The sequence below is a fragment of the Macrotis lagotis genome, chromosome X (assembly GCF_037893015.1).
Source record: "Macrotis lagotis isolate mMagLag1 chromosome X, bilby.v1.9.chrom.fasta, whole genome shotgun sequence".
NCBI classification, from domain to species: Eukaryota; Metazoa; Chordata; class Mammalia; order Peramelemorphia; family Peramelidae; genus Macrotis; species Macrotis lagotis.
The window spans coordinates 157,663,257-157,934,680 of NC_133666.1; the positions used below are offsets into that span (position 1 = coordinate 157,663,257).

A 271,424-nucleotide genomic window follows, 5' to 3' on the forward strand; every position below is an offset into this window, starting at 1 on the left:
GAAAAAGGGAAATAGTTCCTTGTCTCCCAAACAAATAGTCTAATAGTCACATCTGATGCATGAACTATGAAACCTCTACAATGAAATGTCTGCCAGGCACAATAAATTGGTTACTCTTTCTCAACATGCTCCAGTGAAACCAATCACTCTGACTTTTACCTTTCACTGTCTCCCAGGAGCCATGCAGAGAAGTTGTTCTTCCCTCCTGTAAAACATGTTATTCTACTGTACTCCAGAAAGAAACAAATTCAGTGTTCACCTCTGCACAAAAGAAAAACTCTAGCTCAAAATTTGTACATTATTCTTGACTATCCAAGTGTCCTGTCTCCATTTCAGAGGCACATGAAGATGGCTATAAGAAATGACTTCAATATGGTCTAAATGTTCTTCCAGTAAACACAGCAACATTTATCATTACTTCATAAATTTTTGCTTGCATGGGAAGTCCTAAATAGTCTATTGCTTCCTCTGAGTCACTTTTCCTACAATTTGGATAACTGCCATCCAGTGAAAAATGGACAATGTTTAATGGTTGTGTGGTCAAATAGCTAGGCTTTTACATTTATTGTGATTGTTTAGTCATTTCAGTCCTGTCTGAATCTTTGTGAATCAATTTGGGATTTTCTTGGCAAAATATAAGAGTGGTATGTCATTTCCTTCTCCGGCTCATTTTACAGATGAGGAAACTGAGATAAATAGGATTAAGTGACTTGCCCAGGGTCACAAAGCTAATAAGGGTAAGATTTGAACTCAGAAACATGAGTCTTTTTTTACTTCAGATATGTCACTTGATCCATTGCACCACCTATGGGCTTTTCATAGTCATTTATAACTAAGAAAGATAATATAATAATCTACTTATGAGAGTAAGATGTGGTTCTGCATTCCTACCCTGTCCTCACAACTCAACTCAACTGATTTTGAATGCCTAGAATTTAATTATATGGTATTAGTTGTAAAAAACATATATAATAAATGCATATTATATATATATACACATACATATATATAAGCAATCATATCTTGGTACTTGGCTTTAGAACTCCTCAAACTAGACACCCCCCACATTTTTTTACTCCTCACATTTTGATGAGAAAAAAATGTTGATATATTCAATGTTACTCAGGATTTTTCCCACTTGCTAGAATTTGTATGAATCATGATTGCCCCACAAGAGAAAATGCTTCATTATTTGTTTACAGGCCACTCAGTGTCCTCCCTTGCAATGAAATAGAGATCTATGCATCAGTCTCCCAGTAGCTCAAGAATAGTGCAGAATTCCCATACATTCGTTGTTACTGTCTTATACCTTTGTGCTTTTTTAAATGCTAATCATAGGTTGCTAAAAGGTTAAAAGTATTACCATTAAGTCTACAAGGCAGTTAATAAGAACCACAATCAAAAAGAAAAAAGAGATCATAACAAAATATAGAAGTGGTGTAACTGTAACTGATATCACTCATTTTCAAGATGCCAAGGATGCCAATTTGAATGATAGTGAGAAATAAGGAAGCGATTAAAATTCCAAGTGTTGCTAAAGGTGTAAAGTCTATTAGTAAGCAACATTCACACACATTGGAAGAAGTTGAATTTTCTCATGGAAAAAATAATGTGTGTATGTGTGTATGTGTGTGTGTATGTGTATGTGTTTGTACACCCTGTTCTCTTTGTGAGTTGAGAATATCTCTCTGATTAGATCAAGAAGCAAATGAATTGGCCACATCTCTAGGACTAAGCTCTACCCTAGATGAATCTCAATAACTTAAATTCAAATGCTGGGAACATTTAAAGCTGGGGCTGTCTGTAGGAGAAATATCTGTGAAGGTTTTACCATGATTTTTCTCTCTTCCCCCTACCCCTACATTAACCATAGACCTTTGAAGGAGAACTATTGAACCACAGAAAAGACTATATTCATTCAGGAACAGAGACACACTCCAGACATATTCTAAATGTGAATACAGACAATCACCCAAGGAGAAGGTAGTTTCAGGGATATAACCCTCCAAGATGAAGAGTTTAACTTTGAAGAGAAGCAGACCACTATAAGGACTTTGCATACAGTAACAGGAACTGTTTCGTTACCTTAAATACATGTGTTTCCTACAAGAGAGCCTTGTACTCTGAATCTGTTCTTCTCATAGACACTTTTGTGGGGAGTGAGCCCAAATTTGGGGAAGAGAGGGCTTCAGGGAATATAATATAACTGCTATTATTATACCACTTGAATAAATGCCTTTAATAAAAGCTAATTCAGTTCATTGTCTGATTATTACTAAAAGTACATTGGAGAGGGTTTGTGAGTTGTTGCAACTGGGTTTTGCTCATACCCAGATGAAGGTGCCAAGGATTTACTTCTAGGTGGAGACATTCTATGTTTATCATATGTGTTATCATTCTATGTTTATCATATTCATTTTTGTCTGTATACTAACCTTCTTCCATTGGTTTTATAGGTAGAACATGTTGCATCTAGAGCACCAGACCTAGAGTCAGAAGGACCTGAGTTCAAATCCAGCTACAGACACTTAATATTTGCCTAGCTGTGTGACCAGAAAGTCACTTAACCCCTTTGCTTTGCAAAAAAAAAAAAAATCCAGACTAAGACATTCTTGTTCTTTCTTTCCAGGAGTAGGTATACAAGGATTCAGTTCAAGTTTTCTCATAGAATGGGTTCCATGAACTAAGTTGAGAGGCAGAGAGTCACCTTCTCCTTACTGCTTTCCGTCTTATGACTACAATAAATGGGTTTAGGATTTTGGTTTATTTGAACTGTCCTTTTTAGTTCTAGTCATCAGAAGGGAATTTCCTAGTCCCTAGCAAGAGCTCCAGTCATGATGAACTTGGATCTAGGATTCAAAGCTAAATATTGCTACCAACCCAGCAGCGAAACACTAAAAATCTAAAGTACAATGGTAGGGAGGGGAAGGGGGAACAGGAACAGCTTTGGGCTTGAACTTGAGTTAAACTATGAACCTAAACTCCCTCCTACTCACCCTGAACTAGAAAAGGGAGATTATGTTCCTCAAATTGCTAGGGATGGAATGTTTGAATGTCTTCTATTTTTATGGTTTTGAAGTAAATAATTCTTTTTAAAACTAATATGAATAAATAGTTAAATGGAATCAGGGTTCTGAAGTTCCCTTAATATTCATAAAAACAAAAGTGAGGCAGACATTATATACCTCTTGGACAACTTTAGGGTACCAGACAACCTTATATAACACCATATCTTTTAAGCAATGGGAACCAGAATAATCACTGTCACAGTGTTAGAAGGGTGGCCACAGTGAATAGCAGTTGAATCTTGAGATAACAGCCACCCTCTGGGGTGGGGGGTGGGGGGCCATGAAATATGTGAATGAATTCCTAAGCAAACTGCAAATGTCAAGTGATGTAATTAATTAGATAATTTTAATTTTACTACAGTAACTTTTGAGTCTACAAAGGTTTGGTGAAGATGAAAGGAAAAATAATGCTCCCTTCTCTGGCTCCCACACTTGGAATATGGATGTTACTTTATAATCAATCTAGTTCAGACACTCTTATTCTATTATGCAAGATGTTCATACATGTTATAGTTAGCATATTAACCACCTTCCTTTACTAACTTTCCTTGAACATATGCAACTGAATGAGCAGAGGGTGAGAAGAGGAAACACATAAACAAAGCAAAATGAAGTATGATCTAACATCCCAGACTTCTACCAGATAACAATGGCTATTGGTTCACTCTTGCCTCAGGGCACAGAAACCCAGCTTTATTCACTTTGGAACTTTTATTAATATCAATAAATCAGTATTATCTTTCATATCTCCATAGGGCCTCTAGTTGGTGTCAAAATTCACTGATTCATTTTTGCTTGTATAACATGACTAGAAAGCAGTCACTCTTCCCCTCTTTTAAAACTTCCCTGCTAACAAATAATGGAACCTCCAGATCAAAAGCAATTGTGAACAATCATATCTTATCATTCATGTCAGGGTTAAAATATAAATTATTAGGAATTATGAACAAACTTAAGGAACAAAAACTTCAAATTATATATCTACCTTCTTGGACAGAAAAGGAGGAAAGAAATGGGAAAAGTACTTCATCTGCCTGAATTGCTGCCACCTAGAATACAACTCTTATTACAATTCATAGCTGTACTGTCTGACCTCAGTGGATAAAAGCAGAAGTGACCAAAGTGGAGCCTAATCATTCTCAACATCAGCCATGACCTACTGCCTCCCTAACTCAGTTTTTCTGACACCATCTCCCCATTCAAATCAAAAACAGTCAAATCTCTATCAGATAAATTGTATTGAGAGACTCTCAGAATGGAAAAAAAGAATGTATTGAGAAGCTTCTCTAAGCAACTAGAGAAACTTGTGTCCCCAAACTTTGCTACAGCAACAACAACCTTTTGATAAAATAATATCAGGATTGGATCTGTGATTACATGAAATTCCCAGGTGATGCATGCCTATAATAGGTCGAGACTGAGACAAGAGGTTCTCTTAACCTTGGGAATCCTAGACAACAGTGGTTTAAGCCAATGTATTTTCTACACCAAATCTAGCATCAATATAGTAAGAATGAAGAGAAAGGGGACACCAAGTTGCCTAAAGAGGGATAGGTTGCCATATGCTAGAAACAGAGCAGGTCAAAACTCCCTGCAGATCAGTAGTATGGTAAGGCATAATATCTACCCCTTACAATTCTAGCTCAGTAGAAACAAAGAAATTTCAGATAAAGAATCTCCCTCTATCAATCCAAGTTGGCATCTTGCCAAGGGTCACACAGCCAATATATGTCCAATCATCATCACAATAATAATTAGCATTTATACAGTACCCAATATGTTAATTGTGCTAGCACTTTACAAATATTATCTCATTTTATCTTTACAACAATCCTGGGAAATAAGTGCTATTATTACTGCCATTTTGCAGCTGAGTAAATGGAAGCATAAAACAAAAACAAAAAAAAAACAGGTTATATGATTTACCCAAGGTCATACAACTAATAAATACCTGAGGCTAGATTTGAATTTCAGTGTTAACTTCATTCAGGTCCATCACTCCATCCAGTACATCACCTGTAGTTATTCAGTTATTCAGTAGTGTCTGACTCTGCAGAACCCCGTGGACCTATATTATCCATGGAGTTTTCTTGGATAAGATATTGGAATTGCTATTTCCTTCTTCAATAGATTAAGACAAATAGAGATTAAGCGGCTTGCCCAGGGTCACACAGATAGAGCCTAAAGTTGGATTTGAACTTAAGATTTTCCTGACTCTAAGACCTTTGTTTATTCACTGAACTATCTAACTGCCTCAAATATAGTATAAAATTATGTGTTAAAAGCAGGGCACAAGTCTAAGCCTTCATGGTAATAAGGTCAACTCTCTCCTTAGCCATATTACTTCACTATACATATACACATACAGGTTTATGTATGTATGTATGTATATATATATATATATATGTGTGTGTATGGGGCATATATATATATATATGTATGGGGTATATATATATATGTATGGGATATATATATATATATATATATATATATATATATATATGAGGGGCAGCTGAGTGTTGCAGTGATAGAGTACTTGTCCTGCTCTATCAAGATTACCTGAGTTCAAATCTAACCTCAAATACTTGACACTTACTAGCTATATGACCTTGGGCAAGTCACTTAATCTTGATTACCTTGATTCCAGGACCATCTCCAGTTGTCCTGATTCATATCTGGTCACCAGACCCATATGGCTCTGGAGGAGAAAATTAATTGTTGACAATGCACAAGACCCCCTCACTGAAATCTAATTCACATGCTTGTCATGACATCACCTCCCTAATGGCATGGTCTTCTTCAATAATGAAGGGCAAACAACAATAACATTCATGTATTGTTTGTAAGCTTAAATATAAAAAATAAATTGATCAATTACATTAGAAAAACAATATAATTTGAAACAAAATGCAAATAAAACTCAAAGGCGCTAATGCACTTTTGAGCACCTATATCTTCTTTAAACAGAGAAAATAACTGCTTTCTGTTCCAGTACTTTGGTTTAAGCTTGAAGAGGAAAGGAGATTGGAAGTGGGGAAAGGAACAAGTATTTATTTATTAAGTACTATGATATATCAGATAATGTCAGGAATACTTTTAACAAATATGAGCCTCCACATTTCACATTAAGAGAAAATTTATCTCCTAATTAACTTTATGAGTTAACATATTTGTTGGGGTTTATCTCCCTACCCCCTACTTACATTTTAAAACATATTCATGATACAATAGAACAGAACCCTAGTTGGAGGGAAAAGGCCTCATATGTAGGCTCATGAATGTATAAAATTAGGAAAGTCATAAAGAATTACAGTTTCCTCATTCAAACATTGATTAGATGATCTCTAAAGTCCTTTACAACTCTGATATCCTATGTTCCTGTGAAGACCCATTTTCAAATGGAGATGGAATTGTAACTAGCATTTTTATGCATAGGACAAATTTCACAAACATGCCCAAGGTGAATTTTACAAAATAGACCAAGAAACTTCAAGTCCATTTTTGAGGGTCAGACTAGTAAAGTCCAGGGGAGAAACTCACCCAGAGTAAAGCATAGGCAAAAGCATCTGATAGTTTTTTATTTTTAATTAATTATTCCTGTAAACTAGAACTAGGGTTGTAAGTGTTGTTAGCACCTTAAAAATGTCAGTACCATAAGATAAATCCTTTGTCATCCTGCCCTAGTTTCAGCACTACAGGGATACTCAATAGTTTTCTCAGACTAAAATTGGTTCTTTTCAATGTATAGAAAGACTGTTTACTTTAGACTCAGAACTGGCATGTGAAGAAATGCAGATGCACCAGTTTTATTTGTCTAATTGCCTTTTTTTTCCCTTTAAATAATGAGTTGTTGACTATCTTGGCTTCCTGAAAATGTGAAGCAGTGGTTCCTGAAACAATCCAAAGGTCAAAACCTATATAAGAAAAAGAAATGACATTATATTTTAACAACCACTTTCCTGATTTCTTGGTCAGGAAAAAAGATGAGTGTAATGGAGGGGAGAAGTAAATGTTGCCTGCTATGATATCAGCTAGCTTTTATTTCCAATGTTAATTCTATAATTACTTTCTTGCTCATTGCTCTCTGCTAAAAGATGCAGTCATGAGGTGTGTTTTCTTCCTTTTTTATCCTTTCCTTGTTCATTCTGGGCTCTTGTGACAACAGCTGGGAAGGAGAGGATTTACCTTTTGTGTTTATATGCAGAGATCTGTTTCCGCATGTCAATTCCCAGCTTTTTCCCAGTGTGAATGTGCAGGCAAGCTAAGTGACTTCGATTCTTACATTTTTAACATTCAATGTTTCAGACAACCTTTCCAGCCTATGGGGCATCACAAATAGTCTGCCACTTGTTTTGTCAACCATTTTCAACCATTCATTTAAAATTTAATCATAGCCCACTCTAGTACAAGTCACACTAGCAAAAGACAGTGAAAACTGTCAGGTTTTGTGCCTCTTGTCTCTGGTGAATCACTAAAGAGCTTGAGAGCTTGGAAGAGAAGAAAGATGAAAAGGACTCTGTTAATTTACAAAAGGGGTTTGAAATAAAAGACTAAGTCCCCATGTTGGTCCTTGAACTAGCCAAGCACTAGTGCTTAAAACTTGTTTTGATTCCATTAAGAGCTTTCTCCAATGAAAAATATATCATGAAAAGAAAAATATGTGAAGCATCAATTTTTAAGAGCAAACAAAGCAATGGGATTTTTGTGGCTGTTTTTTTGGCAGAATGAATAAAGAAAAAGTCATGCTTTAATAAAAATAAAGAAGTTTCTTTCAAAAAGGCTTTAGCTCTTAAATAAACTTACTGGAAGATATCCTAGTCAGCTAGGCTTCCCTTATTAGCCCTTTTCTATGCTATTCAGTGGCCTAGATCATTTAAACTGATAACCAGTAGTTGAGCTACATTAACAAAATAAAGTTCCTGGTAAAAGGAGGGTATCTATAGGAAGGTAGGAAACTTGGAGAGAGATTTTGTTGCAAAGCTAAAAATCTCCAACTGCACATGTAATAATGGCTTGCAAATATGACTACAATAGTGCCCCCAAGTGACAGCAAAAGGAATTTCTTCTGCTTAGCTCTGTCACAACTTTGAAACTACTCAGGTATATTTTTGGTGCGTCAATGTTACAACAATGTGTAAAAGGATTACATTTCCTGCTTGACATATCCATTCCCAATGGCTTGCATTTACAAATTAAGGTTTGGATGATTTCCAAAAAACACAGAATAATGTTAGAGGAGGAAGGAAGTAAAGGGAGTAGGAGGGAGTGAGAGAGATTAAGAGCAATAGGTATTTCTCTTTATGTTTTACATTTGTTTAATAGGCTATAATCAATACCACGTCTGGTGCTATATCAGTTACAGTTTGTTCAAGGCCAGTGCCAGTCCTGGGAAAACCAACCTTTCTAGGAGGGTGCTTTAGGTAGGTTAAGGGAACTTTGCCTATTTGAAAGCCATATCTGCATTTCATACTTAATCTCTAAGACAAATAACTCAATTTCTCTTTGTATCAGTTTTCCTCCAGTAAAATGGGGATATAAATACTTGCCTCCTACTTACCACCCAGAAGTTAAGGAGACTGTGTTGGATGTTATTTTTAAGAGAGGCAGCAAACACTGATCTTGAAGCTGCCAGTCTAGGATTCAGTTTCCCCTGCTGTCAGTATGACTGAAATCCTAGTTAAATTCCAATTTGTCAGTACTTTAAGCAATTCTCTAAGATGAAAACTTGGGAAAAGATGTCATCCTGCTTTAAGAGAAGGAATTCTTTTACCTTTAAATTCTATATCAATGAAATTATAAGTATAGTCCCTGTCCTTTATGATTATTCATGTAAATTTTACCCTATTGCTATAGAGTTACTAACGTCTAAGACTGGTTCTTAACCATAAACATTTTATTTTTAAATTTGAATAACTACATAATATAATTGGTTTCCCTTTTAATTTTATGCATTTTGTTTTATGAACTTAAAAACATTCTTCTGATAAAGGGTTCCCCCAGGCAGTTCATGAAACAAAGTAACAACCCTTGGGCTAAGGGTAAAAGGAGGGTATCTATAGGAACTACCAACAATTTCTCTAAGACTACATCTACACTGCTAGTTCTATCCCATGCCTTGGACTTTAGATCCAAGTAAAATATGGCACAAAAGAAATCATTAACTGAGGGCAATAATTTTCTTCTCTTAGTTCCAAAGAACAGAAACCATGACTTCAATAGCAAGTTTCTATGTGATTATAAAAGAACTTCAGCTAATATCTTTCTCTATGTCTTCTTTTTTTTTAGGTGTTTTTTTTTTGCAAGGCAAATGGGGTTAAGTGGCTTGCCCAAGGCCACACAGCTAGGTAATTATTAAGTATCTGAGACTGGATTTGAACCCAGGTACTCCTGACTCCAGGGCGGGTGCTTTATCCACTATGCCACCTAGCTGCCCCTCTCTATATCTTCTTATTCAGTTAAACAAAATGGCACAGACTTTTCCCCAAGTCTCTCATAGGTTTTCAGGTTCCATCCTTAAAATGCTCTTTTTTACCATTAAAAATATATGTGCCAGTTTATTTATTTATGAGGCAGCCTTCTAGTCAAGTGAAAGCAGCATTAACTTAATGTCTTTTTACATTAAACTCAAAATATGAATATTAAAAGCCCTGACAAGAAGAAGATTTGACAAGATGTGAGAATAGCAAATCTGAATCTTCTCTTCTGGAACATTCCTAAAGAAGGTGAGGGGGCAAGAAAGGCAGTTACTAAAAACAAATGGGAGGGTGAGGGAGAAATATCATTTCCCAGAGAATTTTGAAATGTGTTGGTGCAAACTTCAAAGGAGAGAAAGCATTAGAAATTTCTATTAGAGGCAGCAAACCCCAAATAAATAAAACATTTTGGCCTTCACATTCATTGTTAGACACCTTCTTACATGGACACTAGATCTATTACAATTAAATGTATAAAAGCAGAAATGCATACACACACACACACACACACACACACACACAACCACCACCACCACCACCACCACTAGCATCACTACTACCACACCAACAACATAAAAACAACTGTGCTCTTTGAAAATGGTGTTAACAAAACACAGTTGTTTCATTTTTTTCCTACTTTTGGAAGGAAAGGAACACTGCCTTATTTACCTAGTGTTCTTTGTAGCAATCACTTAGAAATACTATGAGTGCCACCTTCTGACCATCTGGCTTCATTGCACTGGCCTTGTTACTTAGCAGGTCTGCTTTTTACTCAAACCACAAGAATTTAATTCCATTCCATTTAATTCAGCAAGTACTTATGAAGTAAAGTGCATATCCAGATGTGGGTGACCAAAAAATGAGGGTGGAGTACTCATATTAGTGAGAACAAGGTAACATGTAAAGCCTGGGAAACCTTACAGCACTTTATGAATACTAGATATCATTATTATTATTATTATTATTATTATTATTATTATTATTATTATTATTATTATTATTGTAGTTGCTGTTGAAGGTGGACAACTTGAGAATTGCATTAATATCCATAATTTTTTTTAAAAAAATACAAAATTCCCCATAGATAGATAAGACATGGAGGATTCACAAAAAAAGTATAGTTGAGTTTTGATCTATACCAATAGAAAGAGGGATTACACAAGCCAGTGGTTTGGTAAGGATAGAAATAATTATAAGATGTTTATATAAGGTATTAAAAAGATTTCATGCAATTTCAATTTTAAAAACAGCAGGTTTTCATATGATCATTAAGAGAATTACAGATTTTGTCCTTCTCTACAGCTTCTTACTCAGTTAAAAAAATGACAGACTGAGTTTCTCACAAGTCTCTCATAGCTTTTTGGTCTTATTATTAAACATATTCTTTTACCATTAAAATATATATGTATATATACATATGCATTTATATGAAGATTTATTTATTTATGCAACAAACTACTAGTTTTATAAAAGCAGGTTAAGCTAACCTTAAAACTATACTAAGACTTTGGGCCACCTATATATCACGTTAAAATTTGCAAAACTCATTATCTACATTAACATATTTATTTGAGATTTACAACAACTCTAAGCATTACTATCTTGGAAAAGAAGAAATTACAATAACTTTCTTGGCAGACATTTAGAGCTAATAAATATCAGAGTCAAGTTTTGAACCCCAATCTTCTTGATCTTAAAATCAAATCCATTTTTGCAAGCTATCTAAAACAATCATAGAATTTGAGATTTGGTATGGATGAATGTGTTGTCTGCACTTAAGAAGTCAATAACACAAGTCTTAGATCTTTTACCTGAGTCTTACTTTCTTTTCCCATAAAAATAATGGAGTTAGGTGACACAGTGGATAGAGCACCAGTTCTGAAGTCAGGAGCAACTGAGTCAAATCTGACCTCAAACACTTAATGATTACCTACCTGTGTGAACTTGGGCAAGTCACTTAACCCCTTTGCCTTGAAAAAAAAAAAGAATTGCATAAAGATAATGGAGTTAGTCAATTTGATCTACAAAATCCCTCTCAGTTCTGAAAGCATTCTATTGGGTTCTCCATGTAGACAGATCAAAAGGCTTAAGAGATTGTGTCATCTACTCGCTTCCCAGAGTAAGAGTAATTAACAATCCAAACTGTGATTGCATTTATATCCATATTTATAAGATCCTTACCTCCTGTCCCAATATACATTTCACAAAGAAAGATCCATATTTCCTTGGAATTTAAAGGGGAAAGGAAAATAGGTAAGAAATTCCTTCCTACCTAAAACCTTCTTACCTGGGAAAAGATAGCAAAATCCCTAGCTACTGTGTAAGATCTCCCTAGTCAAGGTGCTACAATATACAGAGGAAAAATATCTCACTTTTGGTTCCATTGCTCAGTAATCAGACTATTATAAATTATTGTTATATATGCTGTTTGCTATCATTTTTGTTGCTGAAATCAGATACAAAGTAGGAAGAGATACTCCCAGATCTTACTAAGAAAGGCAGATATAGCCATTCAGACATCCTAAGATAAAGCAAGAAATTATTAACTAAAAACAAAAGCTGTATCCTTGTTTTGTCTTCCTCAAAGCATCAATAGATACAGAACAAGAACAAGGAATGATAAGGTGGAAGGAAGTTCTTTTAAAGTGTCAGAAAAAATATTCCAGGATAGAAAATTGCTAGTTGTTATGAGAAAGTACACACATATGTGCATTTTTAGTTCTGATTTGAAAAACATTTTACTTCCTGAAGAGTAAAGCTATAAAGCTTTTATTTTCCAAAACCATTGTGAACATCCATAGGGTTGACGTCAACAAGCTCCAAAGGGAATTTCTGCTAGTACTCTGTGAGCATAGTAATACAAGAACCATCATGGCTTGGAATCCCCAAAGGGAGGAAAAGGAAAGATGCTAAAGGAATCCTTTGGGTTTTGTCAGAAAGAGGGAGAAACTTAGATTCCCCCAAAGGCAAGAAAGTATTTGTTTAAAAGAAAAAATGATCATTATAAGGATGGATGTCATGCCCAAGGACGTCAACTAATTAAGGAAGATACAAGTTGCTGACTATATATAATATAAATACAATACTTGCATAGATTATACATTTTTAAATAGAATTTGTGATCATAAGGTTCCAAAACTATAGGATAGACTTGACTATACAAAATAAAAATCTTAAAATATATTCTTCCTATATTGCTTTATTTTTCCTGGAAATGAGGACTTATAAAACTGATTTCCAATATTAGTTCATATCCCAAATTATGACCACTAAGTTTCCTCAGATAAAGATGGGCTTACCCAATCCTCTGCCATTTTAGTTGGGGAGAAATAAGGGCAACATGAATTTGAGAGTGAAAAAGTATTTAGAAGGACAGCTAGGAGGCGCAGTGGATAGAGTACAGACCCTGGTGTCAGGAGGACCTGAGTTCAAATCCAACCTCAGACACTTAATAATTACGCAGCTGTGTGACCATGGGCAAGTCACTTAACCCCACTGCCTTGCAAAAACCAAAAAAAAAAGGTATTTAGAAGTACTAGTTATGTACAAAGGAAGCTAAAAGAAGAAGCTTCCCTGTGGTTACTTGAAAGTAGCAGATGCAAGATCAGTTGGTTACTTTAGTAATATTCTTCATGCTGCTAGATGACAAGAAATAGGATTCCAAAGAGAATAGATATCAATGGAGATTAGTGCATTTGCAGTGGGGGGAGGGGGAGAAGTCATGATATTTCTGTGAGTGACAAAGAATCATATAAAAAGGACAAAACAAAGAAAGAACCAGGTGTGGTTTGAGGAATATTAGATAGCAACAATCCAGGAGGGAGTCCTTAGAATTCTCTTCATGTTTATTTATTTAGCTGTTGATAAATATAAACTCCTATATTTAGCTTCCAAAAATTAGTTGCACAGGTATGGAGTGGGGGAAGAGAAAAAGTGACATAACACTTATTGAGAAAAAGATCTTAGGTTTTAAATTAATTACAAGCAACCCAAGAGTGAGTAGAATTAAAAGCTGCTGCTGCTAAGAAAAAAACTTTAATACATAATTGGATCCATTTACAGTAATGTGTCATTTACATCAAGGGAGAAAACAGTCTGACTATTCTTTTCACTGATCAGAATACACCTTGATTTTTTTACATTATATATTTAAATAGGACATTAAACATTCAAATATATCCCTAAGAGAAATTGATGACTGATGTGAAAGTGGATACGAGAAAAGAGGAAAAATTGCAATGGAAAATATGCTTTAGGGTCAAGAAATGAAAGAACCAAAAAATTATGAGTTACTTAGATAACTTATACTTATGCATCACAAATTTTGTCTTCAGAGAGATATTTAGAATAAGAGATTATAACTCAGGCTTTCAACTAAGCATGAGATGTTTTGCACACTGCTGACATGTAGTGTAGGACTCCAGATTTGTGATGAGATACTGAGGCAATGTGGCTATGCTATATAGTTGTATAAAAAGGAAGAGCTGGTACCAGAGTCTTTTTTGAGAAGACATGTGTATGATTTGAGAGATTCTTTAGGAAAAACAACTGTAGAGAAACAAAGACTTTGAAAACAGGAAACCTGGGAGAAGCCAACTCTTCAAATTGCAACTGATTAACAATTTTCCGCCATAGAAGTTTCAGAAATTTTCCTTTGAGTGCAATTGTACTCTCTCCCTTGGTTTCATTTTGCTCCCAGCTAAAGAATTCATTTACTCTTTTTTATTATTTGATATAATTTATATAAGTTTTCCAATTTCTGTTCTAGAAATGCATTTATTTACTATTTGCTAATTGTGAAGATATTTGTATAACTAGCTTTTGGTAGGAAGGGGTTAAGTAAGAAGGTATGAACTTGAGGCTACCCCCTGTTAAGAGTTACTCTAAAAGTCACTTTTGTTCTGAATCTATTGTACACATATACTAACAGTATTTGAAGGAGCAGAGATATAATTCTAGTCTGATACCCCCCCCTGCAGAGAGGTGAGAGAAGACTAAGTTTATGGCCACAATCTTTATCACATTCCCCTCAAAGTGGAAATTGCACTCTCTCTACAAGAAGATTGACTAGATTTTTCAAATCACATTTAGACAGTCCATATGAACATATCCAGCTTACATGGCAACAAAAATTTATATTATAAAAATGAAGTTGACTATATTTTTAAAAAAATATGAAAAGAATGACTATAGACATGGCAATCATTTTAGAAGTTACTGTAAGACCACTGATTAAAGCAAAAGTAAAAGCAAACTGCAAATTAAATGGGAAGGCTAAATTTGAGAAAATGTTTGTAATTACAACAGCTCTGAATAGACTTGTTTAAACAAATTGTCAGCTCAAGAAAATGGGAAATGGATAAAAATAAAGATATTGACTCCAGTTAAAAAAAAGTTCAAATTACTTCACTCATTAAATATTTTGTTACCTTTCCAACAAGAAAGCCATTACAGCTAAAGGTGGTATAAACTTATTTGTAAAACGTGACAGCAGAGAATGGTAAAAGACCTCAAGTAGAAAATATTGCCACACAAATCAGTGCAATGAAAAGGGAAAATAGGCCTGCAGAGAATTTATCATGAAATGAATCTAACTCAAAACAGCAAGTATTTTGATAGTATCTTTAGGTGAAATTAAGAGTAGGGGAAGAACAAGAAATGGAACAAATATGTCAACATTTCTATAGTAAACTTTTTTTCATCAGTAATAATAGTAAAACCATCACATTTAAATCCTACCATGCTGTAAAAGCAGTTATCTTAGAGTTGATCTTAGGGTTTGAATTGATTATTGGTTAGAGGTTGTGACAATAATACTAAAGAAGATGAATTTGAGAAGAAGCAGCTGGGCCTGACCAAATACATATGGAAGAAATCCATGCTAGAAATGACACCATTTTAGAGTCCTTAGAGAATAGTTCTCAAGATATTGCAAAGACAAACATATGGAAAGGGTATTGGATAGTTCTTTTCACCCTAAAAAAAGATGAATGAGAAGACCTCATCAACTTTGTGTTGACCTGTGTGCCTACTTTTTCATCTCTAGAAAATCTTCGTGAGAATTGTCTTTTTAAGTGTCAAGGTTAACCTCAATCACAATATGAGAAAGATATAGAAGAAGGCTTTCACTGATAATTTTTCCTAGAAGATATCACTTTTTAATTATATTACTCACTGAAAAACCCAGAGAATTGCAACCTCACTGTTTGTGGCTTATAAATTTTAATTCAATTAAATTTAATAAATGTATTAGGTGCCTATTGTATAATAGACACATTGTTTTTAAAAAGTTACTGTTTTCATAAAGCAAAATAGAGTCCCAAAGGCATTTCTCAGACAAAATATTTCTTCTACTTGTATCAAAATCATTTAAGATATAACAGTCATGACTTTAAGGAGATAAACCACTGAGTAACAAATTCTAATCTAATTGTTAAAAGATGAGAAAGACATAGGTAGATATAGATATAAAAGCAAATGCAAATATAGACTATGAGCTCCTTGAGAATAAGAACTATTTTGGTAGATGCTTAATAAATGTCTATTGACTGGCTGACATATAATGATAGACAAATCTATATGTCACTCATTGTGGCTATGAACAGACAAAGCACTACAAAGAACAAGAGTAAGGATATCATCAAGGAAAAAATAAGATGAACAGGTGATTTGTGGAAGGTGAAGAATAACAAATGGATAGCTGGGTGTCTCACTGGTTCCCTATTGACATCAGGAAAAAGCAAGAAGAATTTCCAGAAAATTGGATGAACACCCTACCCCCATCCATTGACAAATTAATGGGAAGACATGGACAACAGTCACAGAGAATAGGCAGGCATAAATGGTCTTGGTTCTGCACTGTTGATGTCAACATACAAATCAATAACATCACAGTACCACTTAAGTATTTTAGTATATATAATCATTTAAGGTGTTTGCCATTTTCCCATAAAACCCAAACAAAAGAAGGGTTCCAAACTCATTGTAGGGATCTCTAAATGTGTTTTTAGAGTTTATATGAAGCAAATTTCTTCTAACCTTGGAATACTGTAATATCCTCTGAGAAATTCACAGCAATAACAAAGAGATTGACTTAATCTTCCAAACCATAAGGACAAAAGAGGAAGAAGTGGATGAAAAAATGTATATTGCTCAGACTACAAACATACAGTGAGATGAAAAGCCCACTAGATCAGACTATCAATATGAGTGCTTTAGACAATCACTAGAGTAGGAAATGGGTCCAATCAGGTTCACTTTTGAAAAGTCACACAGAAATTTTTCTTCCTTAAGTCTGAATATATTTGGACATGTCACTAAATATGATACGCACACGTAAACACACACACACACACCACCACCACCACCACCACCACCACCACCACCACCACCACCATTCAATAAACACTAGTAGCTCCTCCACCTACAGGATCAAATATAAAATCTTTTTTTTTTTACTTTTAAAGCTTTTCATGACCTAACTCTTCCCTAATTTTTTAGTCTTCGTACATTTTAATTTTTTCCAATTATTTCAATCCAGGGACACAAGCCTCTTTACTCTTTCTGATATATTACAATCCATTTTCCAACTCTGATCATTTTTACTGACTGACTTCCATTCCCTGAATATAATCCCTCCTTATCTCTGCCTCCTCAGTTCCCTGGCTTCCTCAGGTCTTATCTAAATTTCTATCTTTTCTAAGAAGGTTTCTTCATCTTCCTTAATCTTTATGTCTTCCTTCTGAGATTATTTCCTATCTGTTTATCTATCTATACCTATATTTATATGTATAATCTGGTTGTACATAATTATTTGCATATTGTCTTCTCAAATGGACTTTGAGCTCCTGAAGAGCAAGGAATGTTTTTGTCTCTTTTTTGTTCACAGAACTTAACACATAGTAGGAGTTTAATAAATGCATTTTGGTTGACTGATACCAAACTGTTCATTCCTGTAAAAACTGACATCTTTAACACCAATATTTTTCATTGATATTTAAGGCTTTAAATCCTGAAATTTCATAAAATGGGAAGAATTAAAGTTACTGTAACCCAAAAGATAATAGAAAGATGCATGGCAAGAATTTAGTATTTATAATGTTACTATATATGATTTGTAAAGACATTATCAAGCCTTGGATGAGTAGAAAAGAAGTGGATTTATTTAAATGTTATTAAATTAAAAACAATTTAAATATGAATATGACTACCTGATTCAGGCAAAGGATGGATTTTCTAATATTAGAGTGTTTTATATGAAATGGCTCAAATGAAGAACCATTAATTACACTTTTGCCAAGTTTAATAGCATCTTAATCATCCAGGGGTCATTTATTTAGCTATACCCAACCTTTCTAGAACACTTATAAGAAGCAAGAAAGAAGCAAAAAAAAAAGTTTCTGAGTGGTCAAAATAGATGCCTCAAAAATCAATTCTTTAAAGTCCTTCTTAAAGGAATATCCCAGAGTACCTCACTAATAGACTATCTATTCTTGCACATATTCCCAACACAACTCTTAAAATTATAGTTTGACAAAAAATCTACTTTCTAGGTCCACAAAATATTAGAAACAAACTACAATGAAGCTGTCATGCTACTGCAATTCCTCTCTCTTGGCTTCGGTTTCCTCATCTGTAAAAGGAACAGATTGGATTAAATAATGCCTGAGAGCTTTATCTGACACAGACAGTCACCAATTCCTAGAATGAACTTTCTCCTCATCTCCACCTCTTAAATTCCCTGGGTTCTTTCAAGGCATAGCTATGCACCACCTCATGCACTTTCCTGATCACCCAAGATGTGAGTACTCTATTTAGCTTCAAATTGTCAGGTAAATACTTTTATGTTTATGTCTTGTATCCTCCCATTAGGAAAACTCTTGAGAGCAGAGCATTTTTTTTATTACTTGAATCAACTAGTGTGCATATAGTAAGCACTTAATGCTTATTGTTCTTGTTGTATTGGGTTGAGCAACTGGATTTATACCTTGATGCTATGTGACAATCTGACAGGAAAGCAAGAGACTTTATAGAATAGATCTAAGAACTAAAAACAACAGTTTAGCTTCATTTAATATTGTCATAATTTATTATTTGTAAGATCTTATAAAGAAGATAATGGACAATTATAAAATATGATCACCTCATAAAGCTAAGAGAAACAGAAGAGTATAGGGTCAGTTTAAAGAAAACTTGGCAAGATATCCAGTTAAGCAAAGTCATCCAAAGGGTATTCAGGAATGAAAATGGAAGAAAAACTACAAACAATTAAGCTGCAGGAGGAGGGGAATTGCAAAAAATATTTTAACACATTTTTCTACATCAATGACAGTGAAACTTTAAACCCTAATCTTTCTTTGTTTGTCCTTCATTCTCATAGATCATGTCATCAAGAAGATGATGCCATGACAAGCATGTGAATTGGATTTGAGTGAGGTAACTGTGCTAAGTCACCAGCCTTCACTTTCTCCTCCAGAGGCATCTGGGTCCAATGGGCACATATGAATCAGGATGATTGAATGTGAGGCAACAGGATTAAGTGATTTGTTCACATTCACACAGCTAATGAGTATCAATTGTCTAAAACTGGATTCAAACTCCTGTCCTGATTCCAAGACCAGTGGCTCTATCCACTGTGCTACTTAGCTGCCCTATACAGTAGTAGACCATTAGGAAAGGTATCTAAATAAGAAGATGTGTTGAAAAAATATTGAACTTTAATACTGAATAAAGGTGACCAAGAAAACATCATTAGTCACTAACCAAAACTAAACCACTAACTTACCCTTTCATTTTAAACAAAATCTTTTGTAAAATAATCCAAACATAAATTGAAAGCATCCCCAATAGTAATATCAATAAGGAACAAGTTGGTCTCCACAGGAGAGACTTCCACCATGGACCATATCTTTTATATTTCACAGTGATATTAAAGATGTAGAAAACAAAAGACCCCATTATGTGTATCCTCTAGTGGTTATAAAAAAGCATATGATTCTGCAGAAGGAAAAAAGTGCTTTATTAAAGACTCTTCTACAAGAAGTCTTTTTTCTGAGATTATTCAGTCATTTTGGTTGTATCCATCTCATCATGGCCCCATTTGGTCTTTTCTTGGGTAAAGATACTGCAGGGGTTTGCCATTTCCTTCTCCAGTTCATTTTACAGATGAGAAAACTGAGGCAAATAGGGCTCAGTTACTTACCCAGGGCAACACAGCTAGTAAGTGCCTGAGGCTACCTTTGAACCTAGGAAAATGAATCTTCCTAACTTCAGGTCCAGTAATTCATCTACTGTTCCCACCTAGTTTCTCTCAACAATCTTCCCTTTTTTACAACAAAAATCATTCAAGATTCCTTGGAAATCATAGCAAAATAATTGACTTTTTAAATTACTCTGTAGTAATAAATCAGACAAGGCATAAGCCAGGAAGTTGTCTGTTCACCAGAGGAATTTGTCACTGTGATGGAGGAGATACAATGCAGCATTTAGATCAGAGGGATTCCCTGTGGATAGAGAAGTCTTCCAAATATTTATTCCAGTTTATAGATGATGTTTTGATTGTATCACGACCCAGAAGAGAGCTAAAGCATTCAAAGAATTTGGTCTGTTCATCCACAGCTGGGTGGCACAATGGATAGAATACCGAACCTGCAGTCAAGAGGACCTGAGTTCAAATCTAGCTAGATACTAACTGTATGACACTGGTAAAGTCACTTAACTCTGTTTATTTCAGTTTCTTCATCCATAAAATCAGTTGGAGAAGGAAATGGCAACCCATCATTATAGTCTTTTCCAATAAAACCCATATGGAGACACAAAGAGTCAGACATGCCTGAAACATCTGAACAGCAATAACATCCAGATAGTTAACACCAAATAGTTGACAAATGTCCATTGCACAGATTTCAGTTTGCATTTGGACACACAACTTATAGAGTTTGTCCAGAATAATGTATAACTGAGATAAATGGTACAAATGGACAATGAGTCAGACCAAGTTGAATTGGAGGAAGTGAGTGACCTAGACAAATTTCAAAGATCAAAGACTGACCCTAGACTTCCTGTGAAAATAAAGATTCATCTTTTCAATACTAACATTCTACCAAATCAGATATTTGAAAAGTTCTTAGCTCAGTGTATAGAACTGTTTAATAAAATGTTGTTCCCTTCTCTTTCCTTACCATGGTTGTATATAGTAGTGTGACACAGAATGCCAATGCCTCAAAAGAAATAAAAATGTTTGTCACTTGGAGTAGTATGGCATTGTGTATAGAGATGATAATAAAGCACATGCCTCATCTGTTAAGGATACAATATACAAACATTGAGAAACTCCAAAAAAAAGAACCAAGTATTAAAAACACCACCACATGGTTTAGCCTTACCAGATCTAAAATTATATTATAAAGCATCACTCATCAAAACTGTCTGGTATTAGCTATGAAATAGAGTGGTGGATCAGTGGAATGGACTAGATGCAATAGCAGGAAATGATTACAGTAATTGGCTATTTGATAAACCCAAAAAGTCCAGCTACTGAGATAAAAACTCTCTCTTTGATAAAAACTGTTGGGAAGGGGCAGCTAGGTGGTGCAGTGGATAGAGCACCGGACCCAGAGTCAGGAGTACCTAAGTTCAAATCTGACCTCAGACACTTAATAATTAACTAGCTGTAGGGCTTTGGGCAAGCCACTTAGCCCCATTTGCCTTGCAAAAACTTAAAGAGATTGTTGGGAAAATTGGAAGATAGTACTGAAGAAACTTGGATTAGACCAACACTTCACACCCTATACCAAGATAAGATCAAAATGGGTACAGGATTTAGAGATAAAAAACAATATTATAAGCAAACTAGATGATCAAGGAGTAGTATATCTGTCAGATCTATGGAAAGTAGTTTATGACCAAAGAAGAGATGGAGAACATCATTAAAAACAAACTAGATAATTTTGATTACATTAAATTAAGAAGCTTTTGCACAGACAAAACCACTGCAACCAAGATCAAAAGAAATGTAGTAAACTGGAAAACAATTTTTACAACTAATATTTCTGTCAAAAGACTCATTTATAAAATATACAGACAACTGAGTCAAATTTTCAAGAAAACAAGCCATTCCCCAATTGACAAATGATCAGAGGATATGCAAAGGCAATTTACAGATGAGGAATCTAAGCAATCCATACTCATTTGAAAAAACTGTTCTAAATCACTACTTATTAGAGAAATGCAATTAAGGTATCTCTGAGGTACCACCTCACACATAATATGACCAGAAAGGACAATGATCAATGTTGGAAGGGATGTGGGAAATCTGGGACACTAATACATTGTTGGTGGAGCTGTGAACTCATTCAACCTTTCTGGAGAGCAATTTGGAATTATGCACAAAGGATAACAAAAATATGCATAGCCTTTGATCCAGCAATACCACTACTGAGTCTATACCCTGATGTGATTATGAAAAAGGGAAAAATATCACATGATCAAAAATATTCACTGGGGTGGAGCCAAGATGGTGACAAGAGCAGATTGTGTCTTAGGTGCTCTCTCATAAATCTTCGAAACTAAGGACTTTAACTAAATTTTCGAGAGACAGAACCCACAGAGGGACCCAGTGAGGCAGTTCTCCTACTCAAGGTAACCTGGAAAAGAGCAGAAAGGCTGTGCTCCCTGGGGTTGGGGGGCGGCCCACCAGAGGGGTGGCCTGCCAGAGCAAAAGAAATTCAGCCTCCTGGAAGCAGCCCCATGGTGCTAGGAGGTGCGGCTCACAGCAGCAGGGGAGTCTCCTTAGCTACGCCCTGGGGAACACCAAGTACAAATTGGGGAAACAGCAGGGACCTCTGCCAGAGCAAGCACCTGAAGTCCAGCCCTCAGGGCACACAGCCAGTGGCCACTACATTCCAGATCCAGGAAACACAAGCAGGTGGAGCCCGTAAACAGGAACCCTGTTTGGGCATGAGCCCATTGAGCTGAGGGAGGGGAATGAAGAGAGACTGCTGAGCTCTGTCCTCTGCCCCTGGAACAGGACTCTGGGGCTCTGAACACATTCAGATCCTGATCGCAGTCTAGGCTCCCCCCATAGAACAGCAGGGGCCCCCTCCACCTCAGCCCTGTAGCAGAGAGGGACGTATATGGTCATTCACAGACCAGGAGGGAGGACAGAGCCTCACACACTGAGACCCTTGTAGGAGTGTCCCAAAAGCTCAGGAAACACACCAAAAACAGGCTTAGGCTGGGAAAATGAGCAAGCAGAGAAAAAAAGAGGAACACCATTCAGAAATATTTTGCAAATTAGCCCAAGAATGATCAAAATACTCAGTCTGAAGATGAGGAAGTACAAGCTCCTGCATCTAAAGACTCCAAGAAAAACTGAAATTGGGCTCAGGCTATGACAGAGCTCAAAAAAGACTTTGAAAATCAAATGAGGGAGTTGGAAGAAAAACTGGGAAAAGAAAGGAGAGAGATGCAGGAAAAACATGAAAATGAAGTCAGCAGCCTAGTCAAGGAAATCCAAAAAATGCTGAAGAAAAGAGCATGCTAAAAACCAGCTTAGGTCAAATGGATAGAACAGTTCAAAAAAGTTATTGAGGAGAAGAATGCTTTAAAAAGCAAAATTGGCCAGATGGAAAAAGAGATAAGAAAACTCTCTGAGGAGAACAAATCCTTCAGACAAAGAATAGAATTCAGGGAGATTGATGAATTTACCAGAAATCAGGAATCAATACTTCAAAAGCAAAAAAAAATGAAAAATTAGAAGATAATGTGAAACATCTCATTGAAAAAAACAACTGATATGGAAAACAGATTTAGGAAAGATAATTTAAAAATTATTGGAATACCTGAAATTCATGATCTGGAAAAGAGCCTTGATAGCATTTTCAAAGAATTACTACAGGAAAATTGCCCTGATATCCTAGAAGCAGAGGGCAAAATAGAAATGGAGAGAATCCACCCATCCCCCCCCCCAGAAAGAGATGCCAAAAAACCAACCCCTAGGAATATTATAGCCAAGTTCCAGAACTCCCAAGTCAAAGAGAAAATATTACAAATATCTAGGACACAATTCAAATATCATGGAGCTGCAATCAGGATCTCACAGGACTTAGCAGCAACTACATTAAAAGCTCATAGGGCTTGGAATATAATATACCAGAAGGCAAAAGAGCTTGGAATGCAACCAAGAATCAACTACCCAGCAAGGCTGAATGTCCTCTTCCAGGGAAAAAGATGGACTTTCAATGAACCAGGGGAATTTCAAATGTTCCTGATGGAATGGCCAGAGCTGAACAGAAGGTTTGATCTTCAAATACAGACCTCAGGTGAAGCATATAGATTGGAGGAGAAGGGGGAAATATGAGGGACTTAATGATGATGAACTGCATGTATTCCTGCATAGAAAAATGACACTGATAATACTCATATGAACCTTCTCAGTTATTAGAGCAGGTAGAAGGAGCTTTTATAGTTGAAGCACAGGAGAAAAATGAATTTGAAGATAAAATATGGTGTAAAAATGGAGTCAATAGAAAAAAAGGGAAATGGAATGGGGAAAAGAAAAAGGAGAGGGGGAATAGGCCGAGATATTTCATATAATAAGATTTTTCTTTATTACAATGAACTATTGCAGTGATGTGGAAGGGGGAGAAGACATGGGGGGATGAGGGAATCTTTGCTCTCATCAGAGGTGACTAGGAGAGGAAACAGCATATATACTCAATGGGGTATAGGCATCTGGAGTAAGAAGGGGGGGACAGGGGGAAGGGGGAGATATGAGTGATGGAGGAGAGGATGGACCATGGGGGGAGAGTGGTTAAATATAACACATTTTCTTTTTTACTTCTTACAAGGGCTGGGATTGGATGACCTGTCCAGGACCATAGGGCCAGGTGAATGCTGGGTCTAAGTGGTGGTAGGGGAGCTCAGGGCCTCTTGGCCCCAGGACCAGGGATCTGTCTGCTGAGCCACTCAGCTACCCTACAGCAGGGTCAGAGTGAAAGGAGAGAGAAAACATAGTACATGGTAGTGGAGAAATATGAAAGGAGGGAGTTGTGATCAGCAATGGCAACAGTGGAAAAATATGGAAGTAATTTTTGTGATGGACTTATCATAAAGATTGTGATCCACCCATGACAGAGTTGTTGGCGTTGGAACAAAGACTGAAGCACATTTATTATTATTATTATTATTATTGGGGGTACAGGGGAAATGGGGCTGGGTAGCCTGCCTGGGCCACATAGCAGGGTGAATGTTGGGTGTATGAGGCCAGATGTGGGCTCGGGTGCTCCTGGCTCCAGGACTGTTGCTCCATCCATTGCGCCACCTGGACATACTTATAATTATTACTATTATTTTTTTAATTTTAATTTTTTTCTCTCCCCTTTATTGCTCAAGCGAGTCTATATTTTTGGGGGGAGGGGTGTTTTTTTTTACTCTTAAACAAGAATATTCTATTACTGTATAAAAAACATTATTTGTAAAAAAAAAATGTGCATACCCTTTGATCCAGCATACCACTCCTCGGTCTATACCCTGAAGAGATGATGAAAAAGGGTAAAAACATCACTTGTACAAAAATATTCATAGCAACCCTGTTGGTGGTGGCAAAGAACTGGAAATCAAGTAAATGTCCTTCAATTGGGGAATGGCTTAGCAAACTGTGGTATATGTATGTCATGGAACACTACTATTCTATTAGAAACCAGAAGGGATGGGAATTCAGGGAAGCCTGGAGGGATTTGCATGAACTTATGCTGAGTGAGATGAACAGAACCAGGAAAAAACTATACACCCAAATAGCAACATGGGGATGATGATCAACCTTAATGGACTCGCTCATTCCATCAGTGCAACAATCAGGGACAATTTGGGGCTGTTTGCAATGGAGAATACCATCGGTATCCAGAGAAAGAACTGGGGAGTTTGAACAAAGACCAAGGACTATTACCTTAAATTTAGAAAGAAAAAACCCTGATATTTTATTGTCTGATCTTGCTATCTCTTATACTTTATGTTTCTTCCTTAAGGATATCATTTCTCTCTCATCACACTCAGTTTGGATCAATATTTACCATGGAAACAATGTAAAGACTGACAAACTGCCTTCTGTGGGGGTGGGGGGTGGGGGAAGGGAAGTAAGATTAGGGGAATAATTGTAAAACTCAAAATAAATAAAATCTTTAATAAAAAAAATATTCATAGCAGCCCTGTTTGTGATGGCAGAGAATTCTAAATTAAATGAATGTCCTTCAATTGGGAATGGCTTAAACTGTGGTATATGCATGTCATGGAACACTATTGTTCTATTAGAAACCAGGAGGAATGAGAATTCAGGGAAGCCCAAAGGGATTTGCATGAACTAATGTTGAGTGACATGAGCAGAACCAGAAAAATACTGTACAACAACATAGGGGTGATAGTCAACCTTGATGGACTTGCTCATTCTATCAGTGCAACAATCAGGGACAATTTTGGGCTATCTGCAATGGAGAATACCATCTGTATCCAGAGAAAGAACTGTGGAGTTTGAACAAAAACCAAAGATTATTACCTTCAATTTCAAGGAAAAATTCATTATCTTGCTATGTAATTGGCTATTTCTTATACTTTAGTTTTCTTCCTTAAGGATATGATTTCTCTCTCTCATCACATTCAACTTGGATCAATGTATACCATGCTAGTAAAGACTAGCAGACTACCTTCTATGGGGGCGGAGGGAGGAAAGCAAGAATAGGGAGAAAATTGTAAAACTCAAAATAAATAAAATCTTTCTTAAAGACAAATAAATAAGTAAACAAAAACACCATCACAGAATTGTATAATAATAAGAGAAGATGGACTGGTCACAAATCAAGAATAGGGGATGACAGATGGGCAGGATAAGCAGTGTACTCCATGGGTACCTTTGCAACATAGGGAGAAAGTGAGGAAGATCTGCAATCCATGCTGAAGGAGCTCTTGTCTCAAACTTTTGGATGGATCTGGCTAAAAGGTGTACAAAATGTGCACAACCTTCTGTTTGGTATCTGTGTCATTAGAGGAAATTTTAAATCAGTGACCAGTTTCAGTATAGATTAAGGAAAATCTTAAATCACCAAGAAAGGTTTAATTTATTTTTAGCATACTTTGTAAACAAAATTGTAAGTAGTAAGGAATGTAATGCATTTTAGAAAGATTTCCATCCAAAATAATTAAAATTAAATACATTTTGAGTGCTTAGAGGGATAAGTTTCTGGAAAACATACTTGGGTTAAGTACCTCATTCCTCCAACATGCCAGGTAAATGAAGTGCTATGTAAATATACATTTATGGAGTCAAATTAAACATGAACTCTTGCCTGTCAATCTGGAGGTTGTTTCCCACTTATGCTGATAGCCTGGGGGTAAGAATACTTCCTGAAATTGGAAGGCACATTCTCCCAAAGGTGTCCCCTAAAAACATAATAATAAGATGCATTTCTCTCACCTCCTTACATTTTTATAACTCCAAAAGCAAATGTATTTCCCTTACACTTTCCTCATTGGTAGCAAAGAGGAATAACTTTCTCCATAACAAAAATACATTCCACAAATTCCAATGACCTAAAATGGGAATAAAATGGGATGTTAGTTGTAAAGGCAACTTTAGCATCCACAAGAGAAAATCCTGAACTTTAATTCTCTCTGGATATTCATTTCAGATATTTAATGAATAACTGCTCAGACATCCACATACATATATGAAAATATCTTGGATGTCTGGTTGAAAAATACAAGGATCAAATGACCACAAAATAATACTGATGGAGTGTGAGGATTTTTTTTGAGTTGGCCTCAAACACAATTCAGCCAAAATCCTTTTCAGGGCCAATACTGGGGTAACTGCAGGACTAGTCTAGTTTCATTTAGCTCAGTTCAGTCTTTCCTCCTCTCCCTGCACAGCAGTGGTTCATATGACATTGAGTTGAAGCATTGTTCCTCCAGAGAAAGCTTTCAAAGTGCTCCTTTTTGAATGGGCATAAAGTGCCTATTGAAATGAAGAATGCCTATTTCGTGGTGGGTCTGACCTTGCCTTCATTTTCTCTTGCCCTCTGCCTACATTCCCCAGAGGTATGGACAGTAGAGAGGGCTAAGGAAATGTCATCCAGCAGTTTTAGTTAAAATGAAATTTGAGAAATTTACAAGATTCATGTGGGACTCATTGTTGGCATCCCGGTAGACTGGCCTAGGGAGGGTTCTCTCCTGGGAATATGAGATAGAGAGTGCAAAAAAAAAAAAAATCCAAAAATGTCAAGGAGGGTGGGAGAAATTTGAGGTGCTGTGGAGAGGTCATACTACAACAGATCCCATTTAATTCAGAATGACTTTAAAGTTCTATTTAAAATAGGACCCTAGATCTTTGCCTTCTTTCCCTTTGGCCTTAATCTCCCATGAGGAGGTAAGTAATAATGTGCTATTCTTAAGAAAGTTTTAATATTATAATTTTTTCTTCATAGGACTTATACTGGAAAGAATCTTAAAGAGCATTTTATAAGATGAGAAAACTGAGGCCCTAAGACTTCTCCAATGTCCAACTACCAATAAATAGTAATGAAATAATCAGTTAATCAATAAGCATTTTTAAGCACCTAATATAGGCTAGGTAATGTGCTAGATACTGCAGCAAAGTACTTAAATAAATCAGGTCTTGACAAAAGAGGTTTCATTTTATAGAAAGAAGTAGAATGTACATATTTATGTAAAAAACAAAGTTAATTGAGCCCAGATTCAAATGCAGATTCACTGATTCCACATTTAGGGTTCTTTCCAATATCCTATTATTTCTTTATTCATTAATAGTTTTTAATTGAAAAATGTTTTTACATTTCACTTACATTTGGGCCACAGGTAAATTTCTCTTCTTGCCTGAGTCTTTTGCATGTTAATTATTTCTGTAAAAGTAGTTATACCTTTTTTTCTTGTCAATTCAAGAGAATTTGCAAAGCAGTCTTAATGGTCTGAAATATGTAAATATTGTTCATCTGTAACACTATTCTTCCCGAATTAATTTGTCTGGACACAAAGAGTTGATAGAAACTTTTAAATGTAGTAACCTTTCAATTGATAGACAACCTAGCATAGTTGATAGAAGGGACAGAAATGAGCATTTATTAAAGAATCATTTTATGTGCCAGACACTATGATAAGTAAGATTTACAAATATTTCATTTGATCCTCACAACCACCCTGGGAGGTAAGTTCTATATTGTCCCCATTTTGCAATTGAGGAAACTGAAGCAGACAGGTTAAGTAGCTTGACCAGGGTCACCAGCTAGTAAATGTCTGAGGCTGGATTTGAACTTGGGTCTTCCTGACTCTCTAAGCCTCATTCTCTCTTCATTATGCCACCACACTGCTCTAGAAAGAGGAATCTGAGTTTTAAGATGTGATGTGTGACTATAGGTAAATCATAATCTCTTAGGGCCCCAAAACAACTAAGACAATAAATGTTTATCTGCATAAGTAGTGAATTAGAATCTCCTTCTGGAAGCAGTTAAGTATGAATCCTAGAAGTTAGTGTTGGACTTGGAGTCTTGACTTTGAATCTTGTCTTTGATATTTACTAGCTGTGTAACCCTAGGCAAGTCATTTAATCTCTCTTAGGCTTAGTTTCCTCATCTGTAAAATGGGAATAATAATTACATATACCTCTCAGGATATGTGTAAGGATCCAAATGAGATAATATATACAAAATGCTTTGCAACACACACACACACACACACACACACACACACACATCCCACTTTTCTATTATTTTCAGTAATGAAAATAATTGAATTATGAATAAGCAACCACTACATGCCTCAATTAAAATGTTACTTACTCTTCACCATGTTAATCCTGATTTCTCTAAGATTATGCCAGGAGAATTCAAGTCAAATTCAAAGTCAAATTTCCTGTCCTGCTGGAAAAAACTTGAGCATGAACTTAGTCACAAACTATTTGTCTGTTATAGGAGAACCAACTTAAAGACAAGGTGAGTTCAGAAAGGCTCAACACCAGAAAACTTGTCTCCAGGTGATAGTTGTTTTGTCCACAGAAACTTCTAAAACCAAGTAATAAAGGGTAGAAACTATTTCGTCCATCTTAATTTGGGTAGTCACTTGGTATGTCCTTGAAGTATGGCAAAGAACAGTGAATAATATGGCACACTTATCATTTATATTTGGTATAAACTTTTTTCAACTAAATTCAGTGAGGGCAAGTCTGGTAGTTTGGAATTTTTTTAGAAGGAATGCAATGCAGTGGGAAACATGCTGAACTTAAAATCAAAAGACCTTGGTTCACATCCCAGTTCTCTATCACTTACTACCATTAAAATTTCATTGAAAATGGTTGAAACTAGTGATACACAGATAAATGCTTAGCAACTCACTCTCAAAAGAAAATGCACAGAGCATACTTTTAAACTTAAAATTAATATTTCCTCGATAAGTTTCTTAAGACCAGACAATCCACAAAACTATCAATCAAATCCTGAACTATAGCATTTGTCTGTTTCTCAAGTGGTAATCAAACTCATTGTGGATCAGCTCAGTTTAAACATAGAAATGTTGAATCGGGAATACTGGATAAAAAGCAAACAGTTAACTTGTACCTTTCCACCCTGACTTTCTGTCTACAAAAGCTATGCTCTGATTTTCTAATAACTCTGGAAAAACTTGTTTTGAACTTTTCTCACATACTCTGTATCTAGCCAAAAATCTTCCCCATACCATGTACTCTAAGTTTAGTAAATAACCCCATGCCTTATGTCAAAGTGGTCTTGCCCCAGAGATGGACCAGAACTATCTGGTCCACTGGGGCACACAAAGAATGTTGAGATAACAATGTTGGCTCAAATAACAAATAAATTAATCTTGACTATTTCTAATATGATTTCCTAAAGCACACTTGCATAGAAAGTATCCTTCCCTAAGTCCTCCCCAAGTCCTCACAACTCACTCTCCATCCTCCCTTCACTTTAAAAGTTTTTCATTATCTCTACTCCCTTGCTAGCTCTTTCTTGGAACTCAGTCCACTTGGAAAAGTATAATAAACTTATCTGCCCCCCCCCATAACTCTGGATCTGTGAATTCATCACTCTGCTCAATCCAAAATTAAATTTTAACATGCACACACACACACACACACACACACACACACACACACACACGTGTGTGTGTTACATACAAGTACACATCACTTAACACTGTTTGCCTCAGTTTCTGCATCTCTAAAATGAGTTGGGGAAGGAAATAGCAAACCACTCCAGTATCTTTGCCAAGAAAATCCCAAATGAATCATACACAACTGAATTGACTGAATGATAACAAAAAGTATATATATAAATATTTATGTATGTATGTATGTATGTGTATGCATAAATACTTATAGATATGTATGTGCACATGCATGTAATCATATTTGGGTATGTAGTTTCTATAGCTCTTCAATATATAAATATAATTCAGATCCTAAGTGGCAAATTATCAAATGAATGAGAATGTATCTGCATACTGACCACATTCCACTTCATTTTTTTTTGCAATTAGCCAAGTCATTTCTAGATAGCACCCAGAACATCATACAAATCAATAAATTCTTATTAAGTAACAAATTACATTAATGAGGCTAAAGAGAATATATATGTATATATGCATAATTTAACTGAATATGTTTTAGTGCTGCCTTTCATATTCACCAAGTCCTTTGAATGATCTAATAGATAATTATATATCTTTTTATTTTGATCATATCCCCTTTTAGGGGATATATTAAGTACTTGTAATAAAGAATTAGGTCAGAATTTGCATTTTCAAGGAACCACCAGGTTCTTCAGCATTCTGAGCCCCAAAGCTAAACAAAATAACAACCTCCAGATCATCACTGGCGGGCAACAGGCAGGTTTCTTTAAGCTATGTTGACCTCTTTCAGGTAACATGTGAGATTTTGTTGGCAATGGGTACTATAAAAAGTGAAAATATACTCTGAAGATAAACCACATTTATCAAATTTGAGTTTCTATGAATCCAATAAGTTGTAGCAGATCTATCCATTTGTTAGAAAGACTGGTCACAGCTTTTCATCCAAACAAGGTAAATGACCTAGAAAGTCAAATCCCAGTCTGACTCAACAATATAATTCTATTAAAATGACCAGGCTACAATTAGAGATTTCTCCTAACCATTCCTCAGTTATACAATTTTAAAGTTAGAAGGAATCTCCTTGAACACCTAATCCAGCCTCCTATTTTTCAGATAAACTGAAGAGACTTGTTCAAAGTCATTTGTTGGCATTTAAAGAATTCCCTTTTCTCCTAAAGATAAGAAATGATAGACAATTAACAAATTAGTAATAGTCAAAAGAGGCAGAGTCAGCAGTTAATCAAATGCAAAAAAAAAAAGCTCCATTAAGATTATCCTTTATTTTTTCAGGATAATCAACTGCCTTACTTATATAAAACTGACCCTTTTTTAAATTAACATGTCTTATATGGTAGGAGCTTCAAGTATCCCACAGATAAAGACTTAATATTATACTACCAAAAGCCAGACCCCTAATTACTCTGGTTCCACATGAGTGAGACCTTAGTGAAGTGGATGGATGGTTCTTAATACCTTCCTAACAAGCCTTTGCTTTGAAAATACTGAAGTGTCATGGATAAATTCTATTGCAGAATCTTCAGAAAGGCACCCTGCTAAGACAAATCCTCAACTGTGAATAGAAAAACCAAATTGTAATTCTAAAATGCAGTGTGTTGACAAAGACCTCAACTTGATATTTCTTCCACTGAAAAGTAGATGAAAAGTACAATAATCTTTTCTTCCAGGCATTAAAAAAATATTTTTGTCCTTAAAAAATAAAATTAGATAATTCTAGAAGAGAAATAAGTAAACAAGTTCAAGGCAAGACACTGGATATTTTAAAATTAAACTACTCCCAAATGAAATCCAACCGTTGTTATTCTTCCCATTCAGCTCTATGCTCAATTCATCATCTGCTTGCTATGACAATACAAGTTATATGGATTAATGAACAAGCTCCCTAAATTATCCATCTAATTACATGAATATCATAATATGGATAACAGATATTTTTCATCTGCTTATTTTTCCCCAGTTAGGACAAACTCTCAAGAAATTATAAGTTTTATTTAGGAGAATGCAACATTACTAGGGCTTGATTAATCAATAAAATCATCCAAAAATGGAACTATTCAAAAGTTCTTACTGTCTCACCTCTTCCATTTGTAGTCTCCGATTATATATATATATATATATATATATATATATATATATATATATACATGTATATCCTCATTATCATTTATATATATATATACACACACTTGTAAAAATGCTTTTTTTACAATTTTGTGATTCCCTGTTGAATAGCTCTAGAGATGAATAACAACTTATCAAAGTTAAAAAATTTTGTTATACTATCATAACTGGACCCTAAAAGTAGTAACTGAATTATTTTTCCCCTAGTTTATTTACTATCAAACTCCTTCACAATGCTTTTCTCTATTTAAACCTCCTATACCAACCTATCAACTAAGCCCTCAACATCATACTTTGCTTCATGCTTTGCTGAGACAATTGAGATTTGGCATGAACTTTCTATTTTCCCTTACCATACATCTCAAAAATTCTTGACCTCAGTCCCTATGATTGCCTTTACTCCAATCTCTGATGGAGAGATGGCCTTCTGCACCAAGGTCAATACCTTCTTATATCTTTGATCTCATCTCAGCCTCAACTCTTCTAGCAAATTGCTCCTATGATCATTCTCCCATCTTCAACCTCTCTCCAGAAATTATTCATTCCAAGATGTCTATAAATAGACACATGTAGAAACAAAAAAAGATATATGCAAACTTAAAAGCTAAAGACCATTAAATTGATAAATAAAACCAGGAACTACTTTTAAACTAATTAAACAAACAGAACAAACTATTCAGTAATCTAATGTTTGAAAGGGGAACCTAAAGTGCTAACATTAAAAAAAATTTTTAATTAAAATTTCAAAAAAATTAAGGAAAAATAAAGGAAATTATTAGAAGCTATGTTGATTATATGCTTTAAAATAGTCATTTAAATTAAATGGATGAGTATTTACAAAACATAAAATATCCACATGGAAAGAACAAATTTTAAAACACAATACAAAATACAAAAAAATATACAGAAAAGGAAATTGAACAAGCTATAAATGTATTTCTAAATTTAACAATACACACATAACAAGTTAGACTAGCAATGATGTTTCAATTAATGATGCCAAAGTAATTAAATTTTTGGATATACAATAAACCTTAAAATTTTCCACATCTTTTTAAAAAAAAACTCTTTTAAATTTTGTAACAAGCCCTGTTCATAAAATTGCTTTTATTACATTCCTTGGTACTAAGTTCACAAGATTTTGAAACATTATTAGACACATTATTCTTTTTCATAAAACGAAACATTACATTAGTTATTAAGTGTACCTTTTCTTAACATTCCATTTTTAAAAATCTAGACTTGATTATAGCCCAGGATTTTCAAAGGAGTTTTAATCAATTGTGTTCTCAACCTAAATTTAAACTTAATCCAATCTCATTCAACTAATATCAAGAAAGAATAAATACAACAGAGACCATGCATATGATCATAAGGTAGGGAATCATAACCTTACATCACAAAGGATGCATAATATAGTTATCATATATAGTTTAACCATCCAGGTTTAAAACTAATTGACTAGTAGTCACCCATTAGTCCCATTATTCTTTGAGAGAGAAAAGATCTTCAGAGCAAGAGGTAGTCAGTCAACTTATAACCCGAAGAATTAGACTTTTCATCTCCAGTCACAAGCTTGTATATAGTCTCCAAATGGTCTAGTGCAGAATATCATGTCCTTTGACCTGAACAAATTTCCCATATGCAAACAAGTGACTAAATTCTGATTGAACAAGAAGAGAACAAAATTTTGGACTGGAACAAGTCCAAAAGTAAAATCTAAGGGGATCTAAGTTTTATAATGAGATAAATCTTGGTAATATGGACAGGACCTTAAATTTTGAACTGGGTCTTGGATAAAGGACAATATTCTCATGCTTTCCCAAACATGAAGAGAGTGAAACAAGTCTGTATCCTTGCTCCCAAGATTTTTCACGTGGTGTTTTAAGCAATGTTGTCAAATACCTGCAATGAGGACAAAAACAACCTCAAGGTCAGTTATTAATTATTTAATTTGAAAAGGCTACAAGCTAAGACTGAAGTGGTGAGAGAATTGGTACATGATTTTTTGTTTTCAGATAATAGTGCACTCAGTGTTGCCTCTGAAACTGAGATACAACAAAGTATGGATATTTGTGCTAATTTTGGTTTATCAATTAATGCCAAGAAGAGAGGTTCTCCACCAACCAGCACCACACCATTCACACATGGTACTGTCAATTACAATATATGGAGAAATTTTGAATACTGTGGATAAGTTAACCTACATTGGCAGTATACTTTGCAGGGATGCACACATATATAAGGTTGATGTACATGTGGTCAGAGCCACCTCGGTATTTGGGAGACTCCAAAAGAAAGTGTGGGAGAGAAGAGGTATTAGACTGCCTAACAAATTGAAGGTCTACAAGAAAATTGTGTTGACTTTATTGTTATATGCCTGTGAACCTGGACAGTATATCAGCATCATGCCAAGAAACTGAATTGCTTCCACTTGAACTGTCTTAAGAATATTCAGAAGATCACCTAGCAAAATAAGGTACCACACTGAGGTCCTTTCTGAAGCTACTCTATCAAATTCAAATTCTGTTACCAAGAGGGCAACTCTAATGGGCAGGCTACCTTGTTCAATTGTCAAACATATATTTGCCTAAAAGATTATTTTATAGAGAACTCATGCAAGGCAGGTCCTCACATGATGGTAAGAAGTGATACAAGGACACTCTCTGAAGAACTCTGAAATCAGTTGTGCAACATGGGAGACTCTGGTAAAGAATCACCCTTCATTGTATACTCACATCAAAGAAGGCTCTGTGCTCTAGGAGTAAAGCAGAATTACAATAGCTCAAAAGAAACATGTTGTAAGAAATGACGCATAATGAAGTGAACAAAACCAGAAGAACATTCTACATGATAACAGCTATATTGTTTGATGAAAAACTGTGAATGACTAACTTTTCTCAGCAATACAATGATCCAAGGCAATCCCAAAGGACAAATAATGAAGCATACTGTCTGCCTCCAAAAAAACACTGATATTGTTTGAATGTAGACTGAAGCATGGTATTTTTTTTACCTCAGATTCCATAATTTCACTTCAGCAAGGGTACTCTTTCCAGAACAAACACAGCAACAGCCCAACCCACCCTCCTCAATTGTGAATAGGGAGAGTAATTACCCTTTCCCCAGGGCATAGTACACATTGTTCAAAGATAAAAGTATCCAGTAGCCCCACCCACATCCTCCAGGCCCAGGAAAAGGGCCTCAAATCAAGGCCATAGACACTCCAGAGAAAGTAACCAGCACCCCCTCCTGGCCGGGCCACACAGAGTTATTAAACTCAATGAGTAAAGCTTCTAGGGATCTCAACACCAAACTTCTGTGAACCAGCCCCACCACCAACACAAGATCTTCAGAAAATGAAGAACAGCCAGTGGAAGGGGGTGGGGCAGTCCACAGAAAAATTCCTAGAAAGTAAAAACCCTAACTCAGAGAAATCTAGAACCTCTGAGGAAAATATAATTTGGTCTCCAGTACAGAAAGACTTCCTTGAAGAAATCAAGAAGGAGTTTAAAAATCAAATGGAAAATTTGGGAGAGAAAATTAACACCCAGCAACAAGAAAACAAATCCTTGGAAAATACAATTGGACACATGCAAAAAGAAAATTCTTTCAAAACCTCATTTGGTCAAATGGAAAACACTTTCAAAAATAAAATTGACCAATTGGAAAAGGAGTTGAAAAAAGGTAAATGAAGAAAATTCTTCTCTAAAAAAAAAATGGAGTCTGTGGAAACTAATGACTTCATGAGACAACAAGAATCTATTAAACAAAACCAAAAAATTGAAAAAATAGAAGAAAATGAAAAATACCTCATTGGAAAAACTACTGACCTAGAGAATAGAAGTAAAAGAGGTAAGTTAAGAACTATTGGTCTCCCTGAAATATTGAAGAGGAAAAAAGCCTGCACTTAATATTACAGGATTTAGTGATGCAAAATTGCCCTGACATCATGGAACCAGAGGGCAACATAGTTACTAAAAACATACATCAATCCCCTCCAGAAAAGGGATTCCAAAATGAAAATGCCAAGGAATATTGTAGCCAAATTCTGGAGCTTTCAGATAAAAGAGAAAATCCTTCAAGCAGCATAAAAGAAACAATTTAGATACCAAGGAGTCATAGTAAGGATTGCACAGGACCTGGTTGCATCAACATTAAGGGATCGCAGGGCCTGGAATGCAATGTTCCAAAAAGCAAGGGAGCTTGGAATGTAACCAGGAATTCACTATCCAGCAAAACTGATCCTTCCTTTCCAGAGCAAAGGATGGACATTTAATGAAATAGGAGACTTCCAATTTTTCCTGATGAAAAGACCAGAGCTTAATAGAAAATTTGGACTTCAAACAAGAGACTCAATAGACACATGAAAAGGTTTAAAAAAAAGATATAGAAAAAAACTGCTATCCAAGAAGATGAAACGGGCTATATCCCTACCTGGGAGAAAGACTTTAATAACCCTCAAGAATCATAACTCTATTAGAGAGAATATACTTAGCCAGAAGTGACGGACACTCATGACTTTTCTGTGACTCAGAATGAATTAAAAACAATACTTCTTTAAAAGGAGGGACAGTAAAGAGATGGGAGGATGGAAGAGATTGAATGGGGTAAATCTCATTACATTAAGAGGTACAATGGACCTATTGCAATAGAGGGGAAGAAGGGGGAGGTGACAACTGCCTGAATCTTACTCTCATCAGATATGGCTTAAAGTTAGCATACATACACTCTTAAGTTAAGAAACTTATCTTACCTTTCAAATATTAAAAGGGAGAAAGGGAAACTAACAGAAGGAAGGGAAGGAAGAAGGGGCAAAGGGAAAAGGAAAAGAAAGGGGAGGGGGGTTGGATATAGGAGAGCAAACACACTGAAAGTGGTAGTATTCAGAAGTAAAATACTGGGGAATATGGATAAAGCGAAAAAAGGGGGAAAATACAAACAGAGGGAATATAATATGAGGGCAATAAAGAGTTACTAATTATAATTTTGAATGTGAATGGGATGACCTTTCCCTTTAAAACATCAGCAGAGCTTTCCAGTGGCTGGCAGCCATCGGGCTGGGTAAGCCCAAGCCGGGATGGGGGCCCACAAGTACATCCAGGAGCTGTGGAGGAAGAAGCAGTGAGACGTGATGCACTTCCTGCTGCGCGTGCGCTGCTGGCAGTACCGCCAGCTCTGGGCCCTGCACCGTGCCCCCCGGCCCACCCAGCCTGACAAGGCGCGCAGGCTGGGCTACAAGGCCAAGCAAGGTTACGGTCATCTACCGCATCCGCGTCCGGTGCAGGGGTGCCAGTGCCCAAGGGGGCGACCTACGGCAAGCCCGTGCACCATGGCGTCAACCAGCTCAAGTTCGCCCACAGCCTGCAGTCGGTGGCAGAGGAGCAAGCTGGCCGCCACTGTGGGGCCCTAAGAGTCTTGAACTCCTACTGGGTGGGTGAAGATTCAGCCTACAAATTCTTTGAGGTTATTCTTATTGATCCATTCCATAAAGCTATCAGACAAAAACCCGACACTCAATGGATCACCAAGCCAGTGCACAAACACAGGGATATGCGCGGGCTGACTTCAGCTGGTCGCAAGAGCCCCGGTCTTGGAAAGGGTCACAAATTCCACCATACCATTGGAGGATCTCGTCATGCTACTTGGAGAAGACGCAATACTCTCCAACTGCATCGATACCGTTAATTGGTGTACACTGATTTGTAAACTTAATATTTAATAAATGCAATTTATTACCAAAAAAAATTAAAAAATAAGCAGAGTGGATTAAAAACCAGAATCTTACAATATACTGCCTACAAGAAACTCATTTGAAGCAGAGAGATACATATAGAGTAAAGGTAAAAGGATGGAGCAAAATATATCTTGCTTCAGCTGAAGTGAAAAAGGCAGGGGTAGCAATCCTTATCTCAGCCAAAGTAGCTACAAAAGTAGATATCATTAAAAGAGATAAGGAAGGAAACTATATCCTCCTAAAAGGTGCCATAGACAATAAAGTAATTTCAATAGTAAATATGTATGCACCCGATGGTGTAGCCTCCAAATGCTTAGAGGAGAAGTTGAAGGAGTTACAGGAAGACATAGACAACAAAACTCTACTGGTGGGAGACCTCAACCTCCCCCTCTCAGATTTAGATAAATCTAACCATAAAACAAATAAGAAGGAAGTTAAGGAGGTAAATAGATTGTTAGAAAACCTAGAGATGATAGACCTATGAAGAAAATTGAATGGGGATAGAAAGGAATATACTTTTTTTTCCCTGTAGTACATGGCACTTATAAAATAATTATACTAGGGCTTAAAAAACTAATCATCAACTGCAGAAAGGCAGAAGTCATGAATACATCTTACTCAGATCAGAATACAATAAAAATCACATGCAATGTTGGGCCAGGGAGATATAGACCCAAAACTAATTGGAAACTCAATAACTTCATTTTAAAGAATGAGTGGGGGGCAGCTAGGTGGCATAGTGGATAAAGCACCAGCCCTGAAGTCAGGAATACATGTGTTCAAATCCTGTCTCAGACACTTAATAATTACCTATCTGTGTGGCCTTGGGCAAGCCACTTAACCCCGTTTGCCTTGCAAAAACCTAGAAGAAAAAAAAAGAATGAGTGGATCAAACAACAAATTATAGAAAGAATTATTTCATCCTAGATATTACCAATAATGAAACAACACAGCAAAACATATGGAACACAGCCAAGGCAGCTGTCAGGGGATATATTATATCTTTAAATGCTCACATGAATAAATTAGAGAAAGAGGAAATCAATGAACTAAATATGCAACTAAAAAGTTAGAGAAAGAACAAATAAAAAACTCACAAATACCAAATTAGAAATTCTAAAAATTAAAGGAGAAATTAATAAAATCAAAGGCAAGAAAACTATTGAACTAATAAATAAAACCAAGAGTTGGTTTTATGAAAAAAACAAAATTGATAAACCTCTGGTTAATTTGATTAATAAAAAAAGAAAGAAGAAAATCAAATTGCTAGTATCATAAATGAAAAGGGTAAACTTACCACCAATAAGGAGGAAATTAAAGTAATAATTCAAAATTATTTTGCCCAAGTCTATGCCAATAAATTTGATTAAGTGAAATGGATGAATATTTACAAAAAATATATGAGTTGCCCAGGTGAAATGAAGAGGAAATTAAAAACCTAAACAAGAAATTCAACAAGCCATTATTGAACTCCCTAAGAAAAAATCTCCAGGGCCAGATGGATTCACAAGTGAATTCTATCAAACATTTAAGAAACAATTGGTTCCAATTCTATATAAAGTCTTTGGAAAAAATAGGTGAAGACGGAACTCTATCTAACTCTTTCTATGACACCAATATGGTTCTGATACTTAAACCAGGAAGAGTTAAAACAGAAAGAAAATTATAGACCTATCTCCCTGGTGAATATAGATGCAACTCTTAAATAAAATCTTAGCAAAACGATTATAACAAGTTATCACTAGGAAAATACATTATGAACAAGTAGGATTTATCCCAGGAATGTAGGGTTGGTTAATCTGCAATGGAGAATACCATCTGTATCCAGAAAAAGAATTGTGGACTTTGAACAAAGACAAAAGACTATTACATTTAATTTTTTAAAAAAAACATTATTATGTAATTTTGCTATCTCTTATACTTTATTTTTCTTCCTTAAGGATATGATTTCTTTCTCATCACATTCAGCTTAGATCATTATATACCATGGAAACAATGTAAAGACTAACAGACTACTTTCTGGGGCGGGGGGGCGTAAAGGAAGCAAGATTAGGGGGAAAATTGCAAAATTAAAAATAAATAAATCTTTTTAAAAAGGTATAACAGTAAGAAATAGGAAAAGTAGGACAATTAGCTGCAAAGCTTACAAGCAATGTCTCATTACCAAAGTAATCATTCATCTGTTGTTTAAGCAGCTTCTTCACAAATTAAACTGTCTCTTCCAGAGATTTCATAGGTTGTTTATCTGAATTATTCAAGCATCACATCTTTACTTTGCAGCTGAACAATTGTTTACAACTATACTTATTTCTACCTTTTACCTCAAAAACTATTTCTCAAAGGAGATTAAATATGGTTAAAATATATAATAGTATTTTTTCAAATCAGAAAGTTATTCATAATCTTAAAATAGTATTTGCTAATTAAAGTGGATATTTCTATCCTGGGTACCACTGGTTTTCTTTAGATTATTTTATTTGCATCAATGGCAAAAAGTTTTCATTTTCACTGAGATGAAGACAGAATAAACAGTTAAGTAACTGCTAAGAAAAAATACACATGAACACACACATATATATGTATGTGTATATATATGTGTGTGTGTGTGTGTGTGAGTATATGTATTATAGAGATAAATATGTAGATATGTAGATATATGTATGTGTCACAGAATCTGATAGTGCCCATGATCTCATAAAAAGTATGTCAAGAAAATAAAATGACTTATCTCCCTCAGCCCTAGGATCTCTACTCTAGGTCTACAAAGGGGAGGAACTGACTGAAAGCATGTTCATACCCTAAACCATTAACACTGCTTTTAAATGTCAAGATCTTCCACTTCCACTTAAAAAGATATTCCTTCTAAAAATATCAAAACAGAATAGTAACTTCTTCCAGATCTGAAAAATGAGATAAAACAATGTAGTACCAATAATCTCAGAGATCATTAACCTTAACAAGTATCTTTCTGAGTATCAGCAAGCTCTACTATCCTATGTAAAATCTCACAAAAGCACAATGTTATCCTGTAATTGTTGATTTTTTACTACCTCTGTTTTGTATTATAAAACTGAAAATACATGAATGAATGAAACCTTTATTAAAGATTTATTATGTGCAAAGCCCTAGGAAGAGTGCTAGAAATAAATAGGAAAAAAGCAGTGCCTGCTATCAAGGAGCTCACATTTTAATGGGATAGGCAATCCTGATCCATATTGGAGGATCCCAACTGCAAGTGAGATGCAAGGCCCCATGGTCCCTAGAGTACAGCACCAGTAGATGGTAATAATACCTATTACCTAATGTCATTTCCACAAATAAAGTCATATTAATTTTTGATGTTGAATTTTCTGAGTTTTCAGTAGCTTTGTGTCTATGCTTCAGTTAAGATCTTGCATAATATATACAAAAGATTAATGTTTTCAATGTCTTTCATATTACAATACAGTTATAAAGCTACCACAATGTCTTATATTATTAATGTTAACATAGCAATAACTACTCTCCACTTTAAACTGTGCACAGAGAAATTGATTCTCTAAGGTAGGATATTTTGGGGGACTATAATTTGATTTGTTCAGTTCAAATCCAGGTAAAAGTGTTTATACTGCTGAGCTGATAGTCTATCGCTCAAGGGAAAATACCAACAACTGCTCACAAAGAGTGATTCCTGACATATCCAGATGTTACAGTTCATTAAGGAACCATTGAGTGAATGGCCTTAGTAAGGCCACCAGGAGTCTCTCAATTCAGTTCCATATTGTGCTCTTCCTTTCTGAGTAGGAAAATTTCCCATCTGTGAGGTTAGACATCTAGTTCTTATATCTCTTGAGTAATATGGAATTATAAATTATAGATTTGCTACTGCAAACTATTTTCTAATATTTCCCTGGGACCAAACAGAACTGAGAAATTTTTGCTTCACCTTGACCTGTGAAAAGTCAATTGCATTTTACAGATGCAGACTAGTTAAGAATTTATTCTGTCATAAGGATGTTCCATTTTCCCTTTTTTTAGTAAATTTATGTGACTAGTGAATACCTTATGACAAGTTTCATTTTCATTATGCATACATGACCTGTCAAGAGTGGGAATACTAGGTTGAATTTTTCCTTATAAGATCCAGTTCTTACTTATCATATATATGCCAAAATTTAATTGATCAAGGATATTAAGGTAAAGTCCATTAAAGAGAAGTAAGAGGTGAATTTCAGGTGAATTTTGGAACCTATGAAGATTGACACTGACATTTGTACTCAGTCCAAGGTACCTTCACCTTATACTCCCAGCAGATTCTTGCTTTACATACCATGAATGAAAAGGGGCATGATAAAATTGAAATAAATGAGAATTGTTAATTACTTTAAATTTCTTCTGTGGAGTTTATGAGTAGTAGTTGGTCTTCTTATCTCTAGTCCAGGTTACTTCTCCCAGATACTGTTAAGGAATCAAGACACAAAATTACAACCCAAGATTGTATTCTGAAGGACTTATCCAAGAGAGTGTATCCTGAGTCCTTGTCAATCACTACCAAAAGTCTTACCACCTGTTTCTCAAACTTCAGTCAACATACTATAGAAGCATATGTTTTTAACTCTCCTTTTTAGTTTTTCTAGAAATATTTAAAAAAACGATTTCTGGGGCAGATAGGTGGCGCAGTGAATAGAGCACTGGCCTTGGAGTCAGGAGTACCTAATTCAAAACTGGCCTCAGACACTTAATAATTACCTAGCTGTGTGGCCTTGGGCAAGCCACTTAACCCCATTGCCTTGCAAAAACCTAAAAAAAAAAAAAAAATTTCTCTAGTCTACAATTTTTCACAGAACAATGACTGTGTCAATCCTTTGCAATAGAGTATCCAAACATAAGAGTTGTTTAGATAGTATAATTGCCTCCCCACCACCTGAAGTGGATGGTGTCAGAAACAACCCAAGGACATTGTCTGTTCTTTTGAAATTATAAGATATTGATTACAAGAAAAACTATCAAGGAAAGTAGACTGGGAAGGAATTTAGTGATCACTTCTGAAATATTAAACCCAAATTGTATCATAAAAATATTATGATCTTTTCCTTATTTAAGATTCCTACAATTATTTAACTGAAATCATCTTAGCCAAAGAGTCATGTTGAATGATGGGACCAGGTCAGTTTGGACAGCTCTTGCTCCAACTTAAAATGGCTTGGATATACATATATATATACATATAATTATTTCTAGCAGATGAGCCTAAACCATAAAATACTTTATAAATACCAATATATTCTACTTATGATTGGTTACATATAATTTTCACTCATTGTTTAGATCTCATCATAGTTTCAGCATCATGTGGCCTTTGGGACAAAGCATCTATATCCATATCTGTCTTCCTTGGTCAATAGTGAATACTAAATTCATAATTGACAAATGCTGCCATCTTTCTCTGGCAAGAAGCATCTAAGCTGGGACTAGTCAAAATATAAGTTAATGGATCATAATCAATCTAGACTTAGAATTTAATTCTATACATATAGTTTTTAGTTGTTTAATAGTAGACCACTTCAAAACCTAAAGCTCAAGTTTAAAAATAAGATGAAAAGGCTTACTATCATTAAGTTCTTTTATGGAATATGCAATTGACTTTTGTTAATAATAATTCAGTCAAAGACTGCTACCAGGGTCTCTTGGTCAGCCTATAGAAAGAAAAGCTTTTATCATACTACTTGGGTCAGTCTAAGATAAACATGAGGCAATTAGCCAAATCTTTAAAAAGCTCTTTAAAATATTTTGAAAATTTTAAGACAATTAAGCTTTTCTCTCCCTTAGCTCTCTGGTGTCTTTTTAATCATGTAAGAATGAAAGATATCATTCAGCATTTTAACAATTGAAACACAGTTCTTAAAAAACTTGTGATTAAAAAATACACCAGATCCTTAAAAAATACTTTAATTTCAGATAGTTTATGAAGTTGATTCTGAAGAGTAGCAACACTGAAAGATTATTGGTGGTCATAGTCACAATGACCACTCTGACATCAGCTCTTTCTTTAGGAAACTTCAAGCTTACTTTGATGAATCCCAAATATGAGTAGTCTTTATTTATTTGTTTGTTTGTTTAATATTTATTTATTTATTTAATTTGCCAAGTCACCGCACTTTATTAGACTATTATACTGATACTTTGGTTAGCTGACTTTGATATTCACCTTCACCTTAATCCAATCTCAAAGTTCTTTAATCATCTGGAGCAATATGATTATGTCTGCTCTTTCAGAGGCTACTATTCTTATTAGTCCTAGTCAGTGACTGTACACCTATATCAAGAAATAGGATAATAATGTCTCCTTTAGGATTAATGGAATTGCTAAACTTAGCAAATGCCATCTTAACAGTTGGCCAGATCTACAGAACCACTTAAAATTTCAAATTTGTAAATTGAATTCAAAAGAATGTATATCTTTATAAACATTTCCTTTCCTCAGATATTCATAAAACTAGCTATCTGACACTTTCCATCTTATCCTTCTGCCATAGTTGCTCTAGTATGCACTCATCCCAGATCTCTACTGAGTTTTCCTGAGGGATAGAAATTAATCCCCTGAAAAGTTGCATATCTTAGGCTTGTTAATGTTTTGGCAGTTATAAGATAACTAGTCTAGGTGATGGTTCTCTGTATGACTCCAGGGAACTATCATTTGACTTTTATTTCTGACATAGGGAATATAATTCAGTACCACATGCAAATAAGTCAACTATTTATGGCAGAAAGAATCTTGCCTCAGTTCCCTGCTTCTAAGGCTACCCCTAAATCAACTTGGTAAGATACTTTCTCAATTCATTTAAGCTACACATTTTTAGAAAAATTCCATCTCCTAAGAGTTTTGTCAAGCGATTCCTAGTGCTACTCCCTGCTGGGTTTTTATAAAGAATTTTTGAATTACCAAATAAATGTGGTAATTCACCACACCCATTTCCTTAGTGAACTTTTTTGGTCTTATTCTGCATAAACTATTTTACAGTTCGGGGTTCTTTTATAGTTTCCTTCAATATTTTTATAATATATATAGTTTTTTGCCAAGATCTGGTCAGAATATCAGGAATTCCCAATAAATCTTAATGCCTTTTACAGGATAATATATTTCACATGCATCATTCATATTTTCAAAAGATTGATTTATAGTGGTAGTATTTAAGCATACAATAAAACAACTGTAAGCATTAAATATGTGTTAGACATCTAAACATTAGTTATATGTACTAACAGTGAAGCAATTTATTGTGTAGTGCATACTTGGAGCATGGTCAATAAAGTATGCAATTAATAATGACATAAGACCAAAGTCATGCCAATAACTGAAATATAATGAAACCATATCACTTAAATAAAAATTCTAATCACAGAATTATAGATTAAGCCAATAAATATTTTGGCATTATTGGTAGCATTGAGTAATAGACTTCTATATGAAGGTAGCAGATTGAGTGACAGAGGAAAACGTGTGGGAGGCTAAAATCAAAAATAGAATGGGGGATACTTTTTAAAATTAGGCCACAAAACATTAATTAAAAAGGAATAAAAGTGGTTTTAAAAGATAAAGAAACTGTATATCAAACATGTAAAATCCAAAAAGCAATCCCCCCCAAAAAAATCAGAAAAAAGTAAACTAATGTTAGCTCAATACTCAAAAGTATTTAAAGAAAAGTGAGCATAGTTTTATCATGTATGGATTTGTGTGTTTGTGAATATACCAAAGAATAAGAAAATACATGAGACAGCATAGTAAACATAGTAAACATGAATTTGAAATCAGAAGAAATGGATTAAAATTCTCTCAGTCACTATTGTGACCTTGAGATCTTTCTGCACCTTAATTGCTGTATTTATAAAATCAGGTGGTCCCTTCCAGCTTTAAGTATATGATTCTATAACTTGCATTCCAGTTCACATAAAATTAATGGAAAATCACTCCCTCCCTCCCATTCCTATACTAGATATAGTATATGCAGACTATGTTACTGACCTCAGCTTCATTCAAACAGTCAGATAGAATCACCTGTTCACTATAACACTATGAGGAATAAGTTAAATAGGAACAGATTCATATGATAAGAATAATTATAAGCTATCTATTTTTAACTATGACATTTAAAAGGGAGGTGGAGTCTTGGGAATACTATATAACACTCATTCCATTTATGTCTTGTTGATATCTATCATAATGGCCTCCACTTTATGAAGTGTAATATGATCTCTAGACCACTTCCCCCAACTTATATTTATACTCATTTGTTAAGCCCTAGAATGAGTATCTGAAAATTTTCAAGGTTCTAGGGTAAGGCTATGAGGCTTTACTTCTAATATATAGCTCACTAGACCCCAACCACCGTGTTTTCTATTAACAATCATCTAGGGTCAGCTAAGTGGCACCATGGTTAGAGTACTGACCCTGGAGTCAGGTGGACCTGAGTTCAAATCCAGCCTCAGACATTTAATACTAACTTACCTGTGTGACCTTGGACAAGTCACTTAACCCCATTGCCTTGTCAAAAACAAAAATCCTCTAATAGACTTAATTTCAGTTTAGCAAAAGTACTTAGAGTAAGAACAGTTATAAAATATTCTCATTAAATTATTGTATGAACTTGAAGTTCATATGCAAACCCATGTTAAGATTGGATTCAAAGAGTGCAATAGTAATAAGACATATGTGGTAGCAGCTAGGTGGCACAGTGGATAGAGCACCGGCCCTGGAGTCAGGAGGACCTGAGTTCAAATCTGGCCTCAGACACTTAATAATTACCTAGCTGTGTGGCCTTGGGCAAGCCACTTAACCCCACTGCCTTGCAAAAACTAAAAAAAAAAAAAAAAAAAAAAAAAAGGACATATGTGAAGAATACATGTGAGATAACAAACAATTCCTAGTACTGGAAGTACTTTTTCCTATCTTGAACTCATAACTCACAATTCTCTCCATCTTGAGGGATCGCACTCTCCCCTCATTTGCCTCTCTCAGGTGACTATCATTTAGTATACAAGTCTACTCACAGTGCATGTCTCTCTCTTCATGAATTTTCATGTCATCCTTGCACAGGAGCCATGCTAATCTTTTTTATATCATTCCAATATGTGTTCCAATATATGTGCTGCCGAAGTGAGTACTTATTTTTTAATTAAGGCAATGGGGTTAAATAACTTGCTCAAGATCACACAACTAGGTAATTGTTAAGTGTCTGAGGCCGAATTTGAACTCAGGTCCTCCTGACTCCAGGGCCGGTGCTCTATCCACTGCACTACCTAACCACCTATATGTCTCTTTCAAGGCTGAAGGTGACTCATAGTATAGTTTTGATGGTTATGTGGCTAATGGCCCACTCCCATCTCCACCCCCTGACCTTCATGTATTCTTGTATAAATTACAAAGGTCTGCTTCCCTAATTCCCTGATCAATTAGTCCCCAACTGACTAATACCTAACCCTGGTTTACAGATGGATTGCCATTATTTTTATATGTAGGGCCAGAAGCATATCTGGTTCTTTCAACTAATCATGAGCTGTTTCCTGTGTACTATTAGCTGGCTTACTTGACATTAGATCTGGGAGCCTAAAGGACAGAGTTGGACTTGGAGTCAGGAAGACTGTAGTTTGAATCTTTCTAAAGCAAGCATGCTTGCCTAAGAAATGTATGTGACCTTGTGCAGTTCACTTAATTTCTCAATCTCAGTTTCCTCATCTGTTGTTGGGAACTGTTGTATATGGGAACATTGTAAATTATCTTCACCTGCTTCACCTGGTATCTTTGAACATCAGAGCCTTGTTCTACTAAGTGCCATGGGAGTGGGAGTGGATTAGAGACTGGAAAAGTATTTAGGCACCGGTGTGTCTCCTTTGTAATCCCAAGGATTACACTCCCATACACAACGGTTCCCAACATATCCCCCTTCTTGTTTTTGAAGCAAAATTATTACATAACAAATGCCACATAAGTTGTAAACAAAAGTTCAAAAAATAGTATACACAAATGTCAATTTAACAAAACCAATATTCCCAAATTCCTTGAAATACATTTTATCCCCAAGTGACAAACAGCCAAGGATTACAAAGTTTTTTTTTTCTTTTGCCAACAAAAAGCTTTCAAAGCAATCAAATTCAAAACCCAAACTAAAAGGAGTAACTTTTAACTCAGGTAACATTTAACTATTTCAGATCTGAACTACACACACACACACACACACACACACACACAAAAACACAGTAATTTAGACACTAACACAAAAACAGAAACAACTCTTGTGCACATTTACTAAACTGGGATTGATACTCTGGCCAGTACCAGATCTCAGAATATAGAAACATTTTCCCACCTATCCAGGACAGTAGAGAGATGTAAAATGCCCTAGATGTTCAAATACACACCTACACACATAACCAATCAAGACAGGTCAGCAGAAATATAAACCATAGGCACAGACTTCATTTGAAAGACAAAATCCAAATTTCCCAGTCCCCTTTTTTCTTAACTAATTAAACCACGAAGCTTCCCAATGAATAGCCGCAAAATCGAAATTTCTCAGTCCCAGGAAAAATATCTTCTTCCCCTTTTCTCTTAACTAATTAAACCACGAAGCTTCCTAATCAATAACCTACTGAAAAACATAGTCATTGCCCAATCCCTCCCTCCTCCCCAAACCAGAAAGAAAGCATGGGGGTCCCTTGATTTCTAAAATGAGTTTTTAGAGGGGTCTTGTCCTTGTAGCAAAGCCTACATTCCATTTGAGACATAAGCTTGAGTTTTGAAGCTCCAAAAAAAGGCAACTTTCCCTTCTTCATCCCCCCCTCTCCCTCTGCAGAGGGTGGGAAGGGCAGAGAATGAGAGCATTTGAAATCACCTAAGCGGTTAACACCAGTAGCACCTGGAGTTGCCGCACCTTGTCAACAGTAGCAACCTGTCCAATAGCATGTGCCACCTTCGCTCTCCACACAGCAAGCACAGCTAGTGTTCCATTCACAGCCCTCTGCTGCCCAAGCAGTGGCCGAGTTTCGCCCACCTGTAGGCTGAAAAGTGAAACTCATTGTACCTTCTATCCTCCCAGTCAAGGCAGGCCGGCAGCCTGGGCCAAAAGGAGCGGCAAGCAGGTCCTCCACATCCAGGTCATCGTGCTGGACTCCTGCTGAGCAAGAAGCTTCATCCACTGAGGCACTGCCTCCGAGATTCCACTTCCACTCATTCCTCAATGTTGACTCCTTACTTTTGCTGGCTATATGGCTGACACTAGACTGAGGGCTGCTGCTTGAGGAAGCTCGGTCCCCCTGCGGCGCTGCCTCAGAGACTCTTCTTCCCAACTCAACTAAAGCCCCAATCAGAGAATCTGTGCTAATTCTAGCCTCTAATTGATATATCTCTTCCCCATAATATTGTAGGGAGTCCTTCAACTATAAAAGGAGTGACAGTCCCTGTTTTATCTTCTTTTCTCCATTTCAAGGGTTGACAAGACATTTCTGTTTTCTGTCTACCTCCAATGCCTACTAGGTTAGTATCAGCAACCTGCTTAGGTCAAACATGTGGCTAGTTTTATGTGGGGAACACAGTTTGATCTACTCCAGTGTCAATCAAGCTTAGGAAAGCAATTCCTCTACTTACATAATGCAAAGAGGTTTTTCTGAAGAAAACATAGTTGTAAACATAATTTCATTGTGGTTTCTCTGTTTTGGCCCCTTTTTCAACTCTCTTTTCTATTTATACCAGATCTTGAAGAAACACATAACTGAGCTATGCATTGGTTCTCATTTATGTAGCTATCATCATCGTTAGCATTCATTATTGCAACAGAGACAATTTCCCCCACTGCCTTCTTTAAATCTCTGACTGTTTTTATATCTAGTAACTTATGTCTTCACCTGAGGTTTCCTGGATTAAAAGAATCTAGCTCCTCAATAACAGGATATGACTGAAACTCAGATCCTAGATCCATCACACTGTCTCCCTGATCTTTTGCTTTTGATGGCCTTTTGTACTGCTGAAATCTCTTCCCTAGGTGCTGTAGGGCTGATCCTAGACTTTTCTTGATAATACTTTATTTCTTCTGCCTCAAGCCGTGGAGGCAAATACACTGTCACTTTACCTTCACTTCCTCGTTCCAATTTCCTTAACATCAACCCCAAGGTAAACTTGTTACCTTCTCCAGAGTCCTCCGCTCTGGGATGTCACCTGGTTCTCTTGCTTGCATCTGCTATGTCCTTCTTCCAGACTTTACTCTGATAACATGCTTTTGTGTAATATGTTTAGTCCCTGTTCATTGCCAATATGTAGAGTCCTACTTCTGGACTCTTACAATCTTCCCCAGACAAGGGTTGGAGGTGTGGGAGACAAGGATTACAAAGGAGACAAGTACTCCATTCAAGCTCTCCAAGTGCTCATTTATTCACCAAAATACCAGTGCCTAAATATCTTTCCAGTCTCTAATCCACTCCCACACCCTTGACACTTAGTAGAACAAGGTTCTGATTTCAAAGACACCAGGCAAAGATGATTTACAGTGTTCCCATACACAACGGTTCCCAATAATCTGTAAAATGGATGTAATAATATTTTAGGGTTGTTGTAAAGATTAAATAAGAGCTAAATATAAAATGCTTTGTAAACCTTAACTCATTATATAAATACTAGTCATATTATTATTATCATCATTATCATCATCATCATCCACTATCCAAAGCCTAAAACTCTCTCAAACTGATTAAAGATATATTCACATTTTTCAGCAGGGCTAAAATTTGTTAAAACCCAGTTTACATCTTGTGATTACAACCTGAAACCCCTAATGGAGTGATTCTTTAACAATCAAAAATTCATTCATACCTGATAAAAGTAAGATGCTTATAAAGTATCTTGTTACACATTATAACTTCATCAGCACTTTACACTGGTTAAATTAACTGAACAGAAAATAGGAGAAATATTCCTCCTTCATTGCACAAGGATGGAAGGAGTTGAAGAGAGAGAGAGCTCTCAATACTTAGGAAAGTCTGTGAATCTCAGCATCCTTAGCAATAAGTTAGGAGGTTGAGTTAAATGATTTCTAAGATCTTTCTCAGCTTTAGCATATTCTGGTTCTATATTGCCTTCTTCAATTTTTAGGAGATTAGTAGCACCATCTGGTTTACTATATGCTTTCATTCTCTTGTATTTTTCATACTCCAATGATCATTTTACAATTTTTTTCCATCTAGCACCAATTAATTTAGCAACTATTTCAAGGAGAAATGAGTCTAATACATCTAAGTTTTTCTTTGGGGGCCCTAATATTTGTAGGAAGGGAGGGGTTTAAACACAGAGAGAGGGGTCTTAAATAAATATATGAGTGTGGTATGCCATACTGTTTATGTTACCATTATGTTATAATTATGGATTGTTTTGTAACTAACAAAATAAGATAATCAGAATATTTTCACATCTTCACATTATAAATCTGAGTGGTTTGCAGAAATATAATCACTTGACATGATTTCATAAATAACATTTGCATAATAAGAGCTCAAATAATTTATTTTTAATTTCTCATGAAAGCTGATTAATGATTCCAAGATTCAGTATAACTTGATGGTTTTCTTGAGATTAGAGAGATGAAGAAAAGAAGCTGGATACTTCTCTATAGTTTATAAAGGATGCAATCAAACTGAAACACCAACAAGGGCTGAATAAAGTACCATCTGCAGCTGTAAGCAGCTCTTTTCAATTAGCTTCTTCTGAACCACTTCTCATTCAGAGAAGTCTTCTGAAGCAAATTAAATGGCTTTTCACCTCAATTTTAATGTAGCTTCTATCTAAAGCCAGCCACTTCCCCGAATCTAAAATGGACCAGTCTTTAGTGATGTTACTATAAAGTGTAAAGTGTGGAACTTTTATAAACACTATTTAGTTTAATCTCAGAAGATCATAGATTCAGAACTAACAAGAAACTTAGAAGTCAATAATCCAATCTCTTTATTTTACAGTGGAGAAAAATGGGGTCATGGTGGTGGAATAATAGAGTTGGTATTTGAAATCAAGTTCTCTGACTCCATATCTAATGCTCATTTATTGCCTCTTGGGTTAATTTAGATCATTGCTGGTCCCTGATGAAACACATTAGTTCCTTATCCCCATGCCATACATATTTTTCTAGTCAGCTGAATGGCATAGTGGATAGAAAGAGCCAGGAGTAAGAAAGACCTAAACTCAAATGAAACCTCAGACACTTAACAGTCATGTGATTCTGGGAAAATCATTTGCCACAGTTTCTTCATCTATAAAACAGGGATAATAAGCAACACACACACACACACACACACACACACACACACACACACACCCTTAGCTTTCCTTTCTTCCTCCAGTCTTGATAATCAAACCAGCATTTCATTGTGAAACTATATGACTATATGAGAATCTACTTTCCTATGACTTCCCTCAGAATTCATTCAGAATCTCTATGGTGCTGAGGCTTTCTTTCTTGATCTTTTACCCTTTTACCATTTTCATCTACCTCAACCTTATCTGTCTGGTATCTATACTAGGAATTTTTAATCTGAGGTCCATCAAAACAAAATAAAATTACCCTAGGTCCCCTGTTTCCTCTTTAACTCTATGACTCTTAGCAGCTAGGGCAGTGAAGTGGTGTAGTGAAGATAGAATGTTCGACCTTAAGTCAGGAAGATTTCTTCTTCCTGAATTCCAACCTGGGCTCAGACACTTAATAGCTGGGTGTCTCTGGGCAAGTCATTTAACCTGTTTATAATTCCTCATCTGTAAAATGAGCTGGAGAAGGAATGGAAAACCATTTCACTATCTTTGCCAAAAAAAAATCCTGAATGGGATCAAAAAGAGTCTGAAACACTAAAAGAGTAAAAGCAGTCATAACTATTTTAATGTTGTTTTATTTTTTCAGTTACATGTTTCAACATTCATCATTTTATAAACTTTTGAGTTTTATATTTTTCTACCTCTTTCCCCATGACAGTGAATAATCTAATGGAGGTTATCCATGTACAATCATGTTTAATATTTCCACATTAGCCAAACAGCATGATTCTTGAAGACATTTGAGCTCTGATTAGAATTTTAGTTTTTTATCCTCCATTAGAATGTAAGCACTATATTTTAGTCTCTTGCAGTTGCCACAGATGAAGCATGCTTTTCTAGATTTCTCCTGAATCTTATATTTGCATTTCAAAGATTCTATTGAATGCTAGTATTTTTATTAAGAATTTTTGAAGTTCTCTATTATTACAAATCTATTTTACCTGTAGTCAAAAATCATTTTATTTTGCTAGATAGGGTATTCTTGGTTGTAAATCTATAGTTTCACCTTTTAGAATATGATGTTCCAAGCTTTCCTGACCTGACTAGTTTTGAGGGATTCTGAATTGATAGTTGAACAATATTCTTGGCTGCTCACAATCTGTTTTTTATTTGCCCTTTCTCACTAGAATTCAGAGGGGTTTGACTACAGTGTTTTAGAAGTTTTCACTTTAGGATTTCTTTCAGAAAGTGTCTAGCATATGCTACCTTTTTTCACTTTGTCCTCTGGTTCTAATAGATCTAATCAGTTTTAATTTCTGATTTGGGATGGGAAGGAGAAATGGTTTTCTGATAGTTTGATGATTATTAAACTATCCTTGCTTGATTTGTTGTCCAGGTAATTAAATTTTCTTTCTTTTTTTTCAGTCTTTGAAGTATTTGATATCACTCCCACATAGTCATCTTAAACTCTCGTCCCAAACCCAGTACTCTTCCAAACTTCCCTCTTTCAAGAGCATCAATTTTCTTCCAGTTTTAACAGATCATTCTCAATTCCTCATGCTCACCACTCTAGTGAAGGGTGAAAGGTTAAATTGAGATGTTCTCTATCAGCCATTTTGATCCAAGTAGAAGGAACTTCCTAAGTACACTGAACTGAAGCATGTTGATCAAAGCATGTTCTGGGACAAGGAGTGCTGGGGAACATTCCTAGTAAAAATGTTTTGGGGTCCACACCTGGGGACTTGACCCAGCCCTGGTGTTTACCCAAGACAACTGAAGAAAGTGATTGTCCTCAGAATCTGAGGGGATTTTTGCCAAAATTCCCAGATCACTGATTTCATTCCCTTGGACCTTAATTGTGTGAGCACTATAAAGGCCTTATTTGGGAAAGTGGGTTTTGGAAGTCACCCCCTTCAGAGAGGATGCTCTGCTAAAGGGATTTTCTCATTTGAGATCCTGGAGGCTACATTGTGACTCGACTTCCTCAGCCAGTCAGATTTCCAGGCATGGGAGTCTCCTCAGTTGAGTAACTTTTCTCTTCTTTATCTCTTATCCATCATTTCCTTTATGCTGATATTTTTCTTTCATATGTGCATATTTGTAATTGTATATTTTGGGGGTTATAAGCATATTAATCTTGGTTATAAGTATATTAATATTCAATTTTCATTTAAAGACTTAAGAGAGAGTGTCATTGTGGAACAGATTCAAGTTGCCCAAATTAAGTCTGTACAGCATGTAATTGTTTCTATTACACCTACATATCTGATCAGCTGCCAAATCTTGTCATTTCTATGTTCACTGTATTATTCAAATCTATCCCTTTCTCTCTTCTCCCATGAAAATCTCTGTCCATCCTCATCTTTTCTCAAGGACATTATCTCAAGAGCCTTCTACTTAGTCACCCTGCCTCAAGATTCTTCACATTCAAGACTATATTCAATTACAAGATTCAAGGAGCCTAGGTAATGTGTGAATGACTCTTAATGTTAAATGAATGATAATATCTGTTACAACTTCTCATTTAGAAAAAACTAAAAATGGGTTTTTCTCTAGTATCTCCAATAAATTTCCTTTTTTAAAGCCAGTTTAACAACTGGCCTAGTTATTAAATACTCACTATGGTTTACCATGTCTATTTCCCTGTCAAGTCCCACTTTCTAATCTCTTCCTTCAGGCTGGGTTAAACCTCCTTAACCTTCTGCCTAGGACAACCCTTTAGTAGATCCATCTTCACTACTCAGTCAGAGAGAGGAATGCAGAATGAAAATCCAGAAAGACCTATGGAAGGGTGAATAGTAAAGGTATAAGTACTTTTATACATTTTATAAATTCTATAAATACAATTTTGTTATTCCACTCTAGAAGTACCATAAAGCATAATATTTATGTCAGAGATTTTCTTTTACTTATTTTTAGGGGTGGGGAGGGGGGAAGAGCTAGAACGGAGAAAAGACAAATGCCTGATAATTTAAAAAAATAATTTTAATAAATCAGTGAATAGTGCAAGAACGAGTTTCTTTGTTCATTAATCTGTTGATCCAGAAAAGGTTAACAACATTCTAATCAATGCCATTGTGCTAGATATTTATAAATATCTAAAATGCATGTAATTAAAGTTTTCAAATTATAGACAGGAAAATAATTTTAAATCATCTGAAATAAAATAAGGTACATATTATTCCTGTTGTCCCAACTGACAAGAGCTAGTCAAATAGATCTACTGAGATACCATCATGCCTCATATTATAATATGGATTTTTTCATTCCTTTCCTAGTGAAAAGAAAGTGGAATGCCATTCTGTGTTTAAGATGCTGCCTGCCAGAGATGCTGCTGAATTTCAATGGGATTTTGAAATCTGTCAACCAAAGACTGACATATAATAGAAAATGGCTATTTCCCTTGAGAGAGAAAAATGGCCTTGATGAGTTACAGTATTTTTTCAAATAAATGAAATAAGTTGAAATAAAAATTTAAGGCTGCTGGATCAATTGTACTTTGTGATTTAATGCAGTAGAAACTTGGTAGCAAAATGCAAGCTAGAAATAATGAAAATATTACTTGCTCATAAAATAGCTCATAGTAATAGTACTTTCTTAGTTTGAAATTATAATGAAGTGGTAAACCTTACTAAAATTTTTAGATATTTGTGATCATTAATACTGCACTTCAATTGAGCAATTCTCTTAGAATTAAAGATAGGATAAGGCATTAAGATCATTTCTGTGGTGTATATACAAATTTTTGGCTAATAATAATGATTTTGTCAGTTTAGGAGATTCCCAATGTAGGAATTCCCCGCACTAATGCTAATCACCAACTCTTCTATAACTTATAAAAGAGTTAATCCAGGCATTGAGTGACAATGGTCATACAGCTATTATGTGCCAAAGGCAGAACTTTAATGAGAGTCTTTCTGACTCCAAAGGAAGCATTCTTTAAACACATTTTCTCTGATACAGGTATTATTCTTGAAATTCTTAGTGATTATTTCATTTTCTTTTGATAATTCATTATTATTATCATTATTTTTTAAAATCATTCTTGTGTTGTTTGATGGAGTTCAAATAGTAATAGTTCTGAGATAAATCACTTTACCAATTTTTTAAATATTTAATGTTTTTCAGACTATTGCAACTGTGATCAAAAGGACTGCTTTTTTATAAATTAGCAAAATAATATAAGCTCATTTTCTGCAGGTTCCCTGAGAACATACTTGGTATAATTATGCTTGCAGACAGGACAGTGGGATAATATGTACCTCATACTATTTCAAAATTATCATTTCTTCTGTTATGTCTCTCTATCTTGAATTTTTTCATACTAGTCAGCTTCAAGATCACAATTAATTGATAAGGTAATATTCAATATGTTATTTTTTTAGTTTTTCCTGGATCACTGTTGTGTATGGGAGACTGTAACCAAAGGTTCATTCTGTGATAATACTCTGGTTCCTACAAAGTACTGGTTGAGTTCTTAAGGATATTTAGAGATCTGAAGATGAAGAAGACCATGACATTAGGGGAGGTGATGCCATGACAAGCACATGAATTGGATTTGAGTGAGAGGGTTCTATGCTAAGTCACCAGCATCACTTTCTCCTCTGTAACCATCTGGGTCCAGTGGGCAGATATGTATCAGCACAACTGGTGATGACTCTGGATGTGAGGCAATCAAGGTTAAGTGACTTGCCCAAGATCACACAGTTTATAAGTATCAAGTGAATGAGGCTGGATTCAAACTCCCATCCTCCTGACTCCAAGATCAGTGTTCTATCCCCTGGGTCACATCAGTTATGGAGCATGTGTACACTCATAGAAAACACATGTGCTCCATCAGCCAGCCCCACATCATCCATATGTGGAAACACTGATCATGGAAAATGGAGAAGTTTTAAATACCGTGGACAAGTTCACTTACCTGGGCAGTGTCTTTCCAGGTACATATTGATACATATTGACAATGAGGTTGACACTTGCAAGGCCAGAGCGAGCTCAGAGTTTGGTGTAAGTGAGAAGAGGTATTAGACTGACTATAAAAGTGAAGGTCTACAGAGCTGTTGTGTTGACCGCATTGCTATATGCCTGTGAAACTGGACAGTCTACCAGCACCATGTCAGGAAACTGAATCGCTTCCATTTAAATTGTGTTAGGAAGATCCTGAAGATCACCTGGCAGAAAAAGATACCAGACACTGAGGTCTTCCCTTGAACTAAACTGCCTAGTATTCCAATATTCCAACAGAGAATGCAACCAAAATGGGCTAGACACATTGTTAGAATGCCAGACATACACTTGCCAAAAAAAAACTATTTTATGGAGAACTCACACATGGCAAATGCTCACAAGGGGGGGGGGTGTCAAAAGAAGTGATACTAGGACACTCTAAAGGTCTCTCTTAAGAACTTTAGAAATGATTGTACAGCATGGGAAACACTAGACAGCCCAGCATGGCATTACCTCATTATTGAGTGTGCTGTGCTCTATGAGGAAGGCAGAATTGAAGCTCAAAGGAAACAGACATATGTAGGTTTAAAATACCCACCCCAAGTGTTCACATGGTCTATTTGTGGTAGAGCATTCTGACCTCATATTGGGCTGATCAGCCACAGTCGGACACACTGTAATTTGTCTCAAACATAGTGATGTTATTTTGGTCTTCTTCAATAACAAAGGACAAGAACCAACCATTTAGAGACTTATTTTGTCTTTTGAGAATTAGTGGTCTGATAATCCATGAAATAACATGGTTCTGATGTATAATTCTAGCAATTAAGTAATTACTTTCTAGAAATTCAAGTGATAAATGTTTATTGTCTAATTTCTACCATTCCCTTGCAAAATCTTCTTTGAATTTGTCCTTGTCAATATTTTGCTGGCCAAGATCATGTCACCCTTGGAGGGTCTTTTTGATTCAATTCTTGGATGTTTTATAGGCATTCTTCCAAAGATAAGTTTTAAGTATAATAAATCCAATAGTTTATCAGTTTTTACTTCCATTTGTCAAAATGATTTGCTTGCTCTAGAATATATTTTTGTAGGTTTTCTGCCTTTTTGTCATATGATCAAAGAAGGATTATCGATCTTCTGCATCCATTTTGGCAAGGAAATGTTGAATTTCCTTTAGCTATCATTCAGTAATAGCCCCATGTTTAGTTAAGATTTACTGGGATTTTGTTAGGATGTGTTCTAAATTTTAGAGCTTCCAAAGTATAAAAGTATCAGTTTTAATAAGACTGATATTTCATAAGTGTTTATTGTTTTAGTTATTGGATAGATGTTCCCCTTCAGACTGAAAAATGACTTTTCAAAATTCCATTCTAAGTATTCCCATCTCCTTTTCAAAATTACTCAAGACATCAGCACTGTTTTTGCCATTTGTTTCATTGTAGGTAGCAGATATAAGAATTTTGTTCAGTAGAAGTATTCAATGTCTTCAGATTCTTCAGGTTTTTTCCTTTTCAGATTAAGTGTTTTCATTGGGTGATACGTAAATACCATTTCATGAGATTAGGAAAGATATTATGATTGCCCTAAATTAAATTACAATACACTGTGTAATTTGTAGTTAAAATCGTCATTGGCAATAAATGGTATGAAGGCCTTGGCAGTGAGATGTTTCCAATGGTGTGATGATGGTATACTGGTGCACAATAAAAACAATCATATCTTCAGCCAACTGATTTGTGTTTCAGGGTTCTTTCCTGATTTTCACTGCTAAACTTAGTACTCCCAAGATACACTGAGTCTTTGGTTTTATATCACTTTGACTGGCATTCATTTTCTTTGCTCTTGCTCTCCCTTTGCCCTCTATAAATTTGGTGATAGATTGATCTTTGAAGTGATATTATTATTATTATTAATCAATTAGCAGATATTTCTTAAGTTCCTACTATGCTCTGGACAGGTAGCTAAGTGGCAAAGTGGTTAAAGCATTGGGCTAGAGTCAGGAGGTTCTTGGTTCAAATCTGACTTCAAACACTTGACACTTACTAATTGTGTGATCTTGAGTAAGTCATTTAACCCTGATTCCCTTGCATCCCAGCCATCTCCACTTGTCCTGATCCATATCTGCCCACTGGACCCAGATGGAGCTGGAGGAGAAAGTGAAGCTGGTGACTTAATAAAGTCTCACTCATTCAAATCCAATTCACATGCATGACATGGAATCACTTCCTTGATGTCATTATCCTCTTCCAGAATGGAGGACAAACATTATGCTCTGGACACTGCTAAATTCTAGGGATACAAAAAAAAAGATGTAAAAGTCAATCCTTACCTTTGAGGAGCTCAGAATTTAATGGGGAGACAAAATGCAAATACATACCAAGTAAGCCATATATAGGGATAATTAGGAAATAATTAAAAGGGAGAAAGCATGGAATTAAGAGGGTTTAGGGAGGGTTTCTAGTAGAAATGATTTTAGTTGGGAAGGAAGCCAGGGAGGTCATTATTGGTTTGTCCCTGTTACTGCATTCATATAAGTGAATCCCAGGGGAAACTCCAATTCTACCAATGAAGATCAGCAAAGGTTCTACAATTTAGGTCCTTAGAATCATATCTGATAGGTATCCTATGAGTATATGTTAGCTCTGTAATGTAATAATGCCCTAATCAATGTAGAGAAAGGAATTAAACTTACATTTTCTTACCTCTGAAGTAAGTTATATGCTAGAGTAATGTAATGATGATGTTGATAATAAAGCATTAGTATTTATATAGTGTTTTAAGGTTTGCAAAGTACTTAACAACTATTATCTGAGAGATAGGTGCTGTTATGAGGACATTAAGGCAGAGATTAGGCGACTTCATTAGACTGTAAGCTCCTTGAGGGCAAAAGACTGTCTTTTTATTAATTAAATCTCCAGCACTTAGCACAACCCCAAACACTCTGACATTCTAGCCATTGTGCCACCACCTGCCTCCCTATATCATGATGCCAATATTATAAGAATTTGGTCATATTTTACCATAACTTCACAGCTATTTTTTGAATTTTTATAAAAAAAGTTCCTTTTAACAATGTACTTGCCCTAATTCCTGCCTTGTTCAGAAGCATTTTTCATCATGAAAGGAAAACACAGAACATTAGATTTGCATAGGAGAACTGCTCTCTCTGCATGCTCTCTCTTATATAATTCACCAAAACAGTTTTTTCTAAGTTTCACTTTTTTAGGACAACTCAACATTAATGTCAAGTAATTCTGGTACAATATCAGACGTCAAGATCTCAAAATCTTTCAGTTCTATTTTAAAACTGACTATTTTGACAGTTCTAATTGTGGAATACAGAAATGCCAGCCAGGAAGCTGCCTCTCAAAAGACTACCTTACAGAACACACCTTATTAAATGTTAAACATGAACATTAGGAATATCATGCATTTTACATAGGATAGTCTGGTTTCAACATGATTTCCTCACTAGAGTCACTGGTCAGTCACTCCTTGCTACTGAATTGTTTAAATTATTCACCAGGCATTTTCTTGTCAAAATCAGTAAGTTAACTGAAGCAAACTGTCTGCAGGAAAGCCCTGTCACAACATATGAATTTATTTTTCTGAATTAAAGCCCAGTGATAATCAAGTATAGTAGTTTAAGAAAAGAAAATTAATTTCCCTCATTAAAAAAAGCTTATGATGAAGCTTTTATTCACTTCTGATGAGGCTCTGCTACATAGTAAAGTCAATAACAAGAACGAAAGACAAAAAAATTGAATTTTGTTCCCTATATGGACAGAATGTCATGGTTTCTAAAAAGATAAATTACAGAATTAATTGAAAAATCACAAGGATTGAAGAAAGTACTTTAATCTGGATAAATAAAATTGTCATAGCATCTTGTATTCTAAAAAGTGGCTAAACAGACATCATTAAAAAAAACAGATACCACTTAAACCTCCTTCACTTGTCACTGTACTTAAAAGGAAGACTATAATAAGATCTTTCATAGAAGGTTTCTATTACAACAAAGTGTGAATTAACAACTATATTGTAGTTTTTTTTTCAATATGCTCTCTTCCTGCTTCTTCTAGGGGGTAAAAATCCCATTTTACTCACAGTATGGATGCCATGAACTTAACCAGTGAGAAGGGAAGGACCTTCCTTCTCCTGATCCCTCTCTTTTACAATAGCTTCAAGAAATGGACCTAGGGGTATTTGTTTCTGTTCTGTGATACCTGTCTTCCTCTGTTTCATGTAACAGAGGTGATACTCATGAGAACCAGAAGTTCAAATGATGGCAGCCTCGAAACCAGGTTTGCAGGTTGGATAGGAAAGTCAACCAATTTGACATGAGAGCTCTGAGAAATCAGGGTGTGTGGGGCTTGAGCCCAGGTACACTTTGGACTTGGAACTTGTGATCTATGAGAAGACAGACAAGCTTTGAACTTAATCTTCTCCACAGAAACTAATATGATATAGTGAAGAAAAGTGTTTTGTCTTCCACATTGTTGGGGAAGCAAGTTTCTAAATTTATGATTATACTTTTTCTTTTTTCCTTCCTAATTTTTTCAATTATATGTATATATATATTTATATTCAATTTATTCCCCCTACTTTTCCCTACTCCTCCTTAAGAGAGCAAGGAATTTGATGTAGGCTATACATGCATAATCATGTATCACATGTTCCTATTATTGGTCATTTTGTGAAAGAAGAATCAGAACAAAAGGGGGAAAAAGAAAAATCAAATTTTTTTAAAGTGAAAATAGTATGCTTTGATTTGCATTTGGATGCCATAATACTCTTATTGTAGATGGCATTTTCCATCACAATTCTTTTAAAATTGTCTTTGATCACTGTATTGCTAAGAAGAGTTAAATCTATTATAAGTCATCATCACACAATGTTGCTGTTGCTGTATATAGTGGTCTCCTGTTCATTTCACTCTGCATCAATTCACTTCACTCTGCATCAATTCCAGGTTTTTCTGAAATATGCTTACTCATATGATTATATCTTTTGAATCAAAATCTAATATCATTGTTAGAAACAAATGTAACTGGGGACCAACCTCTACCTTTGCAGGAATACCATCTATGGAATCTAGAAGAACCATGTGCAGAGAACCTAGAAAACTATCTTTCCCCCAAATCCTCTCAATGGCACTGTTGTTGGGGGGTTGGTGTCATCAATTTAATATTAAGAGGCCTTGGGGGTGGCTAGGTGGTACAGTGGATAGAGCACCAGCCCTGGAGTTAGGAGTACCTGAGTTCAAATCTGGCCTCAGACACTTAATAAATTATCTAGCTGTGAGGCTTTGGGCAAGTTATTAACCCCATTTGCCTTGCAAAAACCTTAGAAAAAAGGCCTTGAATGGTGAAAGAATTCAAATACAGTCCTAGAATTTTAAAACTGCTCAAGATTTATTATATAAGACTATGGAGTGTGCAGATTAAAATCTTTTCTCTTCCTGGAGAAGCTGCAGAGAGAGAGAGAGAGAGAGAGAGAGAGAGAGAGAGAGAGAGAGAGAGAGCCATCCTTGCAAGGTGAAGGTAGGGTGAAGAAGAGAAAAAAGGAAAAGAACATTTCTCTTTCAGAGGACTTAAATACACTTCTGTAGTGGGTTAGACAAGGGTGGTGGTTAGAAATGATTTAACACCTGACTTCAGGTATTCTCCAATAGGCAAGCTTCATACTGGTCTTTCCTGTCCCAAAGTGTGTAAACTTTAAGTCAACATGTCATTTCCTGTCACACCAGCATAAGCTTGACCCATCAGTGGCCAAGATCAGGTAGACTGAAAACCAGAAGCTGGAGGAAGGGGAAGAGTCAGGGCCACTCACATCTTGATGAATTCTCATTTAACAATGGAACAATAGAAGATAGCATTTTTTCTAACTAGACAAATATTTCTTCTTTCTTCTTCTCAGACAGAATTTAACAGTGTAAAAAATTGCAAAATTTGCTTCCAATTACAGCATCATACAGTATTGTCCAAAACTCTCTACATCATATTCCCAAAGTTCCCTGAATCAGTATCACCCACCTGGATTATAAAGCCCACAAATGAACTGAATTTAATAATTAAGAGGAGTCCAAAGCAATCGACTTCTGAGGTAGACTGTTGTTCCAAAGACACCCAGGCCAAGAAGCAGCCAGCATCTGATGCAGACCACTGACCCAAGAAACCAAATATGGACTGAGGTTTACAGTTATACCATCTATGAATGAAGATATTTCTTTCTCTTTGATAGTATTTGCCTAGTTTCAATGATTCATAGAAATAGCAGTTTTTTTCTAAATATTTTTAAGCTTTAGTAGTTAATGTAGTTAATGATAAGTTTTTACTATTTAAGGATAAATTACTGGGACTATAATTTGTTTTGAGTTCTGATTACCAGGATGGTTGTTTGACTTGACATAAAACCAATAGTAAAGAATGGCATGTATGGCAGTCTCAGGACTGCTAAGGTAGATGTTTATGCCTCAGAAAATGGAGGACAATCTGGGACATGGTCTAAGTAGGATCCCTTTGAATCTATTTCCCTGTTATGCTATTTCCTTTCTGGAAAAGGAAAATTTCCTACCTGCGAGTCTTGAGCCTTGCCTTTAATATCCTATAACCACATAAGCCTCAAACCTGGAATCAGTCTGAGTTAAGGGAGTATTTTTCCCATCATATGACAACTATGCCCTTCTTTTTCCTTTTTTTTAAGCAAATTTCTATAATGCAATAATTTTGTGAATCTATATCAAATCTTTTAGGTACTTGACAAATCAAAATTTCAAAAATCATCTGTTTTTAAGGGTCTCTGTCCTTACTGACCAAAAGGAGATAATTTCAATCAAGAATTATGATTTTTATACTGTTTAATATACAGAAAGGCTCGGGTCTAGGAAAACAGTGAAAAACAAAGTAGCAAAGAGTAATTTATTTTAATCATGACAGGTCCCATATTTTTCCCTAAATTGTGCTTGCTTGTGTTAAGTGAAGAATATAACTTGTATTTATACTTAGCTCCAAAACTAGACAATCAATCCAGTCATTCCCACAGGACTCCTACTTGGATGGTCACAAGTGATGTAATCATTGTATGGTGGGTTTGTCTTGAGAAGATCACTCGGGCCTAGAATCTGATTGTTATATGGTCTACCTTTCCACTTATGCTTATATATAAAATATCAGGCTCCACAACAGCAAAGTGAAGCTCCAAAGAATAGAATAATCCCATGATTTGCAAATTGATTCCTTGAAAAGAAAGTAATTAATAAACCATTACCTGCCTTAATGGTACTCTGTCTCTGGCCTGTTTTATCATGACCAGGTTAGAAACAGCTCAGTTAAAAACTAGATTAATAGTAGATACATACAAACATACATACACAAACATATATGTATATATGTACACATATATAATATGAAATTAATTCATTTTCTATAATGAATTTAAGGATAATATATTTTTTCTGTTTATCTATTTTAACTATGTGTACTTTTTTTGTTGTTTTATCTGAGACTATGATTGTTATCCCTACTTTTTTTTAAAATTCTCCTGAACTTTAATAGATTTAGCACTGACAGATCTGTTCTTCAGAAGGCAACTAACTACATCTCCCATGATTTTTTTTTAGGTTTTTGAAAGGCAAATGGGGTTAAGTGGCTTGCCCAAGGCCACACAGTTAGGCAATTATTAAGTGTCTGAGACCAGATTTGAACCCAGGTACTCCTGACTCCAGGGACAGTGCTTTATCCACTGTGCCACCTAGCCGCCTCATCTCCCATGATTCTAAGAGTAACTCTGATAACTGTGCTTAGCATGGTACCTCCACTGCTATCAACTTGAGATCCATTGTGTTCTTTCCCAATATTAATCACCAATTAATATCACTTCAATATAATATTGGCTCTCTATTGTTTACTTAATCAGTTCATTTCTCCTCTTTTTCAATTAATCATTTAAAACCAATTAGCTTTTACAATAGGGTATTTCTTGGTAAGTTTCATATATATATATATATATATATATATATATATATATATATATATATATATATAAAATCCCCCCCCCCCAAAATCAAACTCTCCCTTCCACTACCTTGGTCCTTTATATGAGTGAATTCAAACTTAAAGTTATTACTATAATGCATCTGCCTCCATGAAGTTCACTTTTGAATTAGGCAATAGCTAATAGATGGAATCATTCCCTTGCTTGAAGGTCACAGCATTTTAATATCAATCTTCATTTGGTCTAGGTTAAGCAGTCCATTCTTCAAAATTATGTAAATAAATTAGGCTTAAATACCAACAAAATCTGGTATGGACTTCAGTTCCTACATTGAAGATAGTGGCATACTTTCCAGATCTTTCAATAATCAGAATATCATTGGCATTTCTGATCTCCTTCACCTAAGGCAGGAAAGAATAGATAGGAAAAAAGATGGGAAAATAGCCACACCATCTTCACAGTCATGTACCAGGCCTGGTAGAGAGAATAGATTGTTGATTGACATTCCCTCTCTCTGCCTGTCTATCTCTCTCTCACTTTTTCCTCCCTTTTCTCATCTGGAAACCCTAGAGTGTAATATTCCTCAATTACCACCAGGAGAAAGAGAGATAATTTGGCTACTTAATGCTTTTTGTACAGTTCTTGGTCAACAGTCAAAGAAAATTATTTTCTTCACTAATGAGTCAGTCAATCAACAAACATTTATTAAGTACCTACAATGTATTAAGCATCATAGTACACATTAAGAATACAAAAAGAAGCAAAATATTGCCTTCAAGGAGTTTATACTCTAATGGAGGATAAAGCAAGTAAATAAATGTGTATACACAAGCGAAATACAGAATAGAAAAAATTTAAAAGAGCATTGGACTAAAATTAAGAGGTGTTAGGAAACCCTTCTTTTAGAAGAATTTAAAATAAAATTGAAAGAAACCAATAGTTGGTGATGAGAAGAGAGGATTCCAAGCATATGGGATGGCTAGAGAAAATGTCTAGAGCTGGCATAGTATGCAGACAGAAAACAACCAAAGAATACCTATTTATTCTATGAAGTGAAGAGCCAGACTTCTCCATTCCAAGTCATTACAAAGTAGGCTAATCAAATATTCATCTTAGTCCCCTGCAGTCTCCCAGGAATAGGTCCCATTATAAAGTTTTCTATCACTTCTGTTTAATTTCTTTCAGTTGCTCAAATTCTCTTGATCTTCATGTTTGTATTAGGAAATCTATGCTAGGTTCTACTCTTTTCACCAGGAAGGCTTGGAAACATTTTGTTCTATTAAAGATCCAATTTTTCCTTTTTATTACTATATAGAGTTTTGCAGGCAAATGTATTCTTAGCTGAAAGTTTTTATTTTCCCTATCCCCTTGCCTTTAGAATATTTACCAAAATTTTCTCTTTTATACTTGGAGCATTGTCTTGTATGATCTTGACATTTCTTTGGTCCTAGAATCTTAATGTTTGTATCTTTTTTTATTTGATTTGAAGGATGTAGATTTTGACATCTCTGGGTCATAGGTTTCAGTTTGAGATCTCTCTCAGTAAATAATTTGTATATTCTTTGTATTCCAGTTCTAAAAGATGTGGGAAATTTTCTTTTATAATTTCTTGAAAATCTATTCAAGTTTCTGTGTAGTCATAGTTTTCAGGGAATATGATGTTTCTTAAACTGTTTCTCTCTAACTTCTTTTCCAAATCAGTTGTTATTTATAGTAGATATTTCACATATTTTTGCAATTTTATTTTGCAATCTTTTCTTTTGTTCTAATATTTCTTGTCATATAAAGTCACTGAACTCTCATTATGCCATTTTATTTTTTCAGAAAGTCCACTACTTGGTTAAAGTTTCTACAGTTTGTTCTGTCATTTATTCCAAATTTACTCTTTCCAAATTTTCATTCAGAGCTCCTATTTCAATTATAATTACATGGATTAAATCTCATTAATTAAATCTCATTAATTCATTTTTTTAAAGTTTTTGCAAGGCAGATGGGGTTAAGTGGCTTGCCCAAGGCCACACAGCTAGGTAATTATTAAGTGTCTGAGACCGGATTTGGATTTGAACCCAGGTACTCCTGACTCCAGGGCCAGTGCTTTATCCAATGCGAAACCTAGCCACCCCTTTAATTCATTTCTTAAAGTCATTCTTATAATTGTCGCCAAGGTATTTTTCCTCTGTGCCTCTATTTGTACTCAATGTTAAATAACTCTCTTTGTGTGGACTTACCTCTTGGGCTCCTCATAGTATTTTTAAATTATGTTTGTTGTTCTCTTGTGCTCACTCTTTTTTTTCCTGACACCTTCTCCTAACACTTGCATACTTCAGTTAAATTTAAGATTTATGCTATCTTCTCCCACTAGCTTCTGGAATAGACTGGTAGAAAAACTTAACTATTTCTCTTTGTCTTTATCATTTTCTATCTGAAGTTCTCTTCATATATTTACTGAAGTGTAGGTCACACAGAGGCTCCCCTAACCCCCTGCATGTTATCATCTTAACTGGAAATGTAAGGTTAATTCACAATATGAGATATTCACATTTTTCTTGAGCTGATGATGAAGGGCAAAGTTCAGATGTTTTTACCATACTACTCTTTCAAGTTGAGTAGTAGTTGAGAATTTGGAATATAAGGGGCAACACAACATGGATCATAGGATTTAAAGTTCTTCTAAGGAAGATCATCTAATACAACTCCTCATTTTATAAAAAAGGAACCGGAAGATCAAAAGAGAGAAGTGGTTTTCTCAAAGTTATATAGGTTCTAAATGGCAGTGCTACAATTAAAATCTGAATTTTCTGATTCTAAATTAATTACTTTCTTAATTACATACAGAAATTTCTCATTGAGGATTAAAATAATTGTCTGCATTTTACTTTCATCAGCATTCCCTAATAGTATCCCCCTTTTTTAATGGAAGTTTAAAGTTTTGCTGATAAGCAGAATACTTTATCCTAGAAAATCAGTATTAAAAATTACAACTGTTTAATTTTAAACTATTTAACTATCACTATTGTCCTTTATAAAAGACATGTATAATACATTTTAATTAAAAATCATGACTAGTAATTCTCCTTACTGAATGATTTCATTATACCTAAGGAAACAGCAAGCCATAGAACAATGTTACCTAAAGTTAACCAAATGAAAAAAAGTACTTCCGCACATTAACCCCTCCAACCATACAATGGGGTTATTCTCTTTTCAAATGCAGTTTCACCTGAAGGTAAACTTATTTCTATTAATCTTTACTTTCCCACTTTTCAAGAAATAAGTTTCCCTTTTTTCATGGATGATTTGAAATTGCTTGCCGGTATCAGTTATGTTGTTATTAATTAGTTAAAGGTATAAATTGCGTACAATGCAATTGCTTATTCATACATAACTTAAAAAAGCAGAGACTAAGTAGTTATTAGAAGAGTTCTTCTAGCAAATTAAATACTCTAACTTCATAAATTAACAAATATTGGTTTTCTTTTTTCTTTTAATTGCAAACAAGAATTATAATATTGAAAGAAGTCTGGATTTAAATAAGAACAATTAAAAGTTACGTACATCTTAAAAATACAATAGAATTTGTTGAATTTTATAGAAACTAGAAATAAAATTATTTACAAAAATCAAAATATTCCAGAAGCAGCTACATGGGGCAGTAGATAGACCACCAGCCTTGTAGTCAGGAGGACCTAAGTTCAAATCCAACCTCAGATACTTAATTATTACCTGGCTGTAAGACTTTAGGCAAGTCACTTAACCCCATTACCTTGCAAAAGCAAAAAAAAAAAAAAAAAGGTAAATTGTTCCATTATAATCTCAAGCAGAAATTTATTTATACTCTGTAAATATCTCCAAAGGAATTATGCACCAGAAATACAGTAAATAAAACAAAACCCATGAGATAACAAGAAAGAACAACTTGAAGGGTAAAAGTATAATAATTAGAGGGCCGGAGCCAAGATGGCAACAAGAAGTGATCCAGTCTTAGGCACTCTGTGATAAAACTTGAAACTAAGGACTCTAACTAAACGTTCCAGAGACAGAACCCACAAAGGGACTCATTGAGGCAGTTCTCCCACTCAAGGCAACCTGGAAAAGAGCAGAAAGGCTCTGCTCCCCGGGGTCAGAGGGGCAGCCCCCCAGAGGGGTGGCCCACCAGAGCAACAGAACTTCAGCCTCCCGGAGGCAGCCCCAGGATTCTTGGGAGCCTCGGCTCACAGCAGCAGGGGAGTCTCCTGAGCTGCACCTCAGGGAGCACTGGGCACAAAGTGGGGGAACAGCGGGGACCTCTGCAAGAGTGAGCACGTGGAGCCCAGCCCTCAGGACACACAGCAAGCAGCATGGTCTTTCCACAGCCCAGAGCCAGAAACAGAAGCAGGCAGAGCCTGTAAGCAGGAGCCCCCAGGGCAGGAGCCCATTGAGCTGAGGGAGGGGAGTGAAGAGAGAGAGAGACTGCCGAGCTCTGTCCTCTGCCCCTGGAACAGGACTCTGGGGCTCTGAACACATTCAGATCCTGATCGCAGTCTAGGCTCCCCCCATAGAACCGCAGGGCCCCCCCCCACCTCAGCCCCGTGGCAGAGGGGGGCGCTTCTGGTCATTCACAGACCAGGAGGGAGGACAGAGCCTCACACACTGAGACCCTTGTGGGAGTGTCCCAAAAGCTCAGGAAGCACCCCAAAACCAGGCCCAGGCTGGGAAAATGAGCAAGCAAAGATACAAGAGGAAGACCATTGAGAAATATTTTGCAAATGAGCCCAAGAAGGATCAAAATACTCAGTCTGAAGATGAGGAAGCACAAGCTCCTGCATCTAAAGACTCCAAGAAAAACTGAAATTGGGCTCAGGCTATGACAGAGCTCAAAAAAGATTTTGAAAATCAAATGAGGGAGTTGGAAGAAAAACTGGGAAAAGAAAGGAGAGAAATGCAGGAAAAACATGAAAATGAAGTCAGCAGCTTAGTCAAGGAAATCCAACAAAAATGCTGAAGAAAATAGCATGCTAAAAACCACCTTAGGTCAAATGGATAAAACAGTTCAAAAAGTTATTGAGGAGAAGAATGCCTTAAAAAGCAAAATTGGCCAGACGGAAAAAGAGATAAGAAAACTCTCTGAGGAGAACAAATCCTTCAGACAAAGAACAGAATTCAGGGAGATTGATGAATTTAACAGAAATCAGGAATCAATACTTCAAAAGCAAAAAAAATGAAAAATTAGAAAAAAATGTGAAATAACTCATTAAAAAAACAACTGATATGGAAAACAGACTTAGGAAAGATAATTTAAAAATCATTGGAATACCTGAAAGTCATGATCAGGAAAAGAGCCTTGACATCATTTTCAAAGAATTACTACAGGAAAATTGCCCTGATATTCTAGAAGCAGAGGGCAAAATAGAAATGGAGAGAATCCATCGATCCCCCCAGAAAGAGATCCCAAAAAACCAACCCCTAGGAATATTATAGCCAAGTTCCAGAACTCCCAAGTCAAAGAGAAAATATTACAAGCAGCCAGAAGGACACACTTCAAATATTGTGGAGCTGCAGTCAGGATCACACAGGACTTAGCAGCAACTACAATGGAAGCTCATAGGGCTTGGAATACAATATACCAGAAGGCAAAAGAGCTTAGAATGCAGCCAAGAATGAACTACCCAGCAAGGCTGAATGTCCTCTTCCAGGGAAAAAGATGGACTTTCAATGAACCAGGGGAATTTCAAAGGTTCCTTTTGGAATGGCCAGAGCTGAACAGAAGGTTTGATCTTCAGATACCAGAATCAGGCGAAGCATGGAGATTGGAGGAAAGGGGGAAAATATAAGGGACTTAATGATGATGAACTGCATGTATTCCTGCATAGAAAAATGACACTGATAAAACTCATATGAACCTTCTCAGTTAATAGAGCAGGTAGAGGGAGCTTTTATAGTTGAAGCACAGGAGAAAGCTGAATTCGAAGATAAAATATGGTGTAAAAATGGAGTCAATAGAAAAAAAGGGAAATGTAATGGGAGAAAGAAAAAGGAGAGGGGGGAATAGGTCAAGATATTTCATATAATAAGATTTTTTTATTACAATGAGCTATTGCAATGGTATGGAAGGGGGAGGCAAGGGGGAATGAGGGAACCTTTGCTCTCATCAGAGGTGACTAGGAGAGGAAACAGCATATATACTCAATGGGGTATAGGCATGTGGAGTAAGAAGGAGGAGGGGAGCAGAGGGAAGGGGTGGGGATGTGAATAAAGGAGGATAGGATGGACCATGGGGGGAGAGTGGTCAGATATAACACATTTCTTTTTTACTTCTTGCAAGGGGCTGGGATTGGAAGGCCTGTCCAGGACCATAGGGCCAGGTGGATTCTGGGCCTAAGGGGTGGTATGGGGGCTCAGGGCTTCTTGGCCCCAGGACCAGGGATCTGTCTGCTGCGCCACTCAGCGACCCTACAACAGAGTCAGAGTGAAAGGAGAGAGAAAATATAGTACATGGTAGTGGAGAAATAAGAAAGGAGGGAGTTGCGATCAGCAATGGCAAGGTTGGAAAAATATGGAAGCAACTTTTGCGATGGACTTACCATAAAGAATGCGATCCACCCATGACAGAGTTGTTGGTGTTGGAACCAAGACTGAAGCACATTTTTTACTATTATTATTTGGGGGAGGGTGCAGGGCAAATGGGGCTGGGTGACCTGCCTGGGGCCACATAGCAGGGTGATCTTTGGGTGTCTGGGGCCAGATTTAGACCCAGGTGCTCCTGGCTCAGGGGCCAATGCTCTGTCTGCCACCCAGCCACCCTTACTATGATTACTATTTTATTTTATTTTGGGTCTTTTTTCCCCTTCTTTTTGGTTTTTGCAGGACAGTGGGGATCGGATGGCTTGCATATCACATGGCTGGGTCTATGGGGCTGGATGTGGGCTCGGGTGATCATGGCTCCAGGGTTGGTGCTTCATCCATTGTGCCACCTGGCCATACCTACAATTATTACTATTATTTTTTTAATTTTAATTTTTTTTCTCTCCCCTTTACTTTATCGCCCAAGCAAGTCTATATTCATGGGGGAAGGGGTATTTTGTTTACTCTTAAACAAGAATATGTTATTAATGTAAAAAAAATTGTACAAAATGAGAATAAAAAAATAAAATTTAAAAAAGTATAATAATTAATACTAAGAAAATTAAAATACTTAAGTACTAGCTCAACAACCACTCCTCCACCACTTGGTTGGTCATTCAGGACAACAGCACAAAGTCTCATTCATGCAGGTCACAGTCCCAGTCACAGTCCTGCTGCTGTTGCTGCAGGAACCCTAACTAACTTTCCCTCTGTACCCTCTCCATCCCTTTGTAGTCTCTAACTTGTCATGTGAAAAAAAATTTTTAAAAATGAAACGAATGAATTAAAACTTTATTGGAACTGAGAGAAATAGTACTGGTAGTTCATATGTTAGCAGTCTGGTAAATGGTGACTCAGAGCAGGTTCAGTGATTATCAGTGAAAATCTCAGAATGACTCCATAAAATCTCAGACTGTCTCAAAAGAGAAATAAAACTTATAAAATTAGAAATCAGTAGCTAATTTAGGTGAGAAACCAAAGTTTTTGATGTAAAAAACAGAGTACTCAAATCAGCATTACAGAATACAATTAGTAAATTAGAAAAATTTGAACCCATGGTAGGAGAATTTCCCTAAAGAAGTGAAAGATGAAAAGATTTGTAATTCTTACAAAACTGACTCTGAAAATAAGACGTGTAGAAAAAGTCTAACAATCATATGTCTTGCAGAACAAAACAACAAATTTGAAAAAACTGAATACTATAACAGTACAAGAAACCCATCCAAAACTGAAATCCATAAATTGCCAGAATAAAATTCCTTACTTCAAACACCAGGTTGCATGATGATAACTAACAATTTCAGTGACAACTATTTTTGAAAGTGACCAAGAAAAAAACCTTTAAATATGAAGATAAGGCAACTTGAAAATCACAAAATTATTCTGTAGTTACAAGAAATCAGAGAAAAGAATGAAGTAATATATCCCACAAAGCAATAGAACTAAAGTTGCAACCCAAAGGAAATACCTGCAGTTACTTTTGAAAAAAGGAAATTCAACAACAAAAATATGCAATTTACTCAAATGCCTAAAAGAGAACTGAGCATCTTGTTTTGCTAGGCTGATCAGTGATGCAAGGTGTTATGTACATAGGGAACATTTTAGCTGGAAACAAATTTTGTAATCTTTTACAATGTTACATTCTGTTAAAATGTTAAATATATGTGTCTGTGATATAAATTGATTCCTATTGTTCCATGATTAAATGTAAATTCCTAACCTCTCATTTCCTCTGCCCTCCTCCCCAGCTTCCAGCCTTTTGCCTGATTTCAGAAAGGTAGAGGGGGAGGGATTTCCCCTTTGCCCATATTCTCCTGACCTTTCTATATCCAGAGAGTGAGCAAGATTATAAAGTCTGGCCTGGACTCTCCTCATGCCATTGCTCCAGTATTCTCCTGTGTATCTCTCTCTCTCTCTCTCTCTCTCTGTCTCACTAAGGTAGAAGGGTTCATATTAAGGTCTGGGACTCCACAAACTGTTATGTTTACAAAATTATTATGACCTTTGTAGACCCATTGGTTTTCCCCAAAGAAATATGGGAAGTACCCTATGAAATAACTCCAACTAATTGGCAAGGGTCCTCACCATGTCCTCACATCCCTCACAAGGACACCTGATTTACAAGAAAAAGTTCTTCTACCTGTCCGATCTATGGAAAGGGGAGCAGTTTATGACTAAGGAAGAGTTGGAGAACATCACCCAAAACAAACTAGATGATTTCGATTACGTTAAATTAAAAGGCTTTTGCACAGATAAAACCACTGTAACCAAGATCAAAAGAAATGTAGTAAACTGGGAAACAATCTTTATAACTAATGATTCAGACAAAGGACTCATTTCTAAAAATATACAGAGAACTGAGTCATATTTTTAAAAAAGCCATTCCCCAGTTGACAAATAGTCAAAGGATATGCAAAGACAATTTACAGATGAGGAGATCAAAGCAATCCATAGTCATATGAAAAATTGCTCTAAATCATTAATTATTAGAGAAATGCAAATTAAAGCTTCTCTTAGGTACCACCTTACACCTCTCAGACTGGCCAATATGACCAGAAAGTATAATGATCATTGTTGGAAGGGTTGTGAGAAATCTGGGACACTAATACATTGTTGTTGGAGCTGTGAACTCATCCAACCTTTCTGGAGAGAAATTTAAAACCACGCCCAAAGGGCAACAAAAAATGTGTATACCCTTTGATCCAGCAATACCACTACTGGGTCTGTACTCTGAAGAGATGATGAAAAAGGGTAAAAACATCACTTGTACAAAAAATATTCATAGCAGCCCTGTTTGTGGTGGCAAAGAATTGGAAATCAAGTAAATGTCCTTCAATTGGAGAATGGCTTAACAAACTGTGGTATATGTATGTCATGGAACACTACTGTTCTATGAGAAACCAGGAGGGATGGGAATTCAGGGAAGCTTGGAAGGATTTGCATGAACTGATGCTGAGCAAGATGAGCAGAACCAGAAAAACACTGTACACCCTAACAGCAACATAGGGGTGATGATCAACCTTGATGGAATTGCTCATTTCATCAGTGCAACAATCAGGGACAATTTGGGGCTGTCTGCAACAGAAAATACAATCTGTATCCAGATAAAGAACAGTGGAGTTTGAACAAAGTTCAAGGACTATTCCCTTTAATTTAGAAAAAAACAGATATTTTATTGTCTGATCTTGTTACCTCTTGTACTTTTTGTTTCTTCTTTAAGGATATGATTTCTCTCTCATCACACTCAATTTGGATCAATGTACAACATGGAAACAAAGTAAAGACTGACAAATTGCTTTCTGGGGTGGGAGGAGGAAAGTATGATGGGGGAAAATTATAAAACTCAAAATAAACAAAATCTTTAATAAAAAAATGTTCTCAGAGCTACTGACTACTAAGGTTCTAATTAGATTAAAAGTTAATTTAAAAGCTTCTATGATTTCACAACATCATGGATATCATCAAAAATTCTTTGGTGGTTTGGCACTATTGATTAAGTCAGACAGAAAAGTTTATTAATTATACAGTTAACCGCTTTTTATAGACTGTTTCAGTCATCTATAACAGCCTCCAAGACTTACGACTCCAGGGGCCAAGATAATTCACAGGCTACATAAGGTCTTCAAGACCTTAGTTTTGATACATTCTATTTGAGACATTGACCATTGTGCCCCCAGAAGCCTTTCTTCCCTCTAATGCTACTATACATGAATCTCATTGACTCTGAATCTATTCAGTTGTACTAAGGTGCAGTTGAGTCACAAAAGAATCTATACAAGATAACTAGTGACCTTGAGCCTAAAACCATACCAAAGAATTCTGTTCTGGGTTAACTGGGGCTGCTACAGACTAACCCTGTGAACAAAAAAGGAACCAGCTGGCCATGTTTAAACACCAAAGGTGGTTAAGTTCCAGTGATATACTATTTTGATGAAGTATCCCCATTTGTTAGTACTATCTTCTAAGTTTGTAAGATTTTTCTTAAAATGAAAATAATTGATCAAATTCCAGTTCTTTATCACCTATTTCTATCAATACGTATATAATTCATTTTAATTCCTGCATTTGTTGACAAGTGCTTTTAAAAATAGTTAATTAATATCCATATTGTGAAAGAAAAACAAAAAACAAAGGCTTACATATCCAAATGAGATTTATTGAAGTACAGACAACTGGGGGCACTCTAAATCTGTATCTCGAGTTATTGGGAGTAAGGAGGGCAGGAGAAATTATAATTCATCAAAGATGGCTTTCCAGTTTTGCCCTTTTGAATGGAAAAGGTCCTATCTCTGACATTTGCTAAGTATTTTTCCCCATGATTCTTAGGCTTACTAGAAATAGTGTATAATCAAGATGTTATCCTTTTACTCGGTTCCCAGATCTTGATTTGGAATCTTTTAATACTGAAACTGATTGAGGTGGGAGGAATGGGAGGGAGAAATTTAATTTATCCCCTGTCTGACTTTAAGACAGCTCTTTATGTTCTTGGTTGGACTCTTAAAAAATTCTACTTTGAAAAGGAGAGCATGAGCTCATAAAAACAACCTAGATACCTAAGGGTTTTTTCATGGATGAATTTCTAATTTAACTTTTCTGAGTTTTTCTCTAGAATAGATGTGAAAATATTTGTAGCTATTCTGTATCAGATCCAAAAACTTTGCAATGAAGCAATTTTGATAGATATTAGAAGATCCAATTAGCTCTATGCATCAAAAATTTCAGTGAGGTTTATAGGTTTTAATTTCAAATGATCCATTTCCCTTGACTTTCAGAGTCTAAAAGGTAGTTGATCAAAATAGCAATATTGAAAACCTAGTGAAGAAGGAGGGGGTGATGCCCATGACGATATTTCTGTCTTGTCAACTAAAGAATACTTTTACTTGGGGATATCCATGAGGAATGGACAGGAACCTCACAATTTTGGTACTTGTTATACAAAGAAGGAAAGAAAAAGGGATCTGTAGAGATAAAAGGAGTGGGAAAGAGGAAATGATAGGAAATAAATGACTTCTAAAAACAATAATCAGTTCAAGGTCTGTTGCATAGCCTTTCCAAAGTATGCATCAATAAAGACATGGTTGTCCTTCAGCAGATTCTATATAAGCCAGTAATGAATATAACCATCCATCCTAAATTTATATTTGCTTCTAACTTTTCCTAGATGGATTTGCCTGAGGACGCTAGGTGGCACAGTGGATAGAGCACTGGCCCTGGAGTCAGTGGGATCTGAGTTCAAATTTGACCTCAGACACTTAATAATTGCCTGGCTGTGTGACTTTGGGTAAGTCACTTAACCCCATTGTCTTGTAAAAACAAAAACAAAAACAGATGGATTTTCCCTTCCCAAATATACTTCTCCATACTCAAGGAAACAAGGAAAAATAGTTATCCTTTTATTTCCTCTTTTCTTTGAAAAGGTCTTATTTCATCCAATTTTCCAGTTCCAGTCACTTTAGAATCCAGGACAGTCAGAAGACCTGCAACCAAGGGGCATTGCTCTTTTTACCCCAGGACTAACCCCACTACTATCTATTTTTCCTCATAACATTCCCTTGCAGAAAGAAAGGAAGGAAGGAAGGAAGGAAGGAAGGAAGGAAGGAAGGAAGGAAGGAAGGAAGGAAGGAAGGAAGAATTTATGAAATGCTTTCTCTGTGCCAGGCACTGTGCTAATAACTTGTGAATATTATCTATCTCATTTGATCCTCATAACATTCTAAGGAATAGGTTTTAAGAGCCATACATTTCTACTGATGAAATAAAAAATTTTGTCTGCTTCTCTCTTTCAAAACAACTATAAATCCTCTCATCACATCAATGGCACAGACATCCTAGAAGAGGATAAAGAATCTGATCTTTTATGGAAATCTGTAATATAGCAGATGAGGCATAATTTTCCTGATCAGGAGTGGGGTACTCCTCCTCTCCTAATGGAACTCTTGACAGAACTTTCCTTCGCCTAATGAGACCATGACATGAGGCAGACATCCTGAGACAAGGAACACTTCCTTAACAGAGATGTAATGGATGCCTAGGCATCTTAAGATAGATTAGTGGTCGGGGCAGTTAGGCGGCGATAAAGCACTGGCCTTGGAGTCAGGAGTACCTGGGTTCAAATTCTGTCTCAGACACTTAATAATTACCTAGCTGTATGGCCTTGGGCAAGCCATTTAACCCCATTTGCCTTGCAAAAACCTGAAAAAAAAAGATAGATTAGTGGCATTGAGTCAGTTCTCATTGGATCCTGCCAATACTTTTATGGTCCTTCGTCTAATTCCTATAAATAGGTGTCCCAAATCTCACTGTGGGGTCCAGTTCCTAGCAGGATCCCCTTGCATATATAAACCAACAACTTAAAGAACAATCAGCAATATGTTCATCTGATTCTATTTGTTCTTTCTTAAAATCAAACTCTGGACACAGGACACAAGTTGGCCTAATTCCATTTGTTCCCTATTAGGGCAAACTCTGAAGGTTAACATTTAGCTTGATTTTTATTAGAGTCAAATGTATAAGGCTGAAACTACTTAGCATATGAGGTTTGATTTATATTTCAGATCTTCCTGACTCCAGGCTCAGAACTCTAACCACTTGGCTAACTAGCTGTGAATTTGAAACTTCAAGCAAACACACATTTCCCAAATGAGGAAGCTAAGTGTTCAGAGGCATCAGGTAGCTAGAACTGTCAGAGAGCCAGGAAGAGTCAGATGCAAGAGCTGAATGTTAATAATGTGAGAGGTGATTAGTTTTCATTTCTGCATTAGTTATGAGAAACTGATAAAAGTAGTTTATAGCTTATAGAGAAATAGCTAGGGAAGATGAGAAAATAAAGCTAAAGTAGTAGAATCAGAGGAATGTAGGTTGCAGAAGAAATCCTTCTCTATAGAGAGGAAGTGGATAGACTTCGGCAGAAAAGCAAGAGACCATAGAATTAGAAAGTTGGGTGAATTAGTGAATAAACTGGCACCAACCTGAGTGTCAGATTCACACATCTATGTTATACCTTTCAAAGGCCTGGCTACCAAATTGTGGGGAGAGAATTAGGTACTTCGGATAGGCCTTTGATCTCTGCAATATCCAGTCAAATGGGGACACTGGAGGAACATGTGTTTCTAGACTGGAGATAAAAGGCTATGATTTCATGCCACAGGTATGCCCATTTCTGTTTTGGTATACCTGTTCTTTAAGACATTTCAATAAAGGATCCACTTTGCTTCACTAATGCAGTTATGAGTTCTTGATAAGGTGCTTGGTTTTTACAGTCATTCTTGATTCCAATTCCAATGTTCTTTCCATTATACCACACTGCTTTAATTCCACCTGATAATTCCCACCACCTAAGCACAAGCTCATACTGATTTGATTGAATGCAACTAAATTTATTTCAATAAAAATTTATTAAATGCTTATTACATATGCCAGTCATTGGAGTTATAAAAACAAAAAAATGAAACAAATGCTTGCCCTAAAAGAGCTCACATTCTATATTCAATAGAAGAATAGAGGGAGCCAATACATAATCACACACACACACACACACACACACACACACACACACACACACACACACAGACACATCTATACAAAATATATACAAAATAAATATAAGGTCATTTTATGGAAACGGGGGAAATGAAGAAAGTCATTTTGAAAGAAAAAAGGAGGGGCAGCTAGGTTGCATAGTGGATAGAGCACTGACCCTGGAGTCAGAGAGCCTGAGTTCAAATCTGACCTTAGACATTTAATAATTACCTAGCTATGTGACCTTGAGCAAGTCATTTAACCCCATTGCCTTGCAAAAAAAAAGGGACGGGCAGATAGTGCAGTGGATAGAACATCGGCCATGGAGTCAGGAAAGGAAAGGAAAGGAAAAGAGCATTGTAAGTACTGGAGTTGAAAAAGGATAAAAGCTACTGAAATAAGAAATGGCATAAAAAACAAAAAGGTCAGATTAGCTGGACCATATTGTTCTGGAAGGAGAGTGTAAAGGTGTTGAGGGCCAGCTCCTGGGAGTGATTTACACATATCCTTGGTGATCTTTTCCATCAGAGATATGTATATATCCTTGCCCATTAAATGGATTTGTTGGCTCTCTAGTGAACTCTGACCTGGGACAATCTGTGGTTCTGGAGATGGTTGGAAAAGGCTTTTCTGATAAAGAAGTATGCAGATTTCTAAGAAAAAAATATTGTAAATTTACCCAGAAAATTGTAAAACTGGGTCTCCTTTAACTGGTCGTTTCTGAGAAAAAAAATTTTGTTATAAAAAGTTTGAGTTTCCCAAAATATATCAGTAGATTTTATGTCACGACTTTGCGTGTGTACGTTTCTACTCAACCTGACTCTCATTCAATGTTTGGACCCACACCAGAGCTAAAACTGGCAATAACTGGTACCTAAAACAGGACATACCTGGAGGGGAATCAGTCTTGAAAGACGTCTAAACATCCTACTGGATCAAAAAAATAAAAAAAAGAGTGCTCTTAAAGGAATAGCAGGCATTAAGGTAAGTAATTTTTTTTTTAACTTTTCATCAGGTCTAAAACAGAAGGCATTAAAATGGGACAGGGACAGTCCAAAGACAGAGGACATTATTTGAAAGTGCTAAAGCAGATAAAGAGGCTTGTTAATAACAACAAAACAATTGGAAGAATTATTGAATGTGTACAAAAATGTTGTCCTTGGTTTCCAGAAGGAGTACTAAGTACTGAAAAATGGGAAAGTATGGGGAAACAGATGAGTGAACATTTTAAACAGGAAGATCATGAGGCATTTCCTATAGGAGTCTTTTCATTGTGGAATATTTAAAAAATCTGTTGACTCAACCTAGAGATGTTCCTTTGGCTCAGAGTAAAAGTTGATGTAGATGTTCAAACTATTTAGCAGGAAGATAAGAGTGGTGGCTTTTACTTCCAAAACCAACTCCTCCTAACTTTAATAACCCACCTTCTGCTCCTTTATGGTCTAAAGAAGAAAACACTGACAGAGATAAGGGGCATATAAATGTTACTCAGAAAGCTGTGGATAAGGGAAAGGAGATTCCATGGAACATGAAAGAGTTATTGTTCTCTTTTCCCCGTGCTTGAGAAACCTGATCCAAGGATTCCAGGGATAGTTTTGAGAGAATAGATAATTTAAATTTTAAAACATTTAAAGAATTAAAATCAGCAACAAACAATAGCCCAGATGTTTTAATTATGATAGAAATATTAACTAGACAAATATTAGCCCCAGAAGATTGGACCATGATAGCAAAAACTGCTCTTACATCAGGAGATTACTTAATATGGAAAACTGAATTTTTTGAGAATTGTACTAGTCAAGCTAAAAAGAAATGAAGCAGCAGGGTTAAGAATAATATTTGAAATGCTCTCTAGCACTGGTTCATAGGCAGGAGTAAATAATTAAATTGGGTGTAGTTTACAGACACATGAACAAATATTTATTGCTGTGAAACAGGCATGGCTAAAATTGACTGAAAAAGAAGGAGGCGATACTTCCATGTGCAAAAATAAAGCAAGTAGCTAATGAAGATTTTGCACAATTTCTTGCTAGGCTGCAATAGGCAGTTCAAAGGGGTGTGAGAGATCAGACAGCTTGTTTGGTCATGCCTCGATTATCTAGATCTTGAAGTAACTGAGAGAGGAATTAAGAAAAAGCACTAGATAAGAGAGAGAGACTTGTTTCATGAAGACTTGATAAAATAAAACAAAATAAAATGTTAAAAATGCTACTTAATTTCAAAAAAGACAAGATAATCAGGTTCATTTTAAAGTACTTGATTTGATTATTACAGAAAATGATGGGATGATTGAGAATTTAAAAATAGAAGACTCCCCTCCCAGAAAAGATTTAGGTTCCTTTAAAAAGAAGTTATTTCGGGGCGGCTAGGTGGTGTAGTGGATAAAGCACCAGCCTTGGAGTCAGGAGTACCTCGGTTCAAATCCAGTCTCAGACACTTAATAATTACCTAGCTGTGTGGCCTTGGGCAAGCCACTTAACCCCATTTGCCTTGCAAAAAAAAAAAAACAAAAAAAAAAGTTATTTGGTTTTCACTCTAAGCAGAAGGGGGGACAGGGGTTATTCCAATTAGACTGAGGGATTTTTGAGTGACTGTTTGCCTTCTCAAAAGTTAGAGTTATTTATAGTTAAAATTAGGAAGTGTTAGATATAGAAACCTTTGGAAATGGAAAAATGGATTGTGAAAAATGGAATGTTCTCTGCATTTTTCCTCTGGTTTCTTGGAAGATTTGTCATCTTTGGTGGTGTTTGTTTTGTTTTCCAGCTGGAGTGTGTGTGTGTGTGTGTGTGTGTGTGTGTGTGTGTGTGTGTGTGTGTGTGTGTATCTGGTATCCTGTTGTTTTTTATCTTTGTGTAATGTTTAAAGGGAGAGCAAGGTGGGGTTTCCCTGGATTTCAGGGGCCTCTCTGATTCTAAATGCTCTGACTCCATTTGTGTGTCTATATGTTTCCTTTAAAATACAGGCAGAGACAAGCTTTCAGTTGTCTCTCAGGCCTGCTTTTCTCTGTGTTCTGATTGGCCAATCTTCTTTCCATTCTCTCTTTTCAAAATTAATTTTTTTTCAGAAACTCATGATTGGTCCCCAAAAAAGGAGATTTTCCTGAGAATCATGTTGTTTTTGGAGGGGAAGGGGCTGTATTATTTTCTATTGTCTCTTTTCTGGTCTGATAGACTAATAGAATTTTATTTACTGATTTGGCAAATTATATTTATAAGGGACCTAGAAGAAATTATAATTGTCCCTAAAATTATTTTTGTACTGGTCTTAATTAGCATGTTTATATATTATATAAGGTATTAGTTACATTATTTATTAATACATTATATATTAATATAATATATATAATAATTTTTTGAGTGAGCAAGGAGTGATAAACAGTAAAAGTAAATTATTAGTACATACTACCTTGATATTTCAAAATGTGAGGAATCTCCAATTCCCAGAACATCATTTTGTCAATGAGGATAGAAAGCTCTTTTAAGTTAGAGCATTGAGAGGTTAGCATAGCACTGATACAGATAAAAAGGATTTGCAAACTTTAATATTCAGAAAAGGAAAATAATTTAAGGTAATTTTGAATGTGAGTTTGTAATTTATAAGATTATTAAGAGAACTATAAAGAAAATCTTGTAATCATAAAAAGGGATTTTAGAAACTTCTGGTCTCAAGAAATTTTTATGTATTGCAGAGTTTTAGGGAATAAAGGGAATATACATTAAATTGAAATGTGTTAGGTATAATTAGTAAACTTTGTTAAGAACAGATTCATAGAATTTTTTGAAACTTTAAGATTGTGTTACAATAACAAACAATGAATGAATTTAAGTATCATCCATCACCTTTGTAAAGATTTGTTATAAGAAAACTGGAGAATACATTGCCAACATGGTTATATTTCTTTTTTTTTAGGTTTTCTTTTTTGCAAGGCATTGGGGTTAAGTGGCTTGCCCAAGGCCACACAGCTAGGTAACTATTAAGTGTCTGAGGCTAGATTTGAACTTAGGTACTTCTGACTCCAAAGCTGATGCTCTACCCACTGTGAAACCTAGTCGCCCCAATAAGGTTATATTTCTCAGGGTCTTTTGACTCAGAGAGATTGTGAAAAGCTGTGCTCTTCCACCTAATGGTTCTTATAGTGAATATTTATATGTAAGATAAAAGCAACTTATTTAATAACTGTTATTTAAGAAGAAGAAATTATATATGTATCCTGTGACCCTGGCATTACTAAAAGTTTTACATTGGATTTTTTTAAATTATTATATATATGAAACCAAATTCATAGAGAATCTTATTTTCTTTTTGAAAATAGGAGTATATTTGAACAAGAGGAAAATATGCTATAAAACAGAGATGTGAAAGAAATTTATGTGAAACAGATATTCAGTTATAAGGTTAACTTTAAGAGAATGAGATGTCAGCATGGAAACATGTTTCATATAACCAATTATATACTCAGAAATAGGGTTCAGAGATATGGAAGTCTGTGACAGCAATAGATGAGATAAGGTATATACAATAATATATTGGGCAAAATATCTCATGCAGAAAAGAAATTATCTGTGACTGCATGCACAGGACCAGATAATGTTTTCATGATAGGATCTTTCAAAAATGTCAATATTATCAGAGAAAAGGGGGTATAATATTAACTGTTACAAATGCACTATTCATGTAAGTTAAAAATTTAATGTTTAATTTTAAAGAAGCAAAAGTGGTAAACTTAGAAGGTTGTATAAGAGATTGAGAAGTATAGCTTAACTACAACAATTTCCAATAATACTGAATAAATGTGAGAGGTTTTGAAAAATGATTGGGAGATTGAAAATTATGTAACCCATAGTTATGTAACTTACTGATGAACAAAATGTTGAAAGGTTAGATGATCTAGTTTTATCAATATAAGCTATTTTACTGTAATGATGTCAAAGCCTGGAGTTAATGATTGATTGCTCTGTAGAGGTCATGAGGGAAAATATATGAAGTTATGACATTCTGGGTTTCCTGAAATTTTTAAACAATGTGATAGGCCTTATTCCAGACCTGTAGGTCCAAGCATAAATGCAGTAATAAGAAAAAATTACAAACTCCTTTTTAATCATAACAAAATAATGAATTATATGCCCAATTAATGTTATTAAAAGAACAGCCACAAACCCTTAACATTCTTACAGATAGTAAGTATAGTTATCATGTGGTCAAATACATAGAAACAGCTTTTATTAAGCATAGTACTGATGAAGAATTATATCAACTCTCTAAAGAATTACAAGAAGTTATAAGAAATATATACAATTCCTTTTTTATTGAACAGATACATTCCCACACTGGATTGCCTGGGCCTATAGAACTGATCAATTAACCCTTCCACTTCTTATAAGCTTATCAGAAGAGCAAGCTAGGCAGTCTCACAAAAAATTTCACCAGAATGCCTCTTTACGAAAGAATTTAAAATCACCAGAAAGCAAAAGAGGAATATAGTAATATCCTGTCAACTATGAATTCCACATTTACATAGCCCTCCAAATTATTCTGAGAATCCTAGAGGCCAGATTCCTAATGAATTGTGGCAGATGGATATGACTCATTATGCGTCTTTTGGAAAAATGAAATTAATTCATGTTACTGTAGATACATTTAATTCATATATAATGGCAACAGCACAAAGTTCAGAGGCCACACAAGGTATGATTGATCATTTATTCAATTGTTTTGTTATTGCAGGGATACCAAAAAAACACAAAAGCAGATAATGGCCCTGTATATACTTCTATGTCATTTAAATAATTCTGCCTATATTACAATATAAAACATATTAACAGGTATTCCCTATAACCCCACTGGTACAAAGAAGTACAAAGTACAAAGAAAACATAAAGATCATAAGAGATTTCTGGAAATGCAAAAGAAGGTATAATATATAGGGACAAAAAGGGAAACAAAAGAGGAGAATAAATCTCACCTTATATACCATGAATTTTTTGACATTGAATGATAAACAATTAACACCTATGGAAAGATTCTTTTAAAGGTATGCAACATGAAGAGAAGGGCATGGTCACATGGAAGGATCCTAAGGCATCAACAATGAAAATGACTGGATCAATTATTAACCTGGGGTCGAGGGTATGCTTCTGTTTTGACCCTAGAAGGAGAAACTGTCTGGGTACCAGAAAGAAACATCAGACCATGGCAGATCAGATGAATCAAGTAATACAGAAAATGAATAATTTACACTTAAGAACTCAAAAAAAGAAAAGAGGAGAAGGAATGACAGATCATGCAAAAGAAGAGTACATCATGGATTCATGGGACAATTCATGATGCTTACATTACTCATGAACCATTTGGGGATTGTAAAAGGAACTGAATATTGGACTTATGTTCAAAACCCTCCATGAGTCACCGCTCTACAATGGGGAGAGAGTATGGCTGAAATTGCATTAATAGGGGAAGCTGCAAATTATTTGGGATATAACAAAGTTCCTACTGGAGATATTAAAGAAGAGATACTGAGAAGAAAAGTTAGACATAATTTTTCTGGTTTAAATACTGTGACACCTTGATGTTTTTGTAAAACATGTACTCTTGAACCATGTGTTAAATTAAGTAAAACTAATCATTCAACTCATCCAAATATTTGTAACATGGGAGCATTTATGACTTTAGAAATATCAGGAAATTTATTAGTAAAAAGTATTAAAGATAGAAAGATATTTCCTACAGAACCTCCTTGTTTAAATTTACATGTTTGGGATTTCAAACATGAACGTTTTCCACCCTGGGTTGCCTGTCATACCCCAAATGATCATTCTACTTTGCTACAAGTGTGGAATTCTCCTGATAGTCACTCCATGGGGTATTCCAGGCTATATTAAACCAACTATATACCCAGAAATAGGGTCCAGAGATATGGAAGTCCGTGGCAGCAATAGATGAGATAAGGTATATACAATAATACATTGGGCAAAATATCTCATTCAGAAAAGAAATTATCTGTGACTGCATGCACAAGACCAGGTAATGTTTTCATGATAGGATCTTTCAAAAATGTCAATATTATCAGAGAAAAGGGGGTATAATATTAACTGTTGCAAATGCACTATTCAAGCATGTGTAAATAAGGAAGTAATGGATGATGATGTTGTTTTCATGATAAGACAACCAACAAAATTTGCTATAACACCCACCAAGGTAGAAGGCTGACATATCCTGCTGATGAGTTCTTAGAAAAGATATTAAAGAGAATTAGGCAAAAGAGATGTGTTAGTTACATTGTGTTTAGAATATTAAATGTTGTGATAGCCATTGTGGCAGCAACTGCTACAGTTATTTCTGTACAAGTGGGGAATAAGGAAAAAATGGAAGCTAAATATATTCAAGAATTATCAGAAAATTCTCAGGAGAGAATTAATGAAGATCTTTATCATTTGATTAATGCATTACAAACCTCTGTAATGAACACAAGGGACAATTACAATGTGATAATAGAGTTTCTGTTATTTGTGTTACTCCTTTAAAAATATAATACTTTACTTATTCCATGGGATAGTATAAAAAGTTATTTGAATGGAATATGGTATAATGATTCTATGGATATGAATCAATTGCATAAAGCTGTTAATGATATTGCATTGACACCTAGAATGGAAATAGATTCAGGTATTGATAATTTGTTTAACTTTGTTAATAAGTTTCATCCTTTTCATTTTATGAACCTATTAGTGAGTATGCTTCCTGGTATCTTGGCATTATTATTGATATTGTGTATTATTCCCATTTGTCTCAGATTTCTTTTTTCTCTGGGACAAAATATAGATGTCCTAACACACCATCTAAAGCTTCAGCATGCTTAAGAAGGGGGAATCTTAGGGGCGGCTAGGTGGTGCAGTGGATAAAGCACTGGCCCTGGAGTCAGGAGTACCTGGGTTCAAATCTGGTCTCAGACACTTAATAATTACCTAGCTGTGTGGCCTTGGGCAAGCCACTTAACCCCATTTGCCTTGCAAAAACCTAAAAAAAAGAAGAAGAAGAAGGGGGAATCTGGTGAGGGCCAGCTCCTGGGAGTGATTTACACATATCCTTGGTGACCTTTTCCATCAGAGATATGTATGTATTCTTGCTCATTAAATCGATGTGTTGGCTCTCCAGTGAACCCTGACTTGGGTTCTGTGGCTCTGGAGGTGGTTGTAAAACGCTCTTCTGATAAAGAAGTATGCAGATTTCTAAGAATAAATATTGTAAATTTATCCAGGAAATTGTGAAACTGGGTCTCTTTTAACGGGTCATTCCTGAGATAAGTTTTAGTTATAAAAAGTCAGTTTCTGAAAATAAATCAGTAGATTTTGTATCATGACCTTGCATGTGTACATTTCTACTCAATTTGACTCTGGTTCAATATTTGGACCCACACTGGTGCTAACACGGGCGATATAAAGGCACCCAGAATTAAAAATAATAATTTTTCACTGAGAATTAAAAGATGATTAAAAGTTGCTTAGGTAAAGGGGAAAGTACAGTTATTTCATATCAGATATAATTATGACTGATCAGTCTAACAGCAAGTCTTTGTTAAGTGCTCAATACATGTCAAGAATTGAGGATACTAAAATAAAGAATTAATCAGAAATAATAATTTCTCAAGGTCTTTTGTATGTTGAAACTCAATAGAGGAAAGAAAAATAAACTTCATTTTCAAAACAAATTAATCACCAAAATACTGTCACACATATCAATTATAGGCTCACATACAGTCAGTCATATATGGATCTTGACACATAAACACAAATACACAGACTCAGTAGCAAACCCCTCCCCCAAAAAAATATTTGAAAATAAGAACATGTGGGACAGTGGCAAATTCTCAGATTCTGTATAAGTGATTTTATACCAGGCCTAACTGTCCCTCACTTTGGATTTCCCTCTCACCATTGCTTTGTCTTCTCTCTATTCAAATGCGGGGATGCTATCATTTTATTTTCTCTCTCCTCTAATACTGTTCTATTTCTTCTTGGAGCTGCCCTAAATTCAGTACAATGTTCTGCCCAACTATTAACATGTTTCCTACTTGTCTTCACTTTGTGTAGGAAAGATCTTTCCCATACCACAGCAAATTTACTTGATAATATAAACCTTAGGAACTCTTCCAACCTAAAACTGGATATTCCTTCTCTTTTTCCCATTGAAACTTTTACAACATTCCATTAGTTAAGAATTCATTTCCCAGATTTAGCAGCCAGTGCTAATTCTATGCTAGCCCAAGATGTTACAGCTCTATATAAAGTGATCATAGTTATGTTCAGTTGGTTCAGACATGCCCAACCATATGGCATGACAGTTCCTCCACTATCTCTTCAAGTCTGTCCAACTTCATATTCTTTGTTTCCATGATATTATCTATACAGCTCATCCTCTGCCATTCCTTTTTTCTTTTGCCTCCAGTCTTTCCCAATATCAGGATCTTTTCCAATAAGTCCCATCTTATTATGTGGCCAAAGTATTTAACAGTATATGACCTTATAGTGAATAGCCTGAATTAATTTCTTTTAAGTATTGACTGATTTAACCTCCTTGTTCTCCAAGAGTTATAGTTCTAGGAAAGTTTTATTGCAAGGATACATAAACTAAGTATACAATCATATTAACTATCAAATAATTCCAAATTATTGTTATCTTTGGAATATACAAGCTGTGCCAATTTCTATTGATCTGCATTATTTGGGGTAATATAAATGTGAGTCAATCTTTCTTACCTCTCTTAACCAAGGATTTTATACCTCAGAGGAAGAGATAAAATTTTCTAATTTGGAGAATACTTTTTTATGTAGTTGTAACCTCATAGCAATCTTGTGTAAGAACTTTCTTGAAAGGGAATTAGAATTTAAAGTTTGTTCCTACTGATTTATAGAGAGTACACAGACTTCAATCTTCCAAAACCAGACTGTATTTTACATTTAGGATTTCAGTGGATTTCATCCTTGTAAAGGATATAAAACTTTGACAAAGCTCATTTACTCATTTATAAAAGATATAAAACCAAGTAACAATAGGAAAGCAGCTGAGCCTCCAACAGAGATGTTGGACTTACCCACTAGGACATAGATTGTCTTTGTACCTTTTTCCTTCCTGTTCATTTGCATAGATCAAATGGAAAACATAGGATAGTTTTTTTATAAAGTTGTTTGGTGATTTTAAGGTAGGGGGGGCAGCTAGGTAGCTCAGAGGACAGAGTACCACTCTGGAGTCAGGAGGACCTGAATTCAAATCCGACCTCAGACAATAATTCCCTAGCTATGTGATCTTGGGCAAGTCATTTAACCCCATTGCGTTGTAAAAAGTATACATATATATATATATATATATATATATATGTATATATATATATATATGTGTGTGTGTGTGTGTGTGTGTGTGTATGTATGTATATGTGTATATGTGTGTATATGTGTATGTATATGTAGATATATGTAGATGTAGATGTAGATGTAGATGTAGATGTAGATGTAGATGTAGATGTAGATGTAGATGTAGATGTAGATGTAGATATATATGTTAAGGTAAATAGTCATTGACTTGCAAATGGTCATTGGTTTGCTATGGCCTAGCCTATAGAGATAAAAGAAATAAATTGGATAGTCACTTTAAATTAGGTTAAGGTCTGTCATAGAAGGAACTCAGCCCTATACACCTATACAGGTACCAAAAGGAAAAGCTATGCAAAAGGAAACTAACTTCCCAAAACAACCAAGTTCTCCTGTCACCTGCCTGGGAAATAGTAGCCCTGAGAAGCAAGATCCTAAAGAAACAGAGCTGAAAAGATTTCTGCTAATCCTAAATTAAGAATCCCTCTTCCTTTTGAGAGTATCCCAGTATCTCAGCTGAGGTTCTCTAACCTGATTGAGAGAACGAAAGTTGGAACTATTGTATTGCTGAAACACTCCTAAATTAGACTCAGAGGTAATATTCCCCAGGTTCCCTTAGGAGAAACTAAAATCTTTTCCCCCTTGAAAATGGGGGAATTTAGAGATGATGAAAAAGGGTAAAAACATCACTTGTACAAAAATATTATAGCAGCCCTATTTGTGGTGGCAAAGAATTGGAAATCAAGTAAATGTCCTTCAATTGGGGGATGGCTTGACAAGCTGTGGTAATGCAACACTATTGTTCTATTAGAAACCAGGAGGGATGGGATTTCAGGGAAGCCTTGGGGGATTTGCATGAACTGATACTGAATGAGATGAGCAGAACCAGAAAAACACTGTACACCCTAACAGCAACATGGGGGTGATGTTCAACCTTCAAGGACTTGCTCATTCCACCAGTGCAACAATCAGGGACAATTTGGGGCTGTCTTGCAAAGGAGAGTACCATCTGTATGCAGATGCCTTTAATTTAGAAAAAATACCAGATATCTCATTATCTGATCTTGTTATCTCTCAGACTTTTTGTCTCTTCTTTAAGGATATGATTTCTCTCTCATCACACTCAATTTGGATCAATGTACAACATGGAAACAAAATAAAGACTGACAGATTGCTTTCCGGTGGGGGGGGAGTAAGACTGGGGAACTGTAAAACTCAAGTAATATCTTTTTTTTTTTTTTTTAGTTTTTGCAAGGCAACAGGGTTAAAGTGGTTTGCCCAAGGCCACACAGCTAGGTAATTATTAAGTATCCAAGGCCGGATTTGAACTCAGGTACTCCTGACTCCAGGGCCAGTGCTCTATCCACTGTGCCACCTATCCGCCACAAGTAATATTTTTAATAAAAAAAAAAGAACTCAAAAGAATGGGGGAATTTTACCTCCTATTTTAAATATTTTCTTTGTCTTTTATAAACAATGGCATTTGCTAGTGTTTATTGGAGATGCAATTGGTAGGAAGCAATGGAGGGGAGCATCCTGTAGAAGAAATTTTTACACTGAGTTATTTTGCTAGAGTTCTGACTCTGGTTAGGGGCTCAGATCTAAAAAAAAAATTGTGAGATTTATAGATACTTTTGTTACAACTTCCCAGAGGAGAGGAAAAAATATTTATACTGCAAAAACATTCCCCTCCCTGCTGTGCTTCTGACTACAGACCTCAGGTTTTTGCTATAGCTACAGTCTTAGTCTACCAAAACCATCAGTCCCTTTTCTGACTCTGGAAAATCTCTCTGCTCTCTGGCCTCTTCTGTTTTGAACAGGGACTCCAGCCCAGTCAATCTTCATGGCCAATCCTGGCCATCTTCTGATTTTCTAGATTTCATGATCAAGGAAAGCTATACAGTCTAAACCCAATACACCCATCTCTTGAGTCTTCTAAATGGCTGGAATATTCTTCAGATATTCCAGTTCCCATTACTCATTTGTTTGTTCTCCCTACAGTCTCCATTTGGAGGAAGGACCCAGGCAGGCCAAACAATTCTTTTCCCAGCTGTGCTTCTGAAATTCAATACCAAAATTCCCTTACCTACTTTCTAGCATGTTAGCGTGTGTTATCCTCCCCAATTAGTTTGTATGCTGCTTGAGGGCAAGATCTACTTCTTTTTTGCTTATATTTGTAGACTTAACTTTAACTCTTTCATTGAAATGGGAATAAGTGCTGAATAAAATTTGCTTCTTGCCCTGCACTGTAGACTGAGGGGAACAAAACAGAATGACTGAACAACCCTGCTCACCACATCAGAGCTACATTACTATTCTCAGTCTTCAGCATAAGGCTTGAAACAGAGTAGGCATTCGATACATAAATACCAAGTGATTGACTATTACACAGAGCTAAAAGGAACTTTTCCCTAGTTTAGCTTTCATGCTCCTGAAAGAAAATGCCTTGAGATACAAACTAGAAGTAAATTCTTAGGCAACATGAATTACTTTTTAAATTACTAAGGAAAGGGGCACAAACATCTAAAACAGTCATTCTTTAAATGTACACTAAGTGATTTACAAATATTTTGTCATTTGATTATTACAGCTATGAGAAATCAGTGTTATTATCTCTATTTTGTCAATGAGGAAACTGAAGGAGAAACTGAAAGGTGAAGCAAAGTGGCCAAGGAAGTATCTGAGGCTGTATTTTAACTTGGGTGTTCCTGACTCCAGGTTCAGAGCTTTATCACCATACAGCATCTTTACTTATTACTACAAATTATTATATAATTATCTTATTTTAGATAATAGTGCCTAGTGTAGTGGAAGTCAGAAGATCTAGTTTTGATGGCTTATCTGTAAAAAATGGATAATAATATATGACTTACTTATCGGGTTGTAAGGAGGATCAAATGAGATAATACATATGACTATAAAGCACTATACAAATGTAGGAGAATTTTTGGAATCACCTTTTATTTCAACTTGACAAATGATCTCAAGATGGCACAAAACCTGAAAACTTTTCTTCATTTTAACTGTGACCCATCAACAAGTATTTATTAACTGCTTACAATGGAAACAAAGAAAAATTGAGCATGATCCACACAACAGAGTACAAAGAAAATACTTTGAAGATATTTACATAATCTAAGAAGATACCAAGTAAACTTAGAGAGAAAGAAACTAACTTGGGAGGCAGGGTGGCAGATGATCCATCAAGAAAGAACTTCTGGGGCAGCTAGGTGGAGTAGTGGATAAAGCACCGGCCTTGGAGTCAGGAGTACTACTGAGTTCAAATCCGCCCTCAGACTCTTAATAATTACCTAGCTGTGTGGCCTTGGGCAAGCCACTTAACCCCATTTGCCTTGCAAAAACATAAAAAAAAAGAAAGGACTTCTGAACATAATGATGTTTTAGCTAAGTATTGAAGAGGTCAGGGAAATATAGCAGAGAGAGAGAGAGAGGAGGGACAACATCAAGGCAAAGGCACAATGATGATGTGCAGGAGGAGTAGATCTTAGTCTGTGGAGAGGAGTAATATATAAGAAAACTAGAAAGAGGAAGTTTGTAAAAAGTCTTAAATGTCAAACGGAGTAGCATATATTTGATCCTAGAGGTTAACAGGGAAGCACCAGAATTTACTGACATGGCCAGACTTGTGCCATAGAAAAATCAATTTGGCATCTATGAATAGGATAGATTGGATTGGAACTGAAAGGGTAAGAAGACCTTGACAGTAGCAGAGTAGTTCATAATACAAATGCATTTGGGGGGAAAGATAACAAGTTGTTTTGAATTTGTTAAGTTCAAGATACATACAATTCAGTTGAAAATGATCCTAACAGGTAAGTTGGTGATATAGGAATGGATATATAGAGCTGGGAATCAAATTAATAGTTAAAATTAAATTTAAATTCTATGTCATATTCTAGAGAAAAGATAAAGTCCCAAGAAAGAATTTTGGGGTACAACCATAGATAGTGAGCATGACATGGATGATGAGATAGCAAAGGAATCTTAAGAGAGGTCAGATAGGTAGTAGGAAGGAGGGAGAGGGAGTAATTTAAAAATATATGCCTACTACATACCAGATATTGAGCTAAGTACTTTACAAATATTATCTCATATGATCCTTACAACAATCCTGTGAGATACTGTTATTAGGTATATCATTATCCCCATTTTACATTTCAGAAACTGAGGCTGAGAATATGTAAATTGCTCACAATCACATAACTGATAAATGTCTAAACCCAGATATTAACTCAGGTCTTCCTGTCTCCAGACCCAGAATTATATCCACACTGAGGTCATAAAAAATCAGTGCGTTTGCAAATTTAAGAAAAGTATAAATCTCCCTTTGGCAAACTAAACTTTTTAATAGCAAATAAAGCACAAAAAGCTAGGAAAGGGTGATTTTTCAGGATAAAGGTATTCAACATAGTTAAATGCTGCAAAGTAATCAGGGTTGAAGAATGAGAAAGAATATTCAATTTGGTCATTAGGCAATCAATGATAATTTTGGGGAGAGCATATTTGGTTGAATGATAAGATTGGAAGCCAAATTACAGAGTGTTTAGGAGAGAATGAGAGGAAGCAATTACATGGATTTAAAAAATGTTTTTTCCAATGAGTTTAACTGAGGACAGATGAGATCTATGACAGGTTAGTAGTTAACAGGGATAATAGATCTGATGAAGATTTTTTTTTAATTATGAGAAAATTGGAAGTGTTTGTGTAAGCAACCAGAAAAGATAGTAGATATGTGAAAGCTAAAGAATAAATATGGAGAAGGAATAATAATAGATGAAAGGGAAAGAGAGAGTGGAAAAGAGAAATGACATATGAACAAGACTGGTTTTGGTAAAATGGGCTATCTCTTTATTCGGCTAGTGAAAGAGGAGAAATGGAAAGATGATGTCAGGGGAATGTGAGATGTAAAAAGAAGAGGAGCAAAGAGCCTTGGTTGTTTTGGTGAAGCAAGAAGTTGAAAGTACTGAATGGAAGGGAAAAGAGTTGACAATAAGAGTGATGGGCTCTGAAAATACTGGGGAACAGATGAACATAGTTCAGGATAGAATTAGGAGTAAAGTATAAAGAGAACGACAGATTAGGATTAAAAAGGAATTCTGAAAACCCTGACCATATAAAATGAAGGCAAGTGATTGATAGTAAGACCAAATGTATGGTTGTGATAGTTAAACAGATTGTGGAATTGAAAGGTCAGGGTATTTGAAGAAATATCAAAATATATGCCGAAGTACTTTAGTGTGAAGGAAAAAAGTGAGGTAAAGGAAGAGAGAGGGGAAGGAAAGAGAAAGAGAGAGAGAGAGAGAGAGAGAGAGAGAGAGAGAGAGGAGACTTTGAGTCGAATTTGAGAAAAGGAGGACAATTTCCTGGGACCAGTAGAGAAGGACCACTAGGGTCTAGTTTGGGTGTTAAATTTGTCTAAGGTGAATGAATCTTTTTATTAACTAAAAAAAAAAAAATGAGATCATGTTGAAATGCTTAAGGTTACTAATAATTTAAAGGCTTTTAACAATGATTAAGAAATTTAAAGTATGGAAGTAAAATATTCTCATATTAAATCTATTTCACAAACTCAGAATTTTAGAACTGGAAGGGACTTCAGGGGCCATCTAGTATAATATGATAGAAGGAAAAAAAATTCTACAACCAACCAGACAAATGGCCATTCGGCCTTAAGTGAGGGAAAACGCACGCTTATTATAAATTCTGAAATTCTAGTATGTTTTACCTAACTGACATTTCAATTTATTTTGGATTTTAACAGTTTTTTATTCACCCTATGATAAAACCCTATTAAAATTGAACATGGAAGTATAAATTATATAAACATTTTAATTCATTTACCAATTCCCAGAAAGTAGCTTATCTACTTCTAGAAGATAATTCATATTCTCTTGTGAGGGTTTTTAATAATGTGAAGATTTGTAGCCCTTTATTATATTATTGAAAACCAAGTAAAGTGATACAGCAAACTTCAAAAAGCATACATCTGTACCATTTTTCTCTATAATGATATATTAAAATGATATATCAAAATATGATTACAATTATTCAATGGCAAATGTAGACAACTATATCACACAGAAAAGGTATTTTAAAATAAAGCAATAGAGAACTTTAAAAAAATCCAGCTACACCAATAAGTGGCAATAAAATTCATTTCATATACTTTATATTTTACATGCTTTTATAATAAAGTATATAATCCTAGAACTCTATTAATTTAAATGTCCAGGATAAGAAAGAGCTATTGAAAATAGCAAAACAATTCTATGAACTCAAGCACTAATAATCAAGTTTATTCATAACTTGCAAAAATAAGGAAACATCACATTTAATTGTCAAAATTTGCATACTTTTACATATTATTTAAGCTAAATATAAATGTGCACATAAACTTTTCTTCTAATGGACTATCTAAGGGGAATATTTAGTTCACAAAACATGTAGTTCAAATAATCTCTATGAAATTTCACAAATATTTCCCCAAAGTGGTAAAATTTAACTTCTTTCTAAAATTCTCTCTTAGATTTTTAAAAATTTTATCCTTTAAATTCCAATGATCCTAATGATATTCCATTAAAATGGAATGAACAGTACTGTACCTTTTTTATTCTACTTTTGTTGCTTATGAAAATTTCAACAAAACATGGCTTATTGTCAGTCAACAAATATATTTAATAACTATAAAAACAGAAACTTTCTCTTTGAGAATGACTGAAACTGAAAATATAAATTAATTTTCAAAACTATATGCAACCTCTAAAATATGAAATAATAGTCTTTCCTAATAAGAAAGTACTTATATTCCACTGTTAATTGTGTCCAAGTTTAGCAGGGAAATGAATTTTTCTTACTCTGTTATAATTTTTATTAAAGCGAAATGCTCAGATTTTAATATTCTATAATTTACTTGATTTTGTTTGTTTTTAAGCTACTGACCAATATCTATGAAGTTCTGTACAAACCCGGAAAACTGATGCAGGCTTTCTCTATTGCAGAATCTTTTCCAAATATAATATAGTACCTAATAAAATATTGCCTTAGTTAGTTGTAACACTTTTCCTCTTTTTATAATTGGCAATTCCTTGAATAGAAACTGTTAATCTAGAACAGCAATTAATGTTTTCATTAGAGGAGTTGAAAAAATTAATAGACATTTGAAAAATAAAATCATGCCTTTTAATTTTATCACTTTTCTTAAAAAACAAAAACAAAAAGACAATTCATTTCATTTCCCAACTCTGGACAAGATTTTTGTATAATTTCTCTCAATTCCTTTGCTGAGTCACAGAACTATTTGTAAATTGAAAAATGAGTTTGGTGTTATAAATAACAACTGAAATATGTATACTTACAACACAAGTTTAATTTCCCTAAATTTTAACACTATTCATTAAGAGCTCCATCTTCCTTAGTTTGCGTTTATTCTTTGGCATGGGCTTAGGATATAGACCATTTTTCAAGAGGTGTTCCTTGCTGAGACGAATCTGAGCACCATGCTGAAGCTGGAAAGAACACAGAGCCTGAAGAGGCCGGAGTAATGTCTGATGGAGGGAAAGAAAATGAAAAATTCATTAAATATGTACATTTATATCTAGACGTTTTCTAGCAGTGGCTAAAATTACTCATATATTGCTATTGATTCTTACACATCTAAGCAAGCACTAATAAATAGCCTTACAAATAGATTCATTATTTGGCATAATAATTTACTGGATAATTCATTCCCTGTATATCACTAGGGAAAAATTTTAGACTACTTCACAAGACAAAGTAGAGAATTCTCCTAATGATATTGAAATTTAAATATATTTTTACATAATATTATAGCTAAAGGGAAGAAATGTTCTTAGTTATCCATATTCTATTTGTCTCAGTGCTCCTGGTCTAGCACTCTATCCACCAAGTCACCTAGTTATCTCCAAGGAAACAGGAAGACCTGAGGTCAAATTTGACCTTAAATACTTACTAGATATGTGACCCTGGACAAGTCACTTAACTTGCTTGCTTTAATCCACTGAATAAGGAAATGACAAACCACTCTAATATCTTTACCAAGAAAAATACATATACAGTATAGTCCAGGGGATCACAAAGAGTTGAATACAAATGAATAATTGAAGAACCACAAAAATCACTAAGGGAATCAAACTGTACCATAGCCTTGTAATTAATAAAATATATCAGACTATAAAAATTCTATAAGTATATATCTTAGGATGCTCTACTTATTAAATTAAAAACTTTTTGCATTTATGAACCCCTTTGGCAATCCGGTGAAAGTTTGGACCTCTTCTCAGAATAACGTTTTGGGTTTTTTTTAGGTTTTTGCAAGGCAAGTGGGGTTAAGTGGCTTACCCAAAGCCATACAGCTAGGTAATTATTAAATATCTGAGAACAGATTTGAACCCAGGTACTCCTGACTCCCAGGCCGGTGCTTTATCCACTATGCCACCTAGCTGCCCCAGAATAACATTTTTAAATGCATAAAATACAATAGATTTTTCAAAGGAAATAAATAACATTAAAATATAGTTGAAAAAATGAAAATGATAAAACAAGTTTTGGGGGGGAAATTGGAAAATAGCATGGCAAAAACTAGGCATCTCTCATCTCACACTATACCAAAATATGGTCAAAATAGATACAGGATTTAGACATAAAAGAGCAATACCATAAATAAACAGACCAAGAAATACTTTATCAGATCTACGGAAAGGGGATAAATTTATGACCTACACAAAATGAGATAGGTACTCTTTTAGATATAGTGGTAATACTATTGTAATCAAATAAACAACAACATAAAAATATTTCTGGACTAAACACAAAAGTGCATGCTGTGAATACGGTCAACATAACAAAGTGTAACCAAATGTGAGGCAATTTGAATATCATTAACATAATGAGAAACATAAGAGTTACATCCAGAGAAGTGAGTGAAAAAAAACAGAAAACAGAATGTACCTTTGTGCCAGGCACTGAAGTGCAGGTAGAAAAGTTGAAACAAAGGGGGTGGTTTTGAGAAACAAAAGACTGGGGAATATGGATAAAAGGGCGGGGATAAAAACAGAGGGAAGATAGCACAGAGGGCAATAAAGAATTAGTAATCATAAGCCTGAATGTGAATGGGATGAACTCTCCCTTAAAACGTAAGCAAATAGCAGAGTGGATTAAAAACCAGAATCCTACAATATGCTGCTTACAAGAAACTCATTTGAAGCAGAGAAATACATATAGAATAAAGGTAAAAGGTTGGAGCAAAATATATTTTGCTTCAGCTGAAGTAAAAAAGCAAGGGTAGCAATCCTTATCTCAGACAAAGCAGCATCAAAAATAGATAGCGTTAAAAGAGATAAGGAAGGAAATTTTATCCTCCTAAAAGGTACCATAGACAATAAAGTCATGTCAATATTGAATATATATGCACCCAGTGGGACAGCACCCAAATTCTTAGAGGAGAAGCTGAAAGAATTACAGGAAGACATAGAAAGCAAAACTCTACTAGTGGGAGACCTCAACCTCCCGCTATCAGATCTAGATAAATTGAATCATAAAACAAACAAGAAAGAAATTAGGGAGGTAAATAGATTGTTAGAAAAATTAGATATGGTAGACTTATGGAGGAAACTGAATGGGGACAGGAAGGAATATACCATTTTCTCTGCAGTACATGGAACTTATACAAAAATTGACCATGTACTAGGACATAAAAAACCTAATGATCAACTGCAGAAAGGCAGAAATAGTGAATACATCTTTCTCAGATCACAATGCAAAAAAAGTCATATGCAATATTGGGCCAAGGAGATATAGACCCAGAACAAATTGGAAACTGAATAACCTCATTTTAAAAAATGAGTGGACCAAAAAATAAATTATATAAAGAATTAACCATTTTATCCTAGATAAGGATAATAATGAAACAACATACCAAAACCTATGGGATTCATTCAAGGCAACTCTCAGGGGCTATATTATAGCTCTAAATGCTTACATGAATAAATTGGAGAAAGAAGAAATCAATGAACTAAACATGCAACTAAAAAGATTAGAGAAAGAACAAATCAAAAATCCCCAATTAAACACCAAATTAGAAATTCTAAAAATTAAAGGAGAAATTAATAAAATCGAAAGCAAAAAAAACTATTGAATTAATAAATAAAACCAAAAGTTGATATTATGAAAAAAACCAATGAAACTGATAAACCTCTGGTCAATTTGATTAAAAAAAAGAAAGAAGAAAACCAAATTGCTAGTATCATAAATGTAAAAGGTGGACTCACCACCAATGAGGAGGAAATTAAAGTAATAATTCGAAATTATTTTGCCCAACTCTATTCCAATAAATTTGATAAGCTAAGTGAAATGGATGAATATTTACAAAAATATAAGTTGCCCAGGTTAAGATAAAAAGAGATTAAATACCTAAATAACCCTATCTCAGAAAAAGAAATTCAACAAGCCATTACTGAACTCCCTAAAAAAAATCTCCAGGGCCTGATGGATTCACAAGTGAATTCTACCAAACATTTAAGGAACAATTGGTTCCAATCCTATATAAACTCTTTGGAAAAATGGGGAAAAATGGAACTCTGCCTAACTCTTTCTACGAAACCAATATGGTACTGTTACCTAAACCAGGAAGAGTTAAAACAGAGAAAGAAAATTACAGACCTATCTCCCTGATGAATATAGATGCAAAAATCCTAAATAAAATCTTAGCAAAATGATTACAACAAGTCATCACTAGGATAATACATTATGATCAAGTAGGATTTATTCTAGGAATGCAGGGTTGGTTCAATATTAGGAAAACTGTTAGTATACTCAATTATATCAACAACAAACCTGTCAGAAATCATATGATCATATCAATAGATGCTGAAAAAGCTTTTGACAAAATACAGCATCCATTCTTATTAAAAACACTAGAGAGTGTAGGAATAAATGGACTGTTCCTTAAAATAATTAGCAGTATCTATCTGAAACCATCAACAAGCATTATATTCAATGGGAAGAGGCTAGAGGCATTCCCAATAAGATCGGGGTGAAACAAGGATGCCCATTATCACCACTACTATTTAATATTGTATTAGAAATGTTAGCATCAGCAATTAGAGAAGAAAAAGAAATTAAAGGAATTAGAATTGGGAAGGAAGAGACAAAACTCTCACTCTTTGCAGATGACATGATGGTCTACCTAGAGAATCCCAAGAAATCATCTAAAAAACTACTGGAAACAATTAGCAATTTTAGCAAAGTTGCAGGTTATAAAATAAACCCTCAGAAATCCTCAACTTTTCTATATAGGTCTAGCAAGAAACAGCAGGAAGAGCTAGAAAAAGAAATCCCATTCAAAGTAACCTCAGACAATATAAAATATTTGGGAGTCTATTGGCCAAGACAGACTCACAATCTTTTTGAAAACAATTATAAAACACTGCTCACACAAATTAAATTAGATTTAAATAACTGGGCAAATATCAACTGCTCATGGATAGGTAGAGCTAATATAATAAAAATGACAATTCTACCAAAACTAGACTACTTTGTTAGTGCCCTACCAATCAAAATTCCAAAAAAATTACTCTAACGAGTTAGAAAAAATTGTAAGTAAATTCATATGGAGAAATAAAAAGTCAAGAATTGCCAGGAGCTTAATGAAAAAAAATTCAAAAGAAGGTGGCTTAGCCCTACCCAATCTAAAATTATATTATAAAGCATCAGTCATCAAAACCGTTTGGTACTGGCTAAGAAATAGAGTGGTGGACCAGTGGAATAGACTAGGTGTAAAAGCAGGAGTTGATTATAGTAATCTGCTGTTTGAGAAACCCAAAGTCTGGCCATTGGGATAAAAACTCCCTCTTTGATAAAAATTGCTGGGAAAATTGGAAGTTGGTATGGAAGAAACTTAGACTAGACCAACACCTCACACCCTTTACCAAGATAAGATCCAAATGGTTACAGGACATAGACATAAAAAACAATACTATAAGCAAATTAGAAGATCAAGGACTAGTCTACCTGTCAGATCTATGGAAAGGGGAACAGTTTATGACTAAGGAAGAATTGGAGACCATCACCAAAATCCAATTAGATGATTTCAATTACATTAAATTAAAAAGCTTTTGCACAGATAAAACCAATGTAACCAAGATCAAAAGAAAAGTAGTAAATTGGGAAACGATCTTTACAACTAATGATTCTGACAAAGGACTCATTTCTAAAATATACAGAGAACTGAGTCATATTTTTAAAACAAAAAGCCATTCCCCAATTGACAAATGGTCAAAGGATATGCAAAGGCAATTTACAGATGAGAAGATCAAAGTAATCTATAGGCATATGAAAAAAATGCTCTAAATCATTAATTATTAGAGAAATGCAAATTAAAACTTCTCTGAGGTACCACCTCACACCTCTCAGATTGGCCAGTATGACCAGGAAGGATAATGATCATTGTTGGAAGGGATGTGGGAAATCTGGGACACTATTACACTGTTGGTGGAGCTGTGAACTCATCCAACCCTTCTGGAGAGCTATTTGGAACTATGCCCAAAGGGCAACAAAAATGTGCATACCCTTTGACCCAGCAATACCACTACTGAGTCTATACCCTGAAGAGATGAGGAAAAAGGGTAAAAATATTACTTGTATAAAAATATTTATAGCAGCCCTGTTTGTGTTGGCAAAGAATTGGAAATCCAGTAAATGTCCTTCAATTGGGGAATGACTTAGCAAACTGTGGTATATGTATGTCATGGAACACTATTGTTCTATTAGAAACCAGGAGGGATGGGATTTCAGGGAAGCCTGGAGGGATCTGCATGAACTGATGCTGAGTGAGATGAGCAGAACCAGAAAGACACCATACACCCTAACAGCAACATGGGAGTGATGTTCAACCTTGAAGGACTTGTTCATTCCATCAGGGCAACAATCGGGAACAATTTTGGGCTGTCTGCAAAGGAGAGTGCCATCTGTATCCAGATAAGGAGCTGTGGAGTTTGAACAAAGTGCAAGGACTATTCCCTTTAATTTAGAAAAAAAACCAGATAGCTTATTGTCTGATCTTGTTACCTCTTAGACTTCTCTTCTCTTTAAGGATGTGATTTCTCTCTCATCACACCCAATTTGGATCAAGGTACAACATGGAAACAAAGTAAAGACTGACAGAGTGTTCTCTGTGGAGGGGAGGGGGGAGGGAAGCAAGATTGGGGGAAAAATGTAAAACTCAAATAATATCTTTAATAAAAATAAATTTAAATTTAAAAAATGCAAAGTTGAAACAATGCCTACTCCTTTTTTAAAAAAAAAATTATTTTCAACCATATGCACATGTATATTTTGAAGTTACAAAATTTCCTCCCACACTCCCTTTCCACCCCTCTCCCCTCAGTGGACAGTCAGATTAACATTGTACATACATGTTTTTGATAAACATGTTTACACATTAGTCATTTTTGGCATGAGGAAGTAAGATGAAGGGTAAGAGATAATTTTTATAAAGTGTTCATCATATTCTGAAGAGTTATTTTTTTCATATGTGTTTTGTTTTGTTTTGATTTTCTTCTTCCTCTGGATGGGGATAACGATGTCCATAGCCAGTCTAATATAGTTATCCTAGCTCTCTGAACTGCTGAGAGGAGCTGCTTCCATCAAGGCTGTTCATCTCACAATATTGTTGTTAATGTGTATATTGTTCTCTTGGTTCTACTCCTTTCATTCAGCATCAGATCCTGTAAGTCATTCCATGCTTCTCTAGAGTCCCACCCTTTATGGTTTCTTATAGAACAATAATATTCCATAGCATTCATGGACCATAATTTGTTTAACCATTCCCCAATTGATGGGTATCTCCTCAATTTCCAATTCTTTGCCACTACAGAAAGAGCTGCTATGAATATTTTGGAACATGTAGGACTTATCCCTTTTTTTACTAATTTCTTCTGGATATAGACATAGAATTGGAATTGTTGGTCAAAGGATATGAACAGTTTTATTGTTCTTTGGGCATAGTTCCATATTGCTCTCCAGAATGGTTAGATCAGTTCACAATTCCACCAGCAATGTATCAGTTTCCTAATCCTCCCTCCTCTCCAACATGAAACATTTTACCTTTTTTTTCTCACCTGGGCTAATCTAATAGGTGTAAGATGATACCTCATTGTTGTTTTAATTTGCATTTCTCTAATTAATAATGATTTGGAACATTTTTCATATGATTTCACACATATACATACATATATATATATAAAATATACATATATATATATATATATATATATATCTTTTTCTTCATTTGAAAACTGTCTGTTCATATCCTTTGACTATTTATCAATTGGGGCATGACTTGTAACCATATAAATTTGATGCAATTCTCCATATATTTTAGAAATGAGACCTTTATCAGAACTAGTTGTGGGGGCGACTAGGTGGCACAGTAGATAGAGCACTGGCCCTAGAGTCAGGAGTACCTGAGTTCAAATCCGACCTCAGACACTTAATAATTACCTAGCTGTGTGCCCTTGGGCAAGTTACTTAACCCCAATGCCTTGCAAAAAAAAAAAAGAACTAGTTGTGAAGACTGTTTCCTAGCTTTCTGCTTTCCTTCTAATTTGGGCAGCATTGATTTTATTAGTGCAAAACCTTTTTAATTTAATATAGTCAAAAATAATTCATTTTGTAGTTTATAATGTGCTCTACTTCTTGTTTGGCCATAAATTTATTCCCTTTCCATAGATCTGATAGAGTATTTCTTGGTCTATTAATTTATTTATGGTATCGCTCTTTTATGTTTAAATCCTATATCCATTTTGACCTTATTTTGGCATAGGGTGTGAGATGTGAGATGCCTAGTTTTTGCCATGCTATTTTCCAATTTTCCCAACAATTTTTGTCAGAGTGAGTTCTTATCCCAGAAGCTGATGTCTTTGGGTGTGTCAAATAGTAGACTGCTGTAGTCATTTACTGCAACTTCCTTTGAACCTATCCTAATCCACTGATCCATTCTTATTTCTTAACCAGCGTAGTTTTAGATCTGGGAGAGCCAGGCCACCTTCCTTTACATTTTTTTTTCCATCAGTTCCCTTGCAATTCTTGCCCTTTTGTTGCTCCAGATGAATTTTGTTACTTATTTTTTTTCTAACTCAGTAAAGTAGTTATTTGGTAGTTTGATTGGTAGGGCACTGAATAAATAATTTAATTTAGATAGAATTGTCACTTTTATTATAGCAATGCCTACTCTTAATGACCTTACATTCTAATGGTAGAGACAACAAACATAAAATATGCATAGCATAAAGTTAATAAATACAGATGGATACAGAGTAGTTAAATATAAAGTAATTTGGGTGGAGAGCACAAGCAGTTAGAGGAAAGAATGAATGGGATATAGATCTTGCCTTAAGCATCTTAAAGGAGAAGCAATACACTATAAAGTAGAAATAGAGGGAGCATATTCCAGGTAAATGTGAGGATCTTTGCAAAGGCATGAAGAAAAGAGATGGAGTATCAACTAAAAGGAACAGAGAGAAGGCCAATTTGGCTGGATCACAGAGGACAGGAAGAAGCTAGTAAGACAGGAAACAATGTTCTAATATTTAAAAAAAACTAAGGAGGGGGCTGGAGCACGGGGGGGGGGGGGGCAGCTCCGGGTCCCAGGCCAGGGTCAGCGCGGCAGCGGGAGGCCCAGCAAGAACGCCATGGCCAAGCAGTACGACACGGTGGCATGCCCCTTCTGCAACGAGGTATCCAAGGAAGTCTTCAAGGCTAAACACCAGCAAACTGGCAAGAAGGTGGCCCCTGAAGAAAGTGCTGATGGAAAATTAAAAGGAAGGGTTTCCAATCACTGCCTTAAGAGAAATAAAGATTCTCCAGCTTCTCAAACACGAGAATGTGGTCAACCTAATTGAGATCTGTAGGACCAAAGCCTCTCCCTACAACCGCTGCAAAGGCAGCATCTACCTGGTATTTGATTTCTGTAAACATGACCTTGCTGGGCTGCTGAGCAATGTGCATATCAAGTTCACTCTGTCGGAGATCAAGAAGGTGATGCAAATGCTACTCAATGGTCTCTACTACAACCGTCGGAACAAGATTTTGCATCGAGACATGAAAGCTGCTAATGTGCTCATCACTTGGGATGGGGTCCTGAAGTTGGTTGACTTTAGTTTGGCCCGGGCATTCAGTCTGGCCAAGAACAGTCAGTCAAACCACTATACTAACAGAGTGGTGACCCTTTGGTACCAGTCCCCAGAGCTGCTACTTGAAGAGCATGACTATGGCCCCCCAATAGACCTTTGGGGTAGAAATTGCATCATGGCAGAGATGTGGACCCATAGCCCTATTATGCAGGACAACACAGAGAAGCATCAGGTGACCCTCATTAGTCAGCTCTGTGGCTCCATTACCCCAGAGGTATGGCCCAATGTGGATAAATATGAGCTGTATGGGGCAGCTAGATGGCACAATGGATAAAGCACCAGCCCCGGAATCAGGAGTACCTGGGTTCAAATCCGGTTTCAGACACTTAATCATTACCTGGCTGTGTGGCCTTGGGCAAGCCACTTAACTCCATTTGCCTTTCAAAAACCTTAAAAAAAATATGAGCTGTATGAGAAACTGGACCTGCCTAAAGGACAGAAACAGAAAGTTGAAGAATGACTCAAAGCCTATGTCAAGGTCCCTTATGCACTGGACCTAACTGACAAACTACTGGTGCTGGACTCTACCCAGCGTATTGACAGTGATGATGCTCTCAACCATGACTTCTTTTGGTCAGACCCCCCATGCCCTCGGACCTCAAGAATATGCTCTCCACTCACAGCACTTCCATGTTTGAATACCTGGCTCCACACCCGACAGAGAGGTGGTGGGCACATGCTCCAACAGCCAGCCAATCAGAGCTACAACCCAGCAGCCACTAATCAGACAGAGTTTGACTGAGTATTCTAAGGTCACACACAGGATTTGTCCTTTTTTTGGTTTTAGGTTTTGTGTGTGTGTGTGTGTACATGTGACTATTATGTTGCTGAGATTATGGGACATTTTTAATTATTTCCATATATATATATATATATATATATATATATATATATATATATATATATATATATATATTAAACTTTTGCTCTAGGCATCAGAGATCTCAGCTAGCATATAGCCTGGACTGGAATGGCAAGCTAGCTATTAGGGATGGAGTTGGAACTGATGGAAAGACTTTATAACATCTGCCTACTCTATCCCCATGATTCACATTTCTGGATGACACTTGCTACTGTATTCCCCCCAGAAGAGATTTTCTTTTGCAATGGGAGCAAGCCCAGAGTATCCCCAGGTCATCCTCCTGAGTCATCCCAGAATTCTTGGGCCTCTGGTATTAGAAAAATTCCTGGTAATTTCACTGCATTTTGCCTGTGAAGAGTGTTCTTGTTGACTGATGGAAAGATCAGAACTCCAACCCTCTTTGAATCCCAAAGTGATTCTGACCACCCCCTACCCTCACCCCCCATTGTGTATTCTGGAAAATACTCTTCCATGGAGTGAACTACTGGGAATCCAAAGGGATCAGTTGGGTCTGGTGCCTCCTTGATCCCATTGCAACTTGGGAGGACAAAAGAGCAATTTTGGTATTCTTTTTAGAACTGTATCATATTAACCTCTGTTTGATTTTTGCTTGTTAACACTGGTTATAATTAAAAGTTTACTGTTCCTTAAAAAAAACAAAGTGGAGGTGTTTGTATTTTCTCTTAGAAGTAATAAAAAGGTCAGTTAGGTGGCACAGTGGATAGAGCACCAGGAGGACCTGAGCTCAAACTGACTTCAGATACTTAATAATGGCCTAGCTATGTGACCCTGGGCAAGCCACTTAACCCCATTGCCTTAAATACATTTTTTAAGTAATTAAAAAAAACCCAGCAGGGATGAATCCCATGTTTATATGTGACCATGAGGAAATTACTTGGGCAGCAGTGGGTAAGGTAACTGATTACAGCAGGGAAAGACTTGAGAGACAGGAAGACCAATTAGGTGACTACTGTAATAATCTAGGTAAGAGTGGATAAAGACCAAGATGGTAACTAAGTAGACAATAAGGGCCAGATTTGAAAGTGAGTGTAAAGGTAGAAATAGATTTGGCAACTCTTTGGCTCTGTAGGGTGAGGAAAAGTGAGAAGACTAGGATAGTGTCTTAATTATGAACCTGGGGGACCAGAAGGATGATGTAGCCTTCTATATAAATATGGAAATGGGCAAATGGTGATATGGTAACTAATTTCAGGGAAGAGGTTGTGGCTGATACAGAAGATAGATACAGAAGTCATCTATATAGTTAAACTCATAGAAGCAGAAGTTACCATGGTATTCAAAAGGAAAAAGGGAGAGGGTTCAAAATAGAACCCTGAGGACCATCTACAGATGGGGCGTGGTTTGAATGATAAACCAACTGATCTGAGTGAGAAGAAATCTGTCACAAAAATCTAGAGAGGAGAGACGGAAGGAAGGGTAGTCAACCATGGTCAATATGATCAAATGTAAGAGACAGTTTAAGAAGGATTAAGATTAAGTAAATGTCCTTCAGTTGGGGAATGGCTTAGCAAACTGTGGTATATGTATGTCATGGAACACTATTGTTCTATTAGAAACCAGGAGGTACAGGATTTCAGGGAAGCCTGGAGGAATTTGCATGAACTGATGCTGAGTGAGATGAGCAGAACCAGAAAAACACTGTACATCCAAACAGAAACATGGGAGTGATGTTCAACCTTGAAGGACTTGCTCATTCCATCAGTGCAACAATCGGGAACAATTATTGGGCTGTCTGAAAAGGAGAGTACCATCTGTATCCAGATAAGGAGCTGTGGAATTTGAACAAAGTGCAAGGACTAGTCCCTTTAATTTAGAAAAAAAACAGATATCTTATTGTCGGATCTTGTTACCTCTGAGACTTCTATTCTCTTCTTTAAGGATATGATTTCTCTCTCATCACACCCAAATTGGATCAAGGTACAACATGGAAACAAAGTAAAGACTGACAGAGTGTTTTCCGTGGGGGGGGGGGGGGGAGCAAGATGGGGGGGGATTGTAAAACTCAAATAATATCTTTAATAAAAATAAATTTAAAAAAAGAAGGATTAAGATTGAGGAAAAAAGACACCAGATCTGACAATTAAGAAAACATGTGTAACTTTGGAGACAGCAGATTTCATTGAGTGTCTGCAGTTCAAAGATTGTCTCTTTACCTTTTCCTACCCACTCATTTATATAGAACAACAGGAAATATATCAAATTTAAAATCATAGGTGTGCTGGAATTAGCTCCTAACAAGCCAATTGCTAAACTTTCATTGTCTTTACACCTGAGAAACTGGCAATTCTTACAAATTAGAACTTGATTTATTGTTTCGTCAATTCTCTAAGACTTAAGAAAGTATTAATAAAACAGTTTAAAATAAAGTGTGTAGATTCTCCCCCGCCCAGAGAGCACAATTGCTAAATATTCACCAGCATATTCCTGTATTGCTCTATAAACAATGCTTGAGCTAAATAGGAAAGAGAGCAGTGTAAGGTTCATGGAATTAAGGTGTCACTAGACTGGAGGTCTGGGAACTTTAGGCTAATAATAATTAATAGACATTTATATAGGTTTGCTAGTGCTTTACATCTATTACCTCATTTGAGCCTCACAACACTCTTGTATATGTATAAATATGAATTATATGAAAATATATAGCCTATTATAACATAAAAATAAGAATATAAAATATAAAATCCTTTGACTTTTAAACTCTTCTCTACTTTTGTTATAACTTCCTTCTCTCTGCATAATCTGAGATCCAGTGACATTAACCTCTTTACTATTTTTCATACAAGATATTCCATCTCCCAACTCTGGAAATTTTCACTGGTTTTTCCCTAGGTATAATGTGCTTTCCCTTCTTATCTCCACCTCCTACTTTTCCTGGCTTCCTTTTAGTATCAGCTAACACTGTACCTGGCAGCTAGATGGGTCAGCTCTGAGCCTGGAGTCACTAGTTGTACATTAGTTGTGACCAGCTGTGTGACTCTGGGCAAGTTATCCTGTTTGCCTTAATTTATCAAAGAAGGAAATAGCAAACTACTCCAGAATCTTTGCCAAGAACAACCCATGAATATATGGTCTCATGGGGTCAAGAGTCAGACATGCTTGAAAAAGAAATATGCCACCTTCAGCAAAAAGCCTTTCTCAGTTCCCCCTATTACTAGTACTACTGCTTTAAGATTATCTCCAATTTATTTGATTATTTTTCTCCCCCATCCCATGGTGAGTTTCTTGAAATCAGGGACTGTTTTGAAGGATTAGGAGGTTATTTTGGTCTTTCTTTGTATTCCTAACACTTAGCACAGTACCTGGCTCTAAAGTAGATATTTAATAAATGTTTGTTGGTTTACTTTTTTACTTGACTTACAGCAAAAAGCAAAAATCAGAGAACCCAAAATAATAAAGTCATTTGATAGATATTATATAGTTATGGCCTAGTCTAACAGAGAGGAAGATTTAAAAAATGTAATGAATGATCATTATAAGTTAGGGTGAGGTCTTCTATTACTAAAGGGATCCAGTCCTTGACTAGGAAACAATGAACACAGGAAAAGGCAAACTTTGACTTTCCTACCTCCTGCCTCATAGCTGAGTGCCTAAAGTGCAGATCTGGGGAGTTCTACTAGTTTGGGTCTACAAGTCTTTGCTCTTTCTGAAAATTGTCAGCAGAAACCCAGAATAGATTGAAGCTGGAGGTAGTAGAGATGTCTCCCATACATCAAGGCCAGGGGGTTGAGTGAACTGACCTATTCAGCAGAGGTGTCATATGTGCCTTATGGGGAGAGGCTCCATTGATCAGTGAACTTTACCTGGACTCTACAAAGAATGAAAGAACCCTGAGACCCTTCAGCCCCAAGGACATACTCTATATATGTGGGAGAGTATGCCCCAATTTGCTACCAGTTATACTTTTTTTATAGTAGAACAATGGAACATATTAGATAAGGAAGAATTAGTTTCCACATACCACCCTCTCTTCAATTCATCACTTCCATTTAAGCTTCACGCTCCTCCTATTACAATCTTGATCTCAGAGTTGACCAATTCAACATTATTCTCTACTTTTGAGTATCATGTCCCTTGTCATTCTTTTTTTGTTGTTTTTTAGGGGTCAGGCAATGGGGTTAAGTGACTTGCCCAAGACCACACAGCTAAGTATCTGAGGCTGGATTTGAACTCTGATCCTCCTGAATCCAGGGCTGGTATTCTATCCTCTGCACTACCCAGCTGTCCCATCCCCAACCCCTTTTTCATAATCAGTTAGTCACAGCTTGCCAAACCCCAACCATAGATAGCTCAATTATTATTTATACTAATATTAAGCTATTAATAACCAATTATTTATTTGGAATTCATCCTTTTTCCTCCTGTTTTTATCAAGACCCACTCCTGAAAAGGTCAGACAATCTCTGCCAAATAATATGATCACTTCTAGTCCCTGTCATATCTGCTCATTAACTACTTGGGTTGGACTCCAACTAATGGGACCCTGGTTTCTGTTTAACCAAGACTCAGTTTAAGTGCAAACCCTACTCCCAAGGAGTATGAGATTTGTCCTTGCTCCCTTCATTTAAGCTTGGGGTGGCCTGGTCTAAAAGAAGAGAACAAGTCAGTGAAAAACTAAATGAGATGGCTTGTTTTTCTGGTTAAGACTACTAACAATTCACGTTCTTTATGAGTCAGAAAGGGGTATGACCAGTCATCATCCCACCTTCCCAAAGACAGGGAGGAACTGAGAACTCCTAGCCTACCTACTCATTAAAATGCTCACTAATAAGATTGCCAGAAGAGGTCCCAATGTTGTACTGTCAGATAGAAGGAAGATATGCATGGGTATAAAAGACTCAGTCAGCTCTTACTCATAGTCTTTGGCTCAAATATAGACAAATTTGTCCTTTATTAAGAGATCACATGCCCGTATTAATATTATGCTTGGAGAAATGACCTCATACTATTTTTGGTTATATTTCTCAAGTGACATTTTTGAGGGCTAGTAGAGTATGACTCATAGTTGATATTTTAATAAATATTTAATTAATTGTTGAAGAGGAATCTTCACAAAATTAAAAGGTAAAGTGATCAAATTTGAGGTAGATTTACTTATTCCATGTCCTTTAGGGTATATTTGTCAATTTTACATGCCCATGAGAAGGACTTATAAAATTTTAGCAAGAGCAAGGTAGGAAATTATTTTGCTGTAAATACTTAGAGCTTGCAAAGTAGTATAGCTTTAGGGGATAGTTGCTTGATTTTCTGGCTGCATCTGAATATAATTTTGGATAAAATTAAAATTTCTCTCCACCACAGCCTGGCAGAACACATATATATTTTTCCAAGATCTAATAAATAAGCTAAAAAAGAATTATTTTTTTCACTAAAAGACAGGTTTCTTCAGTTCCATTTAATACTTTACTAAATCAATTATGTAAAATTTATCATACTGTTTTGGTAAAAGAAAGAAATTTCACAAAAATCAAAAGAAAAAAGTCACTGTTACCTAATATTCCCAGCTCTGCTCCTGACTTTATAGACTTAAAAACTATGCCTCTGTTGCTTTCTTATCCTGGAACTTCCCTCAGTGCCTTGGTCCTCTTCCCCTGAAACATCCAACTTTGCTGTAGTCTACCTCTCCAACTAAGCCAAACTCTTTCTCCAAATGATGAAATCCTCCTGGGAGTCTCTATTTGGGGAAGTAGCCTTCATTCCCATATTGGCCTTGTTCCTCATTTTTCAGATTTCAAAACCATACCATTCACACATCTTTACCTCTCTCCTCTCCAGGACCTCTCCCTATATTTCACCTCCCTTTTGTTTGTTTTCTTTCCAATCAGAATGAAGGCTCCTTGAGAGATGATACTTTCTTTCTTTTTGCTTGTATTTTTATCCCCAATATAATGTTGGCAGACTATTAAATGTTTAAAAAAAATAATTCCTTCCTAAGAACATTTTAATACTTTAAACAATATAATCAAAAACTTTTAATAATGCAGAAAAATTTTGGGTATAGTGCATATATGAAATCAGTAGAATAGTTAAGTTAGATAAAGAATAATACATTTATATAGGAAAAATGGGCCATCCTTTATGGGATATAGGAATTTCCATATGGCCCTGTTGGTACATGTCATATTTAAGCAGAGTTTTACAAATGATAAATCATTATGATTTCTTTCCCAACACATTCAATTTGGATCAATGTATAGCATGGAAACAATGTAAATAATATCAGACTGCCTTCTGTGGGAGGATGGAGGGAGGGAAGGGAGGGTGGAAGAAAAATTGTAAAATTCAAAACCTCACAGAAAATGATAGGTAGAAACTACTATTGTACATAATTGGAAAACAAATAAAATATCAATCAAAAAATGAAAATTTAATGAGATATAAGAAGAGCAAATTTAAGGAAAGTTCAAATAAATCTGAAAAAAAAAAGAAACATATCAGTTGACCTGGCAGGTTGGAATGCCCAGAAATAGGTACTAAAATTTTAAGGTATACATATAGTAATGCTTGTCAGAACTTTTTGAGAAGCAAGATTGCATACTAGCTCCAATTTTATTTAATATGATTTATTCAACTATACTCAAGGAATCAACAATGAATTAGAAGTTGGTACTTTTCAGAAATCAAAAAAATTCTATCTAACCAGGCTATAAATATTGAAGAACGTTTTTGAGGTTCTCATTTAAAATGTACTTTAAGTTCAAAATTGTTTATGAAAGAACTAAACAATATTATGGATTGTTTTCAAGAATAACAAGATTTATTCTGTATAAGATGTGAAAAACCTCAACTACAAATTGTCATTCTGTTCACTCAGTACAGATCCTGGTACTACATGTTATTCATCAGATTCTTCAAAGTTGGGAGAGTATTTAAATTTCTACACAAGATGTTTTCAATATTCTATTTCCACAAATATTGTTGCCCAAGATACAGAAACCAGAAACATAAAACTTGATGTTATTTGAAGCTGTTTTGTTTTGATTTTGTTTTTTTCTTAAAAGCAGGGTATTCGGGCAATGGCAATGAGAAGACAGAAACCATTGCCAAAAGCTCAATACTAACTCTCACAGTTACTCTGTTTGCAACCTACACTTAAATTGAGAGAATTCAAACACTTCAGTGGTATAAAGCTTGCCCTCCTAGGTGAAAGGAGAGAAAAAAGGAAGATGAGTGTGAAAAATAGCAAGAGAACTCCATTAGAATATATGATCTATATATAATCCATACTGAGGAGAGGGGAATAAGCATTCACATAGCACCTACTAGGTCCTGGGGATTTTTAGAAATATTCCTTCATTTGATCCTTCCAAGAACCTTGTAAGAGAAGTGCCACTATTATACACATTTTACAGTTGAGAAAAATGAGGCAGAGGTGAAGTGAACTGCCCAGGGTCAAATCATAAGTGTCTGAAGCTGTATATGAGCTCAGGCCATGCTAAAATAGGGCTTTATCCACAGCACCACCTGGTGTAGTCCCTTGTGCACTACATTGGCAAAATGATAAAGGGTCACACAGTTGACATAACATCTTTATATAGCTGCTGACAATGTCACTGCGTTCCATCTGCCTTCTTCACTGACTATTTGTATAGTACAGTCTCTCTCAACCTCTGATCTCTGTGATATTGCACAGATGACAAAAATAAATCTAGGGACAGCTAGGTGATGCAGTGAATAGAGTGCCAGTCCTGGAATCAGGAGGACCTCAGTTCAAACCTGGTCTCAGACACTTAATAATTATCTAGCTGTGTGACCTTGGGCAAGTCTCTTAACTCTACTGACTTGAAAAAACTAAAAAACCAATGTAAGTCTAATAGGGAGGGTATGTTTTGCTTTTCTCTTTTGTTTATCACAGCATCATTGGCAGAGTGTTGTAAAGTGAGCAAAATTCAATGATAGTTTTTATCATCAAGTAATTACCTCTAGCTGTACCCAGGCACCACACTACAGAAAAACCAGAAATGAAAATTTACTGATAAAACTTAGAAACAAAATGAAAGCAATCTAAACTTATAATTATATAAATCTATTCAAATTCTATCTCAATCAATTTATACTTCTGATAAATGATGTTAAAACTTTATTAAATTACCATATTTATTATATCTCTCAAATAGAATACCATAATGTACCTGTTTAATATGGTCCATATAAATGAAATGGGTTAAAATGGGTTAAGATTGATCTAAAGTTGTAAAAAAGGGCAATAATAATCATAAGTACTAAAATCTTTATTCCAATGCCAAGTAGAGAAAAAATTCATTTTATAATGAACTTTTAAAGATTCAATTTTCTCTCTTATCTACATTTTAAGTAAGCTTATACTTCTTTTGTCCTGTTAAAAATGTTTTTAAAAATTTTTAGGGATCAAAAAAGATTATGCTAACATAAATCAGCTTTTTAAAAATCAAGTATGAAAATACAAAGCTTAAAATTATAAAACAGTACGAAGCTTAAAAAATTATATTTAGGTATCAAAAAACTTAGTGGAATATTATTTGGTACTGGTAAACACTGTAACCATCAAGATTTCTGGATACATGAAAATTAAAAAGATGATTGCATGTTTTAATCTTGTTTTACAAGCATTTCTCTTGGTCACTTCTAACTACAAAGTCTCCATCAATTATTCTTTTCTATACTCTAATCCAGGGCTGTCCAAACTTAATTTTAAAAGTTTTTATTGAAACAACAGAAATATATTTTGATTTGCCATTTCAATGAGAGTTCTGTCATGTGTTTACTAAAGCATTTAGTAAATCTACAGGGGGCCACATTTTGAAAAGCCCTACTCTAAGCAATATGGATAAGATTACATGGACAACCTGCAAAGGACTCACATAAAAAAGATCAAAATGAAATGCATATTTTTTGTTGATTATAATAATTCTTAAGTAAGACTGACAGAAAACAGATTTGAGAAAATTTGTAAAATACCAACTAACACAAGAAAAATCTTCATAAAAGGCTCAATGAAATATTTTGCAATTTGAGTACATTTTAGTATACTTATAAGAGCTGTTTCCATACTTAAGTAAAAAGCAATTAAACTACATGTAAAAGCATTAGGGATTACAGGATTATCTATATCTCTACTGTTAATAGAAAAAGGTCTAGGCTCTGAGTTAAAGATGTGGGTTCAAGTTTGCCTTTTACTAGCTATGTGTCTAGGCAAATCACTTAACTTCTCAGCCTCAAGTTTAATGTGTATGCAAAATGAAATAATACTATTTACAATCCTATCAAACAGACTGTTGGAATAAATGGTTTGATAACTATTAAAGAATAATAAACATGTATTATTACATCTCTCAGATTAGAAATGCAATGGATTTTTTTTATATTTTCATTAAAAAATTATGTTTTCTAATCACATATCCATTCTTTTATCACAGCAAAATTTTCTTCATAGGTACCTTTTGAATGTGATCATTTTTTTCCAAGATGGCAAGAGCAACAGCTGCACATTCTAGTGTAGAGAGGCACTTATTGGTTGGTTGTGTCCGAATCACATATTGACTAGAAACACTGGTTTTTAATTGCACCTGCAAGCAAAAAAAAAAAAGGCAACTTAATTTTAAAATCAAACACTTTTTATGATTTATTTATTTATTTCCACATTACTACAATAATCTTGTTGTGAAAGCAAATATAAACTACCCCCCACCCATAAAGACAGGGAAGCCTCGAGAAAAATAAAGTGAGAGGGAAAAAAGTGTCCTTCAGTCTGTGTTAAAATACCATCAGCTCTGTCTCTGGGATGGGTTGCATTCTTTATTATAAGTCCATCAGAGAAGTTGCTTCAATATTTTTCCCCACAGTTGCTAAAATCACTTTTAAAATGATCCCTTGTATGTTATTCACCATACCGCTAATATAGATTTATCCTGACAACTGGATACAACATGGGAATGGCTGGCACACAATAGGTACTTTAAAAGTTTTGCTGACTGATAAGAATGTAACACAATATTATTATATCCTAAGAAATAACAGTTGAGCACAGATTGAGAAAAGTGAATCCTGACAAACAGGAATACTCATTAAGAAGAAAAGAAAAAAGATTGATAAAGATAAAAAGATTTTGCAGTATGGAAGATAGGAGGTTGGGAAACTCCCTTCAAATGTCTAGGATCCAATAAAAGTTAAGAGCAAAGATATTTTCTGTGAGTTAAAGTTGTTAGGGCTTAAAGGGAATAGGAAATTTTTGCATGGCTATTTTAGGGGAAATGATAAAAAAGTTGTCTACAGATGAATAAATGAATTTTCATGTGGCAAAACACAAGTTGAGGTCAGAGTCAACTTGAGATCAAGTAGCAATGACAGAGTGGAGATAAAGGGAAAGAACAGAGTTTTAAGCGCAGTATTTTAAACATTTAATTATGCTGCTTTCCTTCTCTAACGAGCAGAGAAAATATATATTTAACATTTTAAATGAAATATAACCACAGGTATACTTTTTATGTCATGTAGATTAAAGATACAATGGTATTGATAATTCTATAAACATAATTTTGAGTCCTAAAGTTTATCTAATATTTTTTAAAAATCTCCCATGTATATTTTATCAACATAAACAATTTACAAATTCTTCTGAGTTTATATAAAGATACTGCTTTCGCTGATCTGTTTTTGCTATGAATATAGAAATTATAGGCAAAAACAATACTGATAATAATCAAACAATACTTAAAAGAGTACTCACCATAAATCTGTAAAATGGAATTATGTTATTTCCAATACAAGAAACTAAAATATTTCATAATTTAGCTTAAACATCAAAGCATTTATGAAATCAGAGCCATTGCTCTGAGGGATGTTAATAATCCAGAACAGCTAGACAAATATTTAAGAGTAGTGTTTAAAGTTCCTGAAGTGAGAGAAAATATAAAGTAACTTCAGTAAAAATTAAATACAAAAGACAGTAAATTTTAATTAAGAGAAAGCACATTTTTAAAATTAATTTTTATTAAAGATATTATTTAGTTTTACGATTTTCCCCACAATCTTGCTTCCCTCCCCCCACCCACCCCCACAGAAAGCAATCTGTCAGTCTTTACTTTGTTTCCATGTTCTACCTTGATTTAAATTGGTTGTGATAAGAGAGAAATCATATCCTTAAAGAAGAGCAGAGAAGTCTAAGAAGTAATAACATCAGACAATAAGATATCTGGTTTTTTTCTAAATTAAAGGGAATAGTCCTTGAACTTTGTTCAAACTCCACAGCTCCTTATCTGGATACAGATGGCACTCTCCTTTGCAGACAGTTCAAAATTGTTCCTGATTGTTGCACTGATGGAATGAGCGAGTCCTTCAAGGTTGAACATCACTCCCATGTTGCTGTTAGGGTATACAGTGTTTTTCTGGTTCTGCTCATCTTGCTCAGCATCAGTTCATGCAAATCCTTCCAGGCTTCCCTGAATTCCCATCCCTCCTGCTTTCTCATAGAACAATAGTGTTCCATGACATACATATACCACAGTTTGTTAAGCCATTCTCCAATTGAAGGACATTTACTTGATTTCCAATTCTTTGCCACCACAAATAGGGCTGCTATAAATATTTTTGTACAAGTGATGTTTTTACCCTTTTTCATCATCTCTTCAGGGTATAGACCAAGTAGTGGTATTGCTGGGTCAAAGGGTATGCACATTTTTGTTGCCCTTTGGGCATAGTTCCAAATAGCTCTCCAGAAGGGTTGGATAAGTTCACAGCTCCACCAACAGTGTAATAGTGTCCCAGATTTCCCACAACCCTTCCAACAATGATCATTATCCTTCCTGGTCATATTGGCCAATCTGAGAGGTGTGAGGTAGTACCTCAGAGAAACTTTAATTTGAATTTCTCTAATAATTAATGATTTAGAGCATTTTTTCATATGGCTATGGATTACTTTGATCTCCTCATCTGTAAATTGCCTTTGCATATCCTTTGACCATTTGTCAATTGGGGAATGTCTTTTTGTTTTAAAAATATGACTCAGTTCTCTGTATATTTTAGAAATGAGTCCTTTGTCAGAATCATTAGTTGTAAAGATTGTTCCCCAATTTACTACATTTCATTTGATCTTGGTTACACTGGTTTTATCTGTGCAAAAGCTTTTTAATTTAATGTAACCGAAATCATCTAATTGGTTTTTGGTGATGTTCTCCAACTCTTCCTTAGTCATAAACTGCTCCCCTTTCCATAGATCTGACAGGTAGACTAGTCCTTGATCTTCTAATTTGCTAACAGTATTGTTTTTTATGTCTATGTCCTGTAACCATTTGGATCTTATCTTGGTAAAGGGTGTGAGGTGTTGGTCTAGTCTAAGTTTCTTCCATACCAACTTCCAATTATCCCAGCAGTTTTTATCAAAGAGGGAGTTTTTATCCCAATGGCTGGACTCTGAGTTTATCAAACAGCAGATAACTATAATCATCTCCTGCTTTTACACCTAGTCTATTCCACTGGTCCACCACTCTATTTCTTAGCCAATACCAAACAGTTTTGATGACTGATGCTTTATAATATAATTTTAGATTGGTAGGGCTAAGCCACCTTCTTTTGCACTTTTTTTCATTAAGCTCCTGGCAATTCTTGACTTTTTATTTCTCCATATGAATTTACTTACAATTTTTTTCTAACTCGTTAAAGTAATTTTTTTTGGAATTTTGATTGGTGGAGTACTAAACAGATAGTTTAGTTTTGGTAGAATTGTCATTTTTATAATATAAGCTCTACCTATCCATGAGCAGTTGATATTTGCCTAGTTATTGAAATCTGATTTAATTTATGTGAGAAGTGTTTTATAATTGTTTTCAAAAAGATTCTGAGTCTGTCTTGGCAAATAGACTCCCAAATATTTTATATTGTCTGAGGTTACTTTGAATGGGATTTCTCTTTCTAGCTCTTCCTGCTGTTTCTGCTAGACATATATAGAAAAGTCAAGGATTTATGAGGATTTATTTTATAACCTGCAACTTTGCTAAAATTGCTAATTGTTTCCAGTAGTTTTTTGGATGATTTCTTGGGATTCTCTAGGTAGACCATCATGTCATCTGCAAAGAGTGAGAGTTTTGTCTCTTCCTTCCCAATTCTAATTCCTTCAATTTCTTTTTCTTCTCTAATTGCTGATGCTAACATTTCTAATACAATATTAAATAGTAGTGGTGATAATGGGAACCCTTGTTTCACCCCTGATCTTACTGGGAATGCCTCTAGCCTCTCCCCATTGAATATAATGCTTGTTGATGGTTTCAGATAGATACTGCTAATTATTCTAAGGAACAGTCCATTTATTCCTACACTCTCTAGTGTTTTTAATAAGAATGGATGCTGTATTTTGTCAAAAGCTTTTTCAGCATCTATTGATATGATCATATGATTTCTGACCTAACAATTTTCCTAATATTGAACCAACCCTGCCTGGAATAAATCCTACTTGATCATAATGTATTATCCTAGTAATAACTTGTTGTAATTGTTTTGCTAAGATTTTATTTAGGATTTTTGCATCTATATTCATCAGGGAGATAGGTCTGTAATTTTCTTTCTCTGTTTTAACTCTTCCTGGTTTAGGTAACAGCACCATATTGGTTTCATAGAAAGAGTTAGGCAGAGTTCCATCTTTCCCTATTTTTCCAAAGAGTTTATATAGGATTGGAACCAATTGTTCCTTAAATGTTTGGTAGAATTCACTTGTGAATCCATCAGGCCCTGGAGATTTTTTTTAGGGAGTTCAATAATGGCTTGTTGAATTTCTTTTTGCTGAGACAGGGTTGTTTAGGTATTTAATCTCTTCTTCATTTAACCTGGGCAACTTATATTTTTGTAAATATTCATCCATTTCACTTAGATTATCAAATTTATTGGCATGGAGTTGGGCAAAATAATTTCAAATTATTACTTTAATTTCCTCCTCATTGGTGGTGAGTTCACCTTTTTCATTTATGATACTAGCAATTTGGTTTTCTTCTTTCTTTTTTTAATCAAATTGACCAGAGGTTTATCAATTTTATTGGTTTTTTCATAATACCAACTTGAGAAAGCATATTTTAAATTATCAGTCACCAATTGCCATCTTAGTGATCAATTTACTCCATCCCTATGACATTCTCCTCATTCAATTCCCACATTTCATTCTGATAATTACTTCTTTAGTTGATAGATTTCAATTTCTCTGAACCATTGGTAGATCTTCTTAATTCCAATTCAAAAAAAATATCACCTAGGCAACCTGATCATGTTAGATGTCTTTAGTTCTTGTATGACCTATATTTTAATCTCTGGGACTCATTAGAATAGTATTAATATTCTAATGAAGTATATGGTTAGAAGGTGAAAGTTTCCACTTTTTTAAGGGGAGTGAAAGGGAGAAGGAGTTGTGCTCTAATTTATCTATGCTTTTGAGTAAAGAAAGCTCATGTGACCTGAAACAAGATTATCTTTCCTTCTAAAAATTTGAAATAATTTTTCATTTACATTAGATAATTAAAGAATAGGATTAGACTGTAAAATAAATACATTTATTATTTTTAAAGCAAATTTAGCTTTGGTATGTTCCTATTATTAAAACCAGTTTTTGAATTAACTGATGTAGGTAAGAAAATAGTCCACATATATGATAAGTAAAAGGAGAAAATCGTGGTATCTAAAAAAGTACTGAATTCCCATGTCAACCATCAAGAGGCAACTACATACTCTAGTGGCTCTGAAAGTTAATGCAGGAGTCTCCATAGTCTAAAGGCATATTCAATTCCACTTTTAACTTGTCATTTCTATTCCTAATTTGGGGAAATTTATATAGGTGCTCCAATTAAATAAGAAAAAATGTCATGAAACAAATCAAGTTTAGATATTGTAATCAATTTGGCTATTTATTTTCCTTTTTTTTTTTAGTTTTAGCAAGACAATGGGGTTAAGTGGCTTGCCCAAAGCCACACAGCTAAGTAATTATTACATGGATGAGGCTAGATTTGAACTCAGGTACTCCTGACTCCAGGGCCAGTGCTCTATTAAAAAGATTCTATTTACCAGTTGATTTTTATTTCTCATTTTTGTTACAGTAGATTCCTATATCAGTATTTTTACAACACAGTTCTTTCTTGGGTTTTAATGAAATTCAAGTAGTAAAAGAATGACATCAAAGGTCATTAGGATTGTTTCGTAACAATTTAAAAAGAGTACAAGAATATGGATCTAAAGATGTTTTCAGGAAAAATAGGTTAGCATTAAAACCCAAAGCATGAAATAGAGGTTCAATTTATCTGGAGAAGAGAATGACTGAAAACTTGAGTCATATTATTGACATATTCAGTAATATAAATGATACCCTCAGTTTTTTTTCTGTTCTGATTTTTTATTCTTTGAATCATTCACAGATGATTTGGAAAGAAGTGCATACAAGAAGTACAAAGTGGCTATACTTCTCTGAACTTAACTATCATGTCACAGAACTTCATCATACTACAAGTTCACTCATACCCTAGAATTACCACTTCATCAGTACTCCTTGTTCCTTTGTCCCCTCCTCCTAATTGGAGAAGATGGAGATGGTGAGAGCTCCTCCCAGAACTTCCATTTAAGGAAAACAGACAAGATCAATGTCTCTTCATTGTTAGATTTTATCTTTAGACTATTTTTTTCCTCCCTCCAGATTTTCTGAGGAATATTAATTCAATTTTATTTATCTTATATTTATTAAGAGTTTAGTATAAAAAAAGAGTTTAGTATAAACAAAGCATTGTTAGGTATTAGTTACATATCCTAGGTCCACTAACATTTGATTGAGTGACTAGGAGCAATTTATAACTCACACACCTTCACCCTAGATCTTAGGTGACTGACCAACTGCCTACCTCATGATTTCAGTTTGAAAACAGACTAAAACAAATATTATTTACAAGAAACACACATGAAACATACAGATTTACACAATTAAAATAAGGACTAGAGGAGAATTCATTATGCTTCAAGTAAATTCAGCAAAACAGAAAGAGCAATCATGATTTCAGAAAAGCAGACTGTAAAAATTGATATAGTTAAAAGAGCTCATCAAACTACATTATGCTTAAAGGAACCATAGATAGGGAAATAATTTCAATACTTAATATATATATATGTATACATTAAATGGCATAGTATCTAAGTACTTGAAGGAAAACCTAACTAAATTATATAGAAAGAAATTGATAGTGAAACTCTACATAAACTTTAACATGCCTCTTTCAGACTTACAAAAATCTAACAAAACAAAAATAAGAAAAAAAAAGTTAAGAACATAAAGGAAACTGTAGAAAAGTTAGATACAATTTCTGGGGATTATAAAAATAGGAATTTATATGTATGTATGTACACACATATATGTATGTGTAGTTAGAACATAAAAACCTCAAAAATGTTTAAAAGTATAGATATTAAACACATCTTTATTGACAAAAAAGTAGTAAAATTCCAATCAATAAAGGAATCTGCAAGAGACAATCAGGAGTATGCAAATGTGTCAAGAGAATATGAGAATATGAGAGAAATGAACAGCCTTGCCCAGGCTGCAGACAGCTAGGTTTTCATGAGTTTTTCAATGTTATTTAAATGAAAGAAACTTAGTTTAAAGTTTAATCAGAGCAGTTTTCAGAGTACCCAGAGGAAAAAAACAAAGAGAAGAAAAAGAACCTGGGAAATGGTAGGTTAGATAGGATTAAGTATGCAGGGAAGAAAAGAAGTAAAAAAATCAGCAAAGTTGAAAAGATACAAAATCTCTACATAAACAAAATTTTTTCTCAAAAAATTTATGTATTGATCTTAAAGACAGAATGTATAGAGACAACATAAGGAACATAGGACTTCTAGAAGGACATCATAAATCAGAATACCTGAATACCATAATATGAGAAATAATACAAGGGAAAAATGTCCCTAATTTCTGAATATAGGAATATAGACAACAGAAATCCTTAGGACTAAAAAAGTCAGTCCTCAAAAAAGCAAGTGGTCAAAAAATAAATTACAAATGGTTCTCAAAAGAACTGTAAATTATTAGCAACCACATGAAAGAATGGTCCAAGTCACTAATAACAAAAGAAATAAAAATTTAAAGAATTATGAGGAAGAGTGCAGTAAAAAGTATCAAAGGTGAAAGATTGGGGCGGCTAGGTGGCGTAGTGGATAAAGCACCGGCCTTGGAGTCAGGAGTACCTGGGTTCAAATCCAGTCTCAGACACTTAATAATTACCTAGCTGTATGGCCTTGGGAAAGCCACTTACCCACATTTGCCTTGCAAAAAAAAAACCCTCAAAGGTGAAAGATTTTTGCCTTGGCGTATATAATAATCTGAATTACAGTGATGCAAGGAGCATGTGTTAGGAATTTGCTAGTCAGAGGACAAGGGAAATAGCAGCTGAACACTTCAGTTTAGGGGCTCAATTCAAAGTAGGGTTGGAAAGGCTGACAGCAATGGTTATTGAAAAGACCAAACAATGGAGGCAGTTATTAATCTTCCATATACAAATTCTGACAACTATTCCAGGCTTTTGACACCACTCACGTAATAATCCTTGAGAATGAAGCTTGTACTAGGGCAATAAGACCATAAGAACATAAATCAGAGCTGTTAGGGGCCTTATATGGATAATCAACTACCATTTATGTCATCTTGTCCAACCTCTTCATTTTACAGAAAGATCATCCTAAGCATTTAAGAGCCTTACCCAGATGATAAGCAACAGAGCCAGAATTAGAACTCACCTTGTCTGACTTCAAAACAAGTCCCCTTTCCATTATATGGCATAGCTGGCCAAGAAGAAAGAGAGTTCCAAAGGAAGCCTCTAGTTCAGTCAGCAAGTGGCACCTGAACTTCAATACTTTTCAACCCAATTCCAGTGAGGGATGGAGTGTTTTTATTTGTACTACCTCTCTCTTCAGCAGTGGTGGCCCTCAATTACATATTGGTGACAGAAGCTAGAGTGGATACTGCTTTTCTGAATTGTAATAAGAGTCAGGACGCAGAGACATCCAATTAGTGAGAAAAGCTGAATGTAAAAGGGAATCTTGCCTTCCTGCATAATGTGGAGAATGATGTGGGATAGATGTCCAGAAAGCAACATCTCCATATGCCTTTGACAGAAGAAGAATATTAAATAGAATTTTGTAGGCTGCTCTGGTAACCTAATTAGAAACTACCATTGCATAGGAAAATGCACCTCAAACTCTAGAATTACAAATGAAAATTTGAAATATTCATAATTACTAGATTTATGAGTTAGAAAAGGTAAATTTAGAGTTAGACTATTTAACAAAAAAGATGCAGATTTTTTAACACATATAAGGAAATTAGTAACTTCTAATGAATGCTAGGACAAAAATAAGAGTTCTAAAATAACAACTGATATGGTACAGTTATCAAAATATTAGCTCTGGACTCAAAGGAATTGAATTCAAATTCTACATCTGACACTACCCATTTGATCTTCATAGAATTATCAATATCAAAATGAAAAAATTACCAATGAAATAGCTATTAAAGTGGTAAGAAGAAGGTGAAGGGTGAAGTCAAACCAAAATGGATTAATAGAATGTTATTCTACCAATGAAATCTTTGATGCTTAGAATGAAAAGACTACTATTAAAAGTTTTTGAAATTTAGAAAGGGCCATATAGATCTATTAATTTCTCATTTCTCGGATGAGGAAACTAAGAAAATTAAAGTTGTTGACTTGGTCATAGAGTTAAGATCTTCAATCTGAATCTCTAGTTTCCTAATACAATAGGTTCTCTTCCACTATTTTGTGCTACTCAGGATTAAATACTTCTTTATTTCAGCCTAGATAGGCTAATAAGTCTGGGAGAGATGTAGGGTTAGGGTTAAGGTTAGGAAGGACATGATCCCAAACTTGGAAATAATACACAGGACTTTTAAAGTGATAAAATTAAACCTTATTACAATAACTTTTACATATTGCAGGAAGATTTTCAGAGCAAAATTTGAAATTCTGAAGTTCATGTTCTGGAAAAAAGAATACCAAATTAATTTTCTCATTTCTATTCAATCATTCAAATATTCTTGCTGAAGAGTATATGGTTCACAAATTTTGTTGGAATTATTTCTGTTAAAGCTATCTGGCATTGTTCATCAAGAATTAAAAATAAATCGATTATAAAATACCTAATTCTCATCTAACCTTCTCATGGAAAATTTTCTATTATAAGAGCTGCTTTCTTCTTACAAGATTTTATCTCATTTTCTAAAATGCAAACACTGATCCTTTTATCTCTAAGACTTTTTAATAGTTTCTTTTGTTAGAGAAGAAAAATTCAACCAGTACAAAACTCACTACTGCATTGAAATTGACATTAAGAACATAAATAAGTTATCTCAAACATCCAGACTTTAATTTTAAGTGACATTTTTAGAGATCTTTTCATTGCCAAGAAATTCTAATGGGAATAAATGTCATGCAACTTTATTAAATGTACAGGCAGAAAAACAAGCAGATGTTGCAAAAACCTTTAGCAACCTGTTCTTCTGACTATCTTTATATGTATTAATGTTCACTTCTACTCCACAGATGGAGAGGGCATGAATATCCAAAACGTTACACCAAGAAATCTAGAAAGATAACATACTAAAAACATCTCTTCTGTCACAAAAAATTCTGAAACATTTATCAGATAAGATAAATAAGAGATATTAGCTATTCAATATTCACAGAAAACAGAACTATTTATAATTTTCTTTTATTTAACAGATAATAAGGGATCTTGTAAGCATTTCTAATGAATGGCTATTATAGCATTCTTAGAGTTAGTTGAATGGCTATTACAGCATTCTTACAGTTAGTTGCATTGTCTCTAGAGCTCCATACCTAAGGAAAGAAATGTGTCAAAGATTCCCAGGCCTTTAAGGGAAGAAATAATACCAAGAAAACTGTTGCTCAGAAAGAAAAGGGTATATCACCATAGCAACACCTCTTCACAGTTCCATTTCCCAGCAGTAGAATAGCAGCCTTGCTGCTCCTCAATTTCAGATTTCAAAGTCTTGCACTTGGTCTAAAACCTTGTCATTTGAACACAAAAGTCTTCCTCTTTTCTTCAAATCTCTGATCTAGGAACCTGTCATTGTATAGAAACTCCTTGGTACAAAAGGCTTGCTACCAAAATTATCATTCACTGCTTCTTTCTCCGCAGGGCTCCTGCTGTCTTCTGTTAGCACTGTTATCCTCTGCTATACCTACTGCTTATTTCTCCTGTGGAGTCTCATCACTCTTTTTTTTAGGTTTTTGCAAGGCAATGGGGTTAAGTGGCTTGCCCAAGGCCACACAGCTAGGTAATTATTAAGTGTCTAAGACTGGATTTGAACTCAGGTACTCCTGACTCCAAGGCCAGTGCTCTAAGCCACTGTGCCACCTAGCCACCCCCTCATCATTCTTTTATGTGATTCCCTAGACCAACATATCTGGGAGATAATAAAATAATTTTTAAACTCTTTTGTTAGAAAAGGCAATACCACAAAAATAAATTAAGTTTGCACTTAAAGGTACTAGAAAAGAAACAAAGCAATAATATAAAGGAAAGAATGGGATTTTTTGTTGAGAGACTATTAAGAAATTTAAAAAAAGGGGGGAACTTAGATCAATGTATACCATGGAAGCAATGTAAAGACCAACAGACTGCCTTCTGGGGGGAGGGAAGCAAGATTAGGTGAAAAATTGGAAAACTCAAAATAAATAAAACTTTTTTGAATGACAAAAAAAAGGAAAAGGGAAAGGGTTAAAAAAAATAATCAAACTAAACATTTATCAGAGAGGGGCCGCTAGGTAGCACAGTGTACCTGGCCAGGAATCATCCTCCTAAATTCAAATTTGACCTCAGAAACTTACTAGTTGTGTAACATTGGGCAAGTCATTTTATCCTGTTTACCTCAGTTTCCTAATCTGTGAAATGAGCTGAAGAAGGAAATGGCAAACCATTCTATCATCTTGACCAAGAAAAATCCAAATGGGGTCATGAAGAATCAGACGCAAATGAAAACAACTGAACAATAAACAACGTCAGACACTGAAGGGCATAGACAGGAAAACAAGGTTATCTTCTCAAGAAGTTTACATTTTATTGGACGTATAAAATATGTTCAAAGACATATACAAGATAACATAAAAAGTAAATACAAAATGTGACCAGAAGAAGATATAACAGCTATATATAACAGATATAACAGGGAGAATCAGTAAAGGATATATTCAAGGGAGTAGCTCATAAACCATACTAACAATATTATTTGAATGCTACCTAACCATCATTAATAATAATATTTGTACAGAAATGTGGCCCCTACCTCAGTGCACCAATATTTGAGTAAATTCTCTGCTGAGAGACAGAAATTCTTTAATGACTGAGGTCAATACTAGAATGACTGATATCAATAAGATGACCCTTACTCAATAATGTGGGAAAAAGGAAAACTAAACAAGAGAAAAGTATGCTAAGGGGCAGTAATGTAAAAGCCAATAAGGAAAGAAATGGCAAGTGAGATTTGATGTGAGGATGATGTGCAGGGTTTCAATCAGAGTCATTAAGAATAAGAAATGATAGGAGCAGCAGTGATCTTCATTAGGTGGCTCCTTTAGATGAAGAAAATGTATACTTTAGAATGTTTATTTTTATGGAATTATATTCAAGCACCTTGAAGTTAAAGGATTTATTCATCTGGATTCTTTGAATTTCTCACATGGAATAAAATATAGCATAATGTTCTGCACATAATTGGTACTCAATATATAACACATTAGCTGATAAATGGACTGTTTAAAAAAGAACAAAAACTTATGAGAAAAAGTCAGGTTTGGGACAGAATGCTATCAGATGGTTATTTTCAAAAGTAAACATTCAGAATTATAAAGCACAAGTGTAGCTTCAGAAAAGAGTTCGAGGTTGCACTTCACTCGCTTCCTCTTCCTTTAGGTAAAATATCATATATACTGGTTATGTGTTGTTTTGCTGTATCTCTTTCTTTGGGCATTCTTTCTCATTAGGGACAGTTTTTTTATGCCAGGAAGAAAGGAAGAATATATTCAGAAATAAAAATGATAGAAAAACAAAATATATCAATAAAATTTTACGAGGATAAAAGTAAGAATTTACTAGACAATGATGTCTTTGGGAAACCTAGAATAATTTTCATTGACTCTAAAAGTTTTTTTCCCTATAATTTTGGGCTACAGAAAATGTTTGTGGGAATGGAGAGGGTGGCTAGGTGGCGCAGTGGATACAGCACCGGCCCTGGAGTCAGGAGTACCTGGGTTCAAATCCAGACTCGGACACTTAATAATTACCTAGCTGTGTGGCCTTGGGTAAGCCACTTAACCCCATTTGCCTTGCAAAAAAAAAAAAAAAACTTAAAAAAATTGGAGAAAGGGAAAACCTTATCTAACAATGAAGAATTAGAACACTTGACTTAAAAATCTGTTTTTAATAAACATTTTAAAATTAAAGTGATTTTTTAAAAAGTAAAATAAATATAACATATTTATACTATGCAAAATGTTCAGTTCCTGTCGGAAAGACCATATTATAAACAAAGTCATTTCTTTATATTTCACTCAATCTAAAGGATGTTAGTAAGGTAGACAAATGAAGACACTTTCAAAATTGGAACACTGAAATAAAACAGGGTTTCATGTCTGGATAAGGAAATGAGCTTCTGCTTACTCAAAAGTTTATGCTGATAGAAACTGGGTTTTTAACCACTGAGTCTTTTTTCATTTTTCAAATCTTTAACTATAGAGATATTTCCATTAAAATAGACTCTCAGAGTGAAAATGGCATGACAAATAATGTAGATTAGGGCAGATTTCATTACTCTGAAATTAAAACACTTCAAATTATTGTACAAGTCATAACAAATTCAAACTATAAATGACCTAATATTTCCATTTTTCCATTGGAAAGAAAAATAGTAAATCACTCTTTGTCCATACAATTCCACATTTAATATAGAGTATAAGAGGAAAATAATTTCATTTCAAAGAAAATTATATTCCCCTTGTAAAAATAATAATTGAAAAAATAAAAATGTTACCTACTTTTCATGGAAATCTTCTTTTTTTGGGTCACAAATAATGTATTATTACAAAATAAAACTAATAAAAATGTTACTATTTTCAAGTAAAAAGACAGATTGTGAAGAAATCCAAGTCAAGACTAGGATCCTATGAAAAGGATTCAAGAAAAAACAATGCTATCAACAATATACATACAAACAAACTCAAGAATTGCACAAAAAAAAGACTACAAGAAGAGATTAGAGTCAGAAAAATAACACAAGGAAATTCAGCATGAGTTCTCATAAACAGACCTAAAACCAGACAGACTTTTTACAGATAGGTGCTGAATTCTGGGGAGAGTAAGAAAAGTCAAGTAAAGATTAGCACCAGTAATCAGATATAACCAAAACCCATCAGATTTTTAAGCAGCTCTCTTAGGTACATACTACACAAAGAGAGAAGGTTAGGCCATGTGCCTCTTGGAACACTAAGGGATACCAGTGCCAAGAAAGTTGTGAAGAAGGTCTGAGACCAATATGGGGAAAGAAATAACTCCCTATTGTAGATCCTGAGAAGAGAAGAGGAATCCAGATAATACCATAACCAGGAAACTAAGGCAGAAGTCAGGAACTGAGGCACAGGGTAGAGCCTACCCCCATCCAACAAGCTACCCCATCAAGTTCAGCATGGTATTGAATACACATTAAAGAAAAGCCAGGATAAAACAGGGAGTATCAATCTATTCAAAAATGCCAGAAAAGACTGACCCAAACTCCAAATCAAAAAACAAGGAATGAGGCTAAAGATATGAAGAAACAAAGAAAACACTGAATACTGTGAAGAAATACTATGAATTAGAGAAGTCCAAAAGATAAACACAAAAGAAAGTAACGCCACAAAAAACTATAAGAATAAGCCAAGTTAAAAAAAAAGCAAAAAAAATTTGACTACCAAAAAATGAAAGAAAATGTAAAGAAAATTCAAGTTCAGAAAATAAAAAATAGTTAAATAAAGGAAGAAAACAAAAATATGAGAAGTCATGATTAAGAAAATTATATAATCACCAATCATAAAATGAAATGGAAATGGAGGGAAGTCTATAATTAGTAAATGCAAATAGAGTAGGAGTTTAGATCCAATTATATATTGTATTCAAGAAACTTACACAAAACAAAGATTCGTATAGAGTCAAAATGAGAAGTAGGTACTGAATTTATTATGCTTACAATAACTTCAAAAAAGCAAAAATCAAGGGAGCGGCTAGGTGGCACAGTGGATGGAGCACTGGCCTTGGAGTCAGGAGTACCTGAGTTCAAATCCGGCCTCAGACACTTAATAATTACCTAGCTGTGTGGCCTTGGGCAAGCCACTTAACCCCCTTGCCTTGCAAAAGCTAAAAAAAAAAAAAAAAAAAAAAAAAAAAAAAAAAATCAAGCAGAGACATCATGATTTCAGAAAAGTCAACAGGAAATATAGACATAGTTAAAAGAGATAATTGGGACAGCTACAGTATATTAAAGGCCCTGTACCACAGATAGTGAAATTATATCAATCCTTTACAAATGATAGTTATTACTTAAAATATTTGCACCAAATAGAATGTTCTTAAATACTGGAGGGGGGCAGTTAACCTTATTCTAGGAAGAAATAGAAAGCAAAATATAATAGCCAAGGATCTCAATATGCCCCTTTCAAATTTGGTCAAACTTTTTTTAAAAAGATATGTAAGAGGTGGCTAGGTGGTGCAGTGGATAGAGTACAGGCCCTGAAGTCAGGAGTACCTGAGTTCAAATTCAGCCTCAGACACTTAATAATTACCTTGGCCTTGGGCAAGCCACTTAACCCCATTGCCTTGCAAAAAAAAAACCAACTAAAAAAAGATATGTAAGAAATGAGATTAAAAAAAGAAATAAGATGTGAAGAGATTCGGAATTAAAAGGAATATATGTATTTCAGAAAATGGCAGGACACTTTTACAAAAACTGGTCATGTGGTTGATCATAAAACCACAAAAACAAAGACCTGATCAGAAATATTAAACCTATTCTTCACTGACCCAAATACAGTAAAAGTAATAACAAAAGATATTTGAAGAAAGGATTCAAAATTAGTCTTTAATGGTTGCATTCTTTAAAGGGCCAGCCCCAGGGAGTGATATTCACATATACTTGGTGACTTTTTCCATCAAAGATATGTGTGGGTTATTGCTTGTCGTATGGATCCGTTGGCTCACCAGTGAACCCTGATCTAGGATAATCTGTGGCTCCGGAAGGTGGTTGTAAAAGGTTTCTTTGATGAGAAATATGCATATTTCTAAGAACAAATATTGTAAATTTACCCAGGAAATTGTAAAACTGTGTCTCCTTTAACTGGTCATTCCTGAGGTAAGTTTTTGCTATAAAAAGTCTGAGTTCCCAAAAATAAAGTTTGTAGATTTTCACTTCCCAACCTTTTGTGTTTGGATACATTTATCTACCCGACCTGACTCTTGGAAATTCATGTCCAGACCCACACCAGAGCTATTGTGGGCGATAGCATTCAAGCAATTCTTATATGAGACTTTGTAGTTGAACTTACAGGTTTTGGAATAGAATTCTTTTTCGTCTCTTTCTGCTGTTTTTTGTTGGTAATTTACAGAAAGATGGTTGTTTATGACTTTAATTATATCCTATGACTTTAATGAAAATTTAATTATTTCAATCTTTTAAAAATTGACTATCTTAGGGAATAAGAAAAAAAGAAAGGAGTCCTCAAACTATATAACAGTAATCATTAAAACTATCACATACTAATTAAAAAAGGAAAGGAAAATTTAATCAGCAAAATATCTTGGATATGCAAAATACAGGAATAATTAAACACAGAAACATAGTGTCATTTGTAAAGGCTATTTACTTCAAAGAAATAACTAAAACATAAATCTTTCCCACTACATTTCTAGGGCATATTCTCCCTTATACCCCCTTGGTCTCTGTCATAAGCTCAACTTAGCTCAACATAGCATAGCACAGCATAAGTCTCAAAATGTTCATATCCCAACACAGCATCTCTGATGGATGAGTTCTTGTCTCAATTTCTACTTGGTGGGACACTTGGAAGGTAATCTCTGATCTGGTTTATGATTTCTGGAACCCTATTATTTACTATCCCAGTCCTTTGAAATTCCCAAAGTTGAAGTCTCCACTCCATTCACCAGACACCATAAGTTATGTCACCAAGATCCTCCAAAAGCAGAGACAGTAGTTGAAGCTGAGAGGTCTTTTAAAATGCCTCTGTACCCAATCAATGAGCATCCTTTTCAAAACATGATTAGACAACCATAACCAGTTACAAAATGTCTGTACATGCTCCACAATCTGTCTCTTTACATGGCTTCCCTTATATGACATCACAGTTCTCCTGCAAGCAGGCATTCAGCTTCTCCTAGAACTCTGAATGCACCAGTTACCCCATTGCACTTTGTATGAAGAAAAATTACTGCTTGTATACATTTGTGAGATCAAAATGTTAAAAAGGAAATTTTTTTAAAGGATGCTAATATTGCCTATATTTTAGAAAGAAATGTCTAAGATCAATATTTCATAAACCACTATTCTTTTAATAATTAATGAAAAAAGAAAATTTCTATAAAAATTTAGACTGCAGAAGTCATGAAGCAAAAAATTTAATTGCATGCATTGTCAAAGCCATTTAATTTTAATTACTAATCAACATTAAAAATTGGAAAATAGCAGGAGTAAAATGATATTTTTCATGTCAAATAAGGAATAAATTCACTGACATACTTTGGAACCTAAGGATTATTTTTATTCTCACAGGTTTTATTACCTGTTAATCACACTGAATACATCCACTGAAAAGAATTAGAGGTTGTTCTAGAAGGTAATGCTTAGAAAAAAATGCAAGAGAAATTGGAAAACAAATCTTAAACTAATTTGCTCAAAAACAAAAGTATTCCAAATTAGTATACTTATATAACCAACCATAAAACAAAAGTCACCTTGTCCCAAATAACTCAGCAAAATATATCAGCATTTAATATAAGCTTTCTACATAAATAATATTATCTACATTCAGAATAGTAATGATGAAACAGCAAATGTTTTAGGTTACAGACTGCCAAAAAGTCAAAAGATATACTCAAAAAGATATTTCTGACATCCAAAACCTCAGACCTTTTAGGTGGAAAGAAAACATAGTAGTGGAAATAAATATTTTCAAAGATAATTTTATTTAAATAGAGAAAGTTTTCAATTAAAGTAAATTTTCTTGCCCACAATCAAGTGTCAGAATTTGAAACTTCAAAGATGAACCTAAAATCCTTGAATCTAGAATAAAATTTATATGGCTTGACTTTCATTGACCTTTAATTGCTATTTTCTATTCTATCTAGCCAATACCAAGAGAATTGTTAGATATAAATAAGAGAGTAAAATAAACCTTTTAAGATTGTGTGAAGATAGAATGGGAGACGGACTCAGGACACAGACTCTATGAAAAGTCAGAACTAATTTATTACCCAAAATTTAGATGTTACTTAAGAATTATAAGTTTAAAAAGTTTTCCTGTCACATAAGTCATAATCTAGAAATAGTATTAATCTGAGCTTTTATTTTCTGTTTCATATATTAAGTATGGAAACTATTCAAAAGGCTAGGTTTCTTATCAATTAATATCAGATAACATTTCTATATTTTTAATTTAAGCAAAACTTTTAGGAGTTTAAGGTACTATTCATCAAGGATTTTTTTTTGTACTGGACAGAATAATTCTAAGAGTTGAAAGACTAAGAACTTAATCCAACACTAAGGTGTGTCTAAATCACACAAACAAAAATTCCACTCTCCAATAACCTGTCTTCTAGCTCTTGCTTGAAAATGTCATATGAGGAACAAATAATTTTCTATTGAGGCAGCAGATTTCATTTTTGATTAATTCTAATTGTTAAAGAGTTTTCTTTGTTTATTTGATTGAACCTAAATAAATCTCTCTTCAACTTCTATTCATCATTCCTAGTTCTGCCTTCTGAGATCAAGGAGAACAAATTCATATCCTCTTTCTATATGAATGCCCTTCAATTACCTAAACACATATATAATGTCTCTTCTAAGTTTTCTCTTTTCCAGGTTAATATTCTCAAATCCTTAAATCAGTCTTTTTTTGTTTTTTTTATTTTAAGAAAGATTTTATTTATTTTGTATCTTACAATTTTTCCTCTAATCTTATTTCCCTTCCCCACCCTCCACAGAAGGCAGTCTATTAGTCTTTACATTGTTTCCATGGTATACATTAATCTAAGTTGAATGTGATGAGAGAGAAATCAAATCCTTAAGGAAGAAAAATAAAGTATAAGAGATAGGAAAATTGCATAATAAGATAACTTTTTTTTAAAATTAAAGGTCTTTGGTCTTTGTTCAAACTCAGATAGTATTCTCCATTGCAGATACCCCAAAATTGTGTCTGATTGTTGCACTGATGGAATGAGCAAATCCATTAAGGTTGACCATCACTCCCATGTTGCTGTTAGGGTGTACAATATTCTTCTGGTTCTGTTCATCTCACTCAGCATCAGTTCATGCAAATACTTCCAGGCTTTCCTAAATTCCCATCCCTACTGCTTTCTAATAGAACAACAGTGTTCCATCACATACATATACCCAGTTTGTTAAGCCCTTCCCCATAAGTAAATGAAGGACATTCACTTAATTTCTAATTCTTTGCCACCACAATCAGGGCTGCTATGAATATTTTTGTACAAGTGATGTTTTTAACCTTTTTCATCATCTCTTCAGGGTATAGACCCTGTATCAAAGGATATGCACATTTTTGTTGCCCTTTGGGCATAATTCCAAATTGCTCTCCAGAAAGGTTGGAAGAATTCACAGCCCCACCCACAAAGTATTAGTGTCCCAGATTTCCCACATCCCTTCCAACATTGATCATTGTCCTTTCTAGTCATATTGGCCAGTCTACCTCAGAGATGCTTTAATTTTCATTTCTCTAATAATTAGTGATTTAGAGCAATTTTTCATATGACTATGGATTGCTTTGATTTCCTCATCTGTAAATTGCCTTTACATATCTTTTGATCATTTGTCAATTGGAGAATGGCTTTTTTAAAAATTTGACTCAGTTCTCTGTATATTTTAGAAATGAGTCCTTTGTCAGAAATACTAGTTGTAAAAATTATTTCCCAATTTACTACATGTCTTTTGATCTTGGTACAGTGGTTTTGTCTATGCAAATGATTTTAAATTTAATGTAATCAAAATTATCTAGTTTATTTTTAATGATGTTCTCTATCTCTTCCTTGGTCATAAACTGCTTCCCTTTCCATAGATCTGACAGGTAAACTATGCCTTGATCTTCTAGTTTGTTTATGATATTTTTTACATCTAAATACTGTATTCATTTTGATCTTATCTTGTTATAGGGTGCAATCAAACTTTAAATATCTTGAGCTTGGGACTCTTCACCATTCTATTCTCTCCACTGAACATGTTCCAACTGTCAATATCTCTCCTACAATAATGGCATCAAAAACTGAGATGTTCTAGCTATGGAACTGACAAAGGCAGAGTAAGTAGATTTGTTTCAGGCGTTTTGCCTACCTTAAGATACCAAAGATGATATAAGCTTTTTTGGCTGCTGCATCATGTTACTAATGGAATGGGGAAAATATTCTATCCCTTAACCCCATTTAATTAAACCCATGTGAACAGGTAGTATAATCAATAAAAAGTATAGAGTGAACAGAAGAATCTTTTTTGTAAGTCACACAGGTAGGTAATTATTGTCTGAGGCCAGATTTAAACTCAGGTCCTCCTGACTCCAGGGTCAGCACTCTGTCCACTGAGCCACCTAGCTACCTCTAGAACAGAAGAATCTTAATTCACAATTAGGGAATTGTATGACTTATGATTCACTAAAGGCCAACAAGTAGAGAATCAGAGAGAGAACCTAGTGGAGAATCTAGAGAGACACAACATGAAAACGCAAAGGGAGTACAAAAGAAGAAAAGTTTTTCAATAGTATCAAATGCTGCAGAGAAAAGAAAAAGGATAAATATTTTACTTAGTATATAGAAATGTTCTATTTCTCCCTCCCTCTCAAATTCAGGATAAAAATAAACTTGGGCAGAAAAAAACAGTAAAAAGGACCATTAGACTTGGCAATTATAAAATTATAGAAATCATTTATAACTTAGTGATGCCAGAAAAACCTAATATCAAATATGATCTCAGACATTACATTTTGATCTTTGACAAGTCATATAACCTCTCAGCCTCAAATTCTTCATCTGAAAAAATAAGAATAATTACAACATTCACTTTACTGGGTTGTTTGAGGGCCAAATAAGATGACATATGGAAATGTTTCACAAACCTTAAAACACTATATAAATGCTAATTATTATTTTCATTATCATTATCATATGGAAGGTTCAATTGAATGATGAGTCAAAAGACAGCCAGTAATGGGCTGAAAAGAGAAAAGTAAATGGAGGCAATGAGTATAAATAAATTGGTCTAAGTGTTTGGCAGAAAATGAGTGGAGAGTAAAGGACAAAAGTCTAAGAGGATGATAGGTAGAGTAAAAGAAAACTTTTCAAGGAGAGACGGGCATATTTTCAGGAAGCTACAAATTGTGGGAATCATCATCTAAGAGACAATTAAAGTCATTGAAGCTGACAAGATCACTAAGAGTGGATATAGGAAAAAAGTTAATTCAAAATTCCTGGGATAAGACAAGAATGATGATTCAGCAAAGGAAACTGAAAAGGAATGATTACATAGCAAGAATGAAAATCAATATTATTATTAAACATAATAATAGTTGACATTTAAACAGCAGTTTAAAGACAGCAAAATGTTCAAATACACTAACCCATTTGATCCTCACTAAAGGATGTTGTAGACGTTAGATGCTGTTATTATTCCCATCTTATAGATGATGAAAGTGAGCCCCAGAGAGATTAAATGATTTGCCCAGGCTTACACAGCTTGATTTGAGCCTACATTTTCCCAATTTCAAATCCTGTATACTATCCCACTACAATACCATGATAGCCAAAGAAAGAGACAATATATAGTGGGAAGTGAGTGACTGAGTGTTATAAATCAAAAAGGAAGATGACTCAGAAAGGATCATTGGATTTATCAATTTATCAATTATGATCATTGGTAACTTTGAGAAAAGCAATTTCATTTGAGTGGTGCAACTGGAAGCCAGATTGCATACATACCCCAAACAGCATTTTCTATAATGTCTTTTTAAAAATTTGATTTGATAGTGAGTTCCTTGGGCATCCACACTAGACATTTTAGGCAACTCTCCTTTTTTCCCCTCTAATTATAATTGTTTTTTGTTTTTAGAATTTCATTTTTAAAATGAAAACAGCTAACTCCTTACATAACCAAATGAAAGAAAATGTACCAGAGTACTCAAGCCAATTAGTATTTTTCCCTTTACATTTACAGCATAGGATGGTACTGTATTCATGAGCTACTAGAAATTTTACTGTGATCTAATTTTTGCTTCCCATGTTGTCGTCATTCCTATTTAGAGTATATTTGAGTAAATGATTTTTTTTTTCTTAAAGGTGTCACATTGTTCTCTTCATAATGGTTATGTTTTGGGGGGGGGGAGTATATGATAATATCTGGTCTAAATGAAGGAGAACTGCAGTCTCTTCATTTAAACCAATGAAATAGCTTTAATAGTTTTTTCAAGTTTTTCCTCCACCCTGAGCTGACTTCTAAAGAATTTTTGTCCTAGCTATTTTTCCTCAGAACTTATTGAACTTTACTCTTTAAAAACCAAGGATTCATATAAAACTATTACAGTCTTTCTCTATAGTATTTTAAACTATATTGTGGAGAAATCATTTTTCCCATGATATCCTTAGCTATCAGTTCTTCCTCATGTAGAACACAAAGTAGAATTGCCTTATGTTGCTTCAACCTTTTTTGAATAATGAAATAATCGTTTAGACAAATGAAGAAATTATTGATTTCTCTACTTTTAGAAAATGTTGGCATAAATCAAGTCTCCTATAAATACTACATCAGGGTTGTTGTGAGACTCAAAATACATAATGAATGTAAAGCACTTTGCAAAATGTAAAACATTAATATAATTCAATTATTATTTTTATCATGCCTTTTTTCAATATTTATTTTATTTTTATTTGTACAATTTTTTTTACCCCAGCTACATGCAAAAAAGCAAGTCTCAACATTCACTTCAAACCCTAAGTTCCAAATTCTCTCCCTTCCTCCCACCCCTAATCCCCACATTGAACAAGCCAGTTATTTGGTATAGGTTAAAAATGTGTAGCCATGAAACACATTACTATAATAGTCGTTGCAAAAGTAAACATAAGCCCCCCCCCCAAAAGAAAGAGAAACTTTGAGAAAAATAAAGTGGGGGGAAAGTGTGCTTCAGTCTATATTCAGATACTATCAGTTCTTTCTTTGGGGTGGATAGCAATCTTTATCATAAGTCCATCAGAAAAATTGCTTCAATATTTTTCCCACAGTTGCTCTTGCTAGCTATATTTCTTTCCGTCCTATTCCCCCCACTCCCATTTATTCTATTCTCGCTCTTCTTTCACCTTGCCCCCCCCCCAAAAAAAAGCATTTCAGGAGTACCTGCCTCCACTTAACCATATTGGCTTTGCCTCTCTTTATCATGCCTTTATGTCAGTTTAATGGTCTATTACCCAGAGTCCTCATCTTTTTATTTCTACCAACCAGGTAATCTGAAGTACATCCTCATCTGTAAAATGAAGGGCTTGAACTCTAAGGTCCCTTCCAACATTAAATATAGGAGCCTATGATGGTATTATATTTATCCCCATTTGGATTCTTGAATTTCAATACATGTGTATCTTGGTAGCAAAGGCCAAAAATTGTTAAAAGTTTTCACAATCCAATGCTGAAATATAATATTTTCCAATATTTGTTCTAAGTTAAAAAATCAAGGATTTGACATTTTATTGGCTACAAACAATTTTGAGCACTAAACTAGCAACACAAAAAAATATAATTGATATATATAATTTTGCTGACTATTAAGGAGGATATAAGAAAAATCTACCAAATGGTCATTATTCTCTGAAGATATATTTCATGTTTTCTTCTTATTTTTATTCTTTTCATTTTGATTTATTGTTTCTTGATGTCTCCAATTGTCTTCCACTTGGTCAATTCTAATTTTTAAGGAATTACTTTCTTCATGAGCTTTTGCATCTCCTTTCTCATTTGATCAATTCTACTTTTTAAGGAGTCCTCTTCTTCAGTGAATTATTGTACCTCTTTTTACATTTGACTAATTTTGCTTTTCAAGGCATTCTTCTCTTCATTAGATTTTTTTGTGCCTCTTTATCATTTGGCCTAGTCTGTTTAATTTTTAAAAAATTATTCATTTGTTTTCCAACCACATGTAAAGGTAGTTTTCAACAATCATTTTTGGTAGTTTTAAGTTCCAAATTTTTCTCCCTCCCTCCTTTTCCTCCCCCCATTCCTTGACAGTGAGTAATCTAATATAGGTTATAGAAATTTTGTTTTTGAAGTGCTATTTTCTTCAGCATTTTTTGTGTCTGCTTTACCAAACTGTTTACTCTTTTTTCATGACTTTCTTATATCACTTTCATTTCTCTTCTTGATTTTCCCTCTAACTCTCATTTGATTTTTAAAATCTTTGTGAGTTCTTTCAGAGCCTGGGGACAATTCATACTTTTCTATGAAGCTTTGGATATAGGAGTTTTTAATTTTGTTTGTGTTTTGAGCTTCCTTGTCACTATAAGTAACTTTCTATAGTCAGGAAAATTTTATGCTGTTTGCTCATTTTCCAGTCTATTACTTGACTTTTAACTTTAAAGTAGGGCTTTGTCCCCGGAGTAGATGGAGCACTGTCCCAAACTTCAGGTTTTGTGCAGCTGTTTTCAGAGAAAATTCTGGGGACCTGTAAGTTTTTTGATTCTTCCAAGGTGGTATGATCTAGGGATAGGCATGTTTACTACTCTTGGCAAGTTGCTCTGGTCTGTGAGCAACCACAAGCACTGTTTTCCATCCTGAATTGTAACCAGGTTCTCAGCTGCCCTGAAACTGAAAGCTCTAATGTCCTAGTGCTCTTCCTTGCTCTGGGATTGAGATACTGGGATGAACTGGGTTTCAAGTATTGGCAATACAATAGAGTCCTGCCCCCAGTGACAACAGAGACTATTCTCCATCTAACTCTCTGACTCCCTTTCTGACTCCCTTATAGTCTGTGGACTGATATATCCAGAAACTGCCACTGCCACCACTGATTCAGTAGCCTCTACTGTTAGCTTGCTGGGCCGCAGCCTCCACTCCACTTACACCCTGGTACAACAGACCTTTACTGTTGATTTTTTCAGTTATCCCAGGCTAGAAAATTGTTTCACCCGTCCTTTTGTGTGTTCTGCTGCTCCAAAATTTGTTTTAATACATTATTTAAAGCTACTTGATTGGGTTTTGAAGAAAGCTCAGACCAGGTCCTTGCCTTTTCTCCACCATCTCATCTCTATGGTCATTTTTCTCAAGCAGTTTACAATCTTTGGGGTGTGAGATTACCAAATATTAACTGGTCTGGTCCAGTCTACTAGGGTAATAAGTATCTGGAAAAAGGAGATTAATGGGATGAGATTTGTAGGAAGGTTTCATGAAGGAAGTGAGATTTGAGCAGATCCTTAAAGGACAACAGGACATTTGGTTAGGTGGAAAGGCAGGAATAGTCTAAGAATAGGCATTATAGGAAAAGAGAAAAGAAAAAATTAAATAATTTTATGCTCAAGAGTGATATTAATAATACTAACATTTATATACAACAGACTTTTCAACAACAAGACCAGATAATCTGTGACAACAATTCTAGATGGATTTATCCTATGATTTTTATGCCAAATCATAGTTCAAAGAAATATAACAATCCTCAATAATTTTATATAATAACAAACTTCAAATGTCAGAACTGAAAATAACATTTAAAACAGATGAAAAACAATAACCCCATATGGCATATCTCAGATTTCACTTATTATTAACTAATCCCTATAGATTGCTCATTTCTGATGCAGTAATATTTTTCTTGGCATACAGGGAGATATTCCTTAAAAACAAAATCATATAAAAAATTCAAAGAAAGTAAAATGAAAATAAAAATAAACTTTGAGGACCATTTTAAATATTAACAAAATAGCATATATTTTAAACTTTTTCAGAAATATTTAAATCAGAATATCATAGAAACACAGATTTAGACTCAGAAGGGACTTCAGAAATCATCTAATAGAAACTCTTTGTTTTACAAATAAGGAAGATAGACCCAGAAAGCTTAAAGTACTTTGACCAAGGTCAAACAGAAAGTAAATGCCAGAGATAGGATATGAATTGAAAAAAAGAGGATGAATTTTAGATTTATGTTTCTGTTTTAAGTTACTGCAAATTCCCCTATTTCATAAAGCCTCCAGCTCATCAAATTGGAAACAAAGAGTGGGTTGGGTCTAATCAAGAAACAAAATTATCTACTCCCTTAATAGCAAAACAAAACAAAAAGCTGGTCTTCTAAACCCACCAAAAGTTCCTCTAGTCATATATTTGCTTTCAGGTCTTCTAGACCCTCCTTCTGTTGGAATGTGGTTCACTTCCCCACTCCCCTACCACCTCCCCCCCCCCATCACCATGTCTCCTCCCCTACCTTCTCCCCACCTCTTCCTGGGTTCCCTCCACACCTTCCTCACCTTGCCCCATACTATCCTACATTGGAAGCCATACCCTTCTTTGAAGTTCCATATTTCATCTCCTAATGGATATTTATGCCAGGGTAGATGCCTATCACTGAAGGATCTGGTCCTTAGCCTAGCCCTGTGTCATGAAAGTTAGCTAAACACATCATGATCTAGTGTAATATCAATAAATGTGCTTTTAATCTAATTTGTTTTTTGTTCTTCCTTAAGGTCAAAATATCCTTGCTTTTGAGGAGTTTTCTCAGTAATTTCCTCAGAATCCAATTTCTTTAATTCCAAAGTCCTTTCCACCATACCATAAAACATTTTTGCATTATCCCCAAATTTGAAAACATTTTATCAGGTTTTATTGTTGTCCACTGGTACAAATGACTCATAATTAAAAAATACTTAGTCCAGATTGATTAAAATAACTTTTATAAATAAACTTTTCTGTAGAAAAGGACCAGTTTCCCTGGTGGAAAAAGGCAGCAAATTGCAACAACATCCCATCTTATATATAGTTTGAAAGGCTTGTTCCTCCCCTTTGAGCCAGTCATTGGTCAGGGTTACAGTCTAAACAATACACTCACCGCATACCATTATCTAATAATGTTATTCCTGCCGTGGTCATTATACTAATGAGCATAGGGGAGTGGATAGTAATATGTCACTTGCAAAGGACAGAGACCCTAGGTCAAATCAGGACCATATGGAACAGGACTCTAATCTCAGGTCTGATCAGGTTGGGTTCAATTCTTTTGTCTTACACTCACAAAGCTGCATATGAATATAAACTAACAATCTCCTCTTACATTCTGTGGAAGCCAAACACCCTACATTCCTCACATCCACATTTTTAATGTTCACTTAAAATTCTCAATAGATTTGTGTCCCTCTATTTGTCACAATGATCCTACCTTCTAACACTGCCCCCCCCCATTGACCAGGACCTTACTGTTGCTTTGTTTCATAAACTCTAAAAATTCATCATTCTGTCAGTTTCTGAAAGTACTTTTCAGCCATGAAGATTTTCATTGAAAATACAAAACCAAAGTGTTCATGATAATTGTGTATGTGTATATCTATTCAGCCATAAAATATATACAAATATGAAAATTCTGTGGCAAAGAGGAGGAACTGGCATTTTAATTGAATCTTCAAGGAGAAAAAGATTTCAATAGGCTAACATGTTGAAGAAATCTACACATGGATGAAGGAGAAAGGAGAATGAGATTAGTGAACAGTGGGTATCTCAGATTGGATTAAATTCACAATTAATAAAGAAAAAATATGAAATAAGGCTAAATAATAGATAAGATTTAGATTATGGAACCCCTGAATACTGAGATGAGGAGTCACTGAAGTTCTAAGAAGAGGGAAGAAGATCATTAAGGAAACAATATGAAGGATGAATTAGAGAAATGAAAATTTTGAAGCAAGAAAACCAATGATAAAGCTATTACAATAATCAAAGAAAAAGATAATGAGAGACTTAAGTTAGAGTGGTTTTAGTGGAAATCCAAAGGAGAATATAGTAGTTTTGTATTAGTTATATATCCTATACAAGGAGTCCCAAAAGTCTAACTGCAGTTTTTAAGCTATTAAAGTTTTTAAATCACTAAGTTTAAGTTCAAGCTATTATTTAAACTATCAAAGTTTAAAAATGCACTAAGATTTTTGGTACAGCAAATATATTAGCATTACTTTGAAATGTACTCTAGGAGAAAAGGTCTAGAAATAAGGACTTAGAAGGCCTAAATTCTAATTCTATTACTGCTTCTAAAAAATGAACAATTTGTATTAGATTACTTCTAAGTCCCTTTCACACCCAAAAATTTCTATTTCAACCATTTTCACTCTGTCACTATGTTCCTTTAGGCAAGTGCCTAATCTTCTTCCTTTGAAGAATAATATAAGAATAATACTAGCCCTAATAGATAGATAGATATCATCTTATCTTCTTACATATATCAAAATAAGGGGATTATGGTGATGATTATAGCAACAATAGCTAAAATAAAGGTAATATTTTAAAGTTTTAAAAGGGCTTTACATATTTTTATCTATTTGAATCACATGACAGTTTTTTAAAGTAGGTGCTATAATAGTTATCATACCCATTTTAAAAAATAGGAGGCTTATCAGAAAGGTTAATTATATGACTAATAAGTGTCAGAAAGGAGATTTGGACCTAAATGTTTTAATGCAAACTAAGCCTCGAATTCTAGCTATTTTATCACACTTGAATGAAGATAAAATATTAGATGTGGAAGTACTTTTGAAAAATTAGGATTATATGATTGTACTATTATAAAATTTATATTTGAATGATAAATCAAATCAAGAGGATACTAACACAATCCCTGCTAATTCAAGCACTAGAAAGACAGTTACACAGAGACCTGCTGGGCAGAGTGGACAGAGAACATTAAAAAACATTAAAAAAATGAGTTGGGGTCAAACCTTTGACACATCTTGGCTATGACCCTGAGTGAATCACTAAAACTCTCAAACCTCTAGGAAATTCTCTAAATCTAGATTCTGCAAATAAAGTGCCAACTTCCACTGGTCCAGAGAGTTTAATCATTTGAGAGTTTTGTATGTCAATGAAATTATAAGTCCAGTACCTATTCTATTTTCATAGAGGAATTTATAATAATAATAATAACATATTGATAGAATGCTTTATAATGATACTATGCTGTGAATCACATAGAAATAATTCAATCTGAATAGGAAAATTATAATATGCATTGTGTTCCAAAAATATCAGTGTCATTTTAAGTTTTAATGCCTTAAAATGACATGAAAACTATTGGGATACACTACATTTTTAAAATGTGTGTGTTTTGGGTAATGGCAGTTGTGAATTGTTTTTAATTTGTTCATTTGTTATACAAAGATGGTTCCTGTAGGAGCTAAAGGGTTGTTGACTATATTAGAGTTCCAATTATCAGATGAAATTTTCTTCTCAGACTTCAGACTTGGTCCCTATCACTTGAATTGTCACTTTCATGAAATAACACCCAAGAATTACCATATTTTCCCATGTATAAAAAGCTCCCACATATAAGATACATCTGAATTTGGGGTCCCAAAATTTGAAAAAAAATGTATTACATAAAGTTATTGAACTCAAATTTTATTCATCAGAAATTCAAGGACCTTGTGCTCATAGCCTTCAGGCATCTTTTTAGGCAAGTTTGTGGTGTGTATGCATACTTAGTACATTCCATTTCATGAACCTGAAGCACCAATTGTGTCCTCCTTTGAAATCAGTCCCTTCTTTTTCATCAGCAGTTCTTCTTGCCTCATGCTGAACCATCTTTGTGGACAAAGGAATTCCACTTGCCCTTTGCTCTTCAATCCATTTCTTCAATTCCCTCTCTAACTCAGGCCATTTGGCTGGCTTGCTTCTCATGGCCTTTTTCTGCTGGGGAGTTTTCAGTAAGGTTTCCTTTTCCTGTAGTCAGTCTCTGATTGCTTTTTCAGTTGGAGGAGGACCAAACTGATGTTCAGAAGCATGATTTCTATTCACTTTTGCAAACTGGATCACTTTTAATTTGAATTCAACACAGTATGAAAATCTTTTCTGAACCATTTCTGAGCAGAACATGGCGAAACAATCTAATATACTGGTAACAAATGCGAAACGATCAGCTCAAAGATAACAAGTGGGAAATGTAAGTAAAAAAAAAATCTACAACCACTGAAGAGGTGCTCCCAGGTTTTAGACCCCACATTTTTTTTTTAGGTTTTTGCAAAGCAAATGGGCTTAAGTGGCTTGCCCAAGGCCACACAGCTAGGTAATTATTAAGTATCTGAGGCTGAATTTGAACTCAGGTACTCCTGACTCCAGGGCTGGTGCTCTATCCACTCTGCCACCCAGACCCCACATTTTTCAAAAAAGGGTTTGTCATATGTGGGGAAATACGGCATGTTGGGAATCTAGATGTAGAAACAATTGGAGAAGAGGTTTGGGCATTCACAATCTATATTCCACCTAATTTAAAAGTGAAAGAACATGGGGTGTCTAGGTGGTACAGGATAGAACACCGGCCCTGGAGTCAGGAGTACCTGAGTTCAAAGCTGGCCTCAGACACTTAAAGAAGTACTTAGCTGTGTGTCCTTGGGCAAGCCACTTAACCCCATTGCCTTGCAAAAAACTAAAAAAAAAAAAAAATGAAAGAACATTAGACTTGGTTTGAAATTTAAGCTGTACTATTGTTTTCCTTTAAGCGACTTACAACATCTTTGTGTCTCTCTTATTTTCTATAAAAAAAAAAATGAAGTGCCTTAACTAATGTTTTCCAAAAGTCATTAGCACAGTATTCTATACTAATGATGTTTTAAGGTTTTATTTTTTTCCAGTTAATATTTGTGTTTCTTTTTCCAGTTGGTCAATTTTACTTTTTTTTAATGAGTTATATCCTTTTCCAGTTAGTGATTATTACTTTAAGGAAGTTGATTTCTTTTTCCATTTGGTCAATTTTGGTGTTAAAGGAATTATTTTCTTCAGTCATTTTTTTCATAATTTTCCTGCATGACTCATTTTTTTTCCTTCATTTTTCTTTTATTCCTCTTTTCTTTGTTTTTTTTTTATATTTTATTTGGTTTTTAAAATCCTCAAAAACTCCTCTGAAGCTTCACATATAGTCATTTTGTCACTGTTTTCCTTTTCTGGGATGGTATTTTTAGTGTCCCTATAAGAATACTAGCTTTTTATGTTTGGTGCTTTTTTTTCTCATTTTGATGTTGAGCTCTGCTCCTGGGGCAAAGGGAACACAGATCTAAATTTTTTGTGCTGGGACTGGGGTTCTTGTCCCTGGATTTACCATTTGTCTATGGTATTTCTGGTACTCGAGTTTTGTTCTCTCTGTTAGGGCAGCCCAACCCAGTCTGGCCTGTTGCCACCAGCATTTCCAGGGCTTGAACACTGTTTCCCAAACTGACCATTGAGACTCTCACCACTGGCCTGATGAACCCAGACCTGAACCAGCTCCCACTAGCTTTCCAGCTCTCCCTCCTATGCTGGGCTTTTTTCCCCTTTTTCCCCACAAGAGACAGACCTTTACTGAAGTTTTTCCATGATATTCTGAGTTGAAAATTTGTTTCACTTTGATATTTTGTGGATCCTATCACTTTGGTGTCTGTTTAAAGGCTTCATCTAAAGTTGTTTTGGGTAAAACTCTGGGAGCTTCCTAGCTTCAAGTGATCGTCTTCTGCTAATGTTATTTTAGAAATAATTTATTTATTTTGAAAATTCTATTCTCTCTTGAAGATCCTAGTCTCCCATTTCTCCAGCTGCCTCTAGGACATCAGGAATTGTTCCAAAATAGTATATTTTCCATAGCTTTGCATTCAATTGACTATGAATAAGATATGGTCTGCGGTTAGGAAATTAAGTATGAAAGTTTTTCATTTTTTTTTCTCAAGGGCTCCCTAACAAGTATACAAATCATTCTTAAAAAAACTTTTAAAGAGATGAAAAGACAGGAACATAGACTGGTATTTATTAATGTTCTCTGAAACACCATGTTTCAGCAGTATTTTTCCCACTCATTCATTTATTTTATCTTTCAGTTATGTTGCCAATGATCTAACTGCTATATTTAACAGGTTTTTTTCCCACAGTCTTCTTTCCATTTGACCTCCCTGTAAATTTTAAAGTATTTACAATCCATTTCTCCTGGATACTAATTTTTTGTTTCCTTAATTTCTATAGTTCTCTATTATCTGTCTGTCTTTCTGTCTTTCCTCTTTCTTTTTCTATTCCCTTTCTATTCTCCTTGACCAACCATTCTTTTGCCATCTCCTCATGTTCCATCCCCTGAGCCAAAGGAGTTTATTGATTAGAGCAGGTACATGTCAGACCTGGACTTTAAATTTTTCTGTTTTCAAAGTATATGTAAAGACAGTTTTCAACATTCATTTTTGCAAAATCTCCCTTTCACTTTTCCCTCTCCTTCCCAAGAATTCTGATACAGATTATACATATACAATCATATTATACATATTTCCATATTAGTCATGCTGTGAAAGCTAAATCAGAACAAAAGGAAAAAACAAAAATGAAAAACAAAAGAACAAAATTTTAAAATTGAAAACATTAGCTTAGCCTATTCATTAGCAATTGAGATTTTTCTAGTTGTTTAGATGACTTTATTTATCAGACCTACAATTTTAAGAAAGTCAGCGATGAAATAGTGCATTAAGCAGAGGGGTTTGTGAAATGTTACCTATTTTTTTAGTTACTTCCTCAGACTCTTCATTCTTGGTCTCATTCTTTAAAACAAAGACTATACATTCATATATACATGTATATATGACTATATGTGTGCATTCATTTATTGTATTGATGTGCATTGATTTATTGTATTGATTGGTAGCATAAACATTTTCTTAAAAGAAATATTAAATTCAAGTGAACACAAAAGCTACTTCTCTTCCAAAGGAATAACATTTATTATAAATATCAACAGATAAAGTACCATCTAAGGAACAGGAACTGGACTTCTGATTTCATTATACCAAGTCAGAAAATGTTTTATCATTGTATGTTGCTATCTCCCTGCATAGTCTTGGTTAAATAAAGCACTTAAAGGTTAAGTGACTTGCCCAAGTCCTACAATCAGAATATTTCATTATATCAATTCTCCCTGTCTTCAAGGACAACTGTCTATCCAATATGGAACACTGAACTCATACAGAACACTACTTTATCTAGGGGAGGAAATGATCCAAAGAGTTTGGCATGAAACCCAGCCAAATCAAATTATCCTGAAAGCATATCTCCTTTATAAAATAATATCAGATATCATCAAGAAAAATTACTACATCACAAGTTATAATAGATTTTTGGTTGCAACTTTGGGGTCATATAATTGTAGCTTTTTTGTGGAACATCTATTGTTTTGGGGACAAGAATTTTTTAATTAAATAGATTTCTAAGAATTCAGTCCTAAAGGAATATCCCCTAATTATACTGATCCTTTAAGCTAAAATAAAATGCAAAAAATATCCTAAGGATAACATTGTTGTTGTTGTTTTAATCCAACATTTCAGTTACTCTGAACTTTTGATAAGTCAGTAAAGAGACATTTCTTAAGCACCTGCTCTGTGCCAGCCACAGTGTTAAGCACTGAGGATCCAAATAAAATAAAAACAAATACAGCCTCTGCCCTCAAGGAGTGTACAGTCTAACAGGACAGACAACACTCAAAAAGAGGCTAAGAAATAGAGGGAGAGAACGGAAGGGGGAAGAAAGAAACTGAGAGCACAGTGTAGATTTCCAAAGAAGTCCAAAGTACTATAGTTGTTACTGAGATCTTTTTCATTTGTGTCTAACTCTCTATGACCCCATTTAAGCTTTTCTTGGCAGAGATACTGAAGTAGTTTGTCATTTCTTTTTCCAGTTCTTTTACAGAGAAAAATAAGGCAAATGTGGTGAAGTAACTTGCCCAGGGTCACAAAACTAGGCCAGATTTGACTCCAGGCCTAGCATTCTATCCACTTCCTAGAAATCTCGAAAAGTTGTTAAGAAGAAGAAAAATGATGCTGATCCCCCCCCCCCCTCTAAAGAGAGGTCCTGGAAGCTTTGACCTCTTCACTACTTAAAGAGTCCAATCAGAGGACACAAAGAATTGATATGCTATCAGATATGAATCTCTCAGGATAAGGAGTTTTCCCAGTGATGAGTTTCCTGAGGAAATAAGTAAGGCATGACAAAGGACTTCAAAGATGACCAAAAGCAGGCCAGATGGTGGGAATGGGGATTCCTAGAAAATGCTCTTTTCCTAATTTTTTATGGAAAACATTTAGTCTACCTTATATTTAAGAGTTTTAAATATAGATTGTTAATCAGTGCCATCTACATAATGTACCACATGTAAATGATTTTTGCTATATGAATTATTCTGTTATAGATTATTCTTATATTAATATTCATTATTAATACTCAATACTCAAATACTCATTCTATGTATTTCATTAATCTCTTAATATATTCTTTCTATTGGATTTAAAACACAAAAATATTTATAATTGTCCCTTACCCAGTTTTAGGATAAAGGCCTTGCTCTCATATAGGTTCATGCTAATCCCATTACATTGACAGTGAAGATATTATTTCCATTTCAGAGTTAAAGGACTTGAGGAGCTTAAAATGAAATTATCTACCTCCACATGTCTAGAATCTTAATTTGATAGTATGCTATATTTCTCTTTGTATTAAAGCATTTTATTGCTTTTTATTGCATTTTATATTTATATTTATAAAAGATAGCAGCTAGGTGGCACAGTGGATAGGGCACCAGACCTGGAGTCAGGAAGGCATATCTTCATGAGTTCAAATCCAGCCTCAGAGGGTTACTAGCTGTTTGACCCTGGGCAAGTCATTTGACCCTGCTTGCCTTAGTTCCTCATCTGTAAAATGATATGAAGAAGGAAATAGTAAACCATTCCAGCATCTCTGCTAAGAAAACCTTAAATGGGGACTGAAACAACTGACCACCCATAAACATAGTTTAGGCAAGTAAAAAAAAGTTATAATTATTTATGTCCTAAACCATATTTACAATTACAGAAATAATAAATATATACAACTCTTTCTAAATAGTTCAACAATTGTCAAAACTCTAGTAATTTTTCTAAAACATGAATTTTACTATATTCTGATTAATTATATTTTTCTTTATGATAAGGAACTTAAAACTCCTATATTGTAATTCTCAAAAATCTTTACTATATATAGAAAACATCAAGATTTGTACTTATGAAAATTAGTATTTATTGGGAATATTTTGATTTATTAAAAAACTACAAAAGAAAATATTCCTATATAATGAATATCAAATGATAACAACCTTCAAAACTTCTTTTTAGAAACTCAAATCTTAGTTTGGAAAGTGAGATAGAAAAATCCATCACTGTCAGCATGAGAAAGTAAAATAACTTCAAATGATATTTTTTAAAAGATAGAAAATAAATAAATCTGACAAGTGATACCACTTGAAAATGTTGGCACTGTGAATTTTACAAATATTTGTGCTTTTTGAAGGTAAAGATTGAGAGTACCACAATTCAGGGTTATACATCTTAAGTTCATAACTATATAAAGGTTCACACTCAGATACAATTTTGCAGTTAACAGATTAATATGAACTAAATGAAGGAAAATATAAAGATGATAAACATCTTCCACTCATTTTTTACTCAAACCTACAAACTCACCTTTACCCAAATCTTTATTCTTAATGAATTTTTCTTCTAGAAGCACCAGCATTTTATAACTTCACAGATGGATTTGTATGCATGTAACACAGTTCCAAAAAAAAGGAATACTGTAAAACTACATTCCAAAATAGTACGAAGTTACTGCATTGCAGTTGGTCATTTTAAGAAATAAAATAAAACACAAATCTAGCCTTCATTTTTATTTTCTATTTGGCACTGAAATATTAATCACTCAACATATTTTAAGGTTCTATCTTTTTCAGAAAAGTAAATTCAAGAATCACCTCAATAAATCTGAAGAATAATTTCACTTAACAAATATTTGCTAAATTGAGAAGAAACTAAAGCATCAATCTCCTCCTACACCAAGTACAACATATCTCAATGTTTATAGGAGTAAGGGCAAAGAAACATCACCAATTGCTGCTATTCAAGTCACACAGAAGATACAATTCTACTATTTTCTCAGTTATGAGTGTTGATGCCTGAAAACAGCATGAATGCAAACAATCTCCATCTATAAACAGTGACTATTAGTAAATGATTATTCGATATTACTTCATTTTAGTTTACAGGAAGTTTCCTTCTCTTTTTTAGTCTGAACAGTGACATGGTCTTGGCCTGAGGGTCCTACACACACACACACACACACACACACACACACACACACACACACACAAACACACCCCAAGTGCTTAGAGTAGTTTTGACTATAAACTAATAAAGGAATGAAGTGAGTAGAGCTAGAAAACAATTAAAATTAAAATAACACTATAAAGACAAATATTTGAAAGGCTAATTATAATCAATACAACAATCATTCACAATTCTAGAGGATAATCAATCAATAAATAGATAAAGAAAAATGTCATTTATCTCCTGACAGAGAAGTAATGAACTCAAGATGAAAAATGAGACCTTTTTGGCCACAGTTAATATCTTTTTGCTTTACTATTCATATTTGTTACAAGGATTTTGGTTGTGATTTTTTTTCAATAGCAAGAGAAATAGAAGGTAGACAATGTAAATGCTTATTAATTGAAAAAAATAGATATACAAGAAAGGGAATAAACCACCAATACCATTTGTCCAGAGATCCCTCTCCAAAGAAGATTAATGATTTTAAAAGGTCCATTATACAGCAAAATATTAATAGAAAATTTTATGCAGTAGTAAAGTAATTTAATTATTAATTACTATTTTACAAAGCAATACTTAAATGGTTATATATGCTCCAAAGATGAAAGACAGAAAATTTTCCACACACCAAGAAAAGAAAGTCAAGGCAAAATCCTGTGAAGTGTTAATCTAAGTATTGAGCACAAAATATTTCATGCAAAAGATAGTTTAGGAATTAAAAAAATGAATATAATATTTCTAAAGAAAAATAAGAACCTTAAAATTAGTCATTATTATTAGTAGTAGAAAGTTTCATTTATACATGTAGCTTTGTATGCATTTTAGAGAATTTAAATGGAGGAAACGGAATTCAAAGATAAGGGCTTTAAAAATCATCATGGAGTATGAGCAAATTTTAGCATTCAATACTTTAATTGATTTGTTTATATATCTTATGATATTTATATGCAAAATGAAACTGAAACTTGACTGTCTATTGCATATCTGTAGTTCCTCTACTGTACCTATACCCTCTCACTTGGTGACTTCATCAGCTCCCATATAACTATGAAGATATATATCTATATTCTATATATTCTGCCTTTGTCTCTCTCCTGAACCAACTGCTGATATCAATCAACAAGTAACTATTATTAAGCATCTACTATATGTCAGGCATTGAGGTTACAAAACAATGCTTATTCATTAGATGCTTATATTTTCACTGGAGAGATAAGAAGGATATAGAAGAGAGAAAATACAAATAAATACAGAATGGTTGGTGGAAAGTAGTTTGAAAGGGAGGCATTAACAATTGAGAGGGTCCTGAAAGGTTTAATATAGATTAGGTGGTGCTTGAGCTAGGCTTCCCTTTTCTAAGATGGCTTGAGGAAGAAATGAATGCCAGACATGGGTGACAGACAGTACAAAGGCACAAAGACAGAAGATGGAGTGTCCAGTATGAAAACAGAGAGGTGAGAAGTGATTGGAATCAATTCAGTGGGAGAATGACATGGTCAGAACTGCCCTTAGAGAAATTACTTTGGGAACAGTGGAAGATAGACTGGAGTGGGATAGGATGACTAGAATTCTAGACAAGAAGGATGAGGGCCTAAACTCAAATGGTACCTTTGTTAGTGGAGAGAAGGGGTCAGATACAAGAGTCATTTGGGAGATAGAAATGACAATATTTAACCGTTGAGGTGAGGGAGGTTTAATAATTGAAAATTTCATAGTTGACACTCATACCTAAGAAAGCAGTAGAAGTAATTGTATCTTCTGTGTGATTTGAATAGCAGTACAAGGTGATGTTTCTCTGTCATTATTCCTATAAACATTGAGATATGTAGTACTTGGTGTAGGAGGAGATTGATGCTTTAGTTTGTTCTCAGTTTAGCAAATATTTGTTAAGTGAAATTATTCTTCAGATTTATTGAGGTGATTCTTGAATTTACTTTTCTGAAAAAGATAGGTTCTTAAAATAGTACCTCAGAAAAAAAGGAACAATGGTGGTATCTTGAACAGAAATAGCAAAGCCTGGTGGGATTGGGGAGCAAGAAGACACAGAGATAATGAGTTCTCTTTTGGACATGCTGAATTTGGAATGTCACTGGGGCATAGAGTTTGAATGGCATTAAAAAATATTTATAGCACATTTTTGGTAGTAGCAATAAGCTTGAAGGAAAAGTGAGTGTTCTAATATTACTTAAGGAATGGCTTGACAAATGGAATTTTATTGCTGGAAGAAATGATAAATACAAAGAATCAAGAGAAACTTGGATGAACTGGAAAAGAATAAAGTAAGCAGAAACAGAAGAGCAATTTTTGACATAAAGGAAAATTGCAATGAAACGGTTCAAAACTGTTAAAATCAGTAACAAATTATGGCTTGAGAATACTGAGAGTGAAGGGTGTCTCCTACCTCTCCAAAGAGATAGTGGAATATAGGTGTAGCTTGAGGCATCTATTTAAAAATTTTTATTTATTAGCTTGCTTTTACAGGTATTATCTCTCACTCCCACTTCCCCTAAATGAACACTTAAAAAAAGAAAAAGAAAAACTTGATAACAAATATGGCATAGTTAAATAAAATAAATCTGAAAAGAGGTAGGCCTCTAGATTCATAGTTTATCATTGCATTGGTTAGAGTTCTAATCTAAAGTCTTTCAAAGTTGTTTTTCTCTAAAATGTTGTTCAGGGGCGGCTAGGTGGAGTAGTAGATAAAGCACTGGCCCTGGAGTCAGGAGTACCTGGGTTCAAATCCGTTCTCAGACACTTGGTAATTGCCTAGCTGTGTGGCCTTGGGCAAGCCACTTAACCCCATTTGCCTTGCAAAAACCTAAAACAAAACAAAACAAAACAAAATAAAATGTTGTTCAGAAAGTATAAATTTCTATTTCTGATCACTTCACTCTCCATCAGTTATAGATATTTTTCCAGGTTCCTCTATTCATTTTGACATTTTTTATGGCATAATATTTTTATACTGTGACCTAAAAAGTTTGAGAGACATAATTTTGAGGTTATTAATCATTTTACTAATAATGCTAGCATTTTAACAAAAGATGCCAGTGAAAAATAATGCCATTCTATCCAAGACTGCCTTGTTTCTGTGTTAAATATATCTTTTCTATATCTACAGTTGTGCATGTTATTTCTTTCATTAAAATGTAAGCTCCTCAAAAATCAAAAAAAAAAAGACTTCAGTGGCACTACTGAATACATGATGGAGGGCTCAAGGCTTATATGATCTTGGAAAAGTGGGTGATCCAGGGGATGGCAATCAACTCTGACTGGTTAACATGTAATGAGAGAGAGTGAATATTAAAATGAAGGACTGGGCCTATTCTAAAAACTTTGATTATATCATGTACTTTTAAATTATCCCCAGTCTTGAGTAATATAATCAAATATTTATCCCAATGCAACCATAAATAGAACACAATGGGATTAAAATTCCTTGTAAAGTTATATGGGGTTGGACCAAGATTGAATCTCATTAGCTATAATATTCTTCAAGAGACTAAACTTTTAAATAAGGACTATAGCAAAAAGGAAACTCTGGATCTCTCCAAATCATTGATTACTGATATTCATTTCCCTAACTACCATAATTTGTTTAGTTATTCCCCAATAGTTAGGCAAACATTTAACTTCCATATTTTTGCTACTTAAAAAAGACTTTCTATTGACATTTTTAAAATATAGATCTTTTTTTTCTATTTCCCTATCCTTTTTGGGGTATAGACATACTAAGTGGTATAATTTATCAAATAGTATATAAACCATCTAGCAACTTTTGGGGCATAGCTCCAAATTGCTTTCAAAAATTACTAGACTAATTCACATATCTAGTAACAGTACAATAGTATGCCTACTTTCCCAAAGCCCTTTCAATATGTGTCAATTTGAGTTTTTTCCCTCCTCTTTGTAATATGATGTGTAAGATATAGAACCTCAGAGATTATTAAATTTTAAGTGTCTATATATTTAGACATTTCCCATGTGCTCATTAGTTTTGCTTAATTGAACTTATTTGTTACAAGCAAGGGGCAGGGAGTCATTGGAAAATGACAATAATGTCTAAAAATAGCAATACAACATTAAAAAATTTAAGTAAAATTATTTTTAAAATACAATCAAAGGGAGGGTTACATCAACTAACAATCAAATATTTCCTGAGTGCTAGATCGAGTATAAAAAACAAACAAAAAATGACTATAAAGCTCTGCTCCTCAAGGAATTTATAGTTAAGTTGGTGAAACAAGATTAGCCTTTGTGAAATTACATGTGATCTGTCTACAGATGTCATTTGAGGGAATCTAAAAACATTAATAATTTCAATATAAAGTAACATTTAGTTATGATTTTAAATCTAATTTGGAATTTTTAATGATTAAAATTGTGTACGTTATGAACTGTAGGGTTATATGAATAAAATATTATTTTAAGCAAAAAGTAGATTTTTGAGCTATTGATAGAGCACAATTGAAGAAATAAATATTACTCTTGCCACATAAAACTAAGGCAAATTTTCTTAAAATGAAAGCATTTTAAATCTTCATTGACAACACTGAAATCACACAAAAAAAATTAGCAAATGACAACTCAGTACAATACAACCGATGTGGTTTTCTTTTAGTTAATTAATCAGAACTCATTCCCTCTTTTCATTGCAATTTTTTGTAGTTGTTGGGGGGGCCTTGGAAGAACCTTCAATTATTTTTCTTAAGTTATGCAAATGATACTCATTTACACTCCATTGGAGGTAATAACTAGGGATTTTGATAATTCATTTCAAGGAACAGAGCCAGTAGGCCAAACACTTTCTCAAAATAATATTAATAAAGCCTGTTGCTTAGTGATGAGGGAACTATTCAAGGGAATTTGAAATGAGAAGGAATTTTATTCACTACTGTAAAATTCTATTACAAGAATCACTGCCCTACTCAAAGCCTTTTTATTTTAATCCATCCCCCTGAAGTCCATTTGACTTATACATTCAAAGAACATGTTCTCTTTCATTTAGTCATTTTTGTTCAATTAGAACCCCATTTGAATAAAACTGTGGCAGACACTATAAAAATCATTAAAAGAGGATAAAGGTAAAATTCGACCACAGAAATTACCATTACAAAAAAGGAATCCTATAAAACAAGGATATTTCCATGGTACAGCACAACACCTGGGACAGGGGCAAAAGGGGCTGCCAGTAGTAAGGAGTGCCAATAGAGACATAACAAATTTCCTACAATATAAAATCCCATATCTGGTCATGTTAATAGACAACATTCATAACAGAAATGTTGATTGTATATTGTTTGATCAGCAGATGAAAGAAGAAGGAGAAAGGTCTATTCTTTAAAAATTAGCTTTCAACTTCTTTCACTCTTTCCACCACCAATATTATGACTAACCTAACCAAGATTTTCAACCCACCTACTAAAAACAAAAGAAAAGATACAGAAATAAGCAAGAATATAGGAGAATATTGGAGTAGGAATAATGTAACATTTCCTACCAAAAAAAGACCACTTTTTTCAGTTAAATTACTAGAGATTAGTAATATATTTGACTTTGCAATTAATAGCAAAACACCACAAATAGCAAAATAATCTGAATTTTTAAATGGAGTTTATTGTAATAAAAAAAATTAGAAAACTAAATTTCAATTTTTTCTAAGTGAGGATTATAGGGAATTTTTTTAAATAAAAAGAGGAAAGGAAAAAACAGGGAAACTAAGCATCTATTTTATTATAACACCAATAAGCTCATTTCAGTACTCCATATATCTGTCATTTTCTCAGTATAGTTACTCCCCTCACAAAGCAACCTAAAAAGTATTTATGTATATAGATATTCCCAAGTTGATATACAGCCTCCAACTCCAAGTAGAACAGAAGCTCCTTGACAGCAGTAATGGTTTGGTTTTGTTCTTTGTATTACCATAATCTTATCATAAATGTTTATTAGATAGAAATTATTGAACAAGCATTAAGTGCATACTAGTATACCTGTTAATATTTTCTAGAATAAAGCAATGAAAGTTACTATAAATGCTGAGTTCAGCAGGTTTTCTTTCTTTTTGAAAAGGGTGGGGGAAGTTATGGCTAATAATTTGTTTTGCATGACTATACAAATTTGTAACAGGATTTGGGGAGTATTTTTGTTTGTTTTTGTTTTATCAATGCATGGGGAAGAAGAAAAAGAAAGGAGAAAATTTGGGAGTGAAAATAAAATGAGTCCTCTTCCAGGGAAAAAAGATGGACTTTCAATGAACCAGGGGAATTTCAAATGTTCCTTTTGGAATGGCCAGAGCTGAACAGAAGGTTTGATCTTCAGATACAGGACTCAGGTGAAGCATGGAGATTGGAGGAGAGGGGGGGAATATGAGGGACTTAATGAGAAGGAACTGCATGTATTCCTGCATAGAAAAATGACACTGACAGTACTCATATGAACCTTCTCAGTTAATAGAGCAAGTAGAGGGAGCTTTTATAGTTGAAGCACAGGAGAGAGCTGAATTCGAAGATAAAATATGGTGTATAAATGGAGTCAATAGAAAAAAGGGGAAATGGAATGGGAGAAAGAAAAAAGGAGAGGGGGAATAGTCCAAGATATTTCACATAATAAGATTTTTTTATTACAATGAACTATTGCAATGATATGGAAGGGAGGAGGCAAGGGGGAATGAGGGAACCTTTGCTCTCATCAGAGATGGCTAGGAGAGGAAACAGCAAATATACTCAATGGGGTATAGACATCTGGAGTAAGAAGGAGGGGGGAGCAGGGGGAAGGGGTAGGGATCTGAATAAAGGAGGAGAGGATGGACCATGGGGGGAGAGTGGTCAGATATAACACATTTTCTTTTTTACTTCTTGCAAGGGGCTGGGATTGGAAGGCCTGCCCAGGACCACAGGGCCAGGTGGATTCTGGGCCTAAGGGGTGGTATGGGGGCTCAGGGCTTCTTGGCCCCAGGACCAGGGATCTGTCTGCTGCGCCACTCAGCTACCCTACAGCAGAGTCAGAGTGAAAGGAGAGAGAAAATACATGGTAGTGGAGAAATAAGAAAGGAGGGAGTTGTGATCAGCAATGGCAACATTGGAAAAATATGGAAGTAACTTTTGTGATGGACCTATAATAAAGAATGTGATCCACCCGTGAAAAAAAAATAAAATGAAATTGAATTTTTAAAAAATTTAATCTTCTTTATATGAAAACACCTGATAAAGCATTGCTATCTTTGTGAAATTTAATCTTTTTGTTCAATCACACCTGACTGAACATGATTCCATTTAGTGTTTTCTTGGACTTGGATCATTCAAGTTCCAAGTCTGATTGTTCCATGATCCACCTTCCCATTATTATCATATATAAAATATATGGATCCACAACAACAAGGTGGACCTCCACCATGGAGTAATCCCATGATTTGCAAATTTGTTTCTTATAAAGAAAGTAATCAATAAACCACTATATGATTTAAAGTTATCTTATGTATTTTTTTCCTCTCTAATTTTTTTATTACATTTGGATTTGACTCTCTTTTCATAACATGACTGAAATGTTTAGCATGGTTACATATGTATAGTTTATATTAGATTGTTTTCTGTCAGGGGGAGGGGAGAGGAAAAGGAGAAAAATGTAAAAACTCAACCTTGTAAAAAATGAGTATTGAAAACTACCATTACATGTAGTTGGGAAAATAAATATTTTTAAAAAAAATAAGACTTGTGAAGATTCAGTGGGGAGGAGGGAAATGACTATAAAATAAAAGGCAGGACTAAAATATTAATTTTTATGGAATAATTCTCATACAGTTTAATCCACTTTCAGGTAGAGAGCAATATATAAGGAAGAGGTACTAGGCAAAATTATTACATGATAGGGCTGCCTTACTTTCAAGAAAAACCATTAGATGATAAATGATAGATACTGAAATCACCTTCTGAAGTTCTTTCAGACATCTAGTATTGATCTTCTAGAAACCATGTATCCTTTAGAGAAATCTGAAGGAGGTCAATAAATATCATTAAAATTAAAATCTGTGACTAAGTTGCTTATATTTATGACTAAGGGATAAAAATACCTTTTTTGAACATTATAAGTAAACCAGTCTAACTGAAACAGCAAGTCACTTTGTTAGAGAGGATGAAGCATGTACCATGTAAGGTGAAGCCACCACTGGAGTTTATTGAATTGAGTGCCATAATTGTACCTGCCTTTTAGGAAAATTACTATAGTCATTGAATGGAAGATGGACTGTAGTGGAAGAAACTTAAGCCAGGACTCAGCATAGTGTATGGAATTAGCATAATGTAAGTACTTAATACTTTCTTCATCTATTCATTATTATGAAGATAAAAAAGAAAAAGAGGGAAGGTATTACTAATTATTTTAAATATTAGATACCATCATCCCCAATTATAACAGGTTAGTAGTTTAATAATATTTTAGATACCCAAGCATCTAAATATACAAATTTCAGAAAAGGTGTTCTTATCATATGTAAATTTTTAGCTTGTAAAGTAGAGCTTAAATGAAGTAGGCATTAAACACAAATATAAACAGTATATAATATCTGGCAAATAAAAAGCACTTAATAGTTCATTTATTAAATAACTCACTGATCAAATGATAGAAAAATGCAGTTATTAAAAGAATAAATTCAGTTACAGTAATAAAAAATGCTTCAATGCACTAATAATTGGAAAAAATGAACATTTTTGAAGTTCTAACTCATACCTTTCAGACTGGCAAAGATAAGAAAAAACTATTAGCATTATTATTATTGTAAAAGCTAGAAGACTGGCATATATTTTATGTGATACTGTAAATTGGTCCAGTCATTTCTGGAAATCAATTCAAAACTATGCTTACAAAAAAATCACTAAATTCTGCATGCCCTTTGACCCAGCAACCTTTCCCCCCATAAGATCAAAGAAAGAGAAAAGGATCTGAATATATAAAAATATCTTCAACAGTTCTTTTTGCAACAATTAGAGAATGATTAAACATAGTACGGTTTATTAATATAATGAAGGAATTCTTCATCTTTTTGTGTTACAGAGACCCTATAGATAGCTTCTTGAAATCTATGCTCTCCCTCTCAGGGGAACTTCTATTCAGAAATGGAAGAAATGATATTTTGAATCTATTTTCTTTGCAAAGGTAAATGATCTTTGAAACCAAATGGAAAGAATAAAAATAACTTGCAAGTACAATGGTAACATGCACTAACTGGAATAAACTAAATATTATATTTATTAATATAAAATAAACCCTTCAATAATAAGAAAAAACTGAACTGAGGCTAATTAAGTGATTTGGCTAAGCTCACACTGCAATTAAGTCTGGATCTGAACTTAGGCCTTCTTGATATCAAACCCAAAAAATATCAAATATGCAAGACATGGGAAACCTGGCTTTAAAAAATTTCTATAAAAATATCTGAGAATTTTACTCACCTCTGACTTCAATCTTGTAGTAGTCAAAAAAGTCATGGAAATATAGGATAGATAAACAGATATATGGTACCCATATCAAGATTGATATTGGATCTATCCCTTCTGAGAAACATCATTCATTTCTATGTATCATATTTTAAGAGGGCCACTGACAAAACTGAAGTGTAACTATCTAATGTAAGGTAGACAGAATGGAAACTGTTTTATAAGGTAAAATTTTGCCTGAAAATTTTTCCTAACTGCCTATGTGCTATCAACCTTGTTCATCAATCAACCACATCACATAGAAGAAAAATGAAGTCTCTATTAAACAGGATAAAATGGGCAGAAAATAGAAATGTAAAGTTAAACTGTGAAGTAGTAAGAAACAGATACTTAATGAAATTTTAACTGACAATTAATAAAATCCACAAATTGCAGTGACAATGAACTTCCAATTTATTATTTATTTCTGGCTAGTTTGGCCATATTTTCCCATTTTTATTCCAGTTGGGTGCCAAATCTATTTAAAAAAAAAAAAACTCTTCTGCTGCTTCTTTTTTAAAAACTATTAGAATAGTGAGGTATTAGAAGGTCAAGTGTTTCTTAGCCATCTGTTCCCACTATGCCATACACATCAGTTCATAAACAGAGGCGGTTTTACCCACCGTGCTCTTTGATTGCTTCATACAAATGTACCAGCTGCCTAACTGTGCTGAGCATGCTTGCTGTGCTTTTTTATGAACTAATTGCATCCATGGGGCTAACTTAATGCAGTACTTCTCTAGCATCACCTTTGCCAATCATGACAGCTGTTGTAAGAAAGCCTGGAGTGCATACACAATCGCTTGTGGCCTTCCTTCAAACATGGTTCTGCAAAATATCTCTGAATAATGTGCCTCCCTAATGGAGTGTCAGCACAATAAGAAGCCTAAACAGAATCAATATAATCATAATGCTCAATGGAAAAGTCCCCATACTGTACTATATCCATGAACAACTAAAATAATTAAAATAAAATTTTAAAAAATTTTTCTAACTTACATTCTTGCTTGCAGAAATTCTTGAAACTCAATTAAGACTTCCAATGAACCAATTTATTACTATTTAACATGTAAGTAAAATGATTTACACAACACATTCTCAATAAAGGTCAAGGAAATCAGAGATTGAAGATTTATTTGAAATAGAAAATATTTTATGAGACAAATAATAACATCTAATATATAGGTAAGTATAGGGATAATATTTTAAGTAAAAAAATAACCATTTAATTTATTGATAGAATTAACACCACCAGACAAAGTCAATTGCATAACAAGAAAAGCATATAAACTGATACCACAGAGAAGACTAAGGACAAGTTAATAATATACTAAAATAGGTATTAATCAATCAATCAACAAGCTTTTATCAAGCTTTTATCACCTACTCTGTACCAAGAACTATGATAAACATGTTCATAGCAAATGTTCAAAAAATGAAACAATCCCTGCAAAGGAACTCACAAAGAACTTCTGTTCCAATGATAAGACAAGTATTTTAAAGCATAAATATAAAATGAATAAAAACTCATAAAAAGGAATTAAATACAAAGCAGTTTGGGAGGGAGGTCTTTTGCATCTGTGGGGAATTATTAGAGAGGCTTCAAGCAGAGGATGGCACTGTTACTGCATCTTAAGGGGCACTATGAGGTAGAGGCAAGGAGGTGAAGCATAGAAATAGTCAAAATAGCTACTGAATAGAAATAGTCCAAAACAGAAGTGAAGATGGCAAGTTCCATGGAAAGAACAAAGAACAAAAAAGGTCAGTTTGGCTGGATCATAAACTGCAGGAAAAGGAATAATATCCAATAAGACTAGAAAGTTAGAAAGGTTGTGAAAGCCTTTAAAACTCAAAGAGACAAGTTTATGTTTTTCCTAAGGCAATATGAAGCCAATGAAATTTACTGAGTAAGAGAAGGCAAGGGTCAGATCTGTGTCTAAGGAAAATTAGTCAGTATATAACAAACTGAAATGGGTAAAAATTTGAGACAGACTAACCATTCAGGAAGATGCTACAATGATCAAGACAAGAAGAGATGAAGACCAAAACTAACATGGTAAGTATGAAGAAAAGGGAAGAGAACTGAGACTGGAGAGAGGCAAGATGCAAAAGATGTTTCAGAAGTAAAAATGAGAATATATGGCAATTGATTAGATTTATAGAGTAAGGGATTATGAGATAGTGATCCAAAAAAAGGAAACTTAAAAGATATAAACAGAAAGGGTGGAAGAAAACAGAGAAGAAACAGTGTCATGAAACCCATCTAGGTGGTATAGTAGATAAGAGTATTCTGAATGATAAAGTATTGGTCTCAGAATCAGGAAGACCTGAGTTCAAATCCTGTCTCCAACATTTACTGGCTGTAAGGTAACCCCTTACTCTGTCTCAGTTTTATCAACTGCAAAATGAGGGTAGTACTGGCTCCTATCCCAAAGAGTTGTTAAGAAGATCAAATGAGATATCATATGTAAATATTTGCTATCATTACTATTATTATTATTATTATTATTAAATTCAGGAAGACAGGTGTTCAATCAAGAAAATCAACAATCATTGAAGAAAGGGAAAAACTATATGCACATAATAAATTAAGATTTCTCTTTGCTGTTATCTTGTGAATTTTCTCTTCTTAGAATCATGGAATCATAGATTTAGCAATGAAAGAGGTTTTATGAGATTTCTATTTCAATCCCTTCCCTTTACAGATGTGGAAAATATGAGTCAGGGAGATGAAATGATCACCAAAGGTCACCCAAGTAGTAAGTGGCAAAACCCAGTTACTCTGACTCAAATCTGGCATCTTTTCTACTGTAGTAGACTTCATTTAGATATGCTCCCAGGTATCATGGAAAAAGAATTTGCTTCTAAAAACAATTTTAAACTTTATGTTTATAAAGTGAATCTTAGCAGTATATGAATTTGACAGATATTTCTGTGTACTTTTCACTATTCTAGGCAATGTAGCAGACACATACGGACAGTTTACCACAAAAAAAAAGAATGCCTAAAACTAGAATAATCACTGATTCTTATGTGGGGAATTTCAAAATCCACTTTAAGAGAATCATACAATCAGAGATTTTGAATTGGAGGAGACTAGGAGATGATCTAGAGTAAGTCATCTTCTTAAACTACCATTCAATTTTTCTCTTCCCTTTCATAGACAAATGAACAAATAGATAAATAAAAAAAGAATTTAAGTTCTTACTCTGTGCAAAGCTGTCCTAAATACTAGGGTTACAAACATTAAGTGCAAGCCAGTTCCTGCTCTCTAGGCGCTCACACTCTAAAAGAGAAGACAAATAAATACACATAGAGGCTTTGAAGTACAAGTCACATGGAAAGATCTATTGCTTGTTAAAGTTCAGCAGTAAAACAGACCTTCAAGTATCTTCTTTAATTTAATGGTAGTTACTGGTACTTGAAATCTTTTTTCCCCACTGCTTGTGGCATTTTTTGATGTGGAAGTTCTGAATTTTAACATTAACTTTATCAAAAACTTCACAATAAATGAAAAAAATGAAATTGGAAAATCTTTTGACTAAACAAATGCCAATAAAACCAAAACCAAATGAAATTAATGAATATTTACAAAAGGATAAGATACTCAGATTAATATAATAAGAAATAAAGAATTTAAACAACCCAAATGATCGCCCAAAGGAAAATAACTTGTGAATTGTATGAAACTTTCAAAGACTAATCTTATATTAAACAAATTGTTTGCAAAAATAGCAAATTAAGAGTTACAACCAAATTCCATCTACCATCTTGATAACTTTACCAAGAAAAGTAAAAGCAAAGAAAACTTTAGACATTAAAACTTTAAATAAAATAGAGCTTATTTATAGATAAGCTATAGAAACTTATCACAAGAATTATATGCTGTGATTTATAACAAGAATTCAGAGTTAGTTTAATATTAGGAAAACTAATAAAAAAACAACAAAAATCATATGACTATAAAGTTTTGGAAAAATTAACACCTATTTCTGTTAAAACATTAGAAAAATGGGAATAAATGACTAACATGGAAAATAATACATATCTATAACCAAGAGTCAGAATTATATGTAATAGGTATATACTATAATCCTTTCAAGTAATATAGGGGTATCCATTGTCAACACAATTTGACATAATTAGAAATGTTACCTATAGAAGAAAAAGAAATTTAAGTAATAAGTATATGTAAAGAAGAAACAATTTTTACTTTTTGCCAGAATATGATGATGTTCCTAGAGAATCTTAAAAAGTTAACTAAAAAAATTAAAATAAATTCAGTAAAGTTAAGGAGTTAAAAATAAATTCACTTAAGTCACTAGAGATAGAGAAAATCCATTTAAAATAAATACAGAAAGCATAAATTTATAAATTTATCTAGCAAGATACATTTAGAGTCTATAAAACTACAGGTATAAAATATTATACAAATAAACATATCTAAATAATTACCAGAGAATATGAATTACTAATGTGTAGACTGAGTCAATGTAATAAAAATAACAATATTAGCTAATTTAATATACTAATTCAGGACCCTACCAATCAAAAAATCAAAAGATTACTTTAACATTCTAAGACTTGTATGGAAAATGTCATTCACATCCAAAGAAAGAAATATGGAGTCTGAATGCAGATCAAAGCATACTAATTTCACTTTTAAAATCTGTTTAATGTTTTTTTTCCTTTTGTTTTTTTGATTCTTCTTTCATCACATAAATACAAAAAGTCAAGAATCTACAAAATGTCAAGAATCTCAAGAAAATAGTGAAAAAATGTGAAAGACAGGGTTTGGGTAATATCAAATCAAAACTACACTACAAAACTATACTATACTATGAAATCATTCTCAAAACAATTTGACATTGGTTAAGAAATGGTGGAATACATATTAGGCATATGATATGCAGATGCAAATAAACCTAAGAGTCCAGCACTCAGTTAATCCAACGATATCAACTACTTGAGATAGTCTATGATAAAAATTACAGTGAAACATAGCAATATAGCAGGAATTAGGTTTAAACAACATCTCATACATTATATCAGGATAAGTTCCAAACAGAAATTCCAAATTGTTGTTGTTCAGTTGTTTGGGTTTCTTGGTAAAGATATTAGAGTGGTTTGCTATTTCTTTCTCCAGTTCATTTTTCAAATGAGAAATTGAAGCAAATAGGATTAAGTGACTTGCCTAGAACCACACAACTTGTATCTGGAGCCAAATTTGAACTCAAGAAGACATATCTTTCTGATTCCAGGGCAGAACTCTAATCATTTCACTACCTAACTGGCTTATATCTAAAAGGTCACATCATAAAACAAATTTTAAGAATGATAAATAAATCACAAGTGTCTCTGTCTCTGTCACTGTCTTTGTCCCTGTCTCTTTCTTTCTCTGAGCCCTGAACATCTTCAAAATTGTGTCACTTCCAGTATAAAATTTCCTCTGGTATACTTGGTTCTAACCTCTTCTTTTAATCTGTCCTTTCCTTTAATCATCTTTCTCTTTTTTGCTCTTATTTCTCTTTTGTGTAAGTTACCTTTCTATACCCAACAGAGTATATATGTTATTCCCTCTTTGGGTCAATTCCAATGAGAATGAAGTTCAAGCATTACTGTCTACCACCACCCCCATTTTACCCTCCATTGTAAAAGCTATTCTTCACATACCACTTTTATGTGAGAAAATATTCACCTTTCTCCTTCTTCCAGTGCATACCTTTTTCTACCCCTTAATTATTGGGGAAGATCATTCCAACATAATCAACTTATATCCATGCCCTCTATCTATGTAAACCCCTTTTACTACCCTTATAATGACAAAATTCTAAGTATTTATATGTATCATCTTCCCATTAGGAATGAAAACAATTTAACTCTATTAGTCTTATGATTACTTTTTCATGTTTACTTTTTTATGCTTTTCTTGAGTCTTGTGTTTGAATATCAAATATTCTATTCAGCTCTGATCTTTTTTTCATCAGGAATGCCTGAAAGTCATCTATTCCATAAAATATCTACTTTTTCCTCCTTAAGAATGATACTCCAGGGGCAAGCCAAGATGGAAGCATGAAGGCAGCATTTCCCAGGAACTCCTTCCTCAGGGAACACCAAAAGCCATCAAATTAGAGGGCCAGAACCCAAAGAAAGACTGAGGGATACATTTTCGCAGCCCAAGATAACTTAGAAGTTCCACAGTAAAGGTGTGTTTCACCAAGACCTGGAGTTGGAAAAAACCCCAGTCACAGTGCAGTCCAGGAATAGCTTTAAAGGGCAGGAGAGAATTTGGCTAGACCAGAATGAGTGTGGAGTGAGGAGCACCAGCCACAGAACCTGCAATGAGAATCAGTACAAACCAGTCTGCACCTGCAGAGCACAACCCACAGACAGCAAGGGGGCCAAGGGAGAAGACAGAAATATCTCTGCTCTCCCTGGGGGCAGGACCATGCTGTTTTCCCACACTCAGATCCAGGTTGCAGTTTGGGTTTCCATACTAAGATAGCCCAGCAGGACCCCTCCTTACACTCCAGGGTAGAGGGTAGTGCTGTGGTCATCTATATATCAAAGCACAAGCAAGAGAGCATAAGACCTTGGAGGAATACAGATGCCAGTGAGGGGGGGGTCCCAAAAATAACCTCCCAATACCTTGAAAGTGTTGTAAATTAGTCTTGGGCAGAGGAAATGAGTAAACAACAGAAAAAAGGAGAATCTGACCACAGAGAGTTACTTTAGTCCAATGGAAGATCAAAATACATACCTCAGATGATGACAAAATCAAAGCTTCCATATCCAAAACCTCCAAGAGAAATAGAAACTGGCTTCATACTATGGATGAGCTCAAAAAAAGACTTTGAAAAGCAATTAAGGGGGAGTGGAGGAAAAATTGGGAGGAAAAATGGGGGTGATGCAGAAAAATCATAAAAACCAAATTAACAACTTGGTGAAAGAAATACCAAAAATACTGAAGAAAATAATATGTTAAAAACCAGTTTAGGTCAAATGGAAAAAGCAAAACAAAAGGCAAATGAGGAGAAAAATGTCTTAAAAAGCAGAATTGGCCAGCTGGAAAAAGAGATTTAAAAAAGCTCTCTGAAAAAAATAACTCCTTCAAATGCAGAATGGAACTAAAGGAAGCTGATGACTTTGAAAGAAATCAAGAAAAAATAAAACTCTTCCAAAAAAGCCAAAATTTAGAAGAAAATGTGAAAAACAACCAACCTCAAAAAACAGATCTAGCAGAAATAATTTGAAAATTATTGGGCTACCTGAAAGTCATGACCAGGAAAAGAGCCTAGACTCATTTTTCAAAAAATAATACAACAAAATTGCCCTGAGATCCTCAAAGCAGAGAGTAAAATAGAAATTGAGGAAATTCACCAATCACCTCCTGAAAGAGATCACAAAATAAAAACTTCCAGGAATATTAGAGACAAATTCCAAAACTCTCAAATCAAAGAGAAAAATTCTAAAAGCTTCCAGTAATAAACAATTGAACTACCTAGGCTCCATAGTCAGGATTACACAGGATCTGGCAGCATCTACATTAAGGACTCGTAGGGATTGGAATATGATATTCTAGAAGGCAAAAGATCTTGGTTTACAACTGAGAATCAACTACCCAGCAAAACTAAACATCCTCTTTCAGGGGAAAAGTTAGACTTTCAATAAAGCAAACTTTCAAACTTTCCTATTGAAAAACCAAAGCTGAACAGAAAGTTTGATCTCCAAGTGCAGGACTCTGGTGAACCATAGAGGGGGTGGATGAGAAGAACTAACTATGAGGAACTTAATGATATTGAACTGTTTGTATTCCTGCATGGGAAGAAGATATTGATAACTCATATGAACTTTCTTATTTATAAGAGCTGTTAGAAGGTACATATATATATATAAAAAAGGAGCATATATAGACAGGGCACAAGAAGGAGCAGAATACAATGGTATAATATAGTAAAAAGATGGAGTCAATGGGTGATAAAGGAAAGTACTGGGAGAAAGTGAAAGGAGATGAAGAAGTAGCTAAGAGTCAAAAAAAAGCTTTTTCAATGGAGTGGAATGGGGGAAGGCAAGGGAGAATGAGTGAGCCTTCATTCTCAATAGAAATGGCTCAGAGAGGAAATAACATACACACTTAATAGGGTATAGAAATCTCTTACCCTAGAAACAAAATGAGAAGAAAGGTATGGGATAGGGGGGAATGCGGGGGGAAAGGGGGGAATAGATGATAGAAGAGAGGGAATATTGTGGGAGAGGATACTCAGATACAACATACTGTTGGACAGGGCCAGGATGAAAGGAAAGAGAGAATAGAATAAATGAGATTGGGGAGGAATAAAGTGGAGGGAAATACAGCTAGTAATAGCAACTGTGGGAAAAATATTGAAGCAACTTCTCTGGTGGACTTATTGATAAAGAAAGCATTAGCTTTCACTTGCCCAATTCTAATTTTTAAGGAATTAATTTCTTTAGTGAGCTTTTTTGTGCCTTCTTTTCCATTTGATCAATTCTACTTTTTAAGGCATTCTTATCTTCAGTGGATTTTTGTGCCTCTTTTACCATATGATCAATTCTGTTTTTTAAGATGCTTTTGGTTTCCTCCTTTACCAGGTTGTTGATTCTTTTTTTCATGATTTTCTTACATCATTTTCTTTTCTCAATCTGTCTGTCTTCTATTGCATTCACCTCTTTCTTTAACTCTCTAGGAACTCTTTTTGGGCTTGGATGCAATTGGCATTTGTCTTTGAAAGTTTTTTGTAGCTGTTTTCACTTTGTTGTCTTTTCCTGAGTTTATGTCTTGGTCTTACCAGACACCATGGTAGCTTTTTGAGAACAATTTTTTTGTCATTTTTGTTTACTCATTTTTTCAACCTATTTCTTAACTTTGAACTTTATGTTAAAGTTGAATACTGCTCACCCAAGGGTGAGGAGGCACTATCTGCAGCTTTAAATTTTTTCTTGATGCTATTTTCAGAGGTAGCTATGGTGGTCTAGAAGCTTTTAGTGCTTCCATCTTTCTTTTCTTCAGCATCATTTCCATGTCCCCACATAACACATCTAACATTATAATCCAATTATTGTGGTTCCACTAACTCTAATGGTAAAATGGATTTGTTATTAAAAAAAATTTTCACAGATCTTTTCAATTTTTTGTCTGTTGCTCTTTCATTCTGATCTTTAAATGTTCCACAGATGACTTTATTTTATTGAATTTACTGCCAAACTGCAAAATCATTTTTCCTTCCACTATTTTCTACTGTTTTGTGAGGTAAAACTGTTCCTAATTTCCTAGTACTCTCCTTTTTAGGATTCTTACAAACAAATTTATAAACTAAACCAGTGTTGTCCTTAGCTGCCAATCAAAGAAGTGAAATGTCTGCTGGCTAAAACAACTCCCAGGCTCTTCCTTATTCCAATTCTATAACTCCAATTGCCTAATGGACACACAATCAAACTCAATAGCTTTGTTCTTACACTTACCTCTCTTTAAAAAAATTCTTTATTTTCATAAATAAATGCATTTAATAAAATTTTGTTGACTTTACAAATAAGAGATACTTTTATCTGGCTATGACTTCATTGGTATAGGAAAGTCTGAGTGAGGAAACTACTCAGAGTCCTAAAATATGCCAGGTATTGTGCTAGGCCCTGGGAATACAGAGAAAAATAAAATACTTGCTTTCATCAAGGACCTTACATTCTATCAAGCTACACATAAAACACATATACTGCTACTCACAAAATGCATAAAAACTAGTTTTCAGAGCAAATGACAACTAGTAACTATGGAAATAAGAAAAGTATTCAAGTAGAAGTGATGCTTGAGGGTAGCTAGATGGCACAGTGGATAGAGCACAGACCCTGGAGTCAGGAAGACCTGAATTCAAATCCGGTCTCAGACACTTAATAATTACTGAGCTGTATGATCTTTGGCAAGTCACTAACCCCATTGCCTTAAATAAATAATTTTTTTTAAAAAAAAGTGATGCTTGAACTGAGTCTTACAGGAAATTAAATATTGTAAGAGATGGAGTTGAGGTACATACAGGCATAGAGGACAACTAGTCCAAAGGCAAAGAGAAGCATTATGTGGAGACAGACTGTTATGTGAGGTCAGCCCCAGAACATTGGGTGGATTCCATTTGGAAGACATGGACAAGAATAAAAGACTATCGGGGGGTATAGATAAACAATTCCATTAATTGGAAGGTGTTCCTAGAATAATGAAAGAGAATATCAATCAAATTAGCCAGGTATAGGAAATATACCTATTTATAGATGGTTATTAATTATTTTAATGTATGCAAGTATAAATCATTTATACCAAATATTTATGTCAAATAACCTAGAAAAACCTGAGAACAGGTCAAATTTCTATTAAGATAGATTAATAACATCTTAGGTAAGATTTAATAGTTTATTTTATAACATTAAAATATATATTCCCCATAATTATCTCAACTTAAAGAAAATCTTAGTAAATATATGTGGTTTTGTGCTGAAATATACTGCTGTTTTTTTTCTATTGCCAAAAAGTAAAAAGGGGTATATGCTTTCAATTCCCCCCCCTAAATATTCATTTGGGACAAACCTTATTGAAATTTTATAGGCTACAATATTTTTTCACAATAAATGAATAACAATTTGCACTCCAATCATTAAGTGCTAGCTACTGTTAAAAAAATATTTGAGGAAGCAAATAATATGTATACACAAGTGACTGCCATATGGAGCTAGAAAATCTGATTGTCTGCAATGTTCATAATGATTTCAAAGAACCAGATGCTACCAGTGTGTAAGTTACAAAGATGTTTTTGATAACCTGTTACATGATGTAAATGTCTTTCTTTTTTAGGTTTTTTTTGGGGGGAAGGCAAATGGGGTTAAGTGGCTTGCCCAAGGCCACACAGCTAGGTAATTATTAAGTGTCTGAGACCAGATTTGAACCCAGGTACTCCTGACTCCAAGGCCGGTGCTTTATCCACTACACCACCTAGCCACCCCATGTAAATGGCTTTTATATTAATGCATGATCTTTTTGTGTTTTATCACTTTATTTTAGGCAAAGGCTTGTTAGATTTCATTATAAATGTTACACACACACACATACACACACACACATATATCATATATTATTTTAGAGCAGATAGGTAGCAAAGTGGGATAGTGTGCTGGCCTTGGAGTCAGGAGGATTGGGGTTCAAATCAAGTCTCAGACATTTGATCCTAGCTGTGTGACCTTGGGCAAGTCACTTAACCTTGATGGTCTCTCATCCAGGGACATCTCCAATCATCCTGATTCATATCTGGCCACTGGACCCAGATGGCTCTGGAGGAGAAAGTGACACTGATGACTTAGCACAAAATCTCATCACTCAAACTTAATTTCTATATTTTGTCATGGCATCATCCCACTGATGTCATGGTCTTCTTTGAGAATGAAGTACAAAACATCATCATCATCATCATCATCATATTTTATTAACTTCCATTATAATAAAAATCAAATATTAGTTCTAATTAATCTCCATGCAATTACCTCAGTCTTGAAGTATTTAAATATCTTCATTGTTATGAAAATACTTCTATCTCAATAATTTACATATCTGTTACTTTAAAATTTTAGCAACAGTAATTGTAATTTCAATGCTAGTTTCTACATCAACTCTATAGTTACGTTAGGTAAATTGTTTAATAATTAATTTCTGAAAACTGTGTTATTGGTGTTCAGTTATATCTAACTCTTCATGATCCTTTTTAGGGTTTTCTTAGCAAAGATATTGGAGCAGTTTGCTACTGGTTTCACTAGTTCATTTTTACAGATGAGAAAACTGAAGCAAACAGGGTTAAGTGACAGGGTTAAGTGACAAAGCTACTTGAGTGTCTGAAGTCAGATCTGAACTCAGTTAGTCTTCCTAACTTTAGTCCCAGTACTCTATTCATTATGCCACCTAGTTGCCTACAAAAATTTTTAAATGAACAAAATTCTTATTTTTCTCATATGTATAATTAGAAAAACAGTTTAGCCTCATCTTTAATTCATCTTCAGAGTAGTATATTAATTACTAAAGTTTTTTTAAGTGTCTTCATCCTTTAAGTCTCTATTAAACAAAATTCCTTCCACTTAATTCCTGATTTAAATTTCCCTCATTTTAACAAAATATTCAAAAATTCCAGTCAAGTATCTAATAAAATCTTTAATATGCTACACAAACATAAGATGGAGAAATACAGACTAGATTACAATTAGATTGGAGAGTAGATTAGATTAAAAGAAATGTAAGGCTAGATTACAGAATAGACTTTAGGGGAAGGTGTAGCCAAAATGGGAGACTAGCAGGAAGAAAAACATCAAGTATCTCCCCAGTTCTTAACTCCACTGAAAATCTAGAAAATATGCCAGGCTAAATCCTGCTTGAGAATCAAAGAAAAAAAACCGAGCCATTTTTGTCAGGTTAGCATAAGAAGACAGAAAAGTTTGCATACCAATATGAAGGGACCTAAACCTGTGCCATTCCAAGATATAAATCCAGGGCTGACTGAGGAAGGAACCTGCTAAGGTTAGTGTTCCAGGATGAGAGAGTTTTGAGTCTCAGCTTGTATATCAAACAAGAAGCAAGTTCATACATCAACATTGTCCTCACACTGATAATCAATAAAATATGAGTTTAAAACAAATATTCCTCTGTAGGAATCTCTAGGACCTCTGTCCCTGAAATGAATTTTGACATCAATTACACAGACAGACAGACAGATGGACAGACAGACTGACAGGCAGGCTTTTCCTGATTTCTTTGGATACAACTTGACTATATGACATATGTTGATACTACTATGTCACTCGCTCAACTAGCATTTGTTGCACCTCTATGGATCAAGCACTATGCTAGGTGCTAGGTATTCAAAAACACAAATAAAAATAGGAACTGCCTTCAGGGAACTACAGTTTGTTGGAGATGGAGAACAGAACATGTATATAAAAAATTAAATGCAAAGTAATTTTGAATGGAGGGAACTAGAAATTGGAGGGAGAGAATGTCAGAATAAGCTTCCTATAAGGGGTGCCATCTGAGTTAAACTTAAAGGATACCAAGGAATCATTGAGAGATAAGTAAACTTAAAGGATACCAAGGAATCATTGAGACATAAGTAAGGGAGGAAGTACATTTAGGACCTTAGAAATAGTCTATATAAAGGCCTAGAGATGGGAGAGGGAAAGTTGCTCCTTTGATGATCTATCATTTGTCAGAATATTTTGATGTTTCCCTTTTTCTCAGAGCTAAGACCCAGCATGCAGACTATGCCCTGAGCATAGCATAATCCTTCGCCTACTGGATGATCGCACTCTCTGCTAAAGACTATTGCTTGGACCAGCACCAAGTGTCTGCTGAGGGATTTAGCTCCCCCTATTTCCCAGGATTATCCATCACATGTTCACAATCACAACTACCAGGTACTCCATTCCTGGTCCCATCACAGAACTCTGGTTCTTTACCCCAGAAAGTAATCGTGATTTCCCCAAGACTTGAGACATGACTTGTTCCCGCAGGACCCAGGAATGCTAATATTTCACAAGAATATCAACCATGAGAACTATCATATCAAAACTAACGATGACTGGGCTTTGGAAAAGTTCAAACACTTTCATTTATAGAAGTGGCCCCAACATCAGCAGTGTTAACTCCTACTTCTCAGGAAGTGGGGATTATGTTTGATAATGACATTTTCCTCCCTGTGAAATTAATCTCTTCTTAATTAATTAAACTTTTGTTTGTGCCTTCACTCTCTGGTCTCTAGCCTGCTCTGTTTTGACTCCAGCCACCCACAGATTAGAGACCAGTTCCAGTCCAGTTGACACATTCACATCTTGTACCTAAACTCCATCTTTCTGAAGATGACCAGATGACATGTTCAATCTCAATCTCTCTTCTACTGAATGTCCCTTAGGCATCTCAAACTCAACATAACCAAATAAAACACATTATCTTTCCCACAAAACAAATAACTATTTATTTCCTATTTCTCTGAAGGACATCGCAACTCTTCTAGTCTTTCAAGTTTATAACTATGGCAATATTCTCTACTCTTCCTAATTCAAAGTGTAAGTGATCAAATCTTGTTTCTACCACAGCATCTCTGGCATCTGACTTCTCACATTCACACAATCATCTCCTCAGTTCTGGCCTTCAACACCTCCCTTCTTCAAGTCTCCCTTCAATCCAATCCATCCTCCACACAACTGTCAAAGTGATTTTTCTTAAGTGAAAATTTGACTGTCACTATGTTTAGTCACTAAACTCCACTGTCTCTCTACTGCCTGTATGATAAAATATTGGTGCAGTTGAGCCTTTAAAGCCTTTCATAAACTTTCCTTCCTAGTTTCATTATATGTTACTCTCCTTCCCAGAATCCACATTCAGTTAAACCAGTATTTTTTCCATTTCTCATATACAATACTCAGTCTTCCATCTCTGTGCCTTTGAATACCTGTTCCTCATCCTGGAATGCAATTCTTGTGTACCTCTGGTTCATTAATTCCTGTACTTCCTTTGAGATTCAGCTCATGAAGTCTTTTCTGACAGGTCTAATTACTAGTACTTTTACTTCCTAAAATAATTTTGTGCTTATTTTGTGAATGTTCTGTATATACTGATTATTTTATATAATATTTTATTTTTCACCAATTATATGTGAAAAGAATTTTTCTTAAATTTTGAGTTCCAAATTCTATTCCTCACCCACTTATCCCCTCCCTGAAACAATAGGAAATATGATATAGTTTTTATATATGAAATTGTATATACATATTTAAAATATATAGTTTATATAATATGCAATGAAAATATAAGACATTTCCATCTTGTACAAAAAGACTTGGGAGGGCATTTAGGTAGCACAATGGGTATAACACAGACCCTGGAGTCAGAAGGACCTGAGTTCAAATCCAGTTTTAGATGACTGATATACACACTAGCTGTGTGACCTTGAGCAAGTCATTATACTCCATTGTCCACCCAAAAAAAAGTGAAAAATAACAATCTTCAATCTGTATTCAAATGGCATCAGTTCTTTCTCTGAAAATAGACAGCATGCTTCATCATCAGTCTTTCTTACAATATTGCTGATACAGTGTACAATATTCTCCTGGTTTTGCTCACTTCATTTTGCATCAGTTCATATAAAGTCTTTCCAGGTTATTCTGAAATCATTCTGTTTGTCATTTCTTTATATATACTAATTATAAGGAAGTCCTCTCTTGCCATAGAATGTAAGTTCCATATGCCCAAAGGACACCAAAAATGAACATACCCTTTGATCCAGCAATACCACTACTTGGTCTATACCCTGAAGAGATGAGGAAAAAAGGTAAAAACATCACTTGTACAAAAATATTCATAGCAGCCCTGTTGGTGGTGGCAAAGAATTAGAAATCAAACAAATGTCCTTCAATTGGGGAATGGCTTAGCAAACTGTGGTATATGTATGTCATGGAACACTATTGTTCTATTAGAAACAAGGAGGCATGGGAATTCAGGGAAGCATGGAGGGATTTGCATGAACTGATGCTAAGTGAGATAAGCAGAACCAGAAAAACACTGTACACCCTAACAGCAACATGGGAGTGATGTTCAACCTTGAAGGACTTCCTCATTCCATCAGTGCAACAACCAGGGACAATTTTGGGCTGTCTGCAATGGAAAATACCATCTGTATCTGGATAAAGAGCCGTGGAGTTTGAACAAATTTCAAGGACTATTCCCTTTAATTTAGAGAAAAAAACAGCTATCTTATTGTCTGATCTTGTTATCTTATACTTTTTGTTTCCACCTTAAGTATGTGATTTCTCTCTCATCACACTCAATTTGGATCAATGTACAACATGGAAACAAAATAAAGACTGACAGATTGCTTTCTGTGGGGGGCGGGGAGTCAGATTGGGAGAAAAATTGTAAAACTCAAAACTCAAATAAAATCTTAAAAAAAAAAAGAATGTAAGTTCCATTGTTTCATTTTTATTTTTGCATCTATCCTTAGTGCCTAGCACAGTACAGTATAGAAGGTACTTGATAAATGTGTTATGAACTATTATGCTGAAAATGATGAGTAACTACACAAGTTCAATTAAAGACTAAGAGAAAAGATCAGCATGGACAACAGGGCCATGTGAGTGAACAAAGGAAATGAAATAGGAGCTAAAATTGGCTTGAGACTTTTGGAGAATGTGGAAGTGGAATAAAAATCTTAGTGAAATAGTGGCTACTCTACAAAAGAGTGGAAACTCAATAACTCCATTAGAAAAGAAATATTAGAACCCAGTCAAAAAAGTAAAAAAAAATAAAAATAAAAATTGTCTACTATCAACAATAACATCAGATCAAGGAGTAATAACTAAAGAATCACTAAACTCTCTGTTACTTTTAATAAAGTAAAGAAAAAAGAATGGGATAGGGATATACTAAGAAAGCAAAAAGGAAGAACATCACATTTCTATCAGGATGCTTGAGAAGAACATAAATCTATAAAAAAGCAAAATAGAAAAAACAGTTTAAAAATTCTGAAAACAAAGAAGAGATTAACAAAACTGAAAATGGCAAAACTAGAAACTGGTTTGACGGAAAAACTAATAAAGTAAACTATTAGGTAGTCTAATTTCAAAAAGAGAATAAAATCAAATTGGCAGCATCAAAAAGGAAAAAGAATGCACAACAAATAAAGAGATGAAATAATTAGAAACAATTTTACCTAATTATATGCTAATAAAATTGATAATTTAATTAAAATGAATGTTTACAAAAAACAGTAAATATTCACATAAATAAAGCAAGACCCATAAAAAGAAATTAACAAGCCATAAATTAACTCTCAAAGAAAAAAAAAAAATCAATGAATTTACAAGCGAATTCTACATTTAAAGAAAAATCGCAATATTTGGCAAACTTTGATTAAAAAAAGAAAAAATAAAAGCTCTCCTCATATTCCTTCTCTGGTACAATTATTGATTTGATATGAGAGAGACAAAGTAGAAAAAGAAACTATCAACACAAAATGAAATGATCACCACAAAAAATAGAGTATTAAATACAGTAGTGGAAAAAGACTAAAGCAACATATTAAAAGATTTTCTTTTAGTATGACCAGGTTCATTTGATACCAGGAATACAGAATATTCAATAGTAGGAAAACTTTAGATATAATAGTCTATATCAATAAGAAAAAATAAAAATCACATAACATCAATAGATACAGAAAAAAGTCTTCTGATATAATATAATAACTATTTTCTGGCAAGTAGCATCTAAAACCAAGAAACATCATTATATGAAAAGGAGGCCTCTGCAACAAGTTCAGAGTTAAAGCTAGAATTTCCATTGTCATCATTATTATTTGAAAGAAAAAAATAAATTAAGAAAATAAGCAGAATCAAAGAAATCAAATTGTCACTTTTTTGTGATAATGATGATAATCTAATTAGATAAGCCTAAATATTGAAATAAAAAACTTATGTGAAACAAGTACTATAATAAAATATAATATTAATTATGTAATATATTAATTATTTATTTTATATCATTAATTATATAATATATAAAACAAACCCAAGAAATCATCAAATCATACACACACACACACACACACACACATATATATAACCAACAAAAACCAGCCACAAGAATGAGAAAGCAAAATTCCATTCTAAATAGCTACAGAATAGAAACAAATTGGGAATGTACTTACAAGAATTACATGAGTACAACTACAAAACATTCTATGAAGCAATAAAAACAGACCTAAAAGACATACAAATTTATGTCGTGATACTAAAATATAAATGGTAATATTGGCTTAATTATCAATGAAACCACAAAAGATCTAGAAAAAACAATCACAATTCATCTAAAGGACAAAAGATCAAGAATCCCAAGAAAATAAGGAAAAATGTAGGAAAGATAGACTAGCAAAATCTTACCTCTCATACTACTTCACAAAATAATTATATTCAAAACTATTTAGTATTGGCTAAAAAAATGAAAAAATGGATTAGTGGAAGAGATTAGAGTCTAGGTGCAAATAAATATAGTAACATACGGCTCAATAAATCCAAGGTCTAAAATAATTTGGGTTAAAGATTATGTAGCTAAGAAAATTGAAAATTTGTACATGTATCAATGCAACTTTTATATACATAATTTCTACCACAGTTTACCTAAAAGTATAAAGAACAAAACATTCTGCTATGCTTGTTTTTGTGGACAATAAAAAGGACTTAATTCATGAAGTTATCTAAAAGTTATCAACTATAGAAATTTTTTAAATATACACTATGACACTTTTACAATCTTCTGATAAATGTCAATCAAATAATAATTAAAAAAAAGAAACCCAGATAAATATGCTTGCCAAAAGATTTGCCTCTATCATAGAGAAGTAGGAAGGCAGAGTGATTCCCTATAGTTGGAGAAAACCTCCAAGGATTTTGATGCATACATGGCATTGTACTGATTGTATCAAACCCTGGAATATTAATGAATGCTCCTAAATGAGATCTATAATTACTCAAAAAGATTCTGACTTAGCCATATTGGAAAAACCAAGATAATTTGGAATACTTATTTTCCATACTATAAGTACTATTACGTAGTTATCAATAATTACAGTAACTCATCATTAAAAGAAAAAATTAGTCACTATAAAATTATGTCATAACTGATTAAAGTCATAACTTAGCAGAAAATAATGTTACTATATACCTATAATTTTAAAGTAAAAGAAAAATTATTCATTGAAAACATTGTTAGCAATACTTATAAAAGCCCAATATAGATATTACAATGTATCTGAACCATGTACCAAAATGTTATAGGTGTGAATTTTATGTAGGTCCTATTTAAGAATTAATACATTTAAAATACAATATCTTAATATCATGATTCATCATTAAAATAATTTCTTCATGTACAGACATGGTAAATCTATGGTTCACATATAACAATAAGAATATTTATAAAGACATACAATCACAAATATATACATATGTAAGTATACATATATGTAATAATGTATATGCACACACATGCCTACATACACACATATTTCATTTACCTGTCTAGGAAGTCGAAACAGGGAATTCTTATAAAAAATGTCTTTAGCTTGGCTCCATGTCCCATCAATGATGATGATAGTGGAAAGATGATTAGGAGAATTTGATATCAATTCTTCCAAATTAATTGCTTCAGCACCAGGGTACAAAACTAAAGTGCCAGGATTTCGGCAAATAGCTGACAGTTCTGGATCTCTAAAATGAAAACAAAGAGAAAAAAATTATTTAGGAGCTTGGAGAAATATTTTGTATTTAACTCTAAGTTAGGTATTACTTTTGTTAATAAAACTACATTTGTATTAACTCTAAATCAAAAAAATTAAGATAATTAGCATTCCCCCAAAAATAGCCATAAGTGAATTACTTCTCCTTCTCTACCATTATTTCCTTTTTGGTGGCACCTTTCTTCTGGCAGGTATTAGTATTTTTAGATCTAACCCAAATCAAGAATTACTACTCTACATTTCCTAGCTGTGACTATACTATACTACAGTTACCATGAAGCATATCACACAAATTATTCCACTGTACCATAGATAACATAATTTTATTAAGAAAAGAGCTCCAAAACAGGTTTGAGCCACCATTAGACTGATACAGATTAAATCAGAGGTTCATGGACCTCAAACTGCTAAACCAACTCTAATGTGAAATATCAAGTCAGGTATATCAGATACCCAGTTCTAAGATGCAGGGGGGGGGGGGAATAGATATAAGGATATTTTTTTAAAAATTATTTAAAAAACTGTGCATAGACAAAGATCTATAATATTGTGTGCATATGTATGGGTATTTGTGATGATAATGCTGCTGCTGCTGCTGTTGCTGTTGCTGCTGCTGCTGCTGCTGCTGCTGCTGCTGCTGCTGATGATGATGATGATGATGATGATGATGATGATGATGATGATGATGATGATGATGTCCTTCATTTTTGAAGAAGACCCTGACAGGGGGTGCAATGGATAGAACACCAGCCCTGGAGTCAGGAGGACCTGACTTCAAATCTTGTCTCAGACGTTTAATAATTCCCTGTGTGACCTTGGGCAAGTCGCTTAACCCTACTGTCTTAAATAAATAAATAAAAACTTTTTAAAGGAGTTTAAAAGAAAAAGATCATGACATCAGAATGATACCATAAGATGTACTTGAATTGGATTTGAGTGAGGGAGTGCTATGCAAAGTCACCAGTCACTGAGCCATCTGGGTTCAGTGGCCAGATATGAATCAGGATAACTGGAGATAGTTTGGATGCAAGGCAATCAAGGTGAAATGACTTGTTCAAGGTCATACAGTTAGTGAATATCCGAGGTTGGATTTGAACTCAGGTGCTCCTGATTCCAGGACCAGAGTTCTATCCACTGTGATACCTATGTGCAAGTACATATACATTTAAAATCCTTTATATTTTCATTTAGATGGATTGGATAATTTCTTTTGTTTTTAACAGCACTGTATTTTTTTATTTCCATGTAAAGATACTTTTCCAAATTCATTTTTGTAAAATTTGCTCCCTACCAAGCTTCCCTTGCTCCTCACCAAGACAACAAGCAATCTGATATTGACTGTACAATCACAATCATATTAAATATTTCCATATTAGACATTTGTGAAATAAAAATAAGAACAGAAGGGGAAAAACCATGAGAAAAAATTAATATGAAAAAAGTGGATATAGCATGCTTTGATCTACATTCAGATTCTACAGTTCTTTCCAGGATGTGGATGGCATTTTCCAACACAAGTCTTTTAGAATTATCTTTGATCAATATATTGCTAAGAGCTAAATCTATCATAGTTGACCATCACACAATGTTTCTGTTACTGCATACAATGTTCTCCTGGTTCTGCTCACTTCACTCAGCTTCAGTTCATGTAAGTCTTATCAAGTTTTTCTGAAATACAACTGCTCATCATAATATTCCATTACATTCATCTACCACAACTTAGTCATTTCCCCAATAGCCACCACAAAAAGAATTATAAATATTTTTATACATGTAGGTTGTTTTCTCACTTTTTATGATCTTTTTGGGATACAGACCTAGTCATGGTATAGGTATAGCAGGATTAAAGGATTTGCACAGTTTTATGGCCATTTGGACATAATTTCAATTTGCTCTCCAGAATGACTTGATCAGTTCACAACTACATCAACAAATGCAACATTTATCATTTTTCCTTTTTTGTCATCTTAGCCAATCTAGGTATGAGGAGGTAGCTCAGTGTTGTTTCAATTTGAGTTTCTCTAATCAATTATGATTTGGAAAATTTTTTCAATATGACTATAGATAGCTAATTTCTTCTGAAAGATGCCTGAACATATCCTTTGACCATTTATCGATTGGAAAATGACTTGTATTCTTATAAATTTGAGTCAGTTCTCTATTTTGGAAATGAGGCTTTTATCAGAGACACAGGCTATAAAAATTGTTTCACAGCTTTCTGCTTTCTCTTTCAAATCTTAGTTGGATTGGTTTTGTTTGTGCAAAATCTTTTTAAATTTAATGTAAATAAAATTACCCATTTTGCATTTAAGAATGTTCTCTATCTCCTGTTTGGTCATAAATTCTTCCCCTTTCCTTGGATGTGAAAGATAAACTAAATTCCTTGTTCTCTTAATTGGTTTATGGTTTCACCCTTTATGTCAAAATCATGTATCCATTTTGACCTTATCTTGGTATAGGGTATGAAATGTTGGTCCATGCCTGGTTTCTGCCATATTATTTTCCAGTTTTCCCAGAAGTTTCTGTCAAACATTTAGTTCTAATTCCAGAAGCTGGAGTCTTGGGGGATTTCAAACAGTAGATTACTATAGTCATTTTCTGCTATTTCTTTTGTACCTAATCTATTCCACCGACTCAATACTCTATTTCTTAGACAGAACCAAATAGTTTTAGTGATTGCCAAATTATAATATAGTTTTAGATGTGGTACAGTGAAGTCACCTTCCTTGCATTTTTTTCATTAATTCCCTTGATATTCTTGATCTTTTTTCCTCTAGATGAATTTTGTTATTATTTTTTCTAGCTCTAGAAAATATTTTTGAATAGTTTGAATGTTATGGCACTGAATAATTAGATTAATTTAGGTATAATTGTCATTTTTATTACATTTTTTATATTTTATATTTTTATTATATTTTATTATATTAGCTTAGCCTAGCCATGAGCAATTACTATTTTTCCAATTGTTTAGATCTGACTTTATTTCTGTGAAAAGTATTTTGTAAATATGTTCATATAGTTTCTGGGTTTATTTTGGCAGGCAGACTACCAAATATTGTATATTATCTACAGTTATTTTAAATGGAATTTCTCTTTTCTGTCTCTTGCTTCTGGGCTTTGTTGTTGATAATATGGAAATACCAATGATTTCTATGGGTTTATTTTTATATACATGTTAAAGTTGGTAATTGTTCCAAGTAGTTTTTTAATTAATTTCTTTTTTTATGCAAGGTAGTGGGGTTAAGTGACCTGCTCAAGTCCACACAGCTAGGTAATTATTAAGTGTTTGAGGCCACATTTGAACTCAGGTTGTCCTGACTCCATGGTGTGTGCTCTATCCACTGCACCACCTGGCTGTCCCCTTTTTAGTTGATTCTATAGGATTCTCTCAGTATATCATCATATCATCTGCAAAGAGTTAGTTTTATTTCCTCACTGCCTATGTTAATTCTTTCAAAGTCTTTTTCGTCTCTTATTACTAAAGCTACATTTCTAGCACAACACTGAACAATAGAGGTGATATGGGACATCCTTGTTTCACCCCTGATCTGACTAGGAAAACTTCTGCTGGCAGATGGTTTTACATAGACAATGCTTGTCAATTTATAGAAAACTCCATTTATTCCTATGCTCTCTAGTGTTTCTAATTTTTCTAATAAAAATGAGTGCTATATTTTGTCATAAACTTTTATTATCTATTGAGATAATTATATGATATCACTAAGTTTTGTTATTGATATGTTCAATTTTGCTGATAGTTTTTCTAATATTGAACCAGTCCTCTATTCCTGGCAAAAATTCCACCTGATCATAATATTGAGTCTGGTGACAAAATGCTATATGATTTTGCTTAAAATTTTTGCACCAATATTCATTAGGGAAATGTGTCTATAATTTTCTTTTTTGGTTGTGGTTCTTCCTTGTTTAGGTATCAGCACCATATTGGCATCATAAAAGAAATCTGACAAGATTCTTTTTTTCACCTGTCTTTTCAAATAGTTTTGGGGGTTTTTTTTTAGTATTAGGATTAATTACTTTAAATGCTTGGTAAAATTACTTAAAAATCCATCTGGCCCTGAAGATTTTTTTAATTAGGGAGTCCACTGATGGCTTATTCAACTTCTTTTTCTAAAATGGGTTCATTTGAGAATTTTATTTTCTCTTCTGTTAATCTGCATGGGGCAATTTATATTTTCCTAAATATTCATCCCTTTCCTCTTAAAGTGTCAGATTTATTGGCATATAGTTGAGCAAAATAGTTCTGAATTATTTCTTTATTTTCTTCTTCATTGATGGTGTCACCCTTTTCATTTTTGATACTGTAATTTGGTTTTCTTTTTTCTTTTTTTCTTAATGAAATTAACCAAATGTTTATCTATTTTATTGGATTTTTTCATAAAATCAACTTTGATTTATTTGGTAAAGCAATTTTATTAATCTCACCTTTAATTTTCAAAATTTCTAATTTGGCATTTAATTGAGATTTTTACTTGTTCTTTTCTAGATTTTTTTAAATTTCATTCCCAATTCATTTAATTCCCCTTTCTCTATTTTGTTCATGTCAGCATTTAGAGAGATAAAATTTTCCTCTAAAAATTTTTTAGCTGTATCTATAAGTTTTGATATGTTGTTCCATTATTGTCATTGTCTTGGATGAAATTATTGATTGTTTCTCTGATTTGTGTTTGAATCATTCTTTACAACTGGGTTATTTAATTTCCAACTAATTTTTAGATAATCTTCCATGGCCCTTTATTGCATCATGGACTGATAAGTTTGCATTTAATATGCCTACCTTTCTGCATTCAATTGTAAGGTTTTTAATGCCCTAAAACATGGTCAATTTCTGTGAAGGTGCCATGAATGGCTGAGAAAAAAGATATATTCTTTCCATCTCCAATCAATTTCCTCCAGAGGTCGGTCATATCTAAGTTTTCTAAAATTCCTTTCACCTGTTCAGTTTCTTTCGTGTCTATTTTATGCTTCTATTTATCTAATTCTGAGAAAGGGAGGTTGAGGTGCCCCATTAGTATAGCTTTTTTTGTCTATGTCATCATGTATTTCACTTAACTTCTCTCAGAATCTAGATGTTGTCTCACTTTGTGCATATATGTTTAGTACTCATTGTCTATAGCACTTTTTAGTAAGATGCAGTTTCCTTCCTTTACCCTTTTAATTAGATCTATTTTTGCTTTGCTTTGTCAGCATTACACCTTGCTTTTTTTTGAAGTGTAATGTATTCTGCTCCAGCCTTTTACTCTTATTCTGTGTGTATCTCTCTGTTTCAGACATGTTTCTTGTAAACAACATATTGTAGAGATGTGGCTTTTAATCCACTCTGCTATCCACTTCCATTTTATGGGAGAGTTCATACATTCACAGATATATTTGCTAATTCTGTATTACCTTCCATCCTATTTTTTCCCCATTTGTACTTTTCTCCCACCTTTTATCCTATCCCTCCTCACCAGTATTTTGCTTCAGATCACCAACTCCCTTTGTTTCTTTCCTCTTTCCCCTACTAATTCCCCATAGGGCAAGATACTTTTTCTAAACCAACTAAATGTGCATTTTATTCCCTTTCGAGTCAAATCCTATGTGAATAAGATTTAAACAATGCTCACCTCTTCTCTTCTTTCTCTCAACTGTAATAGGTTCTCTTCATGTGATGCAATATACCCTGTTCTGTCTCTTTCCTCTTTTCCCAGTGTAATCCTTTTTTATGCCATAATTATTTTTATGACATCACATAAAAATCAACTTACACCTACACTCTTTTTCTATGTTTACTCCATCTAACTGCCCTAATAGATATACAGCTCTCAAGACTAACAAGTTTCAACCTTTTTTTTCTTTCCTCTTTACTTTTTTTATGTATTGCTTCAGGCTTACATTTAAAGATCAAAGTTTCTGCTCAGCTTTGGTCTTTTCATTAGGAAATTTGAATTTCCCCTATTTTAATTTGAATGTCTAACTTTTTTCCTGAAAGATTATGCTCAATTTTGTTGGGTAGTTGAGACTTGGCTGTAATTCAAGCTCTTTTGTCTCTCTGAATATAATATTCCAGGTCCTCTAGTCCTTTAATGTTGAAGCAGTTAAGGCCTGTATAATTCTGACTGTGGCTCTTTATTATTCAAATTATTTCTGGCTGCTTGTATAAGCTTCTACTTGACTTGATAATTCTGGAATTTAGGTATAATATTCCTTGGAGTTTTCATCTGGTTTCTGGAGGAGACTGGTGGATTCTGTCAATGATTATTTTACCCTGTGGTTATAGGATATCAGGGCAGTTTTCCTTGATAATTTCTTGAAAGATGTTGTCCAAGTTCTTTTTTATTTAGTCATGGTTTTCTGGTAGACCAATAATTTTTAAATTATCTCTTCTAAATCTATTTCCCAAGTCAGTTGCTTTTTTAATGAGATATTTACATTTTCTTCCATTTTTTCATTTATTTTCATTTTTTGACTGATTCTTGACTTCTCATAAAGCCATTAACTTCCACTTTGCCCAATTCTAATTTTTAAGGAATTAGTTTCTTCAATTTTTGTGCTTCCTTTTCCAATTTTTTATAATTCTCTTGGTATGAATCTCATTTATTTTCCCAATTGTTCTTCTACCTTGCTTACTTGATTTTTAAAATCTTTTTTAAGTTCTTCCAAGAAGATTTTTTTTGGGGCTTCAGACCAGTTCATATTCCTCTTTGAGGTTTCACATGTAAGCCTTTTGTCACTGTTTTCTATTTGTGTGGGGGTCGGGGGTTTGCTCATTTTTTTCAAAGTTGAACTCTGCTCCTGGGGCAGAGGGTCACCTAAGCCTTTTGTGCTGGGGCCTACTTATTGACTTTTCACACTGGGGCCTCAGACATCAGCAGCTTGTCCATCGGGGACTGTCAGGTTTGCAATGTCTTCTGCTACTAGGGCTTCAGTAACCACAGTTGGTCTGCTGTGCCAGACCAAGGGACATTGGTTACTGATCTCTGCAACAAAGGGCCTCCCACTGGCTTCCCTACACTCTGCTTGTGCTTGGTACTCCCCCCGCTCCGACTGACACAGCCCTTTCCTGAAATCCTTCCAGATATCTTAGCTGTATGTTAGCTGTGTTCCACTCTGTCTTTTTGTGGGTTCTATTGCTCCATAATCCATTTAGAGGTAAGTTAACATTGCTTTGGAGGGAAACTAGAAGAACTTGGGTGACTTCCTGACTTCTCACCAATATCTTGGCTTCCACATGATTTCTTTGGAGTAGATATACTTTTTTAAATTATGTCTCTCTCAAGCTTTGACATTTCAAAGCTCACTATAGGTGACTAGGGGTTGGGAGTAGGGAGGTGTGGTTCCAGAAAAAAAATTGACTTTAAAATATGATGAATGATACCTTGAGACTGAAACACTTTAGTGCATAATTCATATAACACATAATCTTTAAGGTGGGTACAAATAAAGCTAGAGAAATAGGAAATGTCTAACTTCCCTTTGGGGCCAGGCCATATCCAGAGCAAATTCAGCCCTGTACATCCAGAACTAGGATCACTTGGTGAAGGAATGTCCCTAGAACCACAGGTAACACATACATGAGTGAGATGAAAACAAAATGCCATGTAATATTTATGGAATGCCTCATTACTAAGTAAGAGGTTCAGAGAGGACTGCAAGGAGGAGATAATATTCAAGTTGGAACTTAAAATAATGAGTGGGAGTTTAACAGACAAAAAAGCAGACATCTTGAAGACATTAAAAACATAGAAAATAGTGTAAAAAAAGTGAGGAGACCAAACTGAGTTTTGGGGAGCCAGAGTTATCAGTTTAGTTCTTATAATATATAGAGAGAAATCATATTAGAAAAGGATAGAAAGGCACAAACATTTAATAGACTATGAATAGCCTTGAATACAAAGCAAAGCAGTCTGGACTTAAATTGCTAGGTAAGAGGGGGTTGTTGATGCTTTTTAACGAGAAAGTCCATAATAATTTGATTCCCATTTACTTTCCAGTCTAATTCCATATCACATTACTTCATGAAGCTAGGAGAAGCATAAGATAAAGGAAAAAGTACCAAAGTTAGAAAAGGAGCTGAGTTTCAAACTTGCTTCTGACAATTACTAAGTATATGGTCATTAGCAAATCATGTAACTCCTCTGAGACCCAATTTCTTTATCTATTAAATGGAAAGGAAAGAAGAACAAAACCAAATGAAGAAAAACTTTGTCCTAAGAAAAACACAAAAAGTAATCAGTATTTTTTTTAAAAAAAGGATTCCTGCAAAAAGAAAAAGAGAGTCATAAAGGAATAACTTTTTTATATTGTTTTAAATAACAAGTCTTCACAACAGGATGGTTACAAAAAAATAAAGAGGAAAACAGGAAAATTAAAATTGAAATAAATGTCCTGGAGGAAAAAATTTGTAAAGAAAATAATAATTTAAAATAGGTTGCTGAAAAATCATACCCAAGTAATGAACTCCCTGAAAAACAGAATGGACCTATCCAGATTCAATGATTATAGGAAACAATGGGAAATAAAGGAACAAAAACAAAAGATTCAAAAAAAAGTAAATATATACATATATATATATATATTTCAAGTAGAAACTCTTCAAAAAACTGAAAATAGGTAGAATAAGAAGTTTGAAAAGTAGGTAAAGACAAAGAATAAGATTTCTTGACAACAATGATCAATATCAAAACCAATGGATGCTATATATTTCATGAAATCAAAAAAACTGCTCAGACCTTTAGAACTAGAGAACAAAATAATAACAGAAATAACCAATTATTACTTCAGGAATGTCATAGTCAAATTCTGGAATTTTCCAGGACAAAGAAAATAAATACTAAACCAACAAGCCAGAAAGAAAAAGAGTTAAGTACCAGTCAAAAGTTTTCAAGACTATGATACAACTATGATAAAAGAAATGTCTCAACCTACAATAGTCCAAAAAGTAAAAGAAAAATACTCTGTAAAACGAAGAATAATTCACTTCACAAAATTTATTTTATAGAAGTAAACTGATCTTTACAATAGATTTTCAAGTATTCTTGATGAAAAGGTCAAATCTGAATAAAACTGTGAAATGCAAACAAAGGATTCATGAGAAATATAAAAGGATAATTACAATAAAGCAAATGAAATGAGTTAAACAATAAATATTTTTATTTGACTAGGAAAAGATTTAGAAGCTAGATAGTGCACTGGACTTGTAATCAGGAAGACTCCTCCTCTTGAGTTTAAATGTGGCCTTACTTAACAGCTGGGTGACCCTGGCTAATTAGCTTAATGCTGTTCCTAAAAGTTTCCTCATCTGGAAAATGAGCTGGAGAAGGAAAAGAAAATCACAAATGGGGCCATGAAGTATCAGACATGACTGAAAAGTTACTAAAAAACAAAGGGAAAAGATTAGTATTTCTTCAGAGTTACTAACCATACAAACAGAGGAACTGGGTTGGATCCTGTTTTGTTTCATTCATTTTAAGAGAAGAAAGAAAAAGGCAGGAAAAAAGAAATCCATTAAGGAAGGACAAGGAAGAATTTACTTCACATAATTGGATTGCAGAAGGAAAAAAGTATGTAAGCATAGAAGAAAGGATAAAGCAGTAAATATCTCATGATTCTTCTTACTATTATCTCAGTTACACTAAGTAGAGCTGAATGAATACACATACACATAAACACACAAATTTGATGTAGAAAATGCATAAAACTAACATACCTCAACAAGAAGGAATAGGAAAAGGAAAAAGGAAAGTTGGAAAAGGAGTTTACTTAGAGAAAGGGAAAATAAGAAGCAAAGCAAATATCAATTTCAGAATGCAAATCATAGAGTTGGTATTAATTAAGCAAAATAAAAATATTATAACTTAAACATCAGAATCTGAGCTTGGTGAATTCTTGAGTTCCTTAGCCAGAGAAGCAGGAAAATTAAACAACTAGGAAGTACAATAGATAGATTACCAGGCATGGAATCAAGATTAGTCTTTATGAATTCAAATCTGGCCTCAGATGCTAACTAGAGGTGTGACCCTAAGTGAGTCACTTAATCCTATTTGCCCAGTTTCTCCTCCATAAAATGAAATGGAGAAGGAAATGGCAAACCAAGAAAACCTTAAATGGGTTGGACGTGATGGAAAAACAATGCTCTTTCAGCACTACTCCTCAACCATTCTTTCTACTTTGGCAAGATATGCACAAACCAACCCACTAGCTTGTGGATTGGAACTCATTCTAGAATTTCTGATCTACTGCAGTCTCTACAAGCACACATCTCCCCAGTCTTCTGATACAACCAGTATCGGACCTCTCAATTTTGCCTAGTCATGTTCTATGAAGGGAGACATAAAGGAGTAATTATGGGGGCAGGGGGGAGGAAATGGGGTTGAAATGAAGACCTGGTTTAGGGAACCTCAAGGCAAAAGAAACTCAGCTGAGATTATCCATTTCAACCTCACCCAAACCTGGAGGGAGCAGCAGACATTAATGAAGCCCATACAGAGAAGAACAAGTAGGAAGAACAGACTGAATTGGAGATGGAGGTCAAAGTTTGTAATTGCATCAGACCTAAAGAAAAGAGGATATGCATTCAAGTGGAATCAATCTTGTGTCCTAAGAAACTGGTACTAGACTAAAACCAGTAAAAAGTAAATTCACCAGTATGAGAGCACTCTGAGAATATTTTGAGATCTAGCCCTGCAAACAAATCCATGATAAACAAGTGAGGGATTAGAAAGTTAGCAATAAGGAAAGAAAAGAGAAAAAAAAAGACCAAATCCATCAAGGATCTCAGAAGATAAAAAAATTGATTAAAAATCTAGAACACAGGTAGATAAATCAATAGAGAAGAGGTGATAAGTAACAAAACATTTAAAAGAATGCAAATGTCTTGATAAATAATGCAAAAAATAATAATACTATTACAGCAACAGCTGATGAAACACAGAACCCAGTAGATTTTCAAGAACAAGAAACTGGGCAAGGTGTTCCAGAATGGTTTGAGAGAAAAAAAAGAATAATATATAGAGAAACAAATGGTAAAATATATGTTCTGAAAAGAATAATTAGCAGAATAGACAAACTTGGATCCACAATGGCAAGTTTCTACAAAGAGACAAAAGAGAGTGAACGACAGAAAGAAAATATAAATAAGCAAAGCACAATCTACAAGAGAAGCTAAAAAGAACATATGATCTCTATCCAAGCAAAACATTTATCTCAAAGACAGGATAAGCAGACTGAACTTAAGAATCATAAGCCTCCTAGAAGAATATAAAAAGTCCAAAAGAAAAAATCTTTAACAGTATAATGTAAGAAATAATGATGAGGCAGCTAAGTGGTGCAGATGGGGCAGCTAGGTGGCTCAGTGGATAGAGCACCAGCCCTGGAGTCAGGAGTACCTGAGTTCAAATCCAGCCTTAGACATTTAATAATTACCTAGCTGTTTGGCCTTGGGCAGGCCACTTAACCACATTGCCTTGCAAAAACCTCAAATGATAATAATAATAATATTAATAATAATAATAATAATGATGATGATGATGATGATGATGATGGTGATGAAATAAAAAAGAAATAATGCAAGAAAACTGCCCAGAACTAATGAACATAAAAAAAACAAAAGCACCACAAACTGTCTGTGAAAAACAAAACAAAAAATTCTACACTTCAAACTCCAAGGCACATCATAATTTAAGAATTCTAATGACAGGAATACCACTACTGGGTCTATACCCTGAAGAGATTATAAAAAAGGGTAAAAACATCACCTGTACAAAAATGTTCATAGCAGCCCTGTTTGAGGTGTCAAAGAATTAGAAATTGAGTGAATGTCCATCAATTGGGTAAATTGCTGAACAGTTTGTGGTATTTGTATATCATGGAACACTATTGTTCTATTAGAAACCAGGAGGGATGGGAATTCAGAGAAGCCTGGAAGAATTTGCATGAACTGATACTGAGCAAGATGAACAGAACCGGAAGAGCATTGTACACCCCAACAGCAACATGGGGGTGATGATCAACCTTAATGAACTTGTTCATTTCATAAATGGAACAATCAGGGACAATTTTAGGGTATCTGCAATGGAGAATACCATCGGTATCCAGAGAAAGAATTGTGGAGTTAACACAAAGACTAATGACTATTACCTTTAATTTAAAAAAAAAAAAAGATATCTTATTTTGTAATTTTGCTCTTTCTTATATTTTATTTTTTCCTTAAGGATATGATTTCTCTCTCAACACATTCAATTTTGATCAATATTTAGCATGGAAACAATGTAAAGACTATCAGACTACCTTCTGTGGGGGTGGGGGAGGGAAGTGAGATGGGGGGAATTGTAAAATTCAAAAAAAGAATTTAAAAAAAAAGAATTCTAATGACAAAAAAAATTATGCAGGCAACCAAGAGTAAGGTCTTAAAATTTAAAGGAATGGAAATTCAAATTCAAAAGACTATTCTACAACCAGTAGAAAGTTTACAAGGATATGAAACGAAATGCTGTGAAAATCAAAGGAGCTTATGATGCAATCCAAAAGGACATAACCTATAAACTTGAATGTAATCATTATAAAAATGGAAGAAGGAAGGAAGGAAGGAAGGAAGGAAGGAAGGAAGGAAGGAAGGAAGGAAGGAAGGAAGGAAGGAAGGAAGGAAGAGGGGCGGCTAGGTGGTGCAGTGGACAGAGCACCAGTCAGGAGTACCTGAGTTCAAATCCAGCCTCAGACACTTAATAATTACCTAGCTGTGTGGCCTTGGGCAAGCCACTTAACCCCATTGCCTTGCAAAAACTAAAAAAAAAAAAAAAAATTGGAAGGAAGGAAAACAGGGAGGGAGGGAGGGAAGGAAGGAAAAAGGAAGGGAGGGAGGGAGATAAGCATTTGAAGTATTCTTGAAAAAAAGTCATAAACAGAATATTAGACCTACAAACAACTCCAAGCAATAGAAAAATAGTGCAAAAATATATATAACTACCAAGGAAATCACAAGTAATGAAAGAAATTATCCTTAGTTTCACAGTTCTATTGAAAGAAGGAAAAAACTAGAAAAAGAAAGATGCCTATGGAAATTTAAATGGCAACAACCATTAAGGGATTTTTTTTTAATAAAGTGGAAAAGAATTTAGAGAGAGATAAAAGAAGTGATAGAGGAGGAACTGACCTAAAACATCATGGTATAAACTTCACAACTCTCCCTTTAGGTGAATCAATGTATTTGTGAGATGGAATAATTGAAAAAGTACATTGCATAATGAGAACATAAATAAAAAGGGAGGAAAAGAGGTTTAGAATCAAAGGATATACGTGATGTGATTTATTACTATTCCTATTTTTTTAAAAAAGTATTACTTGCAGAATTATTCTCTAAAAGAAGGAGGAAAGCCATTTGAACAAATTTTGTGGTGTGAAAACAAAAGTTATCAGTAAAAATATATTTTAAAAGAGCAACTGCAATCATATTATCAGACAAAGGGAAAAAAAAAGAAATTCACAATACAGAGATAAATAAGAAAATCACATTTTTCTAAAAGGAATCATAGTAAACAAATCAATGTCAATATTCAATTCATATGCTCCAAATGTGATTGTATCTAAATTCAAAAAAAGGAAAAAATAATTGAAATATTAAGATGTAGATAGAAACAGAATAATAGTAGGACACTAATATCCCTCTCCCAAACAAGAGTAAATCTGACAAAAAATAAACAAAATGAGAAATGCAGAATTTAAGAAATTGCTGGAGGAATTAAAACTAAAAGATTTATGGCATCTTCTAAGTGAGACTATTGAAGAATATTACATGTCTCAGAATTACATGTGTCTTTTATAAAAATTGCCTATAAATTATATATCAAGATATAGCAAATAAATTTTTTTAATTTTATTTATTTAAAACAATGGGGGGTTAAGTGACTTGCCCAAGGGTATAAAGCTAAGCTGGATTTGAACTCAGGACCTCTTGACTCCAGGGTTGGTACTGTATCCACTGTAATACCTAACTGCCCACAAATAAATTTTAAATGGCAAAAATAGTTAACATATCCTTTACAAACCCAATTACAATAAAAAATAGCAATCAGTTCAGGGAATATAAGAAAATACATAGATCTAATTAGGGACTCAATAATAATGAAATCCTATAATACAAGGATAAGGAACAAAACCCACTAAATAACTTATAATTCTGTGAAAGACAATGATGACAAAATAAGAGATCTTAAATAATTCACTCTCAGAAAAAGGGAACAGAATTTGGTATAAAGTAGAACTTCTTATCTCATTCCTATTATGTATTCCATTGGCAATCTGATGAAACCTATAGACCCATTCTTAAAATAATATCTTTCAATTCATAAAATAAAATAAAAACAATTTACAAAGGAACATTTTCTCTTCAATTAGTTATCAAAATATTTTTAAAAACATAGACTCCATATTGTTTGGTTGGTTGGTTCTTGTCCTTCATTTTCGAAGGACAAAATGACATCACAATGTTTGAGACAAAATACAGTGTGTCCAATTATGGCTGATCAGATCAATACGAGCTCAGAATTCTCTCCCACAGTTTGGGCACAAATAGTCCATGTGAACACCTGGGGTGAGTACTCTAAACTTAAGTATGCCATATTTCCTTTAAGCTGCTTCAATTTTGCCTTCCTCATAGAGTGCAACACCCTCATTGATGAGAGCATGTCATGCTGGGCAGTCCCAAGCCAGCCATGCTGTACAGTCAATTCTAAAGTTCTTCAATGAGACCTTCAGGGTGTTCTGGCATTGTTTCTTCTCACTCCCTTGTGAACTCTTGCCCTGTGTGAGCTCTCTATAAAAATAGTTTTTTGAGCAAGTGTATGTCTGGCACTTGAACAAAGTATCCAGTCCCTCATAGATTTATTCTCTGTAATATTGAAATGCTAGGTAGTTTAGCTCGAGAAAGGACCTCAATGTCTGGTATCTTCTCCTACCAGGTGATCTTCAGAATCTTCAGACCCCATATTAAGATCATATAAAGAATTCTTTCTGGTAAGGAAACATCAAAGAGGGAAGGAGAAAAAAACCCTGATCCTGACAGATTCATAAGAAAATTTTATGAAGTTTTTAAAGAATTAATATCAATACTACACAAATCATCCTCAAAATTGAGAACATGTGCTACTACACTCCTTTAACAAGGAAAATATATTCCTAATATCTAAACTGGTAAATACTAAAGTAAAGAAGAACTATAGATCAAAATCATTAATATCAAATCAAAATTTTAAAATAAGACTAGTCACTTAACCCCATTGCCCTGCAAGAATTAATTAATTAATTAAAATATATAAATAAATTATAACAATTTAGCCAAGAAATTATTCATTTACACCTGGAATGGAAGGTTTAGAGGAATAAAGGGACCTTTTTTTAATATCCTAAGAAATTTCTACCTAAAACCAAAAGCAAGCATTATATGAAATGAGGAGATATTCCCTGAGAGCAAGGACAATCTTAATAAATGCCTGCTGATCAATTAGAAGTTTTCCCAATGAATTCAAGAGTAAAGCAAAGATACTAATTTTCTCTACTATTATTTGTTATAGTTCTAAAAATATTAGCAATATCAAGACAAGAAAAAGAAATCAAAGTCATCAAGATAAGGGGACTAGGGAAAATGAGAAAGGCATTACATAATGACAAATAATATTATTTGTTAGGCACTGCATTAAGTATTTCACAAATATTATTATATCATCTGATCCTCACAAGAAGCCTGAAATGTTTTTGTACAGTTAAGGAAACTTAGGCAGCAGTTAAGTAATTTGTCCAAGGTCATATCTGAGTATCTTAGGTCATATTTAAACTCTAGTTTCTTGACTTTAGTTCTATTGCTCTTTCCACTATGCCACCCAGCTGCCACAGGTGATAGATAAATATAAAGAAATATAATTAAATAGGTAAATATAAGTAAAGATAATCATCAAATTAAGTATAAGATAATCAGCAAACAAAACTAAGAAAATTAATTTCAGAAAATTTGAAGGCTACAAAATAAACCCAAAAATCAATATATTTTATATAATATTAATGTCTACCAGGCAACACTAAAATGGGAAGTACTATTTAAAATAATTTGAAAATGTATAAAATATTTCTGATTCTACCAAAGTACAGTATAGTACTTGTATAGATTCAATCAAAGAAATAAAGAACTTTAATAGCTGGAGGAATATTTGGTACTCACACCTGGGTCCTGATAATATAAATACCTAATTTACCATTTTAAAGCTATACCTATCATACTATCAAAGTACACTTTATAGACCACCAAAAAAGAATAACAAAATTCATTTGAAGGGATAAAAGATATAACATATTATACGAAGCAATGATAAAGGTAGAAATAAATTTTAAAAATAGCACTTGAAGACCTTACACAAAATTATAAAGTAAAATGATGAAAAGTATTTAGTTGTGCTTTTAAAAAAATAAGAAATAGGTATATAAAATGAACTAGAAAAAAAGGAGAATTAGAAGCAATGAAAATTAGAAAAGAACTCCCTTTTAATAAGAAGTACTAAGAAAACTGGAAGGCAGTCTGGGAGAAATTAGATTTAAGATCAAAGACATTGCATATTATGCAATAAATTAAATATGCGACTCAAATATGAATTATCCTGTATTAAAAAAATTAAAAGAAAAGCAGATCAATGGATAAAAGATACATTGCAAAGAAAGCAAGGAATAGAGAGAGAATTACAAAAAGATAAAATAGATAATTTTTGAATTGAAATAGTACTGCACACAAAAAAACAAAAAAATAACACATATAGCATTAAGAGTGAAGCAAATTAATTGGAAAAAAATTTGCATCAAATTTTTCACATAAGGTCATTGATAAGAACAAGGTTCCATAAATGCCAGACTATTTATAGTAGAAATTTTTTGTTGCAGCAAAGAACTTAAAACAAAGTAGATGTACATCAATTTGGAAAAAATTTCCTGTGCTTTAAGAAATAACAAACAAGGGGCAGCTGGGTGGTAGTGAAGAGTACTGACCCTGGAGTCAGGAAGAGCTGAGTTCAAATCCAGCCTAAGGCACTTAATACTTCCTTACTGTATGACCTTGGGCAAGTCACTTAACCCCATTGCTCTGCAAAAACCAAAAATAATTAATAATAATAATAATAATAATAATAATAATAATAATACAGAAAAGCAAGGGAAAATTTACATGAACTGATACATAGTAAATTAACCAGAACCAAGAAAATGTAATTGGAAAGGATATGCACAAAACAATATAAGTTAAATTATAAAAAATAGGGTTGGCCTCAAAGAATAAATATAAAAAGATTTACTCTGATCTTTTGAAGAGGTTGGGAAACACAAATATGGAATATTAAATATGTTGTCAATTTTGATGTAATTTATTTGTTTAGCTGACTTTTTCTCTATTTCTACTTTTAATTTTTTCTTTTTTTAAAAAAGTCCTTGTTATAATGACTATGGTTCCATAGGAAAGGGAAGAGAGAAGTCTGGATTTTTTAAATAAAAAAAAAAATTAATGAAATACTTGATAAAAATTATTAGTTTATCTTCATATATATATATAAGTATATATAGTATATGTTTGTATATGTTTTAATATAATCATTAAGAAATTATTAGCAAGTTCTGGAAGATGTGTTGGTAATTTATTTCTCCCATCACCAAAATACCATGCCTCTGTGTTAGGTTTGCATTCTATTTGCTCTTCATTTATTTATTGTTTCTATTCAGGAGATTTGTTGTACATATCACTGACAATGTAACATATTCAGCCTCTAATCATCTTTATTAAAATGCTTTCCAAGTAGTTTAACCTGTTAGATCTATGGAAAAGGAAGCAATTTACTTCCTTACTCATGTAAGGAAGAGATGGAGAACATCACTAAAAACAAACTAGATTATTTTGATTACATTAAATTAAAAAGCTTTTGCACAGACAAAACCACTATAACCAAGATCAAAAGAAATGTACTAAACTGGGAAACAATCTTTACACCTAGTATTTCTGACAAAAGACTCATTTCTAAAATATACAGAGAACTGAGTCAAATTTTTAAAAAAGCCATTCCCCAACTGACAACTGGTCAAAGGATTTGCAAAGGCAGTTTACAGATGAGATCAAAGCAATCCATAATCATATGAAAAATTGCTCTAAATCATTACTTATTAGATAAATGCAAATTAAAGCATCTATGAGGTGCCACCTCACACCTCTCAGACTGGCCAATATGACCATAAAGGACAATGATCAATGTTGGAAGGGATGTGGGAAATCTGGGACACTAATACATTGTTGGTGGAGCTGTGAACTCATCCAACCTTTTTGGAGAGCAATCTGGAACTATGCCCAGAGGGCAACAAAAATGTGCATACCCTTTGACCCAGCAATACCACTATTGGGTCTATACCCTGAAGACATGATGAAAAAAGGGTAAAAACATCAGTTGTACAAAAATATTCATAGCAATTCTGTTGGTGGTGGCAAAGAATTGGAAATCAAGTAAATGTCCTTCAATTGGGGAATGGCTTAGCAAACTGTGGTCTATGTATATCATGGAACACTATTGCTCTATTAGAAACCAGGAGGGATGGGAATTCAGGGAAGCCTGGAGGGATTTGCATGAACTGATGTTGAATGAAATGAGCAGAACCAGAAAAACACTGTACACCCTATCAGCAATATGGGGGCAATGATCAACCTTGATGAACTCACTCATTCCATCAGTGCAACAATCAGGGACAATTTGGGGCTCTCTGCAATGGAGAATACCATCTGTATCCAGACAAAGAAATGTGAGGTTTGAACAAAGACCAAGGACTATTACCTTTAATTTAGAAAAAAAAACTGATATCTTATTGTCTGATCTTGCAATCTCTTACACTTTATATTTCTTCCTTAAGGATATGATTTCTCTCTCATCACATTCAATTTGGATCATTGTATACCATGGAAACAATGTAAAGACTGACAAATTGCCTTCTGTGGGGGGTGGGGGAAGAAAGTAAGATCAGGGGGAAAATTGTAAAACTCAAAAATAAATAAAATCTTTTAAAAAAAGGATATGATTTCTCTCTATAAAGACTAACAGACTACCTTCTGGGGGGGGGGGGTGAGGGAAGCAAGATTAAGAGGAAAATTGCAAAACTCAAAATAAATAAAATCTTTAAAAAAAAATGCTCTCCAAGTTTTCCCCCCTCATTCCTAAACTTTCTCACATATGTCAGTCTTCTGACATATGACTTTAACAATGCTAAGTCCTCCACCAGTCCTGACATCTCTTTACCTCAACAATACAGAAGTCATTTAGTTCTTCTAATAAGCATGCAAAAGTCTCACATTGAGTACCTAATGTATTTGTTCTAGGTAGACTACAATGATTCTTAGTATTCTCTGTCCCCTTTGCCTAACAAATATAACACCAGCATTGTAAAAGCAGAAGGGGCTCATGTAGTACTAAAGACCATTTTGCATTTCATTTTGTTTCATAGTTTGCCATGGTCAAATGATTCATCATCTAGTGACCAACACTTGGTGATAAACCACTTTATTCTTGTATAACACATTCAGACTATCCCTCATATCTAGCTCAAAGTTTTTTAGCTTTTTAGGGCCCACCAATGCTTACTCTTCACCAAAACTGCCTTATAATCAAGGGGGGATTTCAACAGGATGAAGCAACAGAGGACTATGTTGATGTTGAGCTAAAAATATTTACATTCATAATATGTATGTGCCTATAAGAATACATCAAATACCTGTGAGTTCATTGGCATACTAATTGCAAAAGTTTAGGGTTAAGCTATTTTATCCTGCATCAACAGTATAAAGGAGTCTACTGAGTAAGAGAAAGAAAATCACTTTGGTTGGACATAGTGGACACATTCTTCCTAGTAGAAAGGCTCAGGCAAAGTATATAAATATATTCCAAAGTGTACAAATATAAGACAGGTCAGAACTGATAGTGTATAATCATGGAATTCAGAGAGATTAAGTGACTAGCCCATAATCACCCAGCAAGTAAGTGGCAAGGGTGAGGAATAACATTTTCCTGACTCCATATCCATCAATTTATCTATTATAGCCTAATATCTCTCTCATACACATGTGTACCAGCATTATTTCCAATCCAATCCAACAAATATATTAAGAATCTATTATATTCAAGTCACCATGCCAACCGTTAAGAATACAAAGACAAATAAAATGTAGTCTATGAGCTTACAGGCTAAAATTCTACTGAGGAATATATCTCTATTTTACACAAATTCTGGACCCCAGAATTTTGAAGTGATGAAGCAACACAGGAATCAAGAAAACACTGAAATGAAAAGATGTAGGATAATACTAAGAGAAAAGGATACATTGAAAATGCTCTGTAATCCAGGGCTATAAAGAAAAAGATTTAACCATTTTTATAATAGTTCTAATTTGGGGAATGGCTGCTGCTAAATTTTTAGGCTGGTTAAAAATATCAACTTGTCTAATTTATTTTGCCTGTCAATAAGATCACTTCAAAAATCTCTATATAATTAAAATATGTTATAATATACTTCATAAGACACAAGAATTCATGTTATAGTGGATTAGTTAAACCACTCACCCTGAGAAAGTATAGTTGGTGGACAAATTCATGTCATAATTTCAAAATATCTAAAAATATAACAGCAAGGGGCAGCTAGGTGGCACAGTGGATAAAGCACCAGCCCTGGAGTCAGGAGTACCTGGGTTCAAATATGGTCTCAGACACTTAATAATTACCTAGCTATGTGGCCTTGGGCAAGCCACTTAACCCCATTTGCTTTGCAAAAAAAATACAAAAAAAAAAAATATATATATATATATAAAACAGCAAAACAGGAGTTGAATTAAAGATGGAATTACCTTTCTTCACTGAAGCGTCGGCCAATCTTGACCTTAACCTTGTCCTGAGGAAGGCATGCAGCAAGCAGAGGTACTGTCCGTAAGACTTTGTTTTCCTTTAATTAAAAGGTTAAAGCAATTTTACGCAGATAAACATACATTTCTAAACTCTTATAATCTATAAATTTTATTTTTAATTTTTCCATTTTCAAAAAGACTGTCATATGAAAAACATCAATCAAAAAGTATTCATTTTATATACCTATTACAAATGCAAAGAATGAAATAATCTCTCCTCTCACAGAGGAGAGGGGAAAATCAAGTACAAATAGAAAAATAAAATAAACATAAAAAGAATTAATACATAGTAAGAAGAGTACACTAGCAACTGGTGGAACTAGGGAAGGTTTCACACAGAAGGTGGTATTTGAGTTGCATCTTAAAAGAAGAGCTGAATCTATGATATGAGAAGGAAGTATACTTCAAGCATGGGGATGGCCAACACAAAGAAATAAAGATAAATGGAGTGCTTTGTTGGTGGACCATAAAGTATAGAAAAGAAAGTAAACAATGAAGCTAAGTAGAAAGAGAAGTTACGGTGAGGCTGCAATAGCTTTTAAGATTTAAACAAAGCAGTTTATATTTTATCTTGCAGCAACAATATAGAGGAGTTTATTGAGTACAAGAAAGAAAATCACTTTAGGGGCGGCTAGGTGGAGCAGTGGATAAAGCACCAGCCCTGGAGTCAGGAGTACCTGGGTTCAAATCTGGTCTGAGACACTTAATAATTACCTAGCTGTCTGGCCTTGGGCAAGCCACTTAACCCCATCTGCCTTGCAAAAACCTAAAATATCACTTTGGCTGGGCATGGTGGCACATCCCTCCTAGTGGGAAGGCTCAGGCTGGTTTGTGTTGCTTTATGGATTTAGAAGCCAGAATGCAAAAGTTGAATGAAAAAGAAGTATAAAGTATCTAATGTAGATAACTTTTTCAGAGAAATCTGGTTGTGAAAGGGAAAGATATGAAATAATAGCTTCAGGGTACAGCCGGGATAATTTTAGTACAATTGAGGGTAACTTAGGAAAGACAGAGAGGAAATGATTGAAGGAGAAATCTTCTGGAGAAGACCAGTGGGGATAGAATCCATAGCAAATGTAGAGGCATGGACCTCACTAAAGATAACACCTCAACATTTGCCAAGGGAAAGAACTAACTAGTAGTCACAGAATACAAGGAAAGGAGGCAAGAACAGGATAAAAAAGTTAAAGTTTTGAGATAAAGAAAAAGGGAAAAGAGAGCACATGTTGAATGATCTCAATTTTCTCAATAAAGTTAGTCTTCAGGTAAGGTTAGAGAAGGGTGACATGGAACTGAAGAGAAGAAATTTAAAATTCATTTAAAAAAACTGATTTAAAGTTTTCTTCTATTTTAAAGAGAGGAAAATATACATATATACATATATATATATATATATATGTATGTATGTATATATCTCTGACTTCCATTATTTCCCACAAGTACTTACCTCTGCTGGATGTTGAATTATATAAAGGTTGGTAGAGATATCTAAAGGATGTACTGGCAGAAATGGACATAAGCACACCTTCTGAGGACGGCTGCAGAATTATGGAGAGAAAAAAAAGTATGTCAAAAATAAAGAAAATTTCATTTCATTTCATTTTAGTGAAGCTAAACATTTTCTCAATTGGCAAGAATTGTACTATTGTTTATTGGAATTTTCATTTAAAAATAGATATTTCTTTTTTATTAAAAAATAAGTTTTAAGGATTTGGGGGGGATTTGTAACAATCACTTCGGCTACGCACCACAACCAATATATTACTACTTGGCACTAAATTCTTGTCTTGTAAACAAAGAAAACAGTTAATCAAAAACAATCAGAGAACAAATTGGAACATGTCAAACTTTCATAAATCTCTGCTTCTCCACCAAAAGTTAAGGAGATATGTTCACTTCTGTATTACAGTGTTTTGATTATTCAAAGTTGAACTTTGTTTTAGTAAACTTTTCATTTAAATTCTTATATTACATTTAATGTACTGTTTATTTCAATGTTCAACAAGCTCATACAACTGTTGCTATATTTTTCTAAATTTCTCATATTTGTTATTTCTTAACTGAATGATAATATTCTATCACAATCATATCCTACAATTTGTTCAGTTCCAATGAATATCTACTTTGTAAGAGGTTCCTTATTGCTACAAAATATAAATATTTTTATATATTAAATATTTGGTATTCAATATAATTAATATATTTGACATCATTTACTCAAATATTTTGTTAAATAATGGACCACTATGGTTTTATTTCCTTAAAGTAAATGTGTGACTCTTATTTTCACAAATAGCATATTTTTTATAAAAAATACTTAAGACTTTTTAGAAGGCACTGTTTGGAAGGAAAGACAAAGAAGCACCAACTTAAAATTCTAAAAGAAAGCTACATTTTACTCTTATTTAACCAATTCATACTTAAAGGATATATCACAGTTCTCAATATTACTTCTAAAATTTCCATGAAAGAATATGTTATATATGTATGTAAATTAGTAAGGTTTGCTCTAATACCCTATCCTGGATAGAAGTATAACTATAATTTTTCCCAAGTCATGCAGGAAGAATAAACATTCTAACAGTTACTTTTTTACAAGATGGATAATTTTGGGGTCAATCTGGTAATTTGACTTATCTATTGTCTAAGGACCTATAATAGTGTAGAGTCTCATCTTCAGATTAGTAGAAGAATGATGAGGTTTTAGCAACAACTCCAAATCATTTTCTAAATAACAGAGGGATTGGTATCTGCATTGTATTGTGGAAGGAATGCCAATGAGATTACAAATCTTTAATGTACCAAATAGGAGTCAATTTTATCAACCATCACACTCTCTCCACAAAAGTCCTTTTCTGTTACATTATCAACCTTAAGTTCTCAAATATTATTTTAGTGGAGTATAAATTCTGGTAAATTATATTAAAGTATCAAGATTTTAAATAAAAGACTAACAAACTATATGTGCCATCTAAGGGGCAGCATAAGAAAGTTCAAAGAGGTTCATCATTAGAGCTGGATACTGAGTGATATTTATTTTAACTGCAAATGTAATTAAACAACCTAATGAGCACAGGGCAGGTTTTCATAAAAAAAAAAAAAATGAAAAGATGGAATACCCACACTTATGAAATCAAAGACAACTTGATTAACAGTGCACCATGATTGGCTCAAATGAATAGGTGTTTAGACCTACTATTTACTGTAAATCTGAATTAAAAATATTGTAGCTGGTTAGAAGGAGGGGGAAAGTGCAAAACAGCACAAATTTCTAATATACCATAAGCTTTTTTGTTATTGCTATTCAGTTGTTATTCAGTCACTTCTGACTCTTTGTGACCTCCCTTGGGGTTTTTAAGGCAGAGATAGTAGAGTGGTTTTCTATTCCCTTTTCCATCTCATTTTGCAGATGAGGAGACTGAGATAAACCAAGTTAAGTGACTTAGCCAGGTTCACATAACCAATTTCTGACATCACATTTGAACTCAGATCTTTCTGATTCCAAGGCCAGTACTATTCATTACATGATCTAGCTACCCATCATAAGTATTTAGAAGAACAAAATAAAACAAAGAAATTAGAGCTAGATACGTTAGTAAAATTGGTGATTCTATATTTATTCTGAATTACATTTAGGGACTATTTTACAATACAATCTAGTAGCAAAAATTCTTCCTAATGTATAATGGATATAAGTAAGGATACACTTAAAATAATAAGACTATGAAAATCATGTATATTTGAATGTTATTTCAATAAAATAAAATAAATACTATTTAAATAAAATATTTTCTATATTGGCAGAAAATAAATATACATGATAATATTCATTGTAATATGGTGGCAACATGTCTCAATTTCCAATAACTTAAAAGTTACTATTCTTATATTGTCAAAAGAAGTTTTCACCATTTGATTTATAAATTTTTTTAAAATACTGGATTGAGATTAAAAACTAGTATAAACATCACAGATTTTTAGCTGAAATACATAAGGAGATATAGTATTAAAGTACCACAAAAAAATCCAAAGAATACAGTTTTTCAGACAAGAACCCTCTATTTGATAAAAACCGCTGAGAAAACTGGAAAACTATTTGGTAGAAACTAAGTGTAGACCAACTGTATACCAAGATAAGATCAAAATGAGGACATGATTTTAACATAAAAATATAAGCAAATTAGGAAAGCAATAACTCACCTGTCAAATCTATGGATAAGGGAAATATATATATATATATATATATATATATATATATATATATATATATATATATATAAACAAACTAGAATTAGCAAGCATTCTTAGAATTAAAATGGATAATTTTGATTATATTAAATTTAAAACTAGAAGTAAAGAAGAAATGTGGGAAATAATTTTTACTCCAAGTGCTCTGATAAAAGTCTTATTTCTCAAAAATATAAAGAAGTGAGTCAAATTTATAAAAAATACAAGTCATTCCCCAAGTGACAAATGATCAAAGAATATGAACAGGCTGTTTTCAGATGAAGAAATCAATGCTATCTATAGTCATAGGAAAAAAATGCTCTAAATTACTACTGATTAGAGAAATGAAAATTAAAACAACTCTTAGATATCACAGCTATAAAATTGACTAATAAAAGAGAAAAATGATAAATGTTTAGGGAGATGCAAAAATGTGGGACCCTAATGCATTGTTGGTGGGAGAGAACTGATTCAACCATTCTGGAAGGAAATTCAGAATTATGCCACAGAGTTATAGATATGTGTATACCTTTGACCCAGCAATAGAAGTACTAAGTCTGTATCCCAAAGAGATTTTTTTAAAGGGTAGAGAGGAGAATACATATACAAAAAAATTTTGTAGCAGTTCTTTTTGTGTTGACAAAGAACTGGAAATTCATTGGTATATGAATGTAATAGCATACTACTGTGCTATAAGAAATGATGAGCAGGATACTTTCAGAAAAATGTGGAAAGACTTAAATGAACTGATAAGGAGTAAAGTGCACAGAACCAGGAGAACACTATATATAATAATATATACAATATTATAATGGCAATTTCATATGATAATCAAAATGACCTACTTATTCTCAGCAGAACAATGATCTAAGACAATTCCAAAAGACTTAGGATGAAAAATGCTATTCACTTCCAGAGGAAAAACTTATGGAGTCTAAAGGCAGATTTAAGCATACTTCTTTAACTTTATTTTTCTTTAGATTTTGGAGGGGTAATCTGTGTTTGTTTTGCAACATGGCTAATACAGAATTTTTTTTTGCCTGATTGTACATGCATAATCTATATCTAATTGCTTACTATTTCAGGGAGGAAAGAAGAGAGAGAGAAGAAAAGAAAATATACTCAATTTTTCTCAAAAATTAAAGTTAAAGGTCAGCTAGGTGATTCAGTGGATAGAGCACTGGCCCTGAAGTCAAGAGTACCTGAGTTCAAATCTGACCTCAGATACATAACACTTACCTAGCTGTGTGAGCTTAGGCAAGTCACTTAACTCCACTGCCTTGTAAAAACCAAAAAAAAAAAAAAAAAAAAAAAAACCACTAAAGTTAAAAATTGTTCCTACATGAATGCAATTTGGAAAAAAATATTAAAACTTTCAGAGAAAAAAACAATTTTCAAATGTGATTCAATCCTACATAAGTTATAGAAAAATAAGTACCTCCCATTCATTGTTGACAGAATTACAAATTAGTAAAAATCTCTTTGGAGAGAAATCTAGCTGTGTAAAAATAGGCAGCTAGAAAAACCTAAGTCCAAATCTGAACTCATATACTTAGCAATTTGTATGACCCTGTGCAAGTCACTTACCTTCAGTCAACTTGATTTTCTCAACTATAAAATGGAGATAATAATAGCACCTGTCTTTGGATAGTGCAATGGATGTGGAGTCAGGAAGACCTGAATACAAGTCCAGTCTCAAACACTTTCTAGCTGTGTGATCCTGAGCAATTCATTTAATCTGTTTGCCTCAATGTCCTCATCTACAAAATGGAAATATGAGCCATTGACGAACTCTGGGGGCATCCAGTGATTAGTCTAAATAAACACAATGACTCATTATCAGAAAGCCATATATCAAGTGCATAGTATACACAGAAGAAGCTTAGTGCTTATAGACTGCTTCCATAAGTATTCTCAAATCCCAAGGTTTAAAACCTTCTCTCTCTATAGGGTGAGGATTTTTCTCTTGGAAATTCTATTTTTTTTTTTGCAAGGCAAACGTGGTTAAGTGGCTTGCCCAAGGCCACACAGCTAGGTAATTATTAAGTGTCTGAGACCGGATTTGAACCCAGGTACTCCTGACTCCAGGGCCGGTGCTTTATCCACTACGCCACCTAGCCGTCCCTTTCTTGGAAATTCTAAGAAAGGAAAGAAGAAAAGAAGGAAGGAAGGAATTATTAATATATTTTAATTAATTAATTAATATATTAATTATTAATATATTTTAAAAATCAAGCTGAATGAAATATTCATAGTTTCACATATAATTCTCTTTTGTTCTCTGTATTTGGAAATATTCCTGTCTGTTGATGAACTTAATAAATGATCCCCTTTATTCCTTTGTTCCTTGTGTTGTAGGTAGAATTTCTATCTCAGTTGATCCTCATAACAAATGGAAATAGATGCTAATATTGTCCCCATCTTACAGCTAATTCCTACCTGGTGATGTCCCCACAACAGGAAGTCTAGAACAGTCACTGCTATTCATTCTTGGGGCAGGGAGACAAAGGGAAGTCAATACTACCACACGAGGCTCAACGTGGGTCCTTGTTCTCTATTGAACAAATAAGAAAACCTATTCTTTTTTATGCCTTGCTTGTTCCAGGTCATGGGTAATATTTATAAAAAATACTTTGTTTGCAAAGTGCTTTACAAATAATTATCTCATTTTATCCTCACAACAACCCTGGAATATAAAAGCTATTATTATCCCTATTTTAAAGCTGAGAAAACTGAGGCAATTAAGTGATTTGCCAAACAGTCACAGAGATAAGAAGTGTCTGAGGCTTGCATGTGAACTCAGGACTCTAGATTCACTACTCTCCATTTTATCAGCTAGCTTAGGATAGCTCCCTAAGCCACATAGTAGAGTTTATTGATAATCTTTAGCTTTTCTCACTCACCAGTTTTGACCCATTCTAAATTGTCCCCCAACCAATTTTCTATATATCCCTGTACATTCACATTCAGTCTCCCTCATCTACTTTCTTATCTGAATTGTTTAACTTTGTGTCTTCAGAATTTAATTCAGAAAAGAATCTTAACATCTCTTGGGCTAATATCCCCAATAAAAGTGTCTAGGAATTTCTACCTATCTTTTTTCTCTGAGATTTGAAAAAAATTGAATATGCAAATAATAGAAAATATGACTTGTATGAATTGAAGTAAAGTAAAATAATTACAATCAAAAGAAAATATGTACATTGTTCACAATAACAGACATAAGAATTTACTACAAGTAAACAGAACTCTGAGTAACTGAAAGAAAAGTCATATTCCCCATGAAAAAGGGGGTGAAACATACAATATCGCTTCTCATAATAAAATACAAACTATTATAAACATTGTACATTATTACAACATTGTAATGTTTTGGCTTTATTGCTTTTTTAAATAATATTTGTGTTCAACTAGGAGAGGAAGTGAGAAAGATTATTTCCAGAAATCGAAAAAGAAATCATCAATCTTTTTTTTAATCTAGGGCATATGATTAATATACCAGCTATCTTCTCCTCTATCACAAATTCAAAGAAGGGAGTCTTACCCTAAGGTTTCCATCTCTCCTATCCTAGTAACCTTCCTTATATATGAAAAATCCTAACAACAATATAATATCATAATAAAATTTTGATGAATGAAATCATTAAAATTTATATAAAAATTTTTTTAGAATATAATTCTTTTAGTCAGAATAATATTTAACCACTCAATGACCAAATTAGTCAATTGAAAACAAGACCAGGAGTTGGGAACTACTGAAAGGGTCATTGTGTTGTTATGTCACCTTGAGAATGCTGCCAGGTTTTATCTTTCCTCATTCATAAAAATGGTAATGATAATGGCCTTAAAAAGTTCCTAAGGAAGAACTAATGAATTGTTGGAAAGTATTGTGAATATTTAGAAATCGTATTATTGCAATTTTCAACTAGTTTAATATAGCATAATCACTGGAAATAGGGTATTCTTGCAAATATATATACATATATATATATATACATATATATGTGCCTACTGACTGTTAAATGCTCTTTTCTTATTCAGTAATGCTTTTCCAAAACTCTACTCTACATTCATTTTTAATTATACTCTGAAAGTAAAGATGAAACGTTCTCAAAATTTCCTTAGGGAAAGTAATGGTTTTTTTCTTCTTTCATTTCTCATTAAGGATACAGGAATAAATATGGATGCTTTCTGAAAGACACAAATTTACTTGCTCAGTAAGTGGGTGCTATAATAGAAGGGTAATCTGTCACTCTTAGCAACCTATATTTGACAGCATGTAGGCAATCAAAATTACATATTAAATGGGACTAGTGATGCCAAGACCCTGGGAAAATAGGTTTGTTTTTTTTAATTAAACAAGATGTTTTAACACTTTAGTGGAAAAAACATTCATAGAAATGGCAAGTATTTATTCTTAGAAACTTTTTTCCACATAAAAATTATTTTAATATAACTAAATGCATACAGATAAGCAAAAACAAAGGTTAGACCATGGGTATAGTTAGGGAAGATAAATAACACAGACCATTGTGGGAAAGATCATTTTTTAAAGAATATGTTCTTAAAATTTGTATGAAAACATGTATATGTGTTTCTATACACATATGTGTGTATAGAAACACACACAAACACATACACTGCAGACATACTGGTCTGTGGTGGTACTGAAAGACCAGTAAGAGTTGGGCTATCCATAATCCATACTCTCTAATAAATAAAAGAGAAAGTGGGACAGCTAGGTGGCACAGCAGATAGAGCACCGGCCTTGGAGTCAGGAGGACCTGAGTTCAAATGCGGCCTCAGACACTTAATAATTACCTGTGTGATGAGAGAGAGAGAGAGAGAGAGAGAAGATATGAGAGAAGGAAAAAAAACAACTAAACATGCACATACACAAACATATATATATATATACATATATATATATATATGTATACTTTCAAAATGAGGAAAGTAAAAAATAGTTCCAATACAATTAAAAGGAGGGAGGGAAGGAGGGAAGGAGGGAGGGAAGGAAGGAAGGAAGGAAGGAAGGAAGGAAGGAAGGAAGGGAGGGAGGGAGGGAGGGAGGGAGAGAGGGAGGAAGAAAAGAAAGAAGACAGATGGGGCAGCCAGGTGGTACAGTGGATGAAACACAAGCCCTGGAGTCAGGAGGACCTGAGTTCAAAAAATGACCTCAAACACTTAATACTTACTTAGTGTGTGACTTGACCCCAATGCTTTGTAAAAAAGGGGGGGAGAAGAAGAAGAAAAGAAGAGAGGGAGGGAGGGAGGGAGGAAAGGGAGAGGGAGGAAAAGAATAGAAAAGAAACCTGACTAATATATAATATACCTTAAAGAATAGCTTAAAGAGTTAGTAAAACTCTAAGAAGTCAAATTATAACTTATCTAGATTTCTAGATAAATATCCAGCTACCTTAAACTTCCAGCACTACAACAGTAGGAAATAATTTCAATAGCACCTGCAAGGATATGTAGAACTCACTTCTTTTAAAAACTGAACTCAAACATGTGATGTCAGCATTTTTGTGTGAAAGCAGAGTAGATAATGAGTATTGTACATATAAATATAAATCTGTGTTCCATGAAGTTTGCTTTTCCTTTTACATAACTAATAAATTCAATGCCTCAATATCAAAGTCATGTTTCTGAATTTGTTTCTGTTTATGTCTATATATTTTTAAATATTTCAATGACCCTCTCTTCTTTCTTCTTACAAGATGGGCGATTGCTAGCTTCCTTCCCAAATTGAAAAAAATAACTCTCATAATAAATATACAATCAAGCAAAACAAATCAACACATTAGTCATATGTGAAAATATATTAATATTGCACCCTGAAATAATTACCTCTGACAAGAAGTGGATAGCAGACTTCTTCACAGATTCTTTGAAGTCATGATTAGTCAAGAAAATGCTTCCAAAAGAATAATGAAACTGGGATACAACATGGAAAAAATTAAGATGTACAAGACATGAACCCAGAATTGTATACTTAGAAAAACTCTATAAGCTTTACAGAAGGTAATATGGATACCCAAGCTGCTATTTTAAAATACATGTCTACTTGAAGAAAGCCTTCAAACAACAAGAAAAGCTGTGAAGTCAAGCAGTAAGTACCTAAAATAATATATACTTCTCAATTTAAAATAAACTAGTTGCTGATAAAACGTGAGAACCTCTCAATGCATTATGCTGCAATAAATGTTACAGGAAACTATTTCAGAAAAAAAAGGATTAAAAAAAAGAGGGGAGGGACAGCTAGGTGGCTAGAACATTGGCCCTGGAGTTAGGAGGACCTGAGTTCAAATCCAGCCTCAGACACAATATTTGCCTAGCTGTGACCTTGGGCAAGTCACTTAACTCCATTGCCTTTAATTTTTAAAAAATGTTTAAAAAGAGGGAGATAATAATGAAAAAAATGTAAGTTAAAAATAACCCTGAGGTTCTACCTCACACCTAACAGAATGGCAAAGATTATTAAAAAAAGAAAATGACAATTATTCCAGAGACTATGGCAAGGCAAGCAAATTCATACACCATGGATAGAGCAATAAAATGCCCTCACCATTCTGGCAAGCAATTTGAAAACATGTTTTTAAAAGTAACTAAATTGTGCATAACTTTTAAATTAGACACATACTCCAAGGAGATCAAAAGAAGAGAAAAGGGATATACATATTCATATATATATATATATATATATATATATATAAAATCTTTCTCTTATGTATGTATTTAAAAGATTATTCATTTATTTATTTATAATAGTTCATTTTGTACTAGCAAAGAACTGGATGCTAATTGGGGTGCTTATCAATTGGAGAATAGCTTAAAAATGGTATATGACTGTCATTGTCTTAAAAGGGGGGGGGGGATGTTTTCAAAGAAACCTGAGGAGAATATAAGAGCCAATTCAAAATAATGTGAGCAGAATCTGAAAAAAATTCACAATAAAATCAATTTTTACAAAGAAAAATAAGAAATACCAAGCCACTATGATTAATGAAATGACTAAACATAATTCCAAAGAACAAGAAATAAAACATGCTACCCATTTTCTGACAGTTTGAAGAGGAACTCAAGGTTATGAGATATATTTTTAGACATGATCTATATGAAGATTTGTTTTGCTTGACTAATATAAGAAATTAATTTCTACATAATTGTTAAGCAAGTTAAGTTGTTTATATTGATGTATTTATTAAAAATACTCTTTATTATTTTTAATACTCTTTATTTTTAAGGCAAAAAAAGATGAAGAGAAGTAAAAAGTAAAAGTAAAATCAAAAGATTTTATCATTGACAAGTGGGAAATTCAATATCAAGAAACATAAACACATTAATATAAGGTAATATAATTTTATTAGAGTAGTTTTACATGTGGAATAATAATAGAAACAATAAGGGTAAAAAAGTATGTTCCCATCTAATAGAATTATTGAAGAGAGGACAAATCTAATAACTTTTAACATCAACTGAAAATTACCTCTCCAATAAAATGAAAATGAGTTAAAGAATACATAAAAAATCAGAACCAAACAATATATTTACATCAAACATATCCAATCAATAAAAATTTCAGAAGATTAAAAATTAAAGGGTGGTCTAAAATTTGTCATGCTCCTGCCAAATCATAAAAAGCAAGGGAGGAATTAATAAATAAAAGCAGAATTCAAAATAGAAAACATCAAAAGTGTTAAGCTTCATCTTTAAATTATGCTGAAAGGTTCAACAAAAAAATGATATATAAATTTAAAACATATATCTTCCCAATAATTCTACAACAAAATTAATGTAGGAAAACCTCAATCTTAAAAAAAAATAAATACAAGATCAAAAATAGAAGATATTTAAACTCTCTATCAGAATGAAATAAACCTAACAAAAAAAGATAATAATAATAAATGACAATACTGTACTAAGAATTAAACAAATGAAATTTAAAAGTTATGTAAAAAAGAATTTAATGGAAAAATCAAAGTATTCAAGAAAAAATTCAAAAATCAATAATATCTAGGTCACAATTTGCTACTGAACATTTTTTTTTAGGTTTTTGCAAGGCAAATGGGGTTAAGTGGCTTGCCCAAGGCCACACAGCTAAGTGTCTGAGGCCGAATTTGAACTCAGGTACTCCTGACTCAGGGCCAGTGCTCTATCCACTGCATCACCTAGCTGCCCAGATCCTTCATTTTTGAAGAGGATCAATGACATCATGGGTGACGTCTTGACTTGCCTGTGAACTGAATTTAAGTGAGGCAGAGATGTGGGAAGTCATCACTCTCTCTTACTGAGTCATCAAAGTCCAGAGGTAGTACCAAAGTCAAGATGGCTGACAGTGATCCAGATGTAGTAGATGAACTTGGCATCTTCAGTGTCTGATCAAGCTCTAAGTTATCTACAATGCCTGCTTCAGTCAATGGAACAAATTATTCTTATCTGCCCATTCAGTCAAGGAAAGTCTTAATATACTTGGAATAGATATTCTATCTAACTCACCAACTAATATCCCTTTATAAAGCCTACAGAGGATAGTAGCAACAATGAAATTTTAATGCAAATGAAATTTTAAATAGAAAGAAGGTCCTTGCAACAAACACTATATTTGCGCTTACTTGAAAATTACTCTGGGGGCAGCTAGGTGGCGCAGTGGCAGCTAGGTGGCGCAGTGGATAGAGCACCAGCCCTGGAGTCAGGAGTACCTGAGTTCAAATCCAAACTCAGACACTTAATAATTACCTAGCTGTGTGGCCTTGGGCAAGGCACTTAACCCCATTGCCTTGCAAAAAAAAAACAAAAAACCGAAAAACCGAAAAAAAGAAAAAAAAAGAAAATTACTCTGAAACAATAGGAAATCTCAACATTCACATATTTACCTTTCTCAACTTCTAGCATTTGCAATATTTTATTAGTAACCTCATTTTCACTTTCACATTGGCAACCATACAATTGGGGAGATGCTCAGTAAAGAAAAAGATAAGAAGCATAGTGACAAAATTAGGGAAGCATTTGATTATCCTATGAGAAGCTTTGCTAGTCTTATTCATCCTGCCATTTTAAAGAGGTTTTTAGGTGTTCAACTGAGATTAGGGTGAGATCATTCTCCCAAAGATAGTCAATGGTAAACTTAGCTTAGTGAGAAAATAAAGGTGTTAGATAAATTTCCGGTAGGAAAGTCTGCAGCCCCTGTTGGTGTTAATGTATCAAAAAATTCATTATATCCACAAAAAGAGTAAAGTATTTAAAGTACTGTAGATTTCATGTGTTAAGAAAAGTGACTTTTGACTGAAATCAGTATTGAGATGTTAATTGAGATGTTAAAATAAAAAGTCACAGAATTCTAGATAATTATGAGCAAGAAGAAATGCTTTTTGCATGTTACCAATTTTGTTTTGTGTACTGTCTCTTGTGGGTTTTTTGGGGCAACTGAGTTAAGTGCATATTTTCAGAATTAATGCTCTGTGATAAAGAACTGTATGGAGAAAAGTGCATTTTCAGCGATCTCTAGCAAAGGATCCAGTTATTAGAAGTTGTGGAAATCTAATCCCCTTATGTTAGGTCCAATGTATCAACACTTGTCCAGTGGAGTATCAATCTAGAAAGTGTGGATTATTTTAGTTTAGCAGTGAAAGCATTTGTTCACACAAAGGCTAAGTTCATCAAGGAATTTTTATGGACAGTTCCTGAGATAGAAAACAATATACATTTAAGTTCACAGTTCCAAAATTTTTAATTGCCTTAGCAACATTTATTCCCTACAAGTGTGTCTTACCATCCAGATTCTTTAACTTGGTGCCTATTATACCCATGAGCACTGGTGGGAAAGTATAATTCAAGGTGATAAGTAAATATATAAATATTACAAATTTACCTTGCATTTTTAGTAATACTTTATAATTTATTTATTATTAGCATATAATTTGTTCTTGGAAAATACATCTGTAGGGATATAGTGTTAGTAGGAAAAGTCAGTCATAAAGGTTACCTCTTAGACCCTAAGAAAGTGAATCATAAAAGCCACCCTTCCTTTGAGAAAAACCTACCTTCCATGTTTATTGCAGTGTCAAAGAGAAATGAGACTCAAAAAGTAAAAGAGTGAGTGCCTAGTGGGGTACAAGGGAGTTGGAGTGGGAAAGCTGTGAATGAGTGGCATTACATATAAAATAGGTAATTAAATGGAATGATGGATAGAACAATGAGCCTGGAGATAGGATAGACCCCAGTTAAAATCTAGCCTCTTACTAGCTGTGTGAGCCTGAGCAAGTCATTTAACACTTATTGGCCTCATTTCCTCACCTGTAAAATGGGGACAACACTCTGGAAAAGGAAATGGCAAATAATTCCAGTATCTTTGCCAAGAAAACTCCAAATGGGATCATGAAGAGTCGGACTTAACTGAACAACGACATATAAAAAAGTTTTTTATCTGCATATATTATGTCCTCAAAGTGCTGTCCTCCCTCCATCTAGAAGCAGTAGCAGCTGCCCCATTGGGGATCCAACCTGCCAATTCCAATCAGGCAATATTTACTTTTCCCTTTCTTCCTTCCTTCTTTCTTGCCTCCCTCTCTCCCTCCTCTCCACCCACATAGGGAATTACCTTTGCCTGTGGATGCTCTGCCCAAAGGAAAATAAATTTTGATCACTGAAACCTCATAAAATAATCTCTGAGTTTGTGGGATTAGATTTTTTCTTTTCCCTACTTATTTATTCTATAATTTTAAAAAAACTGGGACAATTAATGGTTTTTCCCCATGTAATTTCATTTATGATTTCTTGAAATTATACAGCACTGGAAAACCAGGTCTTGTTAAAGCCATTAGGATTCAAATGGAACTACCTAACTATGCTTTAAACCCAAATCACTCTGGCTCTCACTGATTGACCACAACCACAGATGCCAGTCTAAGCCTCATTTGGTCAGTGTGTGTGTTTCTATTCTGGACAGAAAGCCTCAGGGTCTTCCCCCTCCCAGTATGATTTTTTTTTTCTTTTAGTAGGCATTAGGTCATCTTTTGCCTCATTTCTTACCTATTCTTAAATCACTGAATTGTCTCAGACTACCTGAAACCTGAGAATGACCTTAACTTTAAAAAGCCCAGTCTCCCACTCCATCTGGAATCATTTCTAGTCAGCCAGGACTATATCTCGTCATTAGAGTGAGATGATGTGGAGGAGAGAGTGAGGCTGATGACTGCACAGCTCTGCCTCACAAAATCAATTTCCTTGCAATTCGTTCACATCACCTTTCTGATGCCCCTGGTCCTCTTAGAGAATGAAAGACAAACCACAACAATCGATTAGCTGGGTGGCACAGGAATTAGATTTATCTTCCTAAATTCAAATCTTGTATCAGACACTAGTTCCTCAGTTCCTTATCTGTACAATTAACAGAAGGAAAAGGTAAAGCACTCTCATACTGATGAAATGGAAATATTGCATAGAAAGTGGGCCATGATCAGGCAACAGCTTTTAAAACACTGAAAGCAAAATTAACTTCCACCTCCAACCTCCTCTACCTAACTTAGAAAAACATTGCACTCCATATGTTGATGAGAGGCATGGTCAAGTCTTGAGAGTTCTAACACTATCTGTAGGAGCTGACCCAAAACTGATGTTTCAAAACAGGTAGATTTGGATGCCTCCAGTTTGCCCTACTACTTCCAGGCTGTAGAGGCCATCACAGTCTTGAGAGAGGAAGTCTCTAGTCTTACTTTAGGCCAGTCTTTGGAAGTCCCTACCCTCGACAGAGTCCAAAACATTCTGGAAGTCAAAGGTCATCACTGGCTCTCCAGCAGTGGTAGGCTCACTAAATATCAAGCCCTGCTTTGGGACACCCCTGACTTGATACCCCAGGTATGCCACATCCTTAACCAGGCAACCCTCCTCCTAGATAGTTGGTTCATGACTGTGAGGAAACTTTAGATTCAGGGTATTCCAGTGTATTCCAAATCTCCCCCTCTCCAATCAAGATGAGGAGTGGTATAACAGATAGTTCTAACTTTAAACAAGAAGGGACTGAGGAAGGTTTAGGAATGGTGTTTTCTGCACAAGTGTGTTTTAGGGAATCAAATCGGAAATAGTCAAAGATGGTTTGCTCATTATATGGATAACATTGCTATCACATTGTTTGTGTGCCTCAGTGGCCCAGATGATTCTGGTTCACATCTGAGGCATGATAACTTTGACATAAGGCATAGGAAAATGATTACAGAAGACAGAATATGTGATGTAGGAAAGTTTTTGATCAGACACAAGAAGGTGAGATAGTCTCTTTCTGCCCAAGGGTAGTATAGAGGGATACAAAATAATCTTTTTCAAAATTCTCAGAAAAATATAACATTCCCTTAAGTTTCACAACATGGGCTTTGTAGGAAGAAAAATCTGACAAGTTAACTATTAGCTTTCTGCCCGGTATTTCCAATTCCACAATATCTTTGCCATAAAAACCCCAAATGTGATCATAAAGAGCCAGACACAACTGAAAAAGATTGAACAATAATAAGTTTCATCCTCCCTGCCAAAATTATTTTGAACAATCTGGATCTTTCTGTTAAAGAAAATGGAATGAATAATACAAGTCTTCAAGAGCAAATGAATAAATAAGACTGAGAACTAGAATTTAACTTAATTTATGATGCTTCTTATATAAAGAAGATATTCCAGCATTCTTCAGGAATTTGGAATACAAATGAATATAAATATGTATATAAATTTCCCCTTCTACCTCACTGTGTATAAACCTTAATCCTTTCCAGGTTTGAGGATCATGTCATAAAACAGAAGCATTTTCAACCAATCGCATGCTTAGCTCTAATGAACCAAGAAAATTAGCAATTGTCCAAAACTCTATAGTCTAAGTAAAGAAAGTAGTGAGACTTCAAATATATAAGTTTATAATTTTCATCTACTTAAAGAATATGTTTGTTCTAAACAAGAACTCGGTCTGCATTTCTTCAATATTATATCTAAATGTAGGTAACTGAAATAGGAGTTATGGAAAAGTTACATAAAATGTGGCAGCTTGAAGGCACAGTGTATAGAGTACCAGACATTAAATCAAATGTGACCTCAGACACTTACTAGTTCTATGACCCTGAGCAAATGACTTAACCTTATCTGTGTCAGTTTCCTCATCTGTAAATAGAAAACAATTCTAGTATCTCTGCCAAGAAAACCCCAAATGGGGTCACAAAAAGTTGGACAAGGCTAAAAAAACTGAACAATAACAATATAAGACATACAAGACAAAGTGACTAGTTACAAATCTTTAATCTGGAAATGAAAAACAAAACTATTCCTTCCCAAGGACCCCTTCCTACTAAAATAAAGATAGAGCAGAGAAAATAATTGTTTAAGATGAAAAAATTCATGAAGAATAGCTAATTCCACAAATTAAAGCATCTCTGGGGTACCACCTCACACCTCTCATACTGGCCAGAAAGGACAATAATCATTGTTGGAAGGGTTGTGGGAAATCTGGGACACTATTACACTGTTGGTGGAGCTGTGAACTCATCCAACCTTTCTGGACAGCAGTCTGGAACTATGCCCAAAGGGCAACAAAACTGTGCATACCCTTTGATCCAGCAATACCACTACTGGATAAAAATACCATTTGTACATTCATAGCAGCCCTGTTTGTGGTGGCAAAGAATTGGAAATAAAGTAAATGTGCTTCAGATGGGGAATGGCTTAGCAAACTGGTATATGTATGTCATGGAACACTATTGTTCTGTTAGAAGCCTGGAGGGATTTGCATGAACTGATGCTGAGTGAGATGAGCAGAGCCAGAAAAACACTCTACACCCTAACAGCAACATGGGAGTGATGACCAACTTTGATGGACTCACTCATTCCATCAGTGCAACAATCAGGGACAATTTGGGGCTGTCTGCAATGGAGAATACCATCTGTGTCCAGAGAAAGAACTGTGGAGTTTGAACAAAGACCAAGGGCTATTATCTTTAATTTAGGGAAAAAAAACTGATATCTTATTGTCTGATCTTGCTATCTCATATACTTTATGTTTCTTCCTTAAGGATATGATTTCTCTCTCACCACATTCAATTTGGATCGGTGTATACCATGGAAACAATGTAAGGACTGGCAAATTGCCTTCTGTGGGGGGTGGGGGGGAGGGAAGTAAGATTAACGGAAAAAATGTAAACCTCAAAATAAATGAAATCTTTAAAAAAAATTTTAAAAGAATAGCTAATTCCAGGGGAAGCTAGGTGCTGTAGTGAATAAAGCACTGGCCTTGGAGTCAGGAGTACCTGGGTTCAAATATGGTCTCAGACACCTAATAATTACCTAGCTGTGTGGCCTTGGGCAAGCCACTTAATGCCATTTGCCTTGCAAAAAAGAAAAAAAAAAGAAAAAAAAAGAATAGCTAATTCCAAATTTGTTAAGAATGTGTTAAGAAGGTCCATTTTGGAAGAGTCTGCCAAGAAATCATTCAGGTTTTAACTTTTTATATCAGCTTTTATACCAGTTTTTATACCAGTTTCTTTCCTTGCTAAAGTTAACTTACTTTATTTCGGTATAGTTACTCCCTTTCATTTATTTTAATAGGTTTCTTTAATTATCTTAAACAAAATGCATTCACTTGCAACTAGCAGCACAGAATAAAATACTAAGTATTTCAGAAGTGTCTAAATTGTAAAATTAAAGAATATTTTTCTACTTATTCAAAAGTAAATTATGAAATAATCTAAGTCCTATCATTAGTTCAGAGTCTTTGCTATAATGTTTAAGCATTACTTACATAAGTAAGAAAACCTACAAGGTGCTCTGAATTCTAACATCAAGAATCTAACTCTGTTCTTGTTTCAGAAACCATTTCTTTTTAGTACTGAATGCTAAGGAAACAACATTGAAAAACAAATGATTCCAATGGTTAAAAGAAGAGGAATTATGAAATGATCACTGTTTAATAAGAAAAGAATTTTAAATCCAGAAACTTGTTAAAGATTGTAACAAATTACTTTTTAATAGCCAGACAGTTTAAGTGGATAGAGCACTGAACCTAGAGTTAGGAAGACCTAAGTTCAAATATGGTCTCAGGTACTCACTAGCTGATGACCCTTGACAAGGTAGTTAAGTAGCCTGTTTCCTGTAAAATGGGGATAATAATAGCACCTAAATCCCAAGATTATTGTGATGATTGAATGAGATAATATTTATCAAGAACTTAGACCAGTACCTGGGACACTTTATAAATGTTAGCTATTATTATCATTATTATCATCATCACAATCTTGACAGTATTATTTGATGGATTAAGCTGATATTATATAGTATTTGGGATCCTTTTCATAGGTCAATTGTAGAAACACAATGCTATTAAATGTTCAAGGAAGGATTGATCCCCTCCTTCTTAGAAATAATAATATTATTAAAATCAAATAACATTAAATCTTGTTTGAGTTTTACAAATCCATGCGATCAAATGCAATGACATATTTAAACACTGTCATTTAAAGTCAATAATTAGATACAAACTAGGAGCTATGAGAAAATATATGAAGAACATTAAGATGGACTTCCGGCCAAGATGGCAGAGAGAAGACAGGCACAGTTCTAAAGTCTCCTGATCTCTTCCCCATCTATAACATGAAACAAACCTCTTAAAAGAAATCTGACCCATAAAACCCAGAAAGAAAAGCCAGGAGAAAGAACATCTACCTCAGGATTTTTCTCTGGCAGCAGCTTTGGCCAAATTCGGGCAGATGAGTCTGGGCTCAGAGGGAGGATCAGCCCCAATCAGCCAGATTAACAGCTGAGTTGGAGGCGGGAGTCTGAGGGCCCGAGAGCCGGACTTGCTGGATCAGCGGTGGGGCTGGACGACAGGGGCTTGGGTCGGCAGGGAAGCAGAGGTGCTGGTGTTGGTGCTGTCCCCCTGGAGCTTGGGGACGGGGCGGGGGAGAGTTCTGGTGCAGGAGAGCTGCGGACACCATCCTGGGCTCCTCTGGTCCCATTATAACTCAGACCTCCTCCCAAACAAACAAATGCAAACTACTTCTGCCTCATGCCCAGGTGTGTGAGCAGAAGGACAAGCCCAGCTGAGGAATGACCTCAGGCCAGGGTAAAGCCCACCATTGATTGAAGGCAAAAGAATTCAATAGTTCCAACCCTTCCCTTCAAGCAAAGGGAGAAGGCCTCAGTCAAGGTCACAGACACTCCAGAGAAAGCAACCAACACCACCTACTGGCCAGCCAGAGAAACCGCACTCAGTGAGTAAAGCCTTTAGTGATCCCAAGCCCCGGTGAACCATCCCCTCCCCCAACTCAAGGTCTTAGCAAAATGAAGAAGGGTCAGCATAAAGGTGGATCCATAGAAAAATTCTTGGAAGGGAAAGACCCTAACTCAGAGAGACCTGAAACCTCTGAGGAGAATACAATCTGGTCTCCAGCACAGAAAGACTTCCTTGAAGAAATAAGGAAGGAGCTTAAAAATCTGGGAGAGACAATTAATACCTTGCAACAAGAAAACAAAACCTTAGAAAGTACAATTGGACAAATACAAAAGAAGAATAAATCTCTCAGATGATCAATTGGACCAATACAAAATGAGAATCATTCTCTCAGATCCTCAAATGAGCAAATGCAAAAAGAAATTAATTCTCTCAAAACCTCATTTAGTAAAATGGAAAGCTCTTTCAAAAGTACAACTGACCAAAAGGAGTTGCAAAAGGTTAATGAAGAAAACTCCTCCCCCCCAAAAAAAGAATGGAGTCTACAGAAACTAATGACTCCATGAGACAGCAAGAGTCAGTTAAACAAAATCAAAAAATAGAAGCAAATGTAAAATATCTCATCAACAACAACCACTGACCTTGAGAACAGATCAAGGAGGGGCAACCTGAAAATTATAGCACTTCCTGAAAACACTGAAGATAAAAAAAAGCCTGGACTTAATATTACAGGATCTAGTGATGGGAAAACTGCCCTGATATCATGTAATCGGAAGGCAAAGTAGTTATTGAAAGAGTACATCAATCCCCACCAGAAAAAGATCCTAAAATGAAAACACCAAGGAATGTTGTGGCCAAACACCAGAACTATCAGATAAAAGAGAAAATCCTGCAAGCAGCCAGAAAGAAACAATATAAATATCAAGGAACCACAGAAAGGATCACGCAGGACCTGGCTGCATCAACATTAAGGGATCGAAGGTCCTGTAATGAGATATTTTGAAGAGCAAGGGAGCTTGGAAAGCAGCCAAGAATCTACTTTCCTGCAAAGCTGAGCGTTCTCTCCCAGGGAAAAAGATGGACATTTAACGAAATGGAAGAATTCCAAAAATTTCTGATGAAAGGACCAGAGCTAAAAAGAAAATGTGGACATCAAACAGGAGGTTCAAGAGACACAGGAAAAGGTAAAAAAGGGGGGGGGGGGGCAGTAAAAGAAATGCAATCCAGTAAGTTGAAACTGGATATATCCCAGCATGGGGGGAAAAAATTCTCATAAATCTTGAGAATTGTAACTCTAACAGAGAGAATACACCTAGCCAGAAATGATGGACATTCATGACCTATCCATGAGACTGCTATCTACTGGGATGTAACTGGCTTTAACCCCACTTGGAAGAAAGACTCTAATAACTCAGGAATTTTGACTCTATTCGATAGAATATACTGAACAGGGACAGACACTCAGAATTTTCTATGACTTAGATAGAATGATCTAAAAAAACACTACCTCCTTAAAAAGGGGGACAGGAAAAAGACTGGAGGAGGGAGGGAACTGAATGGGGTAAATCTCATTACACTAAGAGGTACAAAAAACCTATGGTAATAGAGGGGAAGAAGGGAGAAGAGGAGAAACACCTGAATCTTCTTCTCATCAGACTTGGCTTAAAATCAACCTGCACATACTCAGTTAACTTATAAAACATCTAACCTTTCAAGTATTAAAAGGAGAAAAGGGGAAGGGGGATGTAAAAAGGGAAGGGGAGTGGGGGAAAAAGGGGGAAATAACAAAAGGAAGAGAAGGGAAAAGGGAAAAAGGGAAAGGGGAAAAGAAAGGGGAGGGTGTGATATAGGAGGGCAAACACACTGAAGGGGGTGGTATTCAGAAACAAAATACTGGGGAATATGGATAAAGGGGGGAAGGGGGAAAAACACAAAGAGAGGAAAGACCGCACAGAGGGCAATAAAAAATTAGTAATCATAACCTTGAATGAGAATGGGATGAACTCTCCCTTAAAACATAAGCAAATAGTAGAGTGGATTAAAAACCAGAATCCTATAATATGCTGCTTACAAGAAACTCATTTGAAGCAGAGAAATACACATAGAGTAAAGGTAAAAGGTTGGAGCAAAATATATTTTGCTTCAGCTGAAGTAAAAAAAAGCAGGGGCAGCAATCCTTATCTCAGACAAAGCAGCAGCAAAAATAGATAGCATTAAAAGAGATAAGGAAGAAAACTTTATCCTCCTAAAAGGTACCATAGACAATAAAGTCATGTCAATATTGAATATATATGCACCCAGTGGGACAGCACCCAAATTCTTAGAGGAGAAGCTAAAAGAAATACAGGAAGACATAGACAATAGACAGCAAAACTCTACTAGTGGGAGACCTCAACCTCCCGCTATCAGATCTAGATAAATCAAATCAAAAAATAAACAAGAAAGAAGTTAAGGAGGTAAATAGATTGTTAGAAAAATTAGATATGGTAGACTTATGGAGGAAACTGAATGGGGACAGAAAGGAACATACCTTTTTCTCTGCAGTACATGGAACTTATACAAAAATTGACCATGTACTAGGACATAAAAACCTAATGATCAACTGCAGAAAGGCAGAAATAGTGAATACATCTTTCTCAGATCACAATGCAATAAAAGTTATAATGCAATACTGGGCCAAGGAGATATAGACCCAGAACAAATTGGAAAGTGAATAACCTCATTTTAAAAAATGAGTGGACCAAAAAATAAATTATAGAAAGAATTAACCATTTTATCCTAGATAATGATAATAATGAAACAACATACCAAAACCTATGGGATTCATTCAAGGCGACTCTCAGGGGCTATATTATAGCTCTAAATGCTTACATGAATAAATTGGAGAAAGAAGAAATCAATGAACTAAACATGCAACTAAAAAGATTAGAGAAAGAACAAATCAAAAATCCCCAATTAAACACCAAATTAGAAATTCTAAAATTTAAAGGAGAAATTAATAAAATTGAAAGCAAAAAAACTATTGAATTAATAAATAAAACCAAAAGTTGGTATTATGAAAAAAAACAATGAAATTGATAAACCTCTGGTCAATTTGATTAAAAAAAAGAAAGAAGAAAACCAAATTGCTAGTATCATAAATGAAAAAGGTGAACTCACCACCAATGAGGAGGAAATTAAAGTAATAATTCAAAATTATTTTGCCCAACTCTATGCCAATAAATTTGATAAGCTAAGTGAAATGGATGAATATTTACAAAAATATAAGTTCCCAGGTTAAGATAAAAAGAGATTAAATACCTAAACAACCCTATCTCAGAAAAAGAAATTCAACAAGCTATTATTGAACTCCCTAAAAAAAAAATCTCCAGGGCCTGATGGATTCACAAGTGAATTCTACCAAACATTTAAGGAACAATTGGTTCCAATCCTATATAAACTCATTGGAAAAATAGGGAAAGATGGAACTCTGCCTAACTCTTTCTATGAAACCAATATGGTACTGTTACCTAAACCAGGAAGAGTTAAAACAGAGAAAGAAAATTATAGACCTATTTCCCTGATGAATATAGATGCAAAAATCCTAAATAAAATCTTAGCAAAACAATTACAACAAGTCATCACTAGGATAATACATTATGATCAAGTAGGATTTATTCCAGGAATGCAGGGTTGGTTCAATATTAGGAAAACTGTTAGTATACTCAATTATATCAATAACAAACCTATCAGAAATCATATGATCATATCAATAGATGCTGAAAAAGTTTTTGACAAAATACAGCATCCATTTCTATTAATTAATTTCTATTAATTTCTAGAGAATGTAGGAATAAATGGACTGTTCCTTAAAATAATTAGCAGTATCTATCTGAAACCATCAACAAGCATTATATTCAATGGGGAGAGGCTAGAGGCATTCCCAGTAAGATCAGGGGTGAAACAAGGGTGCCCATTATCACCACTACTATTGAATATTGTATTAGAAATGTAAGCATCAGCAATTAGAGAAGAAAAAGAAATTGAAGGAATTAGAATTGGGAAGGAAGAGACAAAACTCTCACTCTTTGCAGATGACATGATGGTCTACCTAGAGAATCTCAAGAAATCATCCAAAAAACTACTGGAAACAATTAGCAATTTTAGCAAAGTTGCAGGTTATAAAATAAACCCTCATAAATCCTCAACTTTTCTAGATATGTCTAGCAGAAACAGCAGGAAGAGCTAGAAAGAGAAATCCCATTCAAAGTAACCTCAGACAATATAAAATACTTGGGAGTCTATTTGCCAAGACAGACTCAGAATCTTTTTGAAAACAATTATAAAACATTTCTCACATAAATTAAATCATATTTAAATAACTGGGCAAATATCAACTGCTCATGGATAGGTAGAGCTAATATAATAAAAATGACAATTCTACCAAAACTAAACTATCTGTTTAGTGCCCTACCAATCAAAATTCCAAAAAATTACTTTAACAAGTTAGAAAAAATTGTTAAGTAAATTCATATGGAAAAATAAAAAGTCAAGAATTGCCAGGAGCTTAATGAAAAAAAGAAGGTGGCTTAGCCCTACCAATCTAAAATTATATTATAAAGCATCAGTCATAAAAACTGTTTGATACTGGCTAAGAAATATAGTAGTGGACCAGTGGAATAGACTAGGTGTAAAAGCAGGAGATGATTACAGTGATCTGCTGTTTGATAAACCCAAAGAGTCCAGCCATTGGGATAAAAACTCCCTCTTTGATAAAAACTGCTGGGATAATTGGAAGTTAGTATGGAAGAAACTTAGATTAGACCAACACCTCACACCCTTTACCAAGATAAAATCCAAATGGTTACAGGACATAGACAAAAAACAATACTATAAGCAAATTAGAAGATCAAGAACTAGTCTACCTGTCCGATCTATGGAAAGGGGAACAGTTTATGACTAAGGAAGAGTTGGAGAACACCACCAAAAACCAACTAGATGATTTCAATTACATTAAATTAAAAAGCTTTTGCACAGATAAAACCACTGTAACCAAGATCAAAAGAAATGTAGTAAATTGGGAAACAATCTTTACAACTAATAATTCTGACAAAGGACTTATTTCTAAAATATACAGAGAACTGAATCATATTTTTAAAACAAAAAGCTATTCCCCAATTGACAAATGGTCAAAGGATATGCAAAGGCAATTTACAGATTAGGAGATCAAAGTAATCCATAGCCATATGAAAAAAATGCTCTAAATCATTAATTATTAGAGAAATGCAAATTAAAGTTTCTCTGAGGTACTACCTCACACCTCTCAGATTGGCCAATATGACCAGGAAGGATAATGATCATTGTTGGAAGGGTTGTGGGAAATCTGGGACACTATTACACTGTTGGTGGAGCTGTGAACTCATCCAACCCTTCTGGAGAGCTATTTGGAACTATGCCCAAAGGGCAACAAAAATGTGCATACCCTTTGACCCAGAAATACCACTACTTGGTCTATACCCTGAAGAGATGATAAAAAAGGGTAAAAACATCACTTGTACAAATATATTCATAGCAGCCCTGTTTGTGGTGGCAAAGAATTGGAAATCGAGTAAATGTCCTTCAATTGGGGAATGGCTTAGCAAACTGTGGTATATGTATGTCATAGGAACACTACTGTTCTATTAGAAACCAGGAGGGATGGGATTTCAGGGAAGCCTGGAGGGATTTGCATGGACTGATGCTGAGTGAGATGAGCAGAACCAGAAAAACACTGTATACCCTAACAGCAACATGGGAGTGATGTTCAACCTTGAAGGACTTGCTCATTCCATCAGGGCAACAATCGGGAACAATTTTGGGCTGTCTGCAAAGGAGAGTGCCACCTGTATCCAGATAAGGAGCTGTGGAGTTTGAACAAAGTGCAAGGACTATTCCCTTTAATTTAGGAAAAACAGATATCTTATTGTCTGATCTTGTTACTTAGACTTCTCTTCTCTTCATTAAGGATATGATTTCTCTCTCATCACACCCAATTTGGATCAAGGTACAACATGAAAACAAAGTAAAGACTTACAGAGTGCTTTCCATGGTGGGATGGGGGGAGGGAAGCAAGACTGTGGGAAAATTGTAAAACTCAAATAATATCTTTAATAAAAATTAATTTAAAACACACACACACACACACACACACACACAAACACACAAAGAACATTAAGATGCTGTACTAATTACAAATTCTCCAATCTTGAAATTGGGGGGGGGGGGGAATCCTATTAGTTTCTAAAGAAATCTTCCTTATAAAATAAATACACAAAAGAGAAATTCAAAATTTAAGACTTTATTTTTAATGGCGTGAGGATCAGTGGATAGAGCACCGGCCCTGGAGTCAGGAGGACCTGAGTTCAAATCCGACCTCAGACACTTAATAATTGCCTAGCTGTGTGACCTTGGGCACTGCCTTAAAATTTTTAAAAATGAGAAAGAGGCAATTCAATATTTACTACTAATCTATAATTAAACTAATTTATTTTTAAAAGATTGGCAAATTGCCTTCTGTAGGGGACGGGGGGAGGGAAGTAAGATTAGGGGAAAATTTTCATATTTTTTCAAATTACTTTGTTCAATAAATGTATTTATTAAATATACAGTATAGCTTTCTATGACAGCAGTAGCTGATGAGTCTTTTACAGCCATAGAGGCTGTGTCAAAAAGGGAAATGGAAGTAATGACACCAAACCTCAATTTATTTGAAGTTATAAGAGGGAAAGCTCCTATCTTTGATTACTATCACACCAATGACTAGAAGACTTTATTTTTGTTTTGTGTCTATCAAGAACTTTATGCTTTTTAACTACCATATTATTCTATGTGGGTCACACAGATAAGTTCCAGAAATACTTATGGCTTTATGGTCATGTCCACTTCACCAATTTTCCCAATTTTTTTGTTGTCTTTACACACCCAAAACATATTAAGGACAAAGGCATTGTTTAATGGATCGTTGTCTATTGATACCATTTTAGAAATTAAAATATATTAGAATCACAATGAAAATAGTTTTAACCTCTCAGAATCTAGATTACACTTTCTAGAACCTCTGTATGAACACCATGCTTCCTCTTATACATTAAAATTTTATTAGAAAATCTAATCAGTATAAGGACCAGCATTGAAATTGAAAGGACTTAAAAAAAAAGATGCTAACCAACAAAACAGAGGTGAAGCACCAAGATTACAGAATAAGACATTCTTTGACATGATCGATGCAGAAAATTCCTTGATCATTTGTTTTAAAAAAATTCTGTTCTCAAGTGGAAGACAGGAGAAAAAAAGACAGTGAAAAAAAGGAGATAGTTGTTCCAGAGTGAAAATTTTATTTTTTTAACAAGTCAAAGAACTAACAACAGAGAAGGCAAAAAACAACTCAGTAAGAAAAATGAGAAACAGAGGGGAGTGGGATTCATGTTTGTTTCTGTGTTGCAGTCTACTGAGGAAAGAGCTCAGCATTCATATGGGGTTAGTTCTGTTCCCCTAGAAGAACTTCGAAGGCAGAGACTGAAGTCTGTGATACATGAATCACACAAACTGAGCAACAGGGGAAAATAAAGAGAAAAATGACTGAATTTGTCAAACATCTCAGGAAGAAGTCAAATAATTGAGCACATGTAGATAAATCAACAGGGAAGATAGTAACATCAGAAGAGAAAGTGACCTCTAGATCAGCTTAAAGGGTTTAAATATTTATGAATAAATATGCAAAACAAAGGAAAATAGATCAACACCAGGTGATGCAGAGTATGCTGTAGATTACTAATAGAACATGAAATCACAGCAAAATATTCCTGAATAGTTTAAAAGACAAATAAGAATTGTGAAAGCGGAATCTATGGACTGAATGACAGAAATAATTGACAGAATAGAAAAACTTAAATCCATGGTGCAAGTCTCACCGAAGAAACAAAAGAGAATAATTATACATAGAAGTGAATGACAACCTGGAAGAAAAGAAGCAAAAAGTAGTAACTTTAAAAGAATCCATGATTTCCATAAAAATAAAACATGTTAATCTCAATGTAAGATAAGATATGGCAACATAAGTAAGAACGTGACAAGTCAAAAAATCTGTACACTATAATGCAAGAAACAATTCAAGAAAATTGCTCACACAGAAAATAAATTCCATGCTATCAACTTCTAATGTTAAACTTAATATTGCCAATAACAAATAGCAAATTGTATAAATGACCAGGAGAAAGACCTTCTAAAATAAAGGAAAGGAAATCTGAAAAACACAAGACTATTTCTGTACCCACCAAAAATCACAGTGTGCTGAAAAGCAAAGGAGTTTAAGACACTACCCAAGGTGACATATCCTGCAAACCTAAGCTTAAAAAATAATGGGGGAAAAAAATATATATATGTAAATGTTCAATAAAAGAGATATTTGAAACATTGTTAAAAAGAAAACAGGACCATGGGGCAGATAGGTGGCGCCATGGATAAAGCACCGGACTTGGAGTCAGGAGTACCTGGGTTCAAATCCAGCCTCAGACACTTAATAATTACCTAGCTGTGTGGCCTTGGGCAAGCCACTTAACCCCATTGCCTTGCAAAAAAAAACTAAAAAAAAAAAAACAGAAAGAAAGAAAGAAAGAAAGAAAGAGAAAGAAAGAAAGAAAGAAAGAAAGAAAGAAAGAAAGAAAGAAAGAAAGAAAGAGAGAAAACAGGACCAGAAAAAAAATTACTTGCTTGTCAAACACCTTAGGCGATAGATATACAAGAATAAGGATTTGTTTCACTTATTGTATTTGTATCCCAAGTACATAGCACAGTACCTAGCACAGAATAGGCACTTACTCAATGGGCATTGATTGGTTATTTAGATTTATACCTACTATATAAGACACAGGATTTGTAAATGCTTATATGATTTCTATCCACAGATAGAACATTACAACTTCCAAGTATGAGAGGTCAAAATATACTGGATTTTATTCATCTCAAGGTCAATTAGAGATTTAAAATTAAATACTTTTCTTCATAATTTATTTAAAATTTAGCTAACTTTAACCTGCATTAATAAAGAAGACAGTAGTATTTCTAAATATAAAGGATGAAAAACAGTAGTGAAATAGTTGCCTATCCTGATCACATAGCAATTACTGGCAGGGAAAGGCTGCTCAAAAATATCAATCAAATTAAGAAATTGATCTGGCATTAAAAATTCCCTAAAATGGATAGTTTGGAGTTGATTTCTTACCTTCTCATTCCACATAAAATGGATAGTTTAGAGTTAATTTCTTACCTTCTTAATAGGGAACTTGTAAGGAATAATTTAAAAGGTGCTATTTTAAAGTGCTATATAATTGCTAAGTTATATAAAATGAATATGTAGGAAATGTTTAAAAAGCACTGCAAAAGGATAGAAATACAGGGTTTTCTGTATTTATATTGGTATACATTTAAATTTAAATATCTACATACATTTAAATTTTTCTTAAACTAGCTTACTTATTCAGAATAACAAACTTTGAAAAATATATCTTAACATCAGTTCACAAAACAATAACATATATATTTAGGTATATTTCTATATAAGTAACTGATATGTTCAATAGGACTGTACAAACCTGTAATTTAAGTCATCTGTATTTAGGTACAGATGTTAGTCTTCCTCATTATAGTACAAAAGCTAAATTTTTTTAAAGGGAAATCTCATTTTTTCAAGATAAATTTATCATAGTAAAGCTAGAAAGATTTTATAAAACCAGAATTCAAGTTCACAGGAATCATGGAATCTCAGAGTTGCAAAGTAACTTGAAAACACAGGATCTAATCAGCACAAGAATTCCCTCAAAAATATTCTTGAGCATTAGGTCATTCCATGTTTAGATGGATCTAATTATTTAGAAGCTTATTCTTACCTCAAGACTAAATTTACTTCTTTATAATTCCTACCCATCATTCCCTAGTTCTGTCTTTTGGCTGAAGCACGTTTTCCTTTACAGCTTATCGTTTTATGTTATCATCTTCCACTTAATAGTCATTCAAATAATTGAAGACAGATTTTTTTCCTTCCTTTCAAGAGGGAACCATGAGCAAGTCATTTTAACTCTCAGAAGTAACTGATTCTCAGAGGCTCAACATCTTCATCTATAAAATAGTGACAATGTCTGTAATACTTATATCACAGAGAAACTATAAGGCTAAAATGAGTTAATGTTCATAAAGTAGTTGCAAATGTTAAAGTGGTATAGAAATGGTAGCTAATGTTATTCTAGGATATTCTTTCAGTTTACTTATTAGCAAATGTCCTTTCTAATGTAGCTTTACCCACATGACGCAGTCCCATGAAGATTACGTGCACACACACATGCACACACATACACCATTATTTACATTTTAGTAGGACGGAGGCTGTTATTTCTGCTGCTCTTAAATATAAACATGGCTAATCCTAACCCCTCTACCGACTGCTAGTTTGTTAACTTACTCTCTCACCAGATTTAAAGGCAATCTAGCAGGTAGAAATAACAATTAACTCAAAAAAAAAATTTTAATCCAAAATTCTCAGTAATTGATTAATTAGCTCTACATTCCAAACCTGGCTTATGAAAACTGGAGAAACCTCTTTCCTCATAGCTTTCTCTCCCCTTTGAATCTCAAACCCTTACACAAAACCAATGTTAATTGTTCAAATGATTTTTTAATAGCAACAACATAAAGAGAAAGTGAATATTTACACAATGTATTAGCTCTAAGAATGTAAGAGGCAGAAGAAACTGCCAAGGAAAATTCTCTTCCCAATGGCTTCAGCTTCTGAAACCTTTCAAATACTGAAACCAGAAACCAGACAAAGAAGGTGTAGCTAAAAGAAACAGTATAGCCCAGTCCTCCCTTTACCAAAAGACTTAGAAAGAGCATCAGAACAAGTAGTGATTAGGAAGTCAAAGGAAAATGCTCTGTGATTCATTTTCTTCAAACTGAAGTCAACAAAAAGAAATAGAGATCAGTGGAACAGAGGACTGACCAGAAAAAAAGTTTCCCAAAACTTTGCAGTGGGAGGACAAAAATGGGACCTGATGCTGCACAGGGAGAAAGAAAAAGAGACAATCCGCAGTCTGCAGATCTGACCACAAAGCTGGGACTAGAAAGGGGGTACTCCTGCCCTATGAAGACTATTTTGACATTTTGGGACTCTCATTTTAGGAAGCATATTGGAGAATATTCAGAGAAGAGTACCTGGGATAGTGAAGGGCACTGACCAATTTGAAGAAATGGTGATGTTTTAGCATGAAGAAAAGATAACTAAAAAGGAAATATGGTTGACTATTTTCAAATATTTGAAGAGCAATTATGTGGAAGAGGGATTAGACTTGTTCTTGATTAAAGATAAACAAAAATATATTTACTCTGATTCAGCCACAGAAATATGCAAGATGATCTCTGACCTCAATAAATTTACATTCTGTCAGCCTCTCCCCTGCAAACATAGGGCTAGAAAGGCAAAAGGGGAGAGGATACAGGCAAGGAGGTATGATATGAAAATGGCTACAGAATGACTCCCAGCAAGAAAAGGCAAACACTCACTATTAGAGTCAGATTATCTAGAAACATGTTTCGTTCAAAGTTTTAGGGCAAGAGAAATGAGGATATGGAAACATAATGAGGAGAAGCTGAGAAATAGCTCTTAGGAAGATATGATGGAACTCACTTATCAAAGCCAGGAAGACCCAAGGACAGAGTTCCAGATTACAATGGAAAAGAGATGAGAGGGTGAGGGGGTGGAAGTATTTAAGGAGGTGGGGTGGCAAGCAACACAGTGAGGAGATGATTATGTTTCTCAAATCTGACTTCTCTCCACTCACACAGCTACCACTTTAGTTCATCCCTTCTTACTTAGGTTATTCCACAACTTCCTGATTGGCCTCCCTGCCCCTAGTTTCTCATGCATTATCACCAAACAATTTTCCTTAAGTGCAGATTTGACCATGTGACTTTCCCATTCAACTTTCCTATTAACTCTGGATTAGACAACCTGGCTCCAATAAACTTTTTGAGGCTCACTGGACATTTCTTCCCCACAAATACTCTATGGCACAGTCAAATTGTCCTCTCTCTTCCTCACCCATGACTCACTTCCCATCTCTGGCTTTTTGCATTTGTATCCCTAGTGACCTGCTTGCTGATTCACTACAATAGACTGATAAAGTATAGAAAAGCAATGGAGGGTATAAACAATTTAAAGACAGCTTGGGAAAAATTCAACTAAAGACAGTCAGTCCAAGGGTATTTAAGAGCCAAAAAATAGAACAAAGAAAAATGGAAAAGATATGAAAAGATTTTTTTAATAATGGTTATCAAGGATAGTAGAATCACTTTCTCATCTAGGAAGATCACTCCAACTTCATTCGCTACCTTTCCTCTGATTGATCAGGTTGACCAACCTCAGTCCATACTGGACTTCAAAATCTCCCTGTCTTACTCTGGACCTTTCCTCAGCACATGAGGTCTCCTCATCCTATCCCTCTGCCACAGGATTCCTTTTTCCCATTGATGAGTTCCCCTTGGGGCCACCATTTTGGGAATGTCAATCTTCACCCCTCTCCTAGTTGGCTTCTGGTATTTCCCAACTTCAAGAACCTGCCCCCAAGCTTGTACCTTCATGTTCCAGCTCTCTACACCTCAATTTTGCAACTCCCTCTTGTGTGTTATCTTAGCCCTTAGAATGTAAATTCCTGGAATGTAAGGATTCTTTGTATTTGTATCCCAAGGTCTTAGCACAATGTTTGGAACATACTAAGAGTTTAAAGAATACTTGCCTTGCCTTCCTCTTGGATGCCTCATTTTAAGAAAGTATCTAGCTTAGCTTCTCTCTGCAGTTCGGTGACCAAGAACAATTCTAATACTTGTGATAGAAAATTCTATCCACATCCAGCCAAAAAACTGTGGAATCTGAACGCAGACCAAAGCATACTATTTTCACTTTTTAAAACTTGTTTTTTCTTTATCTTATATCATATATATATATATATATATATATATATATATCTTATAGCTTTTCCCCCCTTTTAGTTCTGATTCTTCTTTCACAACATGACTAATATGTGAATATGTTAAACATGACTGTACATGTATAACTTACATCAGATTTCTCAGTGTCATGGGGAGGAGAGAGGAAAGAGAAGGAGGTAGGAAAAATGTGGAACTCAAAAGCTTACAAAAAGATGTAATGCTGAAAATTCTCTCTGCATGCAATTAAAAAAAATATGGAAAGAAAAAAAAGTACCCAGGCTAGCCATGTCTACACTCCTTTCCTTGCTCTACTCCTAATTCTCCAGCTTCCTTCTCTCCCCATTAAATCATAAGATCCATGAGGGCAGGGACTATCTTTTTGCTTAGATTTGTATTTTTGGTGCTTTAGCACAATGGCTGGGAGTAGTTGGTTGTTGACTTTTTGACCATACCTTGGATGTTAAAAATCACAATCCTAGATGTGTTGACAGGAAAGGTAAAATGTCACTAAAGAGAACAAATATGGGGAGGGGATAAATGTATTACACTAGGTGTAGCTAGAGGAAATATTTGTTTCAGGGTACACAATTTTGAATGCACTATGGGATCAATTTGCAAGGTATCTGATAAAGGGAAAGATACCAAAGGCATGGGAAAAAATAATAGATATATTCATACCAAAAATAGGTCTACCAAGAGAATAACAATAACTATTGACATATATTTAACTTCTTATCTATTAAAAAATCTTTACAAGACTCATCTATATATGAATGTTCAATGAGAGTATGCACAAGAAACAGGCTTTCTTAAGTGATGTTCTATAATAGACATTTTGACTATCTTGCAATGAAAACTAATAGCGTATCAATTACAGAGGGATTAAAAGGATTTCTTTGCTTCAGTGAAGACCTCGTTTGAGATTGGATTATATCAAATTGTATTAGTCCAAACTGGCTTATTGCTATTTCTTCCAGTTCCATTCAGTAGCATGCTCTGGTTCAGGGACCATGAAGTGTTGGACATGATTGAATGACCAAACAACAAGAGGAAGCCCAGGCCGAAGTGGCAGGAGCTGTATTTATATTGCTTCTACCATACCCTGCTTCATACCTCATCCCACACTTTGGTAGTAGGATCCTAAAGGTTTTCAAGAGGACCATCCAACACTTAAATGGTCTTAGGGCTATTAATGGACCACCTTGACTCTAGTGATACGAAAAGCCTGACATGGGTAATACTGAAAGAAGAATGTAGTACATACAAAAAAAGAAAATAAAACAGATAGAAAGTGGAAGGAAGGAAGGAAGGAAGGAAGGAAGGAAGGAAGGAAGGAAGGAAGGAAGGAAGGAAGGAAGGAAGGAAGGAAAAGAGAGAGACAGAGACAGAGAGAGAGAATGCAAAAAATGTTATAGTCCTCTAAAGGACTAAAGTGACTGAAAATGAAGAATATAGACAGTAAATCCTAGTCTTTGCCTCCCCTTGCTAGAATAATGGGTCCTAGATCTCCCAAGGAATTACTGCTGTTTAGGGAAGTCTATAATAGGTCTTCCAATATAAAGTGGTGATGATAAGCAACACCAGGAATATCAGGACCACAGAACAGATGCAGGTCGGGTTAATTTGTAGTAATTATGGTCATTATCCTCCTTATCTTTTTGCATGCAGCTTGCCTGTTTCTAGGGTTAAGGTTTGTCAAATACCTTGCTGATCCTTGACCTACCAATCAAGAATATTTCCTCAGTACTAATCCAGGTGTAAAAGAAATTATGTTCAAAAAGCTGTGAGAAAACTTAAAAGTTATCTAATTCAAAAATCTTCACTTTACAGCTGAAGACTCAGAGAATTAAAGTGACTTGCCTGGGTCATACTGGCTAATAAATTGAAGAACTAGGATTTTAACTTGAGTCATCTAATTCCATGTCCTGGACTTTTCCCACTACATTCTTTTTTTTCCTAATAATAGGGATGAAACCTGTGATGTCATTAGAGTACTAAAGTCCTAAGTGAGGAAACTCAATCTACCAAAGAAGGTGAGCATTTTTACTGCAATTTATACTCTTCTAGTTGTCTTAGGGGAGTGAGATATTAAGTGACAATCAGTATCATAGATCACACTTGAACCCTGGTCTTCCTGACTGCCAAATCACCCTGCATAATAGTAACAATAATAGTTCGTCTATATCGATCACTTTGCAGCTTATAAAGTACTCTTCTAGTAGCCTGTCTGGAAAGATGATATAAATCTAATTATGTCAATTTGGAGATGATGAAATTGGAGCACAGAGTGACTAAAGGATTTGTCGATTTTAATTCAACCAATAACAGGCAGATTTATAAACAGGGATTTTGACACATGTCAGTCTCACTTAGGATGGAGGCACTGATGTGGGAGCGACCAAGAACATTCATCTGAGAGATGTCATTCTCTACTCCTGGGAGAAGTATCTTTCTATTAGCTTAATAGTCATTACAAGCTCTCCTTAAACCCATCAAACTGGGGCAGCTAGGTGGGGCAGTGGATAGAGCACTGGCCCTGGAGTCAGTCAGGAGGTCCTGAGTTCAAATCCAGCCTCAGACACCTCATAATGACCTAGCTGTGTGGCTTTGGGCAAGCCACTTAACCCCATTTGCCTTGCAAAAACCTAAGAAAAAAGAAAAAAGTAATCCAACAGAGAAGACTAGAGAAGTCAGAGTACCTGGGACTCAAGCCCAAGGTGGGGGTCTGGATTTAGAACTTAGTGGGACTATGTTACTCATGAAATGAACCAAACTATAAAATCTAATCCCTTTTCCTTCCTCAGAGACTGGGGTAGATTGTGGCCCTCAGGTTTAAGGAAGGAGGGGAAATGTTTGTATATTTGTTCTTTCAAAATCTTTGAAGTAAATATTCTTTTATAAAAGCTAATTAATTACTGGGGTGGCTAGGTGGCACAGTGGATAAAGCACCGGCCCTGGAGCCAGGAGTACCTAAAAAAAAAAAGCTAATTACTGTTAGTTAAATGTAAATAGGGTGAAAGGAATGGAGGGCAACTAAACAACCGAAACTCCCTTTAGAGTACCAGAACCCTGGAGAGAGAGGAGAAACTTCAAATCTGTCCTTTGATAGGATCTAGGGAAGTTATTGTTCTTTATACAGGCATGTATACACACATGTCAGACTATTTTTGTATGCTGTTTAAATGTGTATTCATGTGTGCATATATGCATATTTCTAAATATAACAGCAAATTAAAAATACAGATACACAGCACATGCCATATATACTACTTGGAAATTACAATATCCAGACAGTTAGAATACAATAAAATTTATTGGCATTAAAGATCATATTATAAATAATTTAAAGTATAATTAATATTTTGAAATACTTTTTTTAAAAATACACTCAAAAAGGGGCAACTAGGTGGCACAGTGGATAGGGCACCTTCCCTTAATTCTTTCAGTGATCATTCTAGAACTTTTTTTTTTTAGGTTTTTGGCAAGGCAAATGGGGTTAAGTGGCTTGCCCAAGGCCACACAGCTAGGTAATTATTAAGTGTCTGAGACCGGATTTTAACCCAGGTACTCCTGACTCCAAGGACGGTGCTTTATCCACTATGCCACCTAGCCGCCCCTAGAACTTATTTTTAAAGACATGCAACTAGGTGGTGTAATCAATAGAGCAGTGGCCCTGGAGTCAGGAGGACCTGAGTTCAAATCCCATCTCAGATATTTAATATTACTTCCTTAATGGCTTTGAAAAAAAAAGAAAGAGTTCATTTTGCCAGATCTATGGGTTAATGGGACCTTTATCTTTTGAACACTGCCAGAAGTTTTGTTGCAGTTTGATGGTTTTAAGGATGGCTTGTAATGACTATTAAGCTAATGGAAAGATGCTACTCTCAGAACAATGTCCTTGGCAGCTCCGACGTCAGTGCCTCCATCTTAAATGAGACTGACATGTCAAAATCCCTGTTTATAACTCTGCCTGTTATTGGTTGAATTAAAAATCCACAAATCCTTTAGTCACTCTGTGCTCCAATTTCGTCATCTCCAAACGGATATCATTAGATTTATATCATCTTTCCAGACAGGCTAGGAGGAGAGTCCTCAAGTAATAGCAGTTCTGCTGAAAGACTAGATTGAATGGATCCAGTCAATTCCTGACTAACTCAATGTGTCACAAACGGGTTTAAAACACCTCTAAGGGATTTTTTGGAACATCCTGTATTCTAATCTGTGTCTAGCATCAGCAAAATGGAAAAGCAACTCTCCTGGCTCCGCGCTCTCACACAGAAAAGGCTTCTTCCCCAGGATAAGGCTGCAGGAGAAGCATAGGGTGGTGGAGCCAGAGCCCGAGGAGTGTCCTTAACTGTGTGACTGGGCAGCTTGCTTAAGCTACTTCGGGCTCCAGTCATGGTCTGCTGAATGAGGGGTCTGCTGGACTCTGGGATGCCCTCAAGTTATGAGGTCTATAAGGTCTATGAGGTCTATGAGATCTATAAGAGCTATAAGGGATATAAGGTTTATAAGGTCTAAAAGGTATGAGGTCTATGAGGTCTTTAAGGGCTATGAGGGCTATAAGGTCTATGAGGGCTATGAGGGCTATAATTTCTATGAGGGCTATAAGGTCTATGAGGTCTATGAGGTCTATAAGGGCTATAAGAGCTATAAGGGCTATAAGGGCTATGAGGTCTATGAGGTCTATAAGGTCTATGAGCACTAGAAGGTCCATAAGGTCTATGAGGGCTATGAGGTCTATAAGGTCTGTGAGGTCTATGAGGGCTATAAGACCTATGAGGTCTATAAGGGCTATGAGGTCTATGAGGTCTATGAGGTCTATGAGGGTTATGAGGTCTGTGAGGTCTAGGAGGGCTAGGAGGTCTATGAGGGTTATAAGGGCTATGAGAGGTCTATAAGGTCTATGAGGGCTATAAGTGCTATGAGGTCTATGAGGGCTATGAGGTCTATAAGGTCTGTGAGGTCTATGAGGGCTATAAGGCCTATGAGGTCTATAAGGGCTATGAGGTCTATGAGGTCTATGAGGTCTATGAGGGTTATGAGGTCTGTGAGGTCTAGGAGGGCTAGGAGGTCTATGAGGGTTATAAGGGCTATGAGAGGTCTATAAGGTCTATGAGGGCTATAAGTGCTATGAGATCTATAAGGGCTATAAGGGCTGCGGGGTCTTTGAGGGCTATAAGAGCTATGAGGTCTATAAGTGCTATAAAGACTATAAGGTCTATGAGGTCTATTAGGTCTGTGAGGTTTATAAAGGGCTATGAGGTCTATGAGGGCTGTGAGGGCTGTGAGGTATATGAGGGCTATGAGGTCTCTGAGGGCTATGAGGTCTATGAGGGTTATAAGGGCTATGAGAGGACTATAAGGTCTATGAAGTCTGTGAGGGCTATAAGGTCTATGAGGGCTATAAGGACTATAAGGTCTGTGAGGTCTGTGAGGTCTATAAGGGCTATGAGGTCTATAAGAGCTATGAGGTCTATTAGGTCTGTGAGGGCTATAAGGGCTATGAGATCTATGAGGGCTATAAGGACTATAAGGGCTATAAGGTCTATGAGGGCTATGAGGTCTATGAGGGCTATAAAGGTCTATGAGGGCTATGAGGTCTATGAGGTCTATGAGGGCTATGAGGTCTGTGAGGTCTATGAGGGCTATGAGGTCTGTGAGGTCTAGGAGGGCTAGGAGGTCTATGAGGGTTATAAGGGCTATGAGAGGTCTATAAGGTCTATGAGGGCTATAAGTGCTATGAGGTCCATAAGGGCTGTAAGGACTATAAGGTCTATGAGGGCTATAAGGTCTATGAGATCTATAAGGGCTATAAGGGCTGCGGGGTCTTTGAGGGCTATAAGAGCTATGAGGTCTATAAGTGCTATAAAGACTATAAGGTCTATGAGGTCTATGAGGTCTATTAGGTCTGTGAGGGCTATAAGGGCTATGAGATCTATAAGGGCTATAAGGACTATAAGGTCTATGAGGGCTATAAGTGCTATGAGGTCCATAAGGGCTATAAGGGCTATAAGGTCTATGAGGGCTGTGAGGTCTATGAGGTCTATAAGGGCTATGAGGGCTATGAGGGCTATGAGGGCTATGAGGGCTATAAGGGCTATAAGGACTATAAGGTCTATGAGGGCTATAAGTGCTATGAGGTCCATAAGGGCTATAAGGGCTATGAGGTCTATAAGGGCTATGAGGGCTATGAGGGCTATAAGGGCTATAAGGACTATAAGGTCTATGAGGGCTATAAGTGCTATGAGGTCCATAAGGGCTATAAGGGCTATAAGGTCTATGAGGGCTGTGAGGTCTATGAGGTCTATGAGGTCTATAAGGGCTATAAGGGCTATAAGGGCTATGAGGGCTATAAGGGCTATGAGGGCTATGAGGGCTATGAGGGCTATAAGGGCTATGAGGGCTATGAGGGCTATAAGGGCTGTAAGTGCTGAGGCTCTAACTCCAGGGCTGGGCAGAGGTTTGGGGAATACCGGGCGGCGGCGGCAGCCAGGCCGTGGCGCAGCACGCGGGAAGCCGCCGCCCACGCAAGGACTAAACTCTTCTCTCGAGGCGGGGGCACGGGGGAGGGCGGGGCCCGCGCCAAGTGCGCCCTCGTGGCGGCGCCGCGCCTGTCCCTCAGCAGGAGGCGCTGTGCGCGCGACGCCCTCCCAGCATGCTCCCCTCGCGACTGCGCAGACCCCGCCCCGTACAGCGCGGCGCCCGGGTCACCTGCAGCGGCCGCACTCCGGCCTCCTCGAGGCGTGCTCCACCGGCAGCTCCCAGAGTCCGTCTGCGCAGTCGCCGCCGTTCTCCGGGTCCGGGAAGGAGGGCGCCGCCGCAGCCGACTCCTCGACGCGCTGCCCCTCCCCTGCGGCCTCCCGCGGGATCAGGGGCTCCGCCGCCCCCGCGCCGGGCCCCGCCAAGGCAGCCTCCTCGGAGCCGCCAACCGCCGCGGCCGTCTCCATGACGTGCTCCGGCAGTCGGGCCGCGGCGACGCGGGGCCGGCACCGCCGGGGGGCGCCCGAGGGCCGGGGAAAGCGGCGGGCCGCGCGGGCTTGGGCACGTCCGTGGGGGGAGGGGAGGGAGGGGGCGTGTTCTCCGGCCGCGCCGGGTGGGAGCGGGGACACGCCCCCTGCGGCCACTGCAGCTGCGTGTGAGTGAGCCCTCGGGGGCGGCAGGTGGTGCGGGGCCTGGTGCCCGGCCCTGCGGCAGGAGGATCCACGTCCAAACGCGGCCCCAGGCGCTTCAGAATGACCTAGCTGTGTGGCCTTGGCCGAGCCGCCTAGCCCCACTGCCCTACAAAAAATAAAAAGAATTGCATTTTGTCTGGTCCCTCTGACTCCTCTCCTAATCCCTATGGTAAATTTATAAGTAGCCTGTATAAAGGAGAAAAAATAGGAAATAAGATTGCAAAGGGAAATCTGGAAGGCACATTCAAACCATCCCAAAGGTCAAAGTGGCATAATTTACAAATAATACCTTAATATGTACGGAATCAGGAAAAGACATCTAGGCAGGCGGTCTAGATTTTTGATCCAATTATACGTCCATCTGGGACATGTTCCAGACATCAACATCAAAGGTACTGATAATTTTCTATGATGTGGACATGTCAATTTTAAAGTTTTGCCAACAATTCTTATATGATTTGGATATATTAATGAACCAAGTGGCACAGATAAGAGTCTTTTCCCCAAAAATAACCTATAGGAATGAGACCTTAAGCTCTTGCCACCTTCATTTTCAATTGCGCCTTCAAGCCCTCTTCAATCTTCCCTGGTTCTTGCTTCCTAGCTCCCAACTCTAATCTGGGTGATGTGGGTAATTATCTGTGCTTCCATCCCTCCATGTCATCTTCATCATGCACTCCAGCCCCTGTCTGCCAGTCATCTATATATACTTTTTTTTTTAGGTTTTTGCAAGGCAAATGGGGTTAAGTGGCTTGCCCAAGGTCACACAGCTAGGCAATTATTAAGTGTCTGAGGCTGGATTTGAACTCAGGTACTCCTGACTGCAAGGCCCGTGCTTTATCCACTACGCCACCTAGCCTCCTCTATATACTTATTGCTGCTTGTCTGAATCTTTATGTGATTTTGCCCAATATCTTCTGTGCTTAAAGGGTGATTTGCCACTATTTCCTGCTGCTAGTTGTGGTCTTTCTCAGTGAGAACCCAAAGAACCAGCTATGCCTATTCCCATCTGAGTTTCACAAATTAGTTTTGTTGGGGGTTTTTTTTAGGTTTTTGCAAGGCAATGGGGTTAAGTGGCTTGCCCAAGGCCACACAGCTAGGTCATTATTAAGTGTCTGAGACCGGATTTGAACCCAGGTACTCCTGACTCCAGGGCCGGTACTCTATCCACTGTGCTGCCTAGCCACCCAAGAAATATAGATATTTTTTAAAAAATGTTTATAAATTAATGTTTTGCTTGTTGTGTATAGTAATGCAACATAGAATCCCTATATTGTCAAATTTAGTCCCATTAACTCTCTATATTCAGAAAAATTTCCATCCTTTTCATCTTTACAGTGGTATGTTATACAATAGATGTCTTAAGAATTTTCTTCCCTTTGCTCCTTCCAAACACAAATTGACTTGTCATATTTTTAAAGCATTAATGTGTGTGCATAAAATATATCATGTTTATATATATATATTATGTTTTGTGTGTACATTATATACATATAGATATATTAGATAGTTAGATATAGATATATACACATATCATGAGGTTTTCATTTACTGGCTGTGTGATTCAAGATAACACTCCAAAACTATACAGACTATCAACATTATATCTTAAATATAGGTGTAGATTTATGTTGGTAGAGGAAGTGTCTTTAGAGAGATTTCCCCTATTATACTAATAAATTCATTAGGTCCAGTCCTTCCCCCACCCAAAAAAATGTATCATTACTATTGCTTTTTAATTGTGATAAGTAATTTAAGAAAAAATGTAAATCATGGAAAATGGGAAGGGAATAAGCATTTTATATACTATATAATTTGATATATTAGTTCCTGCTCTGTGTTAAACATTATGCTAAACTTTTACAAATATCTCATTTGATCTTCATGATCACTCTTCAAGGTAGGTTGTAGTATTATTGCCATTTTACAGTTGTTTATAATAAACTAAGGCATTTAAAGTGATTTTCCTCAGGGTCCTTCAGTCAGTAAGTGACTGAAGCTGGATTTGAACTCAAGCTCTCCTGATTACAAACCCAGGAATCTATCCACTATACTTCCAACTTCTGCCTACTGTTATGTCAAGAAATGTTAATTTTCAGTTTCTTGGGGGGGGTGGGATCACTAATATTGCTTTAGTGAATTTTTAAAGGGATCATCTTTATTTATTAAAAACTCAAAGACATACCTAACCTGATGTGAATACAAGACCCTGATAGAGAAAGTCCAGGAAGCTTAACCAAGTGCTTTGGAAATACCAGTGGTCCCCAGATCACTAGCTCTGTTTGCAACTTGGTCCTCATAGCCATCACTGAGGGAAGCAATCTCTGTAGAGAAAGGGCACACCTACCTCACCCTTGCCAACTACTAACCAGGTGCTGCTGATGGGAAGATGTGCCCAAGAGCCCTGGAAATCCTTGAACCCCCACAGACCATTGATAGTGCTTCTAGCCTAGCCAGCTGCTTTGCCACTGTCCCCTAAGAACCACACAATCTTCCCGATATGCAGCTGAAACCTCCTATATAATGTTTGCTCTATTTAAAAAAAAATTGGAATTCCCTGAAATAAGAGATGTATCTACTTTTCTGTTTGTATTCCCATTGCTTAGCTACACACTTTGCTTTGCACACATACTATGTACTTAATAAATGCTTTTTTTCATTCAATTGTCTACCTATAAAAAAAACTGTTAGTTTCCATCCTTGGGGGAGGGGAAGAAGGAGAAAAAGGAGGTGTTGGTCAGATTTATTTTTTTTTCACAATTTGAGAATTTTTAAAACATAATCCCAGGTTCCAAAAAAGAAAAGATAAAAACAACTCAAATTAATACTGTGCCTTAATGACTATGAAGTCATTAAGGCAGTAGTAGTTGGTGAACTAACAGTAGCAGCAGCAGCCAGCATTAATATGTTGCTTTTAAAGTTTGCAAACTGCTTTACAAATAGTTTGATTTATTAGATCTGTTTTACAGATGAAGAAACAGATTCAGATCAAAAGATATGTCAAAACCACTATAATTCAACTCTGCTGACCACAGATCTAACAGCCAACCTTTCCACCTTACAAGACAAGGCCCAAATTATGTTTTATTAGTATCTACACAATTAAGAAGCTTAATACTTCAAAATGGATAAATTCTATATTGAGATACAGCTAGCATATCAAATGAGAGTGTAAAGAGTGCTGTTGAAAATGGATGTGAGGGGCAGCTAGGTGGCATAGTGGATAGAGCACCAGCCCTGGAGTCAAATCCAGCTTCAGACACTTAATAAGCCACTTAACCCCATTTGCCTTGCAAAAACCTAAAAAAAAAGGGGGGGGGTGGAATATGTGAGAATCTTAAAAATGCTAGTCAAAACAGCACTTTTAAGGGAAAAAAAGCATGTGTTTTAATAATAAATTGGAGAAACTACAGGACTCAAGTTTGGTTTTTTCTTGACAGGCTCTACAAATTACAGAACTGAGAACAGCTCTTGTTTTCGGGCTTTATTAAGAAAAGTAAGGAACAAGGAAGTGAATTTTAGCATTGTTCCCCAAAAGTTTTAACTATTACACTCTAAAGTGAAATCTAGAAATTAGAAATTACCAGAATTTGCTGCTGCTGATATTGCTTGGGATTAAAGTTATAGAGTTATAGCTTAGGTTTGAGCTTATTCAGAGCAAAATAAAAGAATGTTTCCCTTAAGGATCTCAAGTTGCACTATATAAAGAATACCATGCTATATAACATAATGGATTTTACTAATAACTTAGATTTATATAGTACTTTATTTACCTTATCACATTTGATCTTCAGAGGGTAGGTAGTATTATCACTATTTAACAAAATGGAAAACTGAAGCTCACGTTGAAGTAATTTCAGATTCATATAGTAAGTATCTGAGGCAGGCTTCAAACTTCCTGACTTCAAAACCAGCACAGTGGAGACTTAAAGAGACTCTTAGGGCTCTATCAAGTACAAACAGCTACACATTATAACTGACCTAGAAACAAATATAAGCAATTTCCCTAATAGCATTTTCTCCACTACCCTCATCCCTGTCTCCACTATTTCTGATATTCCTTTCCATTCTAACTTACCATTTTCTCTTCCCCCAAATTTTCTCCTCTCCACCACTATTGCTATTTGGAAACTAACTAATCTCATGTTTTTCCTGTCCCCAATTCCTCCACCCCACATATCTCCTCAGGTATGATAGCAATCTGTTCCTGAATCATCCCTTTATATTCTAATGGTGGCAAGAATAATTTTGAGGAAGCTCAAAACTATGGAGTTTGCCTCCAGAAGTTAATCTGCTAGGTGATCTTAAACTTTACTGGGCCTACTCTATCCTAATCAACCCCAAGAATAAAATTTATCCCTTAACTAAAACATTTTGCTGTTAACATGCAAGTGAAAACTGGTGTGTTTTTTTCCCATTTGTATATAATATTCAGGAAGTTATATCTTGACTTCTTAAAGAGGTAATTCTAAATCTGCAAACTTTCCCCTTGTTTTCTTCTCTACCCATTTAAACATGCTTTAATTTGCTGTTTTGTGATGCTAATGTTTTATGGGCAGTCAAGGGGCACAGTGGATGGAGTGCCAGGTCTGGAATCAGGAAGAATGATCTTCCTAAATTCAACTCTAACTTCAGAAATTTACTAGTTGTGTGATCCTGGGCAAGTCACTTAACCCTGTCTGCCTCAATTTCTCATCTATAAAATGAGCCGTAGAAAGCACTGGCAAACCAATCAAGTATCTTTGCCAAGAAAATAGGTTCACAAAGAGCTGAACATGACAAAAAAAATGACAACTGAAAAATAGATACAAAAAAGTTATACTTTTCAATAAATGCAAACAACCTTGACTAGTACCTCTGCTCTCTGCCAAATGCAGAGAAGAGCAGGCCTCCATGAGCATGAAGTAGTGTGATAAAGTAAAGAGAATGTTGAATATAGAATCAGAGGGCTTGAATATGAATCACTTCAACTACTTACATTGTAATCTTGAGCAAGTAAGGTCACCTAACCTCTCTATGGATCAGTTTCTTTGTCTATAAAATAAAGGAAAGGGGTCAGAGGACCTTCAAGGTCCTTTTCTGCTCTAAATAACTATTAATAATTACCTGAGGAAGCATGTAGTATTGTTTTTGACCACCAGATGGCTCAAAGTAACATTCTGTCCATGGTCCTATACTGGTTCTCAGTTGACTGGCTGTTAAGGTGACCACATATCCTGTGTGTCTAAATACATCAAACACTATGATGTGGAATATACACAAAATTACAAAAATCAAAATCAGCTTTTCAAGTCCCATTTTCCCCCATCAATCAAGACCTGCCAAACTAATAGGATTCAACAATTCTCTATATTTTTTCATTTTTAATATAAATTTGACAAAAATCTACCAATATGAAGATTCCTCTATACAAAGAACATAAAAATATTAATTTTATATGACATAGTAAATCTTTTACATACAAATATATCAGTATTTCCAGTGATGATATCTTCTACATCTTGAGCTATGTTGCTTTTCTGTTTTATTATAGTCTCTATTTTAAATGTTTCATTGGCTTTTTTTTCCCTTTTCACAGTATTCATATCAAGTCCCCATTCTCCCTGATAAATACATCCCCAATATACACAAAAATAAGCTTTAATTTAAGAGTACTGTCAAGCAAAACTAACCCATAAATTTGCATCTCTGAAGACTATTTCATTCTATACCATTACTTCTCTCTGCCAAGGGGAGGGAAGCTTCAGTCAGTGAATTTGTCATTGCCTTGATCATAATTCACAAGTTGTTGACAATTATTTTTGATGCCAGTTATTTTTCTTTACAATATCATAATGATGATATAAATTGGTCTCCTGTTTCTGCTAACTTTATTCTGTATCAGTTCACATAAGCCCTTTTAGATAAATCTCTTTCATCATTTCTTATGGTTCAAAAATATTTCATATTGATAATTTGTTCAATCTTTAGCCCAATTGGTGAGCCCCCCATTTGTTCTCAGTTCTTTGCCAAAGGTATTTAATCATTCAGTGAACTCCATGGCTTTGACTTTGTTCCTGAGAGAAACCATTGATCATCAATTTATTGACTTTAGCTAACCTAATTAATGAATTGATTAATTACCCAAAAACTGTCTCTCTCAGACTTCTCATTCATCTCAGAAGGAAACAAACTAAATGGAAGCCTTCATTTATTTCTCTCTGAAACTACAGACCTTCCCAGCTAGATGACAGTAGCTAAATCCAGTAGTAGTCTACTGGAACTACAGGCAAGATTGGACCAAGAACTTTCCTGACAAAGCTTCCTTGACTTTCCTGATATAACTTGTTTCCCCATCCAGCCACCCTATCATGCAACCTAAAGGACTAGTTCTTTGATGAAGCTTCCACTTCCTGATCCTCTTATGGTCAGGGTCTCTCAAACTTGGTGGGTACCTGACAACATGTAAATTTTAGGACTTCATGACTTAGTGACCAGACCCAGTTTTCAGTCGGAGACAAAGGGGCTTTAACCAGAGAAACTAAATGCCATTATAATCATTTAATATTCCTACTGTGTTCAGGCAAAACAAAACTCTTCCTTTGTTAAGGGACTTTCAGCAAAGATTAGAAAGAATAGATAGGGTCCTATCATAATGAAAAGAATGTTTTTGTTCAGTCCTTCATGACTCCATTTGACGTTTTCTTGACAAAGATACTGGAATGGTTTGCCATTTGCTTCTCCAGCTAAAATGAGGCAATTGAGGTAATCAGGATTAAGTGACTTGCCCATGGTCACACAGTAAGTATGTGAGGCTGGATTTGAAGTCACAAAGATGAGCCTTCCTAACTCTGGGTCCAACAGTCTATCCACTACACCACCAGCTCAAAATCTAGAATATGTTAGTACAAAAAGTTTGATTGACATTACAAACTACCAGTTAGCTCACAGAGAAAACCTCTGTAAACCAAGTGGGTTTGCCTCACAATAATCTCCAAGTATAATAAAAGAACAAATGACATATATATGAGGGGCAGTTTTGCAGGATTACAAATTGTTGCTATATACAAAATAAAAATTCTAAATAGAATATGAAGTTCTTAGATAAGTACTTTACAATAACTTATAGCCTAGTTTGTCACTTAAAAAAGAACACTGGTAATGATAACAAACTATCATGAAAGTCTTAGCTCAGTAGTGTGGATTTTTAGAGGGAACCTAATGTTCACTTTTTTTTTCAAATTGTAGTCTTATAATGGTAGCTTTAACCTTTAACCTAAGGAGTCTGACTCAGAAAATGAATGTGTTTTGCCCAGTGAAAAATGGAACAGAATTATACTTATCAAAAGAGAAAAAATAGCGAGAGGGTCTGTCTTTGCCTCCACAGGCCTGTGGACTAAAATTCCATAAGGCTTCCACTTTAGCCTGGGAGAAACAGAAAATTTTGAAGAAATAAATTTAGAAGACTCAAAGAGAAACAATTCTAATGATAAAACAATTTATCTGAATAGACCAATATGGTTACAAAGAAAACTAAACAACTAATTTATATTTTCTAAAGATGTGCATAGGAAAAAATTAATGACAAAACAAAAAGGTAGAAGGGATCTTGGGGAGTAAAATAGACTGTTTTGATTACATGAAATTAAAAAGCTTTTGCAGAAAAAAAATTAATGAAGACAAAGTTAGAAGGAAAATAAGAAATGGCATGGGGGGAGGAGGGCAATGAGGGGAAGAAGAAGTAAGTTTCTCTGGTAAGTCCTTTATTTCTCAAATATACAGAAAACCACACCAAATTTATAAAAATAAGAGACATTCCCAAGTTAATAAATGGTCAAAGGATATGATCAGGCAGTTTTCTGATGAAATTAATGCTATCAATAGTCACATGAAAATAATGCTCTAAATAGCTATTGACTAGAGAAAAGCAAACTAATCCAATTCTGAGCTACCACTTCACATCTACCAAACTGACTAAAAGGAATCCAATTGACAGAAAAAGAAAATGAAAAATTCTGGAGGAGATATGGGAAAACTGAGACAACTAATGTGCTGTTGCAGTTGTGAACATTCTGTAGAATAATTTGTTTTGGATAACCAAAGAGCTATAAAAATGTACATACCCTTTGACCCACCAATACCACTACTAGGGTCAATGTCCCAAAGCGATTAAAAGAAAAGAACCTTTGTGTATAAAAATATTTATACCAGCTTTTTTGTGGTAGCAAAGAATTGGAAATTGAGAGAATGCCCATTAGTTGAAGAAATGACTGAACAAGTTGTGGTATGTGATTGTAATAGAATACTATTATGCTATTAAAAATAATAAGTCGTCTGGTTTCAGAAAAACTTGAGAAAATGTTTTTTATATGAACTCATGCAAAGTGAAGTGAATAGAAGCAGAACATTTTATATAGTAATAGCAATATTGTGAATGACTTAGCTATTCTCAGCAAAACAATGATAAAAGACAATTACAAAGGACCTATCTTGAAATGTGTATGTATGTATATGTATATATATATGTATATATATATATATATTCACATCCAGAGAGAGAACTGAATGCAGATTAAAGCATTTTGTTTTTTTTATTTTTGTTTTATTTTTTTGTCTGTTTTCTTTTGCAGTGTAGCTAATATGGAAATGCTTTGCCTGATTTCAAATGTATTTTTGTTTAATTGTTTTTGAACCATGTCCAACTTTTCATGACCAATTTGGGATCTTCTTGGCAAAGAAACTGCATTGGTTAGTAATTTCCTTCTCCAGCTCATTTTACAGTTGATTGAAACTGAAGTAAATAGAGTTAAGTGACTTGCTCAGGGACACATGGTTAGTAAATATCTGAGGTCAAATTTGAAATCAAGAAATTGGGTCTTTCTGACTCCAGGTATAGCACTGTATCCACTCTTCCAACTTGTTGCCCTATATGTACAATCATCTGTATAAATTGATATCAAATTGCTTGCCTTCTCAAGGAGAGGGGAGGAACACAAAAAAGGGGAGAGAATTTAGAACTCAAATTTTTTTAAATTATTGTTAATATATATATATATGTGATTGGGAAATAAAATAAATACTATATGTATAGGAAATGAAGGCTAGGGTATGCAATAATTGAGGAGTATTAAAGCTCAGAATGGACTGAAGTTGGAAAGGAAAATGGATAAGAAAAAGATTGTTGTTGTAGTTGTTAACCTCATTGGTACAAAAAAGAAGATTGAAAAATCAATAAGACTTTTGCTTGTGGATAAATGAGACCCTGATATCTAACAACAGTGAGAAAATAAAACTGCTCAATTCTGATTTTGTTTCTGTTTTCTCAGATTGAGAATGATCTTTCCACTGGAAATGAAAGAACAAACTGGTTGACAGAGAATTAATACCCAAGAAAAGGGAAGAGAGTAATCTGCATATTATAGTACCATGAGCTTAACTTTGATTCTTGGCTCACTTCTGGAATGCATTACTAAAATTATAGTTAGTAAGCATATAAAAAAGGAAAGGGGTAATTAAAGGAGCCAGCATTGGATCAATCAAGAACAAGTCTTTGCAGACTATCCTTATTTTCTTTATTAACAATGCATTTAAAATTGGTAGATCAGATAGTATTTTCCAAGTAGTTTAAATTGGTTACAGCAAGTGGAGAACTTTTGAATACCATGGTTAAGTTCACTTACCTTAGCAGTATATTTTTCTGGGATGTACAGATCAATAATGAGGTTGATCCACTTGTTGCCAGAGCTAATCTAATGTTTTGAAGGCTCCAAAAGAAAGTGTGGGCAAGAAGTACGGCTCTACAGAGCCATTGCGCTGAACTCATTGTTGTATCCCTGTGCAATCTGGACATTATACCAAGCTTCATGCCAGGAAACTGAATCACTTCCATTTGAATTGTCTTAGAAAGATTTTGAAGATTACCTGGCTGGATAAGGTACCACTAAAGTCCCTTCTTGAACTAAAATGCCAAGCATTCAAACTCTACTGCAGAGAAACTAACTCCAATAGGTTGGCCATATTATTTAAATGCTAAATACATGCTTGCCTAAAAGACTATTTTATGAAGAATTCACAAAAGGCTAGGTCCACTCTCATGGTGGTCAGAAGAAGCAATAATACAAAGACACTCTCAAATTTTCTCTGAAGAACTTCAGAATTTATTGCATGATGTGAAATACACTAACACAAAACTGCCTAGTATGGTATGCCCTCTCTTCTCAGTAAAGAATTGAAGTAACCCCAAAGAAATGCAACATCTACAAATTTAGAGAATTCACTCCAACTATTAGAGCACTTCAAGCTCATATTAGTCTAATTAGCCTCTATCAGACACAACATAATATGATTCTAACATCATGTTATCATTTGGATCCTCTTAGAGAACAAAGGACAACTGCACTGAATAGATGTAAAGCATTTGAAAAAGTATCTTAATTAGCCACAATAAATTTCATCTTATTATAGTTGAATCAATATTCCAACTTAATATTCCAGCATATTATTTAGCAATCCCAGCTTTGTGATACCTTCAAACTTGATGATTATTTCATATATTCCCTTATTCAAATCACTGATGAAATTATTAAATAATACAAGGTCAAATGTAGATTACTGGATGCCTCTTGAATCCTTTGATTTTCAAGAAGCAGCAGATATTCTCAGAGTCCAGCCATTCAAGCAATTATGAATCTGTTTATTTGAGTTATCATCTTGACTATTTCTCTCATGTTCAACACAATAATAGTATGAGATATTTTAAAAAAAACTTTGCTAAAATCTAGGTAACTTACATTCATAACCATTTCCTCATTTAACCAGTTTAGTAACCTTGTCAAAAAAAAAGAAATGGAGTTAGTCTGGCATAACCTGTTTTTTGTTTTGTTTTGTTTTAGTTTTTGCAAGGCAATGAGTTTAAATGGCTTGCCCAAGGCCACACAGCTAGGTAATTATTAAGTGTCTGAGGTCGGATTTGAACTCAGGTACTCCAGACTCCAAGGCCGGTGCTTTATCCACTGCCACCTAGCCGCCCCCATAGCCTGTTTTTGGTGAAGGCTTACTAACTAACGCTTTATAATCACTGCTTCCTTTTCCAGATGTTCAATAATCATTTCTTTAATTATCTGTTCCTAAATTTTCCTAGGAATTAAAGTCAAAGGACTGGCATGAGTGATTGCTGATTCACTGTTAGTAATATTTGAAGGATCAAGGAAAATGGGAAAGGAAGGGTAAGTGCTCCAATTTCCTTTTACCTTTTCTTAAACATCAGAATATTTGTCCTTTCCCAATCTCATGGTACTTCTCCCATTTTCCATGCTCTTTCCAATAATTTCTGAGCTCAGCAAACACACATGACAGTCCTTTCTATTTTAATTTCTAGGAAAATTTGGGAAAGATCATTAATGAAATGGTTGTTGAACATCTAGAAAAGAAAGCAATGCTAGTCAGTAAGCCTTCATTAAAAACAGGTTATGCCAGAATAACCTCATTTCCTCATTTCTACATCTGCCCTCTGGCACAGTGGTTGGAATGCTAGACCTTTGATGTATATCTGGTCTCAGACACTCACTAGCCATGTCACTTTGTTCAGTAATTTAGACTGTTTGCCTCAGTTTCCTCAATTGTAGAATGGTGATATTAAATAATAACACCTATCTCTGGGAATTATAAGGATAAAATGAATAGTATTTAGCATAGTGTCTGCACATAATAGATACTATATAAATATTAGCCATTATGATCATCTCACAGGTCCTAAGGGTGGATGGTTCTACATCCTCTTTTCTTTTCCCTCTACACTTTCCATCAACTCCTCAAACTGCTTAGTTTTGCTCTTTATGCATATGACCCTCAGATACATAGATCTATTCTTTCAATACCACATCATCAATTGCTTAACATCCTGAAGACATCTTAAACCAAACATGCCCAAAAGGGAATTCATTCTTTTAGCCTCAAAGTCCCCTTCTTCTAAACATACCTATTTCTGTTTAAGACACCATTATCTTTCCAGTCTTCTAGATTTATAATTTTGGCATTATCCTGGATTCTTCACTCTCCCTTATCCCACATATCCAATCAGTTGGCATATTTTACTGCTCCAACCTTAACATCAACTCTCACATCTGACTCCTCTCTTTCACAAAGTTACCACCTTAGTTCAGTCCATCATCATCTCTCACCTATATTATTGCAATAATCTCCTAATTGTCTTCAAGATTAAAATCTTCCACCACTGTATCCCATCCTGCATGCTGCAGCTAAGAAATTTTCTTTAATTGCAGATCTGACCTTATATGATTTTCCTACACTGCCTACTCTGGTGGGTTCTTGCTGCCTCTAGTATAAAATGTGAATTCCTCTATTTAGCTTTTAAAACCTTACACAATCTGTTTCTAATCTATCTCCATTGGATATTACATGTCCTCATGCATGATACAATGTAATCAAACTGGCCTCTGTTCTTCACACATGTCATGTCCCTTCTTTTATATTCTATCTTTGTATCTTTACACTGGTTTTCCACATTACTGAAATGTTTTTCTATTTCTTAGCATAAAGATAATGGATTAAAAGAGTAGAATGTGATACATTTTCAAAAATAGATATATGGAATTATTTTTCTTTATTATATTCATTTACTATAAGGGGGGGTTTATTTGCATGATGGGAGGAATTATGGGGCTGAGTAGAGGAACAGTGAAAAGAAAATGAAAGAAATAAAATATCATGAAGCACTTTTTTAAATGCACAAAAGAACAAAAGGAAGGTCATAGGGAACACAAGAAAGTAGGACAATTTTGGACCTTTCATGTTAAATTTAAAATATATTTTAAAAAATAATCTGTATTGTAATAGATTCATAATGTCCTGTACCATCTCCTTTCTTTGTAAAAGGAGATGTTCATGTTTATTGATATTTGTCAAGTTCATAATAATATTTTTTAAAAATATTTTATTGTAATGGGATATTATTATAAGGAATTTTAGATATGGAAAATTTGAATTAACATGGAAAGACTTGTAAGAACTAATACAGGAGGCAGCTAGGTGGTGCAGTGGAGAGAGCACCAACCCTGGAGTCAGGAGGACCTGAGTGTAAATCCAGCCTCAGACACTTAATAATTGTCTAGCTGTGTGACCTTGGGCAAGTCATTCTTAAACCCATTGCCTTAAATAAATAAGATTTTTTAAAAAGAACTGATATAGAATGTAGTACGCAAATCAGGAAAATTATATACAATAACTATGATAATATAAACAAAAAGAAAATTAAAACAAAACCAGATGCTAGGAAATTGTAATAACCAATCTGGACTCCAAAAAAAGATAAAAAGTAATACACTTTTATCCTTTCACTAGAGATATGGTGGACTAAGTATATGGGAATGTTACATATACTGTCAGACAAGACATCCCTGTTGGTTGGTGTTGCTTAAATGTTTTTCTTTTTTATAAAGGAAGGTTCACTAGGTGAATTAACTATTTGGAAATGACTGTGATGCCAGTAGTATCTACTTATGCCCAAGAGAATTATCATTGAGCCTAAGGACTATTTGTGTGCGTGTATGTGTGTGTGTGTGTTTGTGTGTGTGTGTGTATGATTGTATCCTTATCACCTACTGCAGTGCTAGACATATGGTAAGCATTAAATAAATACCTATTGAATATTATTGGATAGCTTAACAAAAAAGCATCAAAATTATGTTCTAAAATCTAAACCAAATAATGTTAATTTCCTTTATAAAAGACTCTGAGAAAACAGGAGTGGTGAACTGTGACTCAGTGGGCAGAAATTTTGAGAGAGAATAAAAGAGACAGGAAGGGTAGAAAATGGCATTTGAATTCTGGTGCTAAATATATAGATAAGAGTTTTATATATAGATAGCTATAGATATAGAAATATATTCTATAGAGTTAGAGATATATCTTAGGGCTATAGTTATACAAACCTAGAATATATATATATATATATATATATATATATATATATAGTTTATATATATATATATATAGTTACATGTATACAGTTATATATCTATTATGTTATATATAATCTATCCTTGTCTCTATAGATTTATATCTACATATCATAGCTATATATTGATATCTATACCCTCTATGGAGTTATCATAAAAAGAAAAGGAAATCTGGGTTTAACATTAAACTCTCCTTTTTGGAGAGGAGTGGAAGGATGGACAAACATCTTTCCTTGTCTTCCTTGTCAAGTTTTCCATCTCAATCTCTGGCTCCCTCTAGATCTAGCTGGGGAGAAATGGAGGTTGCTAAGACCTGATAGTTCAAATACCAGTACTGGCATTCAAATGCCACCTTTCTACCCCACCCCCATCTCAGTCTCTATCAAAAATGTCTACACATTGAGACACAGCTCACTGCCCCTGTTTTTCTCAAAGATAAAGGAAATTCTGGATATCTATCTATCTTTAGATAACTGTTTGCCTTTATATTCAATCAGGATTGAATGCTGGCACAAGATTAAAGTAGAATCAGCAATAGCAGTTTCTGACTTGTGCTTCATTATTGGGAAAGGGGGAGTGGGTGAGGAGGGAGGGAAGTAATGGCTAACATGTAATATACACAGAGAGAGAGAAAGAGAGAAGAAATAAATTCTCTCTTTTTTGGGAAAACTTTGGAATTTTTTCCCTCCAGGGATTCTGAAGCAAAATGAAAGAGAAGATTACTGATTTATATTCTCTAACTCCCTCAAAACAGGAAAAATATTTAATTAATCTAGATGTTTGACCATAGGAAAATTCTGAATAATATGGAGTTTTAAGTGACAAGGTTCTCCTAGAAAACTAAATTAAATACCCCCTCCCTGAGGTAGAGTTGAAAATATATGAGTGACTTAGAAAGTCATGCCAAGTGGGAGAAGAAGGTTAATGATTGTGAAAATGACTCTGCCCACATGAGTACAGGGACAATCCAAAAGGAAATAACTAAGTTTTCTCTTCAAACAAACATCTCCATATCTTTCAGACATTTGGTATAGTGAATAGGCACTAGACCTGAAGGCAGGAAGACCTGAGTTCTAACTTTTTGATCTGGGAAAGTCACTTAAAAAAAAACAACAAAAAAAATCTCTATTTACCTCAGTTTTCTCACCTTTAAAATAGGGATAATAATACTACCTCCCTTCCAGGGTTGTTGTGAAAATTAAATGAGGTAATTGTAAAGTTCTTAGCATATAGTAGGTGATATATAAATATTAACTATTATTATAAAGTTAAATACAAAAAACATAGAAAGTAAAATAGAGGGAAAAATCACTGGGATCATAAGCTTCCTAATGCAAGTAGTAATTGATGAATGTAGAACAAAGCATACTATTTTTACTTTTTTTAAAAATTTGTTTCTTTTTTCTTTTTTGTGATTTTTCTCTTTTGTTCTGATTCTTCTTTCACAATATGGATAATTTGAAATTTTTAAAAATATCATTATACATGTATAACTTATATCAAATTGTTTGCTTCAGGTGGGGTGGCTAGGTGGCACAGTGGATCTAATACCAGCCTTGGAGTCAGGAGTACCTGAGTTCAAATCCAGCCTCAGCTAGCTGTGTGGCCTTGGGCAAGCCACTTAACCCCATTGCCTTGCAAAAAAACTAAAAAAAAAATTGTTTGCTTCTTGGGGATGGGGAGGGAAGGGAGGTAGGAAGATTTGGAACTCAAAATTTTACAAAAATGAATGTTGAAAATTATTTTACATATGATTTAAAAAATGCTATTGGGATGCAAAAAAAGAGAAAGAAAGTAGAAACTGAGATAAGTTTTGAAGAAATCTAAGGATTTTACCAGGTTGAGGTGGAAAGTGAACTTCAAGAAAGGACAGCCTATGAAAAAAGTGTGGAAATAGGAGATGAAGATGTGTATGAGAACAGCAAACAGATCAATTTAACTGGAATGCAGTGTATGTACAGAAAAGTAATGGACATAAAGCCTGAAAAGGTAAGCAAGAACCAGACTCTAATGCACTTAAGGTGACAAATAGATAATTTTCGTATTTATTATAGAAGAGGGAAACTCCTTGAGCAAGACAATGGCCTGGTCAAATGTACTTTAAAAATATAAATTTTCCAGTTCTCTGAAGAATGTGTTACAGAAGTGATAGCCTTGAGGGAGGGAGACAGGAAGAGAGTGCGACCAGTTAGAAGGCTATTTGATGAGGACCTGAACTAAAGTAATGGTTATATGAATTATGAGGACTAAGGCAAAATATTTTGTCAAGAATAGAATCAACAAGTTTGATTGAATTGGGGGTAGGGTTTGACAGAGAAGGAAGAGTTGAAGATGAGGAATTGCGAGACCAAGTGACTGGAAGAATGGTTATGCATTTGATAGAAATAGGAAAATAAAGAAAGAGAAGGGTCTTAGAATTAAAAGTTTGCAGTTATTTCTAAATCATGAGCTGCTTTTATATATTTTTTTCTTTTTTTTCCATAATATTGGCCATTATCCTGGGGTTTTTTTTTGACTGGATCCATTATTTTTCCACTCTGCAATTTAGAGTTGTCAAGGACATTAAGAGATTAAATACTTTGCCCAAGGTCACAAAACTGAAATGTGTCAAAGGCAGAATTTGAACTAACAAATCCAATAAACATTTATCAAGCAGCTACAAGGCACTGTGCAATGCACTAGGGATAGTTAATTAAAAGAAAGACAGTCTCTGCCCTCAATGAGTTTACATTCTAAAAGGGGAAACAATATACAAAAGGAGGCAAGGAAATGAGGGACTAAGAATAGAATACCAGAGACACCTGGCAAAGAGATATCTTGTTTGATGGACTTGAAAACAAGTAGCACAGCATATGCAAGACAGGGAGAAAGGGAGGGTTCTTAGAGTCTGAATGTTGCACTCTATAAAAGAAGACATTAAGGGGGCTTAGGTACTTCATTCCTCCAAACAGAAGGGACTGAGGGAAGTAGGCATAACACATGATGTTAAGTTTAGAAGTGATGAACAAAGTTGATTGTTCTTCATTTAAAACGCCAAAAGTCAATGTGACAATTTTCTAGAGTATATCTCAAGAGCATGTGTATATTTGACTAATTTGTAGAGTATTCAAAGTATTTCTCCCTATTTCCAATAATCTCATATCCAATTATATTTCTTTTTTTTAGGTATTTTTTTTGCAAGGTAAATGGGGTTAATTGACTTGCCCAAGGCCACACAGCTAGGTAATTATTAAGTGTCTGAGGCAGGATTTGAACTCAGGTACTCCTGAGGGCCGGTGCTCTATCCACTGTGACACCTAGCCGCCCCCAATTATATTTCTTTGATTTTAAATGCAGTTGCTGCTAGTAAATTGTAAGTTGTTTTTTTCATAAATAAGGGAAAAGATCTAAAGCATTTAGAAATGTCAGGTTTATCAGTTGAGAAACTCTCTAATTTTGGTAAAGTGTTAAATATTTTCTATTTTTAATCCCTTCAGATTATGGTAAGTAGTATGGTTTATGGGACCTAGCAGTGTATTTGGAGAAGATATGGCACCTGGAACAATGCTCATGAGATAGACTTGGTGATTATAGGACAGGAACTTTTCACTTTTTAAAAAATTATAACTATTTCAATATTACTACTCTTCTTTATAATCTTCTGTATTTATTATGCTTTAAAAACTTTCTTCTAAGAAGGGGTCAATAGGCTTCACCGGAATGCTAAAAGGATTAACACAAAGTTTAGGATTCCTACTACAGAAGAATGTAATGGGTGTTGCCTTTTTAAAGCTATTATCTCATTTAGTTTATGATGCTCAAAATTTAACTTTCCACCCAGCAGATTAGGCAGATTCCATCTTGGGTGGTGCTTCTGGAGAGAAAAGAAGTTCTTAGAAACAGAATTGTAAGGGATTAGTAAAACCTCAGGCAAGCAGAGAATTATACAGTATCATCTCTGAGAATTTATGACTCTTCTGTCTCCAAGTTCTCCTCCTACTAGTCAGACCTCTCAGTCTCCTTAGCTAAATTTTCATCACATAGGGGAAGCTACATTGTGTAATGGATAGCACACTGGATCTGGAGTCAGGAAAACCTGAGTTAAAATATGATCTCAGATGATTCCTGGCAATGAGACCAGGAAAATTCATTTAGTTGTTTGCTTCATTTCCTCATCTATAAAATGGGAAGAATAAAAACACCTACCACTCAGGGTTGTTGTGAAGATCAATTGAGATAATAGTGTAAACTCTATTAAATATTATCTATTATTATTGTTATTATTATTATTATTGTTATTCTCTATATCATACCTTCTAACTATGAATGCATTTCAAGACTATGCCCTGGTTCCTCTTCTCTTTGTCTTCTTCTCTTTCACATATTCCCATCATTTGCTCACACATACACTTACACATACACATACATCAGCACTTTTTGTTGTAATAAAAAGTTAAAAAATAAAGTGAGAGCCCACTATCAAATGGATAAATAAATCATGATAATTGCAAATAATGGAATATTGTTTTGACATAAAAATAACAAACATGATAGATTCAGGCAAAAATGTCTAATGATTGTTTTGGGGGGTATATACCCCTGAAGCTAATTTGGTGGCAGTAGGGATAGAATGCTGAGTATATAGTCAGAAAAACTCATCTCCCTGAGAGATCAAATCTAGTTTCAGACACTAGCTATGTGACCCTGGTCGGTCAAATCATTTAATCCCTATTTGCTTTAGTTCCTCATTTGTAAAATGATCTGGAGAAGGAAATGGCAAACTATTTCAGTATCTTTGCCAAGAAACCCTAAATGAGGATACAAAGAGTTGGACAACAGCAAAATGCTACTTCACTAGCAAAGTATGTTAGTCACTCTTGCTTTTTACCCCCATTTTTTGAGTAATACTATTCTTTCCTAGTTTCTCCCCTGGGTAGAATTTTCTCTCAGCTCCACCTCTCTAAAGCACTGGTTTGTCTTTCAAATTAATTGTGCCAAGACAACAAAAAGGAAAAATGACAAAGGTTCCACTTCATATTCTTTTTGTAGCTCATCATAGCATCCACCCAATAGAGCTGTTTACTCATTGACTAGAAACATTTAGGTTCAGGTTTTTTCTCTTTCTGCTCTAGGAAATTTTGAAAAGAAATCAATAGTTGGGGGTTTTTTAGCTTGAACCCCCACGAAGAAAACTACTAGGTGAATATATCTCATAGTGAAGAAATCTGTTTCTCACTTACTCTTCTAGGGATTTTATCACCCTGTCCCCATTACCTTTTCCATGCTTCATTTGAGTAATAAAACACTTAGATCAGAAATGCAATGATTAACCAACTTTTTCTCAGAAAATAAAAGAGAATCAAAGCAAGCAAACTCTAGTAACAGATATATGGGAAATAAACACAAGTCACATAGAAATTTCAAATAAAGGATTATGAACTGAAATCTACTGCATTATAGAAGAAGAAAGTTTACAAAGAGAAAAAGAAATAGGGATGATTAAGAGCAAAAGGGGAGGGACAGAGAGATGGAGGAAGGAAGAGAAAGAAAAGGAGAACGAGAAAAAAGGAGTGAGCAGGAGAGAGAGAAATAGAACTTCCTGTTATAAGTAAGAGTAGAGAACATCAGATAGTATAAACACATTCAAATGTTTCATAAGTGGATCTCTCAGTCTTTTTTCTGGTCATTCAGTAAATATTTACCATGCTTCTTCACTGTGGAGTATGAATCATATAGGAACATTTTCTCCCTTTTTTTGCATGGTGATGAGACCATAGTCCCCAGAGTACACAATGGTTTTTATATATTCATAAATTGATTTAATTTAATTAAATAATTTACTTAAAGAATTTATCCTTAATCTCAGTCCTGGAAAACTCATGATGAAACATACATTTCTCTTATCAAACGATAGAGACTGTAGATGTTAGATATGGTACACTCCATCATAGAAGGTTACTGTGCTAGTTGACTCTACTTGCTATAAGAAGGATCCAGTAGTTTTGAGCAGGGCGGGGAAAGGGCTTTAAAAGGAAATAACTATGATGGAAAAGCAAAAAGCAATACCAAAACTTTTTTAAAATATTAAACATATAGTCATTATTTACCCTGTTAGCCTGGTTCAAACTGATTTTAGATACTATAAAAACATTATAGAGTTTTATTTTTTTTTCAGTTCAACAAAGTCATTCAATCTTCCTGTTATACCCAATAAGTATTATCATTCCCATTTTACTTGGGGAAAAAAAGAGACTTTAAAAAAATTAAACTATTTGCCAGCAGTCACACAGTATTAGAGGTAGGAGTGATGTCCAGTCCTTAAACTACATTAATTTCTTCTTGAACTAACAAGTTCCTGGCTGAGCTGGGATGGGGATTTGAGGAAAACAAGATATATTTATTATGCCCCAAACTGAACCCAATAATACTCTTGAATCCAAAGTTTAATTGGCACATAGGATGAATTTTGTCAAGGATTGCCCAGGATAGTATATGGAATTTGAGATCAAGCTATAGTTATCTACACTAGCATTGCAAGAATCCATTTACAGTTTTGTTGGGGATTTTTTATCCATTCAAGGTGAGTTTTTAGTGGGATAACAACTTACAAAAGTAATTTAGTGGATTACATTAAGGATTTTTTCCTTTCAAATTCTAGGCTATACTTGGCAATGAGTCTTTTCATTATTGACCTTTACAGTATAACTTACTGTCTCTTTAAGATTTGTTACTAAGTTATCCCTGCTCAGCATACTTAGAGAAACTGTAACTGAAACAGTGGAAGTTAAATCTGAGAATTCTGAGAAAATGGTTGCTGAGTCTTTAATGTGACAAGCTGTTACAAACTGGAGAATTATGGACAATAAAAATTATAGTATGATTATGGGACAAATGTAATTTATCTGTTTATAGTCTGAACCTAGAAAAATAAGGGAAATTAGAAATTTCCTTTGAAGAGTAATCTAGCTTATTAGAAGAACAGACTGGAAACAGAATTAGAGAAGTCACTTGATAGATTAAATAGTTTGTCTGAAATGCTATGTCTAAGAGTTAGTCAAACACAACATTTATCAGTTCAATTTAGCAATGGAAATGTCCTTGCAATTTAAAAGCTAAATCAGACAGTCCAACTTCCACATAACTACTCTAGCAAAAACCTAAAAATTAAACCTGACCAAAGAATGAATAAGAAATCCATTGGAAAAACTACTGTGACTTCTTCTACTTTAGAATGGCATAAACAAGTCAACCAGAAGTCACAGTCAATAGGAAAGAGGGGCCAGTCAGAAAAGCCAATGCCCAAGAGAGAGAGGATAAAGAGACATCTGTTATCTGCAAGATTCTGTATCTGGAGGCCTCAGAAGCATCCTCTGAGAAAGTTCAAAGAGATAGCAAGGATACTAGAAGAATGAGAACAGCAGTGACCAGTCTGGGTGAAGCAGTGATTAACCTATGACACCTGAGACATAGAGTCTCCAACATGCCTAGCAATCTGGTCTAAGATGCCATCAAGGGTCCTGAAAATCCAGTGCTCTACATCACAGAAATCTCAGAGGAGCAGACCCTTTAAGTTAAAAGTCAGCATAGGAATCCAGATGAACCAGATAAAGCTGGGCTAACAAATCCCACGTAAAAACACAATTAGAGGAGTAACCTGACAAACATAAAGCCCCAAGTCAGGAACTAAAGTTGGAGAGATGAGTAAACAAAGAAGATACTGACCACTATAAAGAATTATAACGGAAAAAGAGGCACCATAGGAAGAAAAAGTAACTCCATAATATCTATCATCTGATTTTTTAAAGATTCTATTTTGTATGTTTATTTTTATTAGATTTATCAAAGTGAGAAAAGGATATATCAAAGTCCCCCAAAAGTATAGTTTTACTATTTCTTCTTGTGTAACTGGTGGGTTTAGTGTTTCCAGTGAAGAATCACTACTTGACCCAGGAATGCAGGTGTAAAAAGAAAATAGAGATTTAGTATAAATTACAACACAAAAGAAAGTGATAGAGAAATTAAGGAGAGATTAAAGAAAAACCACATAGATTGCTAATTAATTTTAGCAGGCCACCTGCCCAATTAAGCAGAAGGTGGAAAGCAAAAGAAAGACCCCAAGTGCCCTGAAATCTCCTTAAATGTCCCCTCGGGGTCCATGGGAAGAGGTGGTGACTTGGGATTTGCCCAAGTCCTGTATTGGGAAAGATTGCCTTTTGGGGAGGGGTGGAGGGTCTGGGATTCCTGTTTGGGTGGTCCCAGGTGTTGTTTCAGTGCCTGCATAACCTAGCTTGCCTTACCAATGAGAACATGGCCACCTGGGACCTTTCATTTCCTTCCTTTGCTCAGATTCCAGTCACAGATTCTCAGCCTTTCTTTCTTACCTTCTGAACTTTTCTTCATACTCCACCTTCCAAGGTTAGAGTTTGTTTTCCTTATTATGAATCCATTCTTACATTATCCTCTCTTTTCTCCCATATGTCCTCTTCTACTCATTTCTTCCAGTTTTCCATTGAGTTGAATTTATTTTTACACCGAATTCTTCGTGTTGTACTTTCTTTTAGGGGTTCCTATGTAATTGAGGTTCAAATGATACCTGCTCTCCCTTCCCTTTCTCCTTGTTATTATAATCTACTCGTGTAACCTAAATTATTATAGGAGACAACTTTCTAGTTTCTTCCTCACTCCCTCTTTCCTAGTATACTTCTTTCTGTCTTTTCTTTATTATTTAAAGATTATCAAAAGATAACAGATTCTAGTTACTTACACCCTCCATTTTTTTTATTTAACCTCCTCTATGATACTTGATATACTGAAGTTCTGAGGAGACATTTATTTCTTCTCTCTGACCAGAACATCAATACTTACTTCATCTTATACATTCGCCTTTAAATACTTGATCATAATTACTTTTTTTATTTTTTTCTTGACTCTTTACATTTCAAAGTTTCTACTCAGCTCTGGTCTTTTTTATCAGTAATTATTGGAAGTCTTCTATTTCATTAAAATCCATTTTTTCTGCTTATAGGATTAAATATATTTTTATGTGGTAGATTATTCTTGGTTTTAAGCTTTCTTTCACCTTTTGAAATATCAAATCCTATGTGATTTTGACCTTAATAACTTGAACTTTTTCTTTATGGATGTTTACAGATTTTTTTTTAATTTGGAATCTCTGGATTTTAGCTATGAAGTTACTAAGTATTTATTTTAGTGTTTCTTTTAGGGGATAACTAATCAATTCTTTCTATTTTTACTTTTCCCTTTGGTTCAAATAAGTCTGGCAGTTTTCATTTAATTTCTTTTTTCTTTTTCCTTTTTTTTAATCATGGTTTTCAGGTAGTTCAGTTAATCTTTCTCCTACTCTCCTTTTTCCTCCTTCTCCATCTTCCTTCCCCCTTCTTTTTTCTAAAATATTTGTTCAAGCTATATTTTCCAGGCCTTCAACTTTAATACTTTTTGTTATCTCATGGGTCATTAACTTCTCTGTGCCCATTTTAATTTTCAGGAATTTTATCATTTCCTATAGTGTCTCCATTTTTTTCCTTCTCCAATTTGTCCTTCATAGGTTCCCAAAATAACCTCCATAATGCAGGCATAAAGTCATTCCCCTCTCTAATTTTATCCTAATGTATATATGCCTAGCCTAGATTTTAATTTTACCATCATATGACTTCAATTTACCTTTCTTTCTTTATCACACTTCTGCCTATGCTTATTCTATGTTTGAAAGAAACTGAGCTACCAGGTATTACTCAATGCTTATCCTATACATCCCTCTCTCCCCATCCCCATCCTTCTCCATTCTCAGGGATCATCCCTTATATCAGGAATGTACTCTCACCTCAACTCTTTGTACTAAAATGGGCATAAATAGTTGAATTAAATTAATTTTTTTCATTACTCTAATATGTAATTTTAGTGTGATTGGTTGAACTACTAACCAGATCCTTATCTCCCCCCCACACCAGCTACTTGCTCCCAATTCATATTCTGGGTTCTAAGACAATTGAGAGATATAATCCAATATTTCCCCATAAATTAATATAAATATATAATTTATTTCATTAATGAGTTAATTAACTCTGAGTTCTGACAACAATATACTTGATAAACATTTCCTCTAAGTTTTTTTTTGTCTCTCAAACCACTGGATCATCTAGGATTAAATTAACATCAATAATACTGGCAATGCAATTTATTAATATTATGAATAAAAAATACAAATAAATCTATAGACATTTCAATACTATATCACACTGAGAAGAATCACAGCTTAAATCACAGGAACTTCTGATTTCTCTCAACTCTAGATACACAGTTTCATTGACTCTCTCAAGATGACAATATTTTTCCAGAATTTTCTTTAGAATACCTTGTCCAGAGCAAGAGTTCAACTCATTTCTTTCAGGAAATGACTCTTCAGTTTTTGTTAAAGATGAAAGTTAATTCCCTCAATATGTCAGGAAATAATTTCTGCTAGTCTTTTTTCTCTGTACCTCACAATCTCTCTTTTGTGGTGACAGTCAACAGTTTCTAAATGATAGTTAAACTGACATTATTCCAAGATTTTATTCCTTCTTAAAGATACAATAAAAGCATCCATAGAATTTGTGGGAGAACTAGTGAGCTGAGGGTCAAAATAGGAAGATTAACTAGCTCCAAAAGTTCAAATGATCAACTAACACCACATAGAGGTAAATTTTCTTTTGAAAAAAGACATGGTTTGATGCAGTTAATCAGAAGAGGCTAAAATAATGTGCTTCACATAGTCAAGAATAAAAATGTGCATGTTCCCAAAGAAAATTTAGGGGGAGATAAAGTATTTTTGTGAAACTTAGATATTACTTGCTTTCTAGGATTTAATGTTTTAACCATCCCACACACATTTCCTTTGCTCATTCCACTCCTTATAATCTAATTGATCCTAATACTAATTCTGGTTTGGTTCTAGACCAATACATTCTGCTTTCTGAACCCCTAGTTCCACATTTCACCATCCAATGAGACCATATGATAATCCATGTATTTCCTTTCTGATTGTGATCTTTCACTCTCTCCCACAAGGGAGATTTAGTTGTTGCCAAGCAAAGGTAACCATGGCTAGCTCATCTCTTGAGATCCCTAAAGGTCCCTGGCACTTTCTATGACAAATTCTGGATGACATTCAGATTGATGCAGAGAACCATGGGCATAGGGAATATTGAAATTAATTGGAAACAAAATTTTGTAAATCTTCAACTCTTCCTCTATCACTCTGGTAAACACTCTGTCTTTTCCTCCAGTTTGACCTTGGCCACAGTCTCATAGGTAAGGCAAACTACATTACACAGGTGCTGAAACTATCATCATTAAGACCATCCAGGCCATATTCAGAGATCCTCGACTCCTCCCAAAAGGCAATCTCTCCCAATACTGGACTTGGGCAACTCCCAAGTCACCACCTCTTCCCATGGACCTGGCGGGGGGGTGGGGGGGGGGGAGGATTTAAGTGAGGCTCAGTTTATTTTGCTTTCAGATTTCTGCTTAATCTGGCAGCTGGCCTGCCTAGATTAATTAACAATTTACATGGTGTTCTTCAATCTCTCTTTAACTTCTCTATCACTTCATTTGTATTGTAACTTCTTAATAAATTTCCATTTTCTTTTTATACCCACATTCCTGGGTCAGGTAGTGATTCTTTACTGGAAAACACTGAACCACTGCAACAAGACAATTTTATTTTTACTGAAATAATGTTAAATGAAGAGGCAAATGGTAGGAAAAACATCTCAAAGCTATTCTTGGTTTTTAACTTTGTTAAACAATATTTCAGGTAATAACACAAAAAAGAGAAAAATAAAGAGTGGAATAAGGCAATGGGGTTAAGTGGCTTGCCCAAGGCCACACAGCTAGGTAATTTAAGTGTCTGAGGTCAAATTTGAACTCAGGTACTCCTGACTCCAGGGCCGGTGCTCTATCCACTGTACCACCTAGCCACCCCAGTCTTCCCATATTTTTACAAAGCCATTCCATTCATCATTTCTTAAATCACATCACATTTAGATACCATAACCAATTCAATCATTCCCTTCTTCAATATTTCCAATTCTTTGATGCCACAAAAAAAATCATAAATATTTTCATACATCCTTAGAATTTGTTTTACTTAGAATATTCTGGTCAGTTATCTTTCTATTTACCACTCTTCCTTCTCCCCTTTTCCTCCTAATTTCCCCTTTGAATGAAATGTAGCTCTGTACCCAGAGCTTTCTGTTTCTTCTTCCTTTAACCTTTGACCAGTTAAAAGGAGAGTAATATTGAAATGTCAGCAGCTACTCTATCCCTCCTCCTTGTTTGTATAGACTTTTATGTATGGGCCACAATTTATATTCTAATAGGAAGAGAATATATACAAGGGAGTAGTGACCCCGGAAATATATTTTAGTTTGCAAAATCACAGAGATAGTTAATAAGACCATAAGGAATTATACTTTAGTAGCTATAGCAATGTTAATTTGATTATAATTTCCACAGGAAGAAGAAGAAAGGAAAAAGAGTAGGTGTGAGGGTGGCAGAAGAGGAGATGACAAGAAATTAACCAGTGGAATGTGCAGCATGATTGAGGCCAGTTAGATGGAGTGGTCAATCTAGTCATGTGAATTAATGCTAGCTCACTAACCTGTTAGGACAATGTTTGTTATCTAGGTGAGAGTTCCAGAGTTGAGTGTCTTAAATTCCCTATTACTTAGCTCTGAAAGTCTGGTGGTTCAGAGGGACCAATGGGAGGTTCCTGGTAAGGAAACACCAGGGTGAAATACAGAGGAAGTAAGTAGAACCAGAAAAACAATATTTATGATGACTATAACAATGTAAATAGAAAGAATAATATAACAAAACTGTTTTGTGTAATTATATTTACCAAACTTGGAACCAAGGGAAAAAATGAGAAAATGTACTTCACTCCCTTATTTACTGCAATGGAGGACTATGAATGTGGAGCATTGCAAATAGTATCAGACTCTAAGACTCTAATGTGCTGATTAATTTTGCTGAACTGCTTCTTCCCCCCCTTTCATTTTCTTGCTGTAAGGCAAAACTTGCTGTCAAGAGGGATATATTGGGGGGGGGATATGAATTGAGAACAAAGAAATTAATTTAAAATAAGTTGAATTTTTTAAAAAGAACAGACTATCCCAGAAGAAATGTAGGCAATACATTACAGTGAAATGAGTAAGCAAAGACTCAATAATTAAAGTACCTCTATTCAAATTCTGCTATGAGACTTATAATCTATGTAATTTTAAGTAAATCATATAACTGTCTTCATCCCATTTTCCTAACCTTTATTCTTCAGATGAAGAAAAAGGCATAGAGAGGTTAAGTGATTTTCACCAGGTCTTAAGTAGATTAAGTAGCATAACCAGGACATGTAACTTCAAACTCAGCACTCTTTAACCTGCATTATATTAACCCTCTACTATCCTCTAGCATAGTTGATGTGTCACTTGACTTTGCTAATTTAAAAAAAAATTTCTTTTTAAGGCAAAATAGAGGAAGTAGAAAGTATAAAGCCAGAAATTAGAGAAATATAAGAAAGACAGTAGTAAAGCTTTTAAAATATATATCAGATAACAAGAAGAGCACTTTTTGAAAAGCTAAATTTTGGGAACCACAAGTAAACTAAGGAAGAAATAAAGGAGGTAACCTGAAAACCTAGCAAAGAACTAGCTTTGAAATTGAGATAGGGAAGAATTATTTCTTTCACAAAATAGGTTTTCCTAGGCCTTGGTCAATGGATTGAGGGTAATATAACCCAGTATGGTTCAATTGGAAGACTGAATGAAGAAAGTCATTGCCGTGGAGGGTGGGAGGGAATTTTGAACTCAATTTTTTAAAAACAGAAATGTTAAAAAATATTTTTTAAATCTGAAAAAAAGGAAAATCACTGACTACTGAAGCTTTAGAATATTATTTGCTATACTTAGAATTCAAGAAGCAGATTCTAGAAACTTGTGAATGATAGTTATGAAGATCCAGTTCCATCATGAAGAGAACAGTAATATTTTCCTATTAAGGTCAAATTAGGAAAAAAACAATTTTGACCTTTACCCACTTCTCCACCAGTTGTTTATTGCCCTGTAGAACTTCATGGTAAATCTCTCTGAAATCAACTGAGA

General features: G+C 34.7%; 1 protein-coding gene and 3 pseudogenes across 1 annotated transcript; 2 read left to right on the plus strand and 2 right to left on the minus strand.

The window, feature by feature from the left end:
• Positions 1-37,904: 37,904 nt before the first annotated feature.
• Positions 37,905-38,528, plus strand: LOC141502149 (large ribosomal subunit protein eL15-like; annotated as a pseudogene).
• Positions 38,529-47,589: 9,061 nt separating this feature from the next.
• LOC141503762 (U6 spliceosomal RNA) lies at positions 47,590-47,702 on the minus strand (annotated as a pseudogene).
• Positions 47,703-90,355: 42,653 nt separating this feature from the next.
• DTWD2 (DTW domain containing 2) lies at positions 90,356-243,202 on the minus strand. Its single transcript, XM_074202062.1, has 6 exons — positions 242,874-243,202; positions 204,189-204,279; positions 202,685-202,779; positions 181,570-181,762; positions 116,771-116,899; positions 90,356-97,810 (listed from the first exon to the last, which is right to left on the minus strand). The coding sequence occupies exons 1-6, from the start codon at positions 243,107-243,109 to the stop codon at positions 97,640-97,642; spliced, it is 915 nt and encodes a 304-aa protein (XP_074058163.1). The 5' UTR covers positions 243,110-243,202; the 3' UTR covers positions 90,356-97,639.
• On the plus strand, positions 105,974-107,225 carry LOC141501672 (cyclin-dependent kinase 9-like; annotated as a pseudogene).
• Positions 243,203-271,424: the final 28,222 nt, after the last annotated feature.

What these genes read in the sequence shown, in the direction of transcription:
- DTWD2 (XM_074202062.1), bottom strand. Translation starts at nt 243,109, where the DNA reads ATGGAGACGGCCGCGGCGGTTGGCGGCTCCGAGGAGGCTGCCTTGGCG. An exon ending in CCGGAGTGCGGCCGCTGCAG is followed by an intron (nt 204,280 to 242,873) that starts GTGACCCGGGCG and finishes ATAATTCTGCAG; the next exon opens with CCGTCCTCAGAAGGTGTGCT. An exon ending in TAATTCAACATCCAGCAGAG is followed by an intron (nt 202,780 to 204,188) that starts GTAAGTACTTGT and finishes TTTTAATTAAAG; the next exon opens with GAAAACAAAGTCTTACGGAC.